The sequence below is a fragment of the Pteronotus mesoamericanus genome, unplaced genomic scaffold (assembly GCF_021234165.1).
Source record: "Pteronotus mesoamericanus isolate MK-2021 breed Mesoamerican mustached bat unplaced genomic scaffold, CSHL_Meso_final contig_90, whole genome shotgun sequence".
NCBI lineage: Eukaryota > Metazoa > Chordata > Mammalia > Chiroptera > Mormoopidae > Pteronotus > Pteronotus mesoamericanus.
Window position 1 is genome coordinate 14782871 of NW_026555277.1, and position 248897 is coordinate 15031767.

Genomic DNA, 248897 nt, shown 5'->3' on the forward strand with positions numbered 1-248897 from the left:
CTGGTGTCAGTCAGCTGGGGCTGAAGCCATTGTGATTCCTGGACTCAGTTTATGCTTAACATTGGAGGAAACATTCCTAATAGCTTGTTTATTTTTGAGTCTTCTCTTCATTTCATAAAGAATAGATGCTGGGGGAAAAGGGCCAACACATTTAGTGCCTACATGGGATGGGTTTGCTACATAGTATTTGAATAGGATAGTTTGAGTCAAACAGGCCTTTCCTTGGAATGCTGTAAGGTAATTTATGAGCCATTTACTTCTACAACCAACAGCCTAAGAAAAAGACTACCTGACGATTCCTTTAGGCAAGGCAATCATTCCTGAAGGTGGGGACTTATCCTCCCTTCCTGCAAAAGGATCCAGGTTGTTACTGCCCATGAGCCCTGTCTCCAAAGCTAAGTGTGACAAACCTTTCCTCTTCCAGATGTCCCTGACATAATGGCACATGAGTCATCCTCATGTCCTAAACGCCATCTATGCCGTGTGAAAATATTGATTATTTACGGGTTCCCTAATAAAAATATTTAAGAAAAAGTTTTTGGTAATAAGTAACTTTATAAAACTATAACTTTCAGTGCTCTGAGTGTTTATGTGCAATAATATAAGGTTCAGCTATATAGTGAATTCCGAGTAAAGCAACGATGCTTAATAAGAATAGCAACTATTAAATCTTCATTAATTGCTTATACAAAACAATACATTTTCACAATAACAAATGACACCTGAGCTCTTACGCATTATGTCATTCTGTAACTCCTGTAAAGAAATTGGTCCACATTCTCTCAGGAGTCTTTGCTCATGGTGGCTTTTATTTTTTATAAGTTTTATAAAAAGCTAAATTTCTATTGGGCTATTATAATATTATGCAAAAAAAAATGGCCAAATGTGTTTGCACGGGTTTAGAGTAAATGGTGTGGCTGAAAATAGACTGCAAAGCATTCTCAATTTTTTTTTCTGTGAGACCTGGAAGAGAGAATCCTCAAAAATTAAATCTAGCATTTTCCAGAAAAGATGAAGCCAGGATTATAGGAGACACTCCTGTAGACTTCCAGGAAGACATATTACAACATATATATTATGATTCCAGAAGAAAGAAATAGCTCCAAATAAAAGCCTCCAAACTAAACCTTCCAGGACAGATGTTTTAAATTGCAGGTGCTATTTTTCTATCTAGCTGCTTCTCGTGTGGGCAACTACATTCCAAAATGAACAGCAACAGGGGTTGATTTATTTAACAATAGGTAATGATTATCCACAGTGCCAAGAGGAGAGCTAACGTGGTATAAGTTTGGAGGAATATCTAAACACACAAGCTATGCAAATGAAACATACTCCTTCTTTAGAAAAATAGATTCAAACAGGCTGAATATACCAACCCCCACCAAAAAAAGAAGAAAAAAAGGAAGAAAGAAAAAATACCTGACATTAGTGAAACGATTATTTTTCTTTGACATTCATTTACAATTTGGAGCACCATGTATTTATTCTTAGGTATCTGAGTCATGAAGTGTGCTGACAAATCAGTGCATTCCCTTTATTTAAATGACCTAATAATCTGTCGCTTGTATTTTACAATATGGAAAGAGAATTTAATTTAATGTCTCGTCAGTTTAACCACTGATCTAGATTCTTTAATATGCCAGTAAATTTGATAACATTTGCTCATAGAAGGCAAATATAAAGCTTGTCCTTGCAGGATCTATAAACACAATTATGGGAATAATCACCAACAGATTATGACAATGATACAGCTTCACAAATCCTTAGAGTATAAAACTGAACAGAGAAATTAAATAAATCACAAAGTCAAACTAAGCAAATCACTCTTCTCATTTGATTTTACATTAAATTCCACAAGGTCATTTAACTTACCCTGAAGTTGGCAGGGTTACCTAAGTATTGATTAAATTCCCTGCCTTTTTAAGAAAAATCAGTTCCTGAAATTGCCACTGTCGAAACATCCATTTGACTGTGCATTAACAAAGTCCCTTAACAAAACTGCAGAATGACCCAATCTGACAGACCCATATGAAGAGGACAGACAGCCCATTGACAAGTAGCTGCTGGAGGAGTGGCTTAGGTCTCATCTGTCTAACAACATGCAGCTGTACTTTCAATATTCTTGCCAGACCTCATGTTCTAAGTTTTGGGTTATAAAAATAAAATTATTATAAGCCAAAGAATCCCAGCAAATATGATCCAATTCTAGGTACCTGGTAATTTGGACCCCGAGAAAGAGATGTCGGTGTTTCATATACAGAAAACTATGGTTCAAAGTTAGAACTCTGATCCCTCTGGAGGTTCTTCCATCATGCATTGCATGATGTAGTTCGAAAAGGATTAGCCAAGAGTAATTTTATAGCAAAAAGTTCTTGTTTCTGAAAGCTTGTTCATCTTTTGCCTCTTACACTGTTCCAACACAAAGCAGTTCCTAACAATAAAGCAGAACCTCTCCTCTCTGATTTAAGAACTCACCATCCAGAAATCAGAGCACATTATAGCCCTTCTATATTCAAAGTCTCTTGAGAGTTTGCTGAACATGAAATAAAATTGTATTTACTTGTACTTTCTAGTTTATCTAGTTAAAAGTTTGGGCTTTTAATGATTACTAATCAGATCAAAAAAGAAGTAAGACTGACTTAAGGTTTGTTTTCTTTGCCAAGCTCTTTCTCAAACTGTTTTATCTTAAGATTCCAAATCATTTCTTCAAATGTATTGGTTTTCTCCTGAATTTAATTTACACTGTTATAAACAGAGGGGTCCTACTGAATGATCTTATTGTTTATATATAAACAATCATTTATAGCAACTATTTTTACCAAATCATAAAGTTCTTGTTTTAGCCCAAGGCAGTTAGGCCACAATTAAATAAAGTCCTTTGTAGTTAATAGGCACAGACCAGATCAAGCCCACAAGAAATAAAATATATTGTTTAAAAATTTAACAAGCTTCCCAGGCTGGGTGGCCCAGTTGTTTGGAGCACCCTCTGGTATACCAGAAGGTCGCCTTTTGCACCCCAGTCCTGACACATACCTAGGTCTCCAGTGGCCCTGGTGGGCGTGAACGAGAGTCACCAATCAGTGTTTCTCTCTCACATAGTTGTTTCCCTCTCACACACATAGATTTTTTTCTTTCTTCATCTCTCTCTCCCCACTTCCCTTTCTCCCTCTCTGAAACCAATAAATATATCCTTGCCCTGGCCTGTGTGGCTCAGTTGACTGAGTGCCAGCCTGAGAACCTAGAGGCCACTGGCTGGATTCCTGGTCAGGGCACAGACCTGGGTTGCAGGACTGGTCCCCAGTTGGGGGTGAGGAGGAGGCAGCCAATTGATGTTTCTCTCACACATTGATGGTTCTCTCCCTCTCTTTCTCCCTCTCTTCCCCTCTCTAAAAATAAAAATAAATAAAATCTTTTTTAAGAAAGGAAAAGTTTAAAAATAATAATAATAATAAAAGTAAAGATATCCTCAGTTGAGGATTAAAAAAAAATTAACAAACTAAAAAATATAATTAATTTAATCAGAAAATCCCATTTGGCCTATTCATTCATTCATTCATTCACTAACTCATTCACTTGTCAAATATTTACTGAGCAACTACTTTGGATCATCTTACAGGAGCTATGGACGGGGAAAAAAAACAGTCACACCCTGTGCCTTCTTGAAATGTATATCTTAGCAGTAAAATACAGGATAAACTGCATTGGCTGGTGTGGCTCAGTGGATTCAGCACTGGCCTGTGAACCAAAGGGTCACTGGTTCAATTCCCAGTGCAGGGCACAAGCCTGGGTTGCAGGCCAGGTCCCCAGTAGAGGGTGCACGAGATGCAACCACACATTGACATTTCTCTCCCTCTCTTCCTCCCTCCCTTCCTCTCTCTAAAAATAAAATCAAGACAGGATAAACTTACTAAATAAATAAAAATATGTAATATCTCAAATGGTAATCATGCCATGGCAAAAATAAAGAAAGAAAGTGAGGTAGGAAATCTAGAGTCAAGGTGGGGAAGCTTGAAAAGGGCCACTCAATGAGGTGGGAAGACATTGAAGGGTTTTGAGCAAAGAAATGACATTATCTGGCTGAAGTATCACTACGAGAAAAGAGTTTTGAAACAACAGCAGAACAGAGAAGCCTTCTTGCTGTCCAGGGCTGTCAGGCAGACCATTTCATATGTCTTTATCTAATGAAAACCCTCAGCATCTGTTCCCTCCTGTGGCAAAAACAAAAGTGTACCTATCACGTCTTCCAAAGGGAAACTCCTCTATAGACACCAAGGCAACTTCCGCTATGTTAGGAGTCATTCCATCGATGCAACCAAGGCTCCCTCTGGGCATAAATGCTTGAGAGCGCTTCTTAATTGCATCTAATTAAAGAGGATGTAAACAATCTTAATTTAAGATGTCTATGTGAGGATGGACTTTAATTATTTAATATTAAATTTAAAAACCTTCCTCCATAAGTGGATTTCTGTTCTCATATGAAAAGTTTATGTAACAACATTCTCTGTACTAGACATATGGTGAAGTAGTCTCATAACCACGTAGTTATAAGCAATTTAAATCGGACACAGGCTTAGAATTTTATAATATTGGTATTAAAGAAGTTATATGCCTTCAAATTCAGAACTATAGGTGAAAAAACTAAATAATATCTTTATGTTTCAGGAAGGTTTCTTTAATCTACAAAACAAATCACTATAGGATTCCATCAAACAGAAAGCTCCCTTAGTAAAGTATTAATATATTTATGTGAACATATTTTTAGAAATGTACTTATACTTCAAAATTTGAGATTTCTAACCTGGGATACTAAGGTTTATTTGGTTTCCTAGAATCTGTAAAACCCCTGAAATAATATGCAGAGTTTGTGTGTGTGTGTGTATGTGTGTGTAATATAAATTGCTCTGAAAAGAGCAGTCATAGATTTCACTAGAGTTTGAAGAGAATCTTTACCTAAAATAATTTAAGAACTATGATGGAGTGAGTATGAAGAAATGATTATAGTCACAAGTTAGAGTTTAAGCAAGTATTTCAGTATTTTTTCTGACATCCTTTTTAGATTCATCTTTTCCATGTAACGTTCTGTAGTTCTCACAAAGGCAAGATCTAACATCCTAACACTTATGTTCTACACCAAAGAATTCAGGATGAAGGCAAGGAAGTGATCTGAGTGAAGATAACTCCTGACTGAAACCCAATCACATTGAATTAAGTAAAAGAGAATTTTTTCTAAGGAATCAGGAGAATTGCACTGACCCCAAATGCCAGAAGCAATACAGCTGGCATAGGAACCAAAATGTTCTTTTTTGCTCTCCCCCTCCCTCTCTTCAACTCTGCAATAAACCTGATCTACTTTTCAGTCAGCCAACTGTCTCCAGCAGGCTTCTAATTTGTTGCTCCTCCAAACATTTGGTAATAATTGGCTTTGTGTTGCCATGATGCTGATGTTGAATTCTCAATTCACCAAGCATCTCTGTCTCCAAGCTCATTCAGTCTCTGTTTCTCTTAAGAATAGCCAATTCTTTAGAGAAAGGGAACCTGATACTCTCAGCTTGCATTTTGAATCCGTCTGATGTAAGACTGGCTACTGGAGCTTCTCTGACAGTAACGGCAAGTGAGCACATCCAAAGGTGGCCACGTAGTGCAGGCTGGCAGCCAGACCCCTCTGTCTACCTCAGCAGTCCATCACTTAGTGCTCAAAACAATCAGTGCTAAGTTTCATCTATATCTTGTAAACTACCTAGGATAAATATTAAATATTATTAATGTAATTAATATAAATATCATTAAATATTAGTGCTTTCACCACACACTCCCACCATCAGTCTTACTGATGTATACACTGTACACTTAGTGATGTATACACTCACCAAGAACAACTACTTACAAGGTTTCCTCTTGTACAGGACTGCCAAAGGGGCAAAGGTAAATGTAAGCCTTCTTCCTGTTCTCAGCATCCTAAAAAGCTATTACAATATAAAATAGTGAATGATAATGCCCAACTGGTGATCCATACAGAGGTGCTATATTTAGAATAGTTGAAATCTGAGGCAGATTATTTTTAACATACCCCTCCTCTATATGACAAATTAGATCCAGTAATAGAGTCACATTAGCATTTTATAGTAACACATTGATTAATGAATGTCATATTTAAATGGAAGTTAATTTGGCATATTTACAATGGGTCAGAAATAGTTAAGTTTGCATCGAGAAATGTTCTTGTCTTACACCCACGTGATAGAACATATTCCTCTACTTAAGCAGTAGATTTGAAATAAATTATGAAAACACAGTGATTGTAAAATGGAAAAAAAGATTTTGACTTCAAATTTGTCACTCTGGAGATTTGCGTTTCATATTTAAAACATAAAGGATAGTGACTAGAGTGAACATTTAAAAATCTGGTCCAGCTGACTCTGAGTATATTGAAAACCTCTTTATTATTGAAATGAACACGTGTATCTGAGACTGCACATCTTAAGTCAACTGTAGTTACATATCTATTACTAAAACTCAAAATAACTAGAACAATTATTTGTAACTTAGAGCAACAAAAGATTTTTTTAAGGAGGAGTATTTTATCATTGACATTGTTTAGAATTGTCAGCCCACAGTGACAATGATAAGAAGACTGAACTTAAGTCTATGTTAGTGTTGTTTTATATACTCTATAAACTCCCAGGACACATTGCTCCTCCTGCACCCAATACCTTGTCATGGTTTGTGATATCAGAGAGCAAGTGCTTGAGCAGTGGAGGAAAAGGAGACTTTTATGCCAGTACTATTTAGGACACAAACACTATCGGCCAAGTTATTCTTTTTAAAAGTTTTTGATTGAATGGCTTAAGATATTATTGAGGTTCCAGAGAAGTGTGCTGTCATGAAAGGCTAGGAAATATGGTCAGGACCTTCACCTCTCAGCTGTCCCTTTCTATGTGTGCCCGTTCTCAGGCAGGCTGGCCTCTCCTGGTACCCAGGTGTCAGCTAATATCCCCCAGCCCTTGTCTCATTCTCTAAGCAAACCCAGCAGAAAGAATATTTTTTTCTCTCTTCACTCTGACTCTGACTGAATCACATGCCTGTCCTAGACCAATGACTGAGGGCAGGGATATGAAGTAACTCGGTAAGCCTGGAGACTGAGTCCAACCTTAGAGCCAAGGGTCAGTTAATAGCAGTCCAACAGTAAAAGTGACAGTGAGAGTGCCTTGATTACTGGTGGGGAAAAAGGAGAATTTTATGGCAAAAATATAATATATCAACTGTACTCTCTACCTCAAGCAAATCAAGCAGTTTTGCATAATGGTTGTAACTACCTTGTCCCAGTTTCTGCACTAATCAGTAAAATAGGGATAGCAGTACATGCTTCACAGTGTGTTAAGTATTAAGGGAGAAAATGCATGTAAAAAACCTAACATGACACTTAACATGTGTTAAATGAAGAGTAATTATTAACAGTAACTTTGGATGAGTGCTTACAATGGGCTAAACTAAGCTCTTAGATAGATTGTATTATGTTCACATTATTGTCACAATAATGGTAAAATTTGTGTCAGTTTGGCTAGGCTATCATGCCAAGTTATTTGGTTAAACACCAGTCTAGATGTTGCTGTGAATGTGATTTTTAAGACATGATTAACATTTAAATCAATAGACTTTGAGTAAAGCATATTACCCTTCATAATGTGGGTGAGTTTCATCCAACCAATTATAGGCTATGAAAGACTGAGGTCACTGAAGACAACTTCAACAAAGTGCCCCAAGCTTACTTTTGGACTGAGTCTCAAAACCTTTGTCGAAATTTCCAATCTGCTGGCCCGACCTGTAAGTGTCACACAACTGTGTGAGCCAATTCCTTAAAATCATTCAATAGATAGATGATAGATAGATAGATAGATAGATAGATAGATAGATAGATAGATAGATAGATAGATACTGATAGATATACCCAACAACTCTCTTTCTCTGGAGAACCCTAACTAATACAGGTTTTGGAACCGAGAGTAAGTCTAGAAAAACAGCCTTAAGGATGAGCTTTCTGAATTGATTCTGGGGTTTCTAGAATTGGTTTTCTACTCTGATTACATTTAAAGGATTAATGGCTTTATTTCCAGTTGCAAAGAGAGCACTGACAGTTCCTAGTATGAGGTGGCAATAGAGATATAGAAAATATCACAATGAATATTCCTAATCAAATCCTTATAAGAGACAAGATTCTGGGTAACCACACATTTGATACATTAGACAGCAATTTTAAACTGGTGTGCTAATAGAATTTTTAAAACATGCAAGACTTACTATTTAGTTAGTAAGACTGACTACTTTTCCTTATTGTCAAATAAAAAAAAATGACAATAGCTAGCACAACAATAGCCATTCAGTATGAAAGAATCAAAATTATACTTAATTTTTTTAATCAGATTGGCAAAAAAATATATTTTCAGGTATACCACAGAATTTTAGTAATTAGTTTACATGTGCTAGGGCATGAAAAGGTTGAAAATCACTGCCTTAGAATATTTTTGGCAAACTAATGAGTATAATGAGATTGACCAATTGCTCCTAATTGTGCTAGACAGATGGAGGAGAGAAAAGATGCAGCTCAGGTATTTACATTCTCAGCTCAAGCACTGCATGAATGATCTGCAAGTCTCTCTCCACCCTGAAAGAAACCCATAGCTCCTCTAGCTTCAGGGCAAGGTGCTGAAGACTAAACTCAAACCTTATTCTGTGGAAGAATTACAATATGAATTGAAGTCCCAATCTCATTAGGAACCTGCTATTTAAATGAGGGGCATGGACTGGGAAGAAATGAGATCCTGAATTTAGAAATGGGGACATATAGGAAGATTCTGATGAAGCTCAGGACACTGAACCCCTAAATTCTGTTGAGGCTGATTTGCTAGTATGTACATTGTGGCCCATGAGGAGGTGAGCTACACTGTAAAAGAACTACATAATTTTATTCTAATTTATATAGACAGAAATCTTGGGGGGAGAGGAAGTACTGAAAATAGATACTAACAGTGTGAAATTTATTGGTAGGGTCCTACTATGCAGAGATACAGAATTTAATGTCACAGTTTGGTGAGTGAGAAAGGACTCTAATAGTTTGATTGATTGATTGGCTGAAACATGGACCAAAATGAAGCCTATAATAAATAAGATAAAATGTCAACATTGCCTTGGTATACACTAGAGGAAGAGATCTAGAAGCTTAGGGAGATTTGAATGTTAAGAGTATCTTGGGAACCATCCCCTCTGGTTTCAGGAAGTACAGCCTTACCAACAGGCAAGGCTGGAGCTGAGCAAGGAGGCCTGGGAAAATAGGCCACTGAGGAGACAAAACCTGTCCCACTGGCAGCGGCTGCACCCCTACCTCCCTCACATCACCCTGTTTGGCCCTGGAGGATGGCTGGTTAGTCAATGATGGGTAAGACCCCTCGATGGCAGGGGCAACCTAAGACAGGCACAGTCACATGGGCATCAGAGAAGAACTTGGGGGACACTGAGGCAAAGCAAAAGACCCTCACTCCGCGGCTTTGATATGGCCAGAGTCCTCATTCTATCTGAAAGAAGTCTCCTATCTCTTGGCGGCTCTGCTCCCTGCACCTGGCTCAGGCTTGAAGCGATACTGGAAACAGCCTTAAACTGGATTGGGCAGTTCCCAGGGGAAATCGGGCCTAGAAGTAAATTACACTCTTTGAGGCATGCTTTGTTTTTCCCCTCAAAAGCTATGATAACTGATTCATGCTGGGAAGGAAATTTACATTATTCACAGACCCCAACCCTAAATCCTTTGGTGCTGATATGTTTACACTCTTATGTTTACTTGTCTCGCACCCATGTAAATCGGTGTGTTCCTACCATTTGATTTCTTCAAAACATCATCTATGCTCTGTAAACATTCATGTACTGATGTAATGAGATCACTTGTACATTCCTACTACCTAGCCCCACTGATAACCCTTTCAATAAAAGCCATCGAGCACAGGGGCTCAGGGCATTCTCCACTAAAGGGAATCACCACCCCTTTCCCTGGCAGACTAAGAAAAGTGTCTTGGATGACTTATTTTATTCCCCCATCCGTGACAACCCAGAGTGTTCTGCAGGACAGAGTCCACCTTCCACCTCAAGAGTATATTTATCACCTACCCTGGAATGGTCCAGAGGACAAATTTTTCACCATGATTGTGAGAAATAGATTCGTGAGTGGAGCTCCATGATCCTTGAAGAGCTCTATGGTTGCTCTTTTCTGTGGGTCAGAAATTACAGTGGGAGTGCCACTGAATCAGAAACCCAAAATGCAATAGGAGTCATTGGATCCTGTGGTAGCAAGGGTCAAGGGTGGTACATACTTGCCAATGGCAAGGTAAGCATGGTTATCATAATGGTCAGCTGAGTTAAAGCAGTAAACAGAATAGTCTGACTCACAGAAACATATGATCACAGTAATCCTGGAAGTGAAGTACATAAGCAGTCAAGTAAATTCTCACTTCATCTGTATAAGTAGAAGTTTCAGAATAAGTCAACAGATGTATAAGCTGGCTCATAAAAAAGAGTCTATTCTCTAGAGAATCCTGACTAATAGAGGGTTTTCCTGCTGGAAGATAGTTTCTGTTCTCCTTATTGTACAAAGTCAGTGAGACTCAAACAATTTAAGTAGGTTATCCAAGTTCATATACAAAGGAATTCTGTAGCCCTGGAATTTTAACCATGATCTAGAAAAAGATCTAGATTTAAAATCACTTAACTCTAGCTGGAAGCAGAATGCCTGACTTAGTAAATATTGAACAAATATTTGTTGAAAAACATCCAAGAATTTAAAAATAGTCTCTAAAAATATTCTATTTTTATTAACACCAATATAATTACAAAAATATTATCAATTACAGTCTAATAAATAAAAACTAATAAACTCATAGTCCTAAAGTTACTAATATACTTGATTTGATAGGTGGTTAGAAGTGCAAGACATGAGAGAGAAGTTGCATAATCACCACAGGAGACTTTTAAGATTAGTGTTCTATGTGGAAGATCAGCACTTGATTTACATTACCTTTTGCTCTTGCTAAATATAATGGTGGTAAATAAAGAAAATTATAATTTTTAAAAGATCAGCTTCTTGTGATATAGTTTTTCTTCCAACCTGCTTTTCTTACCTTTGATCTACACATTAAGTTTTGAAGAATAGGAAAGAAAATGTCCTCACTTGAACTTTTAAGATCATAAATCTCCTTCTCTTGCTACACTTATAAATTTGTTGGGAAAAACTCATAATGGACCCTTGACTCTATCTTAAATCTCTAAGAAACTAAGTTGTAGTGAGTACCTTTTCTTGACCAGAATTCCATCAAGATATTACATAATAAAATTCAAACCTACAGTGAAAAATAACCAAGTCATGTTAAGTTACTGCTAAGATCTTTATTTCTACCAAAGACTAAATAAGTATGTAGTCCATATTTTACTGACTACAAAAGTAATTATATATTGACAAATACATAATTTCCAGTTTATAAGATAAAGGTATAAACCACAATGTATCAGAATATGTAGATAATGTATGTCTAAATTCAAAATAAACATGAAGAACTTAATGATTGTTTTCCACCTATTCTGAAATTCTATTATATCTCTAGTGTTTCCTGTATATGTATATGTGTATGTGTATATATGAGAGACCTGATTGGAGAAAGTTCCACCATTGTTAGTATAATGGTTTGCTTGACATTGATGGGAACTGGCAGCCAAGGAAAGTGGACTGGAATGGGCTTGTGTGAACAATGACAACTTCACTGTAATAATCAGTGGGGTGGTAGGCACCATTGAATGAGCATGGGTACTGTGTGGCTGTCACATTCAAAATAACTGACTGATTGCAAAATCCAAGATAGTGGAGGAAAAGTGGAAGCTACACTAACCTCCTCCCTGGAATCTGGAATTACAACTAAACTGTAGAGAAAGTATTCTGAAGAACCAACTGAACACTAGCTGGGGAGAAGCGTTTTAACACAGAATAGGCAGAAAGAAGTACTTCACCACAATGAGACATGTAGCAAGTGCCGGGGAGGTACAAGAGGGCTGACTAGGCTCCCACAGGCAGCAGCTGAAGTTTCAGAGGGGTGTTTCAGTGACTGAGGTGGGGGTTCTTCTGAGAAGTGTAGGGCTAAACCCCAAGCTGGGCTCCCCAGCCTACAGCACCAGAGCCAGAAGAAAACCCAGATAACATTCAGCTGTGAAAAGCAGCCGTGTTTCTGTCTGCCAGGGGGAGATGGCTGGAGACTCAGAGAGCCTCTTAAAGAGCCAATGCACAAAATTTTGTTTGTAGCTACTTACCCTGGACTCTGGCAGATGAAGGGCAGAGTTGACTAAACACGTGAAAAGAGTCTGGGGTTGGTGACTCTGGTGAGAGAACTGAAGGAACGGTCACCAGGATCCCTGTGCTGACTTATTCCCCATACTGAGCAGCCATCTTTCTCAGGCACAGCACTCCTCTCTGAATGGCATCAGCCTGAGGGGAAGCAATACCCCCACCCTGGGGAGCTTAAGTCAGGCTGCTGATTATAGCCTAAGGTTATATCAGCAGTTAATTTAACAACTAAGTCAAATCTCTATGAGCTCTAAGAGATTTCAGCTGACCCTCCTGGGCCAGGTGCTGATAAAAGCTGGCCTTGGTGCAGCCTGATTCTGTCTTCACACAAACAGGCCCAGCAGAGGGAGCCACATCTGTGGATCACTGATAGCTCCAAACAGGTTGGTCAGGGCCAGTCACAAGCAACGTTTGACAAAGGTCTACACCAGAGTGTTTGCAGGTCTCTCTAATACATAGAGACAAATACAAAGAAGCAGCCAAAATGGGAAAACAAAGAAACAGACCCCAAAAGAAAGAACAAGGGAATTCCCCAGAAGAAGAGCTAGACAAAATGGAGGAAAGCTATTTATCAGATAAAGAGTTTAAAGTAATAATTATAAGGATACTCAACAGCTTGAAAAAAGACATAGAAATCATAAAAAAAAGGACCAATCAAAAATAAAGAACACAATTATCTGAAATAAATAATACACTGGACGAAATAAACAGTAGGTTAGAGGAAGCAGAGGATCAAATCAGTGACTGGGAAAACAAGGTAGAAAAAAACACCCAGGCAGAGCAGAAAAAAAAAATCTTTAAAATGAGGAGAGCTTAAGAAACATTATGGACAACATAAAGCTTAAGTGTAATAACATCCACATCATGGGAATACCAGAAGGAGAAGAGAGTGAGAAAGGGATAAAGAGCCTATTTGAAAAAATAATGACTAAAAACTTCCCTAATCTAATGAAGAAAAACTCACACAAGTCCAGGAAGCTCAGAGTATACCAAACAAGTTGTACCCAAAGAGACCTAAACCAAGACATATCATAATTTAAATGATAAGGCTTAAAGAAATGGAGAAAATCCTAAAAGCTGCAAAAGAAAAGCAAGTCATTATCTACAAGGGAGCACCAATTAGACTGGCACCTGATTACTCAGCAGAAACATTTTGGGCCAGAAGAGAGCGGTGTGAAATATTCAAGGTGATAAAAAGCAGGGACCTAAAACCAACGCTACTTTACCCAACAAGGCTAGGATTTAAAATCAAAGGAGAAATAAGAAGCTTCCCAGACCAGAGAAAGCTGATGGAATTTTTAACACCAAATCAGTATTGCAATGAATGTTAAAAGACTTGCTTTAGGAAGAAAAAGAGAAAGAAATTAAAAAACAGAGGAAAATAGTCTAACAATAAAATGGCACTAATTACATATCTGACAGTAATCACCTTAAATACAAATGGCTTAAATTCTCCAACCAAAAGACATAAGGTGGCTGAATAGATGAGAAAACAAGACCCATATGTATGCTGCCTCTAAGAGACACATCTAAGATCAAAAGATACACACAGACTAAAAGTAAAGGATGAAAAAGATAATTAACGCAAATGGAAAGGGAAAAAAGCTGAGGTAGCAGTGCCTATATTCAACAAAATAGATTTTAAAACCAAGGCTATCATAGGAGACAAAGAAGGACACTACCTAATGATAAAGGGAACAATCCAACAAGAGGATATAACCCTAGTAAACATTTACGCACACAGTATGGGAGCACCTAAATATGTGAAGCAAATCTTAATGGACATAAAGGGAGAGATCAATAGAAGTACAGTGATAGTGGGGATTTTAAAACCCCATTGACTTCAATGAATAGATCTTCCAGGCAGAAAATCAACAAGGAGACAACAGCCTTAAATGACACACTAGATCAAATAGATTTAATTGATATCTTCAGAGTACTTCACCCTAAAGCAGTAGAATATACATACTTTCCAAGGGCACATGAAACATTTTCTAGGACAGACCATATGTTAGAACACAAAACAAGTCTCAATAAATTTAAGAAGTTTGAAATCATATTAAGCATCTTTTCTGACCACAATGCTATGAAACTAGAAATCAATCACAAGAACACTGAAAAACACCAAAGATATGGAAGCTCAATAAGATGTTATTAAACAATGAATGGATCAACAAGGAGATCAAGGAAGAAATGAAAAGATACTTTGAAACAAATGAAAATGAGGACAGAACAAACCAAAATCTATGGGACACTGAGAAGGCAATCTTAAGAGGAAAATTCATAGCATTACAGGCCTATCTCAAAAAAAAAAAAAAGTTCAGATAAGCAATCTAACTTTACACTTAAAGGTACTTGAAAAAGAACACAGACAAAGCCCAAAGTGAGTAAAGAAAGGAAATAATAAAGATCAGAGAAGAAATAAACAAAGTAGAGTCTTAAAAACTATACAAAAGATCAATGAATGTAAGAGCAGTTTCTCTGAAAAAATAAACAAGATTGACAAACCTTGAATCAGACTTAATGAAGAAAAAAGAAGAGAGAAGACTTAAATAAATAAAATCAGAAATGAAAGAGGAGAAATAGCAACTAACATCAAAGAAATACAAAGGATTGTAAGAAAATATGAACAACTATATACCAACAAACTGGACAACCTGGATGAAATGGATACATTCTTAGAAATATACAATCTCCCAAAACTAAATCAGGAAAAATCAGAGATTTTGAATAGCATATTATACCTAATGAAATTAAAGCAGTAATTAAAAAAATAATAATAATAACTCCCAATAAAGAAAAGCCTGAACTGGATGGCTTCACAGGGGAATTTTACCAAACACTGAAAGAAGAACTAACACTTCTCCTTCTCAAACTATTTCATAAAATTCAAGAGGAGCAAAGGCTCCCAAACTCATTTTACAAGCCCATCATTATCCTAATCCCACAACCAGATAAAGACACTACAGAGAAATAAAATTATAGGACAATATCCCTGATGAACATAGATGCTAAAATCCTTCAAAAAATATTAGCAAACCAAACACAGCTATGTATCAAAAAGATGATACCTCATAATCAAGTGGGATTTATTCCAGGAATGCTAGATTTGTACAGCATTCGCAAATCAATAAATGTGATTCACCATATAAACAGAATGAAGGATAAAAACCACATGATCATATCAGTAGATGCAGAAAAAGCATTTGATAAAATCCAGCGCCCGTTTATGAAAAAACTCTCAGCAAAGTGGGATTAGGGGGAACACACCTGAACATAATAAAGGCAAATTCACTGCCAGCATCATACTCAATGGGCAAGAACTACAAGCATTCCCTTAAAATTGGGAATAAGACAGGGATGTCTGCTTTCACCTCTCTTACTCAACTGGAAGTCCTAATGACAAGAATCAGGCAAGAAGAAGAAATAAAAGGTATCCAGATTGGAAAGGAAGAAGTAAAACTATCATTATTTGCAGATGACATGATATTGTACTTAGAGAACACCAAAGATTTCGCCAAGAAACAATTAGAACTGATAAGTGAATTCAGCAAAGTAACAGAATACAAAATTAATATCCAGAAATCAACTGCATTTTTATATACGTTATGAACTAACAGAACAGGAAATTAAGAAAACAATCCCTTTCATAACTGCTACAAAAAGAAACCTAGAAATAAACCTAACCAAGGACATAAAAGACCTGTGCTTGGAAAATTATAAGACACTGAAGAGAGAAACTGAAGATACAAATAAGCAGAGGCACATACTGTGTTCATGGATAGGAAGAATTAACATCATTAAAATGTCCATAGTACCCAAAGCAATATATAGATTCAAGGCAATTGCTATCAATATTCAAATGATGTATTTCACAGAACTAGAACAAATATTTTAAAAATTTATATGGAGCAACAAAAGGCCCCACATAGCAACAACGATCCTGAGAAAGAAGAAGAAAGTTGGAGGAATCACACTGCCTACTGTCAAAATATACTATAAGGCCATAGAAATCAAAACAGCATGGTACTAGCATAAAAACAGACACATAGATCAATGGAACAGAATAAAGAGCCCAGAAATAAACCTACACCTTTATGGTCAATTAATATTCAACAGAGGGAACAAGCACATACAATAGGCTAAAGATAGTTTATTTAATGAATGGTGCTGGGAAAATTTGACAGATACATGCAGAAAAATGAACTAGATCACCTTTCTCACATCACACACAAGAATGATTCAAAATGGATCAAAGACTTAAATGTTAGACCCCAGACCATAAAAATTGTAGAAGAAAACATAGGCAGCAAAATATTGGACATTTCTCTTAGAAATATTTTATTGGATGTATTTAAAAGAAAAAATAAACAAATGGGGCTATATCAAACTAAAAATATTTTGCATGGCAAAGGAAATCATCAACAAAATAAAAAGACAACGCACATAATGGGAGAACATATTCACCAACGTATCTGATAAGAGGTTAATATCCAAAATTTATAAAGAACTTTCAAAACTCAACACCAAAAAAAAACAAACAACCCAATTAAAAAATGGGTAAAGGACCTGAATAGACACTTAACCAAAGAAGACCTACAGATGGCCAATAGACATATGAAAAAATGTTCAATGTCGCTAATCATCAGAGAAATGCGAATTAAAACTACAATGAGATAATATCTCATACCTATCAGCATAGCTATCATCAATAAATCAACAAACAGCAAGTGCTGGCAAGTATGTAATGAAAGGGGAACACTTTTACACTGCTCGTGGGAATAAAAATTGGTGCAGCCACTGGAGAGCAGTATGGAGATACTTCAAAAAATTAAAAATGGATCTTTCAACCCAGCTATCCCACTTCTGGAAATACATCTGAATGAACCCAAAACACTAATTCGAAAGAACATAAGCACCATTGTGTTCATTGCGGCATTATTTATAGTCACCAAAATATGGAAAAAACCCAACTGCCCATCAGTAGATGAGTGGATAAAGCCACTATGGGACACTTACACAATGGAATACTATTTGGCCATTAAAAAAAAGGAAAATTTTACCCTTTGCTACAGTACGGATGGATGTGGAGAACATTATGCTAAGTGAAATAAACCAGTCAGAGAAAGACAAATACCATATAATTTCACTCATACATGGAATCTAATGAACGAACTGAATTAACAAGGAAACTGAGGACAGACTCATAGATGGAGAACAGAATGACAGCTAGTGGATGGGAGATTACAGGGTTGAGGGACTGAACAAAAAGGAAAAAGCACTCATGGACATGGACCACAGCGTGATGATTGCTGGAGGGATTGGGATATAATGGGACTGAATGGTAATGGAAAAAATACAATAAAGATTAAATTAACAAACAAAAAACAAAATGACTTAGCAAGTAGAGCAATGAGTCTGCACCAAATTTTGCGTTAAGCTTGAACATTCCTAAGCAGAAACTGTTTGGATGATTCAGAAGGCCACTGCTATGGGCAACTAGTGGCTGGCAGCTTCAGCACGACAGTGCACCAGCTCATGCATTGTGTCTCCTGCAGAGTTTTTTGGCAAAACATCAAATCACCCAGGTGACTCAGCCCCTCTATAGCCCAGATTGGTGCCCTGAGACTTCTGGCTTTTCCCAAAACTAAAATCACCTTTGAAAGGGAAGAGATTTCAGACTGTCAATGACATTCAGGAAAATACGACGGGGCAGCTGATGGCAATTGGGAGAACTGTGTGAGCTCCCAGGGTGCCTACTTTGAAGGGGACTGAGGCGCCGTTGTCCTACGTGCAATGTTTCTTGTATCTTGTATATTCCTCAGTAAAGGTCTCTTTTTCATATTGTGTGGCTAGATACTTTCTGGACAGGCATCTATCTCTCACATACACACATACACTCACATACACATACATATATATACACACAACTATAAGCCTACTTTTGCCCCAGCCTGTATACATATACTACTAAATGTTTATGAAGTAAATAAAAAGTCTTTCTCATACTTTAAAGAGTCATTTTCAGAACATCAAAAAGAGTTAGATGCATGCTTTTGGGGCATTGCCTTTCTTCATTGCTTTTTAGTATTTTCCAGATTTGAACACACATGGCCGCTCCTAGATTTCTTAAAATCATACCTGATCTTGATAGGACATATTTTAGCACTATTACTTTACATATGTTCTAAAAATAAAGAAAAGAGAGAGGTTTGGTTTTTTTTAAAGATTTTGTTTATTTTGAGAGAGGGTTAAGGGATGGAGAAAGAGAGGGAGAGAAATATCAACGTGCAGTTGCCTCTCACACACCCCCTACTTGGGACCTGGCCCACAACCCAGGCACATGCCCGGACTGGAATTAAACCACCAGCCCTTTGGTTCTCAGGCCAGCACTCAATCCACTGAGCCACACCAGCCAGGTGAAAAGAGAGAGTTTTAAGTTTGATAATTCTTGTGTTTGAAAGCAGATAATGCTTTCATTGAAGCCCAAATGCCTATAATGACTAGGCAGTGAAGTGGGCAAGTATTAAAAAAAAAAACCACACAGAAGAAAGAGACTATTAAAGTAGAGAATGTGGCCCATGTAAAGGGGCAAAAGCTCTGCATTTTACTTGAGATTCACCATGTAGTGACTTGACTAAGTGTTGCCAGACACCTTGAGTTTTCAGGAAAGCCAGAAGTCCCATTTTTTTATTATCTTAAAATATGAATAACATATTTTTTAACACTCAAAGCCATGTGCAGCAGTGAGACGGGTGCGTAACAGGAACCTGGAGACAGCCCACCCTCAGACCTCTCGCCGCTAGCCTGCCGTCTCTGGGCCAAACACTCCTAAAATTAATTTCCTGTCATGCAGCCTTCTTTAACTAATGGGAACAGAGTGCTGTGCACCTCAGATGCTTAGGCATTAAATTGTGAGCTATGATTCAGTTTATGAAAACTAATACAGAAAATAAATACACACCCTGCTGTAAAACTATGCAAACTAATTGAGCAATCTTACCTTACACAGGCAATAGGATTGGGGTGGGCTTATTTGAATTAGGCAAACACACAGTGCTCTGACAGGCAGAACAGATTCTAAGAAGAAAAATATCAGGAAACTTCTTATACAAGCAATTTTGTTATGATCACAAACTGTTTCAAATCAACATCATCAATCTGTTTTAAATAAGCAATAAACAACTAATTAAATTCAGAATCAGTACAGCATCAATAGTTAAAATTCTTGCTGGTAAATCAACTATTTTTTATCTAGAAATAAATCTTGAGTTGACATGCACATAAGTTACAGCTTCTAGGCTCCTACATACCCACCTCCCTTTTACAAAGGCAAGGAAAACATCGTTTAGTTATTTCACAAGTACAATCACAGAATGCAATCTAATTAAAAGTCCTGTTAACTTCTTAGCTCAGAAATACCAAGAGCTTTGGCTAGTGAAGTCATCTCCACTGACCATCCCTGTAACCTGCCTGGAGCTGTCCTCGATATTTATTTTTTTCACTCTGGAAATGAAAACTTTATCCTCACAGGGAGGCTGAGGTGACTGTTAACTGTATTTAAATCAAAGCTTCAATATGCAAAGGAATTAACATTTCCTCAAGTACAAATTTCCCAAGGCTTCTGAAAACTCCCCTGCTTCTAAAACTCCAGATGGTCCCGACACCTAACCTTCTTACTGCTTATATCCTTTTTTTTTTTTAAGAAAATTTTAATCCTCGCCCAAGGATATGTTCACCGATTTTAGGGAGAGAGAAAGGGAAAAAGAGAGAAAGGGAGAAAGAAACATCCATGTGAGAAGGAAACATCAATCAATGGCCTCTCATTTAGCCTCAACCCAGAATCAAACATGCAACCTAGGTATGTGCCCTGACTAAGGTATTGAACCCACAAACTTCTGGTGTGTGGGATGATGCTTCAACAACTCAGTCACCCGGCCATGGCCTATATCTTTTTGCCCATGCCTCAAATATAGCATTATTATAACACTTACCACAGGTCTTCCTGGTTTTTAAATAACTTGTGTGTGTGTTTTCCTCCATTGACTCGTACTTGGAAAGGACTGATTCAGTCTTATTTATCTCTAATTGTTTATCCATAGAAGATCAACCCATTATAGGCATAAAAGTAACTACTCCTTTCCTGATACTTTTTATGTTTTGGTTCGTACCAAAAACTGGCTACAGCTGGCACCCAACAGTTTTATATGTTAGATATCATCTTGCAGTTGAATTGCACAAAAGAGCTTTTGAGTTTCTCATTTGCCAACAGAAGGTATCTCTTAAGAATGTGGTGATGAGACATATACAAACATTCACCCTTTAAATAGAGTGTGGAAAGTGACAAGAGCAATTACCGCATTACATGAAAATTACTGTTTATGTCTTCACTAGAATACAAATCTCTTAGAATACTAATCATGTTACAATCTTTTCATACTTCCAGCACTAAGCACAATACAGAATTTGACATTTAAGATATACTCAGTAAATATTGACTGTCTGTTAATATATTGGCAATCAATTATATATCAATTTGAATAAAAGTGACACCACTACCCTCAAAAATCATATCCAATAAAATAAATAGTAAAAAGACTTCTAGGTAGCCAAGATAATGGTGGCTGCCTAAATCTAAATCTCTCCATGCATCCTCAAAAATTACACAGAATAATAACATGAACAAATAAAACTATACAAATGCCATGTTTTCAGTAAACTTAGACAATAGAGAACTTAATTAACTTCAGGTTACCCAAATTTAAAAAAAAAAAAGACAATTTATAATGCTAGGAGTCACAATTCACAATAAAGTTGAAACAGTTGTGATTGTACATCAAATAGCATAGTAACCACTGTTAATAATTAGACTATGGAAGCTAAAATGAGACATACACTAATAATAAAAGATTTCAACATATTACTTTAGATATAAGAACAAATTAAGTGCACAAAAATAAACTAGAAATATTGCAAACAATACTCTGTTGAAAACAAAATAAAATTAAAAATTTAAGAAAATTGTAAAGACCTTCCTATACATAAATTTAAGGAAGCATGTTGAATAACTCTTGTATAAAATCAAAGTACAAACCAAAATGATAAAATTTTTCGTATCATTACCTTTGAGAAATTCCATGTATCATAACCTCTGGGCTCAACTGAAAGCAGTAATCAGATGAAAATTCATAAACCAAAACTCACAACAATCAAAATAGAAATATTAATTAAATTCACCAATTAAAAGCTAAGAAGCAACAGTGAAGAAAACTGCAAGGAAGGAAATATTAAAGTGCAAAAATTAATAAAAGTAGTGCTGTTCAATAGAATATTCATGTATCTATATATATATGAAAGGTAATAAAAAGTAATAAAAAACAGCAAACAATATGGATGAATATCAAAAACATTAGGGTGCTTGAAAGATGCTAGACATAAAATAAAAGGAAACTCTAATCTCTAGCTGTAGCTAGATCAGTTTTGCCTGGGTTTGGGGTGAGGCAAGAGGGCCTACTGCAAAGGGCACAGGAACTTTTTTGGAGTGACCGATGGCACAGTTCCATAATTTAATGCTAGTGTGGTTGCATGGGTATTTATATTCGTCAAAACTCATTAAATTGTGCCCTTACAAAGGATGCGTGTATATATGTAAATTGTACCTCAGTTTGATTTAATACAAGTATCTTTAAACCTATACTGATATCAATAAACTAACATAATAAGCTAAAGCAACTCTTTTCCAACTAAAAAAGCAGAAACAATACTGAAGTTACAAAATTAACATTGGCACCCATTATAATGAGTCAAACATATAAGGATCATTATTGAATAATAAAAAAAAGGTTGAAAGTTTGATAAAAAGCACACTACATAGTTCTAAAGTGTCTTCTCACAAATTACTTAGTAATTAAAAAGAGGAAAAGGAATACATTTCTAGTGGATAAACCAGGCAACAGCACCTTAACCAAGTGACCGAAGTTAACATCTCTGGTGATGGGACAAACCAACGTCATATGCCTCTGCTATCAGGCACTGAGGACATACTCACATTGTGATGCTCCTGCCACAAACCTATTTAGATCATATAATAATATCAAACATTAAAAAAATAACAGATATCTGTTTGTGGAAACATGAAATGCCTAACCAATTGACATAAAAGCTGACACAAAGTACTAAAGCATATTAAATTACCAATTAATAAACAGGGAATTAATAATATACTGTCTTCCTTCCAGGTACAATCTGTTAAATAAATACGTATTCTTTTTGCTCTAAGGACCTTTAAATTTTTTACATCCTGAATTTAATTATGTGGAAACATCAGACAAGCCCAAATTGAGCTCAATTTTACAAAATAACTGGTTTAGACTCTTAAGAAATAACAAGGTCATGAATGGCAAAGAAATACTGAGAGTTGTTCCAGAATAAATATATTTGATAACTAAACTCAGTATATGATTTTGGATTAGATCTTATTAGAGCAGATGAATATATATATATATATATAAAATTTAGGACAATTGGAAAAATTTTAATGACTTCTATAGATTAGATTAGGTAATGTAGATTAGATAGTATTATATCAATATAATATTCTTGAGTTTGGGCATTGTTCTGAGTTGTATAAGGGTGCATGAGTGTTCTCATTGTTAGGTAATGTTGAAGTATTTAAGGATAATGAGGCATCATATCTATAATATACTCACGAAAGGTACACGAAAAGCAATTGTGTGCACATGTGTGGGTGAATATGTACGTGTGTGTTTTCAGAAAATAATAAAGCAAGTGTGGTAAATGTGAGGAATTGAAGAGACTAGGTAAGGAAGAAATGGAAGTTGTTTGAATTCTAGCATTTTTTCTGTAACTTTGAAGTTTTATTTTAAGATAAAAGCTCATGATGCTACATCTTCTCACCATTCATCTATCAGAACCAGTCAACTTCATTAGCCATAGTAACTTCCATGTCCCCACTGGCGGCTTTCATTGGCTGTTTTAAATATCACTGCTGAGTACTTCAGAACAAGTAGTACAATTACCTGCTCAGACCTGCTGGCAATTATCAAAGGCAGGATAAGAAAGTTGACTTCAAATATGACCAATGTATTGAGAAAATACTGCAGTAGGTAGCCAATCCACCAATATTAGTATATACTGGTTCTCTTGTTACATGTAGTCTTTACAAGCAGCAGGACTATAACAGAGCTTTCAGATAAAAGAATGGGGAACCTTACACATGACTCATTTCCAATATGCCCTGCATCTTCAAAAGGCTGCCAGTTTGTCATTAATTTTCCAATAATAAAGTACCTGGGGTTTGCATCAAAATAATATAGGAAAAATAGTAGCTGAGGGCATAAATGAAAGACTTGCTGTGAGTTATTAATTGTTGAAGTGCCGTGTAACTGAGTTCATGAAAGTTCTTCATATTTTTTATTTTATATTTATCTATTTTTAGTTTATATTTAAAATGAAAGTATTATATTTTAAATGAGACAAGCCTTCATGAGACTGATATGAAATTATATGCAAAATATATTAAGATTAAAAAAGATATGGATAATATGCTAACATTTAGAAGTAACAATTGGAGTGTGGAAGAATATACATATTTATTTATATATATATGTAAAAAGTGATATAACTCAGTAGGAACCACACATATAGTAAATGTTCAATAGAAAAATAATTTTAAGATATATTTTATTCTTAGAAAGTTTGTCTGCCCAACAAGTAACTGATCATAATATGAAATCAATAAATTTTTTTAGATCAAAAAATTGGATCTAAAGAAATGATTATAAAAATTTTTGCCTAATAATTTACAATAGTAGTAGCACAGATCCATGGTCCATTAACTACAACTCTTGGGCCACCCTGGCCAGTGAGGCTCAGTTGGTTGGAGCATCATCCCATAAACTGAAAAATTGTGGGTTCAATTCCCGGTCTGGGAGTGTATGAGATGAAACCGACCACTGTTTCCCTCGCACATTGATGTTTCTCTCCCTCTCTAGCTCTCCTTCATTTCCTTCCTCTCACTCTAAAATCAATAAGCATGTCCTCAGGTGAGGAATAATAATTAATCATAATAATAATACTCCTCTTCAGTCATATTTTAGAATTCAGAATTATCTAGATTTTAGAAAGATGATACACAGCAACTTCTGATAGAGTTCTTCTATCTCTATTTCATACCTCCACTGAGGTCTGAGGCAGTACCCCATGATTAAACACATATATTCTGCAGTGAAATGTATGAATATTCAAATTGAATATAGTTTTTAAAAGATTATAAGTCACCTCAACTCAGCTGAGGTCAGATTGTGTAAACAAATTACTTAAAAGAAAGATTTTAGTTTTCTGAGATTTGAGATTTCAGAATTGTAGGTAAGAAAGCATGAATCTTTATTTGCAAAGCTACTAATAGAGCTGGGCATACAAAGAATTCTTTATGTATCATTAACTGAGTGATTTCTTGATCTGATAAAAATTTTATCAAAATATTCTTGTCCTTTTCTAAAATTCAAATGTGTACATCACCCACATTAAGTTCCATAAGTCAGCTATGGACTCTTGTGCTTTACTAGGTAAGAAAGATCTGATCAAACTACTAATTAGGGCTACTTATTCAGCAGGTTGTCTCAGTAAGAGATCTGTAATAGTTTCTCTGTCTGGGTTGGATTATTGTTAGGATATTCAGTAGTTTTGCTTCAGTTCTTCCCAGATTCTCAAAATATAAGGGAATGTAAGCATAAAAGGGATTTTATTAAAAATAAAGGGGAAGGAGAGGAGGAGGCAGACAGGGGAACAAAATTGCTGTCATCCACTCAGATTCATTCGAACTTTTGTAATTCAAAGTTCACTTTTGTAATCAACATTTCATAAAAATCTTTGTTTTAATTGTTGTATAATACTTTTTCCCTATTAATATAATTCAAACACCGTGCAAACTTCATCTTTTCCAAAAAACACATGTCCAGATAATTTTCTGGATATTATTGGTTTAAAGAGTCTTCAGAAAATAATTTTTTAAACAAAAGGTCAATAAATAACCACATTTGGTTGTTACTCTGTTTCTCTAGATTTACACTAATTACTTAACTCTCCATTTATTTAATTGATTAGAGAAATTAGTAGAATGTTTTGATTGTCTGGGTAAAAGGTTTTATAATTATGCTGACAATTATTATTAATAATTATACCAGTAATTTAGTATAACTTCATTTTGCATTTACCAAAATCAATAAGGAAAACCACATACTGATCCTGCAAAAATTTATTTATAATCAATCGTAATTTCTTTCTCAGCAAATTTTGGCATACATATATCAAAAGCTATGGATATTTGAATCCCAGAAGACCAGAAATAAAATGAAATAATCCAATAGATATTTTAAAAATGAGAAGCATTTCTATTCATAAGTATAATTCTCCTCACTATCTCAAACCCCACATTCTACTTGGGTAAAGTCACTTTTAGAAAGATAATCAATAAAGAGAGACAATTATTGGGAAACTGTTATATTTCCAAATACTAAAGAATTTTCCAGTTTAAAATGTAATGTAGTACTACAATCACTCTATATGGGGTTTCCACTATCATCTTTCGGGATATTGAAATTTTAACACTTAACATCAGGGCCAAGAAAGAATAGAAATGTAAAACTTGACCATTTTCTAGTTGATGTCTTAAAAGTTCACAAAATGGATTCAACTGCTTTAACATAGAAAGCAGCAGTTGTTTTCAAAGCCTCACATTTGACCTACTATATCTGAGAAAAGTGATTACTAGAAACTATGTTCCATTCCTTTAAATACGTCTCTTCAGAGCAAAGTTTCAAACTCAGTGAGAGGACATACCTACTACCACCACCCTAACTGACCTGCTAGGAAGCATTTCTTTATCATGCTAAAGCTCAGACACAAAGCTTCTCTTCTTTTCTCAAACCAAAATAAATCACTCAATGTCCAGTTTGACACTATCTACAAAAGATTTCACAAAATAAAATCAAGGGTATCTGGGTTTGCTGAAGGAAAGGAGGAAACATCCAGGTCTTGTGAGTGCCAATTGCAAACGATTAATGAATTGACAGGAACCAATGGAAAGAGAAGTAAATCAACACAGGATCAAGTTGTCCAGATGTCCAAAGGCATAGCAAATAGACAATTTTTGTGATATTTATGGAGGAGCCATACTCCAGGGAAGATCACAAAGTACTGTGTCTACAAATACAAGAAGCATGGATATGCTTCCACTGACCTCCAGGGTAGGATCTGCCTGCCTTCCTATCGGAAGCACATAAAGGCATCTGTCCTTATGTGCTTGCTGATCTTGATAGAAAAGGTGAGGCAGTAACTTCAAAATGTCTTTTTCTTTATTTTATTGGCACAGATGAACAGATTGTAGACTGCAACAAATGAATTTTCAGAAAAGATTATGGGAAAAGGAGAGGAAGAAAGTCTAGAAACTGAAAAAGAATGAACAGAATATAAACTATTATCAAGTGAAAGGAAACACATGAGAAGAAAATCTGCATCTCTTTTTTTCAAATATTCGAAGTTGTTAATAATAAGGCCACAGAATCGGGGCCTCTATTGAACATAAAGAAGGATTCCTCAGGTTCCAGCAGGCAAAGGCATCTGTTTTACACATATAGGTAAAATATTTTTGAGGAAAAGAGTGTTATATTCACACCAGTCATTATTAACCAACCATGGTTAGCAATAAAGACTATTGTTCTGCCAAGAAAGAGCAAAGATTGTGCAAAAGCCACACAGTCTTTGTGTTGTTCTGTCTCAGGAGAGTAAAACATACCTCCAGAATAAACTTAGGTTGGCACTTTAATGCAACGCTATTTAGTCTGGGGTCCACTAACATGATTCAGGAAGTCCCAAAATCCAGTCCCCACTCCCTTCCACACACTTAGTATACTATGGTTAATCTGTGTGTTGTTTTGAGAATCTTATAGTTTCCATAAAATTCTAACTGGTTCTTAAATGGTTAACAACCACCAATTTAATATCCTATCCATATGGCCAGTAAGAGGGGGAGCAGTATTAATGGTTTTTCCAAACAGCAAGTGGGTCGCACTGCCCGCTGCCACCCTCTAGCAAAAATTCTGGAGGCAGATATTTGGGGAAACAGGAAGGGAATCTTTATTCAAAAGCTACACAACTTTGGAATAACAGTTTTCCACATGCCTACCAACTAACGCTAAAATCTTTACCTCTTGAGTTCCTTGATCATTCCCTTTGTTAGTTTTTAATACCTCATGTCTGTAAGATTAGTTTACAGACTAAAACAACTTAAGATACAAAAGCTACACAATTTTGGAAGAATGCCAGGCTTCTGCCTCAGAGCCTGTCCCCTCTAGAACACCCAAAGAATGACCCTGCCACGCTCTGCCAGGCCAGGCCTGTCCTAGGCTGTGCTCAGAGTTCCTTCTCCCATTTAAAATACAAGTCCTGTGGGGAATGTAGGCAGCTACAACATGATCATCCAGGCATCCTCAAGGAAGAGAAAGAGCGCAAGTCTCTGCCTTCCTTCTGTTTAATTCTTCCAGCCCATAATTTCATGTGCCCTGGAGGCATACAACTTCTCAGCCAATCCCATCCTAGACTGTTTGTCATTGACTTGGGCAACTCCCACCTATGGTGTCTTCCTACTCCTCCCTAGTGACCTGATTGGATCTTTCTGTATCAAAGGGAAGAAAAAGTCATGACCATCCTTTTAGTTAGCTAACCCAAGAAGAATGACCGTGTGTGTGTGTGTGTGTGTGTGTGTGTGTGTGTGTGTGTGTGTAAGTGAAAGAGAGAGAGAGAGAAAAGGGGATGGTCTTTGTGTTTGTTAGAGAAAAGAAAAGTTGAGGCACAGTCAAACATCCTGGTATTATATTATCAAAATTCTTACTCATTTTACATCAAAGTGAAGGATTTTGGCAAGTGACAGGAAGAATGTCACAACTGGGAGAATATGTTAGGTAGAACATGACTAATTAAAATGTCTTTAAATTGAAATTTGAATCAAAAAGAGAAAAGTTTGCATCTGGTGTCTTGCTCTTTGACTCCTTTTTATCCTCTAAGCAAAGGACTCACCCATTAATGCAATGGGTGCTCTTAAAATGATCAGAGAAAGATAAACCATAAAAAAAGAGTCGAAATGGTTTTACATAATATGTAAATAGGTCTAGGCTATATAAACCTGTGAAAGTTTAACTCTTGGAGCTATGTTTTAAAATGCTGTGCATGCTCTCTCGATGTCAGCATGCATCCTGAAGTCAGTATGTTCGTCTAAGATTTCCAAGGAAGGCATGTCCACGGTCAATGGCACGGAGAAAGGGTAAAATAAATAGACTTCCAATCAATCAGTGTTAGTCAAAGGCTACAACTAAAAAAAACAAACAACAAAAAAAATAGAATGTCAGAAGGGGCTGAAAAGACAAAAAGCCACGCCAAAGTTTCTGGCTTCACCTGAATAAAGTACTTTTTATTTCATGTGGGGTGAGAGTGTGGTCAGTGCCCAGGAACACTTAGTCCTTATTCTTTTCTAATGATACTGCAAGCTTCCACAATGATGAAAACCGCAGTTTTGCACTTCTTGAATCACTGTCTCCTGCCTTCCTCATTCCTCGCACAAAACTTACTGGTTGAGAAGTGTATTTTAGTTCAGAAAAATCTAACGTTGAAAACTTATTCTTTCACAATGGCCACCCAATAACTTATTTTGCCTTTTTTTTCTATTTTTCAATTTGTAGGCTATAGAATAGAGGCATTCAATAGGAAGCTGGGGTGTGTAGTTATAAAATCTACTTGAATGAGAAAAATTAAAAACAAAAGCACTAACTAAATACATTTAACTAATTTAGGCAGAGTAGACTGATCATTACACTTCATTTATTGGGTCATTTGAGCCTGAGGAAACGCCAACGCAGTAAACATTTCTCAGCACAGTTATATATGTTAACAGATATTATTCTCTCCATATCATGATTAAAACAAAAAGAAAAAGAACTGAGAACTGAGAGTAAAACCCCAAAACAAAATTTTATGGAGATTAAGAAAAGATATCAGTGTCACTTACAAAAAAGCATAAGGAACTTGAAGTGATACATCCTCGCTCTCTTTAGCATCCAGACAATTTTAGCCAGCAATAGGAAACAGTTCTAGTAGAAAAGAATAAAATATGGTTCCCCTCCCCAAAGCTAGATTTATAAATTCAGCACAAAGGTTCTTCTCCAGAGTCTGGCAGTGAGGTCAAACATAGCTAAATAATCCAACAGTTTCCATTACTGTGTATATATCATTGTTTGGGTACAAGCAAAAAACAAACAAAAAAATAAACCTAACCTTGGCTGCATTGAGAAAAATGTGGGAACAATTGCAAGGATATCAGAAGTCTCCAAAAATCAAATAAAAACCTAGAAAAAAAATTCAGGCTTAAAATTATCAGGAGCCAGAGATGTTCATCAGTCTAGGGAACAGGCAAATTCTCCACAGTCTCTTCTCAAGAGATGAGGCTCCAGATATTTGCTGTATTTATGTTACTCAACATTCAAATGCCTGAGAGAAAAGCTTCATGAACCTCACTTAGTCTCATGGTTGAAAAGGGCCAGGATACCATGAGTAACAATTGTGCCAAATTGTGTACAATGAAAGGACAAGTAACCCCTCCCCAAATATTTGGTGTTTTATTACTAAAAGAATGGGCATCCCGCCATTTCTAAATGACAAACATCTACTGCAACAACTAGAAGTCTGAACCAGGTTTTAGACATGAGCAATGTTAACTTTTCCGGTCACCTTTTTTAAGGAATATCATATTTTGCTTTCTATCTTTGTCAAGTATAAAAGCACCTGCTAATTATTCATTAAAACAAGGAAAGATACGTGTACCTTTATATGTGATAAGATAATAACTGTATTAGAACCTAACGTTAATATTAGGATCTAAAATAGTTGGACCTACCTTGGAAAGATAGATACTAGTTCAAGAAATGAGAGGATCTTATACCACCATTTTAACTTAAAATTTCTTACCATTAATGGACACAAGTCTCATTTCCAAACATTTGCTATGTCGACCAATGTGCATTAGGTGGTAAGTGCATAGATATTTAATAGAAAGGTGATAAGATTCACTATGAGATTATAAAATCAAAGGTTATTAATACAATATAAATCATTGAGGAAATTTCCCTAGCTTTCTTCAGGCCTTAACTGGAATGTCCATTTTTAGTAGGTATCTATTTTCAGGTGATGATCGAAATAGCAATCATAGTATGTTATATTAGCAGAAACTCTTAACTGTCCCTCAAGATATTTTTTTTCTTTTTACTTCCATAAAAATAATAGCCAACCAGAGTGAAGACTGTTTTCTAGTCTTCCTTGTAAAGGTCATGTGTCTAAGTTTTGGTAGATAAGATAAAGCTTCATGAAGCACCTTCTGGAATCCTTTTGACTCTTTATCATTTTATCTTTTTTTCCCCCTGTGGCACATCTTTCCTGCTAGATGAAATATGAATTTGAAGGTTGGAGCTGGAACAGCAACCTTGGACTACAAAGCTCTTGATAGTGGAGGCTTCTCATATTATAACAGTAAGAAAAACAAACTTGAGTCTCTAAAATTTCCAAGGAACAGAAATGGTCCCAAACTTCTGTCTTGCTAAAGCAGGGAAGTCAAGGCAATATTTCTGGAGTCCAAGAAGGAAAAAAATGTTACTTGGACAAGGGAAAATATAGTGAGAAATATTTTGAAGACAGAGCTAATAGGGTTGGTTGATGGATTAGAGGCATAAGGGAGAGGAAACTAGACTGACACCTACAATTTTGGCCTGAGCAACTGCAGGACTGGAAATATAATTTATGAGGATTAAAAAGACTGGGGAAGAAATAGTTTTGGAGGGGAAAAGACATTGTTTATAAATGTAGTATAATAGAGATAAGTATTACACATTTAAATACATATCTCAAGTAGACAGTTGAATATAAAAATCTGAATTAAGAAGATTGATCAGATTTGAAGATGTAAATTTGGAGTGCACAAACATATAAACATTATTTCAAGATATGCAACTTTAAGATTACTCATAAAATGAGTATGGAAAAAAAGTCTCAGAGTGCAAAGACATTTCAATATTTAGAGGTTAAAGAGGAAGATCTAGGAAAAGAAATGGAGGAAAAAAGAGTCAGCAATGAGATCCAAGGAGTATCAGAAAAGAGTAGGTGAGAACATGTTTCTAGTAGGAAAGAATAATCAAATGCTCCTGAGCACTTTATTTTTTAATTTAGGGTTGAAACATATTTTCAGAAATTTCACTCCATCATTGTTCTGTGTTCCCCTGGCCTTAACCCTTACTTGCTCCTCTCCAGTGTGATTCTGCCATGTGACAACAGCTGGTTCTTTCCTAGCCACAAGAAAAGTAGCCCTTTTAAGTTTTAGCATCTCTTCCCAAAGATAGGGTAACTAAATCACATTTAATATGTATCAGGGGGCAACAGTTTAATAGTGCAGGAGATAGCAGAGGCAAAGAAAAACAGACTCAAAAAGCAATTACCTTGGACATAAAATTAGAAGTTGTTTAAATCAGGTGAAAAATTTTGCCATCCTTTACGCTTTTCTAATTTTCTTGTCTCCACAACTCACTGCGGCAGCATTACGTGCAGCTCAGGGACTACCCCAGTTTGCAAGCTTCGGTTCTTCCCCCTTTGAAAGTAATTCTGATTGATAGCATTAATATTGTAATATTGCATCAGAAAAGCTATCAAATATTTATTTTTAAGTATTTATAAAACCTGTTTTCATTACATGGAATGACAACAAATATTGCCTAGGACAGTACAGGCAATTTTACAAACAAGTTCTAAGACTGCTCTAAAGTGTTGTTGGCTTACCTTTGGATGCAGGGGCCGCGTCATCAATGTGAGTTGAAGAAGTGGTTCTTCATGTAGGGTCCCAGGAGCATCCCCTAGGAAATTGTTAGAAATGCAAACTCGCAGGCCCCAACCCTGACCTACTGAAGCAGACACTGTGGGTAGAGGCCAATAACTGGTGTTTTAACAAGCTCTCCATGTGATTACAATGCACAAAAAAAAGCTTGAAAAACACAGAGTTGAAGGATGGGAAGGAGGCAGGACAGAGAATACAGAGAAGGAGGAGAGGAAGACAGAGGTGGGGAGGGACGGCAGAGAAGGAAGGGAAAACAAGGAGAGAAAAAAGAGCTGGGGAAGCAAGGAGGGGGCAAGAGACAGAGCAGGTGAAAAAGAGACCAAAGAAGAAAGAGAGGAACAGCAACGAAAAGGAGAATCGTAGGTATCCTTTGAGGGGAATAAGCAATTGACTATCAATTAGAAGTGGATAATAATCATCTTACAGTATTGCCCTAAAAACTGAGAAGATTAAAGCACTAAGTGCCCTGGCCCCTAATATTGGTAAATCTATATAAAATTATTAGCCACAAAGTAGCCTAATATAAAATTAGCTCAACACAGCCAGTTTCATAATCCTTATATTCCTCCATCATTAACAATTCTTTTTACTTATTTTCTCCAAGGCAAATACTCCCTAGGAGTCCTATTCTCTAATTCACCTTTTGGCTTGCTTAGCTCTTTCACTCTAGATCTTTCATTGCTTCCTTGAAAACCCCTTTATTGTCTATATTCAAACTCATCCAGCTAACCTTCCAACTAAGAGAAAACATTGAAAATGTTACCAGGGGAAGAGTAGTGAGACTTAGACGAAAAATAATAAATAAGATTAGTATTTGTTCAAACTGGGGCAGGAACACCTTCTTTTTAAAAAGAAAGAACCAAAATGAAGAGACAGCTTGTGTACTATCATTTGATTTCCTTACCGAGATTTAAAGATTTCCTGGGGTTTCATTGCCAACAGAAAGCACCTGAGACGCTAACCGTTCCAAAGGTTCAGCTCTTATTCATTGTTTAATAAAAACCATAAAATCCACCTGGCTAGGAAATATAAAGATTAAAAAAACAACTAATTAAACTTAATTGGGTCAGTCTGGGCCGGCTGATTACCCTGCTTGATTGGCCTCAGGGGAATCTGCGAACGGCTTCATCAAGGGCAAACTGGAAAAGGCAAACCTGAAGTCAGGACAGGTGCTAAATTTCTGACTGGAGGTGGAACTTTTACTGAGAAATAAAAAAAAAAGTTTAAAAAAGACGTTTAAAAAAGGTAAACAATGTGCTGGGGTATAGCACAATCAACCACAAACAAGTCTTTCCAGACCCATCCTGTTTTCACAGAGTGGAGCAGAGCAGAGGGAATTATTATAATAAGACAATGGACTTATTTTATAGGTGGCCCTGGATTTCCTTCACCTGAATTAACCAAATATACTTGATCAGGTTTGCTTTGCAAGTTCTTTCTTGCTTGCAACACGGAAAAAAAAAAAAACTAAAAAGGCTATGCGGAGTGAACTGAGCTCATGGGTGAGGGTCAAGGTTGCCTGAGGGACCCAAATCACAACACACCACAGGCAGTGTTGATTCCTAGAATGTGAAAACCTTACCTCACCAGCATACACATGTAATGATAGTCATTTCTTCTGGAAACCCTGATTTGTAGGTCATAATAGTTAATGTGGTTAATATTGGTTTAGATTGTATAAGGATAGAATAATTTTTGTACACAGAAGACCACTTTAGTGTTATAATCCTGTATTTTACCTGATAAAATTCAAAGGATTAACTGAATTTTCTTTAAGGATATATAGATCTATGCTTCTCAAAGTGACCTGTGGAACACTTCTATTTAATCCATTATAACCATGGGTTAAAAATACAGATTTCTAATCCCAAACCCAGGCTACTAAATCAGAGTCTCTCGTAGTACTTTAAGAAAAAAAAGTATTAAAAAAATGCTTCCCATGTGGCTCTTAATTACTTTAACACATGTGAAATATACTTTCAGTGTTTTAAGTGGCATAGTAGTTAAGAGTTGGAATGTGTGTTCCATCATGCCATATGACCATATGACTTACCTTAAACAAGTCATTTTACCTCCTTTTGTGCCTCATTACTAAAATGAGGATATTAAGAGTCCCTATCCCAAAATGTTTTTGCAAAGATTAATACCTAAAAAATATTTATCATAGTACCTGTCTAAATAAATCTTGTCTCTTATTGCTAACAGTAATATCTAGATAAAAATTGTAAGTCAGCAAAAAGAAGTGAATTCTCAATGAAATTACGTAGCAACCCTTTTCTACTACTGCATTTTTGCAGTACCTGCAACATACTAAACATTCCTCATTAAAAGCTATTTTTGTTTTACCATTTCTTAAAACTTCTGTTTGGTTTTTTAAATTATACCTCTAACACGGTCACTCTCCTGAAAGAGACACAGAATAAACAAACAGACAAGAAACATTCCTATGGCACGAGAACATAAGGATGAAACAAACACCTACCCTTATGAATTGCTTCCTGTGCGGCAGGAGTGCCCCTCTTATGACCCTCATTCCCCCAACATAAAGGCTGGTGACCCAGAGGGGAAAAAAGAAACTCTCAGACACTAGCCACAACTGTCAAATGAATTAAATCCGTTATGTGTATTGTGAAATATGTTACTTTTCTCATTACTCTGGTATATGTACATTTTTCATCAGGAAAAGAAATGAAAACAAAAGCAGATCATGAGTGAGCCACATCCAAATTATCTTTCATCTATCATAATTTTTATACTGTTCCTGCAGTTGAAATCCATGATCTCATTTAATTCTCAGAAAACTAGGCAAGGAAGATATCATTCCTTTTCGCTTAGAAGAAAAACAGGTTAGTGAGATTAAGCTACTGGCCCACAGTGATACTCTTTCTCCCACTGGTGGCAGGATGTTTCTAACTCCAAAACCTGCTTTAATCACTTCACCTAAGTAACAGATGCAAAGACCCAACTGGATGCTCAACACTGAGCTAGTGGCTAATGACGCAACATGACATGGCCTCATGGAGCTTTCCACTTAGCAGAGGAGGTAGAAAATGACTGCATACCCAAAAGTGTTGTAAGTGTTATGGACCATAGGAGGTGTAAAGAGCTGTAAGTATATAGCAGGGAGATCGGTTTTATTATGGAGATAAGGGAAAGCATTCTCAGGTAAGGGAATTTTAATCTGAGAGATAAATTAGTGGGATCAATACTGGAAAGAAAAGGAGAGTAGTGATAATGGAAAGAGCAGCATGTATGAAAAGCTTACAGCCAGAATGAGTCAAACCCTTTGAAAGAAAAGAATAATATCCAGGAAGGCTGAAGCAAAAGCTGGAAAGAGGCAAAGGAAGAAATGATGGGAAGTCTTGTAGGTCATGTAAAGTTTTGGGAACTCATCCTAAAAAAAAAAGTCTACCAAAACATTAAGCAGATGAAAGGTCTGAACTGACATTGTGCTAGTTTCATTAATAACTGGCTGGAGTTAGGTGTTTTCATTCTCTACCCAACATGCTTTTGAGCATTAGATGCATGGCTCTCTTAATACAATACTCTTGCCAGTTCAGCTAATGAACCACAAATATAATAAGTACCATGAACACTCTGCAATTTCTACTAAACTATAGCTCCAAGCACCACCTCTCCTCTTGATCTCAAGATGTACATCAGCTGTTCCTCTCCTGGCTTATTGTTTGCATCTGTGTACTAACAACACCCCAAGCACCCATTAGAGTCAATTTTATTGGTAACTTCTGCTTGCTTAGGAAGACCATCATTAATCAGCTTCCAGAAATCAAAGCCAGCTACAGCCTCTGTGCTGACATAGACTTGCAGTCCACCAACTATGAGAACCGTGTGGAAAGACAGTACAATTTAAAAAAAATCTGTACAGAGAGATAGCCTTTTTGTGTTGCATCAGTAAGTCACCACTGCCTGAATCGCTTTTAGCTGGATCCACTTCTGACTAAAGAATGAAACACATTGTGTTAATCTTGAGTAATACCTTAGCCTCGCACGCCCTCATTCACCTTCTAAATTTTTTAAAACATATCATCAACAGATTAGCTGCAGATTTTAAAAAAGGTATGTGAGTAAACAGCTGAGCTGATTTGCTACTGAGCTGTAAATGAGATTACAAACTTTGCCTTTTGTTCCCTGGCTATTTCTATTTTTCTTTATCTCGTGTATGCATCTGCCTCCTCAAATCTTCTCTTGGCTAACCCAGTCTTGCTTCTTCATACCTTTCCTCTCCCAAAGATGCCTCTTACTTTCTAAGATAGAGTTTAAAGCTACAAGATTGCAAGGATGTACCCTGCATACTCCCTGGAAGCTGAAGCCACATCATGTAAAGTAGAAATGGAACATAAATAATGTATATTGTAATTCGATGTTGTGATTCCCATCAGAGCCTTCAGAGCAAATAGATCGAGGTTGGGGTGCTGCCCTGAGAGAAGAGATTCGGCATCAAGGAGGTTTGGGAGGAAGCTGTTTAGCCGGCTCTTCCATGTGAACTTACTGGTCAACTAGTAAACCTCCACCAGCTATTCTGAAATTAAAAACCTTGCATACTGGCATTTATTAGACATTCTTTTAAAATGTTTCTAGCATAGAAAGATTTGGTAGACACATCCTAAGGGGACCCCAAGGAACGGTGGGCAGCAGCCTCCATCTAGCAGCTGAGAGCAGCCCCCAGCCAACAGTGAGCAACAAAGTGGGAGCCTCAGTCCTTCAGCTGCAAGGAGATGCATTCTGTCAACAACGAGGGGGAGCTTAGAAGCAGGACTTCCCTCAGTGAAGGCTCTGGTGAAAATGCAGTTTTGGCGAGTCCCTTGACTGCAGACTGTCAGGGCCTGAGCAGAAATCCCAGCTACGATGTCCCTGCGCTCCTGCCCCCAGAAACTGTGAGACAATAGGCAGCTGATTTATTTTCTTCTGTTCCTTCAGTGCTTAGTAATGTTACATTATATTCACACAACCAGGTTTCTGTTGCAAAAAGCATGACATAAAATTGATTTTTTTTTTTTTTGTTCTTTCTAGGTGATGTGCTCTTACTCTCCTGTTGTTGTCGAAATTTTCTTTTCGACTTTAAATTGACGTTTGTACAGATTTCACATCTTTCTCTAGAGAATAGGCTAGAGATGCCTTTAGAGTAGTAGCGACATTAAGCAGTTCTGTTGACCCTATCACCAGTGAAACAACCACAACTGTTGCAAATTTATTTTTTTTAAAAATTAAGTCTCTGGATTGCCATAAGAGCCGACAGCAAATGGAGAAATGGTTGTTTAAGAGAATATATGCAATCTTGGTAAGAACAGGGAGAGCTGTGGTGTTTTGGGCCTCTTTACCTGGCCTTTCCCCTGCTCAAGGCGACCGTAGCTCTGCTCCAGGCAGGTACATCTGAGGACACAGGGGTCTCTTGCCCCAGCTCCTGGGCAAAGGTTAACTGTCTCCGCTGGCAGGGCAGGCCTCCAGTACTTCTCATCTTCCAGCTCTGTGTTGCAAAAGCTCTACTCCAGGCAGGGGTGGCCAAAGGGCCTGCGGGCTCCCTTCCCCCACCCCTCCAGCCCTCACTCCAATGGTGGATCCCTCCTCTCAGGGTGACAGCCTGAGAGAACTGGTTCCAGATTGCCTTGTCTGTGCTTGTCTATAGTTTGGCCAGTTTCTATGTCTGAAGAGGTGAGCCAAGAAGTCTATAAAGCTAATGTCCTATGCAATACCCACTTATAAAGAAAGGATGTCACTTCCAGAGAAGTGGGTCACTGTCCTTTCCCACAGCCCTGGAGCAGTGATGCAGAAGTTTGCGTGGTAAGCAATGAACAAGAGGCTGGCAGCTCCATGAGTGCAACGAGCTAAACTGCAGACCGGCTAAAAGTTTAACAGAAAGAACCAGGGAAAGGCTGCCCCAGCAGAGACTGGACTTTAATGAGATTAGACTGTGGAGTAATAATTTATGCCCAGGACATCCGGTGAAACAATACAACAATCAGCTAGCAATTAGAGGAGGCCGGCAGCTGGGTGTGATATCATCAGAGGCAAACAGTTTAACAGATAGTGGGAAAAGACCAAGACAGCCCTGCTAAGCCACTGTCCTCCCAGTCACCTTCTGATGCTGAAGGCGGCATCCTCGGGGGCAGCATCTGTGGGGATACACATTTCACTGCTAAGCAGCAAAAAATATAAACAAACAAGCATCAACAATAACAGCGAGCTCTGGAGGGGTGTACCAGCATCAGTATCAGTATCCGTTGGAACCCACATAGAAAGTCCGTGGAAATGCAAAATGGTACAGCCACTTTGGAAAGCAGTCTGGAGATGCCTCAAAAGGTTCAACATACAGTTATCCTATGACCTAACAACACTCCTTGTAAGTACATAAGCCTCCCCCGAAAAAGAAAACATATTTCCACACAAAATATATACACAAATGTTCATAACATTATTCATAATACCAGAAAAGTAGAAACAACCAAAATATTCATAAACCGGAAAATAAATGAGATGTGGTATATTCATATAATGAAATATTATTTGGCAATAAGAGAGGAATGAAATGCTGATACCTGCTATCACATAAATGAACCTTGAAACCATTATGCTAATGAATAAGCTAGTCACAAAAGACCACATTTTGTCCATAGACATAGAAGGTAAGTGGGTGCCCACACCTGGAGCCACTGGGAGGAAATGGTAAGTGACCGCTAATAGTGATGGGGTTTCTTCTTGGAGTTATTAAAATATTCTAAAATTCTTGTAGCAATGGTTGCAAAAAGCTGTGACTTACTAAAAGCAATGTATACTTTAAGTGGGTAAACTGTATGGTAGGTAAATTATATATCAATAAAACTGTTAATTAAAAATTAACAGTGCAACCTGTTACCTTTGTGACTGAATTAGTTATCTATGCTATTAGAATTTTATCTAAAATTTTGCTTGCCAAAAAATTTTTAGAGCATTTCCTGTACTTTTGTGGTGGAGAAAGAAGAGAACTTTTAATTACTGGGCCTCTTTGCGGATCCTTTTTCAATAATAAAGTATGTATTGCTATAAATGAACACAGCCAGGAAATGAGATGTTCGATATTACTCAATGATATGGGGTTTGTCTCAAAAGATCATGAGGTTTAGTAAATAGAATCCATCTTGTCCCTTCTGTTTTCAAATCAGTGGGTTGCTTAATTTATCATTAGTGATTCTCTTCAGGCATCCAATGTGCTTCTATACTGTGTTTTGAGTTTAGGCGAGCCAACCTATAAAATTAGGCTTATCTGACACAGGAAGACACTGGACCTGCAATTTTAGCTCACTGCACCCCCTCCATGCTTTCTAAGAAGGCAGAATTCAGTCATTTAAATTTAAGAAAAGAGATGGAAATATATCTTTTGGCATCAAACCATAACTCTTTATTAAAGCAAGTAAATATAAGTAACATTAGCAATGAAACATAATTCTTTCAAAGAAAAATTTCTCTCAGAAATAAAGACTTAAAATGTGTTTCTTTTTTTTTTATCCTCACCTGAGGATTTTTTTTTTTCATTGATTTTAGAGAGAGAGGAAGAGGGAAAGAGAAAGAGAGAGGGAGAAAAACGTTGATTGGTTGCCTCCTCAAACATGGCTGACCAGGGACCAAGCCCTGACGTGGGTCTGTGCCCTGAGAATCAACCCACGACCTTTCCACCCGCCGATGATGTTCTAACCAACTGAGCCATGCCAGCCACGCCTACAATGTATTTCTTAATAATTACTTTTAAATAAAAGACCTTAGACATATCTCTTTTAACACACATTACACATCTCAGCCTGTGGTTAAAAACCTCTCTTTTAGTTTATTCTCAAGGGTCCTCAGCATTAGAGGGTGAAAGGGTATTACCTTCTTTCTCACATCCACAGACTATTAATCAGTGTCCACGTTAATTAGGAAAAAAAATGTTTACCTGTGTAACCAGATTACACTTAGAAATTCTATATCCTTCCCTGTATGTCGTAGAAAAGGGAAACTTCTGCACCTTTCCTTCCATCCCCCACTTGGTCGTGGGCACCCAGAGCCCACTTTCCTGGGCACCGCTTTCCTGTTCTTTTCTTCACTCTCTCATTCCTTCCTTCACTCTAACACCTCCCTCTAAGCAATTATTTGACTCCCAAACTGGAGCCAACTGGAACTTAAGTAACTTAAGTATACATGTTTATATTTTGAGGAAAAAAAAGGTAGCCCCCAACACAAGAACAACAAAACAAAAAAACAAAACAAACAAAAAGAACCTCTCATATCAACTGTTCTAAAGCACTGATATTTTCTAAGTGATTATGACATTGTGAGAACAACTTAAGGACTTTCAAACAGAAATAATGTTCCTAGAGGATGGCAACAGGCTGAAACATATAGGGCCTCAGTAAGCAGCCTGTTTTTAGCCAACCACATCCAGTTCAGGAAGCAGACCCTCTCCTAGCTCAGGGCAGCAACAATAAATTGATGGCAAAGATGGATCATTAAATTCGGGTAATTAGTGGGATATTATTCCTTATATCAAATTTGAAGCATAATTGATTAATCTCTTAACTTTGAGTTATCACATCAATTTCTTTTGCTTGTCTCAATAGTAATCTTTCCATGTTCTTAACACAGTTATTTCGAAATTATAGATCTAGCAATCAATACATATTTACAAGTGCCAAAAAGGTGTGAGTTATTATGTTGGACTTTATGGAGCATACAAGGATAGATAAAATCTCTTTTGTCACAGATAATTGGGAACTAAATAAATGAAAGATTTTTTTTTTTAAAGCAGAGAGAGAGAAGTAATAAGTATGTCAAATGAGTGGTTTGAATCTCCTTTGAACAATAGCCATCATATTGGTCTTGAGATTGCTGGTATCACGCCCTGGGTTTATCACTCATAGTGCTCACATTGGCTGCCCAAATCCTTCATTATGTGTAGTTACAGAAATAAGAATATCCTCATTTCCTTCAAAAATAAAAACTACAAAACATGCCAGTTTCTAGTGACAAAAGCTTTTTTATTTTGACTTGGCATTATAAAATATTGCCATTTAAATTATGCATAAAACTATTTCTTAAAGGATTTTGATAACCAATTATTAATTTCTGCATTAAGCTATTGTTTGATTAGTGAGCAGTCTAATGACTACGGTATTAGATACATTTTTGAAAAGTTTAACCTGTTAAAGTAACTAATCTAGAAATTGTAGATTTGCTTATACTTCATATGCCAGAGAAGCAAAACAGTGACAATCTGAAAGAATGTTTTTCAAAAATCAGACAAAACATTGACAGTATGTTTAGGGCTCAGTTTTTTTATTTTTATTGGCCCTTTTATAAAAAAGAGAACTTCCCACACCAGATGATTTAATTAATGATGGATGTGTGATTCTGTGTACATTTTAGTACACTGTGAACCCTGGCTACAAATATGACTCATATCAAGGAAATGGCTCAGGTACAGGAAAGGGAAGCAGTGACCTACAGCTCCATTGTCAGTTTCAGCTCTAGTAGATGTCACATCAAAATTTCTGCTTTCATCTTCTTCTAAATTTGATTTTAAAAGGAGCAAATATGTTACTGCCATGCAAGGGTGACACATTCATTAATCAAGTACAACTTACAATTATGAGCTACATTTGTTTATTAGAGTAAAATAATAGCTTCCATATGAGTAACTTAGCTGATATTAATATTCTATTAAGATAATTCAAAAGTGCATTATACATATAAACTGCAAAGAGGATTCAGAGTGATTGGAGAGTTCTTTCATTCCTAAATTGAAGGTGTCATGTCAACTGCTGTCGCGAGGTGGTCAATAAAAAATACACGAGGCACTGAGTTCATCATGCCAATAACTCTAAGTAAACACAAAAGAAATCTTTTCTTTTATCCTTGTGGCATCTTAATTTTAGTTATAAAAACTGTTATTTTAAAAGTATATGAAGGCTTAGGGTGTTTAAAGCAATATGTGTTTTGATATGTGCACAAAGATAAAAGTAGCTACATGTGTCTGACTTCTAACTCACGCTGATAACTAAGAATTTTCTCTTTCTCATGAATTCATGTTTCTTACAGATAACAAGCTGCAGTGGGGAAAAGGGCCCTGGAGAGAAAAGAGTGGTAGCTATTCCTGGGAGTTTACAAAGTGCTGTATTCTATTAACATTTCTCATTCCTTGGGCGCCTGTCTCTGACAGCCCCCAAAGCCCAACACTAATGCAAAAGCTTAAGCAGGTGGATGATGGAAGGTTATACAGGCACTGTGGCATTCTGGAAATAATACAAGTTTGAGATCAGATGTGGGTTCAAAGTATGGCTTTGCCATCAACTGGCTACGTGGCCTTGGGTAGCCGACAACTTCCTGAGTTTCAATTGTTCATATGCAAAATAAATAGAGTATTATCTACCATCAGGATAAAATGATATAATGCCTATAAATATCTGGTAAATCACAGGCCTTTAATTAATTATAAGTGGTATTTACTTGAAATATTTAAGGCCTGCCATGTGGCAGGCACTGTGCCAGGAGAGAGTGGTGAATAAGCCAGACCAAGCTACCGAGGGGGACCACTGGTTGTAGTTTTTCCAGGACTTTCCCAATTTCAGCAAAGAAAGTCCTGCATCCCAGAACCTTGCAAGCCACAGGAAAATCAGGACTGTTGGCCATACTACCAGAGCATCAACCTAACAGACTAACTGTGTCTAGATGCCAGCAAGGACATGATCAGTGTGAAACCATAGTTTCAGAGAGCAGTCGAAAGGGACAGCAAAAGTATCCTGCATACTGAATCAAAGTGAGTGCAAGAATCACAGTATTCAAAAAGGGCTGGCAAGCGAATCAGGAGCCTGATTACACACAGGGAGTGCCAGGGCGATCATCTGAGTAAGCTGCTGACAGGGCCATATGAGATTCCTTGGAATCCTAAACTGTCCTTGAGAAAAACTTCCATAAAGTGTTTGTGACATCCTATATACATCCAATGGAGGAAGAAGGCATCCAGGAAGCCAACCAAGTATGCATATAATTTTATCACTTGAGGAAGAGCCAAAGCATAGAATATTTTCTGTGGACAAAGCTTGCCTAGACCATGTACTAAAGCATCACATAGTCTTGGATAGTACCTCCATAGTACCTCCATCTAACGCCCCAGACATTACCCTCAGCCTCATGGTCCTGAGCTACCCTTCCAAAGGTAGGCTCCTCCGGTCCTTCTTCCTTGCCTGGGCTTTTTTCCCAATACGCCTCCAACCTTTCTTACTCGGGTGTTTCCTCCCATGCCTGCATTCTCAACCAAACCATCCTGTAGCCTCTGGAACCCAATTTTTATTGGGAATTCCCATCAGATTCCATCTACTCCATGAATATAACTCTTGTTCATCCTCTCCTCTCCATTCCATTGCTGCTGTTTTAGTTTATGCTTGCATTGCTGTTTCTAAATCCCATGGTAGTCTGTAACTGGTCTCTCTGCCTCCACTTCACCCCTTTTTAAAATAGTCTCCAAAGCTGGCAGCATCCAAAACTGCCAAAGAGAGCTCTAAAATGAAAACCTGATCATGCCTTCTCCTGCTTTAAAATCCTTCAACCCAAGGTATTTTCTAATTTCACTTTTGATTTCTTCTTTGACTCAATGGTCCTTGAAGAGTATGTTGTTTAAATTCCATATACTTGTAAATTTTCCAGTTTTGCTTCTGCTAAAACTGGTCATAGTATGAGGAAATATATTTGGTATGGTTCCAATCTTTGTAAATTTGTTAAGACTTGTTTTGAGACCTAGCATGTGATTTTTCTGGGTCCATATGTGCATGAAGGAGGGTCTGTATGTGCTTAAGAATGTGTATTCAGCTGCTGTAGGGTGGAATGTCCTAAATATACCTGTTAGAATAGATATGGCCCATAGTATTTTTCGAGCTCTCTGTTCCCTTATTGACCTTCTATATAAGACCTTTTTTGAATTAATGTTCTGTTCAATGATGGATGATTTTTCAATTATTTTAAGTGGGGTATTAAAGTCTCCTCTATTGCTATATAGCTGTCTATTTCTCCCTTCAGTCTGTCAACATTTGCTTTACTTATTTAGGTGGCCTGATGTTGGGTAGATACATATTTATAGTTGTAGATTCCTGTTGAATTGACTCTTTCTATTATTATATAAACTTGTTCTTTGTCTCCTGTGACAGTTTTTGACTTAAGTCTATTTTATCTGTTTTAAGCAAAGCTTCCCCTGCTCTTTTTGTGCTAGCATTTGCCTGGAATACTATTTCCATCTTTTCACTTTCAACCTATGTGTGTTCTAAAGTTAGTAAATAATTAAACTGTTTCTCAGAGAGAGCACATATCTGGACCTTGTTTTTTTGTTTGTTTTTTAATTTACTCTGTCTTTTGATTAAGTAATTATTTATAAAGAAGGATTTACTATTCACATTTTTTCTAACATTTTATATGTCTTGTAGTTTGGGTTTTTTCTTTGTCTGTTTCTTTGTTTCACTCTTTTCTTCCTCCCTGGCTCTCTTTCTTTGTGATTTGATAATATTTTTGTATATAAACACTATTACCAAATGGCATTTATCCCTGGTATACAAAAATCATTCAACATACACAAATCAGTGTATGTACCACAGTAATAGAATAAAAGATAAAACTTACATGATCATCTCAAATATTTTTTATGCTTAAAAACTCTCAACAAATTAAAACTTGTCAGAACAATAAAAGCATATTTTTTTAAAAAAAGACCCACAGTTTGTATCATACTCAATAATAAAAACTGAAAGTTTTCCTTTATGATCTAGAACAAAGCAAAGATTCCCAAATTTGCCACTGCTATTCAGCACACTTATTGGAAGTCCCAGCCAGAGTAACTTAGGCAAGAAATAAAAGACACCGAAATAAAGAAGTAAAACTATCTGTCTTTTGCAGATGATATGTTCTTATATGTAGAAAGCCTTAGAGGCTGAACCAAAAATGTCATTAGAATTAATAAATTTAATAAAGTTACCAGGTACAAAAATCAATATATAAAAATCAGTTGCATTTTTATATACAACAATGTATTATCCAAAACCAAATTACAAAAACAATTCTATTTACAAATAGCACCAAACAATAAAATATTAATTATAAAGTTAACTAAGAATGGGAAAGATTTGTACACTGAAAGCCATAAAACACTAATGAAAGGAATTAAGGCAGCCTGCTGCAAAGGGACGGTTGGTGATCTGTCTTGGATTCAGGTCCCCGGCTTGTCCGGGGTTCCCATTTTCTGCTTCTCCCCAGTGGGCCGCTGCCAGGGGAAGAGGAAGTCATGGGGCTCGCGGTCACCAGGAACATGAGAATTAATGCTGAAAATAAGGTGAAGATCAGTATCGCAGGCCAAAGCGCATGCCTGTAGCCACTGCAGCAGCCTCCAAGGCCAGACTGCGGCCAAGGACAGCACTTGGAGACATCGGAAACAACGTCAGTGAACAGCCACACGTCAAATTGCCTCTGAAAAAGGAGGCAAAACCTCTAACTGCTGGAAAAGTTATTGCTAAAAAGCTATCAAAACCTCTGGAAAAGGCAGTCAGGCCTGAGCCTGTGCCTGTACTGGAACCGACGCCAGCGCTGGCACCAGAACCTAAGTCTGTTAAAGAAGAAAAACTTTCGCCCTCGCCTGTTCTGGTTCACAGTCCCTCTCCAAGCCCAACGGAAACATCTGGCTGTGCCCCTGCAGAATATCTGTGTCGGGCTTTCTCTGATGTAATTCTTGCAGTGAATGATGTGGATGCAAAAGATGGAGCTGATCCAAACCGTTGTAGTTACTATGTGAAAGATATCCATACTTATCTGAGACAACTTGAGGAAGAGCAAGCAGTCAGTCCAAAATTCCTTCTGGGTCATGAAGTCACTGGAAACACAAAAGCCATCTTCTCTGATAGCTGGTTGGTGTCCCTGCCATGTTTATTGTGAGCAAATATGAAGAAAAGTACCCTCCAGACACTGGTGGCTTTGTCTTTGTGCCCGACAAACCTTAACACTAGGCTCCAAATCAGACAGATGAAAATGAAGACTGCGAGCTTTAGACCTTAGTCTGGGTCACCCTGTACCTCTGCATTTCCTTTGGAGAACATCTAAGATTGGAGAGGTTGATGTGGAACAACATCCTTTGGCCAAATGCCTGATGGAACTAAGTATGTTAGCCTACGATAGGGTGCACTTTCCTCCTTCCCAGACTGCAGCAGGAGCTTTTTGTTTAGCACTGAAAATCCTTGATAATGGTGAATGGACACCAGTTGTACAGCTCACCTGTCATGCACTAAAGAATCCTCTCTTATTGTTATGCATCACCTTGCTAAGAATATAGTTATGGTGAATCATGGGCTTACAAAACACATGGCTATCAAGAGCAAGTATGCCACGTCTAAGCATGCTAAGATCAGCACTCTACCACAGCTGCATTCTGTACTAGTTCAAGATTTAGCCAAGGCTTTGGCAAAGGTATAACTTGTAAGCCTGAGTTGGAGTACTGGAATATCTGCAGATACAATTGGCACCAAATGCTAGCTGTATATATTATGTTACATATACTTACTTTTAATAAAGCTATGGTCCTTTTTAAAAAAAATAAATTAAGGCAGACACAAATAAATAGAAAGGCATGTCAGGTTCATAGATTAGAAGAATTAATATTGTTAAAAATGTCCATATGACCCAAAATCATCTACAGATTCAATGCAATCTCTATCAAAAACCAAATGGAACTTTTTTACAAAAAAAAATAGAAAAAATCTAAAATTCATATGAAATCATAGAAGATCCTATATAGCTCAAGAGATCTGAAATGAGAACATAGGTAAAGGAATCACACTACTATTACAAAGGCACAGTAATCAAAATAGTATGATACTAGCATAAAACTAGACATATAGACAAACACAACAGAATAGAGAGCCCAAGTATAAACCCACACATAAATAATCAACTGATCTTTGATGTAGATACCAAGAATACACAATGGGGAAAGGACAGTTTGTTCAATAAATTATGCTTCGAAAACTGGATATCCACATTCGAAAGAATGAAATTGGACCCTTATCTCACTTCATACACAAAAATCAAATCAAATGAATTAAAGATTTAAATATAAGACCTGAAACCATAAAACTCCTAGAAGAAAACATAGGAAAAAATCTTCTGAACATTAGCCTTGTCAATAATTTCTATTTCTTTTTTTTTATCCTCATCTGAGGATATTTTTTTCATTGCTTTTTGAGAGAAAGAAAGGGAGGAGGAAGAAAGAGAGAGAGACATCAATGTGAGAGAGAAACATCAGGTTGCCTTCTGTAAGTGCCCCGACCAGGGATAGAACCTGCAGCTGACATGTGCTCTGACAGGATCGAATGCACAACCTTTCAGTTTACTGGATGACACTCCAACCAGCTGAGCCACTCAACCAGGGTGACAATGATTTCTTGAATAAGACACTGAAAGCACAGGCAACAAAGGCAAAAATAGACAAGTGGGATTGTGTCAAACTAAAAATATTCTGTACAGAGAAGGGAACCATCAACAAAATAAAAAGTGAATATACAGAATGGGAGAAAATATTTGCAAACCACATGTATAATGAAAGTTTAAATACAAAATATATAAGGAACTTCCACAACTCAATAGTAAAAACTAAATAACCCGATTAAAAATGGGCCAAGGACTTACATAGATATTTTCCTAAATAAGATGTATAAGTGAACAACTGGTGTATGAAAAGGTGCTCAACATCACTAATCATTGGAGAAATTCAAATCAAAGCCATAAATAAAAGGATCTCAACTTGCACCTGTCAGGATGGCTTTCTGGAAGGAAGGAAGGAAGGAAGGAAGGAAGGAAGGAAGGAAGGAAGGAAGGAAGGAAGGAAGGAAGGAAGGAAGGAAACATTGGAGAAGATGTCAGGAAAAGGGACCCCTTGTAAACTGTTGGGAACGTAAATTGGTGCAGCCACTATGAAAAGCAATGAAAACTCCTCAAGTAAATAAAAAATAAAAATATCATTTGATGCAGCAATCCTACTTATGGGTATACATTCAAATGTATTAAAATAAGAATCTATATGGGAGAACATATTTGCCAATGATACATTGAACAAGGGTTTAATGTATCAAACATATAAGGAACTCATATGACTCAACACTAGGAAGATGAACAACCCAATTAAAAAATGGGCCAAGGACCTAAACACACACTTCTCCAAGGATGACATAGAGATGACCTATAGACATATGAAAAAATGCTCAACTGATGGGCACCTGGGCTGTTTACAACCATCAGAGAGATGCAAATTAAAACCACAATGCCATCAGAGAGATGAAAATTAAACTATCAATCACCAGCCATCAGAGAGATGCAAATTAAAACCACAATGAGATATCACCTCACACCTGTCGAATGGCTATCATTAATAAATCAAGAAACTACAAGTGCTGGTGAGGATATGGAGAAAAGGGAACCCTAGTACACTGTTGGTGGGAATGCAGACTGGTGCAGCCAAAGTAGAAAACAATATGGGATTTCCTTAAAAAATTAAAAAATGAAACTGCCCTTTGACCCAGCATTTCCACTGCTGGGAATATACCCTAAAAATCCTGAAATACTAATTCAAAAGAACTTACACACCCTCATGATCATAGCAACATTGTTTACTATAGCTAAGTGTTCGAAACAGCCCAGGTGCCCATCAGTAAATGAGTGGATTAAAAACCTGTGGTATATCTACACAATGGAATACTATGCAGCAGAAAGTAGGAGGTCCTACCTTTTGTGACAGCGTTGATGGAACTGGAGAATATTATGTTAAGTGATATAAGCCAGGAGGCAAAAGACAAATACCATATAATCTCACCTATAAAAAGAATCTAATAAACAAAATAAACTAATGAGAAAAACAGAACCAGAGGCATGGAAACATGGACAGACCGATAGCTGAAGAAGGGCAGTAGGAAGGGGAGAATGATGGAAGGCAGGGGAAGGGACTAGTCAAAGCCCATGGATGAATGACGCATGGACCTGGACAATGGAGAGGGGGTTTACCATGGGCTAGAGGGTTGGGCTGAGTGGAGGGGAACAAAAAGGGAAAAATATTGGAACTGTAGTAGAATAAACCATTTTAAAAAATGAAGTTAAAAAAGAATCTGAAAGAGATGTAAGTACTCCCTTGATTGCAGCCTTATTCAATATAGACATAGAAGTAACCTAAATGCCCATCAGTGGAGAAATAAAAAAAATCTGGTACAGTGGACTATGCCTTTAAAAACAGAAAATCGTATTTGCAACAGCATATACAGCATAGGTAAACTCATAAGACATTATACTAAGTGAATATGCCGGGTGCAGAAGGACAAATAATAAATACATGATACTACTTTATGATGAATTTAAAATAGTTCAACTCATGGAAACAGGGTGGAATGGTAGTTGAGGGGAAGGTGTTAAAGTTTCAGTTCTGTAAGATGAATAAATCCTAGAGATTTATTGTACACCATAGTGCCTATAGTTAATAATATTATGTTATACACTTAAAATTTATTAAAAGGGTGGATCTAATGTTGTTTTCTTACACACACACACATACACATAAAAATATTAATGAGGATCAAAAGAAACTTTTGGAAGTGTTAAACAGATTTATGGCAAAGATTATGATGATAGTTTCAAAGGTGTATACTTATCTCCAAATTCATCAAGTTAATTATACACAGTTTTTCATATATTAAAAATAGAAAAAAATTAATTAAAAAACGTTTAAGGAGTTTATTACCATCAGAATCACACTAAAGGAAATTTTACTGGAGATATTTTACATAGAAATATGATTCTACATAAGACTGTTATACAATAAATACTTAAATAGAGCAGTAAATATGCTGAATTAATGTTTAAAAAACATATAACTCAACTGTCCCACAGTGTGTTCTGGATTAAGCCTAAAGCTCTTGGTTTGGTTTACAAGCCAAACTATCATGGTCTTTTCTCCCATGCTTGTTATTTGTTTCCCAAAGCGTGCACCATGGAGTACCATTTTTACGCAGTAAAAGAGTTGTATTAGAACAAGAAGTTCTTTAATACAATAAGTCTGGTTGCTCTAACCTTAACACCTATATCCCCCCTACCTGCAGTAGTCCTTACCCTGTGCAAATGTAACTCCTAAAACCGATCACACTCTTGACATCCTCTCATCTTTGCATGTGTTTTTTCCTCCTCCTGAAATGTTCTGCTCTTATTCTTTCTCCTAGTTTATTTATAGCACACCTTCAAGACCAAGTTCAAATGCACTTTCTTATCCACCCTCCATCTGGTTTAGATGCTCTTCCCCAAACTTCCAGAGCACCCACTTCATTTTACTTAGCACTCTATTTTCCTGAGGAGAGAAGACTTCATATTTGCCTTGGTTCCTTCAATGATTAGTACATTTTCTGACATAAACTAGGTATTTGCTAATTGTTAAATAAAGGATATTGAAGGTAGTAAAGAAGAAATCAATGAGCCAAAATTTAATAAGGGAAATTGGACCAGCAGTATAGTAATTATCTGTCTGCAAAATTAATAAGAAGAAACAAAGCTTTCTTTCTGGAGTGCTCTGAGTACATGAAAATGAACTACAGGACCTCTGAGGTCTTCTTCTTCCCTTTGGAGTCTGAAATTCTGGGAGAATAATACATATCTCTATGAGTTTGAGCTAGTCCCTTCAAATGATTTGTTATTCTTTATTTAAATAATGTATGACTTACCCTTCCAGCTGAATATCAATAGGAAAAACAAATCTGATCTTAGATTTTCTAACACCTCCAAGGTAGAACTGCATTCAAATTCAATGAAATTAAAAGATTTTAGCTAAGAATTATTAGGAGCTTCTCATTCTTTTTAACTGTCATTTGTATAGTCTGTCTTTTTCGTGTCTATTTTGACTTTCTAAATCTTCTTACAGAGATTTTAAATTATCTTTTCTTGACTTGTTTAGTGAAAACATTAAAATCTACAGAGAAAATTTGTTGCATTTATAACCATCTTCTTTTCCCTGTCAATTTTTTTCTTGTTCTTTTATGACATCTTTTTTCACTAATCCACTCTGCCAGAAATTCTGACAGCTGAAGTATGTGATTAGTACCATATTATATCTCAACATACAGACCTAAATTTAGCCGCAGTGGTTCTAGTTGAAGTTTTTATTTGTCAAAATATTTTAATCTTAAATGAAAGCTACCCACACATGGCTTTTACAGAAATAGTTTTTGCACAAAAAGATTTACAGTATCCCTCCTTCTTAGTAATTCTGAATATGTCACCTAAAAGCAGCTGAAAACAACAGGTTTCATTTCATTCTCTGTATTTTGGATCTGGATACACACAGTAAAATTTTTCATGCCTACCAGTATTTAAGCTGCAACAAGGAAGTCAACTTTCTTACCTCCTGGGAAACATTGCCTGCTAACTTGACTGCCACTTCCTTATCCAAGTGTGGCTCACACCCCACCACCTCACATGAGTATTGTCTGAAATGTTTGTTTTTAATTTAAATTAAAAATCATTTATTAATTTTAAAGAGAGAGGGGAAGGGATAGTGAGAGAAACATCGATATGTTGTTCCACTTTACTCATTCATTCTTGATTCTTGGAGTATTAGGATAATGCTCTAACCAACTGAGCTACCTGGCCAGTGCTATCTTAAATGATTTTTAGCCCTTATGACATTCCTTAGCATCATTTGAGACACAGGGGAAGATAAAGTAGTTCAAATTCTGATTCAGAGAACCAAAATGAGAACTTTGGAAAATTGAGACTTTGTCTCTAATTTTTTTTTTTAATAATACCTATATTAATCCCTTTACCTAGGTTCTACAAAGGTAGTTTGTTGCCCTTTTGAAGGAGAAATGTTACCAGGATAACAGCAAAACCAGAAATTTCTAAGTTCAATAGTAGAAACAGTGTATTATAAAACTTATTGACCTATAAATGGCTTGTTTCCAGTCTAAACACAAATTTATAAATGTAAATTTAATATTTAAAGTTAATACATTTTGAAAGGTTTGATATGAATATTAAGAAAATAGCATCTTAAAACTTTGCATAGAACATCATGAATTCCTTGAAGGGAGATCTAGGTTCTATATTTCTTTAACACTTGTGCCTACTTCACAGGTAGGCACAGGTTAGAGGGAGAGCCGGATGACAGCTAGTGGGGTCGGGGGAGGTTGCAGGGTGCAGGGATTGAGCAAAAAGCAAAGAGGACTCATGAACATGGACAACAGTGTGGTGATTGCTAGGGGGAAGGTGTTATAAGGGTACTAAAGGGTAACAGAAAAATACAATCAATATTTTTTAAAATACAAAAGAAGAAATAAGTAAATAAAAAGCATTTCAATTGAATTTGAAGTGGAAAACTTAGGCAAATGACTGCAAAATCAATGAAGGGCAGATTTGAATTTTTTACTTCAAAACCACCTATTGGCCTTTTCACTCATTGTTCCAGGGAAGATTTTGTTTAAGAGAACAGAATTACATTAGATGATGTATCTACCACAAAATAATTTCCTCAGTTAAGCAACAGAGGAAGTTTGTTGTATGGTAAATGAACTAGATTTCCTGTGGTCCAATACAAACTATAATGGAGAGACACAATGCAGAAACTTTTTGTGCCAGGCTGAGATTCCAGCATCATACCTTTAATCTTCTCTAGATAGCTCCAGATTACTGGAGAAAAATAATACAGTAGAGAACATATATGATTTCCCAATTCATCAAGCAACTCAAGATTGCATGGCTTGCTTTCCATCTTTCCACAATGATTACTTCAAGCCTTTTGCACTTTGTAAATCCTCACCCTTCTCTATCTCTGGAATTTCAGGGGATAGTCTTCTTTCTACTTTTGCTAATAATGAGAACCATCATAAGAGAGAAACTCTCATCACCAAATACATTGACCTACTCACATTAGCACCTAGATTCACCTCTTTCTCTACTTTGATAACAGAGGATATATCTCTCCTCCTTAAAAAAATGGCTTTACCTGCTATCATCTCATAACTCTACAAAATTATCTTCCCTGGCTTCTATGTTGAACATGCCCCTCTACTAAATCCTATCCTTTTACACTTAAACATGCTTTAATCATTCCCTTAAAAATATAATAAAAAGATAAACAGTTCTTGGACTCCACATTCTCCTAAGTTATTCTTCTCTTTCCATTCCAGCATAACACCAATGAAAACATATTTCAATAAAATTAATACTCTTTGTGACTCAAATAACTTTTTGATTCTTCATTTTACAGAACTTCTTAACAACATTTGACATGATTGGCCTCCTTTCCTTTTCAAAATATTTTTTCCTTGGGTTCTGTGACAGCACATTGTCATTGGTTTTCCTCTACATTCCTCTGACCAGCCCATCTCAATTTTCTTTGAGAATTCATTCTTCTCAACCCAGTCTTTAAATGCAGGTTCTCCAGGGCATTTTTCACTTTTCACTCTATTCCTAGCCCATTATACCCATTCCTATAGCTTCAATTATCTTCTACATAATAACATCCCAAAGTATGTCTCCAACTCAGACATCCTTTCTAAGCCTCAGATTGTCTATCCCACTGCTTAACTGAAGTCTCCATTTGGATATTTCACAGGTGTCTGAACTTCAATATACACAAACTGAACTTAGGAGTTTCACTCCCAAACCTGCTCCCTGTTAAATATATTCTGTGTAACTGAGCACTATATCCTTTATCTTATAGGGAAACAATAGGACAGCCAGAAATAGAAAGCATTCTTAGTGAAAAATAATTATATTTGTAATAGACAAAATGTATATATCTGCTGATGATAAAATACAGTGCAGTTGTGAAATATGGGACATGTTTTTTCAGAGGCTGTCAAATACAGAGAGAAAGAACCCACAACATGTACATGCACATGCACAAATAAACAAAGAGCTTCTAAATTTCAAATAAGTTTCTAATTTCAGGTTAAAGTAAGGGTTGAGAAATGATAGAACTAGTCTATCTTTCCCAAGCATCTATAGGACATCATGTACATACTCCTAGGGGCAACCAACAAGGCCACATTCCTGCATCTACATAAAGATGTTTATTCCCCTCTCTGAGGTATCAGCACTTTTTAAGCTCTACTCCCTTCTGAAGTTCCAGTATCTTTTGATACCACATCCTCCAGTATCGCTGAGTCACTCCCTGTTTCACTCATTTCTGTTGCTCTATGAAGTAAAGGAAATTTTATACCACAAAATAGGAGGACATGGGGGAAGATTTCATCATGTTTATACTCTGGGAGGAAAATAGACAAATTTTCATACCTGTCCTATTGCTAAGGTTACAATTTTATTGACTTATGTCCTTATTGAGAAAAATTTGTCAATTTTACATTACATAATTACTCTATTTTCTTAATTTGAGAAGCAAGAGACACAAGAGAGAAGGGTGGTGAAGACAAACTCACTGATGTAGAAACATTTTCTTAGCAAATAGTCACCATTCATATTCTTGCTCATACCAGTAATGTGGGAAATATCCTATTTCTTTCTACTCAACTCATTGCATCTAATCAATCAAGCCCTGCTTAACAGCTACATGCTTGTGAAATTCATATATTTTTCACCATTTCTACAATTACTCCCCAAATACAAGCCGTTATTATCTATCACATGGAATACTACAATGGCATCCCAAAAGGCATTTTCATTTCCAGCCTTGTATTCTTACAATCCATTGACATACTGCAGCCAGAATGATAAACTAAATCATTTCTTCCCCTTCGTCTTCTTGGAAATCACCCAATGCCATTCAGTGGAATGATAGCAAACATGATGCATACAGAGGCTTAAATTACACTTAAACATTGAAACTTCTGCTTTTAGGTGCTTTTGGAACCCTGTCGCCATGTGAATAAACATAGGCTAGCCTGCCAGTTAATAGAGACTCAAGTCTCCATTACTTTCATTGACCCTCAAACCTCCAAACATGTTAGTGAGGCCATCTAGAACCAAACAGTCACTAGCTAACTACAACCATATGGAGAAACCCAGGAAAAACCAACAGAACTGCCCAGCTGAGCCTATCCCAACTGTCACCCTACAGAATCTTTAATGATAAGTGACCATTGTTTTATCCATTGATTTGAAGGGTGTCTTGTTACACAGCAAAAGCTAACTCAAATGAAAACTGTTACAGAGAGGAAATTTGTCCATATCTTTCAAAAATAAAAACTTATTTTCACTTTGACCGAACAATACTATTCATTGGAAATTATTCTATAGACACACCCAATACATGTGGGCTATACTCACACAGGTACAAGGATGTTACCACCACAATGTTTGTTAGAGCAAACTATTGAAAATGTCCTATAAGTTCATTAATAAGGAATAATTAAAGATAATATAACTTGTTTATACAGTGGTATTTTATGAAATCATTAAAAAGAATAGGGTAATTCAATATACAGATATAGAACAATGTCTAAAATATATTCCTAAATGAAAGAAAGAAAGGAGCGGAGTAAGATGTTTTAACCAGTGTTTAAAAAGTGTGTTGTGGTATATTTGTGTACTTCTAAATATTTTCATAAGAATTGTTGATCTGAAGAATTGAAATGACTATCCTGGGGGATAGTTTTTGGAGAATGACATAATTTTTCATCCTATGCTCTGTATACATTTTGATTTTTTCACCATGTGTATAAATTACTGACCCTAAAATTAAGTCAATCAATTTTTTAAAACCATGGTATCTTCCCATTGCTCTTGGGATATAACCTAAAATTTTATTGTCGCCTAGCTTAGTGAGGCTGTCAACAGCTTGAATCTCATTTGCTGAAAGCCTTTAGCTAACCTAGAATAATTATCTAACTTTTATTCCCAAGGAAGCCTTTTCTATCAAGAAGGTTCAACAACCCAGATTATAGGGAGCAGTTTTTGTTTATTGCATGATTTGACTGGTAAGAAAGGTTAGTTTTCTCTCTAACCTAAGGAAAAGACTGAAAAGAACAAGGGGAAGAGGGTGTGTAAGAAAGAATGTCTGCATATGCTGATCATGCATTTTATTGTCATCAACAAAGAGCGGCCTCAGTGGATAACTGATCCTGTCACCTAATTACTGTCAGAAAGTATGGCTTAATAACACCTACTCAAAAGCTTTAATAATCATTTGGCAGACTTCCAAAGCTTAATTGGCTTATCGTTAACAACTTTATATCATAGGTCAATTCATTTAGTTACCTAGGGGTATATTTTTGTAACCAGTTTATCTTGTAGGTGTACCAGAAAATGTCTTTGATTAATAAACATTCTGTTGTTGCCTTATTGATATGTTTATGATTACCATGAACAACTGATAACACCTGCTTTGACTTTTTTCTAGGTTCAAATTATTATGACCATGTTATATAGTTCTGAGAACTTGAGTGCCCCTTTCTTCATTTGATGGAATAGGGTTGATGCTAAATTGCCTTGGAATCACGTGGCTTGTCAAATATTTTACCTAAATTCAGATAGCCATCAGAAGTGAGGAACAGCCCTGACCTTAATTGAATTTCTGACTTATAAGGTTTGCCAGAGAAGATATTTTCAAATCATCTGATGTTTAATTCTTTGCAATGGTTGGATGAGAAATAAAGCTCAAAAAGGATTTCAATTCTCTTTTTTCTAAACATATAACCTGTTTCCCTTAATCATATGCTGAAAGCCTTTATATAGTGGTATCAATATTAATCATATATGATATTTCAAATCATATAACCTGTTTCCCTTAAAATAAAATTCACATGTCTTACCCTAAATTAGTATGCCTCTTTCTCTCATTCACTAATGGTCCACTAACACCAACCTTCTTGTTATCTCTACAACTCACCAAAATTGTTTTCCACACCCCGGGACGTTGCAACCATTGTTCTCTATGCCTGTAATAGCTTTCCTCATAACCTTGCCAAGACTGGGGCCTTCTCATTTAAATTGCCTCAGTTACCATCTTTACAAGAAGACTTCCTCAGTCTTACTCTCCCACACATAATCTTCTATCATTTTTGTAACATTTATCACTATTAAAATGAGTTAAGTGATTTGTTTATCATCTATTTTCCAAGCAGTATGTCATCTGTGAGACTGCTTTACTAGTCTATCTCTAGTGCCTAGAACAGTGTCCAGCATATAATAAGCACTCAATAAATATTTTCAATATTTCTTAAATAAATAAAGCTAGATCATCAGAGTAGTGACTTACATTGAGGGACAAGCAGCTGTAAAAACTAGCTTTTGTATTATAATAAAATTTTGAGGATTTAATCCACTAGGTCCTTCAGTATTCTTTAAAGGTTTTTTAGGGAATATTTATCTTGCATATTTATATACAAGGACAGTTAGGAATTTTTGTGCTTTGACCTGGGTTCATATATCTCTTGCAGGCTATCTTTTCTCTATTCCTGGCTGACAAAAAAAGAAAAAAACACAGGACCAAATCTGAGACCCATCTCCAAAAGCCAGACAGAAATTTATGGACTACATTTGGAGTTCTGAACTAACCCCTGAATTATTGCCTAGTATCATTTTCGTCCATCTCTTTATTCTATTTTATCTCTATATATTGTACTGCATGTATTTCTGTAAGTTGTCCCAAATCCTATTTGGAATTAAAAAAAAAAAAAGAACCCATCAAGATCTGTAGACAAATTAGCTCAGGATCCCCTGCTCTGCAAATCCATTAAGTGTTTACCCTCCACGGATCTAAAGTAGCTCTTAAAGTCCACTAGTTACAATTCAGCATTCAGTCAAATGCTCTCTTATAGTATGCTATGGTTGTTTCATACTATAGATCCCATAAGATTTTGAAATGCCTCTGTATGTATGTATGTTCTACACAGCACCTGGAATAGTACCTGTCACACAATAGGTATTCAATAGACCTTTAGTAAATTAATGAATGAGCAAACTGCTCAATGAAGGGGTAATATTGTTTTTAAAACCTCTAAGAAACAGATCCATTCAATCTTTCTAACATTCTGGAATCATACCTATAAAAGTAGTAGGAAATTAGAGACCTTTTTTGTCTAATAGGTTTACTACAAGAATAAAAAAGTATTGAGGATGTTCAACTATATAAATATTAAGAGACAGTTAATGCCATGCTTTCAGGATACAGAATTTTACTAGATACAGATTCATCAACTATGCAATGCTTTTGTATTGATTCAAAAGTGCTTTTTGGATGAACTTTGAAAGCCATTTGCTGAGTGTGAGATTTTATAGGCTTGGGGTTGTCAATAAATGTGCTTTGCTGTAATTAATAACTATATGTTCTTGCACCTGTGAGGAAGATGAAGCATCTTTCTAATTTCATGTTCAGCAATAAACATGAGCAACTGTCTGCATGATTCCTTTTTTGATTCCAGCTGCCAACAGCTTGGAATGCGGAATGCTTTGAGTCCAGCTAACTCTGCATTCCCTCATTAGCTGGTGTCCCCATTTATTTTTCTGCCTAAATGGGTAAAGAAGTCATTTTATTTAGCTCATTCGGATCTGTTGAGAAAGATACCAGCATATCAACACCTGTCACTTTTCAGTAAATCCTAAGAGGAACTGGAGCTTTATAGCAAATTTGCCTTGGCAGGAAACAAAATGCTTGAGGATTGCAATAAATGACTGGATTCTATGAAACTGCCATCTCCTCCCTTAAAGGGGGAAGAAGCATCAGTCTATTATGGACGTAATTAATCCAAATCACTTATAAGACAATAAAATTTAATTATGGGTTCTTAGAAATTAAGAACCCACCAATTATAGTTAATAGGCTTTTTCTTGATTATAGCTAGTGAGTTAAATTTGTTGAGGCTATTTTTCCAACAATTAATTTTTTTAAATATCATTTCATTTTTAGTTAAGTAGCTTTAGTATAACATTGCTTTGTAGTGGTATATCGAATACATCCATCAACTTCAGTTTAGTTCCATATTTCAGAAACGATTAGTTAATCAAATTCTTGGTTGTATCTTTATATAATTGGCATTCTCTGTACCTTAGAGAGCTTCCATCTTTATTATCTGTTAAACAAGTATTTCCTTCTATGTCTGAGCACCTGGATATTTGTCTCTACATTAATTTTTTTTGATACCTCTGTGCTTGGAGTGAACACAGGACAAAAGATTTCAAAATTTGTTGTGATTTTGTCATACTCTATAGTGGACCAGCTGTTGTTTGTGAGTGATAATGTCATCCCTTGAAAGTGAATTAACAAGGATATCATGGATTTGATGACTTTTCTATCCACAAAGGATTAAGCTGTGCCCAGAAATCAGCAGCTCATTGTTAAAAATTGTAAGAACTAACATTTACTGAATTTTTGCTATGTGCCAGGTACTTTTTTTTTACTGGTTTTTTAAAAAAATATTTTTAAAGATTTTATTTATTTATTTTTTTTAATTTTATTTTAATTTATTTTTTCAAATACATTTGTCTCTGCCTCCCCCCTACCACTTTCCCTTGCCCCCTCCCTCCTTCCCTCCCTCAGCTCTTCCCCTTTGGTTTTGTCTATGAGTCCTTGCTATATGTTCCTTTTCTATAGCAGTCTACATAGATTATCTTATTTACTTGTACTACAGTTCATAAACTAGGTACTATTACTGTCCCCTTTTTACCAGTAAGGAAACTAAAGCACAAGGAGTCTAGTTCTAGTTATTCAACTGTCTCTTTTCTAAACCCTATCCAAATAGGTCTTCCCAGATCCTTCTGCTCTTGAATCAGTCAAAATTACTATTATTACAGATCTTGACCCCAGTTGATTTTAAAGTACCACCTAGCCTTCAACAGCAAAATATTATTTTATGCTATGGGAAACCTAGGTATGTCTTCAAATAAGAAAATGTTGTTCACACACTGCCAATGAGATTGGCACCGTGGAAAGGTGACATTGTCCTCTGTGGTGGCAACAGTAACCAGAAATCTTCAGACTCTTGGATTAACTGAAATGATTTGCAAATTATCTCAGTAAAGTCAGGGGGCGTGATTAATTAAATAGGGCTGCAAAACCTTTGCCACTCCTCTGATTGGAAGGTGGAGTTTAATTCTTCTTTCATTGAATCTGAGGTGGCATTAGTGATGTTTTGACCAATTTCAATGCAGAGGAAGTGACATTCTGGGAATCCCAAGAACAGATCATAAGTAGACTTGCAACTTCCACATAGGTCTTTCAAAACAATTACTCTGGAGGAAGCCAACCACCCGTTAAGAAGTGTAACTGCCTGAGACCACCATGCTGGAGAAGCCAAACATAGACGCTCTGGTCAAGAGTCTCATCTGAGTTCATTCTTCCACTCATCCTTCCCAAGGCACTGCACATGGGACTGAAGTCATCTGGGACATCTGAAACCAGCCCAGCTACCAGCTGAGTACCCAAAATTACCTCAACCAATGTCACAAAGCCAGAAAAATAATACAGCCAGGTCTGGTCCAAATTTTTAACCTATAAATTACGAGCTATAATAAAATAGTCATTTTAAGCTGCTAAGTTTTGGGGTAATTTTTTAGGCAGCAATGGACAACCACCCAGAATATGACATCTGGTTTTGTCCCAAGGGAATCAAATGTGGCAATCTGATTTTGCTATCACACAATCCTAAAGTCCTCAGTCCCCACAAAAAGTCATTTCATGGTTATTAGCATATTTTACTTATCTATTGGGATCCAGCGAAATAAACACTGACTCCCCTATAACTGGGCCCTCAGAATGCATCTCCAAAGTACTCAGGAATAAGTCCATACAAGCTGCCTGCTGTCCTGGCAGACTTCTTTATTGTCTGGATCCACAAAAAGCTACCAGTTCCCAGACTTTATGACCATATCACATGTTTTCATTAAGGATCCGAAACCAGTGCATGTGACCAAATAGGTATTCAGACAACATCCAGCTATTCCTTTATCTGTTTGTCCATGCCTCCTGCCCTCCCCTCACATCTCCTTTGATCCCCCCCCTTGCTCTGGTTGACTGGCCCCTCTGCAGCTCCATCTCCTTCTGAGGACTCTTGCTCCTCTTATACCTACTTCCTTTACCTCTGTATAATCCTGGGCAGTCACTTTACCTCTCTCCGCATCTGTAAATGAGGACTGTTTTGCACATTAAAATGAAGTCACATAATTTAAATGCTAGCATAGCACAGGATACAGATTAAATGCTCAAAATAAGTTCATCGTTATTAATAACATTACTATTACCTGTCAGCCTAAAGTGATAGTGGCCAACCTATGCCAATAAATACCTGTCTGACCACCAACTACAACATGCTATCACTCCTTTATGGTTTACAAAACCATAAAAATCTAAATTACATTGGGGCTTATTCAAGACCCCCCTCTAGTGTAATCAAAACCTTCATATCAGAATAATCACACTGCCCAGAACATCATAGCATGTCATGTTGTCCAACCCCGTCATACAGAGAAACTGTCTGCAAAACTGTCACTGAGTCCATTCCAGAAACTCAAATTTGTACAACTAAATTACTCTTTATATTTTTAGTTTTTTAATATAAATTATATTATTTCTGATAGACATAGCAAAGTTTAATTTGGGTTAATCTGATCTTGCAGAGTATTAAAACTTGCTGTCTTAGTCCAAGTAGTATAACATGGTCCTGAAATACATTTTTTATTTATTGATAAAGAGTTTTCAATCTTGTATTCCTAGAGTATATTTTATTCAGAGATCTATAAACATTTTAACATTGTACAATTCCACTTTTACATTGTTCAGGGGTCAATGATAACTATTAGAATGTCCCTTTTTAGGATTCAGTTATCCCCCAGAATATAAGAGATATTCAGCGAGATATTCACTTAATGATAACTGATCTATTTCCAATCTTTAAAAATGAAGATTTCCTTCTAGACATCTCTGTTTGGATGTTTCATAACAATGGATAACAACAACAGCAACAAGAATGGCTAATGCTTAATACTTATTCTGTACCCAGCACTATTCCAAGTGCCTAACTTACATTTTCTCAGTCTAACCTTCACTACAACCTGTAAGTTGGTATTATTATTCCTATTTTGGAGAGAAAACACAGGTATGGAAAATTTAAATAACCTGAAATCACAGAGCTACTGATTGTCAGAGCCTGGATGCAAACCCAGGAAGACTGGCTCCTCTAACTATAAACCACTTCCACGCTGCCTCTCATGGACACCTGAAACTCATGTGCCTAAAACAAAGCTTATCATTTTCAATCATAAACCTGCTCTAATTCCTGTGTTAACTAGCACCCAGAAACAGCATGTGATGCCTCAGCTATTTGCCCAGCCTACTAGAACATGGAGCTCAGAATCTGAGGATCCCTGTCACTCATCCAAACACATCACAAGATTCTCTCCCTCTCTCTTTCTCCTGGGTCATTGTAATATTGCACTATCTCCTCACTAGTTTTTCTGCCTCCAGTCCTGGTTCATTCAATCCATTCTCCATTTTGAAGTCAAAGCAAGTTTTCCCAAAATGCAAATGTAATTATGTCACCTTCTGCCTTAAAACATTTCAACAGCTTCCTTGTATGCTTAAAAAAGCGTTCACATTCCTTAACACGGCTTACAGGGCTCTTATGACTTAGTGTGCTATTCCCTAGTCTCACCATCAGCCTTGCACAATTGAGGCTGCAATCACATTCAGCTTCCTTCAATTCTTCAAATAGAGGATGTTTTCCTTGCCTCAGGGTCTTCATTCATATAGTTTCCACGGTGTGTACCCAGTGCAGAACACACAACTACTTCACCTGGGAAAATTTTACTTCTCCTTCAGGTTTCATCTTAGATGTTACTTCCTTTGGAAACCTGCCCTCATCTTCCCCAGGCAGGTGTTCTTGGAGCTCCTAAACGACCTTTACTACAACATTAATCAAGCTCTATTATCATAATTTTTGTAAAAGACTCTCTGCATTCCCAACTAAATTGTAAGTTTCACGAGTACAAAACTGCTTTATATTATTTAAAGTAGCTACTCAATAAATATTTGTAAAATTGGTGAATAAAGTTAAGGCACAAAGGGGCTAAAGAAAATGATGCAGAGATACCATACACAAAATACTACATACTCTTAAATTGTCTACAAGGAGGGGAGACCCCAAAAACAGAATTCATTTATAAAATATTTGTGTATTTATTCTTGCATGTTTAAACTTCAGTCTCCTTCAAAGTATTCTCCATTTGATGCAGTACACCTATTGAGGCTTTTTTCCACTACTCAAAACAGTTTTTGAACCTGTCAGTTTTGATGCCTTTTAGTACTCCTGCCATTTTTTGTTTCAGCTTTTCTATATCAGAAAAACATTTCCCTTCAAGGACTTTTTTCATTTGGGGAAACAAAAAAAGAGTTACTCTGCACTAGATCAGGTAAATAGGGAGGGTGGGGCACTGAGGTCATGAAGTTTTTGGTCATAAGCTGCTGAACACTCAGTGCAGTGTGGGCAGGTGACCTCATAAATCGCCATTATGAAATGGGCAACTGTGTTGAAAGAGTCTTCAAAAAAAGTCACTGATACCAAATGCAGCTTCTCATAACAACACCAGCTGGTACACTGGTACAGTTTGGGTCCTAGAATACTCACATAGCAGGGGAAGCCTCTACTACAAGGGGCTTGCCCTCCAGAAGATGACCCTGATTTGTTTTGTGTCCCCCCTCGTCTTCTCTGTCAAAAATAAATTTGCATGAATATTGTATGAGACAATCTATAATAAGAAATTTAAAAGACGTAAAAAGAATACTAAGTGACCATGAAAAACCTATAATGGAGAAAGAATAAATGAAGGAAAACAAAATATAATTTTCATGCATATTTAATATCATGGCCGTGGAGTTGTGCATAAGCATCCATAAGATTACTGACACAATAAGCAAGATACAACTCTAATGATCTATGCTACTAGATTTAAGATTTGGGGAAATTAGTGTTTATCGGGTGGGGTTAATAAATTGCTCCAGATTCCTGAATACATAAAGAGCGAAGTTAAAACTGGAGGCCCAGTGTAAAGTGGACCAAGGTCCCTGTAATCAAGAGAGAAGATAAGACCCTATAATTAAAAAAGGACAGGAACATAATTATTCTGATCAAACATTTCTCACCATGATCATTTTTTAAAATCAAAATTTTGCGGATTCAATCCTGTTGAACACCTACTATAATGATGTTCCTGTTAACAGCGGAGGAGTCTGTACCGTTGGCCCGCCCCTTCTCCGCAACCTGAGGCGCCCATCGCTGGGCAGACGGTGCCAAGGTACAGGGAGGAGAGGGTGTCTCTGTGGACAGGGCACTGAGTCCAGAAGCTTGGCTAATAACAGCATCTCAGCTGTGCAACTGCCTGGCCCAGAGGCTGTGGGAACGCTGGCAGACACCAAGAGTGGCAGGGCGCTGCCTTCCCCAGTGGAAGCACAGGTTGGGCCCAGCTACAGCAGAGCATCGGCGTGAAGGTGGCGAGCCACCTCAGCGCAGCCAGAGGCCCCGAGAGCAGTGAAGCCGGGCAGCCTCAAAAAGTGGCGGACTCAGGGGAATCTTTCCCACCAGCCCGGTTGGCGGTAGGGCTAGAAAGATGAATGGGTAGGGATCACCAAGTGACCAAAAGCTAGAAATATAATTGCCTGAGGGGAAAGGCCCTTGCCTCCCATGTTTCCCACCAGCTTAGGTGTGGGACCAGGGGACAGTGGGCACAGGCGCCATGGAAGTCAGAATGGTGGCAGAGGACGGCGCTGATCGACGAGGCCTGTCAGTCTAACTGGGGAAAGAAGGGATTGGTTGGGAGGTGGACCCACCAAAAGCATGGAAAAGTTTAAGAAGTTAATTGGTCATTCTGAGAAATACCTGGTCTGTCTCACATCCAGACCGACGGGAACAAAGAATCATGCTCTGGTTCATGGCTTGTCCCTTGGGACCTGCACTCAGGCAGTGCACTGGCCCGTCCTCTCCACAGGCCCCTTGGCCCATGGACCCCACCAAGGAGCACGCTCGCAAGCTAAGCTACCTGGATGGCCGCTTAGCAGCTGCCTGCAGGCTCCACAGGACAGTACTTTAAAATGGAGTAGGGACTCTGGGCACTGCCTTTTGTTTTGGTCCTGCTGATGTCAGCCAGGTTTGGTAGGAGTTTTTTTCTGGGGAGATGAACTTTGAGATGGGAGTCCTCACTCTCCAAGTTGGCACAGCATCTAAATAAAACCTCTTTCCTTTTGCATCAGTGCCCACCTCATGAGTCAAGTTTGGCTTTTGTGGAAGCAGGTAGGTAACTATATAACTGAACTAAAAAGCAATAAAAAATATGTCTGTACATTCCATATATCTGTGTAAGTACCAGGGACTCATGATTGGTTCTCAGCTCTAAGTTTCAGGTTGGAATAAAAGGGATGCTGAGTAATCTGGAATTATCTATAGTGAAGTAACCTCAATGGGTCAACAAAAACCATAATTGATTAACACCAACTCCATCATATGAACATTATATGAACATTAGTTTGAGTACAGTAACCCAAGAACCGGTTGAACATTAATTGAGCACAGTAACCCAAGAACTTGTTGTTTCATGTACTTGCAGGAACATGAGTTCGAAACCAATCTTCCAGAGAGATTAGCAAAGCAAAACTCAGATAAGAAAAGCCAGGGACCATTCCCTGATGAGTCAGTCTACAAAGCACCATCTGTTTGTATTCAGAAGTCCCTTGGGCCTCACACATCTACAGAGTTCAACCAGGCACTTGAGGTAGTGAATTAATACTGAGACAAATAGGACTTCACAAAGTACCATAAGACAGACACTGATAGATTTAACACAAGGTGATTTTTGCTCTGGAGGCCCCCAGTGCTGGAAAGGCCAAGTCAGTTATGCTTTATCTTATTTTGATGCAATAAATAAAGTATGAGCCTAACTTACATTACATACTTATGCCTTGTGGTTTTAAAAATATCTAAAAACTACTACTCACATTTTCACTGAAACCACCCCATTCTCCCCTGTGGCTCCCTATATATTTTAATTATGACTGGGAAAGAAAGTATATCAAACCGGGCAAATGATATGACATTATGTCTTCAATTTAATTAAAAAACATTTTTAAGGATTTATATGTAAATCTTCTTGAATGGAGAGATTAAAATAAATGTTACAGTAAAATTAAATTATTCCATATAAATTTTATTTGCAGCATTCTAGGTGGAAATTTATTAAGAGTTATGGAAAATAGCAGAACATTTCTGTTATGGTAAAGGCCTCAAAATCCTGGCATATTTCATCCCCTAGGATCTCCCATCAGCAGGTAGAAGAGAGACCATAGAAGAGATCCCTCAATGCCCTTAAAGTTTAGAAAGAAAAAATACAGCCACTTAGACACTGCACATTCAAATGTATTTTTAATGGTAAAATATATTTTTTCAAGTTATGCCTCTCCTTTAATACCCCATTTTGAGTTTTTTTGCATTCTCTCCCCTTTCCGCGTGTTGCTCTTTTGCCTGTCTTCATTATGGCTGCCAGCAGCACTACGCTTTGTGTGGGAGACTGTCACTTGGGAACACAAGTGTCTGACTGTTTTGTGAGGCTGTTCGTGTTTTTCCTTTGATGGACAAAAGCACTCCTCCGTGGTTTGTGTGTTTCTTTTAGGGAACACCATGAAGAAATAATTAGCTAGCCTGGTAGTTTCAGGAGAGGCAAAGTGGACCTTTGCTACCAGAAAAAGTCTATTTTTGTTTTGGTCAACAATCGATAGTTTTCTTTGTGGATGCAAGTACTTTAGAAAATGAAAGTTGTTAAGACTCAAAAATGATCTTTAAGCAACAAGAAGCATGCACAAATGTGCTGACTTTGACTTGCTGAGGGTTGTTTTGTTGTCCCCCCCCCCCCATTACGGCATTGATCTCAACAGCTGTAGGTACTTAAACTCTTTCTGGAACACTTACACCCTACCTTATGCACAAGAGAAGTAGGGACAATTATTACCAATTTTTCACAGAGCCTGGGAAGCCACTTAGGAGAAAGATAACATTCTTGCTCCTGCCACATTACCTTCACACTCAGCAATTGCAACAGCTTCTTATAAAATAGCGTAGTAATCTTCATGAAGAAAAATAGAATTTTTAATATATAAGAAGAAAGTTGAAAGGAACAGTGAGAGAAAGAGGGGAAGAAATAGAGTTGAGCTAGTCTCTCCAAGCTAAGGGTGCTTCAAAAGATAGTAATGAAAGGCCTTTGTGGATTTGATTGTGTGTGTGCATGAGCATTTACGGCACCTGTGCCGCTGGGGGGGCCGCGCCAGCAGCCAAGTGGTAATACTGGTGTGTAATTACAGAGCACTTAACTGAATTCAGCAGGCTTTGTTTCTCTGATAATTTTCACTTTCATTGTTCAAGAAGCTGTGGACCCTGTAGAAGCGGAGGTTCAAATACCTGCAGCTGTTGAATGAATGAATGTTGTAGCTGGTTTTAAAAGTTTCCAGCAGGAGTGCTGTTTAAGAGGAGAGTTTGACAAAAGTGCAGTTCAAATATTCTACTTACCTTCCCAAAGCCATAAAATCCTAAATCTATATATGGATCATTCTTTATTCCTCTTCATTTCACAACCTTGGCTGAGCCCCTTTCCACCCAGCCCAGCCGAGCCGGTCCTCCTTGCCTGCTATTAAATTCTCAGTATGGAAAATGCTGCTTTGATTTTCTACTCAGCTATACAGACATGGACCTTATGTTGTCTGCACTCCTGATATATAAGGGATTCAGACATTTAAAAAGTGTGTTAACCTGTTTATATGAAAGAATAAAAATGTTCCAAAGGACAAAGCAGTGCCAAATCTGAACACAAATCTGCTTCCATTTCCTTGTGTTTCTCTCATCCAACCAAAGTTCTTCAGGGCATTACTTCCTTGTTCTTATAGTCTTTTTAAAGTTTTGAACATTAGAAAATGGGAAGATAACAAAACTCAAAAGATGTAATTCAATTTTCAGCACCATGGAGAAGAGTATATTTTGTTTTCAGTTTTCCAAAGACCCTTTATTTTACCAACAAAAATATGCAGTTTATTTAGAAACAAAGCTGCTTGATTATTATTATTGTTCTCATTTCCTGTATTATGCAAATAGTCTGTTCAAATTAATATAAAAATTGAGAACCTTTGTTTCTCACAAATTTCCACAATACAAAACTTAAGCATTGTTTTGAACTTCTGGTACTTCCAACAAGCAATTCTGTTTCAAAGTATGTGTTACATTTCTAAATTGATCACCTGCAGCCTGCTTACTTTTGGCCAAAGTGTACTTTGCCTCCTCCTCTGTGTGTGTATGTTTGTGTTTAGATAGAGAGAAAGATGATAGTTAGGTGACAGATGATAGGTAGAGCAAGGAATAATAAATCAAATAGGGCTAAATATTATCAACAGCTAAATGTGGGTTAAGGCACTACTATTTTTATTTTTTGCACTTTTTAAGGCCCCAAATTATTTTCAAATAAAAAGTCTTAAAACATCCATGTGGTTTAAACACACACAGTTAAAAATCCAGTCTCCACTCCTGCCCCAAGCCCTTTCTGTCCACTCACGGTGGAGATACTCTGATAGCCATCGTGCCTCAGAGGAGTGCCCTTGTCCTCTCCTCTGCCAGCGGAGCTAGAACATGCTGTTCAGGACAAGGCAGGAGTCCATTTCACCAGAAGAGCCTTTCCTTGATCTCTTCAGGCAATTTAAGTACTTTCTTTATTGGAAGAAATGATTTTTTACATGTGTGTCTTTATTAGAATATAAGATAAAAAAATGAGACTGCATTTTGCATGACTTGGTCCCGTATGTGTCAGTTTCTTTATTTCAAATGTGGACAATGACAGCACTTCTTCAGAGGGATATTTGAGCGCTGAATGGGTTAGTTCATGTTAACTTAGACCTGCCAGATGAATAGCAGATGTTCCTAATGCTATGATAGGGCTCTGGTGTGGTGGTGATAAGTTGTGCAAGATCAGAAAAGTGCTAGAATAATAGGAATAGAAGGGTTCGTGGTATATTCCACACCAAACATTGCAGAAATTCATTAAATATTTTCAGGTAAATAAATGAGTGATCAGGAAATACATTATTATAATATTACAGGGAAGAAATAATGAAGATCTCACACTGATAACAGAGGGGAGAGAAGAGAGAAGGAGAAATTGAATTTAAAAAGCCTTCATACAGGTCTATACCAGGTGGTAAAACCTTGATTGTGGACTGAGAGGGTAGGGATATAAACTATGATGTCATCATTAGCTTAGTTCCTCCACAAAGTCACATTTTAGGTGGTACTTCTAGGATAGGGTATCGCTGTGACAATCGGCACTGTCTTCCCCAGGCAGTAGGGAGCGTCCTCTGATTGGGTCCCAGTACTCTTCTCCACACGATATTAGATATGTGTTTAATTGTTTATTATATATGTGTGGCAACCTTCAGTCAGCATGTGGTTGTGGCTAATTATTTGAAAGGATCTGCATCAAAGGTGGCATATAACCACATAACCACATAATAAAATGTTTAATGGACTTATAAACAAGAGGGGAACAAGGAAAAAGGTGCAACAGCCTAGGCTTAATTATTTTTATATTAATTTGCTCATACCTTATACATCTTTATATAGGGGAAAAAAGTGATATTCTGGCTCCAACCCCTATTTCATCAGAGAGGTGGACTAATTTTTATATCAACATAAAACAAAAAAATGAATGCAAGAATACAACTACATTGACTCTTAACAGTATTTTATTTAAAAGTTCACAATTAGAGCACTTGTAATAACACAAAAAGTGTAAAGATAAAAGGCTGCCTTGAAGGAAAGACTTTTCGTGAATGCAGAAGGAATGGGGACCTTGTGCTTAAAATGTATGGAACTCACAGTGCAGCGTGGGCCTCAGTAGATCATCAGAATCCATAATCAGGACGGGGTGAATGTAGCAACTCCCAAGTGTATCCAAAATTGGCAAGAAGTGGGGGAAGGCGAGGAGATGGCATAAATCTGAAGATTTCAGTTGGCTCAGGTTAAAAATCCAAAGACCAACAGGAATAAAACCACCTCAGCGGTATCTACCATCTGCTGACATACTTCAAAACACAAAACTGCAAACTAGTGTCCTGTAAAGAAATCCACTATTTTTGAAGACCTCTGTCACACTTCCCAAATTCAGTACTGTGGGGAGGAACGATGATATCCCTGGACGAGCCAGACAGAATGATTATTACAAAGGAGCAGTAAACAAACATCATGATGAAGTGCTTCATAAATTAAGTCCATACTTCATTTTAGCAAATCTTGAGAGTATTCCACCTTGTTAAAGTGTCCTGAGTGTGGCAGATGCTATTTAAAAACAATAACAATAGTGTCTGTGAAGTATATAGAGAAAGAGTTCAGAAGATAGGGCAGCAACTTTTTCAACCTTGATTATCATGAATCAGCACCATAAAATGTCAGCTGCAAGTAAGCGTGTAGGGAAGCTTAGCCCACCAAAAAGAAGGCACTAGCAAGGAGGTGCATTCTCATGAGTTACTTAGGAAGGACTCTCTATGCAAGGTTTTTGAAAAGTGACTGACAACAATTTAATGGTGAAAGAGAAAAACGTTAAGGCATAACTGAATACACTGAAATAAAGTTTGTATCAATCTTCATCTCTGTGAAAGGAAGGTGGGAATCAGTCCCTCGGGACGGCATGTGGCTGCAGCTGGTATAAGCATGGAGCTGGCGTCCTTGGCTTTACGCTGCTTTCCTGGCACTGGACTGCCTGTAGTGGAAAAGACTCTTGGAGTCCACAGTGCGTGATTTCCATATCGCTTCGGCAAACAGTTTGGTCACCTGAAAATGTAAGAGTAGGACTCTTAGCAACCCAGGTGATACAAAAGTGAATGTTTTCTGAAGCAGGAGTGAAGAGTCACAGTTTCTCCTCCCAGTTTTCAAAGGTATATGACATAAAAGAAACAAAACCTTTGATTTCACGAGGACTTTCTGCTATTTCTCAGACCTCACCATGAGTACGTTTATCCTGCCCCCCACTCACTCCCCATCCCCTGAATCAGGATTAAAACTGCCTCAGAGAAAATACATGATAGGCAGAAAGTTAGTGAGTCTTGAAGAACAATTGTTCCCCCGTGATAAAGAACTTGGTGAGTCATGGCCAAGTGGAGCTGAACGTGCCTCATGTGATCATTTTCTGTGACTTCAGAAAGTGCTTGTGCTATACATGAATCTTCAATTATCATTAACCTGTTGCCTTTAGGTGGTGGCTTTCACTTAGAAACAATGGAATAAAAGTTTGTGTCTTTATTCCATGCCATACCGCTATTTTTTTTTTAAGGATAATTGTATGGGGAATGAGAGAGCCATGGTGAGCTGTGCCTTTTGATTATCTCAATTGCTTGATCACCAACTGTCTCAGTGAGGCTGTGACCTACCATAATAGCATCATTATTTTAGATTCTATTTATAAATCCTTCTCCATTCTGCATGTTGCAAAAAAAGGAGGGGGGAGAAGTGTGCATAGGTCAATGAACACTCTTAAAGGAGGCACAGAAATAAATATCTCCATGCAGCCTGTATTTGAGAAAAAGAGCATACCTGGAAATTAGTGAGGAGAGGAATCCCACTGTCAACAGCTGTCCGCCGAATCACATAGTTATCATGGACGTACTTAGTGTTGTTGTTGGGGAGGTTAATCACCAGGTCAATGCTGCCGTCTCTAATCAGTCTGGAAGAATAAACAAAACAAACAAAAGCTTGCAGGTGACCGGGTACATTTTATAATTAGTTTTTTAAATAGTAATGTAAATTACTCTTAGCCATTTGAGTCTATGGCTTAGCTAACTGTCATTTGTTCACCACTAAGTTAATGTTCAAATTACACTATTTGGGGGTTAAATTTTTTAATTGCATCTCACAAGAATTCTGGTGAAAGTCTACCTAATGGAATGGAAAGGTTTGTTTTCCCTTGAAAATGCTACCAATAATAACAATGGGTAATTTTATAGATACTTATTTATTTTACAAGGAGGTGATTCCTCCACCACTAAGTCCTGTCCAGCCCATATTCCCACTCCCAGATTAACTTTACTTCACTGCCTGCTTCCCAGTGCATCTCAAATGATGGTATGAAAATGCGGTCACCTGATTTTGAGTTAAGCCATTTCACGTTCTGTTGCTGGACTGCTACATACACAGGAGACATTTAAATGTCAAAAGCATGAAGTAATGCTAATTATTATTTTACAAAGCTCTAACCAAGGGCTTATAACATCATGGGAAGTCTACAAAGGTCTGAAAAATTTGCCCTTCTTTTATTAATTTGATCATAATTTATTGGTTACCTTCTTAGGAGCTCTAACAAATAGTATATTACATATAACTTGGTATTACTTAGCCATTCAATGAGCTGTAATATCCTGGAGCAACTGAGAATCATCTACCTATACCACATAGTTCCATGTTTATATAATGGTGTTCCCAAAGTCTCCCAGAACATGCTGAAATACTGTGTCTTACAAATCGAATGTTGACCTGGCCTAAGGTATAATAACCAACCTGATCAAAGAATGGCACATTAGGTAATCCAATGGACAATGTCATCTTAGCTCTCATCATAGTCTCCTGCATGTAGCAAGTGCTTGATAAATTGACAGATTCATTGATGCACTTCCTCAGTGAAAGACAGCTGGCCAAACTTATGCTTGGTGTACACACATATATATTACTTTGATGTCAAATACAAAGTTCTGTGTTACAGTCTTCATGCCCATGATTCTCATCACTGAGATCTTGGTGTCTGCCAAGGAAAGCACCCTTACTAGGAACTATTTTGAAAGATGCTACATATGTCCATGTGCACACATGGCATTGCATGTTCATAGTAATGGCAAAGTTCATGAGAATGAAACTTTACTATCGTCCACAAATTTACTTATTTTAAATTGGTTGACTGAGAAGACTTTTAAAAGACTTGCAAGAAGGTAAGGCGAAGCATTCCTATCACACTGGTTCCAAAGTTAATCCTCTATTTGTCTTGTTATCTCAGACAACTCTGCCCCATTCTTACTTTCTGATGGAAGAGAGGCTGGGGTTCTGTCCTTCCTGAGACGGCCATGCCACTGGGGTGGCAGGGACATTGTTGGCATTGAGCCAGTCTGACGTGGCTTCCGTGGCAAAGAGCTGCATGTAAAATGGGAAAAATCAGTCACTATATCACAGAGAAGGTTTTCATGAAGGAAAGAAGCCTACTGGGACACACGTGTCATTTAAAACAGGAAGAAGAAGAAGAAACTGGTGAATATGAGAAGCAATATGATGCTATAAATAGAAATTTGGACTCAGTGTCCGGTATAATTAATTGGCACTTTAAATATTTTTAAAGTATTTGCAGTGATCAAAAATGTCATAGCCTCAACTGCAACTGATTTTGTGAAGGAGAAAAATAAAAAATTACTTATGGCTGATATTCATTATTGTTAGGTCAGCAAAGCCCACCACCACTGTCTGCTTCCCCCCATACTGCCCCTGAGCCTTGGTAATTACTTCATTTTACTGAGCCAGGCTTTGTGTGAATGTATTCATAGCAAAGAAGTTACTAGTTACTAGAATAGTTACTATGAATAGTTACTAGAAGTTACTGTAACTGTAGCAGCTGAAAATTATGACTACATATTGACACAAAAAAAGGAAAAGGGAAAATATATGGAAATGCATTGGAACTTGGTCGCAATTCTGTGTAAGCTAATATGTAAGTTTGCGATAACTGTACTAAAACTTTAAATTAGTCATTCTAATTATTTTATTCCATTGAAGATTTGAAACTACCAAGTTAGGATATATTTTGAGCTCTTTAATTCCCTATGATTTTTCAATATTCTCTTGTGGATAAAGTCCAATGCTAACAGAAAACAACTTGTAGAAAAAAAATAATATCACTTACCTTGAAACCTTCATTGTGTAATTGTTCAGCCACACCAAGGAATTGCGGACGGAACGATTGCTGAAATTAGAGGAATTTAATAAAATTCACTTTTTAGCCATGTGTGGTCTTTAGTTAGTCATATGCAGTATGGTATTCTCTCATGCCATTAGAAAGTCAATGCCCTATGTTGCCAGGTGTTTTATATCTAAAGGAGACAAGCTTTATCCTTTATCCTCCTATAATGAGTATGAGTTCTTGCTTATTTTTCCAACAGAGATAAAATTCCACCCATGCTGTCTTAATCTCTGCTCTCTTACTTTTTACCTTGCCCTCAAATTCCTTCACCCCTGTTTAATCAACTTAGTCTCTGTTTGTAGATGCAGACAGACTCCAGTTCTTCCTGGGTCCTTTTCCCAGTCAGGGAGTGTTTAAAGACCCCTGGGTTTGGAGCTCAATGCCAAGTCCACCTTGCTGGATGTTTTGCCTGTTCAACCTCTGGCTAATTGCTGAATTCAAATTTTGTCCCGCCCTTCAACAGCTAGGCCCTGTCCTAGTGGCTCCCATGCAGCCCCCAGCAGTAAGTCAATCATCTGGAGCTCACTTTTGAATTTACCAGATGTGTCCAAACCTTTGGCATCTCTGGGCCACACTGGAAGAAGAAGCATTGTCATGGGCCACACGTTAAATACATTGCGACATGTAATCACAAAAATGTCTCATAATGTTTTAAGTAAATTTACAATTTTGTGTTGGGCCACACTCATAGCCACCCTGAGCCGCATAAGGCAAAGAGTGAAAGAATAGGTTCTGGAGTCACAAGCTGCTTTTCAAATCCTGGCTTTACCATTCATAGTTGCTTAGAAAAGTTAATGTCTTTGAGCTTCCATTTCTTCATTTTTAAAACGGCAATGAGAATAATAGTGTACCTACTTCTTGGGCTCCCTGACAAACTGTGTGACCTTGAGCAACAAGCTTAATCTCTCCAGGCTGTTTCCCAACCTACTAACATGAACAGTAACCGCATCCATGTTGTGGGGTCCTTCTGAGTGCTCGGAAGGGGACCAAAGCGTGCCCTTCACCAAACTGTGCCTTTTAGGATACTGATTTTAAGCCAGTTAAGAAGAAACCAAAGACTCCCACCTCTGCTCCACCTCCCTCCCGTTGTTACATTGTTTCTGAGTGGCCTAGCAAGAACTTGCTTGCCCTGTATGTTAGGCTCTTCCTCTCTCCACATTGGCATATAAACTTGGGCTGCCCAGTGTTTCAGGTCTCATGACACCCCCGGCATGTACACCTGTAATAAATGCGCATTTTCTCCCATTACTCTTTCTCTAATTCAATTATTAGCCTAGCTAGAAAACCTTAGATGAGAAGGAAAAAAAGTATTTTTTTAACCCTCACAACTCAATAAATTTAAAATAAGAACTATTTAAGTTTAGAAGAGCGACTTTTCATTAAATGTTATTATTATTCAAATAATTGTTTTTATTTTTTCCTCCCAGAGACTAGATTCCAGTCACTGTGCCTTAGTTTCCCCGCCTGGGTTCCTTCCCGGCTGTCACACTTACAGCACAAACCAACTTCCTCCTCACATATATTTTACTTTTGGACAGGCTTCCCTAACATTGCCTCACCCTGTTCAGGTATTTTCTTAGAGTCCATTGCTGTGACCTTCTAGAGCCCCAGCTGGACCCATCTAGGTTTCAGACCCCACCCTCCCTGGATTCCTGCCCATTGTCATCAGGGTTCCCCAGTTCTGAACATACCTCCTTCCTGTGGCCAAAAGCCAGGATTTGTAAGAGAACAGAGTGAAAGACAAAACTAAGGGGCCTACCCTAAAGTCAGCCCATGACCTTAGCTCATTAACATGAGTATATGAGTAACTGAGCTAAACAGAGTATGTAAAATCACACAAAGTTTTAAAAAATCCCTTCTGCTTTAAATTAGAGCATTTTGGCTGGTTTCCCTTGTAAAAAGTTTATACCCAGATGACATAATTTGGCTACTTTAGCAAATGTTTTGTAATCAATTTAGGAACTATATTAGTAATGGTTGAAAAAAAAATCATGGACATGATCTTATTTCAGAATTCAGAGAAACTACAAATTGTGAAAACAAAACATATCAAGATCGTTGCACAATTTTGATAATGTCCAGCCCATTAAACCTCCCAGTATTTACTTGCACAGGCTTTCTGAGGACAGACCTAAATCCTAGGAAAAGACCCCAAAGCTTATGTTCAAATATAGAACTCTTTCAGTTTCTGGCCCTCTCAATCCCAAAACAGCAGTTTCATGAGAGGAAACTATTGGCAAATAGAAAAGATAAATGCAACTGGATAAATCTCAGTTAAGGCAGGCTCAGGGGTTATTCATGACAGTCTTCTGGAACACAAGTTGTAACCATGCCCAGAAAAGTAGCTTTTCATTTCTACCTAGGACCAAAAAGGAGGAAATGGGCTTAGCTGTAAGAAGCTTATGACTAGACACAAAAAACAAAATAAATAAATATAAAATCAGAGAGTAGCTCGGCAATGTTAGGGCAATTTAATGAGCTATGTGGCAGTCTCTTAGGTGAAATAAGCCAGGTGGAAAAAGACAAATGCCATATGATCTCACCTATAAGTGGAACCTAATGAACAAAATAAATGGGGAAAATAGAACCAGAGGGAGGGAAATAAAGAATAAACTGACAGTGACCAGGGAGAAGGAGGGAAGGGAAAAGAAGGGAAAGAAGGGGAAGGATCTAGTCAAGGAACACGTATAAAGGACCCATGGGCATGGACAACAGGTTGGGGATGGACTGTGGGAGTGGAGGGGGGTGCGAAGGGGAAGGGAGAGCAACAAAGGAAAAATTGGGATAACCATAACGGAGCAACAACAAAAACAAAGAACAGACCAGGCAGAAAACTAGGACAGTCGTTTGTTCAAGTATGACTCTGCTTGGAAAGCAAGGGACTGAACCAGATGGCATTTTAGGTTTTCTTCATGTTATAAGTTCCTTGAACTACAGCAAATATGGATGAAATATTCTAAATGAACTTCTGGATTTTGGACATTACATGGTGACTTTCTGTTAAACAGAGAACAGACTTAAGTCCACACCAAAGTACATTAGAAGGCTCAACATAAAGATATCCAACAAATACTTACTGACGGATTAAGAGACTAATCATAAACTAAACAAACTATTCTCAGTCTCAAATTTTCCTTTTCCAAGAAGTCATTGACAATATATGGCCATGTGATAACATAACATTGAAACAGTTTTCTAAAATACCATTTCTCAAGTGCAGTGATTCTCAAAATGTGGTCCCTTAGGAAATCGGCATCACCCGGAATTTTGCTTCAAAGAGGAAAATTTGGGCCCTACCCCAGTTCTACAGTCAGGAACTCTGAGCGTGGAATCCAGTCATCTGTGCGTTAGCAAACCCTCCCAGCGATTCGGACTCACAGGTAAGTCTAGGAATAGTAGGGGATAGAAGGAGAGAAGGACCCTCTCTCCCTCATTTTATAATTTGAGGTAAAGATGCACTAAACCTTGGCAAAGACACAATGAAAAATGTGGAGGGAGGAGTAGTAGAATGTCATTTTTTCCCCTCACCATTTTAAAGTAAAATAAGTCAGCAAGTCCTCTAAGACCTGCAGACACCAGTCAGCACCTCATTATGGAGCTGTGTTAGTGCTGCCCCCCAAGTGGAAAAGATAAATATCCTACATGACAGTATTGGCAGTTCCTAGCCAGGGAACCACTCTGGCTTCTGGTCTGGGGTGTAGGCTTTCTTAGCCACATTACAAACTTCTATCAAACATGTATTGAACACTTGTGACACATAAAACAGCCTCTCTACAAAAAGAAATTACAGCTGTCAGCTTGCATCTGAGCAGCCCCAGATTTAATAGCTGATTGAAAATACCTGGGTAAGAGGCCATTTGTAACCAGAGGTGAAAAGTACAAGCCAATTTATTTCCTGGAAAATGTTTATAAGAAAGAAGTCTTTTAAAAATAAAATATCTATCTATTTCTTTCTTTCTTTCCTCAAATGATCATGTTCACATTACTCCAGTTTCTGGCTGAAGAACAGGAAAGTCAAGTTAATACAGGGACATCTGGATTGACAACTCTATGGTTGTTCCTAATAATTCTGTATGGAAGATAAAAGGTTATTCAAGTCCCTTGGTGTTGTCTTTTTCAAATAAAACGCTTGCTTTGTGTTTCTGAGCATTGCGGAAACACAGATGTCAGGATTGTGCTCGCCTCTCCACCAGCATCACTGAATAGCCCAATCAGGAGGGCACAAACAGCGAGTGCTCTCGATCTGCTCTAGAATGAATCATTTATTGTTAAAGGGTGTTCCAGAAAACTTCAAAATGAGGTAGATTGCCTACTCATAGCAAGAAAGAGAGAGAGGAAGGAAAGAAGGAAGGAAGGAAGGAAGGAAGGAAGGAAGGAAGGAAGGAAGGAAGGAAGGAAGGAAGGAAGGAAGACCTGATGGGATGTAGGAAGCTGGAAACTTGCAAGAGGGTCAAAGGTGATTTTGTTCTTCTATAAACCTGCATTATGCTTTTCTTACATTAGGATCCATTCCTGTGGAAAGCTTCACGGTAGAGACATCATACGTGTAATAGTTAAGTCGACAAAGATCCTTTGACAAAATCTAAATCCTGATTTTTTTCCCTCAAAGTCCTAGTTACACTAGGTTGATCTTATAAATATTACAAATGTCCTAGGTAATTTGACTCATAGGATTTAAACTTGGAAGAGCAGACACAGAGGGTCTCTGTGTATAAAGGATTAGCATGAGGAGAAGAGAAATAAAAAGTTAAGAAGACTGTGATAAAAGTGAGTGCACACACGGCTCCCCCCTCACACACAAACGATTTACTAAATGTTTTGAAGTGGCTGATATTCACTAGTAATAATTGCTATTTAGAATATCTTTAAACCATCAACAATAAGAAAAATGTTTCCTGGCTCTGAGTCACTTTTACCTCTTCCTCGTAGTTCGTTCCTCACCCAATTTTTCTCTTACAACCTATTGTAAAATATTGATAATGAATTAAGGTATCTTCAATTAAATCCTTCTACTCATAGCAGACAGGTGGGAAGGTGAAGGGAAAAGAAGACCTTTACCTCAAATAAATGGGATAGATATTGACCATCCTCAACATTTATACATCAATGAATAATAAGGCAAATTAACTGCAGCAGGGTAGGCTACCAATGCCCTCCTGTGAGTGAAGTCCACGTGTGTGTTAAGTCAATGATTATCTTAATAAATCAAAATGCATTGTGGACTCGCTTTCTTAGAACTTCATTACGTAACTCAACTAAATCTCTTCCCTTGTATTTACTGGCCCTAACCCCCATTTATCTATTAACAGTGCTATTTTAGGGGATTTTTAGTTCTGACTTTATATATTCAAATGAGTTTATATAAATTCTTCTGACCTAACAAATCATGTTAAATAAAATCATTTTTGAAAAGTACAAGGTATCCTGAGATATGGAACCCTAATTACTTTGTTCACACTTGTTATGAAATTTGGGTAAAAAGTGCAATTAGATTTGGTCCCATTCTGACTAAGAAGATGCTGGCAACTTTTATAGCTAGTAACTCTCTAGTTAAATATTCTGTCATATTGTTCAGTTAAATTTATGACTACATATTTTTAAAATCACTATCAATGCAAGTCCTTCATATAGTAATGGCGAGACTATACATTAACTGTTGATGCTGGCAGCTTTTTCTTGCCTCCCATATAAAGTAGGTCAAAAAATGATTCCTGTATCTCTGAAGATTCAGAGTCATGCTGATCAAATGTATCAAAGCTGCAAATAGTTTTTCAAACATAATTTTATTACACTTTTCTTTGAATATCTTCTTTTGTCTTTATAATTAAAATACATATATATATATATATATATATATACATATATATATATTTAAATCCCTAACATTATGCACTCATGCACAAGGAGAAAGTTCTTTGCAATAACTCATGTAGCTGCTATTTCTTTTAAAAAGAGTACACGAATATGCAGAAACTCTATAGATAGAACCCCTTGCTTAAGAAGACTGCTTTTTTCTCCACCCCCTCCCCATTTTTCCTGCAAAGCAAAAATTCTATTCACAGGTACTTCATAGGAATCAAATTAATTTTTGCCTTACATTTCCCTGCAGCACTGAAACCAAACAAGCCCCAATTTTATACATCACTGCCTTTTTAAACTGGTATTTTAAAATGTTAGCACTATATGATTAGTTGTGAAGATGGGGATTAAGGGCATGGTCTCCTCTGAATGCCCCCAGGTCTCACATTAAACTTTAAGCCATAACTGGAAGTTGGGCAAATACTCTCGTACTTGCAACTTAATAATACTTAATACCCATTTATAATGTAATGAGTCTCTCACATGGTGTGATGTGTCTCTAAACTGCCATTAAGCTTTGCAATTGCAAGTCATCTTGTTAGTCTCTGCTCTAACTGTTCACCATCACCCTTTTGGCACCTTTATAAAGCAAAATCCCAAGTTACTCTTTGCAGAAAGTTCGCCAAAGCACTACCCATCCAGTCTCCAGGGTCTAATTTGCGGATATTAAGACACCCTAATGGGATGGCCTATATAATAATCACCTACTGGCTTGAGAATACCTGGTACTATTCTAATTATATTTTAATAATTTTTATGTAACCACGCAGGGTCTGAGCTTATTAAAAGTACGGCAGGGGTGATATATAAGATGATCTATTGTTTTCAAAGATCCAAGAATTACTAATGTCAAAAGAATGTGAACGACCCTTTGGAAACATCCAGCATTTTTTAGGAAATATATAAACAGAGCAGTTTTTACATTCTTGCAAAATTATTTCAAAAGTATAGTAAATTCCTGGCTACCACTTTGCATTAAGATTTGTATTTGACTTGGAATTATAAACCAATAATATCCTTTTCATTATATGAAGATATTTACTTATACTTACTGCACTGTGCTTACCAAATAATAAAATCTCAAGAACCTCCACAGTGTACTGTGGGATATGCTGATTTTCTTAAGGCCTTTAAGTCACTGCCCTTTAAGAATCAGGCTGAGAAAATTTTTCAAACAATGCCCATGTCTTCTTCAACTTATAACCTTTGACATTTAGTAAAAATTGAAATGTGAATGAATGAACGTAAGAAAGGAAGGAACAAGGGTTAGGATGAGGGCACGATGACTTCAGTTTGGGAGATGCGCTGTGTTTGAGACCTCAGGTAGAGGTGTCCAGCAGGTGTGAGCTCGTATTGTCGGAAATACGAGCTTACTGAGGATTAAGATCTAAAGGTGACTGTTATAGGCAGGAGAATGGACACTGCAGATGTCGATGAGCTGGAAAAGGGGAAAGTAAAGAGATAGAGAAAGACACAGCCATAGACAGAGAGAGAAAGAAGAGGCGAGACCCAGCCTTACAGAAAGCCTGTGTTCAGGGCTAAGGAGCAAGAACTAAGAGCAAAACATATGGAAAAGATGTAACCAAAGAATAAAAAAGCTTCCTCTAAAAGGTACCCTAAATTCCTTTCAGAACAAATATCCTTTGACTAGAGACTTTTTCTTTCTGTCTTTTTTAGTTATTCACTTATTTATGTTGGCTACTGCAATAAAAAGAGGCAAAAATCAGGGAACACATAGAGAACAAATGGCCATTCTTTGTATAAGTTGCTGTTTTCTTTAGAGTAACTTAAAACAAATCTCCCTCCTCTCTACGGTAATTAAGGTCTCTTCCCCCAGCCACCTGCAGCAAGTGACCACAGGCGTGCACACAACCACACACCACGTACCTGGATTCCAATCAGGATGCCTTTCTGGGGTATCTTAAATCCTGTGGAAAGCATTGCCTTCAGGAAAGCTGTATGGATACCTTCACCAAAGCAGGCCACCTGTTTAGAATAAATAAAAAAAGAAAAGAAAAGAAAACAAATAATAGTCAACCTCCCTTACCAAAAAAACAACTACAAATGGAAAGCACTTTACTCAGACTCCTTTGTAGATTTTATTGAGTTGCCGTGCAATCTGAATCCAGGGATGAAAAGACTGGCCAGGGCAGATGTATCTTATGTTTTTAATTAAGCGTAATGAATGAATAAGCAATTCTTTCTCTATCCAACAACACTCCGTGGAACAACATAACTGGATTCTACTGTGAGTTATTTGGATACAAATCACAGCTTCTGGTCCATAATGTGGTGAGTTACCAAATGTTAATATGACAATGTTTAAATAACAGAGTATGTTATGTATGCTCTGCAACAGTGCATGAATTCACAGGTCAGTAGCACAAATGCTAACTGCCGATCAATTGATTAGGAATCATGTAATGCAGCTTGGGAGAAAGCCCTCTGAGCAATTCAATAAGTCCATGAAAACCTCAAAGGAGTTTGTTTTTTTTAAATAATTTTCATAAAATGAACCTAAATACCATGCTACTACCTCTGAATCCCACAGCCGTAAGTGAAAAATAGTTTTATACTAATATATAATGTTACGCTATATAGAGGCTTCATGTAGGGTAATTGTGCTACAGTGTAAACTACAAGTCACATGGCCAGCATAACTGTAGAACAAGTGGTCCATGAGAGTATGATGGGAGTAGGTTCTGCCACGCACATCGTCATTTGGCACAGGTACAGAACTATCATTATAGTAAATTTATTCTTTAAGCAAATGACTCCCTTACTATGAAAGGAAAGTTCTCGTCACTTTGACCTTCGGTTGACCACCAGTATACAGGGTGAGGCAAAAGTAGGTTGACAGTTGAGAGGACATAAAATGCAGTTTATTCTTTTATTATTATTTATTAATTGTTATATTATTTTCCATATAAACAACTGTAAACCTACTTTTGCCCCACCCTACATACTCCACAGTAAACATTTACTTTGGTCAAGTTATGGCCAACTAACTTAATGGGACCCAAATTCTAATGAAAGAACCTGGGCCATCCCATAATAACTGCAGATGCAAAAACACATAGGAGGTTTCAGCAGCTTTCTACAGAAAAGCATAGAAAGTAGTCAGGTATTCAAGGGAAGATTAGGACTAACATCCCCAACTCGCCACTAGGAAAATAAAACACCCCTTACCTAGATCAGGAACTAAAGTTCTTTCAATCCCACAACAAACCATTTGAACACTAAAAATGTCTTTTTGAAGCATAATTGACATTTCACTGAGCTAGAAATATGATTCTGATTTCAGTTATACAATAGTCCTTATAACAACACTCTTAAGTGACACTTAGAAATATGACTCTAATAATAAAAGAAGAATTATCTCTTTTTATATTTCTGAGATAGATACAAAAAAAGGGAGGCAAATTTCTAATTTTTTCATATGCCCATATTTCAACAACTCCAATAATGTATGTCTGGAGGCAGAATGGACTTAGGAACTGAAAATCAATCTGCCGCAGGAGAGCAAATAGCATGAAGGAAAACAGATCTCTCCCTGACCTGAACCCTGGACCAGCTGAAAACAACCCTGCTACTCAGTGGCCATGGGATCAAGACAGACCCAAAGAGAGCCTCCTTCAAACATCCCAGAAATTTAATGGAGGTCTCTCACTTGAAAGGAAACTTAAAGGCTTTCTCACCTATTAAATTAAAAGCAGCAGCAAACAAGCTAAGAGAATGCAATCACTGGTCCAAATACAAACAAGAGAGCAATTTATTCCTCACTGCCCGCCTTCCTGTCTCACTTGGCTTCTCACCACAGACCTTGCTCATAACCAGGCAACCATACACAACATCCCATATTTGTTGCAATTAACCATGTTCCCCTTTCCGGTTTTCCTTAATACCAAGAGGAAACAATGATGCCTCACAGTCTGAGGCTGACACTCAGACGTGCACGGATGAGAATTGAAGGTTGTGCCGGGTAAGTCTGTCAAGGGCTAGGTGATTCATAAAATGTCCTGACACTGACATGTAGGGAACTTTCTAGAATCTGACAGCTCTCTACAAGAAATATATTTCCCATTCTTGAAGAAACCTTCAGCTGCCAGAGTCCCAGCACAAGTGAAGAGGGACATCCAGTGGCCAGTCCCATTATAGTTTTAAAATAATCCCCGAGAGGTGACAAAGTTGCTTTGAAAGTGGGTCTGAAATGTTGCATATATTTGCATGTTGCACAAAATTTAGGTCCATGATCTTTCTAATGCTGTGCATTCATTTTACATATTGCCAGTAAAAATCCACTGATCTAACTGGGGAGAGGGGAATGTTATTGCAGAGAGACCTTGAGAACCTTAAAATAAAAAGAAAGATCCAAAAGATATTTGAAAGATATTCTCAATGGGTAATGTGGAAATGAATTAGGGACATATGCATTATATTCACATGTTCAACTATAAGTGAGAATTTAGACCCTGGTGCCCAAAAGTAAAAGATTTTTCTTTAGCTCAAAATTGTGAAGCCCCTTCAGAATTACTCTGATAGCAGAAGTTTGTGTCCCCCTCACTACTTGCAAACTTACATTACTATAGTCAGGCCATAAAACCACACATTTCAAAGTAAATTTAATAAGAGTGTTCATGGATCATTAACTAGTTACCTCTCCAGTGGAAGCCATCTCACATCGCAGAATAGGGTCAGCATCCCTCAGCCGGGGCCAGGAAAACATGGGAGCCTGTCGGAAAAAAACGGGGTGGAAAAATATGTGAGAAAGGCATAAAAGGACTAAGAGAGAAAAATAGGTTTAGTGAATCATCTTTCACACGATTCATTTAGGCTCTGGTAGACATGTAAAAAATCTCTTTGGTCCAAGTGTCTGACTTGAAAAATAGCTTCAAAACTCTGGTCCAAGAATTTCCTGAGCTTTTGGCCAAAAATTTGGGTTAAATAATCACAAATTATTTCTGTAAATAGGGCCCCTGTGACCAGTCAAAGCCAATGTTTCTAATCTGGCCTACACAGATTCCTACTGGAGTCATTTCAAACGAAGTCTATTGGGCATTGGTCTACCCAAACAGAGTTCAAACACATTTTTTTTTTCTTGGTTGGCTTTTGAAACATTCCTCTTCTTGTTTTGATCATTTGAACTTGCAACAAGCCACCTTGCCAGAAATTTCTGTCTGTAAGCAGACTTCTGAGATATTAAACTGTTGTTGACACCTCTTAAAAAAGCTTTGAAAAACATACTGCTTGGAAACACTTTGGCTCAGAACTTCCAGTATGAACTAGAACATCGATAGGAGTGCTTCTTTTTCATTTATTTTTTTCAGTGCAACTCACTAAGAGCCGAATTCTTATTTCTTGCATATATCCATTTATCTAGTCTAGACGGTGCCTCCTTTGATTCTGGCACCCCTCTGAGTTGTCATGAGAATTCGAGTGTGGAGTCATTGAACTGGGTTACCTTAGTCAAGTTACTATACATTCCTGCTCTCCACCTTCTCAGTTCCTTCATCTGTTGGTATCCACCTACCTCACTAGGGCTATGTTAAAACTGACTATTCATGAGTAACTTGAAAAAAGTAGACTCATATACAACAATAACTAGGAAAGAAGTAAACTGGAAGATACTGTGCATTTTGAAAAATGCATATGTATCCATCAATATTGTTTTAGTGGGAAATTGTTTCATAAATATGTGTACACGCGTGCGTGTGTGTGTGTGTGTGTGTATTCCTGTGTCTATGAATAACAAAACATGAATTTGAAATTTATATATAGAGAATATTCAGTGGAAAAATATTTTTCAGGACCTTGTTGGTCTCAAAACCAAATGGGCCGTGTGTGTGTGTGTGTGTGTGTGTGTGTGTGTGTGTATGGCCCATTGAAAACTTTAACAATTTATGTTTTATCATAGTCTTCAGGGTTAAAATGCCACCCTCCCCCAACATAAAAAGTGACATTCTATTTTAGAGCACTATAAAATCAAGGCATCCTAAATTATTAACTTAAGTAAGACTAATAAATAATTTTTATTTATAGCTTCAACTTAAAGCTTCCACTATAAACATCAGAAGCCAGAGTCTCAACTCTAACACAATTATGGTTGAGGTCACCAGCACAAATAGAAATGGAAATCTTTTAAAGGCATCTAAAATATGCAAGTGTCACATAAATATATCACTGAATATAAATTCATTTCATGTATGCTTCATCTATAACAACCATATGTATTTATATAATATCTCACTAATCCTCATGCTTGTCCAGTAAAGTAGTTCAAGTCATAAATACTCTGTGCATGGACACACTGAGGCAGCTAGGGAAGTACAATGGCTTTATTACAAGTTATTAGATATATGCATATATATGTGAGCGTGCGCACACACACATACATATATGAAATTAGTGAACAAACCCTTACATTTTCTTGGTCACTCTTCATAAAGGTACCAGCAATTTAATCACTTTTGCAGAACCACTGTGAACAGTAACTGCTATCTCAACTTTTCAAGTGGAAAAATTGTGCCACTAAGGAAAGAAGGAACTAAGCAACAGTGGCCAAGGCTCCAAGAATTTAACCAACACCACAGGGAAAAGACTTTTACAAGATTCATGCATTCTTGAAGTCTTCAATTCAAGCTTTATGTTAACAATGTATGTCCATGCTTTCAGTTTACCAACTAAACTGGTACCATCACGTATCATCTGCATATGCATAGTTTATAATTCACCCAGCTAGTCAGTTTTGAAGTTAAACAATTCTCAATGATTTTTTGAAATGCACAGTAGTTCACATAAAGCAGGCTATAGTGCACCTGCATTACATTATTCAAAGAAAACATCATAACTTCCTAGTCCAGCACTTTAGAGAGAAGGTTCATAAAGAATCAAGACTCTTTTGATGAAAAACTGCTTTTTTTCCTTGGAACTTGCAAAAATGACTAAGATTTTTTTCAAATGTTACCTTAATTGCAACATAGTCAGCAGGAATGATAGGATGCTCCAATGTTGGAAGGGGTTTCTCATCGATGTGCTCTCCAATCATCACTTTGGTGGCCACATCAATGAAGTCTATCCCAAGAGTCTTGGAAACGAAGGGGAAGGATCGAGAAGCCCTCAGGTTACACTCAATCACCTGGGAAGATAACAAAATTCAAAAGAAGAGACAGGATGGTGAGAGCTAATAACAACAATATTAACATTTTCATCACCAGTTAGGTTCCAGCTGTTACTAACTGGGGACCAACTCTTGTTCTGCCAGCTTCTCCCTTTGCTCCCACTGCTTGCACTTTTGCTAACTAGTTTTCTTTCAGTCAGTATCTTTGAAATCTGACTTTCTTTCCCCTTTCCACAATTCCATCCATGTACTACTGACAGGTTGACGTTAATGCAGAGAGCTTAAATAATACCAGGTCCTACCGAAAGCATTCATTGGACTTTCACTGGCCATCCGATTAAGGTCTAGTCCTCAAAGGCCTTCTATCCTCTTGTCTCTGTGCCCCTCTGTGTTATCTTGTACCACCTTCATGGCCCCAATCTTACTTTTCAGTTTACCTTGCACTATTTCCCTAGAAAAAATGATCTTGCTAAACTGAACTAGTCACTGTCTCCTAAAATCTGCTAAATTTTGTCATAGGTGTTTTGTGCATAATGTCTTCTTTACCTTCCTTCCAGTCACTCTTGAAGATCTAGCTCAAAATACAGAATCTTGCTTGAAATCTTTTATAATCCACTTAAAACCAGACAACCAGACAAATGACACTCAAATATATGTTCATGTACATATGTACATGCACACATGTGCACACACAAACACTCATACTAGCAGATATTCTCTAGACACTAATACCATTTTATTTGTACATTCCTTCTAGCAGCTATTACACTCTAACTTATGTTATGGTTATGTACAAATCCATCTTCTTCTTGGTCCTCACTAATTGAAGACCTGTGGGAGCTGAGGCTGCATTTTATAAATCTTTGTAACTACCATATAACTTTGCATAGCAGATGCTGAATCGATATTGGTTACTGCTTAGTTAAATGAAATAGGCTAAGTTAATTAGGACTAACCTAGTTAATTTAACATTTTTGATTTTTTGGTAAATGGTATAAGCAACAGCTTTCTTCTCTGGGAAAATAGTAAAGCAAAACTTCAGTGTATGTACTTTATTATTATTATACATGTTCAGATTACTTTATGATAGTTACTGTATCCATCTATCCTATACTGTAGATGGTAGATGATATTCTTTCCAATGCATCAGAGTGCTTTACAAAGCTGTGACTAACATACTAGTGTCACCAGGGGCCTGTGCTTTCAAAGAAGGCAGGCATTACATGCTAGAAAACATCCCATTACTAACCCAGTTACTAACAGCACCAGGGTTTCCATTGATCTATGCTTGTATTTACAGTAAATATTACTAGAGGGACACAAGCCAACATGACCTAATACAGCAGTGTTGTTCTCTCAAACACCTTGGCATTTCTTACCAAGACATCGTTTCCTTTGACAAGAAACTGGACATTGAATGGGCCAGAGATGGCAAAAGCCTTTGCAATCTTTCGGGTTGCATCCTTCACCTAGATTAAAAGAACAATAATAGAGTGTTAAGAGCTTACATTAGATATAAGCCAAAAAAAGTTACAGAACCTTCAGTTTATATTTCTTTAATTTATCTTTACAGAGAGCTACATTTCCAATAATACTAATAAAGTAATAGCAGCTACTATTAGGCTTCTATTATCAAAATAATAATATGTGCTAAATATTCACAACAGGATACTAGGGCAAAAACATAATTTTACAGGATTACTTATCTGCCAGATAAATGCTCCTACCTACGATGATATATTCTGATTTAACTTTGAAGGTTAAATGGAATCCTTTGGGTTTAGTTGCTTCAGGACCAGAAATTGAAGACTAAACTCTATATCAATCTAATGGCCCACCTGCTGAAAGTTTCCAAAATTACATGGAACTGGAAAAAGACCAGAAATTTCTTATATGTTTTTTTTCTCTGTTGTCCTGGTCTCTTCAAGGGTAGATATTATGGTCAGAAGGAAATACTGTTTCCATGCAGGGAGGGTCTACATGCCATGAATAGGAATTCCTGCATCCTATAGCCAGAGCCAAAAGGTGCCCATGCCAAGAGGTGGCACAGGGGCAAGAGCTCCTCATTCATTACACTTACAGACTGGCTCCCCAACTTAATTGGTTATAAAAGGCCATGGTGCATTGAGCTCTGAGAGATTTGGAAAATCAGAGCTCTTGGAGCCCTTTATTCTGATAAGAGCAACCGAAGCACCTTCTTTGATGTTGCTGGTATCACAAAGCATCCTGCTACCTTCTCATTCTAGGATAAGGTACGACCTTCAGCGTCCAACCCGATGTGCAGCCAGCCAAACAGGCCGGCCTATGTTCTAATAGCAGGCTGCAGGACAGGCTCACTACAAAAGCCAAACCTGACCTACAAAACCTGAAGACTAAAGGAATACCCACAAGGGTTAAGATGAGAGTCTCTATCCACCTAGCAGTGCATACTGAGAATTGAGGCAGAGTCATCATTCTGGGGATGACTAAAAGGGGGTAAAAAGGGACATATCAGAAAGTTCTGGTTTGAGGTGGGGTTAAGGGCTGTAAAAGCATCAGTGACAGATTCCTGCATGACCACTGCATGCCTACTTCTAAACATGGGACATTGCTTCATATACTGCTCACCTCTAAGTAGCTCTCAAGCATTAGCATCATCCATAGCATAGTTTTCCAAATGTGTTATCCCCAGACCAGTAGCCACAACATCACTTGGAAACATTAAAAATGTGAATTTGGGGGCTTTGCTCAGAACTACAGAATCAGATACTGGGGGAGTAGAGTCCAGGGATCTGTACTTGAACAAGTTCCCTAGATGGTTATGAAGCACACTGAAGTTAGAGAACCACTGCACTAACGTACAACCAAACAGACTCTAGGCGACAGTGAAGGAAATTGGTAACTTTAAAATACCCAACCGATACTCTAGTTTTGCTTCAGAGCAAATAAATCTTTCACCTTTTTAAAAATACCCAGCCGACTCAGAGCAAGAAGTTCCTGTTATAATGAAATTTTACCTAGGGCATGTCCAACATTGCTACCTAGCTTTAAAAAAATGTTCTTATCTTTGTTTTTCTCTCTGTTGACTTTTATTTATAAATAATGACCTTTTCAATGGCTCCTTGGCTGATAGTTTGTGTGGGCAGCATCAGAGTCGCGTCTCCCGAGTGGACGCCTGCATCTTCCACATGTTCAGAGATGGCATGGGAGATAACCTGGCCAAAAGAAGATTGTAGAAAGAGTTGTCAGGCACCTACTTCAATGAAGCTGCTGCCTTGCCCACCCCTTTGATTCTGACAGTTGCCTCAAGCATTGACTGGTTTCTTTGCCAAGTCCCTGATGAGAAGAGTAGAAAGAGCAGCACGCGTGGACTTGTCAGGCTTCCCTCTGCAGTGACAGATCGCCTCAAGGGAAGCCTGAGAGAGAGGGAGGTACCTGGGAGCTTACCTCCCTCTTCCATTGATTAGAATGGGTATAAATAATAGGAAAAGAGGACAAGCAAACCAACTCATGTTGACTTTTAAGAAAAGAGAGAAGCTGGAGCATCTGAGAGACACTGGAGATCTCCTTATCTTTCCCTCCTAGATTAGGTTTTAGACACTGAAGAGGAAAAGAAGATGGGAGAGGTGACTATCTAGCTAGGTAAATGTCATAACTTAGGTGAACCAGAAAGAACACTACAGATTTAAAGATCAAGAGATCTTTAAATTGAACTTTGAGAGAAGAGGAAAGCAAAAGAAAAATATACTTGTTCCCCCTTACAGGTAAGGAAACTAAGGTAATAAAAGAATCAATAACTCAAGTGCACATGACTACTATGTAGCCAAGGAAGGATTTTGAATTTTTATCTCTCTGATTCTAAAGTTTATGGTTTCAATCACTATAATCTGAATGTTAATAACATGTGTCTTTGGGAAATGATAACACTTAGAGTCGCAGGGAATAATTGGGTGACTGTAAAGGGCTTAAACTACAGAGAAGATTTGCTTATCAGATTTATAGATGACTTAAAGCATAGTGGCATTTGAATCCCAGTCTTCCTTTGGTCATTTCAGTTCTGTGACCTGGTCAAGATACTTGATCTGCTTAGCCATGGTCTCTGATAAGATGGGAATAACAATAGTATCTGTCTCATAGCAAGTTTGTAAGGATAAAAGAAAACACATACACAGTGTCTGGCATGATATTCAGTCCATAGTAAGCACATAATTTTTTTATAGTGTCTAGAAATGAGGAGGCAATAGTCCAACTGAGCTCTGAAAGTACCATAATATATCTGAAGTACGATGTCTGCTTCTGAGTGTGACTCATTAAAAATAACGTGAATAACCTGGAACATTCCCAAAAGAGGGAGGCCAGAATTGTATGCAGTGGTCTATGTCTGAGAAAAGCTCAGGGCAAGAGCCTATCTTGCAACTTGGAGCCAAATCAGACCAACTTTACCAGCTCAAAATTTGAAAAATATATCAAGTTTTCTAAGCCAGACTTACATTTTCCACTTCCACACTGGTATGATTACATTTCTCTTTTTTTATAACTCAGTCTCAAATATTTAAAATATTAAAAAAGTAGAAAAACTAAACTTATACTCTACAATTCTGAGAGTCAGAAGGTCAGCAAGAAAAATTCTAGGGAAACAGATCTCAGTTCAAAAGAAGGAATATGTGAGATGTCAAAAGAAAAACCCAAACAAAAAAATATATAAAAATTATTATAACTTTTTTGTGCTCTGTATCTCCAAAAGAATAAACAAAAAATAAATGACCACCTTCCAGGGAAAAAATGCTCATCTTTGGAAGGTGTGGGGTTGAAATAAATTATTTCTAAGGATGCTTCCATTTAAGATTATATGATTCTGTGGTAAGAAATCATTATTACTATATAGATATATTTTTTTCAAAAAACACACAGCGCTTTGAACTGTTAATCTGGAAGACAAAAAAAAGAAAAATATTTTAACATGTTCAGTAGTGTTTTGAAATATCTGCAAAGTAGAAGGTGAAGGTCAACCTTTTATGTTTCCTTAAAGCAAATTCAATGACATGGACTTCCTAAAACATAACTTCCTATATTTCAAGATAAAGCATAAATGCCTGATTACATGACTAGCAAACTGAAGGGAAGCATTTTTACATTTTCTTTTCTCCCCGAAGGTGGATACACTAATTGCATTGGCAATACGAGATGTGATATGGTAAGCCAATTTTATGTCGTTAAAATTATCCACCCTACTCTGTTTGGTTTTGCCTTTATTAGCCCAATAAAAAGGGGACAGATGGGGAATCAAGAGAGAAGAAAAACTAAGGATTCAATCAGGAACTTCAGAAAGAAAAATATTGGATGTTTTCATAATATCCACTGGAACATAAAAGGAAACCCACAAACAAAAAATGAGAGAGAAAATCTATTCAAAAAGAATGATGAGTACAGGATGATAATTAATTTTGAATATCATCAAAAAGAATTTCTAACAGTATGAAACACAGGAAGTAGGATACTCAAGACACACAAACTGAAGTGTCAATGAATTTGAAAAATTTTTTTGACTGAGCAGCTTGTCCATTATTGTTAGAAAACTGTTTTGCAGAAATCATAAACTCTAATCTGTTATGTTTCAAAACTGCAAAGAATATAAATATTTGATGGGCAGACAGGGACGGGAGAGATGAAGATCGAGTACTCACTCTTCCCTCTTTGCCAACAGCGTCCATTTCCACTTCCCGGGCCCCCTCAATAAATTTTGTCAGCACCACTGGGTGTTCCTGTCACAAAGGAAAACAGGACAGAACTTTTAGCTGAAATTATTCTGTATAGTGTCAAGAATGCCGTGTACCTTAGGTAAATAGCAGGGCAATCCTTTAAAAAAAAAAAACAGCATGCTAAACATACTACACAAACTCATTAGCAAACCAAACTCATCCTTGTTTTGTAAGACAAGGTCATTCTCTGTTTACAGTGAGACAGGAGGTGTTTCTCCAAGTTGAACTACCCAGTAAACTGAACAGTAGTTTTCAAATGTCAAACATAGACTTCGAGGTGAGTTAGAGAAAAAAGGGGGCTTAAGGAGAGGGACAAATGGTGTTCCTTTTCTGTTTCCAGAGTTATAGATAACTTATGGGGTAAAAGATGTATTAATAATTATATGTTATTATTGGTTCCAGTTCTTTTTCTCTTTCCACACTTATCTTTTTCATTTCCAAGTACTAGAATTTCCTAAATAAGTTCTCTATATAAGAATAATAAAAGAATTTAGAAACAAAATAAGTAGCATTTTATATCCATTTTTATTAAGCCAAAGATGGAATCCTTTACCTGGAAATGAATGCCTTAAACCACTTCTAAAGTATGACATTTACAACTGAAAGATCAAACATTTTTCTTTACTAATCTTAAAATGTCCTCCTTTTCTCAGCTATTTCAGCCCCCTTCTCAGTCTTGAAGTTCTTCCCACACTCAGTCACTCCACAACGGTGTCACGATGCCCTGCACAGCCTGGCTGCGGCCTGCTGTTCCCGGGTTAAATGAGGAGCTGGAAGCAAGAGCACCAGGGCTGGACATCTCTTCTTCCTCATGCCCTAGGCGCCAGCATCCCACGCTGCCTGCTGTCTCACCGATAAAGGGACTGGAGTGGGACAACAGCAGCGCCCACAATCCTCAACAATTGCACACATTTATGAAATAGTCCTTACTATACTGAGGAAGCAAATTTCTTAATAAATATGAATCTTATGGCAACGTTACACATCGTTGCTTATACTGTCCTCTTTGGTCTCCATGGATCAACCCTCCTGCTCCCTTCTGCGCTCCTTCCAGGTTCTTTATTCTCTTCGCCCTCACATGCTGGTCGCTTCCTTTTCTCTGTCTTAACTGTTCCTTTTCCTCTCTACTCTCTTTGGTGACTGCTTTTAATCTCAAAGCTTCCATTAAAGCAGGATGCTATTTATTTTCCAAATCTATATCTACATCTCTATTTTTAGCCGTGATCTTGATCCTCAATTCCAAATCTATAGAACTTCTGCTTTTAAAGCGTGTCTACTTGGACTCCTCACAGAAACCTCCTATCTAAAAGGTCAAAAAAATTAAACATAAAATTTCCTCTTCTAAAATTTCTCATTCTCCAGGGTTCTCTGTTTCCATAAATGATACCACCATCTATCCAATTGTCCAAGGCAGAAACTCAGAAGTCATCCCATTGTCCCCTTTTCCCCTCCGCCTCTGTCCCTTCACTTATTGCCTTCAAGGCACATCCTCAATATTTGCAGAATGCATGCACTTTTCTCCACCTGTACTGTCATTACTCTGATGCAAGGCATGCTCATCTCTACCCTGAGCTACAGCAACAGCCCTCTAACCTCTTTCCATGATTCAATCTTGCCCCAGTATTTACTCTCCATACTATAGCAGAGTAATCTTTTTGAAATAGAAAGCATGACTAAAATCCAAACTTATTATAGGGACTGACGAGGTCTTCTATATCTGTTCCCCATCTGTCAACTTCCGCACCATGATAATAGTCAAACTCCCCACCAGGTTTGGTGCCTTGGCCATATTGTGAATGCTTGATTAGTTTAGAAACTCCATGCTTTTTCTCAACTTCACATCCTTAAGGTACTATTCTTTTTCCATCTCACCCCCACAATGTAAACCTTTTAAATATGAATCAACCATTTTAAACCAATTTAAAAGCCCCTTCTTCAAGGACTGGACTCCAATACTTTTACACTGTACCTCAACATCATGTATTTTTTTCCTATTGCAATGCTCATTGCCTCATGTCTCCAGCTAAGAGAGTCCTTCACGAGAGCAGAGACTTATCTATCTTTTGATGAAAGTACCGCCTGATACTGAGAACAATGCCATCATACAGCAGGTACTAAATATGAATGAATACATAAATAGATAAATGACTGATGGGGGCTGGTTTTACTCTCAGGTCCCTCAATTGAAAACACCAGCTTCTGCTATAATTTGATGGGGAGATTTGATCCAGAAAGTACTTACTCAGAACATCCCTATTATATCACATTGGTCCTGTAAAGGTTCTACCTATATGCTAGCAGAATAAAAAAATATTTAAAAAAAAAAAATCTGTCACGTAGGGGCACTATGAGATCCAGTGTTCTAGGTCAAAAAAAAAAAAAAAAAGAAAAGAGAAAGGACAGGATACCTGCCTCATCACTCATGTGAGACCAGCTGGATCTAGCTGCTGGTTTCTCCAAAGGGGAACATGATGGGATCGTTGGCAGAGAGTTAAATAGAGGGCAGTCCGTGTCTCACTGCAGGGCACGTTAATGAAAACTGGCCCGGTAGAGAGGTTCCCTCTTCGGTTATATGACTTTTACACAAAAGTGAATTCTAAATCCACTTGGTTTTCTTCTTTTACACTCTTTGTCTCTTCTCACTTTTTATCCTTATCCACTCTCTTCACTGCCCAAATATCCTTGGGGAGCAAGTATCTCCCAGAAAGGAGGCCCAGCTGCCTGGGGACAGGGGTGACTGACGCTCCGTGCTCCTCTTCAAATTGACTCTGATTTCCCTCTTAGCTTCCTCCACATTTCACTCACTTAACATCAAAGCTTTTTCTATAAGTTGTGCTTTCCCTCTCTGTGTATATATTTTTAGCCACAACTAGCTTTTGAAAGGAAAACATTACTTTCATCCACTCCAGTACAAGGTGTGCAGATCAATAACTCTACTGGGTAAATCTTAAATGGATCACATTGAGGTAATCCCAGAGGAGAAAGTAAAAGCTGGGGCAGTGCAGGGAGGTGGTTGAATCACCACAAAATTATAAACAATTTTATTAACTAAAATGGAATGTAACAAAATGAAAAAAATCAATAAGGGAACAAAGGGATTTATCATTAAAGTGGCAAGGTTGACTAAGGCAAAGTCCCTCCAGATGGGAGAATTAAAAATCAGGGTTCGTGAACATGGCTGGGCAGCCCTTGAGGCTACGGAGTCCAGGGATAACTTTACTAGTATTTCACTCATGATCAGACAGGATGCTTATCCAGCCTGGCTCCTAGACTCTAAAGGTATGTAAATCCTTGTTGTGATCAAATATGCACTGATTCTCCTCTTCTTCAACTAACCCTGGAATCTAAATATAATTAAATGCATTTGAGTTTTTTCATCCTGACCTGTAGACTAGTGAATAAAAAAAAGAAAGGGGGAAAAACTAACCTAACAACATTGTGTGAGAAGAAAAACAACACATGAAATCAAGTAACAATTAACAGAAGTAAATACCAACAGTAGGAAATGAGACACTACCTGAGAGACTCTAGTGGCTTCCTCAAGGAATTTTTTCATCTCATCCTCGGAGAAGACCACATTCATGGCAGACCCACTGGGAAGGGAGGGAGCAGAAAACAGGTCAGTTTCTTTCTCACTTTGAAGGTAACGCATCCTAGACTTGATTGTTTCTCAGAATAGTTTCAGGTACCCTCTAGTTTTAGTCTGGGCTAAGTAAAAAGGCACCATTTCTTAATTGAGACTTTACTCCATTTAAACAACAGAACAACTGACCAAAGTAAAAACTCACCAGAGCTGGAGATAAGGAAGGGGCTGAGACCCATGATAAGCCCAAAGAAAACCACAGTAGCTCTACAAATGGTACAGCCCCAAGGTTTGCTCCCTCTGATTTACCCTTTTAACTCTCTGCTGGTTTCAGGTAATCCTTGAACCTTAATAGGATTTCTCTCAGGACCTCGTTTCTCTAACTCTCTTTCTTTGTATTCATTACCAAAAACTGATCTTAACCCACAGCTTCCCAGTTAAAACAGGGTAGCCTACTGCCTCAGTCAGGCTACACAAGAACTTTTTTTTAGTAACATTTGCAAATACAGTGTAAAGTATGTGACTGAAACATACTCAACTGTGTCCTTCTTTCTAAATAGTTGAGAAAGAAGCTATGTAAAATCAATTTACTCTGAATTTTGACATTTTCAAAGTGGAAGAGGAAAAAAGAAGGAATAAGAGGAGGGTAATAAATAAGGAAAAAAATTACTTTTTACTTCCTTCTAAAAAGCAGTATTTTTTACCTTTTCTACACTGTTAAGTTCTGAATAAAACGGTTTCAATTTCTTCATCTAGTTAAGACAAGAAAGCTAAGGCTATAATGCTAAAAATTTGTCGTCTAAGAAACTAGAACAAAGATATAAAGATGAAAAGGGAAATGCAATAGTCAAAGCTGTTTTCTGGGATCCTCCCTTAAATATGTGTTTTTAAATTAATTTACATAATACCTCAAAGGAGTAGTATTACTAGACTGCAGTTTATGCAAAATGTCATTTAAATAAAAGGAAAGTTTTCCACCTCATTTGAAATTTTTCATTATTTTAAAGGATCCCATCTCAAATTCCATTTACACTTTCAAATTGTGCACAGCAAATTGTGTTTCTCTTATTATCCCCTGTTCACTGAAGTAGCTCCTTACATGTGGTAACATCTGAAGAGAAGAAGTGATAATTCACAACTTCTCCTTTGATGATAGATCTTAGTCTCAAGGTTTAATATAAAAGATTTTCACTGCCCATGTTCCACACCATTATAATTCATCTATTAAAAAATGTGATTTCAAAAACTCAAAAACTCAAACTAGAGGTGCCATCTGAAGGTGCCAAAACAAGCTGTCATTTCCAAGTATTAGCAAACAGATGGTGGGGAAAGATATCTCCTTTGTTTTGGTTTTGTGTTTTGGTTTTCTTTAATTGTCCTCTTCTCTAAGGTAAAATTATTCTCCTATTGTTTAGCAAGAAGATGCCCTAAGGTATCTTCTAAAATGTAGGACTCCCTGAGGAAAAGCACTACTGAAGGGCTGTGCATTGGTCCTCAATCTGGCTATGTTGGTTTGGGGATTGTTGATGGATCTACAAATTACTACATATCAAAGCCCAGTGCTTTTAGCATACAGCATGCAGTTCTCTATCTCCCGATTTTTTAATTTTTGTTTTGGAAAACAATGTATTACCTCAAAACATAGGAAGGTCTCAGCAAGCAGGGGTAGCCCACAGACTTCGCAAATTCCAATGCTTCATTCTGATTAATGGAAACAACAACAGCAAAGATGTATAAGTAGTTTAAAATATTCAATGAATGGTATCAATGCAGAATGGTATCATAACAACCAGTAGTAACCCAACTCGTTTTATTCTTTCTCTCAAAAGACACCATTAAAATGTAAATTGGGCACTGAAATACATAAAATTTCTAGCTTCTAATTCTAAATATCGAACATAGTTCAAAAAAAGTTTGAACTTCTTTTCATTATCTGAATCTTAATGGGAAGACTTCTATCAATTTATAACCTGCATTTAACTGCAGTCATGGAACTACAGCAACTTTAAATTCACTAAGCACAGTGCGTTCTATCTGCCCTGCAGTTAACACCTGCAGTAGTTAACATTCAGGTTATGACTCTTCAAAAAAGAATAATAAAAAAACAGACATGTATTTCTTTCCTTACCAAAGTGTTAACAGCTTTCCAGGGTGCCTGAGCCACCTTTAGCTCGTCCAAGACTGCTGAGAAAATGGAGCGGTCCTCAGCCCTGTCGATCTGCATAGGGCTCGTGCCCATGATCTTAACCCCATTCTTGTACAGAGGGACAGCCAGGTTGTTTGGAATCTGGCCTCCAACTGATATGATGCAGCCACTGCATGCCTGGAAAAGACATGTGCAATGTCAGCCACTGGGTCCCTTCAACGTGAATGAACAATTATGCTCTTACGGTCTTCATTTCCTTACTGAAAATGATTAACATGACTGTAATAGTTTCATTTCACCTATCAATGGATAATATTAGGTTGTGCCACAAAGAAATCAACAGACTTAGTCCTGACTTTCCAGGCACTTACATGCTTACATACATGATCATAATGTATGATTTCCATACAATTAAACATAAATGTGTGACAGTTGCATGTGTAACAATTAGAAAAAGATAATCAAGCCATTGAATAGTTTTATCATATACTCTACACTATAATTAATTAATTCTTGGACTACTGTTGTAATTTCCTAAGTGGATACAGATCTGTCCTCCTAACATTGACCTCTCCTGTTCACCTGCACCCCACCCCTTCACATTCAGACTAATCATCCTACAAGTAATTCCTATACTCAGAGTCCCCTAAAGGTGCTCATCACCTGAAGGACAAAGTGTAAACTCATTATCATGAGAACAATTAAAACTTTTCAGTCTCATCTACCGTCATTTCCCTTAGCCCCAGGCCGAGGATTCCAACACGGGCCCCAGACCCCAGACAAACGCAGCCCCACGGGGAGCTCTCTGTGCCACCGCCCCCTCCCCTGCCCTTGTTTCCTTTCTCTTTTTCTCCTCTCCCTTATCTAAACTCGAACTATCCCTGAACCAAAGTCTAGTCTAAATCCTCCCTCCAATTTAGTATCTTCTCTGCTTTCCTGCTACCTTGGCACCTGTCTACAGGACCCAGTAACTGATTCTTTGAATTCTTATTTCTTTAACTGTTTGCCTTAGAAGCAGTCCTGGAATCTTTAACGTTAATCTCCCATTAGCAGCCAAAACTTCAAGTTAAAAAAGAAAGAAAAATCCCACAAAATCTCAATTTTTCTCAGGACTCTTGCTTTCAGTGGTGTGGGTGAGCCAGATCCAGTTTGGGAACTGGTTTGAAGTCTGAAGTCCCTTACCATCTTGGTTACCACCTTAGAATCTCCCCCTGAGGTTCAGAATTCTTGTCTGTAAAATTAGGACAATAATACCTACCCACTTCATAAGGTCACTATGAAGATTAAATAAGAATACACAGTAAAGGTTTTATACATGTGTATAAATGATATTATTGTTAATATTAGAAAATATAATATCTGATAGTCCATTGATTTTGACATAATTTGTGTTTGCTTTAATGACCTACTAATGAAATATTAGAATTTTTGAAGTAATAGATATGTACCAAATGTATTTTATGATTATGTGAAATCATTCTGAAACACTCTTAAAAGGAATAAAAGTAATTTCTCTGTGATTAAAGAAATCATAGTTCTAAGCAAACTATAGAACACCTAAGGAAACACCTGCAAGTGCATGCTTAAATGCATTGTAAAGAGTATTAAAAATAATAATCCACAGTTTTGCATATCTATAAATGTACTTCAGCTACTTTCATCATCATTTGTATATTCAGTATACATTTTCCAAGAACTTTAAGAATTGTTCTCTTTATAATAATAGTTGTATTTGCTTATTTTTAGTTTATTAATAGTGTTAATATTTTAAAGGCTTAAAAACTTAATTTCTCAATTAAGTGTATACAAAAATCTCTTATGTGAAAAACTTCAAAATAATCTCTAAAATTAAGGGAGCAAAATTTGGAGGTAACCAAACTAAACAGGAGCTTAAAGTAGAATTAAAAGCCTTTTGTTAATAAATATAACAACATTTTTCAAAATAGTGGTACAAAATTGATTTTTATTTTTCAAGAAATTAACAGCTTTCAGAACAATAATAATATGAACTTCTATTTACTAAGATTGATACTAAATATCCCTCTGAAGTAGTTTTACTTTCCCCATTTTACATCTAAGGATACTGAGGTGTGATGAAGGTAAAATGACCAGCCTATATTTCTTATCTAACAAACACAGAACCAGTAGCTGACCTCAATTCTACATACCGTAAAGCAGCAATGCTTAACCCATATACCAAACCTTGGAATCCTAAGCTAACTTTCCAGCTGGTTTCAGAGGCCATTCATACTAGAGGATACAGGAAGAGCTATTTCTAAATTATTCATATTAAAAAGAGAGGTAGGTAGAACATCTTTCACTGGCAAAACCCTGTCTTCATCATTTGACCTCCAGAAATACAGATCATCACTGGGAAGACAAATCAACCTCTCAGGAACGGTTAAGAGTAGCAGTGTGATAGCGCAGTGCAAGTTTTGTTCATACAGCCAAAGGAATTCAGTAGCAGAGAGCATGTTTGGAGCATAATGTTAATATAGAACAGTTTTCTGAAAGTTGAGGAATACCAGTTATGAGAAATAATGGAGCCTGTGGAGTCTGCTATCAGGATATACACACAACAAACTCATGAAAGGAAACATGCACTCACATACATGTACATGTGTGTATGATTTGTGTAATTTCCTGAGAATACGTCAATGGAATATTGTTCTTATGTACTCCAAGATAACATTTAAAATTACCTTACAGTATATAGTGGCACTTTAATTGTCAATTAGTTTCAAAGATGGGCCAATTTATTTCTTTCTAGCATACTGAATTCAGTTATAGTAAGAGAAACCCATTAATATCCATGTGTAACAATATCCAAAGGCAGTTATAGACATTCTAATCTTTCTTTAAAGAATTCCTGGGGAAATAATTAATCATGTGTAAAATGTCTGCTGCTACTGCCTGCAATGCTTGTTAATATTTTTTAAACAATTACATATTTTTTCATATATTTATGTCATGAATCTGTTTTATTTTATTGCCTTGAAGGTAGGGGCCTGGTGTTATAGCTCTCTATCTTATTAAAGCTGACATTTAAAAGGTGCTCAAGAAACATTCGTGGAATGCACTTATTTTGATTCCCCACCTATTCATCTGAAATGAATATTAAGGAATCATTAGAAAAAAACATGTCAGAGAGGACACTAACAATTATACATATTCTGTCTTATGGTTAAATTTCATTATATTAAAAGATTAGTAAGTAAGATCTAAATAGATACTATGATAATCATCTATCTTAAGTTTGTCCATTTTCTTTTTTTGTCCATTTTTCTTTACACTGATAAAATCATCACATTGTTCTAGCACTATATTTCACACTTTACAATGTAATTCCAACCACAGATCTCACGTTACCTTCACAGTACCTGCATGTAGCACACTTTTACATTCATATAGTTCATTGACAAAAAAAGATAAAGCACAGAGAATTTAAGTAACTTACACAGGTCAATGAGATCTCAAGTTAAAACTAAAATTGAAGCATTATTGGTCCAATTTAGTATTATTTTTCCTAAGTGACCATATTTTACACATTGGGATGATTTTCTGAGGGAAGGAATTAGCTGTAATGACAGCAAAAGAGACAACTTCTGGACATCACTTTGAAATTTTCCAGTAGTTATTTTTTTAAACTTAAAACAATTTGACTTGTTCTACAGATGTACAGTAAACTATGTACAGAGAAGATACACTCATATTAGTATGGAAGTGGAGGAGCAACTGTAGGAAAATGCTATAAAAGTACCAAAATCATTTGAAATGGACTCATCAATCTTAAATTGAAGACTAATGGCTTCATCTGATAGCACAAAGAATTAGTTAGTTCTTTGTGAACACAGGACTCCCTCCCCTCTGGGAACCGTGATTCATCATTAAACTGCACCAGCTCATGACCCAGAAAGAGGATGCTTACTGTATGTCCAGATGACCAATTCAATCATACTGTAAAATATTTATTGGGGTTGTCTCATACTGGTTAATATGCGTCTGGCATGTGTTACCAAGGGGAGTTTTTTAGTATAGCTAGAATGTTTAGAAAGGAAAAGCAAATTTTATATGTAAAATAATCACTGTGAGCCAGGGCCTCCGGAATCTAAGGCTGGGGTAATTCTTTTTAGAGCTTCAGTACAAAATGAGACAATAGAAGACACCGACAGCTCTTTCTCCTGAGGGGAATACAATATAAATCTACATACAGGAATACACATATATAAAGTGTACACTGCCTATTTTTCCTTTTTCTTTTTTTCTTTTTCTTTTTCTTTTTCTTACCTCCTGATGGTAGATGTCTAGGATTCTTTCCAAAGACAACTCTTCAAAGTACAGTTTGTCACACTCATCAAAGTCTGTGCTCACGGTCTCAGGGTTACAATTCACCACCACAGTCTTCTTGCCAAGTTGACGCAGTGTGCGGATACTGGAGACAGCACACCAATCAAATTCCACACTGCTGCCTGCAGAGACAATGAGATTGGAAAAAGGGATAAGAGAAGCATGAAGTTACAACACAAAGAAAAGCAGAAATATATTGCCAGCCAGTTTAAGCTAAGGAAGCTAATGCCCTTTCAATGTTTCAATAAAGCTACATTTGCTTTATTTGCCCCTTCTTTTCCTCTTTTTCAATTCAATTTTTAAAACTTCAAAATATATATTTCAGATCCATTATGTACACTACTTTAGTAACAGGAAAAACAGGGGTGAATTAAACAATGACAGGTTGGCCTGTTTCATAGGCTAAGTCCTGCAATAGATAACATCTGTGTTTGAAGCACACAGAACTTCAGAGTTAAAGGGAGATCATTGTAATGATTAAAAAAAATAGCCCTCACTTACTGTAAATAAATTCAAAGCAAACATACTGATCTCAGTACACAAAAGTAGTTAAGTTAGTGATCAGAATGCTTGAATCCTTGTTTCAGTCCTTCCACTGACCCTGCTGCCCTAAGGCTAACCCCGGTGAACCCTGAGGTGTTCTGTAGCTCTGACATCTCTTAATTGATTAGAAAGTCCTGTCCTTTCCAAGCATATCCTTTTAATCTTGGCAAGACCATCACATGCAGAGTAAGTGACCTTCTAAGAAGTAATTTGAAGTATAATAATGCTCTTAAATGTCTCAAAATATCATGTCTACTGAGATCACATAGAACTGAAAGTTCTGGGATTTGGACTAATCTTTGACATTAGGACTTTGTCTCCTAAAAATTGTTGTCAGAATAAGTTATGCAAATTTAGTAGCATGCTAATTCTCACTATCAATTAAGTATAGATCTGAGTATCATCTTAGCTAGTCTTCCCTGGGCCTGATGGTGATGCAGAATTGTTGCATAAATTAGATAAAATTTGAAGAGGAAGAAAAATAGGTCTAGAATAGAAAAGAGTAGGTCCTGGTGACAGAGTTCAGGCTAGTTAACCAAAAGAAACTACAGTGGTAAAGGTTTAATAAATACTTTTATTCTCCTTCATGATTTGTCCAAAAGTTGGTAAACTAGAATATCCTGAAGCGCTTAGTTCATTATAAAAGCTAAAATAAACTATGCTGAAAGTAACAAAGAAAGGCTGTATACATTTAAGTTATATATTTTATCATTTCTATTTTGGAATAACTTCTAAACTAAATACTAAATACATTTATTGGAAAATACCATTATCTATTTACTGTAAATATATACTTCTTAACTGAAATAGATCTTGATTCATTATTAAATATTCACTTTTAAGTGTCTAGGGTGATGTGAGATAATTTCTGGTGAGACTGTTTTAATCAAATTATGTAACACTCTATGTACTAATGAGAAAAGCTCTTTGCATTTGATGTCAGCAGAAATCACATATTAGGTTAGATTTCATCTACAAATGTAATTCTGCCTAAGGTATAAAGTTCTTGGGCCAGTAGAGATCTTTGTGAAATACAATGCTAGGAGAGAAAAAGTTGAAGTGTAATTCATTCCTCAACCCCAGCGAGAGGCTCAATTTAGTTCATGAGGATCAAAATGATTAGGGATGAAACGATGAAATGAAAGGAGATGAAATTTGTATTGGAGGCTGCATTCAAGTCCACTTCCACCACTTGATAGCTGCGTATGTTTGGGTTTCATCTCCCTGAACCTCAATTTCCTAACTGGCAAAATATTAATTATGACAGCATCTATTTTATGTAGTTTTCAGAATACTGAAATTAACATTTGTGAAAAGTGCTATATAAACAAATTGTAAAACCCTATGTAAATATAAGGTATCACTTTACCAATGTGATATGGACCACAGCCCAGCACCATCAATCCATTGTCATCAAAATTGATATCATGCTCCTGAGGAAAAAAAGATGTGAAAATTATGTTATTCTTCCTTCTAATTAAACTATGTGTCCTGTCTTTGTGTTTTTCTAATTCTTCCTTTTGTTGACATGCATCCTCAATTAGTCTGGGAGCCTCTAATAATAAAGTCATAAAAGCTCTACTTATTTGTAAAAAAAAATAAGTTCTATAGTTTTTAATTATATAGTCTTTACAACATGGCATAGCTGTATGATTCATGTAACCATATTCATTATCTTTTCACTTGTTTGATTTCATTATCTTAAGGCATTTCTTAAAAGAGGAGTATAGAAAGACACCATCACATTTGATCCACTTGATGTCATTTGTATTACCAGCAACACTAGATAACAACAAAAGTTTACATTCCTCCATGTGGACCATTTACTAAATCTAGAACTTTCTGATATGGCAATGTGGCAATTCTTACCTGACCATTGTAGGTAACATAGAGGTAGTTTGTTACTGATGGGTATTCTGCAGCCAGTGTATCAATCTGCAAAAGAAAAGAAATAAATAATAAACAAATAAATAAATAGGAAGTTTTCTACTCCCTTCGTTTTAATATTTTTTCAAGAATGATTGTGGATTTTTTTGGTGCTGCATTCAGAAATTTCATTTCTTTAATGTCTATTACTGCCAAATATAAAGACAAGAAAATGGCATGTACAACCCAATTGCTTTCTAATTCTGAAAGTAAGAGGGGAAAAAACAATGATGCAATTTAGTTATCACTTGAGCAATAATGACAATACACATCCCAGAGCATCACTGATTCATTATGGTAGTACCTCTCATGAACATAGCCAAGTGGTCATATAATCAATGGGTTACCAAGAAGTCTTACTCAGCCAAGCTGTCTAAAGTAGCTGCAAATAAAATCTAAAATCAGAGTAAAGTGACCTACATGTAAGGATTCCTTTGGTTTACAAACGAATGCATAAGATTTAAGTTACCTGTGGCAACGAGCAATTGGACACAAATTTCATAAAGTGTGGGGGCAAGGGGAAGAAGACAAGATTTCACTGAATGGAAAAAGTAAATCAATTCAGCTCTCAAGGGCTAGGAGCTCAGCTTAGGGAGCAAGAATTTGGGGGCTGATAGGGCAAGCTAGTGTAAAACAGGTGAGAAGGAAAAAAAGATAATAATTGCTCAGTAGAAAATATTCAGCACCAAGCCTGAGATCTAAGGGTACGCATGTGTCTGCCCCCTGAGCACGCAGGAAAGGTCGATAATTTTAAAGGACAAGAACCAGCTGGTGGTACTTTAAGCCAAGCCATCTCTTCTACTAAAGGCCAAAAAAAAAAAATAAAAATCACAATGCTACACCTATGAATGTTCTTGTGTGATTGTCATGAATACTAGATGAGCTCATTATGCCCAACCCTATCACAATGAATACTAAATGAACCATAATGATGGAGCACTTAAAATAAAGTATTACCTTGTAAAAACTTAGTGCCAAAAGAGATAGCTATTCTTTTCAAGAGCCTCAGCAACCACGCTAGGATATTTCAAGTCCTTCTATAACATTAAGGATTCCTCTTTCTACAGACATATTTGCACTCAGTCAAAAAGCAGAGGAGAGGTCATTTTGTTTTGTTTTTTTGTTTTTTGGGGGTTTTTTTTCAATTTAGGCCAAGAAAATCATGTATTCATTCTCACCTTTACATCTTTTCCCTTCATCTTTTCCCTTTTAAGCATAAATAAACCCCATGCTGAATAAAATTGGTGACATCACGGGCATCCATAGGACAAGTAGAGTCACATTCAAATTCCACCCCTTTTTATGGACAATGTCCCTATGAGTTGGTGCCTACATTTCACTTGAGAAATCTTGAGAACAGGAAATTACTTTACCTGTTTAACCCACGGGTGGATATTTTTCTTTAACCTCAGCTCCCTTGTCTGGGCCTCAGTCAGCCTGAGGCATTTGGAAATCTGCTTGTCTGAGAATCCAATCTCCTTTGCTTTTTTCAGGGTTTCTGCTGTGATGGACTCACTAGGATTTAAGGAAAAAGAGATGCTCAGGTTTAAACCAATAACAATAAGAAGCATTGAACTATTCAATTTCAAAAGCACCAAAAGGTTTTTTATTTTCTATCTTCAACATGTTTAGATCTATCTTTTAAAAATACACAAATCTACTAAACCTTTGAACCTCTTTGAAGTCTACTATTTGCAATGCTGATGTCAAATATGTGGATTCCTATTTTCACACCCTATGCACCCTCTTCTTATTTCCTGAAAAATGGTTTCTGCATTTACTGATTAAATGAATTTCCTCTTTAAAAATAATCAGGGACCCCTCCCTTACTAAAATGAGGAGCCGTTTCTCAATTTTCATTTCCTTAACCTGTAAGCATATGACCTGTTTAATGTTCCATTCTTTAAAGGCATCTTGCTCTGGCTTCTGGTAAGTTGCTTCTCACCCTACTTTACTCCTCACAACAACCATTTACTGTTTCCTCACACCAAAGCTCTATCCACAATTATAGGCTTTCATCTGCCTACTTTCTCTCTCTTTTAAATTTAGCCACGTCATTGGTTTAAGTAATGTAAGTAGTCAATGGCATCCAAATCTTTAGACTTTCTCCGGTGTCTGATCTATGTACCAGGTCTTTATGTACAAGACCTTTGAGAATCACCTTCTCCTGGGCATCCCAACATTGGATCAGAGCTGGTATCCTCTCTATAAACTGCCTTTATCTGCAGACATCACAATCTGTCTTCTCTTAAGAAGATGGTTTTATGGTTTTATGATTATTCTCCACTCAAGCCAGGCTTATCTCCTCACTTCCCCCACACTCATTTCCATGGTATAGACCTCATTTGCACTGTCTCCCTCGTCTGCAAAGTCTTGATATACCTACTACCTACCCAACTTCTCTTGAACTCCCAACCATCTTCCTCCCGGCAACAAAAGCTAAGCTTCATATATGAAGCCTTCTCAGTCTGCCCTTCTAGGCTCTTAACTAATGCTTATGTTTGGAACCAAGCTGGAAATTGGTAGCACACTGTTTAACATGTCATCATCACCTGGAATTTTAAATGTTTCCTACCTTTTGTTTTCCCAACCACACTTTTTTCTGCTAGCTTCAAGTTCCACAAGGGCAAAGAATACATCTGACTCATTTATCTCATCATTCCCAAAGCCTAGTACACTGTCTGGCCCACAGACAACATTCAATAAGTATTTATTAAGTAAATGAAAATAACTGAAATCCTATGGCTTTTTATTTTATAGAAATGACAAAGAAGCAATGGAAATAGCTCATAACTAGAATTCAAAATGTACACAAAAATAATCTGTATAATCCCAATGTTCAGAAATAATAAAATACACTGTAAAAGCATCTTTAACCAAATAGCTGTGGGCCAGCTATTCCAAGCAATAGTCAGTACAGTAAAACTCAATTATGATAGTTTGAGAATCAATACAGAAGATCTAATAATAAATAAAATATTTTCACTGAAATTCTGCTATTAGGGTGTAGTTGAATGAAATCTATTGCATTTTGTTCATTCTATTCCTCAATCTTCTTTATTTAATTCATACTCTGAGTTTAAAGAAGAGAGAATCAAGCTGATATATTTATTAGCTATTTCTCTGGATTTTTAATGTCAGTATTAGTTTAGATTTTTGGAGCTATAGCTCTTTCTATTCAGTATGCTTTTTCTATGGCACCTAAATCCCCTTCTGTGTCTCAAATCAATTTGTTATTTCTCCCAATAAATTTAATTCTCTTTCTATTCCCATTTAGAATTTTTTAATCTTCCCAAGTATTTGATAAGCATTCTCTCAGAGCAACACATTTGCCTGTCAAATTGTCGAACATGATCTGATTAAGTATTATTAATCACTTATTATATGCCACTGGGCTACATGCTCTGGAAATGCGCTGTCCAATATGGTAGGCAAGTAGCTACACATAACAAGTTAAATTTAAATGTCAATTAATTTAAATTTTTAAATTTAAATTCACAGTCACATTAGCTACATCTCAAGTGCTCAATAGCTACACATTGCTAGTGACTAAGGTATTGAACAATGCAGATTACAGAATATTTTATCATCACAGAAATTTCTATTAGATAGTGCTGCTCAAGAAGATACAAAACAATATTTGAGAAAAGGGAATGACAAAGAGTGATTCAACACATTTTATGGGGAGATAAGCCATGTGTTGAAATGTGGGGTCAGAGAAAAGAGATAACAATGTGAGTGGTTGTAGTTGAGAAATACTATGGCAGTAGAGGGATAAGAACAGAACCATAAAGAAAATTTAGTTTCATATAGATGAGGAGATGACAGATGTACTATAAGCAAGGACAACTGCATTTGCAATAATTTGAGGCAGCAATAGGTATCACTGGTACAGGAAACACCTGTGATTGAAGATTTGCACTTGGAAAAAGTAGAGAATTGTGGATGGTGAAGGTGTGGCTGTATTCACTGCATTCTTTCGTTAGTGCTTTAACACTTAGTAAAATCGTGCTGTGTATCTGGTTCTGTGCTACCTATTTAAATGATGGAGAAATAAAGTACTGAATCTCTACATTTAAGGAAATCGGAGTGTATTAGGAGGCAAACAAATAGCCATGAGAGGTACTATGAGAGAAATGCATACAAGAGGAGGCTATGGCTCAGAAGAAATGGGCCCAGCTTCTACTGGGGAAGTCTAGGAAGGCTTCTGAGCTTCTGAGGGTCTTTGAAACACCCAAGTTTATAGTGTTTAGTTTTAGTTTTACCAAAAAAAATTGTGCCCTGACTGGTGTGGTTCAGTGGATTGAGTGCCAGCCTGTGAACCAAAGGGTTGCCAGTCCAATTCCCAGTCAGGACACATGCCTGTATTGCAGGCCAGGTCCCCAGTAGGAGGGGGTGTGAGAAGCAACCACACATTGATATTTCTCTCCTTCTTTTTTTCTCCCTTTTACTCTCTCTAAAACTAAATAAATTTTTAAAAAATTGAGATGAAAGCAGAGAAAGGGATTTGTTGTTGTTGTTGCTATTTGTTTTAGTAATGTATATTTCCACTTTCCTTTCCAAGACTATGTACCTAAACCAATTGCGCATTTGTTTATGTGCAAGTGTGCATTCAGGCTCAAAATGGAAGTGCTTGGCAAATAAGCTATTTTTCTAATTAGAACTTGGGATGACATTCTTTTTTAAAGAAATATCTTAGAGTTTTGTGGAAGATCTCAAATCATGTTAATGTTTACCGGTATGGGGAAAAGCTACACATTTTCTCTGTGATATGCAATTATATTAAAAACATAGGTATGAAGGTTACGTGGTGAAATACTGTGCACATAACACTGAGCCAATTCTTACACATAGATTTTGCTACCTACTTGCTAAAACATTTTCCCATCACTGTGGAATAGCAGTAAAAGATTAGACTAGCAAAGAATAAGTAGATGTTCAATGAGACATTTCTTTATTATTGCAAAAATTAATTGAAGCAAAACCCATACTATATTACTATATAAACAACCACACTAACCTAAATGACTAAACCGAACCCTCTGAACAGCAGCGGTCCACACACACTTAAGAAACGTGTCTTGAAGAGAACCATCATACGTATAATTTTGACTATGAATAAGCTTAAATGAAAGTGCTGCAAGTTCAAAGATAACTAGAAGTAATATTTTTATCTTTTATCGTTGGGTCTTTTTTGTGTGTTGAATGGTTTACTTTTGTTTTTCTTATGTGGAATATCAGTCAATTCTTCAAAGCTTCTTATATTGCTTTAAATGCAAGTTATAAATAAAGATATTACACACACAAACAAGAAACCATTCAGATTCCTTATATTTCTATTAGGGATGCAATACATTTGCATTTGTTCTGTCCACATTCAGCAATCCAGTCTTTCCTATTGTTGATATATGCATAATTTCTCTTACTCTTTTCCACCAAGGAAAAGTCCAATAGAGTCTATAAAGATATTTCCAGCAAATATAGAAAATGTTTCTCTACACACCAAATAAAATTGGACTCTTACCAACAAAAATGTTTAAAAGAAAAAGGAAAACTGATAGGTAGAATTGGCCTTGTGCATAAAGAAATAAAGTGAATTAATTTTATGCTCAGCTCTGGTGGCAAAAAATAGCTATCTGTCACTAGGACTAACTCAATTGTTACTGTTCCCCATAGCATATCCACCCTAGAGAGTTTTCATTATTTAAAGGGGATGCCTGAGAAGAGCAACAGTAACACAAAATAATGAATCATGAATGATAGAATGGGGGTGAAAACTATTTCTCTATAGATACCCCCTCAAACCATACCAGGTGAGAGTTCTGAAATAGATGCATCAAGCTAGACCTGCAGAGTGCATGTTTTAAGCCCATAAGCTGAACCTCAGAATATTTTCTTGGTGAGCCAAAAACCTTTAATTTTTGCCCAATATTCAAATTAGATCAATAGCATGATATAGTACTTCAAACATCTTGAAATTAAGGTGTATTAAATTGGAATGGCATATAAATACATTGAGATAGTTCGTCTATCTCAACTTGAATGCAAATATTGGGTAGATAGGTCATATGAAGTTCAAAGTGAAATATCTTATTTAGTATTTCATTCATGGTCTCTCTGGTTATTCGCCTCTGTTCTTTAGACATGTTCCCGAAATAGTGTAAAGCACTTTGCAATCTTCCTCACTGAGGAAAGAGATGTTGATTCTGATTCAACATGGCAATTACAAGAAGAGAGACAAGTTAGATCCCTTCTCTCATTCAATGCTGCCCTAATTCTGTAGGGAACCCCTAACTCCAAGACAGGGAGCAGGTTGCCTCTCTCTCTATGTCCCTCACTCACTCTCTCTGCTGCTCCTGCAGAAGACAAGGTTTGCTGGCATGTCATTACACACAGAAGAAAATTGACTTTATTCCCTACTAGTTCTGATACAAAATTTTATTTTGAGCTCCACTATAATAAAATAAAAGAAGAGACAGTATGAAGACAAGATTCATTAGCTTTGGGCCAGTGATTCAGATAAGGTTAAACCTCTTCAGAGTCAAATACAAGATGAATAATCTTAAGTGAACATAAAAGCTCATTTAACAATGTGGAGATTCAGATACATGTCCCTCATCTTTATCTGTTCATATTGAGCTGCCTTCTATTTTGTCTCCTAAAAAAGAACTTTCATCAGGGTGAGATTTCTTTAAATCAAGCTAGGTAAAAGCTTATTTTAGGACAGAGCTATAATATTTCTATTTTTCCAAAAGAAAATGAAAACCTTAATTTGGAACAAACTCAAAATAAAATAGTTACTAAAAGAACTATAAACACTGAATTTGTTATTCAAAACTGCTCTTTGAAACCTCAATAGGTTATAATATAAACCTCCATCTAGATTATATTGTAAATCAAGGGAGCATTATACTAAGCAAGAAATGTGATCAGTTGAATGGAGTATATTGCACTAAAGCACAGTTTTAAAATATGTATAATAAATAAATTATCCCTCTGTTATTTAATATAAATTTGTATGTACTAAGTGTGTTTAGGTTTATCTTCACTTCTTTGAACATGAATACATTAAATCCATATTTCAGAACTAGGCCCTCTATATATCCAAATTCTTCAAAGGTTACACTTTTATCTTGGTATAATAGAATCTAATACAATAAAACAAAGAAACACCAAAGAACTGTGACGCTGGCCTTTTCATAATCTTCAGTTTCTCTCTACATAGCAGCACAGAATGACAGGCTGAAATTTTAGAGAGAGGAAAACATCTTAAAAACAGACAATCAGAATTTTACACTCTCTGCCATAATCTTTTAACGGTTAGGCAGCACGGCTTGCTTTAAGGAGGGGGCGCCTCTCGGGTGTTCTCTGGTTTTGTAAACAATAGAAGCCTTTCTCCCCCTTCTCTTCAACATCCAATGTAGATTTTGTTGTTTAAAATTCTACCCTGTCATCTCTGAAACTTCTTCCACCCACACTAAGTCTTCAGCAATAAATGGTAAAAGGAAATGGAATAAATTCCCCTTCGTGAGGAAATTTTCACCTGGCATAGAGGAGCTGGGGAAATCTGTTAACGGACTGCAGGAACGCCCGCAGCATGGCGACTAGGGGGTGCACTTCACACAGCCCTCTCTTCCACTTGACTGGCTTTTATCTGATCCACCAACTCCCGAGTAATACTAAACAAATTTCCCTCCAGATTGCACAAGCTCTAATGTGAAAATGAGCACTCCACTTGGCCTGCAATTATGCGATGGCTTGCAATTTTATTATTATCCTCCTTTTAAAAATCCCCCAAAAGGCAGAAGCTGAGCGAAACACGAGGCCTGATGTTTAGTAATGACACCTGCTTTAATAAGAAAAGGGAACTGAGTAAGATATATGTTCTCTGCCCTGAGACCCCTCACCAGCCTCCCCTGAGCTCTGCATGGCTTCACTGATTATTTTTTGGAGGTTCGAGACCACAGCACCTTCGCAATAACGCAGTCAGTGGAGGGTATTTGTCTCTCGCCTTTTCTTTCAAACAGACAACTTCTTACCTCTTTCCTTAAGAAAAATGCAAAAGACATTTTTTTCAAAAGCAGCAGTAGTAGTTAGAAAAGCCAAGGATAAAAATCTAGGCAGTTGGAAAAATACTACTCTTTTCTCTTACTTTCTGAGAGCACCATGCCTTGATTCTGTAAAGCAACAAGGCCTTTGGAGGAATTAAAGAAAAGCCTTGATCTTTATCTCATGTACAGGACAAACAATGCCTATAGCCAATATCCATGTGAAAGCATGGCATCATGAAAATTATCTATTAGGATCTGGGTCCACTTGGCACTATCACAATAATGCTGTAATAGCACAAGTATTGATTTTCAAGGGACAGCATGCTTAAAACTATATTTCACTTTAAAAGCCATTAACAACAACAAAACCAAAACAAAGGAAAAAACCTTGTGGGAAATTGATATTGTAGATATTTTTAAGTAGGCAGCTTTTAATTTCTGAATACTATGCTCATTTTTTCCAATCTTTAGCGATCCTAATAATTCAGAAATACTGTGATGTTATATTTTCAATCTAATAAGGTCACTTATATACTATTGATTATAATATCATAATTATAGTCTATGGACACCAATAATAATGGGGAAAATAACCTAATATAACACAAGTTAATTATAATTTTAAGCTTTAATAAATAACAGTTTGTTTCTCAGTGATTCTTAATTGAAAAGGCTGTGACTCTCTCTGCTCTTGATTCGGTAACAATGAAAAACAAATAGAAATCACCTAATCACAGTAGTTAAGTCATGTCTATTAGTGAATTAAAAAGTGCTCCATTATATTCAAAAAATCATGTTTCTATAAATCAAGTAGCTTTCACCTGGTAAGATTGAACTAAAGGGCAAAGTCCATACTATGGAATATTGTTTTTGTTATTTCCAATTAATAAAGTTATTTAAAATTTTAAATCTATTAAATGTATTCTTTCTCAAAAAATTAGAAGACACAGACAGTGGCAAAATTTTGGGTTTTCCTATGAAAATAGGCTTGATATGTATCTGGAATTTAAGTCCAACAGATATTAAAAAATAATACTGCATAAGGCCTCTGTAGTAAGCATTGACTAAGCATTCTTTGATGTTTTAAAATGTTATTTCATAAACAAGTTTATTTTTCATATATTTTAAAACCTCTCTATCATATTTAAAGCAAAACATGTTTCCACAGAGTAGTTTTTCATATACCTCACATATTGTTCCAAGCAACACATGTGTAACATTCAAATATATAACCTTCTTTGACTTGTAGAAACTATTACTTAGAATCTTATTTAAAAACATTATGTGACTGAAGCCTATCCACTAACTGCTGCATAAATTTTTCTTGCTAAACATAACATATATGGTAATAATTTTCAACCAAATTTTGTTTTAGTTCTTGAATGAGAAACTGTATACCTTTTCTAGAAAGGGGGGAAATGAGAGCCCAGGGAATGTGGAAAAATTCTAGACTTTAATTCCTGGGGGCACATCATATTAGATCTATGTTAATTTAAGGATTACTACCTCCATGGAAACCGAAACACTTTATCATTGAGGGTTTGTTTAAAAGACACATTAATAGCCATGACAGCAAAAATCCTAACGAATTTCATACTAATGACTATACATGTACTCAAGAACAAATTGAGTAGCTCACTCTTCAAGATCTCTAGAGCAAAGCATGGTCAATTAAATCAGTCCACTGGCTAAAGAGTATGTAGGAGGGTAGGATATGAGGCAGTATGGGCAATAGCCACATGGCCATATTGATACTGATATGATGGCCATTACGTTATCATTATATTTATTAACTTCCTGTTTCAACCTTTGATAGGCAAATAGCACTGGCTGAATCTAGAATCAGGTTCCAAATATGTTGAGAAGAAAAAATGTTGAGGAAAAAAATCAGATGAAACAATAAAAGTGTAAAGAGTTTATTTAGCACAATGCCAAGCAGGTAATAAATGCTTCATAAATAAATGCCAGAGGAGGAGGAAGAAGGGGAGGAGCAGCCACAGACGGGAGAGTGAGGAAGAGGAAGAAGGGAAGCAGCAGGAGTTAAGCAGAACAATGCTGGCAAGTCACCTAGATTTGCCCCCAGCACCTTAGCTCTCCCCAGTCTCTTCCTTCTCCTCCATAGCATTCCTGTCTCCTACCTGGAGGAGGTAAGGACCGCCTTATTTAGGCCTCCCTGCAAATCATAAGTGATCCTCTGGAGAGAATGTGCATCAGGCATTTACTCTGCTGTGGGAGGCATGGCCACTGCCCTATGCTCCGCAGGGTATGACACCAGGCACTTCACCTCGAAGGGCAGGTGCAGAGGCCAATGCTCCCACAAAGGCATCTCCCAGGGGTGTCCAACCCGCGGCCCACGAGCCACATGTGGCCCAGGGTGGCTATGAATGCAGCCCAACACAAAATCATAAGTTTACTTAAACATAATAAGATTTTTTTTGTTTTTGTTAGTGCTTGTGTATTTAATGTGTGGCCTAAGACAACTCTTGTTCTTCCAGGGTGGCCCAGAGACGCCAAAGGTTGGACACCCCTGCCAGGTGTGAATGAGCAAGTGAAAACATTCTGGGGGGTCACTCCGTGGTGATCTAGTTTCTGTAATAGCTCAGGGCACCTATTTAGCCTAAATTTAATTTCTATTGTACACTTCAGAAGTTTTTTACTTACATCTGCATTAACATGGAAGATTAGGCATTTGCATTTTATTTAAAGAAAAAAATATGCCTGTGTATGTATGCATGTGTATATACAGTCTTTTACTATAAACATAAGAAGTCGTAAAAAGAAAATCCTTATCCTAGCTCCCCATACCCTTGAAAATTCTGTTTATGTCTTTGAAAGGGGACCGCTGGGGGCTTTCTCCCTGCCAGGCCCCGTGTTCTCCCCACAAGAGCTCTGGAGGAGAGCACATCTCTTACGGTGTTTCCGTTGTAAATGGGGTCAACAATTCAGGCAGGAAAACACAGAGCTCAGAACTTGACAGCTAAGGAGGGACTAGTCGATCTCCCGCTGTCTGATTTAAAAGTCATCTCTCTTAAAAGAAGCCTTTGAAAAGGCTTAGCAACTAGCACCAAAAGCAGGAGCCCTCGGCTAGATTTCTTGCTTTCCCCTGAGGGTGTGACATAAAGTGTGACTCACATCTCAGTGTGACTCAGTTTCACCATCCACAGAAATAGAAGAGTGATTATTTTCTTCCTGGATTATAATGGAAATACACTTAAAGGTCACCAGAGAAATGCAGAACTCTGTATTATAAATACCATAAATACAGAGTTTTTGCCTTAACCTTCTTTGCTGGTTAATTCAGAGCCTTCACTACAACTATAAATATTTATATATATTTCTCAGAAAAACTTTTCTAAAATTTATAATTTTGAAAACTTGGATAATTTTTTAATCAAAATTATACAAATTTTGGTTGTTCTCAACAGGTAATAGGGATTTTGTGTCCATATAAGTATTATAATGCTTACACTGTACATAATCCCCATGTAACAATATATAACAATGAAATAAATCCCCTTTTATTAGAAAAAGTTTATTCAGGGTCTTCCTAGCTAATTAATAGATATATGTCACTTAAAAAATGAAAAAATAAAGATGTTAATTTACAATGTCTTCAAACATAGGGTGAGTTTATATCTTGGACTATGTATTTTTCAATGTATAAATCTGTGAGTCCCTTTGAGCAGCCAGAAATTTTAATGCATTTTCCTCCATTTCAATGTCCTTTCTTTGGCCTGACAAATTCTGATTTTCACTATATACCAGGAATAGTTCTTCATTTATTTAATGGGTATGTTATCATACAAATATTATTAAATGTTTGCTCTATACAAAGCCAATTTCCAAGAAAACACGTGGTAAATAAAAGTATGGGAAGCCAGTCCTATCTCTTTCAGAATTGACACTACACTTTAGAATGGTGAACTCTACTTTGCATATACACAAATCAGCAAAAACTCTTAAGAAAAACTCATAATAATAGCACATTGGAATTTGTCCTAATGGAATTTACAATTTAATTGGAGACTGTTGCTAGCATACTTGTAATAATTACAGAACAATGAAGTGAAACTGTGTGGCTCTAACTATATACATTGAACAAATAGGTAGATAATATCCACCTTAATTCTGTTCATAGATTTTGTTTCTTTGTAGAAATATTCTCATTTTTAGGAAACAGAGCAAAAATATAACAAAATAAGAGCAAACACAATCTGTCACTTTCTAAGTAGAATTCTTCCACTTACCTACTTCCTCTTTCTCATTGCATACTTGGTCCTTAAAATCCAGCTACTACTCTTGCCTCCCTATGATCAAATTTGCTGGACTTGATCAACGCTCTTCCTAAACCACGCAATATTGTTGAAAGTGTCTTCCTACTTCATTTGTTTTAAATTGTCTCTTCCTTTGGCTCCCATAACACTGGGATATATAGGAGCAAAAACACTTGGATTCCAAAAGTCCTGAAAACTCAAATCCTGGCTTAAACATGCTCTACCTTTGAAATCTTGAAAAGCTTACTTAAACTTTCTGAGCCATTGTTTCATCTATAAACTATGGGGCAGGGATGCATACCTTCTAGGAACTCTTAAATTGAGACATATGAAAAAAACACACGCAAAGATCTTAGAGCTTTTGTTTTTAATCTCCTGTAAGTTTTCATGGTTTTGTGTTTTTTGCCTCTTGTTGGTTCATTAAAAGTATCCTGTCATATAAATATATATGTACATATATATACAACTATGTATATATTTAATCTTCAAAAATAGATTACAAACCCATTGAAAGCAGACTACCAATTATTCATCAACAAATAACACTGGACCTAGTACCTTGTCTAGCACATAGCAAGTACTGAATAAATATTAATGATTGAATAGATGAAGAAGTAACATTTGGTCTAATAGCAACAACTCCTAATAAAGAAAAATGCCATCAGATAAATACATAACCCATCAGGCTGAGATCAGAGATATTGACATAGGGATAATCTATTTAATTCTTAACTATTAATAGATACATACATGCAAACTATGAGTATATGTTATTTTAAGTCAACTTAAACTTTTTGGAGTCATCTAACATACAAGAATCAATACTAAGAAAACATACAAGATTCATTTTATGAATGATCTGAATAGCACCCTGAAAACATTTTATGTAAAACATTCATCTTGCCCATGCCAGAATCAAGTACTCTCTCACACTTTCAAAATGCATAATTATTTGTCAAAATAATGAAAACACTATTTAAATAATGAATTCAATGAGGACTCTCTAAATATTAAATATTTTATGTAAATTTACCATATTTGATTCAATAAATTATTAAAAATTAATGGAGGTCTATCAAATCTTTGACTTCACCTGCAATATCCTATCTTATTACATGGAATGTAAAAACAAATTTAAAATAAAGTGTATTTTTGGCATTAGTTCATAGAGGCATGAAAATGCCCACAGTAATACTCTTCTTTTATAGAGAGAAAATGACCTTTTTATGTGAGTGCAAATTTTTAGTATTCCTAGTGAGGTTCATTAGATAGAGGTTTAGGGTATGAGGACTGAAACCATAGAATGGTACTATGTAGTAACTAATAAAATTGTTTTCCTTTAGAGTTAATTACTTCACATATATATTCATCTAGTTACATTGCTGTCTAGTAAAATGACAAAAGAGTATTTCTTTTTTCACCAGGGTGAAACTGACACTTAGAAATATAGTATGAGTTGGTAGTGAGGTCAAAGGGACCATATTCTGCACCTCAAGTCTATAGGTTCCCCTAAAGCATCCAAATATCTCCATTCCCATTCTACATTTAAAATAACAAATACCCACAAATTTAGTATATATTTGAATGTCCACAGGCTGGAGTTTGGAAAACAATAACATGTCATATCTAAGTATCATAGAAATTATAACACATAATTATATGCTATATATAAGAGAGAGAGAGAGAGAGATTTCTTTCCCTAAATTTCTTTTATATTTAATACATTTTAAAGCTAAGGTTGTTCATTGTTAATGACTTCCTACCAGAAAGTATAACTTGTCATTAGAAAGAAGTACCGGCTCTTCTCTGTCTTATATCTGAGTTTTAACATCTTTTAGGTGACATTTTCCCCCCGAAACTTCTATCAAATATAAGCACAAAACATTCTTGTCTGGTTTTGTCATGCTTCGTGAGCAAGTTAAATAAAAAGTCAATAGAAACTAACATGTGTAGGAGAGGACATTCAAAAGGAGTGTTCCAGCTAAGGTGACATCTGCATTATTACATCTGCCAGAAGTTTGTGGCTGCGGGGAAATGGCCAACTTTGCTGAGCTCAATTTAGCACTTGAATGCCCAAGTGGAACTCACCGGGCTCGCCCTAGACTATTTTCCTGAGCCACAGGCACACCTATGACTTTTCAGCACCTACCAATGGATGTAGTTTATCACATTGAACGTAGTGGTGGTGGTCACATTAAAATAGGCCCTCCAAAAGTACACTGCCTCATTTTTGCTATTTACATTGAATATACCCATAAGTCACAATGAAGGGTGAACAACTATCAATATTATCAGAATTAAAATAGTGGGAAAAAAACATGAAATCTCTAAAATAATGGAAAGAAGCAAATTTTGGATAATTTTCACAATTATCCGTCGTAAAGTTAATGTCAAAAATAATAGAGAGATAGGTTCAAATCTTAGCCTCCTATAATTTTATGAGATGAACTGTACACAATGGTTACCTCCCTTATTTTCAAACATCTAAAATGGACGAAAACAGATTTTTAAAAAATAGTCATCCACAATGTTGCTAACAAAAATAGCAACATTTTACAAAAAATACAGAGAACAAAATAGACCATTCAGGGAAATTGCCCAAATTCAACGAAATGCAAAGGAAGAAGTAATCATCATAAACACGGAAACCTTCCACTTGGTAATTTAACACAATGCAGCACAAGCAGGGCCTGACTACCTTCTTTGAGCAAATCACTTGAAAGAATTCAAAAACTTAATTCAACTTAGTTTTATCCAGTAAAAAAAACCAAAATTTTACAATTTAAGCAGGTATAATAATATTCGTGAGCTACATATGGCAGTCAAAAATAGCTAAATAACTCAAATCAAAATAAGGAAATAAAAAAACTGAAAAAGAGTCACAGCAGAAGATAAGCAGATGCTCAAAGCCAACTCTCACATTTTTTTCTTGCCTGTTATGTGTGTGTGTTTTCAAGTATTGTGACTGCCTTTCAATCTAAAATTGCTAATCTAACTTGACATAAATAAATATGTTTGGGGTATAATGTTTAGAAATGGTTTTTGCTCACAAACAAGACTTATTATAGTTGACTTGCTTTCTTACTTATAGCAAAAGGGGTTCAGCTGTGCTTGTTTATTAATTACTAATATAGTTGAAACATCATATATGGGTTCTATGGTGATAGGACTATCATCTGTATTTACCATTCCTACTATACTAAAAGTATCTATTATATGTAGTCTTATTTCCTGCAGATGTTACGTATAATTTGCCTTTCCACACCCCTAAACATACACATATGTGTTTATATACATATACACATATATGCATATACATTTAGGTATACATATATGTACATGTCTGCATATACACATATACGTGTGTGTATACATATATGCATACACACATAACACATAGGGATTAAACATCAAATATCTTAGGTTCCATAGTCCTACTCACATTTGATCTCAATTCTGTCATTTATTAGCATGTGATATCAAAGAAGTCGCTAAATATCTCGGTGCCTTAGTTTACAATCTATAAAATCAGGATAATTACTACCTTCCTTAGGTAGTAGCAAGCATTAAGTAAAATAATGTGCTTAAAACAGTGCCTAATATGTAGTCAACAAATTTGGTGATTATCATTTTACCCTTGGAAGGTATTCAAAATTGTTTGATTGAACGAAAACTCATGTCTCTGTGTTAACACGGAGAGATAGAGTTGAAAATACATTATTTTCTTACCTTAGGGAATCAACTATATCAGGACAACCTCCTTGATGAACACATTTGACATATTTATTTATCTGATTTATGGTACTTGCAATTCTGCCCTCCAGGCCAGATTTATTTGCATAACTAAAGTTGAACCTGTCAATCTACTGCTAATGGAAGAAAGGACTATAGGAGAGACTTTTATAGTTTTTAATAGATGAAATTAAGTATATTTTCCTTCTAGTGAGTATTAATTTTAAAAAGCCTGTATGAGAGGACTATTTATATGCAAAAGAGTTGGTATAGGTAGGGTATCGTGAAAATAAGTATATTAAAGTTTGGCTAGCTCAGCAGCGAAGGCCAGTGGATAAGGCTTATGCAAATACAGCTCCATTAAAAATTCTGACAGACTTCTCTTAAACTGCTCGCAAAGTGATCTGGTAACATGAAGTTAATAGATCAAACACCTAAATCCCAGTGTATATACATAAGAGGCAATGGAATCCTATCCTACATGATATAACTCACATCACATTGAATAAAGATAACATTTTCAAACCTAAAGAAATCCACTGCAAAATAGATTATCACTCTAGGTCGATTAATGCTACTATACCAGCTTATAAATTCGTGGAGCTGCCTGTAACAGTCAACTTTCCTAGCATGCCCTTGGGCCGCCATAAACAATTTAAGAGGAAAAGGAGAAAGTCAGTGAACTCAAGCGGTAAGAGAGTTGTTTGCTGAAGCTGCCCGAACACTGGGTAGCGAGAACTTGGTAAGAATGAATACTGCTCCAGAAGTCTCCTGAGGATTGCCATTGCTACGCTTCTGTACTGGGGATGGTAAATAGAGTTCTGATGGAGGCAAACACTCCGAGCTGGGATGCTGAGTGGATAATTCTTAACACCCATCTAATTTATCTCATCATCCTGAAGAAGGCTGAGATTTCATTCATCATCCTTAGCATAATACAGGTTTACCTTCACCCTTCAAGGCAAGGAATTTCTTACTGTAATTTCCACTTTCTCAAATACATGGAAAACTCATCTGTTATTTCTTTAATGCTGACCTTGTTACAATCAGTTTTGTTTTCCCCATTTCAGTCAGTGGGTATTAACATATATACTAAATATGTGGGTATATTCAACCTAGGAATCAAATTCTAGATTTCCCTTCAGATGACTATATGTAAATATAAGCATAGAGTGACCATCAGTTTGAGGGATAGTCTTATCCTCTGCTAGTGAAAGTGTTTACTAAACATCAGAAGAATTTTGGCATGATTACCAGCTGTAGAGTGGGAATTTTTTGTTTATTAGCATAATGGAGAGTTATTGATCTTTTGAAAAGGACAGCATTATTATCATTAGCTTCATTGCTTTCTTTAAAAAAAGTAAGTCTGGTATTGAAATAAGTGACAATGCATCGTAAAGAAAATAAAGAAATGTTATATTGCAAAATATATAAGCAAATGCAAATTGTGAGTCTAAAAATAAGCCTTTAAATCTATATCTCTAAAAATCTCAAAATAGTCTTCATAAGTTGCATTTTCTTTTCCGGGGGACAAAAGGGGAAACTTTCTTGGGTACTCATTAGGTGTCAGGTTTCCTTTACACCTACATCATTTAAGCTCCACACATGATAAAGCAGACATCAGCACGAGGAATGTGAGGCTAGAGAAGTGAGGGGGGTACCGTGCCCATGACTCCATAGAGGGGAAGACCGCACACTGGTCTATCTGACTGGCTCCATGGCCTGTGCTCCTTGCAGTGCACAACAAAGGAACCAGGTAACACTCAACCCACATCTAGCAACCTATACTTCATCCTCCCTTTAAGTTTCTCATTTTCTCCCACTAAAGAGCCCCAATGTCTGTTCTCCCAGGATCCTATAAGAAAAGTGCAAAGGGACCTGGCACATTGGTACCAGAGATATGTTGAAGTTAGAGGATTTGGGGGCTCCCTCAAATCGTACCAGATAAATAGCCACCTCCCAGGCCTATACCTAGAGCCAACCTTCCCAACACCGAAGCAGCTGAGATCTTGAAACAAGTGAACCACAAATAAATGCAAATAAAAAAGAGCAAGTAGAACAAGTGATCTTAACCCTTCTCCAAACTGGCAATAATCAGCCAGAAGATGCCAACTGTTGACAGAGAGCTACTGTCACTGTTGGAGCTATATATGCCTTGATAACAAAGCCTCCCTGGATATTCAGCGAATAAGGCAGAAGATGTCACAATCCATAAAAGCAGAAGATGGTGATGGTGAAGATAATCAAAATAGGGCAAGAAAGCTCAAGTCTTACACACGTGCCATCTGCGGCAATTGCTCTAAACTTCAGAACCCTACATGCCACAGAAAGATTGAGACAGGCAGCTTCAGTGGCCACCTATTTTTACTTCATTTATCTATCACCTCTGAATAACAACCATTATTGAATTGCTATGGGAGCGTCTATGGCACACTAGAAAGAACGAAATTAAACAGTGATGTTTCACGCAGATAAGAATGAATCCAGGATTTAAGGTTACTAACACCATGAGTCATCTGTTGAGATAATAGATAAGCATAATTTTTAGCATCTTTTAAATTATTAAAAGCATTATATAAAAGCATTTGATGTAGATAATTAGGAACAATAGAAAACATCTCTATTTACAAATATACCTAGGCAAGAAAATGAAGACTGAATATTTCAAATTATTAGCAAATAAATACAACAGATATTACAAGTGATCGGTAAGCAACCTGATCTAATCTTCTAAGGGCCTTAGTCATTATCAATATACACTTACGTTTGCTTAGCTAGAATCTCAACCTGCCTTCTCGTTGTAACAGAAACACCTCAATTAAAACATTGAATTTGTCTAAATATCAGAAGGTTTATCAAGTGGAAATTTAAATCACAATTACATCTGCTATTTTTCACCCAGGTCTTTTCCACTGCTACAATCAACATACTGTAAGTTTCTAGCACCCCCATGTGGTTTAGTTGGAGCAGTTTCATAGGCATTTGAAATCAGTTGCTTGAAACTGAAAACAGCGGAACAGACTATAATTCAAAATGGAAGTTCTGCTGGCACCATAAACCAAGAAAGGAAGACTCGAGTCAGCAAAAGTCCGAGATGAATGTACAGGCTCCATTCTGAACTTGTCTGCTATCCACTGTTCATTTTATGTGATCACAGCAAAGAATGACTTACAAGCAAGATCGGAATTGCCAGTTCTCAAAACCAAGCATTTGTTGTGGGCAATTGTTGAATACATGAAAAAGAACCTCTTTTTGCTCAAAAAGAAAAGCAAGTGTTTTTAGTTCCCAGTTTGTATGCATCTTGTTTAAGTAAACTCAGCAACCCCAGTATATGTTATAGTTGCTAAATAGATGAGGAATCAAGGCTTTGAGCTCCACTGCTCTCGATCACATTTTTACTGATTAATTTTTCTACATTTTCTCATATCACTTGAGAACAATTTACCATAAACAGGCAAAAATTTTTCCCTCTCTAAATATATGCTTATGCTTGTAGATGAAGCTTCTTTCCAAAAACAATGTATTTCAGATCCCTCTTAAGGAGGAGAAATTGAAGAACAACATACTGTGTTCCTTAAGTTGGTAATAAGTACTCCTCTTATCAAAAATACATTTTTAAGACTTATCTGTGATTTCATAAACCTGAGGCACCCCAACACATGGTCTTTCCACAAAAAATAAAAAGTAGATTTAAAGCACTGACATAATTGGAATATTCTGACCATGAAATTTTAAAAATAAGTGGCCACGAAGGAGGTAAAAATGTAAATTACTGAGCAGTAAAGGGTCTGTTAACAGAAACGTAAATGTGGCTGAGGCTGAACTGGAAGTCCCAATGTTGAAAATACCAGTAAAATGCAAGAGGAACACATTTGCTCACCAATCTACAGCAATGTGTAGTTTGATATTAAAGGAGAAAAATAGTCTTTAGTATTTAGAATCAGAAAATATACAGAAAACAGGAATATCATTCTATTGATTATTGAAATTTAAACCTAGGTATCATTTAGTAGTTAAATAGCATATGCTATCATAAGTGTACATTGATTTTCGTAAATTCAAAGAGCAAATAAGAGCATCATTATGTTTGATGGCAAGGATGGGGTAGAAGATAGTTCAATATAATAGATACCTTTCAGTAGGTAAAAATCTAAAAAACTGCCACTTCTTCTGAGTAAGGCTATTGCCTTCCAACCTTGGCACTATTTACATTGTTGAAGCATAATTTTGGCCAAATGCTTAAGGGTAAGAAGGAGACTATTCAAAAATTGCACAGGAGATACCTGGAGTGAACCGGAGCCATACTGTCTTACCTATTGAGGCCTTTTAGTGTCTTTTCCATGTTTAGAATATCACGCATTTTATACAAAAACCACTTGTCAATGGATGTGAGCTTCGCAACCTCATCAAGGGACATGTTGTCTTCCAAAGCCTGCCAAAAGGAGAAAATATATATTTTTTTGGCAAACATTTTATAAATCTCTTACTTGGTTGAAAACAGAGCAGCCATCCCTCTCCTTGTTTTTCAGAGAGCCTGAGGCTACAGATTGAGACATGAAACATGAAAATGATATCATGCCATTGATGTTGCTCCCAAGAAACCTACAGATACTGCCAACTGTTTCCACAATGACATACAACGAAGATGCTGTGAGTTAGTCAGAATGGTGTGTGTTCAGAAAAATCCCCCTAATAGGCTCAGCCTCCTGCTCTTAATATGACTATGTTACCATTTATATCCTACATCTGGGACATCTCTTTGAAATTAAATGGAATCTCTTGAAACTACAGTTAAGCCAAATTGGTAAGAAAACCTAGAATCATGTGATTTGTATTTTGGATAATTATCCTTTAGCAAATAGCATATTTTTATCACTTCATTCCACATGCATGCAAACTAGTCAGTGAGAATTTATGGGTCAGATTTGGCTTGGTGTTATTTCTATAGAGTATACCCTCACAAAAGACTGCAAAAAAATTATTTTGAATCAGTTACTTTGACTTTTTCACTAAGGCAGGCATTTTATACCATCCTAATATATTCCAAAACAGAGTAGTAATAACTTGAGATCTGATAGGCAACTCAGCCTTTTCCTGAAGCTTACTTTAACAATTTCTCAAGAGTAAAATTACAACTATGGGTCATTAGGCTAAGTACAAAAGGCAACTGTATAAAGGAAACTCTCAAAACCAAAACATTCATATTCAAAAGATGTATACTCATATAAAAATAATCAGATGATATTTCAAAACAACACATTATAGAATGGCTCACTATATTTCTAGGTCCCATTAATAAATATATGTTACTAGCTGCTCGGTTGCTACATTTCAACCCAGAGAGCTTAATTTTCAGAAAATTTTTACTTATTTCTATCTGGTGATCTGGTGGCAAATACTCAAATCCATGTTCATTTCGTAAGTATAATTCTCCCTGTAATTACAGACAAATTCCCAAGGACTTAATATTCTGTCTTATTTTCTAAGTAATTAAAGCACAAGTAGCTGTTGGCTATCAACACTGAGAAGGGGATAGAACCTGAAGATAGCAGGCTTTGGACAGACCACAGGAAGTTTGCACAGAATCACACAAAGGTAATCACCATGAAGGTGATGGAGGACCTAGAATCCTGTAGTGATGTTGTTGTGAGGAAGGACAAATACAGTCACATGTGCAGTTTTGAAGAAAGAGCTAGATCCAGCCCATCTTGGAACTGCATCTTCAAGCACCACAGCTTTGCCATTCACAGGGCTGTGATGAAGTTCGGAATGACCTCAGGCAAGTTTGAGGTGACTCCAATGTTCCCCAAATCAAAAAGAATGCCCTGTGTTCTCCCCAGATCAAAAGAGGTGATGATCCAGTCATCCTGAAATAAGACTGCTGCAAAAACCAGACCTCAGAGCAAGTTGCCCTTTTCTAAGAATCATGAAAGTGAACGAAGATTTACACACTCCCTTCATTCTTTTCCCCTTCAGCTCTACACAGTTCTTACACTCTTTGTCAAAATCACCAACTTCTTGGTTGCTGTGGAAATGAACAGTAATGATGACCTCTAACAAACAGAAATCAGTTCCTTCTCCCAGCACTCTGGCAGACAAAAACTTATACTTCAGACCTGCACTTCTTACTCAAACACAGGGTACTCTGAATGAAAGAATCTCTGCACATTTCCCCTGAATTTTCATCTTTTATAAGTCTGTTAGAAAAGAATCAGAGGTTTGCTTGAGTTTTACAGCCTCATTGGACACTCAGAAATACGTCCCTTTTTCATCTGCCTTAAACTGGCAGAAGCATGAAAACTAGACTTAAGAAAAAAAAAATCCACTTACTGCTCTCTGTCTGAAAAAAAAATATGTTATATGTATACAGACATAAACATACATACATGAGTGTGGTAGATGGCTTTTAAAAAAAAGTGCAATAAAAGCAACTAAAACGGCGAAATGGCTTTCTGAATTAATCTCTCATCATTACTATCACGCCACCACCACAGAAAAATGTTAATTCTCTATGACCTTGAAATTCAACATTGAGAAGTGTTCATCAAAAGATACTAGTATCTCCCAGGTTTCACTGAGAACTAAATATTCTGCATTTAGAAACCGTAAAGGTAAGAAGAGTCTACAATGTGTGCAATAAAAGTAACATTTCTTTCCCTTCTTCCCTCTCTACTGGACTCTCAATATAGGCACATAAAAGTTGCTGTGAAGCTCAGAATCACTAGCCACATTTTGATGCTGCAACAACAAATTAGAAAGAGAGGCAACCCCTTTAAAGACAAAATTCCTATTTTCATCCATTCATCCTACATGTGCTCGTGCACACACAAAATGGTCAGCAGGGCTTTGTGGCTCCAGCGTGGTTTGACACTGTGGGAGGATTAACGCCTAAGCTTCCTTAAATGTCAGACAACCATGCAGAGATTTCTGACCAGACAGGTCCCAGCTGCCCAAGTCACCTTTTATAAAATCACGTAAGCTGAGACTTCAAAACTCTAAGCATAGTAAACATGAAAGGAGATTAATATGGCATTTAATTTACATAAAAGGGGAACAAGGGAGTGGAAGTGAGAAATGCGCGGCTTTTATTGTTCTACAAGTAAGACCAATAAAATAATTACATTAAAAAAATCCTATAATCATGGAAATTCTTCATAGTCTGTTGTTGTTTAAACACTGAAAAAGAAGCAAGTAGATAAGGAGTATTCTATAGTCTTAGGTAATCCATATTAAACGATGCTATTTATATACCTTCTTTCCTAAGATATCATTTTACATATTTTCAAGGAACAAGTAATGAGGGTGGTAGGAAATGACAGGTCAGTATTATCAAATTTATTTAAGAGTATTCATACTACATATACTAAAAGGGAGGAACATTTTTTCTATATGATCATCCCTTAAAACTGCAAAGTGTCCTTAAATCTAGACTTAAAGTCTAACAAAAAAGGGTAATTTTTCATTAATTACTATAGAATAATCTGATGAAATCCGTAGATATCTTCGGTCTAATACTACTAAGATAATTAAAAATTGCCCCCAAATTCAAGATCACGTCATGGTTCGGTTTTACTTTAATGCTCAGGTTGTCCAAATTCTGGGAAAAATAGAGGCCCTGGGCCCTTGGTCATGTATTACCTTGGCAATGGCGTAGATGCGAGTGCTGGATGGATCAGACAGCTCTCTTCTGAGATCTAGGTTGGATGGCCAGTCTTTTTTCATTGGGAGTTGGGAAGTGAAACCATCTATAGACGGGTGGCACATCCGTAAAGCCTTCTGGAAACTCTCCTCAAAGGTACGACCAATAGCCATGACCTGTAATACACAGTTAAGAGATCATATTTAAAGAAAGAGCGTATGTTTCTAATTCATAACAGAATAGAAAGAGAATACTTTTCAGAAAAGACTTAAGAATAAAACATACATCAGAACACTCCTCAAATTTAGGTGTTATTTTTCTTCTCTCCTTTTCTCCTTGGGTTTGTTATAAAGTCTTCAACATTAAGTCAGTCTTCTACCACTTGGAGAATTTAGCTGTATTTGCTAAGACTGATGAGGAAATTGCCTATACCTGCCCCAGGCCATAGTGTTCAAAATAATGTATTTGTGGCCAAAGCAATATATACCCTTCCTTAATAAGATCTTGCTTTTCTGCAGATGTCTTTTAGAATAGAAAGCAAATGAAGAGAAACCAGGCATATATTAACATGCAAAAACAACCTCTTTCTAAACAGGTATCAGTCAGAGTCCAAGAGAGGTAGGCTTTCTTTATAGCAAAGCATTAGTATTAATAGAACCTTAAGAATCATAGCAAATACTGATAAACTCAGATTTTGAGAGGAGGTGGGCACTAAATTCTCCATGACAAATTCAATGTGTCTTCCCACAATCATTACAACTGATTGTACACTAATCAATTAGAAAAGCCATGCAGTGATTTGGTCTGGACAAGTTACAAATCAGAGCTGAACTTAAATTGACTTTGAAGCCTACCCATTTATTTTCAGTGGATAAACACTGTCTTTGAATCTTTCCACAGAATGATAGATTGCTATGCATTTTAGGTCGCCAATTTAAAATAACAACAGTCGTGATGCCGCCCTCAGTAAACTCTCATGATTCCTCACATAGACCAGAATTCCCGTGAATGTCATTTTAGTAAATCTTCACATCAATTGTGTAACAAGATACATGTACCAAGATCACCGTAGCCAAACAGATAACCTTTCTGCACTAATCCAAATTTAATTAGAAATAAGGGAAGATTCTTAAGAGTGGGAATAAATAAAATCTTAGTCAAATTCAGATATGCAATTTGCAAGGCATAGTGGTATTTGAAGAGTTAGATAATAATGTCCACAGATTCACTTGCCCAAGCATGGGAGAGATGGCCAGATATAAGATGTTTTATGGTATATCGAATTAAGAAAATGTTTGAAATATTTAATAAAATTTGTAAATATTACATATTTAAGTTGTCCCTGTGAAGTAACTAGTTCTATACTCACCATAATTTGTATTATTATGTAAGTACATTGTACATAATGGTATATAGAATAAATGCAATAAAAGAGAAACAAACTTTCCTATATATTAATACAAGAACATATAACTGTGTTTATTCAAAATTTGTGCTTTTTAATACTTTATATTAATATATTTATGTGTAATGCTTTATATGAATGAATGAATTAAAATTCACATTCATTAAGTGAAAATTTCATCATTTTTCAGTGGAATCACTATCCTGGCTTTACCATATTCTACTACCTTCTTATAACACCTGTATATAAAGATTTTATTTTAACATTTATACAGTTTAATTCACATTATTTCTGGTTCAGTTGATACATTCTGAACTTAGCAACTACAAATAATGTGTCACAATTATTACCTTATTCACTGTTTTATCCTCACATATACCTGCATATAGTAAAAATTCAGGAAATGTTTGCTCACCTAATTTTAACTAAATGTTAAAATTAAGTGACAACGAAACTCCTGCAGAAAATAAGCTCTAAATGAAACCATTACAAAATTATCTCACATTCTCTTCCCTACAAATTTTACTGTAAATGAAAAGGCACACTGCACAGAAAAAGTAAACTAAATAACAGGGTTTTCTGTTTGTTGTTGTTGTTGTTGTTGTTGTTTGCAAGAACATTACCAACAAAATTTTTCATGACATTTGAATTCTAATTCTATTGTGTACTTTGAAGCATACTAGAAAAAAATAAGATTTAAAAACAACTATGAAGGAAGTAAAACTACTTTTATAGCTAGGAAGACATTTTCATTTAAAAGGTCAGATTGCTCCTAGTCTGTCATTATTTTAAAATCTTCCATTAATATCTTGGAAACTAAAGAAACCAAAACAGTCATAGTTCTGCCTTTCACATGTGAATATGATTCATCTATAAAATGCTGGGGTTTTTCTTTGCCCTTTCCCCTGCATTGGTGATGAACTTAAGCTTTATTTCCTGTAATTAGTGGCATGCATTTCTAAAATGACTCATCTGAGTTTAGGCTATAATCTGTGTCATGGCAAAAATAAAGGCCAATATAGAACAGCAGGTCACAAATAGTTTTTTGCTCTATAATCTAACTGGCTTAGGCACCCAGATATACACTGAAAGGTCCTACATTGACCATTTGGAGTTAGAGATGAGATAAAGTAAAACAGATAGATAGATGTAGATATATTTTGAGGTCTGTACACTGGTATTCAAAAATTCTATCAATAAACAATGACAATAATTCTGATGCAATACATTTATTAGAAATGGGGGTATGGCTCTACCATAAAAGTTATTACTAAACATTTACATGTATCAGTCCTAGACCTTGTAAGAGCCCCACAAAGTATTATCATCTCCACTTTTCAGATGGAGAGCCTGCAGCTCAGGGCTTTGTCTGAGTGTCTCTAGCTAGTCAATGTCAACACCAAAACTGAAACCCAAGTTCATCTGGTTGTAAGGTTAATATTCTCTCTACTCTATCAACCCTCCTGGATGTGAAAAATAAAAAATAAACCCCTTGGTGGGAGTGGCAAGAGAGTGAATCTCAGAGGTAGGGATATGAATTCCTTTATTTTCTCCTGTACATGGAGCAGTGCTTATTTGAAGATGGAATCATCAAAAGCTAACTTTAATTTAAAATTTAAAATAGAACATTATGTAAAACTGAAAGTCACTAAAAGCTTAGAACGCTCCAGTATGATAAAAGGCAGCTTAATGTTTCACTATGCTCTTCACAGCTTAGAATTTTAGAGCTGGAAGGGCCATGAGAGATCTTCCAGTCCAGCTTCTTTCTTTTGTAGATATGATGTGGAATGTGAGGTCCACCAAGATTATAGCCACAATTTACATGGACTAAAGCTGAATTCTTAACCACAGTTTGGTGGTCTCTTTGGTACATCATGTTATCTTTTACTTAGTATTATCTCCTTTATTTGGTTATAAAATATGTTAAAATTCAGTTACATAAATATAGATATATGTATATGTGCATATATATTATACACCTATATATGATCACTCCTTTTGAATGCTCTTAGAATATTAGAATGCTCAAATGCTTTTAGAATCCATTAAATGGGCATGTAACAAATGCCTTATGTTAATGATCTCATAGAAAGATAGTGAAACACTAAACAGGAAATTAAATTCTTACATATCCTTCAATTAATAACATAGTAAATATAATGGTACACTTAAGACTTTCAACAATGTTAAAAACTAGACAAAATAATTGAGAACAAAGATGAAATAAAGAAAGTAACCAAGGACTCACCTCTCCTACACTCTTCATAGAACTACCAATTCGGCTAGATGTTCCATGAAAACGATCAAGATCCCAGCGAGGAATCTTAGTAACCATGTAATCCAGGCTAGGTTCAAAGCAGGCTGATGTCTTCCCTGATACAACATTCTTGATTTCTGGAAGTGGGATTCCAAGGGCAATCTTTGCAGCAATAAATGCCAATGGATAGCTATAATGGAAGAGACAAATTTATTTTTTTCTTTCAGCAATAAGTATTAAAAACAGCCAAAGACATAAACTGTTCTTTCTTAGAAATTCTGGTATTATTCTACATCAATATATAAAACACATATGATTCTCCATTCTGGATGAAAATATTTAATAGCCACTTCTAAAATAATGTATTCATGATTAAGTATAGAGGTAAAGATCAAAACAAAGTCATTTTCTACGTCTGATACACAGTGCTACAGTTCCCAACCTTCACCTCTTCAATCCAAAATCAGTAGCTTCTTTGATAAATAAAGTGCTCACTTGTATAAAACCTCCAAAATATTACATGCATGTACCTGAGAAGACAGTGGAGTTAGTTGATCCTATGGGGTATGTAATAGAAAATGTAAGTATTGCAAGTCTGGGTCCTTGATCTATCTCCAAATTATCTTTGAAGTTTGGGTTTCCTACAAAACTATTTCTTTGGAAACTGGACTATACTCCTCTGGAATGTCAGTTTTGGTAATTGTGTTTAAGAAAATAATTCATAGAACTATAGAATTACATATGAATCCTTTAGTACAACTCCCCCATCTAACAGGTGAGGAGAGTGACAGAGACAATAAGTGACATGTCCAAAGTCTCAGTGAGTAGAAGAACCAGAAGAAGAACTTGGGTCTCCTGACTCTTCCCTAAAGCAATATGCCTTCCACCAGTCCATACAACACTGTGTAGCTACATTAAAAAAATCTTTACAGGTAAGTATTTTGTTCATTTAAATGCCATATAAATTAAATGCTAGATATTAACTATAATAAAAAAACTATCGATTAATTTTCCCTCTGACTATTTTTGCCTACAGTTGTTAAATGGATAGCAAATTTATTTATTTGGTGGCAGCAACTGCCTATAGAAAAACCCTATATTTTTTGGTCTTGTGGAATTTGCTAAAATAAAATAATGTATATTGGATGCTTGAGTCAAATGAACTGTTATTTTTTTACCATTTGCTACACCTGAAAAAGCCAAGTGAGAACTAAAATTAAGGATTAATTTGTGCTTTTTTACAACATCTGCAAAGTGTAATTAAGAAGCAGATTTTTCTCAGTCTGTGTTGACCACCCAGATTTTGATTAGTTTATGATAAGCCAGCACACAAAACCAGAGAGCAATACCGTTTGCCTCAACCTGGCAGCGAGCTCATTAATAACTGTGTCTTTAGGGTACTAAATGCTGTTGGAGCCAACATACAGAAATGGGGACTATAGTTTACAAACGTAGCACAGTCTTCACTGGTTCACTTCATTTTCCAGTTCTCTCTGTGAAGAATCCACAAACCCATGATCAAGCATTCTGTTCTTACCCAGTGGCCTTTGAGGCCAGGGCAGAGCTTCGGGACAGTCTGGCATTCACTTCAATGATGCAGTACTCCATTGAGGTAGGATGAAGGGCAAATTGAATGTTGCATTCACCCACAATGCCCAAGTGGCGAACGACATTGACTGAAGTACGTCTCAACATCTGAAACTCTGCATTGGAGAGTGTCTGGGCAGGGGCCACAACAACTGAATCACCTGTACATCCAAGCAGCGCTCATTAATTTGTTTGCATGATACAAGGCACACAACAGTCCAAGGAGTTGGTTGGAAAAGAATTACCCAATGGTAATACGTATAAGGCACATCGGCTACTATTTCTTCTGATTCTTATTTTACCTACATTGTTCCAACATGCTTACAGAAATTCTTCTAACCTTTCCTGAGCTCATCTAGTCTCAAGGCTTCAGTCATCTAACAGATAAACATTGACTTCTTCAATTTATCTTCCCTTCAGGTCTCAAATCATCTCTCTCTCAATTTCTTCCTTTCATAAAATATCGTCTCCTCTTCACCCCTTACTGGCTCATCACCTGTTTCTGTGTCTCATCACCTCCCGTTTTCTCACTCCTCTTCATAGTCACTTATATCTTTAAACTCTTAGTCCTTAGTCACCATCCCTTCAGCCTACAAGTATGCTCAGATCTCTACAAGCTCAAGAAGCCCCTCCCTGGTGTTAGATAACCATCTCTCATTCTCTGCATGACAAACTTCTTGAAAGTTTACCAATTCTGCTTATCATTAATTGCTATATAACTCCATTCAATATGGCTCACATAACCAGTTTTGTATTAAAACTGTTCTCTTGAACATCCAAAAGCCCTATCAAAACTTCCTTCTTGACCTTACATGGCATTTAATACAGCCAAAACCAAAGCTCTTTTATGAAGTATTTTATTATATTGGCTTACTTGGTACTTTACTTTCCTGTTTTTCTTCCTATCACTCTCTTCATTTTATTCAACACTAATTATTTCTCTTTCTCCTGCTCTGTAAAATCTAAATGATTCCCAAAGTTAAGTCCTTGACCCTATTCTCTCTTTTTCTACGTTTCTCTCCCTGAATACTTAGTAAATGCTTCCAGCTTCTATTATAACCTTTATACCAATGACTTCCAATGACATGGTAACAACTTCTTTATTTTTATCCTGTTCTTGAATTCTAATTCCATATTCTTAACCCTTTCTTTGAGAGTTTCAACCATATCTCAAATGTAGCATTTCTAAATTCAAAGTCATCATCTGTGCTCTCTAGTATAACTAGTTTCCCTTCCTGAGGAAACTATTTCTATTACTCGCAGCTATTTTCTCATTCACTTGGTGACAAATACCCCTCCAAGCCTTTTTAACCTCACCTCTAACTTCTCAACACCAAGTCTTAGACATTTCATCTTCACTATATTGCTTATATTTGACCCTTCCCTCAAGTGAAATCAGAGTAATACCTACCTTACTTCATAGGATTTTTGTGAAGAACAAATTAAATGTGAGAGTATTTTCAATACTGTGAAATGCTATATATAAAATAGAGAAGTTCAGCACTAGTCTATAAGATAATAATGGTAATAGCTATGGACGAACAGAGACATGGGCTGAAGGCATTACTATAATTCTTGAAAATTCTTTGCCTACCTGTATGAACGCCCATGGCATCAACGTTTTCCATGTTACAGACAGTGACACAATTGTCATCCGAATCTCGGACCACTTCATATTCTATTTCTTTCCAACCTGTCACTGACCTCTCCACCAAGATCTGGTTGGTCATAGCAAAGGCCTGAAAATCAGCAACAAAAGACATCAAAGAGTAAGGAAAAGCACTGGCTTTAAACATGAATATTTGGCAAAATGCCTTGGCCTAAATCCCGGTCAGTACTGAAGTCTCAAGCCCAGTCTCCATCCTCCTCTACTCTCCAGAAGGCACAATGTGTCAGAAAATCAGTGAGGTACTAGGAATAGCATCCTGCAGTGAATATGCTTGATTTACATTATTGAGGCTTGCCATTCAAAGTGCTGATACGACATTAAATCAAACTAATTTAGGAAAAGAGAAAATAATTGAGCAATCAGGCAGAGGGAAATGAAATTATTTCAGCAGCTAGGCTTCTGTGAGACCAGAAAATGTGATAAGTGTGAATAAATATAGAAAAATAAGTCTAAAGACTCTGGCTTTCTCTAAAATAGCTGAGGGTGCTTCGTACAGTGACAAACACAATAAAAGTCAGTTGATGTTGATGAGGAGAAGAAAGGAGATGATGATGGTTGTAAATAGTTAGCCAAGATGGCATATGAAACTTGGGAATTAGAAGAATCCTATGCAACTATTATTATGGTTAATCACTGTCTAAGTGCTTAAGTACTCAGAGTCCTATTATCATGTGTGCCTGATTAAACAGATATGAATTAGTATAATCATCATTTCATATTTACTGAGTACCCACCAGTAGGTAAAACTGAACTCAAAATATGAAAGTGGCAGTCCCTGGCCTTAGGATATTTAGTGGCTAAAAATCCAAGACAGAACTGTCCTTTGTCTCTTAACATAGTTGATTTGTGATGGCAGTGAAAAGAAGAGGAAGCAACTGGGAAAAGTAAATTTTATCAAATTATTAGTAAGCAGTAAAATGAAATAACTCAATGTAAGTTTTTCCGTAATGTGTCTGAACACTATGTTCTTAATCTCGGTCAACATCACAGGCTCCAGTATGTGCCATTGAAAATGGAATCCATTAGTCCCACAGCTGCCCATGAAGAGGTTTTCAAAGTGGTTAGGACACTCTGTAGCCAGTGTTAACAATTTAATAATTATTAATTTGTTGTTAGAATTGCTTATTGAAAGAAGAAATCTGGGAAACAAAGGGTATAAATTTGGGAAAGCTTTTTGCATTCTAATGGAGTAGACTGAATATTTGGGCACAGGACAATTGACATCATCTTCACCTGTTGCTTTAATGTCTTTTTTTTTTCCTTTCCAATCTCAGATTTTATACAAAACACTGACTTAGATGATTTAATGAAGTTTATGATGGTACTAAATATAACCTCAAGAGAATAGGAGTAGCTTAGGATATAATGATACAAGTAGTTATTATCAAGAGAAAAGCTAGGTTTTCAACAAAGAAAACTATTTAATGACCTATTGATTATTTTAGAAGAATATAAATAATTAAAAATTATCCCATTCCAAAATTCTCCTTAGTAAATATTTCTAGACATTTCAGTATTCAGGATGTTTCTATACTGTAAAAAAAAAAAAAAAGCAAGCATTTTTAACAGAGAAAAAATACACATTGTCACTCTTGGTATTAATAAAATTGATAATATTAAAAACATTAAGAATATCTAATAAGCTAGAGAAAAATATCTTGAACCTCCATAAACATGTTTTTTTTTTCTTTAAAGACACAATTCAGAAGTTCAAAATGAAAACAAGAAACATTTATATTAGATATGTTTTCCTTCTTGTTTTGTTCATTTTGGCCACTCCGGAAAATCTAAATCCAAGTTGTTGATGTGTAAGTTTACCATTATAGTTATTTATTTAATTTTATTTATTTTTTTCCTCACAATCCTTGATCAACAATTGAAGGGCCTCATTTTGTTTCACTCCAAAAGTGAGTAATGTTAAAGCTATCAGCTGTTCTGGGCTCCTCAGCACTCCCTAAAATAACCCTCACAAAGATGCTCTCACACGACCGCCATGCAGGTTACGTGGGCCTCTGGGCTGCACGTACGTGCATTCATTCAACAAGCCCCGGGATTACCAGGCACTGTTCTCTTCTGTGGAAATAGAGTGTGGGCAAAACCCTCTTCTTTCATAAAGCATGTTTCCTGTGTTCATCTCTATTTATTTTGGGGGTCATACCTGAATTTTCCCCAGATTTCCCCTTTAACACTTGAGAAAAGAAGTATTCAGTAATATGTTAAAGTGATTTTGATAGAAATAAATTATACTCCAATTTCACTTCTGCTTATATGTGTATATTAGTTGGCAGAGAGCTCCCTCGTTTATGTTATTAAGATGTATTTATACTATATATTTATTAAACACCTGAGTTTGAGGTAAAATTAAATTTTTCAATGTGTTTTATTTATTTTACTTGATGCCACTTATGTCATACTATTTTGAAAGAATAGTTTAAAAAACATTATATTCTAGTTCTTTCAACCACTAAAATATATTTTAGCATTATGAATGTTTTGGAACAGATTTTGAAGCAGAGGGAAATCAAATTGGATTGACTTTATAATACTGAAATCAGTAGACAGGACAATAAAGATTGACCTAAAAATAGAGTAATCACCAGTTTATCTAGGACTATCTGGCGTAACCTAGTGTTCCAACATAAATAATTGCACTGTATTGCCATTTCAAAGGTGTCATCTTTGGAACAACACTTCAGAGAATATGACAGTAATTTCATAGAGAAAAGGTTGTTCTGTCTTCACAATTTTCTTTAATTGAAAGGCTACTTCAGCTCAGTTTCTCGGTGGTTAAGAATTTGGTCTATGAGCATACAGACCTTAGTGCTGAGGTCCATCAAGGTCTCCTTGTTGGGACAGATGCCTGAGCCAAGCCCCCCGAGGGCATAGGCAGACCGGATCATGACTGGGTAGCCAATGGTGTCTGCTGCCTTCAGCGCATCTTCAATCTGTCAATAAGAACAAGGGCTCAGGGTTTAAAAGCTGACCACACTAGCAGAAAAGATCATAACAAGAGAATCTGGCAATTGAGGTAGATCAGTTTTCTTGAGGAGAATGATTATGGAAATATTCTATTATTCTCTCATCTCCTTCTGAAAAGCAGGCATTGTTTTACAAATTTTAAGTAAAATTCTGGACTATTTTAATATTCAGTGAAAGCTCTTTTTTATCCCTTTGTGCTAATCTTTATTATTTTTGCATACAAAAAAATAAAGCAATGGCCAAAACTAAAATAACCATCATTAATTTGAGAATGGAAGCCATATTGAACTATTAATTCAGCTTAAAAGTCATCTCTTAGTAAAACAAGGTTTTCCACTGCTGAAACTAACTTGGTATTACTCTAATAAGCCATTAGGAATATTATATAGAGAGATTTTTCATTTTTCAAATTCATTCAGAGAGTAGTCCCAGAAGCTTGGATTTTTTTTTTTTTTTTTTTTTTTTTTTACCTTACAAAATACAACACATGGTGGCTATATTTTTCTGTCACGGAATATTATTACACTACCAATGGGAATGTAATTACACCTTTCCCATATGCCTGTTTCTCATCCTGAGGAAGCAAAGACATAATTAAATCTGGCAATGAAAGAAGAAATGGATGGCAGGAGCTTTCCGAATGTTCAGCAGAGCTATCCTGGGATTATGCCTGATTGATAGCTTTGAACATAGTATGTACTTGACAGCACTCTTTTGTGAAACATACATAGTCCATTTTCACTTTGCCCAGCTGTAATGCTTTACCACTAAGGATTTGCCTATTTCTTCAGTGGGGAATTTGCATCAAAAACTGCCTCCAGCACCCTACTTCACTGACTTTGTGCCAAAACCAGGACTAAAGTCAGGGGCAAAAGCAGATGTACACAAAGCTGACTTTTTCTCAGTGCCTATCCATAGACACTGGATATGATGGAAAACGGTTATCAGAAATGCAAAATAATCTGTCCTCTTTCAACATTGAAACCACAGATTTCTCGGTCATAAATCTTCCTAATTAGATCCAATGGTTTTTTTATCTTGATAATCTCATTTTAACATGTTTATTTCACTTTAATAAGAACATTTAAATCCGGTGATTTCCCAATCGCAGGTCATTTGTACATACAAGATGTGTGACTACGGGAAGAAGGTAAAAACTGCTTTGGCATTGCAAGTTAACATGGCTTTTAGTTTTAACTCAGGAAATTTGAGATTCAGTAGCAATGATAAAATCACTTCTCTTGGTTTATGCTTCTCTTTTCATAAAATACAATATTACTACATATCCCTAAAATTTGAGCATTGAAATCTACAATTAATACACAGTGTTTCTGAGGTACTAACACAGCTCTGGAAGAACATATATGCAGGTATAATAACTGTAACTATTATTTTTCGGCATGCCAAACCACTCTCCCTACAATGCAAAACAAATGGCCTTGTTTCTCCAGAACAAAGGCTCCTTACCGATTCCACTGCAAAGCTTGGAGCAATCTTTTCATTAATCTCATTTAGTTTGTCAGAGAACAGTTGCCTGTCTTCCGTGGCCATAATGGATTCAACTGAGGTCCCCAGTACTTTCACGCCATACTCCTTAAGCACACCTCTCTTGAATAGTTCCACTCCTATAAGAACCAAATATAGTTTTCAAAAATCTTAAACTCTTAGGTCTTCTAGAATACCATTTTTTTAAATCTTAAAATTAACTCCAAGAAGCCACCATTGTTCAAAACAGAACTCCATTTAAGGTAAAAAAAATTTTTGAATTAAAAATTTTTGAGATATTCTAATAAAATATTTTGCTGTGTGACTGTTGCTTATATTATCGCTTTCTTCAAATGACTTTCATTATTGTCATTAATGAAAATCATAAGACTACAGGAAACCTTAAGATTTTAGTATATTTCCTTCACTTCTAATGTCCATCCTTATAATGCGATTCTTTTATTTAAATAATCTGTGACATGGGTATGTATCTGGATTAAAAATCATCAGAATTTTTTGTGTTTTTATTGACCTGCTATCTAACTTTGGCTAAGTGTTTTATATTTGTCATACAAATTACAGCACCAACTTCTTACCCCAATTGGTTAATGATATTCTTTTTCACAATCTAGTTCCAAAGGTCTGAAGCATTTTAAAGAGGACAGAGCATTGAACTCAGTATATACCTGAAGGGGTGGTAAAGAGACTGATCTATGTTATCTTGAAAATATATGTGAAAGTTAAATGTTGCAGGGCTGAGCCATAAGAGCGCAAGACACTTAATCAATGTTAGTTTTTGCTTTCCATTCAAAATAGTTGTCAGGACTTAAGTGGTAACATAGAAAAGTAATATCTTGGATAGAGGCTGGAGACTCAAGAAACCTACTTGGCCACTCAGAGCATTAAAGCAAAAGATTTCTTTTTGTCCCTCAGATGTTCTGGGAAATAAACCAGTAATATTCATCATATGACATTTTCAGGTGGCTGCTAATGCTTCCTCACACATTAGAAGAAATCTTTTATAAACACCCAGAGCACAATTGTTAGGTGGAGTCAAATTTTAAAAAATATTGTACAGAAATGCATGGACCCAAAATCTGCAATTAAACTTAAAAGAACTCACCACAGTTCAGAGCTGTCTGGCCGCCCATGCCTAGAATTAACCCATCTGGCCGCTCTGCCTTGATGACCTCAGTGACAAACTGAGGGGTGATAGGGAGAAAGTAGACAGTGTCTGCTTGTTTTAAGCCCACCTCATTGGTCTGTACTGATGCAATGTTTGGGTTCATCAGGACAGTTTTGACATTTTCTTCCTGAAACAAAAGGATCCAGAATCTGAATACATGTTCTAAAGAGAATGACTGTATTTCAATAAAAGGCATTAATAGTGAATGAGTGAATGAATGAGGAAAACAAACATTTGGTGAAACAAAGAAAAGAAATTGAGTGAAAATAAAACTATGCAAGAACTTCTTCCCTCATAAGGATCATCCTGAATTCCTTGCCACTGAAGTTATCAAGCAAAGCTGGAAGTGATTTCTATAGAATTTGACTAGACAGCCACAACGACAGCAGGGCCTCAAATAACATCTTTTTGTTAAAACATTAATGAGAAGAAAAGATCGATTCCTGACCAGGGCACTGTCTGTGTGATTGCATGTTTCTGCCATGTCTGTCTGGATTGTCTACAGGTATTCTGGATTCCTCCCACACCCCAAAGACGTCCAATCCGACGAACTGGCATGTCTAAATTACCGGGGTGTAGGAGTGTGCATGGGTGTGAGTGTTCCCTGTGACAGAAGGGCGTCCTGTCCGGCGTGGGTCCCGTCTGTACCTGGAGCTTCTGAGAGAGGCTCCGGCCACCCAGGACCCTGAAGAGGAATAAGGGGATTAGAAAGTAAATATCCTCTTTTTATGCATCTTTCTAAAATGTCTATACAGCTCACAGTTATTCCAATGCTAGATATTAGAAGTACTTAGAAACTTTATAAGTTTGGTGTTGATTTTGGTGACCAGAAAAATTCCCTAGGACCTTAACTCTTGTTAATTATATGATAATTATATCGATTAATCTAAGGTAAAATTGGTTTCATTATACATTGTTTTGGTTAAAGCCGCAATTTCCAAAAGCCTATCATCAACATTAAGTGAATGCTACTAAACTTTACAGCTCAATTGACCTTAAAAGAACACAATATTCCAAAAATTTTTTAATGAGTAAACTATAAAATAGAACTAGAGGCAACATCAAAGCTGCTTCCCTTTCTAATGTTTATTGGAGAACAACATTGAGTGTACATTTAAAATGCAGGGTAATGTGTTCCCTTCTTGCTAGAAGCACTGAAAGCCTTCTGCTGGTTTCCATTTTCTTTAGATGTTCATGCCTGCTGCAGTGCTTTAACAAAAAGCATTATACAACTGTTTATACATATTATATGAAAAGAAAATGACCATATGGCAAAATAAAATGAAAATTTATGTGTGAGTATGAGGTATTCATAGCCTACCTCATTCCTGACATCTGGAGAGACCACCAAAATAATTCTTCACATAGGCTACTAAGAATAATAGCTTTATAAGCCAGGATGAGGGTGAAACTTACCAAAAATAACAATTCTAAAATATGACCAGATGATACTTACTATTTTACCAATTAGTGTGTTAATTTTGAACCCTTCTAAAAATGTCAACAAAATATTCAGCTGAAAGTATAGAAATCATCTTTGAAAGCCCTACATATCCTTGGAGAAAGATATGAATGAAAAACTAAATATATCTCATACTATTTCAAATTCAGAGTGCCTTAAAATTTGTAATGTACTTTTTTATTAACTTACTAGATTTTTATACCAAGACTGCATGAGAAATTTCCACCTTGCAGATAAAAAAAATTGAGATTCAATAGTGAAATAACTTGCCAAAGATCATATAGCTGGAAAGAGCCAAAATTAAAACTTCAATTCAAGTGTTATGACTCAGGTCCTGTGCTTACATTTCAAGATTTTAAGGAATTGTTTGAAAATAAGTGTTAGGTATATTAGCAAAATATTAAAGATACAGATAAGCAATTGCATTTCAAATATGGATTAGAATTTAATAATTGGGTCTAAACTGAGAAAAACTCATGAACAGAAGTTGTAGAAAGTTTTCCTACAATAGAAAAGTACCAACACACCTACATATATTTGTATTTCCCTGAATGGGCTATACAAATGACATAGAAAAAGTCCCATATATGCATGTGATGGGTGTCTATTCATTTTAAAACTTAGGAATAACTTCAAACAATTTTAATAAATTTTACATCATTTTTTCTAATATGGTTCTGGCTACAATGCATACATGATCCAAATCTTTTAAAATATTTGGTTCATAAATTCATCTCTATTAACCTCCTAATTAATCACAATACTATATCTAATAATTCCTATTCTTCATTTAAAATATATAACTTCACCTCATGGATGTTAACGCACATAAAAAATACAAGCTATGAAAAAATTAATTCTTCTCTGGTTGGTAGGGCTCAGTTGATTGGAGCATTGTTCTGTAAACCAAAAGGTCAAGAGTTCAATTCCCAATCAGGACACATGCCTAGGTTGCAAGTTTAGTCCCCATGTGGGGTATATAAGAGAGGCAACCAATCGACATTTATCTTTCACATCAATGTTTCCCTCTGTCTCTTCCTCCCTTCCCTTCTCTCTAAAATCTATACACATATCCTTAGGTGAGGAGATTATATAAATATATACATAATATCATGTTATATATGATATTATATGTGATAATATCATATTATATATATTCTTCATAAAACCACCAAAAAAGGCTTTAAAAATGTATGTTAGTAAAATGTGTTCTAGATCCAGAACACACTTAGATTATGTTCTAATCAGTCTAAACCATTGGACATCCACTATCCATCCAAAGGTAAATTGAATCATAATGCAATGAAGTAAAGTATGCTTTGAAAACTTACATAAAAATGTGTGCAAGTGTATGAACACTCATGTGTATATGAAGAAGAATAGTAAAGATAAAAACAAACAAGAAGATAAGGTAACTGGGGGCTATGTTCCACATCTTTTCAACAGGTATCTGTCAAGTGAAAATCTTTGTATATAGAATACCGAATAAAACAAAAAGTAAAAAAGAAATAATAATAATTGGCCAACTGTTTCTCATGTTTGCTCTTCCAGTCTCCTGCTGCCTTCCCTACATTGTTCTCTCCTGGTAAATGGCTTCACCCTGCAAAGCCTAAGGCAAGGCCACAGAGAGCTCCCTGTGCCTCCAGATGCCTGATTAGCACCAAAATGGGGACTATCCAGGGAAATAAGGACACCAAAGAAAAGCCAAGTGAGCTCTTTAATAGAAACACCTTACATGTACAGTGGAATTTTTCTAAAGGTTTATTTTACTATGGTAAGAGTTGGGGAGATCTCAAAAAACTTTGAAGAAATAGGGAGGATGTTCTACCCAACTTGGGTATCAAATCCTCTTTTCCACTTGAAAATTCAACCACAGTATCCTGGTAGGTTATCCATTCCAGGTCACAGTGTGGGAGTTGGGTCCCCTTGTGACAGGCAATAATTTCTAGAGCTTGAACAAAGGCATGTTGCCTTGCTTCCCCAACCAGTTCTTCCCATTTTAATCACAAAACTGCCTGAAGCATCTTAATTGAACACAGAAGTACTTTAGAGCACCAAGGATGCCCAAACTCCCTCTTTCCCACGAAAGACAAGTATATTTTGAAAGCTCGCTGCTTCAGAAGAAATGAGAAACATCTATAAGTGTGGCTTTATATGCTTTCATTATAAATAGGTGATAATATAGATAATGTTGAAGACCAATCTAAACTTAATTTGCAGGTGTGCACGTTTGAGAACGTTAAAAATCTTGTCTGTGATCAAACTTCCTTTCATATAAGATGTGTAAGGAATAGTTAAGAAAATTAATTATAGTGACTTTGAAAAGAGGTAGTGTCATAAATTTAAATTATACAACACTAATTAGACTCATTAAAGGGGGTATATTAATTCTAGCAAAGATCATATTCTCTCACCTTCATGGCTTTTACAGCTTGCGATCCCGAGTAATCAAATTCACCTGCCTGACCAATAGACAGGCCCCCTGATCCTAGGATAAGGACTTTGGAAACCTGTAAACAATAAAAAAATGTACTGCTTTTATTATTAAGATATGAAAGTAAGGCTTTTTCAAAACTGGAGATGACTATATTGTCTGGGTTATGTGGCAATCTTAAAGTGCAATGTCATATAATATATGAGTAAAAAGACTCACAACTTAAGCAGCCCTAATTTCAAAGCAATTTCAAATTATCATGAAGATTTTTTCACAGAAGTCAAAAAGTTTTAGAAGAGGTCTACATTTTATTTAAACATATATATTTATCTAAAAATAACCACATAAATATATGTATGTAAATATATACATCTATGTGTGTATATTTTTTACATAAGGTTGTTCTACAATTTAATTCACTAAGTGTATTACATTCAATATTTCATGGATTAAAATATGGGACATGGGGACACCTTCATGTTTATATTTTGCCTGTACTTTACAGGTCAGGACCAGAAATATTTACAGGTAATATAACCAAAAAAAAGATCATGTCTTGGCAACATATTCATACAAATGGTGTATATGATTTCAAGCAAATACTGCTTATTTTTTAGCCACACACAACACTGCCAAGCCCTTCAAAGGAGAAAGATGTTATTGGTCACTACAAGAGCTAAGGGCTTGGGAAACTTTGTTTGCTACAACAAATATTTATTGAGCACCTACTATGTGCAAGTCACTGCAGAACACCAAATTATACACTTCCATCACCATTTAAAAAAAAGAAAAGCATCTGAAGTCCATAAGTTGATAACTCTGAGAAAAACCCTATACAGTACATGGCTTCTTTCACTACCAAGAGCCCACAGTTTGATTCCACATTGAGAAGCTGGATTACCGCCAATATTTTCATCTCAAGAAAAGAGGTTGTCATGGAAATCCTTAAACCATCTAACCCAACTTATTTCATGTAAACATATAACTCAATGCTTTTTGTTCAGAGACTATATAGACATATATCCTTCTAAGTTTTCTATAACAATACTGTGGGCATATGTGTGTGTGTGATTTAACTCTGAAAGAAATGGGCAGAGGTCTTAACACACGCATTCAAACAAATAAGGATCAAGTCTTATGATATATTAACCCTTATTCATTTAGTCTTTAGAGATAAATAATATTATTCAATTCATGATGTTGAGTAATAATCCTGCTAGTTAAAACAAAAAATTCTGTCATCTTTAATGATTCTATAGTCTGAACAGTATATCTCAAACAAATGTAAAGCCATGGCTTACTGAATAACGGAAAATATACAAAATCCCAAACTAAACCTAACCCTATTTTTTACTACGTTATTTTATTATCAACATCCAAGAGCAATTAAACTTTAAAAGATATGACTTTCAATCTAAACATGAAAATTCCAATGAACATTATCAAGTATAGACAAAAAATTTAGATGCTAAAAAGATAGGAGATTATAATATTATCAATCATATTTCATAAACATTAAAAAGGTTCACATACTCACTTAACAATGTATCATTACACGATAGAGAAAATCCAAAATACATAAACCAAAAAGAAGCCCACGCATACTGACCTCAATTCGAGATGCAACCAGGGCTGGCTTCGGTAGAACCGATGTAATTGTGGTACCTTTCCCCTTCTTTATCAGTGAGAAAAAGGAATCAAACAGATACTAGAAAAAAAAAGTCAACTAGTTAGATGCTTCAAGAGTCATAAGACTGCCAGATAAAATACAGTATGCCTAGTTAAATTTGAAATTTAGATAAATAATATTTTAGGATAAGTATTTCTGTACAATATTTAGAGGAGTGGTTTTGCCAATTCTGAAAAAACTAACTAAATATTTACTACTATAAGACTTAGATCAAATAAACACATCTAAGTGTTTGTGTGAAATCCTATCAAGTGAAAGCTTTCAGCAGACAATGAACATTTCAGATACTGACTTCTCAAGAATGTCAAGTTTTCAGCTTCTTAATTATGAACAATTTTCTTCTTCTGAGTTAAATGCTGGCTATACAAAAAAAAAAAATTGAAGCCATCTTACTTATGCATCCTAAAGTTAGAAATAACTGGATTTTTAAAATTTCTATCAGCTCTAAATATATCTTTAGAGATTTTTCTTAAACTTTATCAATTAATTTACTTCTATTTTTGCAACAGGCATAACAAATTTCAACAAAAATATTTATATTGCAACTATTCAATAGGACAAAATAAAAGGATTAATTGATATTACATGTCTTAATTTCAATATTCCTAATCTGAAGTACAAATATAAGCAAATAATTAATATTTTAAATTTTAAAAAAGTATTTATCTTTCATTAGCCAATATGTGTGTAACTAACTTTTATTTATGAGTTTCATTGTGAGTAAGAATGAGCTATTGACTTTGGCTATTAAGAACCATTATTTTTAAAAAATAAAAAACAAGAAAAAACACAAATATCTGAAAAAGCAATTCAAAGGTGAGGTAGTAGAGTTTACAGACAGAAAATGTTTATTCTCCTCCTCCTTTTACCTAGATGTCTTTTCTGAGAGCATCTACTGACAAGGAAGAATTGTCAACATTACTATTGGAGGCCCTAAGGTATAAGAGACAGAGTTACGAGACTTCCCAGACTTCCCTGAGTATCACTGAAAGCTCTTGTCTTGCAAAGCTGCCCTTGAACATTGATACAAAAGCTCACACAATAAAAGTGGAAACCTTTAAATTCCAAACAAAACTTCTCTAAAAAGTCTTTATGGTTCTCCTCTGACTCACAGGTACCTGCCTGCGTGCCCTGTCCCCTCCCTGACCCTCCTGCCCTTCCTGATGCTGCTGTTCCTTCTCCCTACATGGCTACACAAACCAGTTGCCATAGAGATTTTGTGAAGTCACAGATGGGGGATTAAAATTTCATTTGTTATGAAAACGAGAGAGCAAGGGGAATTCATTTGCATAGGACAATAATTGTAAATTTCAAAACTAAATATATCAAAATGGTAATGATTTAAATAAAAATAGCTTTACATCAGGTTTCTTAAGGGCTTCCCCACTTTGAATTTAAAGAGATAGACATTTTTTCCATGATATTCTTGGGGAAATTTTAATACAACGAGTATATTATCACAGCACCCTTCTTGAGAATGTTCTATACCATGATCATCTAGGGTGATTTATTTTGATTTATCAAGTTTTCACATGAATACACTTCTAATTTAAAAAATAAAACGTACATAACAGGCCTCATCTTTCACACATACCTCAGTGTCCGTTGGCCCTGGGCTCACCTCTGGGTGGAACTGCACACCGAAAAAGGGTTTGCTCTCATGCATAATCCCCTAAAGGAACGAGAAATTGGACACCTTCTGTCACAATGAATGCCAACCAGGGCTGTGTATTATTTCAAATTTAAAAACTGAGCTAAATGCTTAAGAACATTTCGGAAAATTAACAGTGTTAATAAAAATAAGCCAACAAAGATTCAACCCAATGTGGTTCCCTTAATATAAACAACAGATTTGGTCTATAGCCTTTCGGGTCTCTCAAAGCGCTTTTCAGGATACACCCAAATCCTCTTCTTATCTTCATCTCCCAAAGTGCTTCTCCAAGGGTCTTCTCAAAAGTTACTTCAGTGCTTAGTCCCAAGACTCAGAGTAGTTTCAAGCGGATCTCTGCTAATCCCCCATTAACAATAAATGTGCAAGAAAGTCATGATGAACCACTCAAAGGATAGATCTTAATGAGTCAACTGATGGGGAAATAAGACATAGAGAAAGGACTTTTGGAAAAGCAGAGGGCTATGAGAAATAACCTATAAATAGACAATGAACATTAGAAACATTATTCTATGGAACTCTATAAATAGAGTTCTTCCACAACACAACCCTCTCCAGATAGCCCACATAAACAACAGAAAGGTGTCTGCATAACAGAGTATTAAAAGTCCCACATTTCCATCACCAATTAAACAGGTTTCTCTAGAGCACTTACCTCATTGGTTTGATCGTTGACATTCACAAACAGTGGCTTCCAGCCAGCAGGAAGGGTGTTTTCCAGAGCATAGCCATGATTCTGAGCGGTAATGAAAGCCTGTCTGTTTGTCACATTCAAAACAGGCTGATTCTGCCCTCTGTAGAAAAAAAAGAAGAAGAAGAAGAAGAGGGAATAGGAAAAGTGAAGAGAAGAATAAAAGTGCATTCATTGTAAAACAGCAAACAAGAAAAGACTTAAAATTTGAAAGTTTCAATTGCTTAGTGAAAATTATCTGTGAGAAGTCATAGATTGTTGATCCTAATAATTTTAGCAACAAAAATCAATTCAGGAAGCTTCATTGTGTATTAAATATCAGGTCTATTAAACTTCTATAATCAGTTTTAGAAAAGAGGGAATTGTAATAAAGAGTTGCTTACTAGCTTAACAGAGATAGACAAATATAAGTGACTTATTTTAAAGGAGCCACAGTAAGTTTAAAGACAGATGAGAGATCCTGGGGAATAATAAAGAGATAACTACTCAGTGTGGGGTTGAGCTGTACAGGAAAACTCCATGTCCCATAAATTAACATCATCTGCAGTAAGGAAGTAAAACCTAGAGGATATGAGGATGTTTCGGTTCTTAAGTTACCCAGCCTTACAACGTTGTCAATTCTCTGAAATCACGTTTAAAATCAGAACAATTTTCCTTAGAATGTTATTTGATTGAGTATTATATCCTCAATTTATGCCAAGGGGAGGAAAATAACGTTAAACTACAGCAAAGTTATTGTTAGAGAAGGCTGCCTTTCAAAAATGCAATGAAAGTAGCATCAGGTAATCAGACAACTGTGAATCATTTAGTGGCATGGTTATCTATTTATTTTGAATAAAATGGTATGTAAGTTCTCTAAGCCTTTTGGATTTAGTTACTAAGAGTATTTCAGAGCTAGTTTCATCTGTGAACAAAGCCAAACTGCCTTACCTGTTGGCCATGGGCATCTTGTAGGTTTTGGCACCAGCAGCTAATCCCAAAATTAAATTTCCTGTGCTGATTCCAAACAATGGCTCCTTCCGGTCACCCTCCAAAATCTAAATCAGGAAGAATTTTTGTTAACCCAGAAGTACAGTTTCAAAAATTTTCTCTGCAGGAATCAAAATGAAGCATCCTTTCTTTCCCCTCAATTAACGAGGTAAAGAGAATAGTAATAGAATAGAAAGTTAGATTATAAATTAGAGCATGATTAACACATTTATAGAATTAGAATTCAATAAAATGTACATAACATTCAGACTAAACTAAACCTAATTTAATATTTCTTTAGAAACTTGAGGGTAGCATAGGTCCTAAGGTCATGGTAAGGGACATAAGTTGTCACTTCACTATTCTGTGGAAAGACACATTTGGCGATTGGACTCCAGCTCTCTGAACTTGAGGACACAATCCCAGTTAACTGTTTTGTTTTGGTTTTTACATTGGTTCCCAATAACATATATCTGTGCTGACATTACCTCAAAGGTCACAAATAGGAGTGATAAAATATTCCTGAATAAATAACATCTCTTAGAGCCTTTTAAGCAATATAGAGCAGACCCCTCCACTTCGCACACAGACACACACTACCCCCAGGTTCACGGCACCTTTTTCACATTCTGAATTAGTGGTTGTGCAAGAGCTGGGTTCCCAGGTCCTCCGGCAATTAAAAGGCCATCATACTCCATCTTGGTGAAATCATGATTCCAGGGCACTAAATGCACTTCAGCTCCTCGCTAAAAAAGAAACCCAAGAATGATTAGAATTTAATAACATTTTTCTTTGCCAAAGTGTAATTTTGCTAGGCCTTCTCTTGACTAACCACTCCCTCAAGGAAAGGGGAAAATGGCATGTGATTCAAATAAATAAAGCTGAGCAAAAAATTCTTTCGTGGCTCACTGTGCTTTGTGTGAGGAAAATGGAGCCAATGATCAATAAAAAGTGGAGGAAAAAAACTATTAAAAATTTGATCCTGAAAAAGTAGATAATACACTTTCCCACACTTCAGAAGGTTTCAGAGCCTAAAGGCGTCATGCCTGGGCACACAGGAATACAGGGTCTCTTACCTAGAGCTGTGGGAGAATCACAGAAAAATCATTTATTTGCAAGATTTGAGTTGGCCCACCTTTCACCTTTTTCAGTTTTGCCTTTTTTCCCTGATCAAATTTTACTCATCCTTCTTTCCTAAGGTTTTCTCATATCATCTATAATATTTATATTCTGATTGAAAAATTTGTATTCTATATATAAATATAGATAGGAAGATGCCTTTGATGGTTTCCTAGAAGCATTTCCTGAGACAAGGATTTGAGAATAAGAAGTTTGTTTTGAAGCATTTCCAAGAAATACCAATAGAAAGTTATACTGTGAGTCACCCCAAAAAAGTGTTCATTATCAAGCAGTTACCATTGTGGACAGCGGGAGCTTTAGCCCACTGAGAAACTCTGAGGGCCGGTGGAGAACGTCCGTCTTAAAGACAGCCCAGGTATGGAGCAAAGGAGCTGGAATATTTACACAATGACCCTCTCTTGTCATTAGTTGGGGCTGCAGCAGGAGTCAGCAATTCTAAAGCATTTCCTGCATATCGGCAGGCTCCCACCAAAGACAGTCCTCAGGCAATGAGATGCAGACATCTGCCATTGGAAGCCAGGCAAAAATGACTTAAAATGGTAAACCGAGAGGGAGATACCGATAGGCCATCTACAGCATCTGCTACTGAAGAGTTTGTGCACATTTTTGTTACTAAACTTGACCAGATTTTGAAACCATGATTTGGATATTTGTGATATTCTCTAACAAAAAAATTGAAGGGTTCCCTTATACTCAAGCTAATTTGATAGTACACAAATATCTGTGTGTGTATTTTGGTAAGTCAGTGAAACAGAGACAGAGGCTTACACACAGAGACAGAAGCAGAGAATGGGAGAGGAAGATGGAGAAGGAGAAATCCCAACAAAAAAATTATTTAAGAAAACACTGTAATAATGGTTAAATTCTCCTTAAAGATGTTTAAGCTTTAATATTAATGGTTGTCCAAGAATTGATATAAAGCAATATGACAGTCTGCACTATATCAAGCATGACCTCTGCAAACATGTGGTGCATAATACATGTAGCATAATAAAGAAGTCCTCCACTAACTTGAGTGTTTTGGTTATCTCTAAACCCCAAGAATGTGCATGTGGCATGTCACAGAATGTCAGTCAATAAGTGATAAGGACAGGCATCATTTTCTTCTCTGTTTTTGTAGCCTTTGAGGTTTGGTTTTTTTTTAACATAGTTCACAAAGTCTAATTTTAACAGGGATAAATGTTTTATTTTGTAGATCAAAGGTAACAGAAGAGAGCTGATTCCCTGACATTCTGAGAGAATGTACAAGCTTTCTCTGAAACAGATAGAGAAAATAAGTTTAACATTGACTGATCGATATTACAAATCCACCCCATTGGAGATAGAACAATTTACTTACCTTTACTAGTAGGCGTATTACGTTGTTTTTTATCCCACAGTCTACAGCTACCACTTTCGTGGGGTTCCCTTTGCCGTACACCTTGACGTCCTGCCATTTTAAAAACCAGAGTGAGAGGAAGTTCCAACGAAGAGCAGCACATCAATATCATAAACATAACTGACGATGCTTCGCACTTAAACTGGCAGCAGATTGACTGCTAACTTGGGAGTAACTGGATGTTATCAATTTGTAAGAAAGGCATAGCAAGTGTCACAGTTTGTATCTTTTTATTGAGGAAAAAAGTACTTTGCTGTTTTATACAAAACCTTTTCTTAAAGATTGTATTTATTTTTTAGAGAGAGGGGAAGGGAGGTAGGAAGAAGGGGAGAGAAGCATCAATGTATGGTTGCCTCTTGCATGACCCCCACTGAGGGCTTGGCCCTGACATGTGCCCTAACTGGGAATCGAACCGGCAACCCTTTGGTTCGCAGGCCAGCACGCAATCCATTGAGCCACACCAGCCAGGGCAGTTTTATAGGAAATCCTGATTGTGGTAATAGCAGTGATCTCTAAGCAATTGGTTGCTTCCATAGTTAACAACCATCTTTCCCATATTTTGCCCCACTCACAAACAGTAGCAATGGAAATTTCAAGTATTGTTGCCTGATTCAGCACTAGACAGATGTAATAAGTACATCAAGCTTTAAATACCACGTGAACCTCAACTTGCTATAAAGTGTGGATGGGGCGGAGCATTAGGCTTCTGCAGCGGGGCTAATGGATAAAGTCAGTAGGAGAGTCAAAGGAACTGCTGAGCTAGTGTACACTCCTGGCTCCTCTAGGTGACTGTGCAATTGTTTGCATTTAAATGGAAGACTTCATAAAAGGATCCCAGAGAATATCATCATCATTATCTATGTCTTAAGCACTGCTTGGAGTCAGATCCATTTTCACAGGTATCTATCTAAGAAGTAGTTCCCCAAAGTCATAAAAGGAAAAATAATAGAAATATAGGGAGAGAAGCCTAGAAGGCTGGGTGCCCACAGGGATTCCTGCTTGGCGAGTTACCTAGCACATTCTGAATTCAGGGTAATTCAAAGCCGGAAGAAGAGTTTAGATGAAAGTTGCAATCTGGATATTTGAAAAAGCATTTTACTTTCATTGAAGTGTCCCTCTGTGGCAAGTCTGCAGAATGTGAAATCATAATCCTTAGACTGTACTTGAGGGAAAAAAATTAAAAGTTTATATTTTTTTGTCCAGCTGACCATTCTAAGGAAAAAAAAATACTCCAGTCCTTCTATGATCTGGGGAAATTATTGCTGAACTGATCCATAAATGCTACAGATAATCTCTCCCATCAGATAATTTGAAAAAGTACAGATTTACTCTTAACCTTAGGCTTCTGCTACAAAATAAAACAATATTACCATCTAGTTGTAACTATACCAAATTGCAATTACAAGACAATGAATTAAGTTATCAACCACACCCAAAGAAAATTCACCAAATAAATATAATCTGATACAAATATATGTTTTATCACAGCTAAAATGAAATTATTTGATTGCTTTGGCATTAAGAAACAGCACCAGATTTCATCATTGCAGTCTCTCCCTGGATTTAATATAGATAAAAATATAGATAGACTCCTTTTTGCTGATCTCTACACAAACATATTATGTACTCTCCATACAGAATGATAGAAGTTAATTAAGCAAAATCTCACGGACATGTGAATATATCGATTTGCACTAGGATTCTCCGGGAGAGGAATATATTATGTAGTGTTTTTCAACTTTATTTGACCACAGAATTTTTTGAAGGTGAATGTCTCTAAGGCCCAGCATTCCTCACATTTGGAAAACACTAGGCTCGATGCCCAAGGCAGTTCTCAATTTTAAAATTCTCTCATTTTAGAAGGAAAAATAGCTCTCTCTCGTGCTGTGTCTCAAACTAATCACTTGATAAATGTGTAGAAACAAATAGAGGGAATATTGTTGCAGATCATTTGAATGGACACATTTTAGAATCAAAAACAAGTGAATATCACATATGACCTGATACAATTCAGATATATAAACAATTAACTAATAATTCATGTGATGAATTAAAATGATGTGAATGCATGTCTATGCTCGACATGAGCATCAAGACTATATAAGCAAACACTGATTGCCAAGGACTGGAATTTTTCAGCTTCTATTTCCATGTGACAAGAGTAGTAACAGCAGATAATATTAACACAAGTTTTCTCTGAGTTTGACATGCTGCTAACCAAGCTGTTTTTACTCTTTAAAAAAAAAAATGCCCTAGCAAAGTAACATTCTCACGGCTAGAACTCTTCTTCATAAAATGCTGTCTTCCGCAGTCATGTTGATCGGTGTTAGGTCGCAACATGAATCATTTTCCAAAAGTGTGAGGGGGGAAGCTTCCTTTCTAAAGACCCTTAATGAGAAGGTTTTGTCACAGAAGTGGGTAGAATGCCCCATACAACCAGTCAGTTTTAAAGTATGTTCACCCACTGTTCAATCATATGCTTTGCCACTCTTGATTAGATGTCCTAGAATCTTCACTATACAAATGTAAAAAAGTAAATGGCCTAAAACTATGTAAACTTATGATTAGTACATGACAATGTGACTATAGTTACTAATAATTATTATTTCTAGTATGTTGAAAGGCAGTACAAGATGATGTTTAAGAGGTAGACACTAAAACAAACCTTCCTAGATAGAGATCTTGGTAACTGTTCATCCTGAGAAGGGGATTTAATCTATATTTGTTTCTCCTTTGGTAAAATGAAATACTAGCAATATCTATCAAAAAGAATTACTCTGAGGATTGAATACATTAATCAGTGTAAAGTGTTTAGAAAAATGCCTGGTATATACTAGGTACTCAATACATCTAGTCTATTATTGTTTTTATTTTTAACAAAGCTCATATTGGTTATTAAAAACAGTGATAGTTTATATATTAATAATGGACATATAAAACCACCAGAAACACTGACTAAAGTACTCAGGATCTGAAGAGGCAAAAGAATTTGTAACATCTTTACCACCAACCCTAACTACTATTTTTTGGCTTTGTTCATTCCTTTACTCATTCATTCAATATTTATTGAGCATGTACTATGAGAAAAACACTATGGTAGGTGCTGGGGATTCAGATAAGTAAACCAAGGTCTTCCCTCTCAAAGAACTAACCATAGACAAGTGAGAGAAACAATCCTTGCAAGGAGCTAAAAACAATTTGATTTTTTTTTAAATAAAGCTATTTATAAAATGGCATGAAATATAAAGGAGGAGGGTAAGTCAGGGAAGGCTTTACAGAAGAACTATGTGCTGACCTTTCAAACTGATTTCTTAAAGGCAAGCAGAGGAGAGAGATGGGGGACGGAGGGGGGTCCCAGGCAGAAGAGCAGAATACAAACATATTCTGACCCTGTCAGATGCAGGTCGAGAAGAGCCTAATTTTATAAGGAGCTGTGAGAGAGCTTCTTAAATTCATGTAGTATAGGATCCTAGAAATGGATCTTTCTGAAACTGTCTCAGTCAAACCATACCAAGACATTAGGCAAAAGAAGCGTGAGGTTAACCATACAGATTCTGGAGTCACTGAAGTTCAAGTGGAGACGAGCTACACAACCTTAGACAATTACATTTGACTTTAAATAGGTTTGCTTTATAAGCCTCATTTCCTCTGCCATGAAATGGAATTTTTAAATGAGAATTAACTGAGTATTCAAAAAAGTTATTATTTTATTCTAAGACAAATGCTACCTCTTTAAATGGACCATGATAACCATGAGCTATCTTAGGCAAGAAACTGTATGTCTGATATACAGAGGAATAAAATGTTGTGGGTGAATACTTCTATTTAAAATAAAATTTTAAAGAGCAAGACCCTTTGTTGCCTCAATGTTGATGGAAGAGAAGTTCATAGCCATCTCTCCTATAGTGAAAATAATTCCCAATGTTGAGCCAACCAATAGCAATGACCTCAAAAGTGTTTCAACCTGCCTGGATCCTCCTCATTTAACATCAATGGTAACCAAATCAGACTCCTAGGAAAAGAAAATCCTGCTTTATCTCTTGTTTTATGTAACAAAAAACAAAGATAGTAATCCACCCTTTAAATTTTAAAGTACACCAAAAGCTTTTCTTTAAAAAATTTTCATAGTGAATCCCATAGACATCTCAAACTGCCAATGACATCTTACCATGCTCACTCAAACTCATTGAAATCGCTAAGAAAACTGGGTGATCTTTTAACTGGTCACAGTTTTGTTGATTTAGCCAATAATATGAAACCCTCTAGACCTAATCCCAGTCCAGCTCCACTCATCTTTAGCCATCTTTGTGTGAACCCTTTGGTTCAACCATATGAAACAATGCATAACTCTTCAAATGCACCATGTTGTTGCATACATACCTCTGTGCCTCTCAAATACACGCCATTTTTTTGTGCCTGGAACTCAGTTCTCTTGGTTCATCCATTAACTACTTGCTCTTTAGGTCTCAGAACAAGCCTAACTCCTCTGCAGAGCCTTCCCTGGTTCCGCCATCTTGTTCAATGCTGCCCCATGCATGCCCTTGCCCTCGTGGCAACCTGGGTACATTCTAAGGACAGCATTTACCACAAAATTCTGTCCATGGTGATTACTCATTTGCCTGTCCCATCTGCTTTTATGCCCCCCAATGACAGAGACTATAGCCCAAAATACTTATACCTACATTAATAAACATTTAATCAAAACCAATACACACCTTTCTAAAATGTATTCTATATCGTCTTATAAATATACACTAAACATATTTCAGTTTAGGCTACACAGTGATTGTTATGAACAGCGATTTTTGAATTGAACTTTATTACAATAGATCTTTACTGTGTCAAGGAAGACTTTTCCCTGCCCCAAATAACCCCACACTCTGATTAGTGGGTCTGACTTCTTTAAAGTGCTCTTGACTCTGTGGTTGGCTATTAGCTCTGACTCCTGATTGTCACTATGCCTGACTCTGGCAAGTCAATGCCCCACTTTTCTGACATTGTTAAAATGGGGAACCAGAAAAGTAATTAAAATAATAGTAAGTGATTTCTAACGTTAAATGCACTGATTTGTAATATATATTTTAGCTGCTCTGAGATCTTTGTTTCCCTCAACTCCGATGCTTCCAAAAGATGACTTTGGCCTAAATGAAGATTTTGATATTACAAGAAAGGAAGGTTTAAAGAGACTAAAACAAAACTATAAAATATAAAAGGAAATTGCTCACCTTGGTTGAAACATCAGCAATCAAATTCTGCTTATTTGGATCCACAAAATTCACAGACTGACCTTCGAATTCAATCTTCCCAAGCATGGTGCCCTGTTAAATTAAAAAAATTACACAGTTAAAAGGGACCGATGATGAAGGTGCTGACAGGGTAAATTCACAGGGACTTAAACAGCTGCTCTGCGATTCCGATGTCTTTGTAACTACTCATAATCAAAAGCATCTCAACCTGGAGAGATAAAGTAATTTGCATAGTGCATTTTGGGACCCACTCTGGGAAGCACAATTATGTCTCTTTAGGGCTGAGACTACCGTCTGGGGCGAGCACAGTCGAAGGCATCAGAATTTGGGTCCCCAGCCTCCGGTACTTAAGGTGCTTGTTCCTTAGTGCATCGGACCTACAGTTAGTTCAAGGGAGACATGGACAGAACAATCTACTGAGAAAAAATAAAAATCTAAATATTTTTAGAAAATAGAAAAGAGTGGGAAAGTATTGCATTGTGATAGTAAAATTAGTTCACAAAAAAATGTGAAGTGCTATGTAAATCATAAACTTTGAGAAGTGGTATTGAAAATGTTCACTTCTTTAGACATGCTAATATCTATGTGTCCCCTAAGAGCCTGAACTTTAAAAAATGTTTAGCCTTCTGTGACTTTTCCACAAACTAGCCTTACTAGCGTGAACAAGGCAAAGATTTTCTTCTTGTTAGCCATGCCATGAGATTTACTTTATTTGTTGGTAAGTTTAATTTGACCTACTTAAAGAAATAGTATATTTAGTAAGTAAGACTTTATTGATGGGGGGAAAATGCCAAAATAATTCATTGGTTTGCCCTTCTCCCAGAAATTATTGCATTGAAGAAAATACAAGAAAATCCTTATTTCCCTTGGAAATGTATTTCTTAGGGGAAGAAGTCCCTTGGGATTGAATGAGCATAGAAAGTGCCAACACACCATTCAGATGTGACAACTATTTGTATGATGACTAATATCAGAGTGCTACCTCAAATTCTGGAAAAAATAACTAAAAATCACCTTTCACTTCCACACTGGATTATTAATTTTCATGAGGGTCTCTACTTACTTTTAGAATTCAAATCACAGAATCCCTTGACTATATTTATGGATCCGTAATTTTGAAATTTGATTTTCAGTTCTCATCCTCTTCATCTTAAGGCATGCTAAATGAAATGCAATCTTACTTTCCGACTTGAGATTAATAGACTAAACGCTACAGTATACGTTTTTAATATGAGCCAGCACCACTCCAAATTAAATATAATAGGTGATACTACAATTTTGTCTGCACTAGCCTATTCAGCCAAATTCTGAAAACCTAACTGCCTCTCATAAAAGAAGGCCTCATTTTAAACTAACAAAAAGAACATGGTGTGGTCTTGTAAAGTGTTTTCACAAATTAATAGGATCTCACTATATTTTATAAAACTTGCCAAGTCTACAGCCCACATTGAATTTCCCAATTTTATTTCCTTTCCATTCTGGTAGCCTCATCATTGTTTACTGCTCCCACAATGTCACTGGGCTAAGAAAATACAAGCATCTACTTGGGATACTTAACCGTGTTAACATCTATCCTCAGGAAAATCATGGCAGAGGGAAGAAAATGAGAAATGGAATAGAAGGGTCACATGAACCCTCTCTGCCTTCCTTCTCATCCCAGGTATATAGCCATGTACTTATTTTCAAAGCTGTTCTTTCCTGTTTACAGAGATCTTGTGTCAATATATTCTAACAAGAAATCTACAACAGGTTTTCATGAAGAATCTCTTTCACTTTGAAATTGTATCATTCTTTTTTTATGTAATAAGATTCAGTGAGACAACTTTAGTGGAATTTGGGGAATGTAGTTAACCTCAGATAAAGTTTCTTTCTGGTCTGAGAGATGAAGATTCACGTAGAGAGAAAAAAAGTGTCCACCTCTTATGAAAAGAAGAAGCAAGTAGATGGTGAGGAGATACCCTAAGAGGAGGGGTCAGATGTTTCAGCAATCAGATATGAAAGCAAAACACAAACATGCCTGTTATCACTGCAGCCATTGGTACTGTCTCAAGAAAGACTATGTAATTGAGTTAACACATGCAAGGCTCATTGGAAACACTCATGAAATATAACTCACTAATTTCAGACAACTCTTCCAAAAGGATTAAACAAATAACAGCACCGATGCTGTGCACCTCCTGCTTTGCATTTTCAGCATGGGGGTGTTCGGTTTAGGTCAATAGTTATGCATATAGTAACCTTCTCCACCTGTTTCGCTAGCCCTGAGCTGAATTATAAAGGCCTCAGCTTGCTGGGATCATGAACACAGACTGGGCACTCAATAAACTGCTGCTGAGTGAATTAATCTCAAGTCCATTCAGTAATGAACTTCCCAAACAAGTACTCAGTCATGAAAATTCCATTAGAAATAGTAAAACAGGATGACAGAAACCCAAATGGCAGAAATTGGCCAGATTTGGTTTTTTTTACATACTAGTGAATTCCTCAGGCAGTAAGAAAAAAATATATATATATTTACATGTGAAGAAACATAGATTTGGCTAAAGATGATGATCATACCTTATCCCGAATTATTTTAGTCAGCATTCTTGTATCCACTCCATAAATTGCAGGGACCTATAAAAAAATTGTAGTGACAGTGAAATTGGAAGAAATTAGATCCAGCACTTTGTTCTCAAGTTACAAACTTAGCATCATCTATCTTCTTGAGCAGTAAATAATTTCCCTACTCCTTCTTTTCTTGACCCAGGGTGACTGTGTTGTCAGAACACGGTAAATTGCTGTTCCAGTTGGGCACAGGACTCCTAATACCCAGGCACTTCTTCAGAATAAAAAATGAGAAATTCTGAACATCAATCTCTTGCTACAGTTTTGTTGCTTTTAACACAGGATGTTAAATAATATTACATATAGATACACACACATATATTTTGAAATAATGAAATTTGTGAACTTCATACTCGATGATATGTAAATAAAATGCAAATCCATGCTTTGTGCCCAATATTCCTGGGGCATCATCGGCTCTCAACGCGTTTTTCTGAAGGTCCTTGTTAAGTGGTCATGCTATCATGAAATTTTCCCATCTTTTTAGTAAGTTAGGCAACACCACCATTTGTTTTTCTTTCTTTGACTAGGCCGCCTAGAGACAGAGGTGGTATAATGGAAGAGCAATGACTCAGGGGTTAGGAAAACCAGTTGTAATGTCTTTTTCCCCACCAGTTATCTGAGTGACGTTTGAGCAAGGGGGTTTGTCTCACCTGTACCACAAAAAGGCAAACTGGTTTTTATCTTACACACTTGTCTATTCTATGCGTCTGTGGTCATGGAAGAAGAGTCAAAACACCTTTATAAAACAAAGTAACAGCCATGGGGGAAGCTTATATTTAAACTGTAAGTCCTGACACAGAGCAGCTGTAATATCGGGTGCCCTAGATAGCACAAAGGAAACATTAAAAGGCCGGGTGGGAGTTGGGGGGAGTCTTCTGAATGACCATTACAAAACTCAGCCCAGCTAGTTTTTCACACAGCTAGGTAATGGTAGAGCTGGTATAGAACCCATGATAAAAGTTGTCATCTGGGGGTCCTGGATAAAAGGGAAGGGAGAAGTTAAGTTGCTGAGACAACAGAAAGGTCTAAAATTTTCTCTAACCCCTTTCCTAGATTAGAAATGCAACCAAGCATGTCTGACTGCCACCTAGTGGATGAACTGAAAATACGTGGTCCTAGATGTTTATAAGAGTGAGTTCAGACAGTCCATCTGCGTAACATGAGAAGGAATCACTTTCTGAAATTTAAAATAATAATAACAATAATAATAATTTCAGACTGCATGATCTGCCTCATCTGCTTGACCCTTTTCAGTTAGCAGTGCCTTCCCAACTTCCCACAGACCTCCCACTGATCGTTCCTTAGGTGGCATTTGATGCTGTACCGTATTTCTCACCTTTTCTTCCTGTAGCCATTGCCCTAGAGTCTTGGTAGCTAGCCAGTGGTTGTAGTCATTACTGTAATTCAGCACCAGCAGACCTGCGACCTAGAGAGACCAGCAGTCATTTAAAAGGGGTGATCACAAAATATTATCCAACTCTTGCAACATGTCTTCAGAGTCCATTTGCATTTTTTTTTAAAAAAAAAAAGCTTTACTACATCCATTGATAGGAGGCTTAAATTTTTGGAAATAAAGGAAAAAAGAGGATCAACACCTTGCTCTTAATTGTTTCCTTAATTATCTGTCATTTGAGGAAACAGTTTAAGATGGTTCGCTAAATCCTCAGACCAAGCTAGATCCCCCTTCTCGTCACCTTATATTTTTCCTCAACAGCATTTATCAATAATTTAATTAATAATTGCTGATATAATGTCAAAAATAATGAAATAATATTTAATCTATATATAAAGGGGAATGATAAATTTGGGTAAAATTATGAGAAATAGAGCTAAGGTCAATGATTAGACCAAGTTATTCAAAAATAGAATGGTGAAAAACAGTGGTAAATTTGCTGTATAAATTTTTGCATGGTTTGTATATTCCACATTCTTAAAATATTACCTATAAAAAGCTTAATGTGTTTAATTTTAGAATGGCATATAAGCTATTTTTTACTCATTTTCTAAATAAGATAAGATTAAAAGGCAAATAGTTAATATAGAGTTGATTATCAAAATCCTTTTAAAAGGATATTCACTACCAATTCTTGTAACATAGTTATTATTTGGACTTATAACAACATTTTTTCAAATGAACCAAGTATAATTCAAGGCATTAAAGAACAAATCTAAAGTGCCCTGGGAAATAAAACTAAAATAATGTCATGTGAAAGAATATTCACATATATCTAAGATGACGCATGAATTTAGCCCTAGCTGGTGTGGCTCAGTGGACTGAGTGCCGGCCTGCAAACCAAAGGGTCGCTGGTTTTGATTCCCCATATAAGGCATGTGCCTGGGTTGCAGGCCAGGTTACCAGCAGGAGGTGCACAAGATGCAGCCACACATTAATGTTTCCCTCTCTTCCTCCCTATCCCTTTCTATAAATAAATTAATGCAAGAAACAAGGAAAGGGAGGGAGGAAATGAATTTAATGGTTTGTCCTGTGGTACTGAGGAAGAAAATTTACCCCACCTAGATTCTTAAAGTAAATCAACTATACCCCCTCAAGTTGAGACTTTTTAAATAGTCATCACTAGTACTACCTTAATTCCATCAGACTCCAAATACTTGCTAATCCCCATTTCATCCAGTGCAGTAGTGTCAGGAGCTCCACCGTTCCCAATAATAGGATTGGCCATGGTGAGAATCTGTCCCTTGTAGGCAGGGTCAGTAATAGCTTCTGGGTACCTGGGAAAAGTAGTCAAAAAATTACCAATAAAAACGTATATAACTCAATGCCTTAATTATTGAATCCTTGCAAATTACAAAACATGAGATTAAAATCCTCCAAGCCTGTCTTTAGATTTTAGCAAGCCTAGGAAAATTTTGTAATACAATATGGAAATTTATTTCATGATATGATGCCTATGAAAAGAAAAACTGATTCTTAAGTACTAAGGCACATTCTTATATAATTGTTATTCCCTCAGGTTCTTAAATTTTTTAAGACCTTAAAAAATTCCTATAGGGTCTTAATTTTTACTATATTGCTCTGAAGTTGGCAGATACCCTGAAAATTCCTTTAGCATACCAGACATGGGTGAGCCCAAACTGGTATTTACTGTTGAGGGTTACCGGTTTCACCAACGTGTTAACTGTGAAAAATTAAAAGTTTTTTTTTAAATATCTTTTAGGATACTGAAGAATATCCTGAGTATGTGGCAGGTACATAGGTGCATGTTTAGTAAAATTTACTGAACATTTAAAACCCAGAGTTAATGTCTATGAAATCCATATTTGATGTAGTTGATTTTTAAAAGTTTTGTTTAGAGAGAGGTGTATGTTTCAAAATTATTAACAACTTAGAAGAAAAAAATCAGTCCCACAAAAATTGACCCGAAGCATTTCTGACTTCTGAATTAAAACATCCAAATTACTATTTAGTAACTATTTTAAAGTACTGAATGTGGAATTAAAGAGGAATGCAAGAGGGATTTATTTTAAAGTTTGGGGAAGGAAAAAATAAGAATACTTGTTTTTTTATATATATAAATATATATAAACAACATTATATATATATATATAATTAATAATAAGAAACTTTATTCCCATAAATGGCAGGAACCCTCTAGAGCTATTCCATGCACTGAAATGCATTACATTTCACTTTCTGAAGAAAGAGTTAAACCAAATCTTTCTTGTGGGTTGACTGAAAGTGAATTTAGGTGCTGAGAGGAGCAGAGCTGACAACCTTGAAATCAACAAAGTTCAGCTCAGGCGGTAGTCAACATAAATTCTTCAACCCCTACCCAGACTAACTCCTCCCAGAACTTCCTCTGTCAACAGAACACTTAGTCTTTCAGCTCAGCAATCCCTGAGGTGACTAAAGGACTGCGATATTTATCCACACCTCCTTCAGCTAATTTCTCAGGTGCCTCTCACTTGTCAGGAACTGATCATTTTTTAGCCAAAGCTTACACACAATATAAATGCACTTCTTGAAAATGAAAAACAAAATAACCCCCTTAATTATCAACCACCTCACTGAGTCACACAATGAATTAAAGCAGCATTTCTCAATGACAAATAGGGTTTGTGGACTAAGCTCATTAATGAATGCCTTTTTCTGCATCAAAAAACATCTTTAATTAATTTAATTTTACTTCCCTTTCTTCTTTTTCTCCTCTCCGTAAAAGGGCTTTCCATTGTCTTTAACCACACGTTTACAATACTCTCCCGTAAATGAATAAACACAGCTTGTCCTAGAAAACTACAGTGTTGGAAGCAAATTAATCTATCAGGTCCTGTTTGACTTTTGTGATGTGACAAGATTTATTACCCATAATCAATCACACAGAAGAAAACTCTAGTGCCCTCCATCATTCTGATCTATATTAAACAGTTGTTTGTTGGCAGGTATATTAACGCGACTAGTAATTAGTGCTGTCGAAAAGCTTAAATAATTACCTGGTGAAGAAAAACTTTTCAAACACGTTTTCTACACTATAATTTCATGTTCTCACCAGTGAAACTATTTTAAAAACCATCTAATATTCTTCGTTTCAAACAGAGAGCCAAGAGTTTAGAGAAAATGCACATTAATAATATAATGGAGCTTTGGCCAATCTATATCTTCAATATCAGTTAAGCCAATATCTCTTTGTCTTTATAAGGCTAACTGAATTTCACTAAAGAATTCATCAAATATTTTATAGTTTAGTCTATTGAATCTCTAATGGAAACCTCTTGAAACTCTCTAGTCATTTTTTAAAGTCTCATAATTTTTTTTAATTCCCAGCTGTAAATGACTGTCTAATCCAGCCTCTCAGTGTTTATTTGTGGAAACCAGGATTCAGAAAGGTTAAGTGATCTTCTCAATATCACATAATCACTTATCACTAGAACTGAGAACAGAACTTCAGCCTCCTGGTTCTCAAATGAACAAATATTTGTTGGCTAGATAAGAACAGCTACAGGATTTCTTCAGCAACTCTTATCCTTGCTGCAATACATCTCTTAGCAGATCTTAACAGCTAAGTTGAGTCCCAATTGATAAATTTTGAAAATATCAGATCTATGCACCTGGTGTCCCGTCAAATACTTCAAAACAATAACCGTATCTATTATTTTGCCTTTCTTATTAGAGTGAAAAATTGTATAAATACCTAAGGACTGCCTTAGCTTCATAGGGTAGTTCATATTAGATGTGCAAGGCTGATTCTTAATTTCACTAACAGAAGGGCCCTAGGGCGTGCCACCCATCCTCTGCCCTGCTCCAATTTTCATGTTAATCAGACCTGCACCTCGCCTTGCCGAAGCTATTTGATAATCTCACATAACCTGTGTCCCTGCACCCTATGTTTCTAGAATTATTTTTCCCCTAGGGGAACACAGGTGTCCATGTTCTCTTTCCTTTCCAGCAACCAGGAGGACTTTGTGCCTCTTCTCCAGAATGGCTGCCGTAGGCTGTGCACAGGCATGGGGCGACGTCAGGACAATATACAGTCTTATCATGATGCAGTGACTGCAGCTTCCCACCATGGGTAGGATCATCCAGTTATTCCTCCTCATAGAGAAAGAATAAAGCCTTGGATCAGAACCATTACTCACCCTCCCAGGCCGGTATTAAAAACCACTTCACCAGCCACAGAGGACGGATGGCCAAAGGAGTAACCTTTCATCTTAGTTCCATCTTCCAGGACAATGTGTGCTGTCTGTGCCTAAAGAAACAGATTCATGATTCTTAGCGGAATACAAAATGTAAAGCACAACCAGGTGAAAACAAAACCCAAAGGTACAATACACAAACCGATTACATAAATGCACAGTGTATCTGATGAAGACTTACCACCTAGGTTCGGGGTTGCTCTACCTGTCACTTTTCTTCAAATGTATGACTCTTGCCACTGGCAGGTGTTTTATTTTGTTTTGCTTTAAAGAGGAACTGAAGCATATTGATACATTGTCTATTCTGAGTCCATTTGTAGAGTTATTGTTAATCCAAAAATACCCCATTTAGGGGAAATGCTGTGTCTTCCCCCTTAATATTCCCTGGTTTTGCTCAAGTATTGCTTTAAAGGAAGCTCATGAGTTTGCAAAAACATTGTGAATTGTACCATATAGCTCATCATCACTCCGAGGTTTAGAGCTAGAAGGAATCTTTAAGGTTATCTATCAGGTTGTTCCACAGAACCCCTGAGTTTGATGGGCTTGTCCCAAGGGCTGCCTCCGCCACCAGCTCTGTGGCCATAAAGAGGCTGAAATTTCACTCTCTGTTAATACCGACACAAAAGCAAGCACTATGGAACATCTAGAAATATGTCATATTTTGCTTTTCAGTAGAGTTAATTATATTCATGTCTGATTCTTTCTTTAAATTATAAAGCATTCTGAATTTGATTACTTCACCATACTAATCCTGGAACCAGCCTCTATAAAATTCTTGGCTTAGAAGAGAGGTAATTAGAGAAACATATCTAAAAGTAGGCATCATCCACTCCTCATAAATACTTTAAATTCTATTGTTGAAATAACTTATATCTAACTCTCAATGTCCATAAAGTTCAGGAGAAAGAGGAATGTGTTAAACCACACCTTGAGGTGCAAAATCTAGACTCTTAAACTCTGTAGGACACAATAATTGGAACATAGTTAAAAAATAAATTACGACAAACTGTAATAATTGAGGAAATTTACATAATAATATTTCATAGAATATTTTAAAGACTGAAGATGATATTGGGGTTATATTTTAAAGAGTTCTTATTGTTATAAATATATACACTGAAGTACTGAAATGATTAAGGATAAAATAATATGATATCTGAGATTTGCTTTAAAAGGAATCAGGAAATAAATAGGGATATAGATAAAAGAAGTTTGGTCCTGAGTTGAAGTAAGGGAGATCATTGTACTGTTGTTCTCTATGCAAGAATTAAATATGGCCATTAAAGATAGAAGCATACCAATTTCCTACTTCCCTTCCCTTTCATTTTGAGGATTGGACCCACAGTGTCTAATCCTTTTGTATCCTGCCACCCACTTTCACTCCTTCACAGCCATCTGTTTCTCTCTCTCTCTCTCTCTCTCTCTCTCTCTCTCTCTCCCTCTCTCTTACATACACACACACACACACACACACACACACACACACACCTTGGTATGCAAGAGAAAATAAATGATTTCTAGACCGCTGTTTTGATGATCTTCTAGCTTTATAACATGCACTCAGCTTTTCAAGTGTGAAACACCCGCATTATTTTTCTATAGTGATCTTCTTTGTAGAAATACAATACCCTTTTCATGTGAGAAGTACCCAAGTCTCTTGACATTGGAATGATTTCTCTTCAGTGTAAAGTAGTGTGTGATTATCTTTAAACCAATATATCATGGGTTTAAATATTGTCTATGTGTGCATGTACATACACACTAACTAATATATACACAAAACTATTTTAGGATTACTTATTAAGATTGATAGGTATAAGATACTCCTTTCAACAGGTCAGTATATATACTTTTAATCCAGGGTACAATGCATGCAATGCATTGCAATGAAATGCAGTGCATTTCAGGTTTCTATATCTGAGAAAGGTTGGACAAAGCCTTGTGCGGCCCACTTTATACATGTCTGTGTGTATGAGTGCATGTATGTGTGCACCTGGGAAGAGTTAGTCAAAAGAATTTTGCCCTTTTCTTAGCATATCAAATTATTTTTGAGGTAAAATTTTGTTTTACCCATAACCTTGGAACCAGCGTGTGAGATCTCAAGTTTGGCCCTTTGTCTTTAAATAGTTATGGTTTATTGACTCAGCCACGAAACCAAAAAAGCTCTTGGAATCAATCAGCACAAAGGAAACCACTATAATTAGTGAAGACAAGACTTTGCTTGCAGAGAGGTCAGCTTAACACACAAGTTCTGAATTCTGCTCCTGTATCCAAGAAATCATCTTTTCACATTACCTCTTCTACTAACATATTATTGTATATTTTATTAGGTCAACTATCATTTGTTTATTTATAATTCAAGACAGAAGTTGATGATTTTAGGAAGAGCATAATGTTTAGCATATTTCTGAAGGCTATTATAAGCTCTTCAAACATCTATGGCGATAGTTCTCAATACGGTATGTTCACTGGGAAAATTCCCCAGGTAACACTTGATATTTCACTAGGTGAAACATTTTGGTCCAAGTAAAGGAAAGTCAGTGTCAAAAAAAATTTTTCCACTGAAGTGTTATTTTCTGTTCTCAAGGAATTCATGTATAACCTAGGTACTTTCATAAAATAGAAAGAAAAATATGAAACCATTTTCTCAAAGAAGACGTAACTTTGATAGAATCTAAAATAACTGCATTAACACACACAAGTTCACAAAACTTGCATTAACTGCAAATTTCAATTGTTTTCTATATATGAGTTTATCCACCCTATGCTGAACCATACCTACCTAAAATATTATCTCTACTTATATTTTTCTTTTACTTTATCCTCTTCTTACCTAAAAATTTCAAATTGATCTATGGATTAGCCATTGCTTAATTATTTTAAAGAAAGGTAAAAATTAGCATAGACAAATCTAACTTTTGTTAGCCTGTTCCTACAATTTGATTTAATATTTTTCTTTCTCTCTCTATGGGATCAGTTTTCAACTTTGCTCTCCGCCTTTTAAAGCTGTATTTGAGAAGACATTTACTGTTGCCGGAAATAGTCCCTGAGATTGTGCTCAATATGTCTTTTTGCTCCTGTAATTATATTTTTTGTTCTTTTGGGCATCTTTTATAGATCTTCCAATCCTCTTTCCCACGACACCTTATATTGTTACAAGGCTTCTGTTTATTGCCTATAGTACCCTTTATATTCCACTTAACTACATTGGCCTCCAATGAGTTTAAAATGATGAGCGCTGCTTATCTCTGAATTGATGGAGGAACTCTGAACAAAGAGCTATTGTTTGGAATCCCCTCTTCTAGCTAACAGTTCCCCATCCGCTATTTCATTCCAACAAATCCAAAAGAAAGCACCTTGTTACTATCATAAGATATTTTAGTAGCCTCTGTCCTAGTAAAAAGAAGTCCGTAGCCCAGGAATTAGACTACAATATTAAGTTATAATTTAAGTGCCTACTGGCAGAGCACTGTGGTATTTTAAATGCTGAAAATGCAAATGAAACTTTAATAAAGAGAAATATCTACACTTGTAGAATGTCAGAAGTAACCAAAAGTAACCAAAAGATTATATAGATGAGTTCTACAAAATAAAGGACCTCTATTATGAGTATTTAATTAAATGAATATTCCAACAAGATAGTTCAGACATTCAAGTCACAACATGTGCCAACTACCCTGCTAAGCTCATGGATAAATGTCCCCAGTTCCCTCAGATACTAAAAGGGCTGTGTATGTGCATGGACGATAAAAAAGAGGAAAACTCAAAAAGAATATCGCTAAGCCACCTGGATATACAAAGACACATAAAAATATCATGTTTCTCTTGGGAGATTTCTCTTTAATAAAAAATCCTTACACTTTTCCATCTATGGTTTAAGTAATAAAAATAAAAATTTTAAGGAAAAAAAACTGATGTTGAATTTTGAATTTGAAGTCCAAAATTTAAAGATTCCTTCAAGTTTTTACTCAAAAGTCACCCTCTTTCTGGGGACACCTACCTCAACCCCCCTGTTTAAACTGACAATATGCCTCACAGCACTCTCTCTCCTTAGCCTAGTCTCTTAACAGCATTCATTGTCTCCTAACACATCATTCATCGCTGTACGTAAAATATCTGCCTCATCCCACCAGGGGGCGAACTTCACACAGGCAGAGCTTCGGGTCAGCTTCACTCACTGGTGTGTCCCTCAGGGGAGCCAACATCAGTGCTCGGTGCAGGGCAGGCAACCTTTTAATTTTTGTTGGATAAAGAATCGTTGAGTATCAATCTGAAGAAAATAACATTAAAAAATACTGAAAAGCATAATGACACATTCAGATTTTTAGTTTGTTTTAGATATGAATTTAAAAATAAGCAAATACCTGTTCTGAGTTGCCTTTTCATTAGGTTTAACAGTGCTTTTCTTTAATATCTTAAATGTGGTTTCATAACGTGAAGATATTATGGCAGGAAAGAGATGTGTCATTGAGAGATAAAGAAGTAAAGAAGGAAAAGGTCAGTGGATGGTTATACCAGACGACATATTGAGTATGCTGTACATACTGAGTTGAGACAAATAATCATGGTAATTCAAAACCAAGGATTATTTCTATCCGTTTATTGGATATGTCACGTGAAAGAGGGTGACAGTATCTGAAATACATAACCAGCTGTTTCATTCATTATTTCATTTTTCAATATAGACAAAGAGTGAGAGAGCTCTCCTTACCCAATGTATTCTAAAATATGTATTAACGATGAAAATCCTGTATTATTCTATTTAGTTTTAGGCGAATTTTTATACAAGTGAACCTTGATGAAAAATTATTTTACATTTCTCACATTATTCTCACATATTTTTGCACTAACAAACTCAAGTGAAAAGTCTAACCCTCATTCAAAAGGGATCGAAAGTTATTTTGAACACTAAAAATGTTTTACTTTTTTATTACCAAACTGATTTGAATCAACATGTACTATTCACTTTGCTCAGTTTGAAAACTGAGTTTACCTTGCTGCCACATACTTCTTAGTCAATCATTACAAGAGCAATACAAGCAAAAAATTCTGAAATGAGTTTAATCTTGGTAGAATTGAGAAGGATTTTACTATGGTTTGCTCTCACTAGATATGGAGAACAACTTTTCTGCTTCCAAAATATGCATACTTACAGAACCATTATTTGTACCTGGCTACTTTGGGGTTTTCTTTGTTATTTTTGTTTTAACATGTCCTACAGCTCTTCATTCTGCTTCTTCCCCTCTGGGTCTTTCACTAATATTCCAGTTACTTTTCTCAGTGAAACTTTTATGTAAATTAAATTCCATGTGTGACAGGCCCACTTTGTGGCTTATTTTTAACTGAGTACTCATTTGTATTACACTATATTTCTTCATCACTAATTAAATGCATATAAAATCATAAGAATATTCTTTAACTCTCAAGCTCTCAATATCATAGTCAACAAAAATTTTAACTTAAGTCATTATCTAATTTTAGACTTTAGTGCCTCAAAGTCAAAGGATTATTTAGATGTTGTTATTACTACTTTTATTCATATTGACTCAACCAAATTGGCAGTGAAGTGCTGAAATATAATAAAAATTGCTTTGGATTGTATGTTTTAGTCTTCAGCTTAACAGTTAAGGGATAGTTAAACAGCTTTAATTAATCAATGCTCTTTCTCCACTTACTATTATTTATCACTCAACATACATGGTCCATTAAAGGTAAAAAGAGACCCTTAGCACAAGGGTCAGCAGGGGATGATGTTTCTATGTGGAAATCTCATTTCAAAAAAGTAAAGTACACCGTGTTTGGTAAATGCTTAGATCACAGATTTTGAAAGGTAAAATAATTATTCACTTGGAAATCTCTATATACTTAAATATATATATTTTATATATACTATTTCCTAAGTAACTGCTCCCCAAATTTGCTTCTATACATATACTCATAATCTAAATGGCAATCCAATTTTAAAAGATAGTTCAGGATAAGAGTAGAGTATAATTTTCTATCCATCCAGGGGATAAATTATTGTATGTATAGAGAGGGTAGACCTCTGGAGAAAAGCAGTGAGAAGAGCAGATGCTTTAGGGGAAAAAAAATATAGACTGTGGGCAATCAATTACCCGTCCTTCCAGCCTGTGCACCGCCCTATGCATTGGGGACTGTGTGAAACCCTGCTCTGTGGAGGGAGTACAAATGACACTGGGCTGGAGAGGAGAATTTTTGACCATTCTTCACCTTTTGCCATTTGGCTTTCTCTTTCCCTCCCACACCTTGCCTGGTGAAACATGGATTTTAATAGTTGTTTGGGGGGGGTTTGTATGTGTGGGGGGGTGTTTGTGTTTTGCTTAGTTTTGGTTTTGGTTTTATATTTCTGATCAATTGTTTATTGAAGGTCAACTTTTCAGATGCCTTGAAGACTGTGTCAGAAAAACAAGTCTGGAAGGGCCACTTGGCATAATGACTCTGTTATGCCCGAGTTCTTACCCGCTCTCCTGCCGTCTCTTCTTTCCTCCCATCCAAATTCTATCTTTTGTTAGACACCCAAACTTGATCATCCTTGTACCAAACAAGCAGTGAAGGACTTGTCACTTCCAAAGCTAAGTTTAAACAATAATTGGCACTTCCAGTTTATTTCCTTATATCCAACTATAAGACTAATTTATCCAATAAGTTTATATGCAACACCAAACAACATCAAGGAGAGAGAGCCTGCCTCCTCTTCCAACACAGTATCACCAGCACACAGCACAGCATCTGGCGCACAGTGGGTGGTTAAGAAAACTATTTTGCACCTCTCTGAATTCATACCTTGGCCCATGAAGTTAATTTTCGAGGACTCTGGAAAGGTCATTTAATACCTGGTCACAAGGAAGAAGTAATAAGAGTGATTGGTGACTTTAAGGAATGGAATTGAGCAAGACGGGCTCAGTTCCTAACTCTCTTTTCAAAGAAACCTGTTCTCAGGTGTACTGCAAAGCGGTAGAGCTACAGCTGCTAATGAATACGTTTGGTTACAATTCAAAGCCCTGTTTTCCAAACAACTTTAGCAGTAATAAAGCTGATTCTCACATCTCTATCTATTTGAATGCTATGTTTTATTTCTCAATTGAGTCTAAACTTAAGAGCTGAGGGGAAGTTGTGATTATTACCCCTAAAACCCTACCAGCAGTAAAGACCTTGCAAATGAATGAATGAATGAATGAATGGCTATCAGCTGGCAAAGATGCTGCATAATTCTACTTTTGTTTCTGCTTTTGTTTCTAAAATCACACTCTTGCTTTGCTCCCAGTCATATTTAGACTATTCCTCTTAGACTCTGCTCACAAAAATGAGAAGAGATAGGAAATGTATAGCTATATTTAATTCCACATGATTTATTTCCTGGAGACTAAGTAAGAAAATAAAGGACACCGGCTTCAATAGTATTTTCTCTTCCATATTCCACCAAGTAGAGATGAAAGTGGATACAGCAATTTCTTTTTATAAAGCCATTTTATCATAATTAAGCTTTATTCGCACTTTAGTAAAAATTACTTTAGTCAGATAACTAACTGTTTACCAGACTACTGCTAAATGATTAACTAATGAATTCAGTAAAAGAGGAAAAGTTACAACAGAAAAAAAAGACAAAAGATAAGCATACACTCTCTTCCACACCTATGTGCCCCATTATTTATTCTAATATTGATACTATTAAGTATTTTTTCACTTTATACTTGATATAATTTTTAATTGCATTTTAAATTCTTAATTCATTTGTCTTATTTTTGGTTGAACTATTATCTAAAACATAAATTTTTAATTCAATATTTTTTCTAGAAGTGATGGGTCTCATACAAATCTTTATAATACAAAGATAGTGAGTCTAATATTAAGATGTTGGAGTTTTAGTCTCCCTCTCTCTCCGTCTCTCTCTCCCCACCACCATCCAGTCTCTCTTTCTCCCTCATCTTTTCTTAATATCTCTCCAGAGTAACAACTTTGAAATCACATCTGTTTCTTCTAAGAATCCAAATTCAGGATAAGAATCCAAAGGCTTTTGAGAGTCTCAAGAAATAACGTTCTGCTATTAATGGGGTTTCTAATGCAAAGCACTGCAGGACATCTGAGTGTTTTCCTTTCTCCATGTATCCCTAGCACATGAGAATTAGCTCAGACTTCACGTGAATATGACACAGCCCCTAAACATCAGTCAAGGTCCAATGTCCTTAGGTGCCCTCACATTGCCCAATGTTCAAGAGCGGACATTCACTTTTTGGTGGGCACCAAGCACAAGGTCAACATGCAACTGCCTAAAATGAAATTCACACACACACAAACACGCACACAGAAATTTCCTTATACCTTTCAAAAGTCTCTTGATTGACCTTGAACTGATGTTTAAATTGTATCTGCAATTAATATCTACAACTCTTCAGTATTGCATTTTTCTCCCATCCATATAATTATGTTGCAAGACATAAAAACAACCCCCTACCCTCCACACATGCAAACACACACACACACACACACACACACACATGCACACACACAAAATGGGTGGAGGATTTGTAACCAATGTAGATAGCAAGGAAATGCATTAAGACTAGTTTATACTTATAGTTTAATCTCCTTTAGCCTGAAGTGTACAGCTACTGTGGATCTGGGAGCCAGTTACTTTATAAAATAATTAGTCAAAAATTGTGTTTCCTTGTGACATTAATGATTTTTGAGGACTAAAGATTGAAATCAGTGGTCTCCATGTTCTAATAATACTAAATATACTTGTATTTGCAAATTTAAAGGAAGAATATCTATAAGATTGTAGATTTTTCCACACAATATTTAAATAGGTTATAATGTAATTATTCCATTTAATCTTTTATTTTACAATTTTATTCTTCTGTAAATTAAACTGAGTATGTTAGTTTTAAAATGAACATTTTGATAAAGTGAGAAATGTTTGGATGTTTTACATTCTAATATTTGTAAAACCTAGGTATTCTTTCACAAATTTATAATAACTTCTGATGAAAATACATTTTTGTGAGGGAGGTTGTATATAAACAGAAATTCCAATAAATTCCTAATATTTGTTCATTTGTCTGCTATGTATTTTGTTATTATTGTTTTATTATATCATAAAGTACTTTATTGTTAATGATGTCCTCAAAACATATTTGAGCAGATCTGATATTTTCCCTAATCATTCATAATTTTAGGGCTTTTCATTTTTTTCTTAAAATACATTGTAAACCTACATTTATGGCTCTATTTTCATTTCCTAGTAGGATAATTGACTAGCTTTATGGGACCACAAATAAATGACCAGAATTTTATATACTAATACTCTCAGTTTGAGATCAAGTTTAAAAGGGCAGATGTTTCGAAGCATTTCTCAGAGTAAGAATGATGCTATTGATGGGAGCCTCGCAGCCAAATTCCTTCAAAAACGTTTGAAAATGTGTCCGTGGTGCTGTGCTCAACTGATTTAGAGGGCTTAGTCTTAGGAAGCAGCAGTCAAAATCCAAACAAAATGTATCATGTAACCTATGAAAGTTTTTGAAACAGCCTAATGTTTATTTTTGTTTTTAGGCTTTTCCTTTGCCTTTGGTATTAATGTTATTAAAAATCAACTACTTGTTGTTCATGTATTGTTCCACATCCCAGCATCATTCTGAGCCAGCTTTCAGGATGTTGATTGTTTATTTTGAATCAGTTTTCTTTGGATCCTCTTTCAAGGCAGTTAGATTTATTATGTTATGTTCCACTTTAGCATACGTGGAACTTACAGGACTATATAAGAAAGATACAATTTGAAAACTGAAAAACATCACGTTTTGTTACAAATACATGAGAATATTTCGGTTAAAGTGGAAGAAATATGTCAACTCTAAACAACATTGCCCTGAAACATCCTATTTAAAGAATTAGTAATGGCCATATAAAACAAGAATCCTTACTGATTCTTCATTTAAACAACCTGTTCACTAAATGCAACCAATAAAAAGTGGAAAAACATAGTTCATTTTATATGAAGATAAAGTACAGTATATAAATGGGCTCTTGAGTAAGCAATAAAATTACAACAGGAGAAATGATTTAGAGTGTTCTGAAGCCAGGTGAAGCCACCATGCCTTCAGACACACAAGCACAGTACCAAAATGCCAAATTTAAAAGATACAGGTGGCGTTGGAGGCCCAGTTATAATTCTAACAAGACTCGCTGCCTATATATTTGTGCAAAAACAGGCATCGTGTCCTTGTGTGAACTACAGTCCTTCCACATCTCTGAAACGGGAAGAAGAGCGTTGTTTCTTCCCCTAGGTGTGAGAATTCACTGATAGAATGTTCTGGATTGGACTTAAAGCCTCAAACTAATTGAGCAATAAGTTTCATAAAAGATTTGAATTTAAAACATTATACCTACAACAATCCATTTAAGCTAGAGTGAAAATAAAAATGATTTATTCTGGGAATCTGACTGCATTGCTATTAAACCATTTGGATATGTAAATTATTTGCATATCAGAAAAAGTAGAAGCCCCATGTGTTTATTTCCATTTACAGCAAGGCCTGAAGCTATATAATATACTTGATTTCTGGCTTACCTGATGATTCTTAGCTATTAGTTCATGTCAGTACTCATCCTCTTAAGAAATAAAATAAATCTGATCTAAGTTTTGACAAGAAGGGAGCTTAAAGCCAGAATTCATTTCAGTTTATTTTGGTATAGATAATACGATAAAAAGTTAAAATCTTGCAATGTTCTTTATTGGTAGGTGAAATCTTATTTTTTTTTATTCTCAAAGTTATACTATCAAAATATGGATACTTACAATTCAGAATTACAGTGCAATTTGCTATGTCTAGGATATTTAACAAGACTTTGCTGCAGTTATAATGTCAACATTTCAGGATTTCAAAGTACCTTAACAGGGGTAATCAATTAAGCTTACAACATCCTACGTTAATAGACTTACAACATCCTACGTTAATAGCCTTACAACATCCTAAGTTAACATTCAGTTATCTGCCTTTGGTTAAACGTAAGCCAGTATTGGGGAAAAAAATTACAAGGTTAATTTCCCTGAATACTTCTATGTTTTGTGCATTTATAAACAAATGAGTCACATTTATAAGTAATTTTTATTCTATGTTTCTCATTATAAATAAAATACATTTAGAAAAAAATTAGAAAACATTTAGAAAAATTCCATTTAAAATGTTCATAAATTAAAGGTTTATTAATAAGTACATAGGTAGGCATCTGCTATATACAGTGTTATGAATCTGAGAGGTATCTCCAATATTGTAAGGTAATTTTTACTTAATGATAACAATGTAAAATGGTCTTATATTTCATTCTACACCATAGAACAAACTTGTTCAGTAAAATTCTTGATGATATAGTAACCTTATTGATTCATTTGTAGAAACTTCATATTAACCAATAATCTCCTTATTAAATATTAAAAACCATTAAAAGGCATTTATTAAGTTGGGAAAAAATTAAAAATAATAGAGAAGGCTTGAAAATGTTTTCATGACTTGAACACATTGGATAGAATGAAGAGAGTCAAGTGTAAGCTTGCGATCACTAGGGCTAAGGGGGCCCATAGCAAGTGTGACCCTGGCCCATGTGGTTTTCTCTTCAGTCCTCCATCACTGCAGACCCTGAGGAATCCTGATCACATCAAGCACTATCAGTTTTACATAGCAAACTCCTGAAACCCTGAAGTGACCTCAGGTGTGACCATTTCTTAAGAGATATTAGAAACCCTCTACTACATCCCCAACCTTTAGTACAAGTCAGAAACATTAAGAAAGTCTAATGAAGAAGTGAGGGCAGAGGAATGTTCTCTATTTCTATAGCAGTGAGATTTGAGTTAGCTTTTATAAGGCAGCAGCAAGTCTGGCTAAGTATGGTTAAGTAGAAGCTTGATGCATCATCAGCAAGGGAGGAAACCTGAGTCCAAGACTAGGGCCAGTTCTTCTGGCATTTCCCCAACCTGAATTCCTAGTTTCTAATGCAGGGCTGGGAGTAGGGTGAGGCGAGTGAGGTCCCCAGGGTGCAAAATTGAAGGAAGGCAGGCACGGCCCTGGTAGGGAGTGCTCTTCCAATGTTGCACCTTAGTATCTCATTCCCCTCCCCAACCCAGTCTAAGCCCTGTTCAGCAAGAGCTTTTTCAAGGATTTCATGTAAAGAAGCTCAAAATACCAAAACACTGTTGATGACAAACAAATGAGCTTATAGTTTAGAGAGAGGGTATATTAAACATGGAGTACATAAATAAAAATGGTCAAAAAAAAGGCTAGCTCCCCATGGGAAAAATATTGTCCACCAAAAATATGTAAAGTTGTTCATCCATTCCAACTAGTTCTGCAGCAGCTCATTTGGGATTGGAACATAATTTATTATTTCAGTAATTTGGAGTATCATGGATGCAATCTTGCCCTAAAACCTATTGTTAATATAAGTTTAATAAAAGTTATTTTTCAAAGTGTGATAACCATAGCCCTACCCCCAATCCTAATATGTACAGAGGCTCCAACATAACAGTAAAATCTAGTTCCTATGAATGTCTTTAAAGCTACTACAATATAACTAAATGATTTTAATTGTAGGAGTATCTGTAGTTGCCAATTCTAATCAAATCACAATAGCTCCTCAGAACTGAACTAAATAGATATTTCTGTTAGAATCAGAATATAATATCTTACAAAATGAAAATCTTTCAAAAGGAATAGTGATTCCTGGGACTCATTTGTATCTGAAGTGCCAGAGAGAAGGATACTTGGACAGCTGAGTTCCTGATTTAATTGTAACTCAAGTCACTATTTTTAAAAATTAGTGGATTGCTGTTAGAAGCAGTGCTTACTGAACCCTTTTCTATTCAGAGGGAGCTTAAACTTTCTAATTTAATACCTTCAATTTCCAAATTCATTTACAAGTAAAAATAAAACTATTTAGTCTTGGTGATGGTCCAAGACCTGTGAACTCAGATTTTTTTCATTTGTAAGTTTCTTGAAATTAGATACTATCCACTAATTATCCATTTATTTCCACCTACTTTCCCTACATACTATCAGGATAAAAGTTACATGTTTATATGTTGAATAATGAATTAGTGAATTAATGAAAAAGGATATTAGGTTATCCATCTAGACTTTTAAATTTGAATTCACCATAGTGGAACAAAATTATTTGCTTCATAATCTTTGAATCTAATTCATTATAAGCAATACTTTCCTAGAGATAGGTTTAATATGAGACAAAGGTTAAAAAATCACCATTATAAATATTTGAGACATTTTATCATACACCTTGTCTTTGTAATAATGTATAGAAATTCTATCTAACTTTCTACTATGTCCTTCTACTACAATGAATACAACAGAATTTATTTTTTAAGTATCCAGTTTTGCTTTTAAAATATTTTATAGATTTTTAAGTACTGATCATGTATGATGGTCACACAATCCTTTGAGTAAAGCAAGAATCATTTCCACACCACAGATGACAAAATTTAGGTTTGGAGAGAATATATGACTTGATCAAGTTCAGAGCATTAATAAATGCAAAAGAGAGATTAGATTCCAGAACTTTTTATTCCTATTCAGTGTGCTCTCCACTACACAGCTGCAACTGGCTGAATATAATAATGAACACTGAGTACCTTCAGTACAGATAGGAAGAGATTATGGTGTCTAAAACCTTCATATTTTATGGTAGTTGTTCATATATACTCGATATCAAATTTCTTTAAAATGTATGGCACCTTGAACTTCTTTCCTCTTCCCATGAGATATAACTGTGTCTATTAGCAAGATGGAATATATAAATATTAGCCACAAACAATTATGCAAGGAAGAGTCACATAAAAGCACAAGTGTGTCACTGCCATTAATCCACTCTCTCTGTCACTAAGGGGAGAGGAAAAGTGACCTCCAAAGACATTGAAAAGGCAACCAATTTATAGGGCAGTGTTAATAGATCTAATAACAGTATATCTTCCAAAACCCATTTACTGTCTCTAACTAGCAATAATGTGACTAACCATTAGTGACTGTCCTCATTGCCCTTCACTAACCATTATATAACTGCATCCTAATGATTTTAACTATCTTTAAACAGTGAAGTTCATTGAAAAAGAGTAAATTTGGATATCTTTTCTAAGAGAGTGGAGTTTTAAAAGTAAGGAAGGAAGAAAAGTCGGTTGAAGACTGTTTCCAAAGAAGTGAATAATAACAAAATTCCCCTTGGACTGCTGTGTAGAATTTTAATTCACTATTGTGATGTTGAAGAACCACTATTTCCTCTGAAACTCTGGTCGAAAATGATTGAGTGTGAGTAGTGATGGCTTTCACATTATGAAAGAATAGCTTATTTCTCCTACAAATTTGTCATTCTTAGCTGTGAACTTTGTCAGACCCTGGAAACCAACCTGCCACTGTGAGCTAGAAGAGCTACTTTCACAGCAGTCCGTCCACATAATCAAACTGTTTTCTTGTGGTTGTAGTGGTAGTTGTAGTTGTGATTATCTAGAGTTCCTATTAGGATCTTAGAGAATTGGCCTCTAAACCATTCACATCTATGCCATTTTAAGTAGTCACTCAATTTCTCTCTTTCTGATGTTTGATGGAGCTACACCTATTCCTACCTACCCATGTTTGTGAGAAAGGTAGACATTCTAAGAGACACAGCTCTGAAGATTGAAGCTCTGTCATTCTTAGAAGACACATCTAACTGTAGGTGATTTTTTTCATTACTATTTATTCTCTTTGAAGTTATAAGCAGTACCTTTGACATACAGTATCACTAACACTGAACTGAAACCAGATACTCTCATAGTTTATAGTTCCTCACTGTATCTTTGATGATGCTTTAGGACATGTCTCCTTTCTGCAGTCCTGTTACATTAAACTGAATCCAAAACATGGTTGTTTGTGGATTTCTTAGTTTAAAATGCTAGTTTTTTATACTTTATCCCATGATCTTGAGTTACTTTTCTCTCTGTCTCTTTCTCTCTCTCTCTCCCTCCCTTTCCCTCTGCACTCTCCCACTTCTCACTTCTCATCCGCTGTCTCTGCCTGTCCATCTGACTATCTCTTCCTTTCCCATTACTCCTATCCTTTTTCCCATTCCTGTTAGTAGAGGCCTATTAGTAAGAACCTATGGGCATGACTGAGCCCACAAATGTCACTCGGTTACAAGCATCAAATCATGACTGGAGCAACCTACGAAATAGAAGCTGTAGAAGCTTTTGAAGGATTTTTAGTCAACCCAGGGAGCACAAAAAGTATGAGCAGAATACTTAAAACTACTATAACATAATTTTATATCAAGAAATAGAGGTCGCTTGTGGCTTTTTTTTTTCCTACTTTACTTTTATAACTCTTACTACTAAGGAACTACTGTGATTATTTAAGTTTTATTTTCACAGAAGGTGATCTTCATTAGCACAGTTCCCATGGAGTAATTTCAGACTTCTCTGGTAATAAGTCTCTTCATAAAGTTATAGAAAGGAACAGAAGTTCTCCATGGTATTTCATAACTCAGCAGGGAGGAGGGGAGCAAAAGAAGAGCACTTCATGTTCCCTTCCTGGACCTGTTCCTCAGTTATAGATCCACTCCAAGGAACAGAATTTTCAGCTGTTAATTGTCTCAGTATCTTAACCTCCAAACTAAAACTCATAAATTTGACCTTCTACAGAAGGGCTAAGAGGAGAAAGAAAAATCACTGTCTAGGTTATGATCTGCAGATATCAAAATTAGAGAGATATTTTCTTTCCAATTTTTTTCTGAAAAAAAATGACATTTTAAAATAGAAAAGTTTACAGTGAGCCAATACAGAATGTGGGTTTAACACACTGTCTTGTGATTTATAAACATATAAGCAACCCCATGTTTGAAACCAAACCATGCACAGAAGTGTTTGTATCCAAGTAGAGCCATAAGAGCCTTTAAAAATATTTGCTTTCTAAACAGAACACTTAAATTTCACATATTAATAGAAATTGTGACCCTTCTTTTCCATTGGGTGAAAATTGCTCTGTTTTTACTCAGAACAGATAAAAATAAGCATCAGATGAATCCGTTGGTTCTATAGTAAACTAAATATTAATGAATTAGCACTTCAGAAGTACATTCAAATTAGTATTTGCATCCTACTAAACTATGCCCCATACAATTAAATCAGAAGTAATGAATATGGGAATATTACCTTGACGGAAAGGAGCCTAATGCCAGGTCTTGAAAATTTCCATTGATGTTGTGCTGTCACATTGGCAAGGCCAAAACCAGCCTTCAGGGTCTTCACCACTTTGCAAGCTGTCAATATCCTCGTCATTTTGGAGATGTTGTTTTGTGACTAAAATTAAATGAAATTACATATACTTTATGAGAATTTTGTACTAATATTTTTAAATTAATGTGAAAGAATACTGGGGAGAGGGGAGTACAGTCAGGTATGCAGGGCTGACTGCATAGGAATCTTTGAATTTCTATTCTTTCTGTCATTAAATGTCTTCAGCCACAGCTCCTCCTTCTCTTAACCCCTCCTCCTGAGGTAATGTCCGGAGCTGTTCTGTGGACGTGTAATAGAAATTGCAAAACATCAAACGCTACCTTCTCCTGCTGAAATAATGCTAGTGTTGTAGAAAACCTGTCATCTACCAAAGGAATTGCTTATGCAGCTGAATAGAATGACCTTGATACAGTGGACAACCTTAGGCATTTCACCCTAAAGAGTAGCAACTTTCTAAGAACGCAAAGGATCAAAGGTTTTTACTTGTATTAGATGTGATGCCTAATTTGCCTCAAGAGAGATTTTGGATTCCCAAAGAAACTTGAAGACTTGCCATTTTCTGCTTGGGAAAAAATAGTGGAAATCGCATACAGTAAAAAGGATATCAGAATAAACTTTTTCTCCACAAATGCAGAGTAAATCTACCTATATTGTTTTTATTTCATTTTTTCCTTTTGAGTTAATGAAGTTCTGTGTTTCAAATTTTTAAACAATGAGTAATATTAAGTAAAACACAATGGAAACAAAATAGTCTATTTATATCGCTCTTAAATGTTAGATTTTTAAGTGTATAAAACAATGGCAAACATTGATTTTAATTAAAAATTAGGCGTTTTAAATTATTAAAATGTTACATATAAAATTCTCAAAACTTGAGAATTTATGTTTCAAACTGAGTTGAAATTGATAACTTAGCCCTTCAATCCCATGATTGATCAGGCAGACGAAGGGTCTCATTGGCTGTGGAAGCTGTCATTTAAGTCATGTGTCTGTGTAGATCAGGAAATACTGCAACATTTTCCTTTGATATATGTGCAAAGGAGGTCAAGAAATAAAGGCTCCCTTCTATGGCCTCACAACACAGAAAAGATGAAATAGAATGACATATACAGGAGGTCTGTCCGAAACAAGTCCAGCCATTGTTAATCTAACAAGAATGGTTTGCACAACATCGATGTGACCCGGCAGCCCAGGACAGTGGACTGGAAAGTGCATGTGTGAAAAATGATGACTTCACAGTGGGGGCAGTAGACACAATAGAGTGAGCATGTGTACTGTGTGGACGTCCCATTCAAAAATGACTGAGCAACGAATTTGCATCAAATTTTGCATTAAGCTCGAACATTCCGCCATGGGAACTATTTGGATGATTCAGAAGGCCGTATCTATGGACAACTGGAGACTGTCAGTTTCATGATGAAAATGCACCCATTCGTGCATCACATATCGTGCAGAGTTTTTTAGGGAAATAGTGAATCATCCAGGTGACTCAGCCCCCCTACAGCCCATATTTGGTGCCCTGTGACTTCTGGCTTTTCCCAAAATGAAAATCACCTTTGAAAGGGAAGAGATTTCTGACTATTGATGAGGTTCACAAAAATATGATGGAGCAGCTGATGGCAATTGGGAGAACTGTGTGAGGTTCCAAGGTGCCTACATTGAAGGGGACTGGGGCATCATTGTCCTATGTACAATGTTTCTTGTATCTTGTATCTTCTTCAATAAATGTCTCTATTTTTCATATTACCTGGCTGGATACCTTCTGGACAGACCATATATAGTGAGGCTTGCTTTTCCCTTATTAAACAAATGGCATCTACTTATTGTTGAAATGTTTTAAATTCAAAGTAAATTCAAACCATTACCATTTCCCAGAGGTACCCATGCAGTAAACATTACAGTATATTTCCTCCCTTTATTGTCTGTACTTTAATTACATGACTGTTGGGATAACGATGAGTGTAGAGTTTGAACAAGGAAAATATATTAATAGATGGTTTTATAATAATTTTTAAGAGTTGACCAAAAAGCGTGATAAACTAAACATGGTTTTCCACAGAGGTCAGCGACTATAGGATGTAATTCCATGACTCTAGAGCCTAAAAAAAAAGCAAAATGTAGACCTGATAGTTGTAATGAGCTTCCATTTTTGTCTAAAGGGACCTGGATGTAGGCTATGGCCTATGTTTCTAATTACCAGAATGAAAGGGGAATACACCAAAGATTTGCAAAATTTAGTAATATTCCAAATTAGAGACTTAGAAAATTTATTCATTGTGATTCTAAAATCATCATGGGGATTGGAAAAGCCAATAAGTATAATGATGAGTAGTTTTAAATTTGAGTGTTAAGACAGACTGAAAAGTACAACCAAATTAGAAAACAATTTATTACATTAGTGAGGAACTTTACATTAGTATAGACCAAAGGAATGAGGTGATAAGAGTTGATTGGTAGAGAACATTTAAGTCCTACATGAAAAATGTAGTGGAAATATTTCACTTTTATGAAAGAAACCTTTTCAAAGCATTTTAAAAAGCATTTTTCAATTTGGAATTATGTTTTCCCTTCTGACTATATTTACATGGTTTCCCCTCATATAAGCTGCACACAACTAAGCAGGGTGACAAGTATGCACCCACACAGACACAGGGGGAGACCTGTGCTTTTGAAATATATTATGTATGAGCCAGGGAATTAAAGGTTTGCTAATTTTATAAGTCACTCATTCAAAAGCAAAATATTATATTTTTTCTGTTGACACGCTTATCATAGTTTCAGTATTGGGCTACTTTTCTCTGTACAATCCCATGTAGAAAACTAAAGCTAAATACTTCTCAACTTCGATAGAATACATAACGTTCTGGTACCTTTTAATTTAATGCTAAAAAGTATTCTATTTCTTCCATTAATTGGAAAATGTCTTGAATATATATAGATGGGTATATGTATATATGTGTGCATACATAGAAAGCTATATACACAGAGAGACCTAAGTATCCTTAACTAACAATTATTCATCATTTCTTTAGAGGAATGAAAGAATTCAGGCTTCCCAATCTCTAAGAGCAATTAATTTGATGAATTTGTCATTGGGATATCTAGTATTGGAAATGGTTCTATATTAAGAATAATGTGGTATTTATTTTCACTTGATTTTTTAAAAATCTGGAAAATAAAGAAAAATAGATAATGCACCCCTTAAACATAACCTCTGTTAATATTTTAGTGCATTTTCTTTTAGCATTTATTGATATGCATAGGTCATAATTTTGAAAACTTTGACCAACTTTTATTATGTCTTTGTGAGACACTATTACATTAAAAGTATGTTCAGTGTCATTACATGTTCTTTTAAAACCTGAATTGAAATGGCTGCAACATATTCCATTTTCATTGTTTCTATTGTTGCTGCAATGCATACCAATATTGCCATTTTAAATAAATATTACCAAATTTCTTCCCAAAGAGAGTGCACTAATCTACACACCAATCATAATATATGAGTGTCCTTTCCAATACATCCTCATTAACATTAGGTATTACCTTTTATTTGCTTCTTTGAGCACAGAAAATGGTAACTTGTTTTCATTTAAATTTCAAATTACTAGTGAAGTCAAATACTTCCATATGCTTTTAATTATTACCATTTCTTCATTTTTGCATCTTTTTGTTCCCATTAATCTATTTATCTTAACAATCAAGAAAACCTCTTAAAGGAAACATAAAGTGACCTGATAGACAGCCACTATTTGTATTCTATTCATGTGGACAATCCATTGACATAAGCAAGGGAAAGCCTGATGCCAGTTGGTAAAAATTGCTTATCTTGGAGAATAAAAGCCCCAAGTTTTAGAATCAAGAGAAAATAATTGTGTTAGTTGTTCCTTTTTGAAAAGTACAGAAACTGCCAACTGCTCCCTTGAAGTGTGTCATGCTAGATAATGAATCAGAGACAACTCTTAGAAAGTGATGCATATCAAAAAGTCCTTAATATGGCAAACATGCAAGAGGTGCTTCTGTCAAGGTTTGGAGGAATGGTAATATTCCTGTGTACTGAGTTCCAGCTTAATCAATGATGTTTATTTAAGCAGAAACAAATAAAATTATGTCAGATAATATAAATGAAATAAAGATGATAAAGAATAAGAGAAGAGTCAATTAAGAATTCCATGAAAGGCTATTTTGAAGAGATAAATATAAAGCAAGAAACAAGGTATATCTAAAAGAAGATGAAGCAACCCTCCAAAAAAGAAAGTTCTATTTTGTGTTTCAGTATAGATTCATTAAAAGAGAATATAAAAGGTAGAAGTGATTATTAGGGTTAATTCTGAGTTCTACTAGCCTAAATAATGTAACAAGGAACACTGTCACAAGTGAGGATATGGACAAAAGAGGCTATTCTCTGAAGTAAGGGGGTGTGAATTTGTAACTACATAAAAGGCATATATTTTCTCCCCGCACAGAAACTAGGAGAAACTGGTAGGAGGATTCCTCAAATAAAGTTTGACCAAGGAGATTTATCAATAATGACAAGACAGATATCAGACTGTTAGATGATGAGGTTTTTAAATAATCAAGAGTCTTTGGAAATCCAATCAAGTAAGGCACATTCATTGAGATCCAATTGGCATTTTAAGGAATAGAAAGTGGGGAACCAATTTTCATGAATGTGTTTGTCAGTCTAACATTTGATAACATACTGGGAGGTGGAAGTGAAACAAAAGAAGTTGAAAAATGAAGCTGAAAAAGAGACTTTGTAAAAATGGCTTCACACATTAAAATCCAAGGCACGTTTGATTTATATACTAGGATAATAAAAAAGCTATAATTTATAAGATCCCATTTGGACATACCTTAAAGAGAACTAGTTACTTGCTACAAGCAGCATAGATTCATAAAGAATAGATCTTGTCATACTAATTTCTTCCTTTAAAAAGAGACATTACTAGACTAAGTGAAAATGTTAGATGCAATTGACCTTAATTCAAGAGTATTATATATTATATAGTATATATAATATAGATCATTATTAGGTACATACACATTTGCTAGAGAATATATAAATATAAGGGGACATAATGAATTAGCCAGTGAGTAAACAAAGCTTGTTATGTAGGATGAGAACAGAGCAGACAATGCCTTAAAGAGTTAGTTCAGAATTAACAGTGACCTTGGCAAACTGAAGACATAGTCAAACACAAACAGAGTAAAGTACAAGCAAAGTGAGGTCACGTGCAAGTTAGTCCAAAAAGAGGACAAAAACAAGCTTCAAATACAAGTTGTGGAGGACTGATTATATGGAAACCATCCAAAACCCATAGGTAGCAGTCATAAAGTATAGCAAGGTGTCCAAAGTTATTTATAGTAAGTTGTAATCATTAAAGCCAGACATAGAAAGCAGAACTAAGATTAAAATATACAAAAAGAAGAAATTTAAGTATTAAATAACTTAAAATACCAAAAATGGAATTTGACCATGAGATGACTATTACATTTAGAATCATGTCATGTGGGACTCCTAATCAAATATTTCAGTCCTGAAGGGGTAGGAAAAAAAGAAGAAATTCTTGGGTAATACATAAGAAAATCCTTCAATAGAAGCTAAAACATTAACATTTATAATCACTAAGTATAAATCACTATATAATCACTATACTCTTATATACTCTACAGAGTGTGTAAATAAATATACCCTATATAGGGAGAGTTACATATATCTATACAGAGAAAAAATACACCACTTGCTATTATGCCAGTTAGTGAAAATAAGTATTTAAATGAACAAGTTTTAATGGCTCCAATGATGATAAATATGATCCCTCAAGAAAGTTGAGGTACTTGACAATTGTTGATTGCCCACAGAGTGCAAGCTACTGACTTAGGCACTTGGCATGACTCATTTGCTAACCTTAAAAGGAATCCCTGAGCTGAACATAGCTAATACTATCTCTATTTCACAGATGAAGATGGTGAATGAGTTCCATTTCAAGACCACACAACTAATAAGTTGCAAAGCCAAGATCAGAACTAAACTCTTAGCCAACATCCATCCTCTTTTCATTATGTCAAAAGCTGGTTCAGATCCAAATTGATAGGAAGAGTACATGATTCTAGAGGCAGCATTGCCAAGAAATATTATAATACCTAGAAATGAGTGAAATTTAACCAGTAAAAATTAAATAATGAGAGAGAAGAATCCATAACTTCTCTGGTTTATTATTGTTTAAAATTAAGATAACATAAGGGATAAAGAATAATATAGAAATAAAACTATAAATTTTTTTTCTAATCTACCTAGTAGAACTAATTGCCATAGGAGCCACACTTGTAGCTGGCTAACTGATTTGGCTGGACTCACCTAAAATAGCAAAGAATATTTTTTTATTCTCCTATCATACATACTATTACTAGAAGTTACTTATTCAAGAATCTAGATAACTAAATGCCATTGAATTTTCATGCTTGTTCATAAATAAAGCCTACAATTACTAAAAAAAATAATAATAATCAATTCAAGAAGTATTTATTGAGTATTTTCTATGCATCTGGTATTTTCTATCAGGAAACAGGATTGTTTTCTGCTGGAAGATACTTCATAGGAAATTGAAAAACTTTTAATGCATTGCTTAAATCCTCATCAGACAAACAGAGAATATAAAAAATGTAGTTTTATATAGCTGACAGGAATCTTTAAAATCATCTTTTCTAATTTCTTTGTTTTATAAATATAAGAAACATCTAAATGAGCCAAAGTCATCTCATTGTTCTTGAATAATTTAATACTAGATCTAAGACTTTAGTAGAAATAGCTGTAGAAATGTAAGTTCTGAACAATTACATTCCAGATAAAAATAATTTTTAAGTGATAGACCAATTAGTGAAAAAAACTAACAATTACATAAATCGAACTCTATACTTAATGTTGACCTAAGCATTTTCTTAAAATTTGGCTTAAACATACCAACAACATAAGCTTCAGAAAATGTAATGACTAAATCATCAGGCCCTTGTCATTCTAAATTGTAAAATATTTCTAAGAATGAGTTTTAAGAATGTAATTTACCATTAGCTTTTTTGCACGATGATTATCATTGCAACAAAACTATCTTCTAATGTGCTCAACAGAACAGACAGCTCTAATGGGCTTGTTTTTTTTTTTTAACTTTTGTAGAAAGATAACACAAATGATTTTGCAAGGCTCTAAAGAGCAATCTCTGGTCATGAGGAGGGGTTATCTATTATAATCTAGGTCATGTGCTAGAAAGTATTGGACCCTCATTAAATTAAACATATTTGAGGATCACAGAGAAGCAACTTGTGCAATTGTGTCTTGAAGTTACCGACTTCGTGAAGTAAGGGGCAGCAGGTTACATTGGAATGACGTAGACTTTTTTTTTTAATTAAAAACAGGTCGCCCACGCACATTCCTACTCCACCAGTTGTATAGTACATTTGTTAGATTACATCTGATTTCTTCCATGGCCTCCAATTTTCAGGGGAACATGGTCCAGGAAGCTGTATTCCACCCTCCTAGGAATCATACCACTACTCTGACAAATGTTAAAGTTTCAGCTTTACTAAAACCTTACTGTGAGTTCCTACAAATGAACCATACAGCTATTTTTTGTCCAGATTTGGAGATTTCTGAGTTGAGTCATTGAAAGGAAGGGTGCCTTTTTATTTTAATGAGGTTAAAATATTTCGGACCAAAGTAATTCTCCAGAGGGAGGGGAGAAAAACAAAAAGAAGACCAAGGTGAGGGGAGAAAGAAGAGGAGGGAAGAAAAAAAGTTCCGGTCCCTGAATTATACAAACTTCTAACTAGCAGTCAAAAGTGCCAACTTGGATTTCAACTCCTGACATTCCCTTGGTGTCATAGAATTAAATGTTTTATTCTGGTATTGTTTCTTTGATGTCATTTATTTTTAATCTATACTTGACCTCATTAAGATCATCCTTAACTTATAAGAAGAGGAAAATATGTAATATTGTTTGCTAACTGAACTTGGATTAGGGGATTTCTGTTTTCCAGAGAATATTCTTAAACTTTGTGAACTGAAAAAGCAAATAGTTGAGTACTAGAATATTGAGAACTGTGTCAAGGTTTGAAAAATTTGTTTTTAAAAGTTAATTGACTGGAATTAGAAGTTGAGGTTAAATAGTAGTAACTCCTACAATAAGAATTACTAGACATATTTTAAAAAGTAATACAAATGAAGGAAATAAAGTTGTATAATGGAAGAAGTATTAGTACAATGTTAGTTACTCCGAGTGCTACGCCAATATGTAACTTGAAAAAAGAAAGGCTCATCAGATTACAATAATATTTGTACTAAAAATGATGACTGCATTTCTCAAATTATTGGAGACCATGACTCAAAAAGTCACTTGTCCATAAATGTCATTTTTCTACCATTAATTAACAGGATTAATTAGTACTTGATTATTGATTAATTAATATTCTCCTATTATAACAACACAAAGATAGAAACAGGCCTTTTATGGACATTGTTTAATTATAAAATATTGGCACTCCCAATCCAAATCAAGAATGTTTCTCAAAAGAAACCTACTTCTCCAAATTTGCAAATAGATAGAATTTTATATCCTCTAGAAATTATTTGATAAACTTCTAAATAAAACACAGGTCATATATTAGAACATAATTATTTTCTTATTTTTCTACTTATACAAGTTTTGAAGACTTAAAACGTAATGAAAGTTACTGAAACCTTCAACCAAAGGCCTTTCAGGAGTATAGTTGAACTTCCCCGTTCACATGCAAATGAAAATAATTAATGATCATTCCATGAACACTATACTAAAAGAATTCTTATCCACCAGGCTGTGTAGCTCTCATTTTACATTTACTTTTAATACACAGGGTAAGAATAATAAGAAATTTCCTTATCGTGAAGGTGTCCTAATACTTAACTTGATAATACTTAAAAGTAAATTGAAATATCACAGTGAACTGAGAAAACAAAACTGAATTATGAAAATAAACATTTTTAATAACCCAAAATTAAAGTCCTAGATTGTATGCATTTTTTGCTAACTGTCTGCAGCTAACTCTGCTTAGAGGCTAGAATCAATTTCAATGAAAGTTGTCAGCTTTTAAAGAGAAAGTACTTTTAAAAAATGTTTACATTTAAATAAAAATTATTTATCATACTGACAAAAAATAAGTAAATATGCCCATTGAGTGTCATTGTTTGAGCTGTTACATCATTTCTTGGGTTACATAAGTAATCTTTAGTTCAAGCATCTAGGATGTGGGACAAGGAATGGAATAGGCAAAAATGTTTCTTAAATCCTGAAGGTAAGACATACTGTTATTTCACAATGATACCATAAAAGATCAAGGCAAAGACCTATGCAAATCTAAAAACAACACTGAAGATCAAGCCAGACTCCTAGCGGAAACCAGAACCATTCCGTGGGCGAGTCCTGTTCTGGTGGGATATTCTTTCACTACACTTCAGCTCCCACCTCTGTCTAAAATAAAGTGTCAGGGCGCTCCCTTCTTGCTACTCTTTTCTCTTCTCTTCCTCATCCTGCCACACAAATTTCATACTTAGGCATGATAGAAGGGGTACTAGGAAAAACAAAAGAAGGAGTCAAATGAGTACTGTGCAATTATAAAACAATATATTTAAATTATGCAAATGACTCTCACATGGCTTTACATATTGCCCACTGACTCTAAGGCCACACAATTTCTGCCTACTGAAGCTTTCTCTATAAAATGGAGTTAATAAAAAAAAAACTATGAGAAATAATAATACAGACTGTGAATCATTTAGCCAATATACAATGCTGCAATATTTTACCTGATGAAGAAATTTGAGGCCGAATATTTGTTAATTTTCTCAGCGACTATATCCTGTCCATCTTTCAAAGGCATGTATGTGAAATCATACTTACTTTATGAACTTTCTGAACATCTTATTTGCATGATACAGTTAAATTGCTATCACATATTTTTATTCCATACACCAATTAAAATCATTAAATAGCTCTGCACTGCTTACTGACTACAGTGCAAAGTTAAAGATACAATATATACACTTTTGCACAGCTTTACACTATTTTATGCCTCATTCATATTGCATTATCCTAAATTAGTCTCTTCATTATCTCTGTTCATAATCAGCAAGCTGGAAATGGGAGCAACTGTTACCTCTAGTAGGTTATAAGTGTTCATCATTTCTTCGATTCCTTCTTTCAGCATTTATTGAAGGCATTTTATGGGCCAAGCATGGTGCTAAATCCTAGAGTAGACACAAGACTCAACCACAGACTTGCCCCCCAAAAAAGTCTCTTTTGAAAAACTTTTCAAGTTTAGTCTTAAAAAGAGACTAAATTTTCTACTCTCAACATTAAACAACAAGGAATAACAAAAAGAACTGAAGGCCTCAGAATGAGGGGTCGGGGGATGTCCAACTTGTGGCCCGCGGGCTGCATGTGTCCGAGGATGGCTATGAATGCGGCCCAACACAGAATTGTAAATTTACTTAAAACGTTATGACATTTTCTTTCTTTTTTTTTTTTTTTTTTTTGATTACATGTCACAATGTATTTAATGTGTGGCCCAAGACAACTCTTCCTCCCGTGTGGCCCAGAGACGCGAAAAGGTTGGACCCCACCCCTGCCTCGAGACCCACAGGACCCAAGCATAACAGGCCAAGTCAATACTCCTCCCAGCAGCTCTCACAGGATGAAATGTGGTTACCCGTTAACACACTTGACAAACTAAGAGCCCTCACGTCATCTTTCATATCCCAAAGGAGTTGACCCTTACCTTAGGAGCCACTTCAGATCCAACAGCTTCTCAAAAAGAAGCACTTTTTTACTAGCCAATTGTGGTAAACGGGCCTACAGATCAACACTGAACAAAGTAGCTAGAGTAAAACTGTAAATATCCACTGCACGTGTTACTATAAAGACAAGGTATAAACCATGAAATCTCACATTCACTTCTTTTTAAAAAATCAAATGTTTTCTGAAAAAAACACAAGACATTCCTGCTAAAATGTATTATTAAATGAGTTTAAGTTAATATTGAATGCTACAAACATATAAGCATACTTTAAAAACAGCAAGCTTTAAAATAAATAAAACCTCAAACACCCATCAATTTGTGAATCTGTATCTACTCTCACACCCGATAGGAATACCAAAATATAATTACTGAAGGTAATTATATAAATCACAGAGAGAAAAGCAAAGGCTCACACCAAAGCTGTATTAAAGTTACTAAGTGTTTAAATATCTCAAGCGCTTCTCATCAGAATCCAACGAATTACTCCGCTCACCACTGTTCCTTCTTTTCCAAATCTTGAATGCAAGCAGCTAAGAAAAGATGAGCCACGTCAAAATCAAAGGAAACAGACTTTTGATTTTTAAAGCTTATACACAAGATGGCTGGAAGCAGAATTGCCATGTCCAGGCCCCAGTTAGCAAAGTCTTTTTTTTAGGAGATTAATCTTTTTCTTCAGGCTTGAAAACACTGGGCTGAGCCTGGGAAAATAACTACTCCACTACCTTGATGCTGGACTCCGCGTTTCTCCCAAAGCCAAGGTGAGGCACTTCTCCTTATCTCCTCCGAAGAAAAGACGTGGCTCCAAAGTCCAGCAGACAGGTAACGTTCCAATGCTGATAGGAGTAGAGGCCTTGTCGGGTCACCTGACTTCATGTGGGGGGAAAAAATAGACTAGACACTTCAATTCAATTTAAAAATTCTTGAAATTGACATTTTTCCTCACTAAATACATGTCCTAAGTATCTTAACAAATTTCAGGATGACCTATAATGGCCATTCTTTTACACACTTAATACAATTCAAAATGACATGCACACCACACTTTCCATGAACCAGCAGAAATATGACCCAAATTTTACTTGCAATTACATTTCAAACCTGGAGTAATTTTTTTTTTCTTCAAGGAATATCTATGCACCCAAGCTAGCATGAGGAAAATTCAAATTAAAGTGAGTTGAAAATACTTTACAGCATAAAAATTATTTTACATAATATTTACATGTATGAATGATATATTAAGAGTTAAGTAAAATGTTATACAAAGTGTTTCCCTAGAACTCAAAGCATCCTGGTTCCTACTGATGTTCTTTTGATATGTTCAAATCTCAGCAATCAGCAGAATTACATTTTTAATATTAAAGGTATAAACTCTTCTTCAATGAGGATGAAAAACATAGCTGTGTATTTATACAAGTCAACTCAAAACCCGAGAATGGAGTTTTGACATTAATTCATTCTATCACGTGGCTGAGATATTTAACCTTTGTCTATATCATTTTCTTACAAGGAAATTGAGAAAGTTTAATGATCATGAAAAAAGAATGTTTGGCCTAACGGTGTATCTCATCAAATGTGTTATATGCAGAGGAGAAATATTTACAGTAATACATTTCAGGAGAAGTTTCCAATTTTATAAACCACCTGATGTGGATTTATTCCCAGAATATTTTCACTACTAACAAGTGTGCAGCATGCTAAAATAGTCAAGAAATAGAGGCAAATTGCATCCTTGGCTCTGTCAGAAACATGTTCTATCTTTAGCCAAGTCAATTAACCACTTTATATCAGTCTCTCCAAACATGGGGCGAGTGAATGCCACATAAACGACAGGATGTGAAAGAGTTGAGGGAGAACTTCTATCAAGTGCTCTGATCTCAGAAGAGAGCACCAAAGGACACCAATTTGATTAAACACCAAATAGTCCTATATTGATAACCTTAGTAGGATTGTTAAAGAATAGCGGGGGAAAAATGTGTTTCCTGATCTTCTGAATTTGTATGTCTAATTTTCCATCATGTATCTGTTCATTTATTTATTTATTCCACAAGTTGAGTATCTTCTGCTGGACACCAGATATTCCACTAGGCAATGGTGAATGAACTGACATGTTCCTAAGCCTCATAAGTACCTCATACAAGATGTTTAGCAAATATGAATGAATCCCGGCTTTCGGTGTATTAAGATAGTTTATATGATTATTCCACATATGATTACAAATTATATTACATGTACGATTATAGCTCTGCAGAAGAAAAGCAGGGTATTGAGCTAGAAAATGACAATGGGGAACAAACTTTAGACTGGATAATTAAGGCCAGTTTCTCTGAGGAGGTGATATTTAAGCTGTGATGTGAACAATACATATTAATTAAATAGGTAATGTAGAAGAAAGAGCATTCAAACCAGAGAAAATATCACTCCTGAAGGCTTTGAGTTGGGAATTAATGACATCTTCTAGGAACTGATTGGTGGGTAAAAAAAGATGGTGAGCAAGGGAGGCGTATGCCCAGGAGAGACCTGAGAGAGAGTCAGACTCCAGATCTCCCAGGGCTTGGTAGGACATGGTAAGATACAGGTTTGTCATTCATGGTACAATAGGAAGCCACTGAAGAATTTTAACTTGATATCAGTCTGCTCAGGCTGCTAAAATAAATATGTACTGTGGACTAGGTGGTTTAAACAACAAACATTTCTTTTTCACAGTATTAGGAACTGAAAATTCTGAGTCCCGGGTGCCAGCATGCTCAGGCCCTGGTGAGAGCCCTCTTCCTAGCTTGCTCATGCAGAGAGAGGAAGCAAGCTCTCTCCTGTCCTGTATCTTCTTACAGGGGCACTAATCCCATCATGAGAGTTTCAACCTCATGACCTAATCACCTCCATAGGCCCCATCTCCAAATACCATCTTGTTGCACATTAGAGTTTCAACAAATAAATTTGTGTGTGAGGAGGGTGAGGGGCATAAACATTCAGTCTATATAGCACACAGAAAGTGAACTTTACTTATGTTATAAAAAGATCAATCTGACTATGGTAGAGAGAATGCATTGCATGTGAGGTGAGTTCTTGCAAGAAGCTAACTATGGTAGACCTTTTTGGGTGTCCTGCTCAATCCCCTTTATTGGACCAGCATACCCATCTCCCAGCCACTGTGAGGGTTGGCTGCTAATCAGTCACATCTGACACCTTTTCCAAAAACTGCCCTGGTTGACCCGTGTTGCCTTGCTCCATCATAAGGTCGTGAAAGACCAAACTCCTTTCCCTCAAGAATGGACAATTCTGCCATGTGATTTGTGCTTCAGAGCCCTCCCCTATTAATCAGGCCGAGATTAGATCACATATGTAATTTTATTTAAGTGGTGGAAGGAGAAGACAGATTGAAGTGGCCAAAAAGTGAATGGGACGTAAAGAAATGGAGGCAACAAGGTAAGAAAAGCAGTTAAGTAAAATAATAGAAGCTGAACGAGAATGTGAAGCAAGGAAGGGCTCTTTTATTTGCTGTTTGTTTCCTTTTAAAGCAACGGTGACCAAAGCATATTTGCTGTTGATGAGATGGCTCTATCTGAAAGGGAGGACTAAATTTGCATGATACAAAAAGTGTAGCCAAAAAATAAAGACTTTGAGAAATAGAGTCAGGATGGAATCTAGAGAACGTGGAGAAGGATTGGCTTGTGATAGGAGGAGAGACATTTCCACCATGTTGACAGGGAGGCAGGTGGAGTTGGTGCATTAAATAGCCCTTCTGTAGCATCAGGTGCATTGATTTGGTAAAGATGAGTGCTTGGCCAGTTAACGGCGTCTACTCTACAATGGAGTAGGATGTATAATAGTCAACTGAAGATATGAAGGTTGAAAATAATTTCTGTAAAGAGTAAGATATGCTGTCATTAGAGAACCATAGCAGATGGCCCAGTAGTAGGAGATTCCCGTTTGAAACTGATCGTGAAGCGTAACACCAGAATGTCCATCTATGTCCTTTTCTCCAGCCATGTTCAACTGCATGGTTGCAGGCATAGAAATGGAGGACTATTTACCAAAGGTTTAAGTTTTGCCAGGCCATTTAGAGAGGAACAGGGGTGTGGAAGTTGAGGGTATCTGCCAAGGAATGGTTATAATTGTAGACACCAGACTCTAGGCTAGATAGGAAAGGATTCTCAAAAACTGTTAACAGTGGGAATACTTGAGTATTGAAGATCAAAGAAGAAGGAAAGGAGTACCTGGGAAGAAGGATGTTTGAATTTTGGAGGGTGCAATTTCTGGTAAAGAAAGGCCTAAATGTGACCACAGGAACTGGTAGGTGAAGTCAAAGTCAAGGCATAAGAGAGGGATGATTCACTACAATTGATTTGCTTCATACCATTTGGATTATGCAACTCCAGTACTCTGGGGTCAACCAACATCTGCCAAATGACATGAGTTCTCTTTACAAAATTAATTAACCATCATTACATTACACGGCAATTTAGATGAGTAAATTGCACCAAGTGAAACCCAAATGTTTTCCTGTTTTTCCCTTTGGGGGAATCTACAACTGCACCTCTCAGAAATATTGGCTTAAATAAAGTTCTAAGAAATTTTCTGTTGTTGTTTTTCAGGGGTTAATAGTACTAATGTGGCCTTGGACTTCTCTAAGTCAGCATAACTGATCAATCAGCATTTCACTGATTGCTTAATTCCTCCTTCTCTACATAAGAGGGGGAAAAAGCCCTTGCAAAATGTGTTTGTTCTATTTGTAATTCTGGACAAAGCCGATAACGAGTTGCAGCTGCTGTACAGAGTGTACTGCTGCTGAGGCCATTGCTTTAACTTATAGATAGAAGTGCCACAGCCAGAGATGCGCCTGGGGCTGAAGCAGCGCTGTAAATAGGACAGCACTCTCCAGCTCCAGTATATGCATTTCATTATCCAACAATTTGTTCTGCCACGAAGACAGATTGATTGGCCAGGCAAGAGGCTCAAAAAGAGAGGTTTTTAAATAGCACGACTCGGCTGAAAGAGTGCTGTTTTCTGACCTGAGGAATTCACTTCTGTCAGTCTCAATAAAGACGCGCGTAATCGTAGGTGATTCAGACCCTGAAGGTGGGCATCCCTCTGGACACATGCTCTCCTGATGATTAGAGTCTCAGGGCTGTGCCTCGGGCCTTACAATTCCCAGTGCTAAAACTACATGGAGATCCAGTCCTTAATCCAGCTGAGTTCTCTCTGCCTGTGTAACTAATGGCTGAGTCAAAAAGATGTGAGGTCAACTATTTGCCCTTGCCCGTGTTTCAGCTGAGTTAACTAATAAAATAGCATCATTGTCCGTTATTTGTGATGGCATTTTCTGTTTTATCCTAGATTATTAACTAGGACATGAGGAAAACAATAGTAGCAATTTTATAAAGATTGACCTAAAATACAGACAGATTTCTGGAATGAAAGAATAAAATAGTAAGCAACTTATGCTTTGCTGGAAAGGTTTCCAAATTGCCACTTACTACTTGTGGGGCCTTGAGCAAGTTGCTTTAACTCTTTGAACCTCCATATCTTCATGTATCAAATAAGAATAAGAATCCCGGTTGTGGAGGATTGTTGAGAGACTATAAGTGGAATAAGTTTTGTAAATGTCTCACACTGGTGTGTAAAGGATACTCTCGGTCATTCATAGCGTGAGTGTAAATGGGTCCAGTCACTTGGTAGCACAATTTGTCGTTATATAGTAAAATATATCATGTAAAATGTGCATACCCTATGGCAATTACATTTCTCAGTATGTAACTTAGAAATACTAAAACATGCACAAAGTGAAATAGATATAGACAGATATTCATTTCAGCAGAAGTGAACCAGTGGGAATAATTTTTAAATGTTTTAATGTTCTTTTCTCTTTTGAAATTCCTTTCACTAACCTTCACCACATACACACCCCATTTGCTTTGGGGTAGTTTAAGATTATTATAGCAGGAATACAAAAAAAAAGGTTAATATTTATTTTATGGCATTGTAGTGGTATTTTTGCAGTTAGACAGTAGTCCTACAAAATGAGATTTGTCCAAGGAGAAAAGCATTTTACAATCTTTAAACTCTTACCAATTTATCAAAAACAGCCTAGAGGACTCATTCGATAACATTCTTATATATTACAAACCGGTCAACTCTTTCTATTATAATAGTGGACATTGAGGTAGAAGGTAGAAGAAGGAAATGGCATAGAGGAAGCAGGCAGCCCAAAGGCCACCCCTTCTAGACTGTGGGGTGGTGGGCAGAAGAATGAAATACAAGGGGAACAAGAAGGTCATATCAGGATCCCTTTTTCCCAATTCCATCCCTGGTCCCTCATCCAGGACAATTCTTCAAGGAAGTAAAGACACCATGGAGTGGAAATGACAGCAGCAGGCCAGCAGATAAATGAACCTGTGGCAGAAATAATGGCCTTCCAGGCCTGGAAACTGAAGTCCCAGAAACAACCAAGTCCTCACAGTGGCAACACAGAGGTTCTGAGAGCACAAGAGGAGTAATATGGCCTGGGTTTGAAGTGAAAAGACCACTGTAAGCGGGTCATTTCAGACCAGGAACAAATAGCTAAGCCCACAGTACCCTAAAGAGCAGGTGGCACTTAACACCACACCAAAAACCAGCCCAGAGAGCCAACCAGCTCAGCCCCTCTGCAGCTATCAGTGAGGACCCAGAGAACACTACACCAGTCCGGCACCCCTCCCCCTCCACCACCACATCAGCAAGCCCAGCAGTCGGGTGCCACCTTGATGCGGAATAGGGTGAATAGATGGAACTTGGAAAAACTGAACATCTCTGTCAGTCAACCAAGCAGAGACAGAGTTATTACCAGATTGGACTAAAGGTTACTTTTTAGCAGGTTAAATAGATCTGATCAGTCATCTATATAAAAACAAATAACCTACATTTTCTTAGCACATTTGAGTTTTCTACGGGTACTTTCAAACTCTGTTTCAAAGTAATCAATGGCTACAACTAAATAAAACACGGTCTGCCAATTCCATGGACTATTTTGCATCAGATTAAAATAGATATCCATATACAAAGAAGGAGCAAACAACTGACACAAAGTTTGCTCTTCTATTGACTCTGAATTTCACATGTGTTAACTTATTTAATCTTCCAACAATCCTGTGAGGCAGGTTCTGTTGGTATTCTCATTTCACATATGAGGAAACTGAGGCAAAAAGTTAAGTTTTTTGCCTTCTCAAAAGTCCCCTACTAATTAGTGCTGAAGCCTAGATAAGAAAGATCTCTAAGGCACACTGGTGAGTAAGAAAGGCAATTTACAAAACAATGCATACAGTATAACATTATTAAAAGACACGTACAAACTAACATCATACAACTTTTATCTGTAAATGACTGGAAAAAATCTGAAAAGATATTATCAAATTGATAATAATATTGATAATAATATTCTCATCTAATAGCAGGCAGGGTTTTTCCATAGGGAAGAGTGCTGTCAAAGAACATTTTAACATTATCCATAATGTTTTAGTTTTTCACACTGACAATACAGCAATGTGCTACTCATGTTGCTAAAAGGTGATAAATATATATCGCACTGAAGATGGTGGTCTCAGAGTATGATGAAAAGTAATACTTTTTTATTGCCTACTTTACCTGCAATATGCTTGTACTAAAAGAAATTATAATAAAATGCAAGCATAGGTATAGGATAATGTTGAAAGTTAATAAATTCACATTGTTCATCCTACCATCCCCACTGGATGTCAATGAACTGATTTTTAATCATGTAATAATAATGTAATACAGATCAATGACATTCTCTCAAGAATTCCAACATAAACAAAAATAGTTACTTGAGACAAGAATAAATTAAAATGCATAGCTTTATTTAAATGTGTAAGGATATCTCATTTAAATATATTGAATAAGTTTAACCAACATAAAATTCTTTTTTTCATGATTTTTCAAAAATTAATTGAAACCTGACTCTGGGCTATACTGTACAATCAGTAATATACACAAATAAAACATTTTAAATATGGCATCATTATGTATGTATATAAATAAATATAGAAAAAAATAAGGATATAGGCTTTATTATAATCAGAAATGTAAGTCCCTATAAAGTTTATAAAGCCCTTTAAAACCTGAATAGCATATTTGGACAAGACAGCAAATCTGAAAATGGCCCCTTATTAATTTGAAAGATAATTTTATTATATGATTACACAATCTCTACTCTTATTTCAAATCCTGCTACAATCAAAAATAGCTACTGCAGAAGGAAATAATCAATGATGCTATCGTCCCCAAGGCCAGGAGGATCAAAGCACTCATATGCGAAGAGAATCCATTGCTCATTCCCAGAGAAACACAGTTCACTAAGAGTTAAACACTTAAGTTTTAATCTTGTACTTGTGTGTATACAGCAGAGAACCTGTGTGTGTGTGTAAATCATTGTCTGTTGCTCTAATGCAGTACTGTTCTTTCAGCCTGAAAAGATTAGTCATACTGGGGGGGGGGGGGTGTGAAAGAGGAAATGCCACATGTTTTGTCAGATAACAGACAGTTTTAATTTGTGTGCAAGGCCAGAATGAGCACAAGCACTTGTCAACAATATCCAATAAATCACATTACCACTGATCCTAAGAGAATCACTGCTTTCTTATAATTTTCATATAAAATGACACACTCTTCAGGGATATTTGGTAGCTTACTACAAATTGATGATAGAAATGTCCACCTTGGACAGGTCACATTTGATTAAGACTACAGGCGAACAGTAGTTGAATGCAGCTGCGGGAACACCCTAGGCAGCACTCAGGACTGTCGGTGCTCAATACTTCAGAGGGCCGTGCCGGCAGGAGTTGTCTATGTTGTTCATGTGTGGTAGGCCCACCGCGGAAGGAGGACGACAGTTCCCTGCTCCCAGGAACTCACTATCCCGTGCGTAAAATTTTTACTAACCCCTTGCCTATTACTCCAACCAGACTGAATTAGGCGATTGTCATGCTATCCACAATACACAAAAACTGCAAGAAAAAGCAGAAAATAAATATTCACATGGAAAAAATTTTATGAACTTTTATAGTTGCCTTTTTTCCTCCTTCCTTTATCACTGGTCATTCTCATCATTCATTGGTTTGAAAATTAACCCCTTAGCAATGTGTGGTAACTAAACCTGGTGGTGCTTTGAAGAAACAGAAATCCAAAACCGATCATTCATCTTCAGAGACTAAATGATGCACTTCCACAGCTTATCAGCGTTTCAAAGTACAAAAGTTTAAAAAATTCCAATTAAAATGCATCCAGTGTCATTAAGGAAGGGAATGGTGAACTTTATGTCTTTCTGGGTTTCTGGTGTGTTCATGAATATGACACATTTATCACAGACTTTCAACTGCTGACATTTCTACCACTTGAAATATACAGTAACATTACCTGTTAATAATACATGAGTTTTTGCTCTTCATGTTTATTTTTCTTATAATATTTAACTTTAAGAAGTAATCTAAAAATTATTCAAGGTTTCTATTCAACTAGTCAATCTTATGTTCTTTCTCCTTTAATTTCATTTCTTCTTTTTAAATTAAATTTATTGGGGTGACATTGGTTAATAAAATTATATAAGTTTCAAGTGTACAATTTTATATGTCAACTGTATATTATATTGTGTGCCCACCACTCAAAGTCAAATCTGTCACCGTATATTTGGCCCCCTTTACTTTCTACTACACCCTATTCCCCTTTCCCTCTGATAACTACCATACTGTTGTTTGTGTCTATAAGTCTGTTTTTATTGTTTGTTCATTTGTTACTTTCAATTTCATATCCCACATATGAGGGAAATCATATGGTTTTCTACTTTTTCTGTTTGACTTATTTCTCTTAGCATGATATTCCAAAGATCCATCTATGTTGTTGCAAACGGCAGTATTTCATCTTTTCATCTTTTCTGACTGAGCAGATATAAGATCTCATCAGGCAAATTAAATTATTCTCTACAAAGGCATTGTGACAGTAGATATTGCAGTTGCCATTTATAATCCCAGTGTTCTTTGAAGACCTACTGGCTCACTTTTCATCACCACTGCACCAGGCTTATGCCTAAAGAACTACTACTATATCTAGGCACTATTTAATCAGAATGTATTTACTTAAAAAAAAACTCTAGAAAAAATTTTGAGTTTATTAGAAACCAAAGAACAATTTTCTCTCAAATTTAAAAATTATATATAATTATTTTTAATTGTATAAGTATAAAATCCTTTGTAGGGACTTAATTTCCATGGAATGTTTTCAGGATGATTTAGCTTAATGTGTATGTGATAAGTCTGAAATAAACTCACATTGGAAATGGCAGTATTGTATCAGATGAGTGAACATAGTTATAACCTCCCCAATTAAGTTTCCTCATCTAAAAAGTGAAGATCATGATAGCTCCACCCTCATAGCCAGCACCCACTTTATGTGGTCTACAGACCACCTAAATTGTTTCTTGGAACAAGGGTTAAGCTCTGTTACACAGAACCTCACCCAATAATGAGAAAGCCTCAGTGTTATAGAGAATTGAAAAAAATGGGGAAGGAAAAAGGAGGGAGAACCTGAACAGTTTTTGAAGTAAATGGAGCTAAAAGAGAAAAGTGTTGTGGCTGGGATGATATATTTGAAATATTAACCAATGCATTTTCTTCCCCAGGAGTCTGCGTTTCCTACTCTACCACTGGATCAAACAACTGCATTCCTTTCTTCCACAACAGAATAAATACGGCAGAGAACCATAATGTTATCCCTCAACTTTGATATTCAAATCTGGATTTTTTTTAATTTTATTTTTATTGTTTACTCTATTACAGATGTCCCCATTTTTCCCTTCTGTTCCTTCAGGCCATCACTACACTGTCCTTTGTGTCTATGCGTTATGCATACATGTTCTTTGGCTCATCCCCTCACCTTCTTTCATCCAGTCTCCCCCTCCCGCCTCTGTTCTGTGTATCCATGCCTCTCTTTCTCTTTATTTTGTTCATTAAATTCCACATATAGTTGAGACATATGGTATTTGTCTTTCACTGACTGGCTTATTTCACTTCGCATTGAGACAGCATTGTGGACACCAAGGCTTTCAGATATTATTGTGAGGACATGGCTTGGTAAGTTTCAATGAGCCAAAACCTAAATGACTCAGCACTATATTTTTGGTATAAAACGCAGAGCAGAGGTAAAAACATGAGGTTTTATCAACACTAAAATTTGATAAAGCTTTTAATGCGAGATGGGAAGAAGCAGATGAGTCAGGTAAGAGTCTTACAGAGGTTGAGCATGATGTAGCATGCTGACATGGGTGGGTGCCTAATCCGCTCTCTGCCTACCCACCCACCCCACTATCATTAAAACCCCAGAATAGAAAAGCAATTTAAATACCCAGAGAAGAATGCAAATGCTTTGTTTTTCAAACCATAGCCAGGGAATACCACAAGATCTTAGGGCAATCCCTTATTCAGCATGGCAGCAAAGCAACATGGTACACAAGACACCACAGTGCCTGGGGAAGGCTCTAGGCAAATGAGCCATAGGAAGTTTTCTAGAGTGCCACAGAGTTCACTTTCAACACAGAAAGCAGCCATGAGTTCTCGAGCATGCTCGAAGGAAAACCAGGGGCGTGCTCAGAGGGCTCGCAGCTGAAGAGCACCAGACGTAGGGCAAGGGATGTAGAGTCTGGACCTTTAGACTAGTAGCTTAACCAAGTTCCACTATATCAGCGCCAGAAGTTGCACATGACGCCCAAAGGCTAGAATAGACCTGCTATATACCTCACTGGAAGACTGCAAGAACCAGAGAAGACCCAAGAAACAAAACATTCCTCTCCCGGTGCCAGGACAAACTCTAAGTCACATAGAACTTACATCATCTCTAGAGATAATCAAAGAAGGGGCCAGAAGAATAATCTCAGAATTTCAATGAATAAACTACAAGTAACTCAACAAAGTTGAAGTGGCAAGGGTAACACTTCTCAGCCAACTGAGCAAGTGGTCTTGAGCTAAGTTAGATTCATCAATAGAAAAATAAACAATCATTTCTGTACACCTGAGTTGTGACTGTAAAGTTTTTTGCCTTATCGATTTTATATTTTCATGTAAAGCAGATCCACTGAGATTTCTTGGAAACTCACTGCATATTTCTTCTAAGGCACTTTCAAGTTAACAAAAGCATGCACCCAATGCTGTGTTCAGAGCTCAATGATGGCCACAGTGGAACAGTCCCAGAAATGTACAAATCCAACCCACAGCAATAGATATTAATGGTTTGGGGTAGTTGTCACATGTGTGAACCGTCATTTATCTTTCCAGAAAGAGTTTGCATTAATCAGAAGAAATATGAAGTGATTACGCAAGGTCCTTCATCCTTCCAAGGTGCCCTTCATCCCTTTCACAGCACAAGTGAAGGGAAACACCTGAAGGGAACAGCGTATCCATCAGTCGCTGCAGGGCTGGCTGCGCACCTAAGCAACATGCGCCCCTGAAGGCAGCTCCTCCACAGCAGCCTCTTTGCCATTGAAACTTTGCTCATTTCCCCACAGGGTGTTCTAATGCATCTTTTAAGAAGCTGTATGATAGCAGCAGCCAAGTGCCAACTCATCAGAACATGTGGCATGAGCATCTAACATGGCTCTATCAGTCACACGGCTCTTGGACTAATCAAGGGGCAGCCAGTAAAGGACAGCTGAGGACACTGGCTTGATTCAACAGGTCACTGTCTGATTAAACTAGGCAGAGGGAGTTGTAGCAGTTGTTTCCCTGTTCCCCAACGGCTTTCCTTTCAAGAGTAAGAGGAACAAAAGATCATTTTTGATTACTCTGAAATGAACTTGTTCCCGCGGGGTTTATGAATAATCATTTGACCGATCTCTGTTGCCAGGCCACTGGCTGGTGCATGACTCCTCAGGGGCCTTCCAGAAATAAATATAAAGACCATCCAAGAAGACCCTAACTTGCAAATCTAAGAAATATTCAAAGTGATGCCTTTCCATAAAATAAGTGAATTTTTATTGTTTTGGAAAGACAGAAAAATACCCTGCTACCACTGTTTCTAGCCCTGAGTCTAGACAGGCACAGATGCAACTGGTGGGCGTATGTCTTAGGAATCTCACCCTTGGTACAGGCTGTAACTGAGAACACAGACTCAGGACCCTGACTGCCTGGTTCAGAACCTGGTTCCACTACTTACTAAATGTGTGCACTAGAGGAAACGGCCTATTTACCTTCCCTGTGCCTTAGTTTTCATTCTATATAAATGGAAAAATGGCACTGCCTGTCTCATAGGGTTGTAGTGAGAATTAAATGAGTGATTTTTACATCAGAGTGCTTACAACAGCATGTGCCACAGAAGTGTTAACCACTATTTATCATTGTTGTTATTGTTATTTTTGCAACCTCAAAACACTTTGCTCATAAGAAGTTTTCAGTTTTCCAATCCTCTCACCTAATCAGCCTTCAGAAACCAAAAACCCTTTCAACCCTTAGGGTCTTCTCTAAGGCCATAAGGCTCCAGCAATTTGGGATGGGGCAGGGCCTATGACTGCCCGCCCTGCCGGGTGCCACTCCCTGTCATGCCACTAGCCAGGAAAACCCTACCCCTGGAAGAGCACTTTCTTCCCTTCTCAGCACTGCCTTCCCCTGCCTTTCTTAACTTTATTGATCACCCAGTGTCAATTTAGCTGGATAATGACTGAGATTAGCTTTTGCAGGACCGTCTTCTTAAAGACCTGATTAACCAGTTAAATTCGGTCAACCACAGTCAAAGGGTGTGATCTTTAAGGCTGAATACTGTATCTTATCCAGAAAAAAACTTTCCCATTTGGACTTTGAGTCAGGCCTATAGTCAGGTTGGTAGAACTGTTTACCAAGTATAAGGCACCATGTATAGGAGCTCTTTTATTAGTACTAAACTCACTGGTAAATATGTATTTTTATTTAGAAATACTTACCTCCTAAACCAAAGTTTTAAGTAAATGACTTCAAACTAAACTTAATTTAATAGAAAAATTCAGAATTCTGATCATCAGAATATATAGCACTGCATAAAAATCTAAAGCATCTGGTTATCTTTTTTACCTAGCAAACCTCAATTTAAAAAGCCAGGCATAACTATTAGGTGTCACTTCTGCACAAGCCACCCTTTCTAGTAACCACCCTATTCCTGACAAGAAACAAAGACAGAAAAAACAACATATACTTTAGTATTGTATTAAATATTTCAAAACAAGAGAGTAATGCAGAATTTAAGGCTGCTAAGTAGAAAGCCTCTCATTTGGTTTTTTATCAGGCTCTCTTGACATTGTTCAGAATAATTTTTAATCTAACACTTTCCAAGTAACACATTCCCCTTTCAAATGACTCTAAGGTCAAACACTAATTAACCTTTTCTCTTTAAATTTTGTAATGATACAGACCTTGTTACCTTATTTTAAAATTTGGAGCAGTCTCATAACCCTCCATAATTAATTACATGTTCTCCAAAATGCTCACAGTTCTTTATGATCTGGTTGAAACGAATAAAATGCTCAAACTTTCACCAAAGAGGCCCTAAATGAAAACTGTGATGCAGAAATATAGTTTTAATCAGAGACCTAACTAAAAAAGATTAACAAAAAAAATGTGGATTTTCAGAGTTAATAAAACCCTGCACCTTTGCAAGAGAGCATTGCATGAACCAATCAGAAATTCTTGCTCTTCTCACTGATTTTGAGAACCTAATGAATTTATGAATGTACATTTTTCCTTTAATTAAATAGTAGAAATTATATTCAGAGTCTCAACATCACAAGAACAGTGTAGTCTAGAAAGCCATGTGCCGCACAAAGGAACAGAAAAATTGGGTTATAACAATCCATTTGTGCTTAAATTTTAACATTCAGGACATAGCACAACATGGCTAGAGTTTCACCTCCTATCAAGGCCAAATTAGAATCTTGTTCTCAAAATCATTTTGGTAGTGGATTGTAAACAATTTAAGCAAACCCTCTGTTCAAAGAGCATGCTGCTATGAACTCCTCCCCATCAACAGCCTTTTTTTTTTTTTTCCTGTAGCTCAAAGTTACCAGAAATTCTCTCATCTTTTTTGTCTTTTCTCATTCATTAGGCCAAGTAAAGCAGCTTGGAGGCATAACCTCCTCAAATTTGGACAAATACTTAAATGCAAGGCTTCAGATTGCATTGCCTTATTAAAATGTTCCCAGTTGATTACTTTTATTGTTCACTTTTTTGGTAGGCATGGAATGATAAGTACCAAAGACATAGAAAGCCTAAAATAACTGGTAAATCAGTGGACAATTGAGAGACTATTACACAATGCTAAATAGAAACCACAGGAGTTAACGGCTGGCACAAGAATTCTGTTCAAAATTACAAACTGAACATAGAATTATTTGTTCTTCAGAGTTCCAATTTTTTTTCCCCTGTCTTTGCCCACTGTGGCTAAAATTAATTCCCTGGGGCTTTCAGCCCAAGGCCATGATCTTCCAAGTTGCTCCTTCTGTTATCATTTTCCTTTATCAAAACCCAGAAATTTTAAATCATGTCCTGGAGAGTTTTCAAGACTTGTAGTTTTATTCAATTGGTAGCATAGCAAGAGTTTTTAGGACAGTATTATCAGCTTTTTCAAAATACACATGTAAGATTTAAATAAGACTAAAGATTCAAAAATCTCTCTCTCATAAACATCTTCCTGATAGTAACTAAGACACTTGTGCTCCAAGCTTATTATGTAAGGAATAATTGTCAGAACGCAGATTCTTGCACCACGCACCAGATCTACTGAATCTGAATTGTTCTTTTTGGAACTGGGGAGCTACATTTTCAACAAGCACTTCAGTTGATTCTGAACTAGCTGATTGTCAGCTACATACACACCAGAACTAGATTATGAAGGGAGGTTGGAGTAAAAACAAATAGGCAGTATATTTGTGATAGCACATGAAGATTCTAGAACTTGGCTTAACTGCTGATCTTACCGTTACCTTTCACAACTACTACCTTAGGTTAAGTTATACGGCCTTAGCCTCAGTTTCCTCATCTAAAGAATGAAAATACTAATATAATACCTTCCTTGTTGCACTATTATAATAAGGATGGGTTTACAGTACAAAATCATTCAATAAGAGAGAGCTACCATACACCTGCTGCCCTGTGCTTGAACTCCCCTCCCAGCAGGTCAGAGCGAGAAAATCTTCGTTTCAGGAACTGCCATATTTATCCTTGTCTTTCATGTGCGCCCCAAGAAAACTGTGTCTAAAATGGGTGGCAGTAGTGGTCGAAATCTGAATTTAAATGTTAATGCCACCACTTATTTGAGCAAATTAATTAACATTTATGTGCCTTGGTATACTCCTCTTTACTCACATAATGAGTATTTATCTCAAGTAAAATGGTTTACAGTAGTCCAGTCAATGCTCATTTGTTTTGTTATTATGGTAACATAGGAAAGAAGATTGATGAAGAGGAGTGAATAATTTTATTTTATAGTTGAGGATAGAAGAAAAAAGATGCAAATTATTTTATTAAGCACCAATGACATTTAGTAAAGCAAATTGTTGGCATTTGCCACAGACATGGTTCCAGATCAGAAGAGACTAATTCATTTCAAGGGTTAATAACGCCACTTGTCAAAAATTGCATTTTACTTAATAATATAGCAGCTCATTTTGCACAGAAACTTATTTTGACCAACTTTTAGATATGTGACCTTATGCCTTCATGCAGGTTACTAAATTCCCCTCAGTATCAACCTTCTTATTGTGGAAATAATTACAAAGTGGTCACCCTTACCAAAATATAATAGCACTACACTTTTAATAAAATGCTTGCTGTCAACAAGTTTTAAAAATTAGAAGCTTAAAATCACTAAAATTCATTATAGGAAACTTGAAAACCATAAAAAGAAAATTTAGCTGGTGACAAGATCTGAAAATACTTTTGAGTGAAAATGTCTAGTAGTATATTGTGTGTGTACCTCGAGCTGAAATAGAATAGAATTGAACTGACATGGAGCAATGAATGGGCAATAAAATAGGAATATAATAAATGCAGTTAAGATGAAATAAAATAAAATCTATATTTCATCCATCCCTATCTATCTCTACAATACTTTCTGTCACTTAGTATCTGCGTGTCTAGCCTAGTTTTTACTTCCAGATGAAGGAAAACATTCTGTCCCCTGTTGCTGGTGGCAGTATTGATTGACTAATGAAGAGTTAGCAAAAATATTCTGAAATGTTATTTTTCCAGATTTTTTTTTTGTATTCAGAATCAAAGGAAAACTCAAACTAAAATATCTCATTGTTTTCTCTCAAGAAGCTAATGTTTAAGGCATAAGCATCTATCTGTAATTCAGAAAACCCAACAATCAGGAGAGGGCAAATGACAAAATTCTCCCTAGTCGTATAAGCCTGCCTGAAAAAATAAACGATGCAGATGGTCTCTGGTTATCAAAAGAGGTAGCTTCTCAAATAAGTTTATTCTAGCAGAGCCTTAAAAATGAAGCTAAAATTTTGAATTTTTTCCAGGAGAAAGTAGAAATGTCTTAATACTTTGCTCTTTTCTCTCTAGATTTCAATTTAGTGTTAGAGTGACTCTTTTTTGCACCTAGTGAGTGTTAAGCAAGACTTAGGCTATTGAAAGATAATTAAGGAGTGGTTCCTATGTTTAAGGAAATTAAAAGAGTCAGAGATATACAAAACTAACCAGGTTCTTCATGGCTATACCAACACCTGACTTTGTATTTCCACTACGATATTCACTATACCTCCCTTTAAAATTCTTAACTTGAACTTGTAACCATCATGATACTCAAATATGCATAAAGCCAAACCAATAATAATTCATTTCCTCTTACTACCCCCAAAAAGCATTCTACATTCCAAAATTTCTCAGAGTATCACTACTTTCTCAATCACCAATTTTCTTTGACTAATCCTTTTCTTTCCTGTTTCATATTCAGTTAGCCACTCTATCTTTTCCAATTTTTCTGAGGAGTTTGCCCCATAAGAACATTTTCCCCTCAATTTGCAATACTAACTGCACCGTTTTTAGATTCCCTAGACCTATTCTATGAGCAGTAAATAGGATGACTGAGATCTGTCTCTCTCGCACCCGTGAACTTGGAACTGAAGGAAGGAGATTGTAGTAGACATAATGGAATGGCCTCGGAAGGTCTGCCACCGGGGTCCCCACAGTCGACACCATTCCTGAGGCACTATTGTTTGGTGCATCCTTTTCTTCTTTGAGCTACCTTGGCATATTTCCTATAAATTACCTTTTTAAAAATTTGTTGATTTCTGTTTCTTGCCACCAGAAGAACCTTAACCAATACAAAGGGACATAAAACGAAGAGTTAAATCAACAAATAATAAGAGGAGATAGACTGTCTCCCAGGTCTGTAACATTTCACTAAAGCTTACTTGGCACTTTTGACCTAAAGTAATCATGAATGCCAAGCAGAAGCCAATGTTAAAAGGGTTTTAAGGAGGAATAGCAGCACTGTGTTTATTAGAGAGTTGGCAGTCAGGTCACTAAAAAGGTTTCTGTTTTCCTGCTAAGCAGTAAAAATGTTTTCTATGATTACATGGCAACCTAGATAAAATATGCCTCAAAATCATCACCTCATTTTTGCTCCAATTATATGCCCACTAAACACTCAACTGCATACAACTTCAAATCCCCACATACCTCATCACTGGCACCAGGGTGACTTGTGTTGAGAGTGTGAACATTTAAAGGGACAGCCCCTCTGAATGAACAGGATCTCTACACATTCGGTTACCGTGAGTTTCTTACCAAGAATTGAATTGTTTCTGTGGGAACCAAAAAAGGCCAGCTTATAGTACTAAAATGTTAAGGAACTGCCATGAATTAACCAGGAAAATAGCAGTCTCTGAGCCCTGGATGCAAACTCGTCGCTGACTGGCCTGCTCACTGCCACTTCACTGCATCAAATTTCAACACCTGTGTACTTGCCCCCCACCCCGCCCCCCACGACTCCCTGCTCATTCACTCATTTTTTTAGTCTTTTTATATCTGTCAAGTACTACACGAGGTAATCAAGAGATAAAGAGCATAGACTACGAATAATAATAGTTTATTATTAACTAATACTTTATCAATACAGGCCAGTGACTATAAGAGAGAACAAATAGAAGATTCCATCAGGACATATAAGAGTGTGACTTACCCTACTAAGTCACTTAGTAAGTACCTTATGTATCCTAGGAAACATTTCCCTGAGGACACGGCATTAAAGCTCAGACCTGGAAGATGACTCCAGAGACTTCCCTCCAAACTGTTTTTCCCACCACTGTGAGAATAATCTTTAAAAGAGTTTTCAACACTTCTCTAGTGTTCAAAATCTCTGCCCATTAGGAAAATAGTTACTCTGGGGAGATTACCTTTGGGAACCTGTATACTAGACAATCTCAAAAGTCCATTATAGATCTAACGATGCTATGATTATTTTTCGGTATATACATATTGTTCCTTATTTATTGGAGTCCTGCAATGAGTTGGATGTCCCTGATATACTTTTATGTAAGAAAGTAACTTATTCTATTTTGAGGCAATAGTGAGTTTGTATATAGCTTTATGATCATGAAGAAATATAGAGAGGGAAACACATCAAGTTAGTAACAATGACTTCCTAAAAGGAGGAAAAGAAGATAGGAAGGAATACAGAACTAAAAATGACTGTCAAAGAACTGAATAAATATCATGGCTTAACTTTATTTTTTTTTCTTGTTCAAATACATTTGTCTCCATTTTCCCGCTACCCCTTTCCCCTGCCCCATCTACCCCCACCTCCCACCCTCACTCCTTCCCCACTTTGTCTTTGTCCATGGGTCCTTTATACATGTTCCTAGATTTGACCCTTCCCCTTCTTTTCCTGTTGCCCCTCACCCTCCTTCCTTCTCATTACTCTCTGTTTGTTTTTCATTGTTGCTGGTTACATTTTTCTTGCTTGTTTGTTTTGCTGATTAGGTTCCACTTATAGGTAAGATCATATGGTATTTGTCTTTCTCTCCCTGGCTTATTTCACTTAGCATAATGCTCTCCGGTTCCATCCATGCTGTCGCAAAGGATAGTAGCTCTTTCTTCCTTTCTGCTGCGTAGTATTCCATTGTGTAAATGCACCATAGTTTTTTGATCCACTCATTTATTGATGGGCACGTAGGTTGCTTCCAGCACTTGGCTATTGTAAATTGTGCTGCTATGAACAGTGGGGTACATAGGTTCTTTTGAATTGGTGTTTTGGAATTCTTAGGGTATAATCCCAACAGTGGAATCTCTGGGTCAAAAGGCAGTTCCATTTTTAGCTTCCTGAGGAAATTTCTAACTGTTTTCCACATGGCTGCATAAGTCATGGCTTAATTTTAAATAAAAATTCAAATGTAAACACCCTATCTATATTATTTCTGCAAACCTGTAACATTTGAAAGTGGTAGAGATTTTGATCTTTACCAAATAGAAATGTCACAAATAGATGATAGTATTGACTGATTAGGTGACAAGATTATAGCAATTTGCATCACTGGTTTCTTTTTTTAATTTTAATACTATGCTTGTAATTGAGTAAAGTTTAAGCTTGTGATTTTAACCCACAAATGCTTCTACCCAGCTTCAAAGGCTCTCTTTAATCCAGCTTCACCCTCCTTCTTCAATCATTCCCAGATGCATCTACCAAGCATTTTTTATCAGTAACCTTCAGCTTTATGGCTTTTGTGATAAATTTCAGGGTGTGTGGGGAAGGGGGAGAGAGAGAAATGTCTTGAATTCTGCTGTCTGGCAGACACCGGTGCTAGGTCCAGTGAGCCCTAACTCAACATCATTGATAGGGTCTTAGATACTGGGACTTCAAGGGAAACCATATATAATTAAACCAATTTTAACACACACTAGTGAAAAAACAAGAGCTAAGTCCCTACAACATATTTCTGGTCAGAAAAGCGTCACCAAACTTCTAAAGACTCAAAAAACTTTCACTATTTTATAATATTAAACATTGAAATAAATGAGCTATACACACATTTAGAAAGATTAATAAAAACCAGTAAGATTCTTATTTTCCAATCTGCTTATTCCAATTCAGAGTCATGGTCACAAGTGGCTGATGCCTCTCCCAGCAGCTCAGGGCACAAGAGGAGAGCCCACCCTGGACAGGACATCTTTCTATCATACGAGACACTCATACCCACATGCACTCATAAGGGGACAACTTAAATATGCCAATCACCTCATGTGCACGTCTTTGAGATGTGGGAGGAAACCAAAGTACTCTGAGACAACCTATGCAGACATGCGTAGAGTGTGTGAACTCAACCACCGTTGAACGAAACATCATTTGAGGATCTGCTGTACTTTCATAAATCCATTAAATCCATACAATAACGTTAAAATGGAGGAATTGTTACCTTTCCCTTTTACAGATAAAAGCCCTAGGTTAAGCAACTTTCTCAAGTTGACAGCACCAAAGAGGCAGAATTTGAGTTTTCACATAGAACATCCTCTACCCACTATGCTTTGTCCCCTGCCTACCTTTCCCTGTTCATTTCCCATGTGGCCCCAATGAACTCTTCACTCCAGTCTTATCAGTCATATCGGACTACCTTAATTTTCTAGCACAAGTCACTCTTTCATCCATTCTTCTCTTTCTCTTTCTCTTCCTGCTCCTCTTTCCCTACCACCTGTTTCTCCTTCATTCCCTCCTCTCTCCCCTCCTCTCTCTGTCTCTCTCTGTGTTCCTGTCTCTCTGTCTCTTGTTTTCTCTCTTTCTGTCTCTCCCTCTTTCCCTTCCTCCCTCCCTCCCTCCTTCCTCTCCATGTTAGTTCATTTGGTATATACTACTCCTACTTCATCTGTACATTAAGCAAACTCCCCTTTGCTCCCTATGCCTCAGCTCAATTATCCTTTCCTTCTGCAAACCATCCATGACGTGACATCTCCAAACAGACTCAAGAGCTTCCTCTGTGCTCTCATTATGTCTATTTTTATACCCCTATCATGGCATTTATCACTGCTATAATTGTTTGATTATTTAGCTATCACCTCACTAACCAACACTCCTCACCCTGATTGTGAGTCATTATTGGGCAGAAACTGTAATAAATTCTTCTCTGTAAATCCACAGCCTCATACAGGACCTGAGTCAGGGCAAAAATTTGATAAATACATGTTAAATGAATAAATCAATGAATTGTTCCCTAGAGCTCAGCATACGAATCATGGTCATTTAGAGAAGACAGGCGAATGAACAAGAAAGAATGAACATGAGAGTTTGCCCTGTGTTCTTAGAAGACAGCATAGACTCTCAGATACATTGACTGTTCTGAGGGAGGTTTTACATCAAAATAATCAGCTAGAGAGTACAAAGTTTCAGAGAAATTATATATACTTATATATACAAAGTTTTACATGGTGCACCTATAGAAGCTGAAGCCTAACTCAAGGGTGTCTGGCCATATCATGACTCCCTTGACCCTGGTGTAGTGTAGAGGCTGGGATAGTGGTTATTTCAATGATGACCCATGTGAACAAGTGACTGATGACAACAGAGAAGGAGAACCCTAATAAAATTATATTAAATTTTATGCCAACACTGTTGATGAGACTTAAGGTTGAATTTAAGTTAAAAAGTAGAGTTTTGTTTTAATGTGATACTTCTTACTTAACCAATTTAATATACTTAGGATTACTGGGTTCCAAGTAACACAAAACTCAGTAAGTTAAGAAACTTTGAAGAAAATTTTGTGCAGAAGAAACAGTCGAAGAATAAGGCCTTTGGAACCAACATGCATTAGTGAACTTCTGAGCTTCACTCACTAGTGAAGCTCAAGGTTTACAGAATAATGGCCTTAATTGGAGTACCATCTTTGTACTGAACTCACTCTGATAATTTTCAGTTCTTTTGTTACCCAATCTGACAAAAGCATCTAATAGGTCCAGCTTGGTCATATACCCAGAAATTGGCTAAGGAAGATTGGAGGTATTTGAGGGATAGTTTCATCAAGAATCCAATCAAAAGAGGATGAAAAGTGTCTCATAGAAATATTGAAGTGCAGTTACAAAAAAAATTAAAAAATAGATAAATAGTTTTGGGGATAGCAAAAACAACATCTCCACCACTGATTCATAGCCTTATTTTTCACCATTTAGAATGTAAACTCCTTGGAGATAGAAACTTTTGTGTTTTTCCCTAAGTACCCTCATCACTAGAGTATTACCTAGCATAAAGTATTCAAATAAAAATGAGTTAAATTAATTTAATACCTTGACTCTAAGTAAATTGCTCTTTGGCTCTACTAGCCAGCTATCTAGTGGGTCAAAGAAGAAAAAACACACAGAGTATGTAAATTTTGAGTCAAAGCAAAGGTGTGAAAAAGACTCAAAGCCTTAGGCAGACTTTAATGAGAACTCTGGATGAAAAACGAATCATGTGAAGCGTCCAAAGGCTTATAAAAAGTAAATATCATAGTATATGTTAGGGGGCAAAACACAGGGAAGATGGGAGAAGAGGAATAATATGAATTGAGTGTCTCCTTCCTGACAGCTATTATGGTAGGCACCAAACTTCAGAGGACACACAAAAAGTAATGACTACTGCAGAATTCAACTTCATTTACTTCATAATTGTGTGTACGGCTTGCGCTTGGCCTCAAATACCCTCCACTGAGCACACATTTGTTTTGCACAATGGGGCCCTTGGCTCTGATAAAGAGCAAAGGTTCAACATCACTGGTCAAAGGAACAACAATCTTTACCTATTTCTGCCCCACTCTCAAGCACAGCCAGTGAGAGAAATAATGCCAAGCACTTCATATGTGCCTGCGGAGCATTCTTTCCTTAAACGCATGCAGGCACAATAGTCAGCTCAGGTTTTTAGAAACTTCCTTCTCCTTTAGCCCCTTAAAGTGGAGAGAATCCAGCTCACTGTGTCCTAAAATACAGACTGACGATTTGAGGTAGAAAAGAATATATTTCCAGATGGTTATCTCTATTGACAGATTTAAAAAAGGCCTAAGGAACTCTGCAACATGTAGTCTGAGCTTAATGTACAAATGACAAACGAAGGCTCAGATAAGAAAAGTAAGTTGCTCAATATCTCAAAGCTAGTTAGTCTTAGGGCGAGAACTTGAACCTGAATCTCCCATTTCCTAATTCAGGTCTCTTCTTATATCCCCAGTGTTTGTTCAGATGTTGAGATTCTATGGTAGTTTTAACTTGTTTACAATAAGAAATTGTGGGTTAACTATCTTAATTTTGTACCTGATTTAATTCTTTGGCTCTATCTCTCAAAATTATTTTTTCAGTCCAAATGATGTCCAGTGAAACAGAGAACTTATTTCCCTAAAGAACCAGAGACAAAAATCATGGGTTTATCATAAGAGGTTTTAACTTTGGGGTACTCTTTTCCTATTTGAGTCCTCATAATCATGATGACATGTTATTTGTTCCTAATTTTCTAAGACTTTGATGAGATCCATGGACTCAAAAAGCAACATATAATATCCACTATGATCTCTAAAGTGTTTTAGATCAAAACAACTTCAACCATCCAGATAAGGGAGTCCCTTGGTTACTGAGCCAATAGCACCCTCTGGATGATAGGAGCAAAGGCAAGCAACAAAAATTAGAACTGTCCAAAATAAAGTTTTGTGATTTCAGAGAGGCTTGCCCCATTTTGGATTCAATATGCCTGCAATGGAAATATAATTCTTTCAATCTTCTTCTTTAATTATTATATCAATCAAATTTCCTAGTTGTAAATAAACAACAAAATCTACTCTGGGTAGTTTAAGTAGAAAAAAGAATTTCTTAAAATAATAAGTCTTAACTACACCAAAACATCATCTATAAAATTTTTAAATGATGAGCTAGACTTAATAAAAGTTAAAAATATTTGTACTTCAAACATCTTGTTAAGAAAATGAAAAGATAAGACATAAACTGGAAGAAAATATCTGCAAATAATATTATTGATAAATTATATCTAGATATATACTGTTGTAGCTCAAAAATAGTAAGATAAATAACCCAATTTAAAATGGATTAAGATATTTATATAACTATTTCACCAAAAAAAAATAGCTAAATAGCACATGAAAAGATATTCAACATCAGTGGTCATCAGAGAAATAAGTATTAAAACCACAATAAGGTACTTACATGATGTCCACCATGTAAACTATAGACAAAAAGACACATTAACAACTATTGATGAGGGTGATGAGAAACTGGAAACTTTACCTATAACTAGTGGAAGTGTAAAATGGTACACCTACTTTGAAACAGTTTACCACTTTCTTTAAAAAAATTAAACATAAATTGTATGATCCAACAATGTCACTTGTAGCTATCTATCAAAAGAAATGAAATGAAAACATATCTCCACACAAAGACTTACAAAAGATATTCTTAGAAGCATTATTCATAACAGTCAGAGAGAGGAAACAATCCAAATGTCTTTCAAATGGTAAATGGATAAACAAAGTGTGATATATCCATACAGAAAGGTAACTACTATTCAACACAAAAGAAGAAACTACTGATAAATGCTACCATGTGGATAAGCCTCAAGAACTTTATCCTAACTAAAAGGAGCCATGGTAAATATTGTCTGATTCCATTTAGATAAAATGTCTGGAAAAGGCAATTCTACGAGACAGAATGTAGATTAGTAGTTGCCTGAGCTGAGGATGGGAACAAAGGTAATTAATTGCAAATAGGTATAAAATCTTTTCAAATTGATTGAATCGTTCTAAAACAGTGGTGATGGTTGCACAACTCTGAGAATTCATTAAAAATCATTGCTATCTATGCTTAAAATGGGCGAATTTTAGGGCACATACATTACAACTTAATAATGCTCTTGGAAGACTTTGGCTTTTGGTTAAAATGAAGAGAAACTGGATACACCCTCCTACATGAAACAATCAAAAGATACCAAACAGTATATATAAAACAACCACTTTTCAAGACTCAGGAAATAGGTGGTCAATATCGGGGATCCCAGATAGACTGTATACAAATAAGGTGAACCCTGTGATTGCCCCAGCTTACTGTCTGGAAGATGTGTCAGGCTCTGGCTCTGAGAAAGGGGATTGAAGAAGAATGCAGTGGACTCCTTAACTTGGAGGACATGAACCTGAGAGTCTGGGGAGACAAAAGAAGCCAGAGTTCTCAGGAAGGTGTACTGAACACTGAATAGGAGTGAACTAGAGAGAGAGCGAGCGAGCTTCGGAGGTCTGCAGAGTACCCTCAAGTATTCAGCATTTACATATGAAGAAATTGTCTTTGGCCAAGAAAAAAACAACCTGAAAAGATCAAAAGAAACAGCTGGACTAAAATCCTTCATAATTCACAGGGCATTAAGTAAAGAGTAAGGGTCTTGCTTCAATAATGAGGGATAATCAGCCCTGGACTAAACATGGGGCAGGGTCCACCTAAAAAATCGTAACAGCATGATCCAAAAGGTCAAACTGCTGAGAAAGTGATTCAGCTGTGTGCTAGAACAAAGCTGAGAAATACGTGTAGAAATACAGAAGTCTCCAGAACCCAAGAGTGTAAAATAACAATATCTGATATCAAATCAAAAATGACAAAGCATATGAAGAAACAAGAAAATATGACCCACAATGTGGAAAAAAAGGAAATCAAAATTGAAAGAGAACTGACACAGCTATGAAAATTAAAAATAAGAAAATTAAAGCAGGTTCTATAACTCTGTCTCATATGCTCCAACAGTTAAGTAGGGACAAGGGAGATATTTTAAAAAAACAAATTCAACTTATGGAGATGAAGACTCCATCAAAACCATGTTTGATATTAAAAATCCACTCAAAATTATAGAAAACTAGATGTTGCAGGAGAAAAGATCAATGAACTCAAAAACATAGCAATAGAAACTCTATAAAATGAAACAGACAGAAAAGAAACTTTTAAACAAATGAAGAAAGCATTAGTGAACTGTTGGACAACTTCTAGTACTCTAATAAATGAGTAATTGGAGTCCCCAAAGGGGAGAAGCAAAAGGAAGAGGAAAATATTTAAGAAGTAATCGCTGAAATTTTCTATATTTTATGAAAACTATAAGCACGGAGATCAAATAAGCTCAATGACACTCAAACACAAGCAATGAAAAAAAATGAACTATAGATACACACAACATATATGAATTTCAAAATAACATGTGAGGCGAAAAAGTTAGATTAAAAAATTCATACTGTAGGACTCTATTGACATAAACTTCCAGAGGTACAAACAAACTTAGAGTGGCTGAAACAAATCAGGGATTGACAGGGAGGATAGGCAGGAAGAAAGAATTTCAAAAGGGCATGAGAAAATTTGGGGGGTGATCGATATGTTCATTATCTTGATTGGGGTGCCAATTTCACAGATGTATACATGTATAAAAATATATCAAATTAAATACTTTATAAGAGTCATTTATTAAGTGTCAATTTTATCTCCAAAAATATGTTAATTAATAAAAAATTAATATAGTAAATGTGTGGGTTTTTGTATATATCAAAATTATATAAATTAGCCAAAATCAGTAGCAAAGCATGTATCACTATCTTAGAAGGCACTAGAATAGAAGAATACATCAGGAATTTGGTAAAATATAAGTAAGTAAAATAAATAACAACATCTTGTAGTTCTCGGCACTGTTGTAAGGGACATAACAGCAAACATATGGGCGTGCTTCCAGGAGCGTGACAGAGGCTTGAGCTGATGACAGAACCCCAGCTGCCACTGCTGCCCTGAGCACTGCATGCTGCAACTCAGCTCTAGAAATATCAATACGGCCAGCAGAACCAAGGCCACTTTTTCATAAGGACCTTTTTCAAAAATCACTGCCCTTTCCTGAAGCCAAATACCTTTGCCAGCACTTGAATCAGAAACATGCAAACTCCGCTGGTCCCTCATGCTGCCCACATTTAAATTGAAGTCTCATTCAGGTTCATGTGACTGATGAGGCCTAGGTCACCTGTCTGTATCTAGCTGCCAGCAAGGCTGGAAACTTGAGTTCAAAATCCATTCAGTGGTGTATTAGTTTCTCTACAGAGAGAAGGGTCATTTAGATATTAATGAGTAGTTGCAAATAATGATGAATGTCCATTACAATTACTATTCTTAATTAGACTCAAGCCAAACCACAACACTTACTTAAACATCACGGTATACAAAAGAAAACTTTGTAAACATCCATAATTTAAACTTTTAGACATGACATTTTTCTTAATTTGTTTATAAGTGATGCTAGAGAGGTAGATTATATAATTTTACTTCCAGAATTATATCAAAGGAATATGAAAGATATTAGGAATGACTTAGCTGCATGTACCACTTATATTTTTTGAGGGCTTTTCCCATAACTTATCTCTAATTTCAAAAGCAGTAGTCACACCTTAGACAACATGCGATCAGGTCTCCAGAAATTGAATTAAAGCATTAAATAGCAATTCTGCCTGATGAGGCAGAATTAATAATTAATGATGCAGAAAATTAGGATAGATATATAAAGCATGAGAAACTACTTGGCATACATTATAAACACATTTAATTTTCTACAGAAACTGATCAAGAAACTCAATCAAGAACGTATTCTAATTTTGAAGACCACTTCAGGATGAAAAAATCTTCTTGACTGTGATGAACTCTCTCTTAACAGTGAGAGAAGGAAAGAAGCTGAAGATGTTTTCAAGGTTTTAGTTTGGAACACAGACAAAGGAAATTTGCAGGAAAAGCTAATCAGTTAAATTTGGCAAATGTTAGCATTGAAGGGCTCATGGGTCATCCACCTAAAAAAAGTTCAGAAATTCAAAAGTTGGGTCTGAAATTTCAAAATCATAGAATAATTACTTTCAGTTCTCAACTTTATTTTTGTTGGGATCTTGTAATAAGAATAATTAAATTCAGAAAAAAAAGTAGTTGAATTTTAAAAAAGACAGAAACATGGTCTTCACTCCCTTCCATTAAGACACTAAGTTGTTTTGGTAGGAGCTCCACAGGATGAGAGACCCAGGTCCTCTTCTTACATCACTTCCTTACCCCAAGTTATCTCACGGTGTGAGAGGGATGCAGGAGCTTAAATCCCGATATCCTTAGTCCCATCAGCAGAAGAGAGAAAGAAGGAAAAAGGGAGAGCCCTCTTCCTTTAGCGATACTTCCTATACATTACACATACCAGTTCCTCTTCATCCCATTGTTTAGAACTTAGTCAAGAGCGACACCCATTTACAAGAGTGCCTGGGAAATAGTGTCTTTATTCTAACTGTACATGTACCCAGCTAAAAATCATGGCTTCTTTTACTAAGGAAAAGGAAGAAAATAGATACTGGGTAATAATTAGCTTTCAGCGTAAAAACCTAGGACAAATGTCGGTAGTGGTGCTATTTCTCCCACTAAAGAAAGTAAGTGGCACTAACACCACCATCACAGGAATCACTGTGAATCCAGGAAAACTTGTGAAATAAGAAATCATTCACAATCTTTGGTACCTTAACAATTATGAGTGACCAATTACTTGAAAGACACAACAGATCACAATGTAACAAAGTGTCAGGGTATCATGAACACACCGAGCCACATCAATGGCAATTAATCTATCATAGCACAACCACCTGAAGTCACCTATCATCAGTCAATTCTTATACGGGCAAAAGAACAAATCCAGGAACGTAGCATATATAATGTCACAGGTCTGAGATAGAAACACGATATGAACTTTAAAAAGATGGCTTCCAGTTTGTTCATTAGATTCAACGTATGAGTGAAATCATATGGTACTTGTCTTTCTCTGACTGGCTCATTTCAACTTAGCATCATGTTCTCCAGGTCCATCTATGCTTTTGTAAAGGGTAAAATTTTCTTCTTTTTTTGGCTGAGTAGTATGCCACACAAGCAAAAGAAAGACAGACACATAGAGAGCAGGCTGACAGCTCTGAATGGGGTTGGGAGGGTAGCAGGATAGAGCAAAAAAGAGGAAAAAGAGAAAGAACTCATGGACATGGACAACAATGTAGTAACGGCAGGGGGAGGGAGTGGACGGAGGTGGAAGAGGGCATAGGGGGATATGTGGTGATGGAAAAAATAAAATAATTCAAACAAAAAAAATTACAAAATAGAAAAAAATTTTAAAAGATGCTTTCCAGTCATCAAAATACAAAACTCTCATTTTGAATAACCTTTTGGTTGACCAGTTCAATATATAGGATAGCCAGAATAAGTTGCAACAAATAAAATGATTAAGACATTTTTCTAACTAAGAACTATATACTGTTTGGTATCACACACTCCTCTAGGAAAAAAAGAAAAAACTCAAAAGCTATATGCTCCTATTAGTCAGGTACAAGACGAAAAAAAAGAGAGAGAGAGAGAAAATTGGAAGAAACATTAATGAGCAAGAAAAAAGACTGAACTGTATAAATGGAATAACTGCTATCATTTTTCTTTGCCATTACCTTGACAATAAAAGATTTGTATGGAAGCTCCTGATTTATGGTCCTTTCAGGCAGACACTGCTGAACAAAGCCACATTGATTTCCCAGGATCCAAGGTGGGGCAATTCAAGGCCAATAACAATTGCAACTCACACTTCTATTGGTTTAATATCTATTAATTGGATCTGACCAAGACCAAATTTATGAATGGGGTTGCTTTTGGCCTACCTGTCTTATCGCTAACAAATAAAAACTTTTACCTTACCATAAGTCATACACATGAGCACACCCTGGACTTCTGACCCATATCTGGGTTGGCTCTTTGGCTCAGAGACCTTAAAGCTCTCTTTGAAGATTATGCACCAATAAAGTATATTTATCTTTGATGTAGCCGAACCTTTAACTGCTGAGAACAATATTATTACAAGAAGACTAAGTTAAAGAACATAGGTAGAAATTTTTAATACATGTGTTCCTGGTTTTCCCTCAGGTTAGTGTCATTAACAAAGAGGGACTAAAAATTGCTTTATGAAATATTTCCTCTTTTACAAAGCATTATATGTAGAGAAACAAATAGGGACATAGAAAAGAGAAGCCAAAAGTTGATGTTAATGGACATGTATTAGTCTATGCATAAAGGTAAAAAGGAGAGAGATTGAAAGAACAGGAGCTAATATTTTAATAAATAACTGATAAAGAAGAAGAAAAGCCTGACACCAAAATTTTTTTTAAACGGTAAAGAAAGGAATTGGAAAAACATTAGAGAAAAAAGAAAAAATGATATCTTAACTGTATAGCTGAGGTATTTCACTGGAAGACTCCCTGGAGGAGGTGGTGTGAGCTGAGTTTTCAGGCACAAGTGGAAGTCAGTGGAGAGAACAGCATGTATGAAGATAAAAAGATGTGACACAGACACCCGTCTGAGGAACTTCACACCACGGGTGAGGTGGAGGTATCAAGGTAGGGAGGGACCCAGAGTTCAGATCCGCAAGCACTTCATGTACTAAAGCAGAGTTTACTTTATCCCGAAAGCTCTATAATACTCATGAAGGAGTTTAAGGAAAAAAAAAAAAAAGTAGCATGATCAGATAGGCATTTTAAAAAAAATCACTGAACAAAAGAAAAGGACATGCAGAAATGTGGTCAAAGTGGGCACAGAAAGACAATCACAGAGATGAGAAGTGACAAGATCTTGAACTTAAACACACTGGGGAAAAAGAAAGAAGATAGATGCAGGGGGTATTAGGAGACAGAAACTATGAGCCTTATAGATTGACTGGGTGAGGAGGTGAAAGAGAGTAATGTAAAATGATACCATCCATACTTCACGTTAGAGCAACTAGGCAGCTGGTTCTGTCATTCTCTGAAATATGGTTCACAGCAGAATAAGAGGTCTAGGGGAAAGACTGTTAAGTTCAGTTTCAATAACATTCAGTTGGAGCGGCCTAATAGGATTATCAACAGATGTCAGGAGGCAATTGATTGTGAATCTATAACAGCATAATTCATGGTGCAATGACTCACAGAAAATAGAACCTAGACAAATTCTTTAAAGAATTAGACTGACATAAAAAAATTCTTGAGAATTATCAGAACTACCACGTGTAAATAAGTATTAGTCCTTTTTGAGCTTTCTATAGTCCTTCCTTACTAAGGAATTTGTGTTGCCCCTCAACCAATGTGGTTCAGGATAACAACCTCTAAAAGCCTTTCTATGTTATTCTACACATACACCATATTCCCTTTGTCCCACTAAGTTTGACCCACACTGTGATGTGAGCGCATTTCTAAGCCTCACGCCTTGCTTATGGAGTTATTAAAGTCTTTGAATGCTGAGTCTCTCTTCATTAACTCCCATGGATGTCTGCACAGTGACGCTGACTCTTAGATTCTTCTACTGAGGTTATCATTCTTCAATAGCAAAGCCTGCCTTCTTTTTCTCTTTTAGTGGCTACAGTTTCTTCCTATGTCAATTGAAAAGATTTCAAAGCCCTAGTAATTGCACGAGTTTCTACCTTCTAGATTCCCAGTCACAACGCGATTATATGCCCCTGGAAGTGGCTCATTCAGAATACTACCACCTGCCCTTTTCATGCCCGAAAGTATATGAAATACGCTGATATACAATTCCAGGCTGAGTGGATGTGTCTTTTCTCTAGACTTCCATTGACCTAGAGAGGGTAGTGTATGGCTAGTGGGAAAGAGCTCCAAATGCCGACTGTTAAAGTTTTTAATATATTTGTTCCTATCTTCTGCCCCACTCAGGTGACTCAGAAGTGAGTTAGCAAGAAACAAACAAGAATCATGCTCTCAGTTGTTCATTTCCTAAACGTATTTAGGTTTGTAAAGACACACTGCACAATGCCAATCACAATTAAGAAGAAAGTTTCCCTCCTCTTGATTGCCCCACCAATAGGAAACAGGTAAACAAGAATTCACTGAGTCCTCCAGGATGGGAGAGAAGTGTGTCTGAAGCATCTGCCCAATCATATATCAAAGGAAATACAGCTACATTAACAGGGAAGACCCCTTTCCTAAAGACAAGCCAGTTGGAGAGTCTATCCTTCAGAGTGTGGATGTAGGGTTAAGAGGGCAACCGTCTCTAGGGTCAGATTGCCTGGGCTCAGAGCTTTGCTCACCTAGTTATCAGCTGTGTGGCATTGAGAAATTTACTTAACCCTTCCTTTACTCAGCTTCCTCATCTGTAAAATGTGAGCAATAATAAAACCTAGGTCATGATGTTGATGCGAGGATTAAATGATAGGATATTATGTAAACTGTTTAAAATGTATCCGGCATACAGTAAGCAATTGATAATGTTAGCTATTAATTTAAATAACATTTTCTTGTATTTTTGTTTATTTTTGCATTGTTGGGGGGGTTGGTTGCTTTGTTGTTGTTTTTTTTTAAATGAACATTGGTATCTAATGCTGCCAGATGGAAAGCAGAGGAGAGTAAACAACAAGGGATCTTCATGGATGGGCACACACCATGCTCTGCTCCACTGTTGCAGGCAGTGACCCATCAGTATATGTCACTCAGGGAAGAAGAAAGCACAGTGGTATAACCTGGCATCAAGAGCCTAGCATCTTCCTGAATGACAAGCAGCTGGGCTAGAACAAAGCCAGGGAAGACATACAGTCTCTCAAAAAAAAAATCACAACACATCTTCCATTTTGACAGCCGGGGCAGGGGGGCGGGCGGGGCGGGGGCGGAAGCAGCTACGTAGAATAAATCACCAAGTGCATTTTGAGATCTTCCAGTAAAAAACAGTAGAGAAGCACACCCAATTATTCTGCAAAGCCCTTACTTATATGTACACCCAGAGCTTTGGCCATAACTCAGATTGTACTTTAAGAAGGGAGAGGATTTCTGACAATTTTTCCTTACTAGGGCATAAAATTCTTTTTCTCTTACTGGATTTGGCCGGTGCTGTGCTGCCACAGCTGTTGCAGAAGAAGTGCCCTGAATAAGAATTTACCACTGTAACATGAATATGTTCACCCTTTGAAGAAATGCTGTGTCTGAGTGATTTTTAAATTTCTAAAATTTTTATCAACCATAAAGGTAGCAAAGTAAAATTTAATCCATTATTAGTTATTACGACCCGATAATAAATTGTGATTAGAGGCAGAAAGCAAGAAAAGGGGAGACAGAGAAGAAAATAGAGACCACTGACATAAAAAGAGAAAGGGAAATAAAGAGAAGAGGGAAGGAACACACACCTGCTGGCAATAAGAAAGGGTGAGCTAATATTTATGCAAGTGTTCACTTTCTCTTTCCCTTCAGATGATACACATTTAATGAGTCTCTCTCTATCAACTTGTCAAGCAAAACAGCTGCACCTTCTGTGTCTCTAGCTCAGGGAAAGGAACTTAAGTGTCATGTCCCCACAAAGCTCCCTAAGCTAGATGTCTCAAGGATATTGCTCAGGGAAAGTAAAAATCCCAAATAACCAGTCTCCTTCATCCCAAGAATTGCCTGCGCCATCTAGCGGCAGCATGCAGCATAACTTCCAAAAGGTTAACAATTGCAAGAGCTTCTGATTTTACCTTCTGTAGAGTCAGAAAGACCTAAATTATTCTCCCAGTCACAGGATGCCAGTGCTGGGAGAGACGTTGGTGAGACAATGGTCTCTGCTCTGGCTGCGCAAGAGAATCATATGGAAGGCTTTTAAAAAATATAGTAGTACTTGGGTCTCACGCTCAAGTACTACCATAAAAAATATTTTAAAAATAGAACATTTTGTTCAAGTATAATGAATAAGAATTTCTAGGACTAGAGCCCAGGGAATTGGTATTTTTTAAGAGTTCTTCAGGTCACTTAAGCTAAATCCAGACTCGAGACCCACTGAGCTAATCCACTCCTCCTTGTTTTAAAGTGTGAAAAGAGGGAATGAGTTACCTTTCTTCATTCAGTTGCTGGAGGAGCAGAGATGGGAACTGAAGCTCTCAAAGTGTAAGGCCTTGTTACACCCAGGTGAACATCACAAGAGTGTGAAAGGTCAGGGCAAAAGAGAGGCAAGAAGCACTATCCAGAGTGGAACTATGACTTCCTTTTAGAGTGGATTTGCTTTGCACTTTAATTTTTCAATCCCCTGTCCTGACATATGCTCCAAATACGTTCAAACTAAATTGACAAATGCCAACATAAATAGACATTGTATTCATTTGGAAAGATGATTTTTACAATAAAAAGGGTAAGTCTTCCTTAATAAATAGAAAGTGGGGTTTTAAAAAACATATTTGTTAAACTCCTGTTTAATGACATCTATTTGCACAAAGTTTGCTGGCATTAGGAAGTATGATGATAAATTCTTCTTTATAACTTGCCTCACTTCAGAAAAGATTTGTAACACAAATAGATATAAAGCAGTAATTTTTAATTTAATTTTTAAACAAATCAGAGTGAAAGCTAATGAAAACCAAATAGGAAGACAAAATCAGGAAGCGTTAATACACAGTTCCTTAATTAGATATTACACAAATTCTCCTGAACTTATTAGATCTAATAAAAAGAAAAGGGAGATTCTCATTCCTTATTTGATTTTTTTTTAAAGAAAAGGTCAGTTGTTCAAAATAAGAGGGGGGGTTGGCAAAAAATAAATTAAACCAATACATATATTAGATGATAATAAATGCTATGAAGAAAAATGAAACATAGAAGAAGGATAGGAATTGAGTATTAAATGGCATGGTCAGAAAAGATGTTGAGAAGGTGAGGCACCTAGCCATGCAGCTATTTGTACAATAAGATTATTCTCTTATTGTTCTCTTATTGTACCTACTCACGGGAAGTCCAGGACAGGTCGATGTGATGACTCTGATCCATATAGTAATTCAGGGCACCAGGCCTTCCCAATCTGGTGACCTCGCTCTCCCCCAGGCCCTCTGGGTTCTTCTCTCCATTGAGATAGATAGTGTGGAAAGAGAAAGAGTGTGAAGAGGGCACACACTCCTCCACCTGAAGAGACAAGCATCATCCCCTCTCATTCCAATGAGAACCCGTCACGCAGCTCCACCGAGATGCCGCAGGCTGGGAAATGCAGGCCAGCGGTGTGCCGAAGGAGGGAAGAGTGTGCATACAGATGAGCTTAAGCAGTTCCTACCCACACCCGGTGAGGCAGCAACTGCAGTTATCCCAGGGGAAGAACGTGCTGCTTGGGACCAGGGTGATGGCAGTAGAGCTGGTGAAAACTGAGAAAATTCCAGTGGATCCTGAGTTAGAGTGGCCAAAGTTTACGGTGAAATTGGATATTGAGTGTGAGAGAATGAGAGGCATCAAGCTTAAAGCAATGGTGATCTGCTAACTTTCAGACATTCCTGCACAGGGGCATCCGGAGAGCTCAATTTACCTGAATTACTTTCCATGTGGCTCTTATTTGTGGCCAAAGGAAGAGGAGGGTTTTACTCAAGAGCACCCAGGTAACCAAAGCAGAAAATATGGATAACAAGATGGTGGCTTTTCTTAGGCCCCAGAGTTCTGAGAGATGGATGGGGGCCTTGTTTCCACAAAGGGTTTTGGAGACAGATACATATACAGTATTGTTTTGTTTTTAATTCCTCAAAAATGTGGAGTGAGAAAATTGAGCATTTTCTTGTGCAAATCATGATGCCTAAGGGGTCAGCAAATGCCATAGACATTTCTGATGCATTGGCAGCACCCTGCTGGGTTGAACTTTTTGGTGAGTAATCTATATAAGACCCACTCCAAGAAACACTTGGTATAGAAAACGGAATTTTGGTGAAAATAAGGATCTACATTTTTAAGAAATAAACAATATTTTGTGCTCTCCATCAATTTACTTTTATCAGGAAGAGAAAAGGAAGGAAGGAAGGAAGGAAGGAAGGAAGGAAGGAAGGAAGGAAGGAAGGAAGGAAGGAAAGAAGGAAGGAAGGAAGGAAGGAAGGAAGGAAAGGAGAGAGGGAGGCAGGGAGGGAGAAAGGGGAAGAGAGGTAGGATTTACTGTATATTCCCCCATATACACTAGCTGCATATTCCCTTATGCACACACATACACACATGTAGTATGTTTATACTACATGCACATACACTCACCTACCCCAAGTAGTGAATTCTGTGCTTAGTGACAAAGAAAAGAAGTATGGCAAATTGCAAAAAAGGAAGAAAAAGAAAGGAAATTGTATGCTAAATACTTTTCTTCATATACTTTGTTACCAAAAGTCTAAGCCCATTTTGGAGAGAAGAGGAATAAGAGAAAATACTCCCGAGGAGATCAAATACGCAAGCCAAACATGCAAACACGAAGGAAAAAGGATTGTTCTTGGGTTAAAGGAGACTTTCCTCCATGAGAAGGGGCAAGCGGGAGGAAAGCAGTGTTGCTGGAGAAGCTGTTTTTCCCACGAGGAGAGGGGCTGGCGAGGGAAGGCATACAAATCCTGTCTTTCTTTAAAATTTTGGTATTTGTTCATCAAGAAATTTTGTATTCATTTAGATGTTTTGAAGTTTGCATTAGAATACGATTTACGTGATACTGAGTTTTGTGGTGCCCCCTTGGCTCGAGTCTTAGTGCCACATCACAGGGAGGTGCCAGTGCCCCAGGCCACACCACGAGACCCAACGTGCTATCTGATGGGATGATGGACACACAGTGGTAGTCTCGGCGGAGAGATGGCCTACAAATGCACAGGCTCCTCTGATTCCCCCAAACTTTACACTACGGAAAAACTTTAAACTACGGAATTAAGTAAACCATAAGAAAGAAATGGAGCTAATGGCAAAAATTGAGGTAGGGAACAAAAAATAATTTGAGTTCTAAATCTTGCCCATTTGAGTTCGTGGACCATTCACATCCATTTTACCAATAAGTCTCAACACTAGCTGCATATTGGAATCATCTAGAGTACTTTCAATACATTCCAAAGACAAAGCCCCATGTGCAGGAGTTCTGATATAAATGGGATGTTTTAAAGGCTCCTTAAGTGATTCTTGTGTGAAGCCAGGCTGACAGTCATGCCTTACACTACCGAGCATCAGTGTCGCCTGCCATGTACACTCTGACAGCGGAGCCTAGTAGAGGTCTGGCTAAATGAGGGCCTCTCCGCTTGTCTTCCTGTCTTCCCTTCTTATGGAGCCTCAAGACAAATCTCAGTGCATCCTGAAAAGAAGCATCAAACAAAACCAAGCTCATCACAAAATGTGGCAAAGCTTAGGAACATAATTACAACCACAAATTTAAAAGCATCCCTTCACCTAAAGCTCAGAGAGTGTCAATTCTTTAAAAAAGTGTATTTGAATTTATATGATCGTTTCTTTTAAGAGGCCAATGCCATTTTATAGTTAGAGACATTGGAAATTAGGAAAACACATTTAGAATAAAATAGCAAAGAACTGATTGCAGTTCTTTTTTATGGAATTAATGTGTCATAGTTTAAATGTTTTCTCTCTGCTACATGACAGCAACATACACTGCCCCACCTCTGCCTCTTAAAGCCTAAAAGTAAAACTTTCTCCACGCTGTGTGGACAAGAACATGGTTTAGATGAGGTTTAACCCTGGTTTTTAAGCTGCTTATAGTCTAATAGGCTATTGGTAGTTCAGCATTCAGCATTCAGCATCACGCACCGCGATGGACACCGCTGAAATAGCTTGCGAACCAGGTTACAACTTCAGACAGCTTTATTAACCCATCTGTTCACTCATATGAGTGAAATCATCCCTCTATAAACTACAAATGACTATCACCTCAAATGACAGCGCTGCAAATGAGATGTTCAACTTGAAGGAGTATTTCCTGCCCCTGGGGAAATGTTACTGCCAGGATCAGTAGAAATAAGAGCAAACTGAAAAAGAACTACTCCCCCTGTTTGCTAAATGTAACCTACAACTGGCTTATGAGTAGGCAAGAGAAACAGTCAACTAAAAAGTGACTGAAAAATAGCAGTAAGGATCAAAAACACCATTTACCCATCTACCCAAGTGTCAAAGAACCCAGAAATCCACCACTGGCTCTTTATTCCTTCAGACTAATAGTGCCATCTCTGTAGACTGTATGTAAATATGCATACTTAATATATCCATCCAAAGGCTGAAGAATTGTCACCAACAATCACATCTAATTAAATTGCTCATATCACTCAGAAGCACTGAGACGCTGACTTGGAGGAAGGTTACCCACAGGACAGAAAAAAACTTTGTATTACTTCAAAATTTGATCTGGAATTTACCCAGCCTGTGTTCTCACTGCAACCTTCTGCTGGGTATGCTCAGTTTTCCAATGAAGCCACCAGTTTGCCCCTATTTGGACACCTGTGTGGAACTCCTACTGAACACCAGCTCAGGGAAGCAAGGGATGAAAGGCGGCTTGGAAACCCCACGGAGAAGGAGTTCCTCACCTTGAACCCACAGAGAAGGGTCTGGGGGTAGAACTCAAAGGATCCATACTTGAACTGAAAAAAAATTAAATTATATCATTTATTTTCACTACGATCTAACTGAAATTTAGTTTTTCATTTAAATATAAATGAGGGTCCCAAAACACAGTCTTATCAGCAGCACCTGTCACAGATACAATTTACCCATATTTTTATTCCTCGTTGCAGTTTTTTGTAGATATATTGAAATACTGTACATGTCGTTACTTTGGATTTATGAAGATTATTAGGCCAGCCATTACATTCTGTTATTTAATACGTAAGTAAGACGCACACATACTGGATACAACTTTTTAATTACTTTGATAACTTGTACTCAATGTGATGTGTTTTCTTTGAGTTTTTTGTATTTTATATTATGCACTTAAAAAGATTACTCTAATGAAGAGAAACAAGCTTGGGCAGACTGCCAAAGCCATCACAACACACACACAATAAGTTTAAGAACCCCTGAAACAGAGAAACTTCTCTCTTTGCAGTTATGGGTAATTAGACTTTTGTGTAGTCTTACTATATATACCAAGTATATAATCTTAAAATTTATACCAGCAAGGCAGGCAAGAATCAAATACCCTCTGCTAGATTCTTTGCCACCAGCCCCCCCCCACCGGGAGTGATGGCGGGGTAAAGAGTACAGATGTTCTCTATGCTTCGTTCCAAATAACAAACTAAAAATTATTTTCCACAGATGATGAAACTTTGATAATACGAAATGCTTCCACTCACTACCCATTCACACTATCGATCCTGTTTTTAACTTCTATAGTGACTTGCTAGAGGAGTCTAGCAATTAACTTAACATTTTGAAACTTCTACCTTTCTATATGTAAAAAACATAATACTGTGGATCATTAAATTATATAACTATGTTTACAAATTCTCTAGCCATCAAACGCTGCTATTATATGATCATAAAATGGTATAGCACAGAAAAAGAATTCTAGAAGGGGAGCGAAGCCTAACGCCTGTGGTGAGTGTGTGGGTTGGCCTCGACCTAAATCCATACCAGTCAGCTTTGTTGGCTTCGGCCCTGCCGCCCGGCTCCGGGCTACCGGCAACTCCCCGTACTGCAGCGCTGGTTGCTGCCAATGGCTTCGCTGTGCTCTCACTTGCTTTGTTACACCACCCTTGAGTCTCCCTGAAACCCCTGTCAAGTTAAGAAGGAAAAATTGAGAGAGCAGAATATGACTATTCCTCAGGTTAATAAGCTTGAGGGAAGCCCCAGTCTTCCAAATGGCGTAGAGCCCCCCAGCAGAAGGTTCCCCTTAGAGATGCACCCCACAACCCCCCAGGGCTGACAGGTCTGCTCAAGGTAACCTTGTATCCCTTTTTATGAAAGAATTGGCCGAGACTTGATGCCTTCATTAAGGTGGTGAGAGAATAATTGCCCATGGTCACAGGACACTCAGAACATCAGAGAGAACTAAGCAAATGCACAGATAGCAAATGTACACTTGTACAACCAATGTAATTCAAATACATCCAACATTTAAATCATTCCTGCAGGAACTCAACACAAGCAATAATTACATCATCCAAAGAAACAAAACACTCTCTTATAACCAATTAAATTCATTCAAGTCAATTATTCAAACAATTCCTGCCAAAACACAATTCAAACCTTCACGTCAATTGTCTCCAGAAGTTAGCTCACTGGAAACATTATAAAATGTCCCAGTCCCAGAGCAGCGCGATCCTCCAGGGGCCATTCCAGGTTTGCCCCCACAACCTTCTTCACCTTATAGATGCAGAATCCAGAGACCACAGAGTTTTAAGGGACTTTTCTCAGACAAGAGACTCCCTCCCTTTCTCCCTCTTTCCCACCCTACCTCCCTCCCTCCCTCATTTCCTTCCTTCCCTGTTTCCTTCTTTTCTTTCTTTCAATCTTGTGATAGTATGAGGAAAAGTAAGTATGAATGGTTTATGACTCTGTCCCCCCATTTTACAATGTTTGGCTTAAACTAGATTCCCATATCTTGTATTGTCTCTTACCTAATATTTACTTGCTTGCCCCTATAATCTCCAAATTGGAAATATCAAAGTGCTAGCAGACACATGTGCCAGGGAAGGGACATCTCTCTCCTACTCCCACATAAAAAAGTGGAGCAGCCCTATCTCTGGGTCACTCCACTGGAGTTAGAGAGAGGAAAGTACTCATTCCTGAGACATATCAGGGAGCAAAAGCAGTGTCAGCACACATCCACCTACATGGCACCCCATCGGAAATGTGATCCATCCTCCGACGGGCTCTGTAGTCAGAAATTGAAAATGAAGTCAGCAGCTGCGAAGCACCTCACTCTGCAAGTTCAAGGAACCCCAGGTGCAACGAACATCAGGAAGAAGGGAGAACCCCTTTCCTCTAAACCCTGGGATACATATTCTTCAGTCCTGAAAGGTAAATCAGACTGAAGATTTCCTTCCGCAGAGTTACTTGCAGTTACTTGCACAGATTCAGGCCTTAGAGAGAAGCTTTCTCCTCATCTAGAAAGGTGCAGTGCTGATCAAATACTTTTTAAATGTCAAAATAATAAGTAATTTTCTTACTAAGTTCCCCACTGAACAACTTGCAATAATCCTTGACCTGTTCTCTCTTTAATCCCCAGGTCTGAATGAAAGCAAGAGGAATATTCACAAAAGGTGTGAATCTGCAGTCCTCTAAGACTTCTCTTAGATTTGCTAGAGAAATCTCAGTAAACCTACTGGGGAAAAAATGTTTACTTCTTTGCATAGAACATTACAAATTAACCTTTCTACCATTTTTTGGCTAAAAATACAATTATAAATTTAAAAAGTAAGAAAAAAATGGCAGAGTGGGAAAGGGGCTATAAGCAGTTTGTAAATATATTTTAAACCCACAATTCCCAAAAGAAAACATTACTTTCCTAAGAGAGATCTTTCAGTTATTGTCCAACAGATGGGTAGAACCAGTACAGTCCCTGATATATCCATAGGTTTATTTCTGCTCACAGTGCACTCTTAATCTCCGAAGGTAATGGTACCTATGTCCTCAGACAGTCACTACCACAGCAGGTGTGGCAGGAGTAGACAGAGCAAACAGGCAGCATGCTAATAAGCAGACTGTTGGACAACCACACTTTGTCAAGCCCCGGAAAAGAAATCGTGGTCATGAGCAAATCCAGCCTGCAATCAGACGCAGAGTTTTTCTGGTACGAGGCTGAATGACAATGATGGGCCCACACATACGTTTTCCTCTTCCCTCACTCTTCAGATAAGGATAGTTTTGCTTCAACTGTGGCATTGGACACATGCTAATAATACTTTGTATTGACAACTGGCTCGTCTGCTCTGTAAACCAAAGGAAGTGTGCCTTTCCCTCCGATGAAGAAGGAAAAGTTATACCTGTGACCAACAAACAGCATGAATCAGTCCTGAGTTCTTCTTTTTTCCTTCTCTTTCAACCATGGAGAATAGCCCATTTGTGCAGCTAAAAAAGAATAATGCAAGCAAGGCAAAGAACAAGGTTGTACAGCAAATCAGATATTTAATGAAGAAAGGATAAGGCCACTTCAATGCAAATTTCAATTAGTTTCAAGTCCAAAGGTTTCCCACAGGTCCCCAGCACAGATCTGTATGTTATACTGAGTGAGGTGCAAAAGAGTTCTTTTTTTTAAAAAAAGAACTAGGACATATCCCCATGGTCCATGACACAGGCAGGAAAACTGATTTAGTGGCCTAATTCCAGTCTCAAAATTTGAAACTCCAGGATTGAATTGCCGCCTTTTGGGCATTTTCCTGACATTTCAAGTGATGCTAAGCTGTCCTCCATTTGGGTTTTTACAAATTGATATGTATAGCTGGGAGCACAAACATGTGTAAAGGTAAATTTACTATCCAAACACTTGAATGAGGAAAGGCAAACCGCAGAGAAAAAAAAAAACACTAAAAAGAGAGATCAAACTTAACTTTTAAAAATAGGAGGAGGCATCAATGTACTGAACACCAGATCAATCTTAAACATAATGACAGCAAGCCATTCAAAACCACCAGTTCCAAGAGGTGGCTTGGAGAAACATTACTGCAATGTCCATCAACCTCCTCATCCCTTAGTTTTCAATATGCACAACTGATGCTTTTTTTTTTCTGTCTTATGTGAAGTGTTTTGCAAGTGCAGGTTCAGACAACTTCATGTCTCACCCCATGAGACAGCTGCCTGAACCACTCCCACCTCTAAAGTATGGAGCCGCCACAAATTCAGATGGCTCAAATTGTATCTGTTCTATATCGAGTTCCATCTATCATTTCTACCAGCTAGCTGGAAGATGCTGGAGTGCAAATCCGCCTACTGAATGTGCAAATGGCTAAGGTGAGAGGGCAGGCGAGCACGACAGAGCAGGGAGCACTACTCTAGAGACCCATGAAAGGCAAGCAGAGTGGCATGTGGTTCAGTAGCTCCTTCTGGGAAAGTGACACATAGATGCTTCAAGGAAACAAGGACAGAAAGTTCAGAATATTCCTGAACTTTCATTTCCAGAACTGTAACTAGAAACAGATGTGCTTCAACGTACATTTTCCTGTGTGGATAGGGTAGGATTTATTTAGAGTTAAGGATTTAAAGCAAGCAAAAACAGTCATGGGTCTTGTTTTTGGCCTGGTTCCTAGAAATTGACTGTGAGACAGAGGCTTGCATGTAAGAGGTTATTGGAGGGTACCCTCTGGAAAGAGAGGCATGGGGAAGCCAGGTGGCTGACTGAGCAGGTGAAGAAGCTGACCCACAATGCAGCTGCATCGGAGCCCCTGCCACCCCACCGGGAGCTCTGCACCTCAGATGTCCCCTCAGAGTGGTCCCAGGTCGTGAAGCAAGGGTCCTGGGCACTTGGACTCCCAAAACGACCAGTTGTTACATACCCTTCAAAGACGCTGTTAAGAAAATAAAAAGACAGGCCACAACCTGGGAGAAATCCCATTTACAAATCTTTTTTAAAAAAACTTATGTTCAGAATATGTAAAGAAATCCCAAAACTATTAAGAAAACAAACGCTTTAATAAAAAGAAGGGCCAAGGATTCAAACAAGCATATAATCAAAATAATATGATTTGCAAATGAGAATATTAAAAAGTATTTAATAGTGTTAGTAATTAGGGAAAAGAAAAGTAAAACCCCAATGAGTTACTATCATACAAATTTGCTAGGGTGGCTGAAATTCAAAGAACTGGACATGCCAAATGTCAACAAGAATGTGGAAGAACCGGAACTCTCACACACAGCAGCTGGGGGAGTGTGAAATGGTACATTTTGGCAAACAGTTTGTTTAAGTTAAAGATACCAGTCATTCCACTCCTAGGTATTTACCCAAGAGAACGGGAGGTCTATATATACATACAAAGATGTTTATATGTTACTAGCATCTTCATATGCAATAGCCAACAACTAGAAGTAACCCAAATGTTTATCAAGAGGTGAATGGCGAAGCAAATTATGGTATACCCACACAAGAGACTAAAACTAACAATAAAAAGGATGATTGATATATGCAATATGGATAACTCTCCAAATAATTACGCTGAGTGAAAAAAGGCAGAGTACATACTATATAATTCTATTCATAAAAAATCTAGAAAACGCACTAATTCTAGTTCATCTAGATCACCCCCTGCTCACCTTTATTTACCTCATCGCTCTGCTTCCTGCCAGACCCAGCTCCGCTATCATCTGCCAGGAAACCTCGCTGACCGCCCAGGTCTGGTTAGGGGCCTCTGCTGTGAGTTCCCAGAGCATCCCGGGCGTCTCACACAGCATATAACATGATGTGCATCGTAATCACTGGTTTACTTGTTCATCTTCTTACTTCCCTGGAAGATACTTTCATTCAAAAACCATGCCTGGGTTCAAAACCTACCTGAAACACCTCCTGGAAGAAAAAGGAAATGGGTGAATGACTGAACAAAGGAGCCAACGAGGAATCAGAGAATATAATTTGGAGGCATTTTAGAGACCCAACTCTTACATATCCAAGCCAAACTTGTGTATAAACAAAATACATGGATACAGATAAAATGTGATTTTTTTGCAGATAAATATAAAAGATTTGTCTCCCACCACACACATCCGCGTCAGTGTATTTGAATTCTACTCTTAAATATTCAGAATGAGAGAAATGCAGTTTCCGAAGAGAAAAGAAAGGGTAAATTAGGAGTTTATAATAGCAGGTGGGGGTTATGAGAGGGTCTGCGCAGCCGAGGGGCAGCCCTGGGGCCCCAGCGTCGCCAAGGGGCAGGAGGCGGCGCAGCTACTGAGGGCGCCGCTTCCTGGGTGAGGGGGAGGGAAAGCGCAGTGCAGCTTATCGGCCCTCCCGTCAGGTGGGGAGTCACCCCTTGCTGGGGAAGGGCCTCCGAAAAGTGACAGAGCTTTGTAGGTCTTAGTTTTCTCACCTGTAAAAGCAGGATATTAATAGCAGTGGCTACTCACGGATCAAAGGCCATAACTCAGGTAAAGCACCAAGCACGAAGCAACGGCCCTGCAAACAGTAGCTGTGGCAGGAAAGGGCTGTGGCCCAGTCTCCTGACCTTTCTGTAGTCCTGCCAACACCACGAAACCCCCTTAAAGGTTTACGAACCTCCACACACCGAGTGACAGCAAACCTCCTGCTCCGATGGGCATAGCTCTGCCTGGCCTCGGGCGCCTGGTGCAGGGCTTTGTTAAAGAGCTCCAAGTTAGGCCTCCTGATGGACGGTGTAAAGTAGAATTATTCTGCCTGAAGAAAATCAAGTGTTAAGTTTTAAAACTTACAAAAGCCTTGTTCCAACTAGTTGTTCTCCTTGCTCAAAAGGGGTTTTATATTCTGGTTGAGAGATATTTAGGTTAGATCTAAGAAAGAACTCCTGGGAATATGAGGGTGTTAAAAACCTTAGTTGAGCCCTGGCCAGGTGGTTCAGTTGGTTGGAGCATTGCCCAGTGGACCAAAATGTTTATGGGTCTGATCCCTGCTCAGGACACATACCTAGGCTGCAAGTTTAATCCCCAGTGGGGAGTGCACAGGAGGCAGTCAATCAATGTTGCTTTCTCACATGAATGTTTCTCTCTCTATCTCTCTCTGTCCTCTCTCCCCGCTCCCCCAATTCCCTTCCTCTCACTCTGAGATCAATAAAAGCATGTCTTCAGGTGAGGATTTAAAAACCAAACAACAACAACAACAAAAAACCCTTGTTGACTACCAAAAGAAAGTGAACAGATATATTTCCTTCCTCTTTTCCTTCCTTCCTTTCCATCTTTCTTTCTTTCTTTTTACTAGTAGCCCAGGAAGTACTTCAGGGCCTGCAGTGTAGCACACATAAATTTAAGGTATGACATACAATTCACATAATTTCACAGTCTACTTGTTGCCATTTAATACCACAGTTTTTGTATTGGAGATCATCTCTCTCTGTCTCTTCTCTCTCTCTCTTTCTCTCTTCCTCTCCTTCCCCCTCCTTCTTTCTCTAGCGTCTCTCCAATTTTGCTCTGCAAGAGGATCACATGAAGAACTTGTTTCCAAAAATGCAGATTCAGGCAGTGCCCGCGGTGGTCCCCCGGATCTGTCTCCCTCTCTGACAGTGTTTGGACGGAACAGACCCAGGGCCCCTTCTCCCAGCTCTGACCACCCTCCGACCTTTTCCCAGTCACCACCTTCAAAACCATCTCGGCCATCCTCAGCGTCCAAGACCAACCAACACAATGTTTTTTTTTTTACCTTACTTCCTTATTGCCAAACAACCATGAGCTCCCAAACTAGAAGCCTTGGAGCTTGGAGGTCTTCGAGGGGCCCCTCTGCACCTGTAGGCGACTGGCTTTTGCCTGAGCCTTTCCACGAAACCACTAGGCATCCTTTTAACCACCCTGGGGCTCTCTCCCATGCATTGGACCAAATGGAAACAATAATGCTTTTTTTGCAGCATACAATAATAATAATAATTTAAAAATAAAAAATAATAATAAAAATGCAGATTCAACCCAACCCTACCGAGCCAAAATCTCTAGAAGGAAAATCTGACAGTCTACATTTTAAATAAGCTCCTGGGATGACACAGTGTATGAGAAGCACTGCTCTAGAACTTGAGGCTGCTTGGGGGAAAGATTTGTATAACTCTTTGGACTTCAAGTCGTATCCCTCAGGAGGCAGGAAACCAGCCAGCGAATTTGATCTTCCGTTTCTCAGGCAGCTCTGAGAGCAGCCCTGGGCCCAAGCTTTGGGGCACAGCCCAGGTACCACAACAGTGCCCAGGGGCCAGCTCCCCCCTGGCAGGTACGGACCTGGTTCTTGCAGCCCCTTTTCTTTGCACCACAGACACTGGCTGACTGAGTAATGTGGTCAGTTGCAGGTGATCTCTCATGGCAGTGGCAGGGGGAACCAGCTGAATTCTTGAAGTTTCCTTCTAGGTCTGTAATTTGCAGTGCTCAATTCATATTGCCCTGAAATAGCAGCTTCTCCCACCACTTTTATAAACTATACTCACAGAGTCACTCACCTGTACATTTCAACTCTTACCTCATTGGGGAAATAGAAAGGAAAAATGAAATACAAATAACGTGGCTACCAGGCAAGTCTGAAAGTTTTAAAGTCTCTCTTTCAGACGGTTGAGGAGTACCTGCTGCAAGGCAATTCTGAAGCTTAAAAGAGGGACTATCTGGCCCAGAGTGTCTCTGTTGATCACTTTCCCTGCCAGGGAGTGGGGCTGCCAGATATGCCAAAGAACACCTCAAAATGGAACAGCATTACACAAGGACTTGGTAAAACATCGTCTCATTTCATAGGCGAGTTTTGTAAGGAGGAGTTGGGAGGTGGTTGCAAATGTAACCCTCCTTCACTGAGGATTCAGCGTTGCCAGGAGGCTGCGCCAATGAGGGATGCCTTCCATCTCTGCCTTCATTACTCATTTAAGCACACAGAGAAATGGGGCCTGCATGATTTTAACAATGAAATATCAGTGCATATTTTCAGCAATAAAGAGGAAATCCTTTTTTGCTTGTAAAGACATGGAAGAACACTGTTGATCAAGATCCCTTCTCAAATGCCTTCTCAAAAAACAGTTTAAAGGTCTGTACATTTTTACCAACTTTCTATACTCACTGTCTTTAATCTCCCAAGGAAACCCCAGCACACCTGTGCCTCACATAATAGCGGTTCTTACCCAGCAGGTACATTTAGAGAAAGGAATCTGACAGCACACTAATAACAGTCCTGTCAAGGGAGGGGGAAAATGCTGCCAGCACCATAGGAAATACTGTCTCCAGGAAATTAGAAGTGTTCCTTAGTGTGCGTGGTGTATGTCTGTTTGTGTTCTTGCTTCCTCCACTGGCAATAGCTTCTGTCAATCCGTGAATTCTGTCCTATGAATGAAACAGAAAATTGCTACAATATTACCCAGCCCGAGCTGGATGTTAAACCAACACCGTAGTGACCTTAAACTCAAGCTTAGGTAACTCTTGTTTTATACTTCCTTAAGCTGAAAAGGAAGCAGAAAACTCTTCTCAAAAGATGTGATACTTGGGAGAAAAATGAAAATAGTAAAAGCATTTGCCTGATTTTGAGTGTGTGTGTGTGGGTGTGTGTGTTGTGTTGTGTTTTTGTGTTTGAGGTGGGAGAGAATTTTCTAAAAAGAAAAAAAGAATATGGGGTCTTTTAATCTATCTTCTACCGCAGGTCAATGACCTACTTGTGAAGAAAATTCAAGGAAATAAGTAGGAGGAAACAGACAAGGTATGGTTGCCAGGAGGTCCGAAGCAAGGGATCACAGAAACGTAGGCAAGTTGCCACTTTGATGGGAGACACGTATCAGTTACTAGAACTTCCAAAAAGTCAGCCCTCCCCTTCTTTCATTGTAGCTGGACACGCAACTGTTCAGCAGGGGACTTCATTCACAGCCTCCTTGGTGTGGCCATGAGACCTCATGCTCGTCGGTGGGATAATGTGGGGTGGGATGGACCCACTTCCTGGTCTGGGGCTGAAGGCATCGGACGTGCGCTCCTCTGTTCCCCTGACCTTCCCACAAGCTGGAACACAGACACGCCTATAACGAGCATGGATGAGAATAACAAAACAACACGGAAGGGACCTGTGATCCTGAGTGCCCATGCAGAGCAAGGCCAACCTGAAGTAAGAGAACAATTAATTTTTATTCATTTCAGCCATTATGGTTTTGAGCCCCTTTGTAACTGCAGCTTAGCTTTCTATCTATGACACATTGTAACATGTGAAATTAAGGTCTTAGCATGGAACTTAAGAGTCTTCAAATGGTGTCTGTTTTCTCTGTTTAATATAAATCTTCCTTCATTTTGAGAGGTATTTTGTTTTAAAGGCAATACTATAATGATTGTTTCCTGGGAGTTTACACAAGACAGATCCACAAATTAAAAGAAGGAACACTATGTTTTTCCCAAAAATGTTACTCTAAATTTATCAAAAGTGAAATGTCCCTTGAAAAGTCATCAACAATCAAACTTGTGTTACTCACAGATTGGTTCGGTCACCATAGCAATAGGTGAAAACAGTTATGGGATAAATTGTGCCCCACCCCCACATTCATATAGTGAATGAAGTCCTAAGTCCCAGTAGCTTAGCATGTGCCTATATTGGGAGACTTGGGGTCTTTAAAAGGTAATTAAGGTGAAATGAGGTCATTAAGGTAGACCTTAGTCCAATATGACCAGTATGCTCATAAGAAGAAGATATTAGAACATAAGAGAAGGGGGGACCCAAAAAAAACTGGAATTATCTTCCAGAGAGCCCCTTGTATTACAGGCTTCCCTCACTAGGTGAGCATTCTAGGAACCCATCTGTATCAGTGCACCAGCTGGCATTATTGTGAGAGGCTGTATTCAGTTTCAGTGAATGTTTTTGAAGACTCTTTCAATGTGTTTGCCCATTTCACGGTAGGCGATACACCGGTGCACGGGCCCACACCACACCGACTGTTCAGCAGTTTTTGACCAAAAACGGCATGACCCCTGTGCCCCTCCCTCCCTATTCACCTGATCTTGCCCCAAGTGTTTCCCCCGCCCCCGATGAAAAAAGTCCTCAAAGGGAAACATTTTGCCAATGTGGAGGAGGTAAAACAAAAAGCGGCAGCAGCACTAAAAGGCATCCAAATTGATGAGTTCAAAAACTATTTTGAGCAGTAGAAAAAACATCTTGACAGGTGTATTGCATCCAACGGAGGGTACTTTGAAGGTGACTGAAGTTTAAACACATAAGGATAAATACACAATTTTTTATAAATAAATTCTGGTTTTGGGGGTCTCCCCTTGTACACACACACACACACACACACACACACACACAATACCATGTGAAGACACAAAGAGAAGATATCTACGTGCAAGATAGGGAGAGAGACTTCAGAAGAATTCAACCTTGACGACAATATCGATCTTACTTCTTGACTTCAGAACTGTGAAACAATAAATTTTTGTTGTTTAAGACAAACAGACTGTGCTACTTTGCTGTGGCAGTCTTAAAAGACTAATACAGGTACTAAATATAAAGTGTTTTCTTTGGAGCCAGAACCAAGGATGAATTCTTTGGGATGGTGCTCTAACAAAATAAAACAAAACAAACAAAAGAAATTAGTTCTATATGATTTCCAGTTATTCAAATGTTTGGATTTTCCAACTAACAAAGAGAGAACTTGTTCATACTTTGATTATATCTGAACTTTTAAAACAAGGCTAAGCCTTTCCCAGAATAAGTTTGTATCCATGCTTTATGCTATATTCAAAAGTGAACTACAGAGAGATTAAAGACCTAACTGCAAGAAGTAAAAAGCTTATAAAATAAAATGTAGCCTATGGGTGTATAAAGACTTTTAGAACATGAAGCTAAGTCTTCAAATCACAATGTCAAAATTGCATGGATTTAACTACATCAAAGTGAAGAAGTGTGGTTCAATGACACTGTCTCCTCTGCTCCGCCCTTCTCCACTCTACTCTGCGCTGTCTGCCTCTCTGCTTTCACAGTCTGCTCTGCTCCGTTGAGACATCCTGGGTGTTTTAGCTCTAGCCTGGGAAACAGCACAGTGCTCACTCTTCAGTGAAAGGAAAAGTGCACTGCGTGAGCCTGAGGGGAGCTGGCTAATATAAACAAAAGTCCCTGCTCCTGGTCCCTGACTGGTCCATGTTCATGCAAATAAGGACTCCAAATCCTCGAAGTTTGATTGGTCCTAACAGCGCTGTCCCGATTGGTCATAATAGAGCCTTTCTGACCGGTCAGAGCTATGCAGCTGAATGGATGGGGAAAGTGTCATTCCTATTGTTTGAAACAGGATTCCAGCAACTCCTTTATAAGGGCTGGCTCAGCTGGCAGAAACACAGGGCAGATGTTTCAGGGCAGAGGCAGGTAGTTACCTCAGCCCAGGCTTCTTCCTGAAGTGTAGTTTGCTTGAGGAAAGCAAACCCTGTGTAGAAATGTCTGCTAGGATCTGTTTTGTTCTGCTTTCTAATTTGACCTTAGCCACCAGGAGCCCTTCTTATTAAGTATCTTTTTCCTCTGTGTTCACAACAGATACCCTAGAAAAACTTAACAGACTAGAAAGATATCTATAACATCTAAAGACAGAGGAGGTTATTATCTAGATTATCTTCCTCCCCCAAAATAAAAACAAAACAAAAAACAACTTCTGCAAATCAACAGGAAAGCAATGCAATACTCAACAGAAAAATAGGCAAAGGATATGAACAGGTAAATCTCAGGAAAGGGGCAAATGTCTGACAAGCATATGAAGAAAAGCTCAACACCATTAGCAACAAAAATACTGAAAAATTAAACAGTAAAAATCCACATTGTCCATTAAAACTGCAAAAACTAGAATATTGCATGATGTCAAGTGTTGGAGAGAACATAGGAAAAACAAACTATTAGATTTTGTTGCAGGGAATATGAACTAGTCCATTAGTCCTAGAAAGTAATCTAACAGTCAGTACTGAGGAAATTGAGCATGGGAATGTCCTATAATCGAGCAATCAACTTCTGGGTATACAGCTCAGAAATATCTCTGATCCTTTTGAGAACATGTACCGGATATTCCTAGCTACATTATTTATAATGTGGAAGTTAAAAATAGTGCCCATCCTTGGAGGAAAGGGTAAGTAAAATGAGGTGGAGAAGTACTACGAAAATGATACAATTATCTAAAATAAACTGTACACAGAGCAACACAGATCTAAAACACAATAATTAAGTATTTATAGCACTAGTCCACTTACTAAAAATATATACCTACACAATCCATGACATGTTTTCCAAAGGATATATTGGGTAGACCAAAAAGTTTGTTTAGGTTTTTTTTCATAAGATGGCTCTAGTAGCACTTTGCTGTCTTTAACACCATTCAAAACAATTTTGTTATATTGTATTGTGAGAGCTGTCATATCAGCATTCATTTAAAGAAGCTGGTGAATTTTTGTGCAGTCATTTTAATATTAAAGATAGAAGAAAATGTGCAACATTTTTGGTATATTATGCTTTACTATTTCAAGAAAAGTAAAAACACAACAGAAACAAAAAAAGATTTGTGCAGTAAATGGAGAAGGTACTGTGACTGATTGAATATATTAAAAGTGGTTTGCGAAGTTCTTGGTACTATTGACATTTTGGCCAAGTGATTCTTTGCTGTGGGGCTGTCTTATGCATTGGAATATGTTCAGCAGCACCCCTGGCCTCTACCCACTAGAAGCCTATAACAGGAGAGAGCCTTCATGCACAAAATATCCAAATCAATAAAGTTATTGGTGAAAATGAAAAATGTCTCTTTTATTTTATGGAAAAAAATAAACAAACTTTTTAGCCAACCCAATACATTAGACCCCGGAACAACTCTGGGGTTATAGGCACCAACTCCTTCTTCCTGTGGCTTCTCACACCCACGTACGCATCCCCTGTGCCCTGGAAAATTCTCCTGTAACATTTGACTCTCCAAAAACTTAACTACAGAATACCAAGAGAATACCCCTCTTAGTATTCTCTGGAGGTTGGTTCCAGGAACCCCTACATATACCAAAATTCACAGAAGCTCAAGTCCCTTATATAAAATGGTGTAGTCAATCAATGCCTATAGTCATCCCTGCACATCTGTAGATTCCCAACTGCTGAGCAAAAACACTATTTTCATTCACAGTTGGTTGAATCTGTGGATACTAAACCCAGGGATACTGATGGCTGACGATGTATGTATTAAAAACAATCCACATGGACTCAGGCAGTTCAAACCCTTATGGCTCAAGGATCAACTGTGTAAATTTAACATAACGTGGTGATTTCCTTATGGGGGAGAGGAATGGTAGGAAAATAGGAATTAAGAAAAAAAATAAAATAAAATAGGGTCTTGCATGCACTGATGATGCTATACTAAAAGCCAAGGAACGTAATTAGCTCAATTCTGCACCTGAGGTGTAAACACACATGCACACACAACCCCTACCACCCCAAGTTCCTCCTGAATTTCTTTCAGGACATTCTAGCAGACAGATCATTCTAGCAGGCCACATCCACAGTGGGAACCCTGGAGTAAAACTGTCTAATCGTATTAAATTCTTTTGGTTGCACTATCTCAGCAGTTCACAGCCAGGGGCATTTTTGTTCCCCCCCTCCCCCCTCCCCCGCAGGGACAGTTGGTGTTGGCAGTTTGTTACTGCTTGGGAGAGGTGAGCTACTGGCATCAATTGGATGGGGGCCGGGCACACAGCTGAACATACTGCAATGCACGGAGCAGCTCCCCTCGCCCAACAAAGAAACATCCCTTCCAAATGTCAGTAGTGCTGAAGCTGAGGACCCCCACACCACCGCACTAGGCTATCCAAATTAGGTGTTTGGGAGACTGCCTTGCAAGCTGACCAAATGCTCCTGTCTTCTTCCCCATCCCTCATCCTTCTCTTTACTCTCCTTCTATCTTCCCTTTCCACTCTTCATTTCTTCTAAAGCACAATCAACTGTCTAGGATGCCTCTCTCCCTCTAGTAGTCATTAATCTAATTAAATATCACACTGATTCTATTGCTCCTATAAAGACTGTGAATGGGATAAACAGATAGTAAGCCTTTAATAAAGGAAAATAATTGCTAGATGCCTTTCACTCCTTTTCCTTTTTTCTCTTAATTGCTCCTGCACACTCCCATCTATTAAAATAGGAAGAGTATCCAGTTTAAGATTCACTGAAGGCCTCTACTAAATCTTTATGAATTTGGGGAAGGAGATAAGTGTCCTAGGAGGGCAAGAGTTAAAAAGAACACACTGAGCCAGAGTCAGGGTCCAAAGGAGATGACAGCCACAGAGGGAAGAGTTTGTACCAAGGTCGGGGGGCTGGGAAGGATTCAGCTTCAATGACTCCAGGTTTGGGGCTAGTGGCTTTAACTCAGAGAGAAGAGTAAGGGAAGAGAGAGTGACCCTTCATAACTTTTAAACTGACCTCCAAAATTCTCTGAGCAATGGAATGAGCCTAAGACCTACCAGGTGACATTGTACATTTAAATGAAGGGAAAATTTTTCAGATAATGGAGACTATTAAACATTAAAATTGAATGTTGTGGATGTCCTGCTCTGTTGGACTTGGTTGTGATTTTAAGGGATTTGGGTATACAGTATTACGGTCCAGTGCAGGCTAAGGATCAGATTAACACTCTTCAAAGCTGTGATTTGTGTTTTCCTGTATTTTCCCAAGTGTTTTATCAATTAGCACTTGCTACTTTGTCCCTAGGGCACTCA

At 36.8% G+C, this 248897-nt stretch overlaps 1 protein-coding gene and 1 pseudogene across 1 annotated transcript; one reads left to right on the top strand and one right to left on the bottom strand.

Annotated features, from left to right (window-relative positions):
* The first annotated feature begins 45606 nt into the window (after window positions 1–45606).
* LOC129080690 (G2/mitotic-specific cyclin-B1-like) lies at window positions 45607–46784 on the top strand (annotated as a pseudogene).
* A 23248-nt stretch (window positions 46785–70032) lies between these two features.
* CPS1 (carbamoyl-phosphate synthase 1) lies at window positions 70033–183243 on the bottom strand. Its single transcript, XM_054585692.1, has 38 exons — window positions 182957–183243; window positions 166699–166808; window positions 163692–163836; window positions 162443–162532; window positions 161056–161112; window positions 158476–158568; window positions 153212–153301; window positions 151350–151478; window positions 150694–150800; window positions 149728–149866; window positions 148998–149075; window positions 147323–147421; window positions 145694–145789; window positions 141755–141944; window positions 140614–140771; window positions 138984–139112; window positions 136093–136237; window positions 134449–134659; window positions 132903–133101; window positions 129249–129425; window positions 125924–126042; window positions 106927–107068; window positions 105497–105562; window positions 104997–105060; window positions 103025–103206; window positions 98720–98914; window positions 98225–98292; window positions 96526–96601; window positions 92934–93011; window positions 90357–90464; window positions 88650–88739; window positions 87118–87288; window positions 84811–84885; window positions 82041–82139; window positions 74238–74297; window positions 73365–73477; window positions 71894–72023; window positions 70033–71134 (listed from the first exon to the last, which is right to left on the bottom strand). Exons 1-38 carry the CDS (start codon window positions 183080–183082, stop codon window positions 71036–71038), a joined length of 4503 nt encoding a protein of 1500 aa, XP_054441667.1. The 5' UTR covers window positions 183083–183243; the 3' UTR covers window positions 70033–71035.
* Window positions 183244–248897: the final 65654 nt, after the last annotated feature.

Excerpts from the sequence above, each read along its gene's own strand:
- CPS1 (XM_054585692.1), bottom strand. The coding sequence starts at position 183,082 with ATGACGAGGATATTGACAGCTTGCAAAGTGGTGAAGACCCTGAAGGCT. Across the intron at positions 158,569-161,055 it reads CTAAAATAATTCGGGATAAG|GGCACCATGCTTGGGAAGAT; the intron begins GTATGATCATCA and ends TTAATTTAACAG. Across the intron at positions 149,076-149,727 it reads TCAACGATCAAACCAATGAG|GGGATTATGCATGAGAGCAA; the intron begins GTAAGTGCTCTA and ends TCGTTCCTTTAG.